This window comes from Symphodus melops (assembly GCF_947650265.1).
Source record: "Symphodus melops genome assembly, chromosome: 17".
Lineage (NCBI taxonomy): Eukaryota > Metazoa > Chordata > Actinopteri > Labriformes > Labridae > Symphodus > Symphodus melops.
In genome coordinates this window covers 19,384,886-19,618,424 of record NC_136707.1, presented here as the reverse complement: position 1 = coordinate 19,618,424, position 233,539 = coordinate 19,384,886, and the positions used below count along the sequence as shown (strand labels likewise).

General features: G+C 42.3%; 10 protein-coding genes across 16 annotated transcripts; 7 read left to right on the top strand and 3 right to left on the bottom strand.

Moving 5' to 3' along the window:
* Positions 1 to 571: 571 nt before the first annotated feature.
* Positions 572 to 9,459, bottom strand: tfap4 (transcription factor AP-4 (activating enhancer binding protein 4)). Of its 2 annotated transcripts, none has more exons than XM_079366528.1 (7): positions 8,969 to 9,459; positions 5,963 to 6,128; positions 5,758 to 5,856; positions 5,478 to 5,648; positions 4,694 to 4,843; positions 3,627 to 3,797; positions 572 to 3,494 (listed from the first exon to the last, which is right to left on the bottom strand). In XM_079366528.1, the coding sequence occupies exons 1-7, from the start codon at positions 9,055 to 9,057 to the stop codon at positions 3,336 to 3,338; spliced, it is 1,005 nt and encodes a 334-aa protein (XP_079222654.1). In that variant the 5' UTR covers positions 9,058 to 9,459; the 3' UTR covers positions 572 to 3,335. The 2 variants fall into 2 exon arrangements, with proteins under 2 accessions (XP_079222654.1, XP_079222655.1); XM_079366529.1 differs by having other exon boundaries at positions 3,627 to 3,794; positions 8,969 to 9,457.
* A 3,563-nt stretch (positions 9,460 to 13,022) lies between these two features.
* Positions 13,023 to 42,065, top strand: glis2b (GLIS family zinc finger 2b). 3 transcript variants are annotated; one of them, XM_079366526.1, is made up of 7 exons: positions 13,023 to 13,873; positions 33,192 to 33,393; positions 33,831 to 33,961; positions 35,276 to 35,431; positions 35,541 to 35,674; positions 35,778 to 35,896; positions 36,596 to 42,065. In XM_079366526.1, the coding sequence occupies exons 2-7, from the start codon at positions 33,216 to 33,218 to the stop codon at positions 37,321 to 37,323; spliced, it is 1,446 nt and encodes a 481-aa protein (XP_079222652.1). In that variant the 5' UTR covers positions 13,023 to 13,873; positions 33,192 to 33,215; the 3' UTR covers positions 37,324 to 42,065. The 3 variants fall into 3 exon arrangements, with proteins under 3 accessions (XP_079222652.1, XP_079222653.1, XP_079222651.1); XM_079366527.1 differs by having other exon boundaries at positions 13,023 to 13,878; positions 35,294 to 35,431; XM_079366525.1 differs by having other exon boundaries at positions 13,023 to 13,878.
* Positions 42,066 to 42,578: 513 nt separating this feature from the next.
* On the bottom strand, positions 42,579 to 150,044 carry LOC306838377 (mitochondrial import inner membrane translocase subunit TIM16-like). 3 transcript variants are annotated; one of them, XM_079366520.1, is made up of 31 exons: positions 149,876 to 150,031; positions 148,010 to 148,106; positions 147,473 to 147,553; positions 147,192 to 147,262; positions 146,318 to 146,504; positions 145,227 to 145,303; positions 140,960 to 141,010; positions 120,109 to 120,192; positions 119,337 to 119,419; positions 53,482 to 53,536; positions 53,047 to 53,104; positions 52,801 to 52,946; positions 52,607 to 52,705; positions 52,397 to 52,501; positions 52,127 to 52,286; positions 51,869 to 52,044; positions 51,397 to 51,505; positions 51,211 to 51,297; positions 50,982 to 51,124; positions 50,690 to 50,794; positions 50,231 to 50,316; positions 49,933 to 50,074; positions 49,649 to 49,738; positions 49,364 to 49,480; positions 49,122 to 49,257; positions 48,928 to 49,019; positions 48,736 to 48,822; positions 44,767 to 44,851; positions 43,983 to 44,119; positions 43,242 to 43,307; positions 42,579 to 42,745 (listed from the first exon to the last, which is right to left on the bottom strand). In XM_079366520.1, the coding sequence occupies exons 1-31, from the start codon at positions 149,933 to 149,935 to the stop codon at positions 42,659 to 42,661; spliced, it is 3,159 nt and encodes a 1,052-aa protein (XP_079222646.1). In that variant the 5' UTR covers positions 149,936 to 150,031; the 3' UTR covers positions 42,579 to 42,658. The 3 variants fall into 3 exon arrangements, with proteins under 3 accessions (XP_079222646.1, XP_079222645.1, XP_079222644.1); XM_079366518.1 differs by lacking the exons at positions 42,579 to 42,745; positions 43,242 to 43,307; positions 43,983 to 44,119; positions 44,767 to 44,851 and adding an exon at positions 46,453 to 48,245 and having other exon boundaries at positions 149,876 to 150,044; XM_079366519.1 differs by lacking the exons at positions 48,736 to 48,822; positions 48,928 to 49,019; positions 49,122 to 49,257; ... (22 more) ...; positions 148,010 to 148,106; positions 149,876 to 150,031 and adding an exon at positions 45,197 to 45,314.
* On the top strand, positions 75,275 to 100,362 carry vasnb (vasorin b). Its single transcript, XM_079366521.1, has 3 exons — positions 75,275 to 75,534; positions 81,783 to 81,835; positions 96,423 to 100,362. Exon 3 carries the CDS (start codon positions 96,430 to 96,432, stop codon positions 98,506 to 98,508), a length of 2,079 nt encoding a protein of 692 aa, XP_079222647.1. The 5' UTR covers positions 75,275 to 75,534; positions 81,783 to 81,835; positions 96,423 to 96,429; the 3' UTR covers positions 98,509 to 100,362.
* Positions 150,045 to 150,326: 282 nt separating the features above from the next.
* dnaja3a (DnaJ heat shock protein family (Hsp40) member A3a) lies at positions 150,327 to 156,499 on the top strand. Of its 2 annotated transcripts, XM_079366523.1 has the most exons (12): positions 150,327 to 150,584; positions 151,186 to 151,322; positions 151,421 to 151,504; positions 151,620 to 151,826; positions 151,915 to 152,067; positions 152,229 to 152,376; positions 154,178 to 154,242; positions 154,489 to 154,617; positions 154,704 to 154,819; positions 154,945 to 155,042; positions 155,184 to 155,319; positions 156,141 to 156,499. In XM_079366523.1, exons 1-11 carry the CDS (start codon positions 150,377 to 150,379, stop codon positions 155,303 to 155,305), a joined length of 1,467 nt encoding a protein of 488 aa, XP_079222649.1. In that variant the 5' UTR covers positions 150,327 to 150,376; the 3' UTR covers positions 155,306 to 155,319; positions 156,141 to 156,499. The 2 variants fall into 2 exon arrangements, with proteins under 2 accessions (XP_079222649.1, XP_079222650.1); XM_079366524.1 differs by lacking the exon at positions 155,184 to 155,319 and having other exon boundaries at positions 150,328 to 150,584.
* A 1,123-nt stretch (positions 156,500 to 157,622) lies between these two features.
* hmox2b (heme oxygenase 2b) lies at positions 157,623 to 162,765 on the bottom strand. Its single transcript, XM_079365863.1, has 6 exons — positions 162,680 to 162,765; positions 162,265 to 162,358; positions 162,068 to 162,185; positions 161,462 to 161,953; positions 160,751 to 160,871; positions 157,623 to 160,645 (listed from the first exon to the last, which is right to left on the bottom strand). The coding sequence occupies exons 2-6, from the start codon at positions 162,312 to 162,314 to the stop codon at positions 160,518 to 160,520; spliced, it is 909 nt and encodes a 302-aa protein (XP_079221989.1). The 5' UTR covers positions 162,315 to 162,358; positions 162,680 to 162,765; the 3' UTR covers positions 157,623 to 160,517.
* A 3,432-nt stretch (positions 162,766 to 166,197) lies between these two features.
* On the top strand, positions 166,198 to 171,275 carry tedc2 (tubulin epsilon and delta complex 2). The gene is made up of 10 exons (XM_079365449.1): positions 166,198 to 166,664; positions 167,583 to 167,641; positions 168,002 to 168,491; positions 168,570 to 168,623; positions 168,709 to 168,787; positions 168,976 to 169,205; positions 169,492 to 169,538; positions 169,631 to 169,804; positions 170,681 to 170,874; positions 170,970 to 171,275. Exons 1-10 carry the CDS (start codon positions 166,561 to 166,563, stop codon positions 171,117 to 171,119), a joined length of 1,581 nt encoding a protein of 526 aa, XP_079221575.1. The 5' UTR covers positions 166,198 to 166,560; the 3' UTR covers positions 171,120 to 171,275.
* Positions 171,276 to 174,107: 2,832 nt separating this feature from the next.
* LOC306838614 (uncharacterized protein) lies at positions 174,108 to 178,378 on the top strand. The gene is made up of 2 exons (XM_079366915.1): positions 174,108 to 174,854; positions 174,984 to 178,378. The coding sequence occupies exons 1-2, from the start codon at positions 174,784 to 174,786 to the stop codon at positions 175,450 to 175,452; spliced, it is 540 nt and encodes a 179-aa protein (XP_079223041.1). The 5' UTR covers positions 174,108 to 174,783; the 3' UTR covers positions 175,453 to 178,378.
* A 3,871-nt stretch (positions 178,379 to 182,249) lies between these two features.
* Positions 182,250 to 192,996, top strand: ccnf (cyclin F). The gene is made up of 17 exons (XM_079366731.1): positions 182,250 to 182,614; positions 183,414 to 183,568; positions 183,716 to 183,822; positions 183,910 to 183,977; positions 184,131 to 184,327; positions 184,619 to 184,672; positions 184,937 to 185,041; positions 185,227 to 185,304; positions 185,812 to 185,963; positions 186,379 to 186,543; positions 186,649 to 186,772; positions 186,860 to 187,040; positions 187,156 to 187,243; positions 189,282 to 189,381; positions 189,491 to 189,624; positions 190,783 to 190,961; positions 191,216 to 192,996. Exons 1-17 carry the CDS (start codon positions 182,602 to 182,604, stop codon positions 191,644 to 191,646), a joined length of 2,331 nt encoding a protein of 776 aa, XP_079222857.1. The 5' UTR covers positions 182,250 to 182,601; the 3' UTR covers positions 191,647 to 192,996.
* A 1,187-nt stretch (positions 192,997 to 194,183) lies between these two features.
* abca3b (ATP-binding cassette, sub-family A (ABC1), member 3b) lies at positions 194,184 to 227,038 on the top strand. Its single transcript, XM_079366063.1, has 40 exons — positions 194,184 to 194,505; positions 195,640 to 195,731; positions 197,551 to 197,797; positions 201,852 to 201,979; positions 202,909 to 203,074; positions 204,628 to 204,887; positions 204,982 to 205,098; positions 205,387 to 205,507; positions 207,015 to 207,188; positions 207,278 to 207,459; positions 209,193 to 209,339; positions 209,494 to 209,623; positions 209,709 to 209,863; positions 209,994 to 210,149; positions 210,235 to 210,445; positions 210,582 to 210,732; positions 211,148 to 211,246; positions 212,408 to 212,606; positions 212,702 to 213,008; positions 213,095 to 213,368; positions 213,764 to 213,968; positions 214,057 to 214,276; positions 215,101 to 215,259; positions 216,411 to 216,583; positions 217,615 to 217,749; positions 217,870 to 218,064; positions 218,170 to 218,357; positions 218,445 to 218,615; positions 219,230 to 219,426; positions 219,535 to 219,608; positions 219,931 to 220,058; positions 223,400 to 223,508; positions 223,613 to 223,775; positions 224,026 to 224,175; positions 224,578 to 224,738; positions 224,913 to 225,092; positions 225,179 to 225,320; positions 225,848 to 226,032; positions 226,137 to 226,278; positions 226,373 to 227,038. Exons 2-40 carry the CDS (start codon positions 195,678 to 195,680, stop codon positions 226,561 to 226,563), a joined length of 6,546 nt encoding a protein of 2,181 aa, XP_079222189.1. The 5' UTR covers positions 194,184 to 194,505; positions 195,640 to 195,677; the 3' UTR covers positions 226,564 to 227,038.
* Positions 227,039 to 233,539: the final 6,501 nt, after the last annotated feature.

The following is a 233,539-nucleotide window of genomic DNA, read 5'->3' as shown; positions in this document are numbered from 1 at the left end:
ACAGTGGAATTACCAAAATGATCTCTGAATTCAGATTTGCTTTTTTTTAGCCTTCTTGTTCAGGTTTCTGGTTTTATATGAATCAAACATATTTTTAACGTGTGTTAAAAGTTATTACTTTTTTATAAAGCCATCAGTATGGGTTTAAGACATCCTCTGTGAATGCTCATTATAAAGTATCACTTGTTGGTACAAAGGAAAACTGTGTGATGTTTTTTGAATGAGCCTGTGATGGTGTACACCAGTTTGATTTCAAATTAATGAATGATGGCCTTTCTGTCCCTGCTGTACATTTTAACTGTCAGAGAAGGTGGTCAGTCTTAATTTAGAAATGAGCTCCGGACCAACAGAGGGAGGGTAGGGAGCAAAATCCTGACGGCCAATCAGGCAAAGACACTTGTGCATTGACTGTCATACTTATGAGACCACCGGAGTGAAGATCGTTTTAGCTGCTTGGGTCAAAAATGAGAGCTATCAAGCAGTTATTCTCTCTGAAAAAAAAAAAAAAGGTCAACATCTGGAATGAGTTTTCTAGAGAGTAAAATGGAATAAATGGCAAACACACAAGGCCCAATGTGTAAAAAACAAAGTACAAACTTTATTATTCTGTCTTTACAAAGGCACAAGCCTCTTTATCCCCAAAACATTTCTCTTATAAATCAAAAACAAAATAGCTTCTTGATGACCATATGCACAGACTGGTCGAACGAAAAAAGTTGCAGAGACAAAAGGGAACAAAAAAAGAGCTGCAAAATGAGAAGGGACATGAGAGATAATGACAATAGATGGATAGATAGAGCATTTAAAAAAAACATGCAAACAGGACAAGATGGAGGACTGGACACTGGGGCGAAAGTCGGATACACAGCTGTGCAGTTTCTACATATAACCTCAAGAGCTTCAGCTGAGGAGATGCCCCTTCATCCAAAAGAAAGAGGCGGACTCCTGTATAGTACAGTAAGTGCTTTGTTATCTTGTCCCCATTTAATGATCCCCAGGCCCACCCGACTCAGCTAACAATCTGATATGTCCACGTAACATTTCCTAACACACAGAACAAAGCGTAAAACAGATGGACATTGAACAGTTCTTGGATTTATCAGAAGACAGAAAAAAGATACAAGTGAGCACTCTACAAGAAGAAGAGCTCGCAAACCGCATTTTTTTTTTATAGGATCCCTTTCTTTAAGTGATAAGTACTGGGAATATATCCCATGATTTGATAGACGTGTCACTTATTTCAGTGCAGCTGATGACAATAGTCTTTAAAGGGTAGTTCCATGACTGAAAACATGATAGTTGAAAAATGTGCCCGAGGAAACTAATTCTCCAGCCAGCATTTCAAACGTTCATTGATCCTCGAATGCAAAAAATAATTCTAAACAAATACGAACTGTGATGTGTCAAAAGCTCTGAACATAAATGCAATCTCAGGATACATCAGGTGACACTTCAGTGACGCTGATGAAGGAAATTAGTAAAAATTACATGGAATGTCAATTTACCAATGTGGAATTTCATTTCCACAAATCTGCCTTTAATAGTGCACAAAAAAAGGGGGGACATGTGGATTCAGCCAGAAGTCAGAGTTAAGATACATTTTGAAAACTTTGGGAAGAAAGTATCAGGAGCGCTTCAATGGAAAACAAATATCAGCAACCTGTTCAGGTTAACTTAAGGCTAACTTAATAAAATGAACATAAGTGGGAAAAATAAGCAAGAGCACATATTCTAACACAACCCGGGTTTTAGGCCTGTTTGGAAAAGATTCCAGTTTGCACCCACACAGCACACATCAAGTGTTCAGGGACGCCTCTCAGACCCAGGGCTGTGTTAAGGCTGGCTTCACAGTGCCTCCCTGCACCCATGGGTTGTCAGTAAGGCGAGCTGCGGCCACTCTCAGCTACATGTCAAAAGTTCTGTCCGACACCACTTTGATGCAGAAAAAAAGAAAAAAAAGAAAATCTAGGCAAAACATGTAAATAATTTTGTGCACTTGACAAAAAGCGCACACAAGGACAAATGATCTGTGTAAGGAAATGTATAGAGCATGTTTCGTCGACCTCCATTACACTTTTAAACTATTTCTCAAGGCTTTTCCATTGTTTGATATACGTCCTAACATCTGGACAACGAACTAGATCCTTATGGGCTAGATAAATCCAACTCCTTTACAAGTGATTGTATGTCAGTCATTCTTTGTATGTGTGAGTGCTTGATTTCAAGGCAAAGCAGTGCTTTTGCAGACTTCCAGAGCCTGGGATACAACGAAGCTCTGCTGATTAAGTATGCAACAAAGAGACACAAACACACACATCAGTGGAAATCACTCAAGATTGCCCACAGATTAGCTTATTTAAACAAGCCAGGTACTTTCATATTCGAGAGGGGAGGATGTAAAAAAAAATAAATGTCAAAGCCTTTTTCTGACAGGCCAGACGTAGAAAGAATAAGGGGATTACTGGGAACCCAGCCCAGTAAAAGAATCATAACAAACAAATCAGAAAAGAGATACCAGACTTGTGAACCAGTAAGCACGCTCTTTTTTTTTTTCTTTCTTCAGAGTTGCTTCATCTCCTGTGAAATGGTTCGCAGTGACAAGAAGCTTTTTCTTCCCAGTACAATCACTTTAACTCGCTGGCTGATAAAGCCATAAAGAAACAGAACATGTAAAAGACTTCACAAGAGACAAATAACATTATCTGTCATCCAGAAGCCTACAAGGTGGAACTTGAGTAGAAGACAGTGCCGTTAGCTCACAGTGTCTCTCCAAACAGCTCAGAGGAGGTTCAAAGGATGTTTAACAGAGATGCTCTGTGTAGGGTGGTGACAGCGCCACTCTTCAGGGCTTTTTGCAGACTACTTGTCTGTTTTGCCAAACTGTCATATGACTTCTGGGCCATAGATAAAGAGAAGAGTCCCGGTGATTAATGGTGATGTTTAGCAGACACATGAAATTCTAGTTTCCAGTTTAACAGAGTGCTTGCAGGTCAACCAGCGAAGACCTCGCTCTAAAACCTTACTATCGATTTTAAGAAGACATGAGTTTGTGAGTAAGAAAGCAGAGGGCTGAAGTTAAGCAGAGAAAGGATGCAGAAGAGACTGCATGTATATGCAACTAAGTGTAAACCTATTCGGGCTGTGTTTCAACATGTTAGAGTGTGTACTGACGAGGAAAAACAAACTAAGAGTGCTTCTGTCTACCAGCCCTAATAATGTCCTCTGAACACGAGTGCAGTGGGTTTGTAGCATCACGTAGCCCCGGTCAGCAAGGGCCTTTTGATTCTAAGTGTATGTGTGTATGTAAGTGTGCGTGCAAGACGCCAGGGATGAACTCAGGGCAGAGAGCAGTCGTCAGGCCCGTCGCTGTTTGAGGCCGTGTCTGAGCCCGCCGCATCAGAGAGCACCCGACCAGAAGTGACAATGACCGCCCTCCGCTGCTCCTCCTCCCCGATGCCACCCTTCCCCTGGTTGCCCTCGATGTGCTGGATTGCCTAAAGACAAAAAAAAAAAGCACGGAGATAAGAGATGTCAGGGACCACAGCACCCTCTAGTGTTCACGAGTGAAAACCTTTCCAACCAGAAATGAAAGGTCAGCTTTACACTTCCATTAGTCTGCATCTTACTTGAACAATGGTGTCCAGGTTCTGTCGAGATGTGGAGACTGTATTGATTACGGATGTTTGGCCCATGGTTACCACGGTTACATGATGGGGCTGTGGAGCTTGGACAGGTGCAGGGACGATGACTGTGGCATGGTGTGTAGGTGCAGGAGGGGTAGCTGGGGCCAACACCTGCTAGAAAGGAGCTCTTATTATTACATGGTGTCTTACAAGTCACTGCTAACAAAGCTGATTGCACGTTGTCTTGTCATGGAGCCATCATCACAGTAAAAAAAAAAAGAAATATGTTTCAATAAGAGTTTATTTTGTGAGCAGTAATGTATTGTTACTCAGGTCATTCTTAAGTAATTTATAGCGTTATTGATTTGAGGTCATGTCGCTCAGCTTTTCTTCAAGAGCATCACATAACCGTTCCAGACTGTATCCATCATCTTTCACGAGACGCGCTCTGCTGCCTCAAGAAGTGAACGGCAGAAAGCAGAGGCCGATTGATTTGGCCTCGTGTTTCGGGCCGGGTTAGCCTGCAGAAACAGGATACTGTGGCTGTCAGGTCAGGAGACGGACACAGCAGAGACGTGCGAGCCGCTCATTTAACACACTGTGAATGCACCTCGGCTGTTGACAGCTCTAACTCTGGACGTGGGAGAGACCGCCATGTGACACATCTACAGTATGATGTTAGATTAGTTCTGGAGTGTGTGGGCTTTTATATTTGACACTTATCTCCATTATTTAATGATTGATAGACTCAAATAGGACGAAATGCTCAAACACAAACAGATCTTCAGCCATATTTTCAACCGAAAGCTGCCCAGAGCAAAAGTTGCTGTCATGCATGTAGTTGCAATAAAACAGGTATAAATATTTTGGTATTGTTACCAGCACCCCATCTAATTTTACAACACTGTTGTGTGTGTGCTTGTGTGTGTGTGTAATATAAAGGGAGTACATGAATTTGGATGAAGCCGCTGGATGGATTTTTGCTGATGAGTCTAAATATAGAGCTGATATAAAGTTCAACATGAAGAGGTCAATTTTTTGAGTCAGGCTTGAATGAAAGGCGTTCTAACCTGTGGGCTGTGGGCTGGAGTAAGGTCTCTCTCCAGCTGCTTGTGCTGCTGCAGGTGGACAAGGCCCTGTGTTTGGGCCTGCTGCTCCTGGACCAGCTGGGCGATTGCCTTCAGTTTCTCAGGGTACATCTGAGCATCCATTGAGCGCATCTAAAAACGGGGCAGCAGGTAAAAGTGTAAAATGGCAACTCAAACAATGGCACAGGCTGGGTTTCATCTGGAAGAAGCAGCCTGTAGAAATACAGACAAAGTCAAATGCTGTAAACTTAATGACCACTATAAAACTGCTCAAACAGCAGAATGTAACCCGTCTAAATCCTGGTCTCTCGTTTCCCTTTTTAAACAGCTGTAAGTGGTGACTTTCATTGACCTGACCTGTTCAAAATATATTACGGCTTAATTATGCAGTGAGGAGTCACCTCAAGGTCGAAGGTCAGTGCTCTATTTTTTTCAGTGAAATTCTGACAGTATTTCACTTTTGTATGATGTATGATGGTTCTGGTTAGCGGGTGATTATGCCTGCGCTCCTCTTACCTGACTTAATAATTTAGTTCATCAACCAGAATATTAGCCAGCTTGTGTTTTTGGTCTTTTGCACAGGCAGTTTTACAGAAATGATGACCAAAAAAAAAAAAAAAGGGAAAATAAAATGAAAAAATAGCACTCCAAAAACAAATCGATGAATTCATGGCGGTTAAGTTGACCTTTTTAAACACTCCATGGTCGGGTTGTGGTTTCCCATTTCAGAGAAGGTCGGAAACCGTGTTCGTGTTGTGATCATTACCTGATCTTCCAGCATCATCCTGACTGAGCGCTCTTTCTCCAGCTGCTGCCGTAACTCAATCATCTCCCTCCGTAAGTCTTCTGTCTTTTCCTCTTCCAGGATGTCTGGTGAGCCAATCCCTTCATCTTTCTCCTCTGCACGCCTCCTCTTCGGAGAAGAACCACTTAACTCCTGCGAGAGTAAACAGAAATTGGACACTTTTAGTCTGAATACTAAAATCTGTTGGTTCTGAAAGCCAGATAATGGTTTTATTTAAAGGTTTGGAACAGGATTGCTTTACTTGTATGATTCGTTTGAGCTGATTGTTCTGCTGCAATAGCCGCGTCTTCTCCTGCTCCAAAGTAAAAATGTACTCTGCTGTCTGTTGCAGGATGGCGGCCTGGGGGAAAACAGAAACACAATAAAGTTACAGGTCAGTTATGGAGATAAGTGTAGACCTGTAAAGCTACATCAAACTCATCACCTGATTGAAATCTGTGACCCACCTTACTGAGCTTCTCTCCATCACTGTGTGGGATGAGCGTTTTAAGTGACTGGAAACCAGAATTGATGCTCTGCATACGCCGACGCTCGTTGCTGTTGGCAATCTCTCTGCGAATTCGCCTCTCTTGGTCCCGGGCTGTTTCTGGGGTCAGAGGAATGTTGGCCAGGCTAGAGGGGGAACAAAGGGGAGGATAGATGTCACTTATACATAAAGAGTATAAAATACAACTTCAGTTATCAACAAAATCCTACTTTCACTGCAAACTTTAAAACACAGCTGGAACCTTTTTTTTTTTTAACGCTGCTGTTTTCTTCTGATGAGTGAATCATCAAATTTAATGATTTTTTTTGTTTTTATTTCTACCAAACTTGCTACTAACTAATCTGCCTCCAGTTACAGGTAAATGACAACAGACAGCCTTCATTTAAATACCCCTTTACAATTTACAATTTCACTTCTATCATACAGATGTTAAAGTGAGATTTTCAAGAAGTTTTTCTACTCTTTTTTTCTCCCACTTTTAACTGTAGATGTAAAAATATTATTTTCCACCTAGTATGTCAAGTAAACACATCTATGAAAGATCCCTGTGATCAGAAAACCTCTTTTCGAACTCATAATGCGACATGTCTTGTGACTTCATCTGTTCAATCAAAAGGAGATTTTCTGAAAATGGCTTTGTTCTCTGAATCTGAGAGGCTGGCTTAAGGCATTGTGTGGGAATAACTCTAAATCTGAGAGGGACAAAAACTGTAAGGTCTGTGAATTATCTATGAGCATGCACTGCTGCTGATTTCTTTTTTTTTTAATCACCTCCTCTGTAATGACCATGCAGCATAATGATAAAGAAGCACTGTGTATGGATAACTTTATCATGCATATCTTTAGCATCAACAACAAAACGCTGTTTTTTCACAGTGGCATTCAGAGCATGTCTGTCTTTCACATCCATATATAGTTTTCTACAACCACTAAAATCCTTTCAGGACGAGACTGCTTCCCTGACAATGAGTCATTTTCTGAGTGTCACATTCACATGTCCGAGCTAAGAGATTTTGGGGCATAACGATGTTTCCTGTTATTGAAACAGAAGAACTGATATAAATGATCAGACTCCATAAAAAGTTAGTAACCCCAAGCGTATGCTTCTGGGATGAACATATGCTTTATGCCATTGAGTAATATTCAGCTCAGGGGAAATTCTAAGCCAATTTCCTCCAACATCCACTGTGAATCAAGCTCAGTATCTCTGGGACCCTCTTTAACTGAGCCCTTATCTGTACTGACTCAGCTGCCCCAGTGCAAACATGGGGAACAATTGTGCAGACACAGATGATAAAATGTGTGTGTGCGCGTTTGTGTGTGGACACAGTCACAGCACAAGTACCAACACTGCAGTGGCACATCCAGCAAACCACCCACTGCCAAAACTTGACCAACTGAGCCCGTGCCCAAAAGTACCTCACAATTCAAAACCAGGACAAGGATCAGCACGGCTTTCAGATTTACACAGGAGCTTCAGAATGTGGCATAACCAATTCATTTATGGATTCACCACTCCTATTAGAAAATAATTCTGAAAGTATAAAGATGGCTGGTAAATAGGGGAACATAATGTGTTTATTGAGAAAAAAACACAGACTGTAAGAAATATTGCTGGACATTTTCTTGGTATCTGATTTTATTGAAGAATAGAAATGATGAAAATATGTTTTTTTATATTTGATTTTTATTATTTACTAATAACTGAAACACGGTTTTTATGTCTTACACAGACATAAAAAAACACAAGCTTAAGACTTGGACCTAACAACATTTGTCCCTTTTCTTATTAAATGAGAGTCTGACCAGCGCAAAAAGTCTGCCAGGTCTGCATTTGAAAAGATCATTCACGTTCAGCACACTAGCGATATCAACAACAAATTACAGCGGACTTCATTTCCCAGACTGCCCTTGTCTTCACAACAAGCAGCCAGCCAGCATTAGAAGCGGCAGATCCTTCCGCCTCCCTCTTCAAACAAGTCTGCGGACGTATCGAGGGGCCTTCCGCGACATACACACCCCCTTAACAAAAACACACTTTTAATTTTTCCCTTCTCAGAAAACGAAAAAAAATCTATTTTCTGGACAAACGGGGGGGTTAAAGTGGTAATAAATCCCCCAAAAGACCTTCTTCTTGACACGGTGCCCGACACCACCTCCGTGCTCCGAGCAGACTTTTTCGTGTCCTCCGCCATTATAACAATGCGGCAGGCAGCATGGCAGCTGTGCGGGAGGAAAAGACGCAGTGGAGGTGGCTCGACTGTGCGAACAAGCTGCACGGAAAACCAATTTTAGACTATCGCTACGTTGAATGAGGGCTATTTGGACAGCGTTTGTGTTATTTCAGCAAAGAAGTGAACCGACAACACGGCGCCATAAACAGGAAACACACGCCAGACCCCCTCATCGCGTTAAGCACAAGCCACAAGCATGGCCGCACTACCCACAATAACTTCGGATCGCTCGGAGCAAAATCGGTAACCCCCAACGATATGGACGACAATAACAGACCCTTTCACAATGTATGACATCCGAGCATGTAACCGTAGACATTCTCACACAAACCAAGCCGTCTAAATGTAACAGTGTGGGGTAATTTGAGGATAAATAGAGCAGGATGCGCTCTGGAGACGGACAGCAGCGTGGTGTGCGGGGAACCACGTGGTTTGTGTTTGTTAGCCACAAAATACCTCTTTTCCCCCCATTCTAATAGTGAAAAATAACACATTGAGCAGGATGTTAAGATCTGAAACAGACCACGTTCCTCTCTGAGGCAATTTATTTATGGTAATAGAGGATTATTAATGCCCCCAGCTGCCCGTGAGTGAGTCGTGTACACAATAACAGATCAGATGAAGCGTGTTGCCTCACCGCCGTCGCTAAGTGCGTGTACTCCAAAAACAGATGCCTTTTAATAACACAAATAATATACACAACGTGGTAGGTGAAACAGAGGTATACATACCTACAAAGACCCCCAATCACTTCTTTCTCCGTTTTTCTGAAATGTTGCAAAGAGGGCACCTTCTGAGCTGGTACCATGAAATACTCCATGCTCGCCTTTCGCCAGTTTGGTCCCCCCCTCCCAACCTCCAAAAAAAATAATTAAAAAACCAACAAACAGTCTCCGTAAAATCAGAGAAAAAGAATGATGTTATAGAGCACAAATCCCGTATGAGACGCAGGATAAATCCTAAAACAAGATGTGGATCTCTCGTCCTTGTAATGTAGTAGTTTCAGGCTGCTGAGAGTTGTAATGTTACTCGACTTCCAGCTGATGGGGTTCCCTCGTTGTGTGTGGCGCTCTACCTCTCTCTCTCTCTTTCTCTCTCTCTCTCCCTTCCTCCCCTTTGCTTTCTCTCTGCATGACCGTGTGTGTGTGTGTGTGTGCGCGTGTGTGTGTGTGCGCAGCTGATCGGATGGCTTTCAAGGCGGGAAACAGCTGGTAGGAGTCACACTGCACTACCAAAGAGCCTCCTTCCGCAGAGATGAGGGACTGCATGTAAACAAAGGACTATTTAGCGCAGATATGTAAGCGACACATTGGGGTGATAGAGGGATTCATCTGACGTTGATGACAATAACAGCACAACATTAAAAGCTGATAATGGTAATTAGATATGCAGATGCTAATTACAAGCACGAATCTTAAAGTCAAATTAGTTAAAACATGTCCCTTTTTTAATTGTTGCTTCATTGAAAGAAATTCTACACTTGAATGAAAAGCAATCTTTTGCAATGTGTACCTATTAATGTCAACAGGTAATTGTAGGTTGTGACCACATTGCCTGGAAACATTTTATAGCAATGAACTATATGTAAAATGCACCTAGACAGCTGATAGTGAATAAAGAGCGGGACTGCTGTAGGGGCGGATACACAGACAGCTGCGATAAGAGAACAAGAGAGGGATCAGCTGACGACTTGGCGGAGCTGCACAGCAACAGCGCACCGGGGAGGGCTCCTGGGGACAGACTGCCGCCTGGCTGACACTATACACTCGGTCTGGCGCGTGTTTTTTTCCCTCTCTCTCTCTCTCTCTCTCTCTCTCTCTCTCTCTCTCTCTCTCTCTCTCTCTCTCTCTCTCTCTCCGACATTTCGGGTGTAGCAGTGGTTGTAAGGGAGATTAAAGTAGCCTACAGTAAACCCAATTAGAGGCTGCGACGCGCGTGCGGCGAAACCAGACACAAAAACACAGGCAGTGATTTTGGCTTTGCGACCGGAAATGTGAAAGGCTGCAGGAATAGCTGTCATTAGGGAGGCATACCTAAACGCTACAAACATTTTTGTCAAACATTAACACATCAACTATACGACAATAACAAAACACGCTGTGAGTGATTTCAACATGGCGCTTTCAGGACATTTCATTTTAAATAGACGTATAAGGAAACATAACCTAAGAATAAAGCATCACATAAAATAATATATTTGAATGATTGAAATCAAATATTGTCAGCAATGAACAACCCGTAGCCTTCGCAGGTTTTTATAGAGTCCTCTGTATAGCCTATTAAAGGCTATACATTATGCATGGAGGTTTACACAGTTTTAATGTTGGCCTTTTATTATTTTCTTTATGGGGGGATAAGACATTTTAACTGCATTTGTATAATATGATGCCACAAAAATATGACTGATGACATCATAAATATGTCTATTAAAAACTAGGATATTAACAACGTTGATACACTCATCCAAACAAAGACTTTCCCCACGATATTATCAATTTGGTTGAAATATTTCTGAAGAATACTGTGAACTTGTTGCTTATTACAACTCACAAAAGTGATTTACACAGTTTGTTACACTGTGGTGGACGTAAACTAGTTAGACTTGATTCCTTGGAAAAAAGTAGATAAGGTCAAATAGACTTAACAGAGAACGCAAAATGATCAGATCTGCCACAATCAAGGCTAGAGATGCAAAATCTGTCAGATTTATGGAGCATAATGGCTCCATAACTGGACAGGTCCCATGTCAACATACTTATGGACTTCTCTTTATTTAAGCATAGTGGGGGTTAGGGACTTACATTAGGCTAAGTTAGCCTAATGTAAACAAAAGGCTTGTAAAAATCAACAGTCAGTAGCCCTATGACTACATTTCCAGAAGGCTCTTGTACTTATTTTCATAGGCTATGTTACGCCCTCTAGTGGTCACATTGGAAAAAAAGGTGAAAAGCATCCTGGTGCACCTTTAATGACAGAAAAGTTGGTAGCCACAATGAGGACAAAACAGAAACATCACACAATAAAACACAACATCCTTGAAACTAATTCAGCATCCAGCATTCAGCAGTTTAGTCGAATTAAGTCATTGATTAAAAGTGGCGTTGCTATGTTGTCAGGTCTGTGTTAACCAGATTTTTTTTAGGTTAATCTTTATGTCCAAGTGAGATAAGAGGTTTTTTTTGTTTTGTTTTTTAAATGAAAGAAGACAAACATGCATACACTTGACTGTAGCTTTGAAATTAATTCAAAATGTAATGATATTTACTTCACCAATAGAGCGGGCTATTTACGTTTGTGCATGATTTTATTTTTAGACTTTGAACAGCTGTAACTTTTATAGAGCCGGAGGAAGACATGCTAAGGTAATAAGTTAATGTGAATTAATTTTTAGATATATATGAAAAACGTATTATAGCTGTATCCTAAATGTTTCCACCTAAAAAGAACATTATGTCCTACATACTGTATACGCCCACTCCTGCATTTTCCAAACCCATTCTTGTATCTTGATTTTCCAAAAGGGAAGGAAACATTAATTTGTTTAAAGCAAACATCTTTAAAGTCAACACATTATATTGGTGCTGTGATGTTTTTCTTTAGCCATAGCTTTACCATGGCAACAATAGAAGTTCATCCCACCTGTTGGTGTATTGTGTATTTGTTAGCTGGATGAGATGTACAGTAATATGAAACAGGCCTAAACTACCTCCATCCTTAATGCACAATACACCAACTGTTTTCCCCTGAATCTGCTAGAAGTAACCAAAGTGTGTCTTTAAAATATAAGATAATGAATGCCAAAATGTCTGATACCATTTCCCAAAGCCGACATCATGAATATTTTTGTAATATGAATGTCTGATGATTGAACGAACAGGTCTAAATCTACACATCTTTATGACACATCCTGTCAAATGTTAACGTATAATTGTTGCCAATATTGATTTGAACTAATTTCTCATTGATTCAATTATTGAATAATGGTTTAAAGTGTATTTGTATGAATGTTTTAAATCATTGCATGCTCTTTTTTATATTTAAAAGAAAAATATTGCACTCTTTGTTTTTCTTTTTGGACTTTTGTGAACTAAAGATATTGGCCTATAATCTGTTTATAAAATAGGTTAATTTCTCTTGTCTAAACGTCTTTGCAGTGTATTAAATTTAAAACAACAAAACATGGACCAGTAACGTTAATTAATTTAGTTTTATATCAAAACAACTTGTTATATTTCCTTAAAATAATTGCATTATTACAGTATCTAAGGGAAAATGAATATTTTGCACACAAGGATCAGGCTCATTCCCCTTGACCTGAAATGCTAACCTGGTTAAACTGTAAAGGTAAAATTCTAAGAAAAAACAACACGTCAGGACGAACTCTTTCACTCTGATTTTGATGTCTTGAACAATAGGTTTCACTCATTGTGGTTGTTTCAGGTGTTTTAATTAGCCTAAGGATTAAGGATGCAGGTATACATATTTGTAAAGCACAGGACTCTATGTAGCATACAACTTTTCGACAGCTGAACCAGGAGCAGGGGATGAGACAGCAGGAGAACAGAGAGAGGTATCCGGAAAATTAAAACAGAATTAGGAACCTTCGAGATTTTGATCTTTTTGAAGGTCTGTCGATGGAGGTGATCAGAGCAGTGACAGGGAGAGATGGACATGAGGATAGAGGGAGAAGGAGGGGGAGAGTTTGGAGAAGAGCCGGGGACTGCCCATGGTGGAGGGGCGGAGCAGTAAGCATGCGCTGAGCTGGCAGACTCTGAGCTGGTCCTGACGGGCTGGCTGGGCTCCTGGTGGCTGTCTGAGCGCTTCAGACGGTGGTGGGGGAGACTACCATCAACAATCAGCGTGTCCTCGAGTGCTCAGAAGAAATCAAAACAAGCAGAAGAGTCACGGGGATAACTGCAGAGAAGAAAAGCAAACTGCCCCTCCTCGGCATCTGGAAAAGCACCGACGAAGAAGGAGACGAACCTCCCCTTCAACCCCACACCCCATCGCCAACCCGCCCTATCTTACCCGACCCACCAGTTCGTGCCATCCCTCTGGTCTGGACCGCCCTCCTACCCCGCCAGGAGAACCACGACCACCCATAGGAAACCCCCACTTGACCAGCGTTGCCATTAAGCGATGCGCTTTGAATCTGGAGAAACCACCTTTGCGTTTTTGATGCACTACACAATCTGTGGTCTTCGTTCTTCCTCAGCAGGAACACTTGAGGCTACGGAGCTGAGTGTTTATACTTTTTGACGGGTTTCCAGTGGTATGATAACATGCAGAATATATCATCCGACGGCAACAGACGAGGCTGTCACTCCTTAGATTAGTGTTTTTTTAATACAACCAGCTGTCACATACGCTGTGTTTGAGCTTCTGTGTGATTTTTCTATGCTTAGAAATATTCCCGACAATGGTCTGGGAACAGACCGCCTCTTTGGACACCTAGAAATATTTTTTCAAGAAGCTTCAGCTCTGTGTTTTGTTTTTGTCGAAGAAAAAGCTACAAATTGACGAGGAGTCATTTGACACCGACTCCGCTTGAGCCGCAGGACTTTGCGTGCGAAGTTTGCACCGGGAAGAAGGGGGGCCAAGTCGGAGATATCTCATCCATACACGGCATTTCCCTGGTAAGGTAAGAGACCCACAACACTATCAAGCATGCCAGTCCTGTTTTATTTGTCTGCTGTCATGTGTACACGGTGGCTGGAGTGCGCGGTTTCATGCGATAAGCTATATGCACGAGTTTAAACAGGGTAGTGACCTATTTTTCAGAGTCTCTCTCCAGCGTTGCGTCCAGACCCTGTAGCCCGTACTCCCAACACTGTCACAGTCGAGGCCGGTCACGTCGGACGTGGCTTCACCGGCGTATGTGCCATTTACGCAGCCAGCCATCTAAGGTCAGCGTACCCATTTCCATACGGGAGCGACAGTTTGCGCGTTTCTGCATCCTCGCTCTCCTCAACCTGAACCCTGTGAGGCATTTTTTTTTTAGAGCAGAATCCCAAATGCTGCTCTGCACAGGGGCGTTCATTTCAGTACAGACAGCTGTTGTGCAAGATGCATGCTCGCTCTGATCCGTCTGATGTTCTGTCACAACGTCTGATAAAGAGTTCAACGTCTGCAGACTGCTGTGTACCTGGCTAAACAGAGAGGTGATAATGTCACTGTGACCATATGAGGATAACACCCCCCAAAGAACATGCTTGTTTTTAGTTTTATATGAAGGAAAATTGCAATTTTCCTTCAGATGTTGTAAAATTTTCCTCAAAATCATTAGCTGTCACAACAGATTTGTATCAGTGCAGCCCATGAATTCCTTCAATCACCTCTTGTCCGATTGGTTCCCATACTAAGTAATGATCGGAACTGGTGCCATCTTTGTCTTGCCATTTCATAAATTTTGTTTTGACCAACTCTAAGTGAGTTGAGGCCAAGTATGTAGTGCAGGGGGCAAGGATGAGCACAGGCATAGAGGCTTGAATAAAGAGCTATTTTCCTCCAATTAAGCAATTCCACTGTCCCTAAGCCTAATTGTGCGCACACTGGGACTCAGTTTGGGATGGACCTTCTCCCCATTGGCTGCCTCCCATGGGCCCATTGTTCCAGAAGATGCCAGGGGAAAGAGCAGGGCCTTGCCAAGGCAGACCTAACAAGCCCCTGCGCTGGAGTGGAATAAGGCCGGATCATTAAAAAGCATTAGTCCGCAATGCACATCGAGGCACACTCAAGGGGCTGCAGTTGTATTATATCAGAGGAGGATATCTGTTTATTTCTAAGGTGGCTGTGAGTGGTGTTGTTTGAACAATACAACTTGGGTGCAGGAGAGGAACTGTCACACATATATCATATGAGACTGGAGGAGGTCTGGCTGTGCTCCCACTGGACCTCTCTCAAAGTGGGGAAGGGGAGTAGTGAAAGAGGCCATGCAGGCTTTGCGCAGAGGGAGGACTTTGACTCCTTCGTCTCCTTCCCTATTCCAGGCCCCTGCTATTTAATCCATAACCCCTCTCTGAACTGTGAGCACAGGTGCTTCCAACATCCACAGCCTGCATTGTTTATTCAATCAGCTGATGATCGGTTCAACCTCAGGTCAACCATAACATCCATCTGACAGAAAGTCCAGGGCTAGACGGAGGGGCATCCATCACCATCAGCGCATTGGCTTTTAGACGAAGCTTCTCTTACACAGCGCTTCACTGCAGGAAAGTCGTTCTCAGCTCAACCATAAAGCCAGATGTCTGCTGGAGTCCAGCTGTGTATCCCTGTGGTGGCATTCCAGAGTCACAGGATGTGTGTGTGTGTGATTGTGATTGTATACGCAGCCTTTTTTAGCTGTACATTTTCTTGTCCTGACTGCATGCTTGGCCAGATGTAGATTTGTGGACAGCTGCAGGGAGCAACAGCTTGCACACAGTTTTGACACCAGCTCGCTTCACCTGCTGCATTAGGATCCCACGACGGGATAAAAAAATGGAGATTTCCCATCATGACTACCCCTGAAATCAAATCACATACTTATGTCACCTCCACTCCCCAAATGTTCCTGTGACTTTGGATTTTGCCCCACACAACCACTACTGTGTGACATCATACCCACAAGGCCCCAAACTGTGTGAGGGAAAGGCTGCTTTATGGTGGAAAAGGTGGACCCTAATGGCTTATTCCTGCGTCAGAGAGAAACCGCTAGGCTTGCGGTGGAGGGATGGTGGGAACCCACAGTGCACTTGTACTTAATGCCTTACCAGGATAATAAAAGTGTACCGCATCTGATATAAAGAGAAAAACATTCAGCTGTTTTTTGCATTGTGAGTATGGAGCAAAAAAGACCCGTCAGAGTCTTAGATAACAGGACTAAGTTGTGTTTTTGGACATGTTGAGGGGTCGATAAAATGTGCTTTCCACTTGAAGAAAAAAAACTTTAAGGAGCACTTGAACTGCTCCTATTTGGCTGTAACCTAAGTGGCACAAACTACTGTGGCAGAGCCAGTGTAAGTGCTTGAATTGATATCACAGTGGGGTTCCATAGCTGCTGCAAATAACAGTCGAGCTGAAAGGCAACCGAGCAGCAGGGGATGGAGGATTACAGTGGTCAGTGAATGAGGCAGCATGCAGGGAAGACAAGGCACCTGATACACACTTAGATTTATCTCCTCAGGGATAACAGCCACTTTATTACAGATTCCCATGGTTGGTAGGTCCAACGTTGGTTTCATTATCAGAGAAGAATCTCGTTCAAGGTAATTACATTTTATATCAGGAAGGGTTTGCATTCATACATTAGACTGTTCAACATTGACATACAATGAACCATTTGGTCAAAAGAAGGCAGAGAAGAGCAAAGAAACTGCAGTGTCTGCTTGAGGGTGGCTACGAAGCTGGAGAGTCCCATATTAAAATGCCCTTTTTTCACGTTTACAGCGCTGTTCAAATAATGGTTTGGGTCTCAGATCCTATCTTTACTTGTAAAAAAACTGTATGAGGGTTGTTTGTTTTTATAACTCATCTGTTTTAGTATCATTGAGGCTAAGACTTATGCATACATGCGCGTCAGTTTAGGTGTGGCTGACTTGACTGACAGATGGGTGTGTTGTAGCCGTTTGCTTGAAGGCGGAAGGCCAGCCTCTCTACCTTTTAGATCAATCACAAGTTAGGTTGAGATAGCATGTACAATATGGCGCCTGCCATTGTTTGGCTTCAAAACGCCTCTGTGGAATCCAATGGGTGTCATCACTGAGACTATATCCATGCAGTGTGTGGTAAGTTATGTTGAAGGAAAAAAAGCTCTTGACCTTTGATTGGGTTTTAAAATGTCAGAGGCGATGCACAATGAAGCCATGTGTCCCTGCAGTCAAATGAGTTGGAAAGAGGTCGTGTTGGGTAATGTGGTGTCCATGGTCAGATACAAATAGAGTCTTTTAAATTGTGTGTGAAAATCTTAAATATCTTGCCCATAAACACTTGAATGTGTTTCACGCTTGTATGAATCATTTATAATTCTTCTGCCATTTTAATTCTGGTTCAGAATCATTCTGCTTGCCAAACAGATTTTTCTCTAATTTTTTTTGTTTTTTTTTTGTGATTTTATAGTTGAAACTATTCGAGTCATAAGGTCAAAAACATCACTTTGAGACACTGAATCTAAGTAGAAATACAGCTGCATCAAACACTATACTTGTTCAAGATTGTCTCTGCTCTCATATTAAAACAGTCCAGCTGTGTGCTTTATTTTCCATGAAAAATCACATTACTAATCATTGCCATGTGTGTAGCAGTGGAGGTGACACATTCATACTCCAGAGTGTTGCAGTGTGATGTGTTCATGCTAAGTGACAGTCTGACTCCTGGATCTTTGTGTCCGGAATGGTTGAAGCGGATACAGATCTTGACTCACATCAGTTTGCAAACTGAAGGGGACCAGTGCATACCGCCCTGCTCCCTGGCTGGCTGGGCTCACGGGCCGTGCATTTTTCTGCAGTTAAACTGTAACCACTAATCACCTCCCGGCCTCACAGTTTCCTCTTGGAGTAGACCATTCCTATGTCCCAAGTGTGGGTTAAAATGCCCCCCTAAGAGAATATATGGTCTCTATCCTTGTTTAAATCACCTGTTTGGGACTCCCTAAATGAGCGCTCTTCCTGTGAATATCTGCCTTGGTGAAGTTTAGGGGTCAGTTCCTCTGCTGCAAGTCTGCAGGCCTGCATTTCCAAAATAAACACAGACAACTCAGTGCCTCGATCCAGCTACCCCACCCTACCTCTTCTCATTCTCTTTAATGCTGCTTCTGCGCGCTCTGCTCAGTGTTTCTATTGTGAGAGAAATTCAGCTCGCCTAACCGTGCAGACAATATGCAGACCATGTCTGGGGCAGGGCGCACTTGATGAGGAAAAAGTAAAGAAAGAATACAGGAGTAAAGCCAAGGCTTAAAAAAATTAACAGCAATGTAAAGGTGCTGTGAGAAAAGGGTAGAGGGAATAAAAGAAAGCCTGTTTTTGTTCCATTTTGGGTTCATATCTGCCAACACACTTAAGTATCTTATAAATAATAACACATTTGGATTTAAGTGGAGCTTTTACATGTCAGGGGTCCTATTTCAAGGAGCTGTGAGTTGTACAGTAATATGCTCCCAGCAATGCAGTTTGAGTGAAGACACAGCTGGTTTGTATTATTATTTACTTGCTTGGCCAACACCCTGAATTCTCCAACATACCCTCAATAGCTCTACACCATTTCAGTTGTACTGAGGTATGATTGTGGAGTGTTTGAAGACAGAAGAAGAGGGGCTGAGGATGAGGAATACCATGCTGAGGAAGGAGAACCAGAGGAAAGAGATCGATGGTGTTTTTTTTTTTTTTTTTTTTAAGCAGGGGTTGAGGGAAAGACGGGTGAGGCATTTCTGAAAATCACATAAGCCTCTCATGTCTGGGCCTGGGCCTGGCTCCCTGTCTGGGCATATCCAGTCCTGTCAACTGGCTTCCAGACTTTGCCCCCTTTATCCCCCCTCCTCCCTCCATCCCTGACTCTCTGGGACTCCATCTCTGCGTTGCCTTTAACTCCACTTCTGTTTGTGCCCTCCCTCACATCTTTCCATGAGCTTCATATGTGACGCTTAAGACCTTTCTCCATCTGATACATGCAGTAAAAAAGAGAGAGAGAGGGAGCGGGGAAACATTTGGCTGGTTAAATGTTTACCTTCTCTGTGGTATTGTGGAGATGTTGCCAGTGCTAACTCAGTTCATATGTGTCGAGGCTTTTTTTTCTTCTTCTGAGGGAGCTTCATGTATGTGTGTTTAAAGTTTAAAGTTACAATTGGTGAAATAAGACCTAGTCCGACCTCAGTTTCTTGTATCACGATAGCTTAATTGATTTTACTCGGTTGCTTAAAGTCATACAGTATTAATTGACTTCACCTTGATTAATGAGCATCCACTATCATATAGTAACTTGTCTCTTTCTTCGACAGCGTTCAGTGCTTCAAAGAGTTCTTGCTCCTGCTTTTCTGGGTCTCGATAAATGGTGGTGTCAGTCAGAGTGAGCGTGGCTGTGTCTTAATTGATTCTAAATGTCAGTATTGATTCATTACAGAAGAGTGTGTAGGAGCATGAATATCGCCCTGACTTTCTGCACTAATTGAGATCCTTTCTCAGGCTTATTCTTTTCAAGGCTGCTGATAGGTATTCAGTTTGATTGTGTTTGTCCACGGCACATTTATTAACTCTAACTTTGGCCAAATGAACAGAGGATCAGCTGCAGATCTTTCTGAAGCTTTTTTTCCCCAAACAGATCGCACACATAGGACGAGCCAGAATTGAGTGCTTTTCCGTTTTACAGAATTATGCTCAACTGTCTGTCGCCATGTCAGTCGCCCTCCATCTGTCTCTTTGCATCTGTCTCCCTGCTCTCTCTTTTTTCTGTCTCTCTCTTGGATGGAGTCGCAAAAAGATAAAAGCTGTAGGGTGGAGCTTGTCACTTAATCGAGCGAGAACACAGGGAAATAGAGAGAAAAGGAGAGGCAGGAAGATAAAGAGAGAGAAGAGAGAAAAGACTGTCATATTGACCTTGTCCTGTTGCCAGCCGTGGTGGGAGGAGAGGGAAGGGGGGCACAGGGCGGAGGGTTACTCAGAGAAAACAGGCGCTCCATGTGAGGAGGGAGAACACAGAGCTGCCGTTAAGTTGGCACAGCCTCACAAGGAAAAGACAACACAAGCTTTGTGTGTATGTGAGATCACTGTGGAGGGAGGCAGAGGGCCCAAATGGAGGTATATAGGAGACAGTATGGGGGGCACGCCCAAATTTAAAGGAGCAGGAGCTCGCCCTGCAACACACACAAACACACCACGTCACTTCGGCTGCTAATTGCTCGCTGCTGTTTTGCATTTCTCCCTCTTCCTGTTTTCTTCCCTTCTCTTTGGTTTTGGACGCAGAGCCCCTGCCCTGTTCCTTCTCTGTCTCTGTACACAGACACACGCATACTCACATATAGGATCACAAACACATACTAGAGGAGACCCTCCCTGTCCAGAGCACATCTGGCTCTGTGTGGGCCTCCCCCTTTCGTGGCTCTGTCCTGTGCAGCATGGCTGGTGCACAGGTGTCACCCAGGCCTCTGCAGGGACAGAGAGGGGCTGTCTTGGAATTCAAGAAGTTGAAAAGCAAATACATGGTTAAAGCTTCTGATAAGACCTCATACTGACAGGGAAGAAAGAGTGCACACTACACCCCACCCCACCTCATGCCTTGCCCCTAGCCTCCCAGAGGCTGGTTGCATGAATCTGTTGCTGGGATCATATTACCTTGGCTATTGAATAAGGAGACTTGCTTCCCATAGAGTTCACTATGTGCTGCTGGTTCACCGAGTTGCAGGCAAAGGAAAGTAGCTGGGGTCAGTGTGCAAAGACGAAAGGGGTTTGTTTCTCATGCGTGTGGTGCCATAATATTCCCGTCCAGGAAATGACTGTGAAGCAGGCACACCCCTCCCAAAGCTGGAGCAGTACCACAGCACTCTGAACTGGTCTGAACTCCACAAGACAGCCTGCATGCTGTGCACTCCTGCTGCATGTGTGCGCCTCTATAGAGGGGGCTGTATTGTCAGTGTGTCAATATTTGCATTTACTACTACTTTCTTCCCAATGTCCTTGAAGTGATCATTGGTAGAATCAACCCCATTGGCTCAGTAAACAGTTCTGAAACACAGCCCGGGTTTGCTGTTTATCGTACCACAGTTTCCATATGCATTTCACCCCAATTCATCTGCCCTCAGCATGCTTTTAACTGTGTGTGGGAGAGAAGGGAGCGAAACAGAGAGGTTCCTGGACATCCTCCCAACCCTCCTACCCAGTGGCTAAGGCATGGACTCTCACCAATGAGGGAACAAAATGTATATCTCTTTTAACGTTTAACTGCAGCTGCTTTGCAAGCTTAATGCACACCTGTGTGCCTCGTTTCATTTCTCTTAAAGCTAAAATTCCACTTGCAGATTTAGGGAGTGGCCAATGGCAGCCTTTTGTGTGTTGAGTGTTCTGAGGAAAGCTGGTATTTTAAGGATTTAGGCAGGTGCGACTGTTCTTGCATTCCCAACCTGACCCTATGGTAATTTCTGCTGCCTTTAGGGGAAGTGTCTCCACAAAGCAAGCATTGAAAATTCATTTTGTCTTTGTGCATGGTGTTTGATAAGATCTCACTTTTCATACATGCATCTCTATTGCGAAGAGTTTAACTTACCACAACATATGTGACAATATGTTCACCGGCATGACAAGTTATATGCACTAAGCATGGAAGGATGGAGCATTTGTTAGATGCTAGATCATCTAACCCCCATGCTTGAATTTCATAGCGCCATTCAAGCTGTACAAATAATGCTAATGTTGGTGTGAGTCAGCTGGAATGACAGCATTCAGTGTGGGAGTAGCAAAGCACCATCACTTCCGAAACAGAGGCCCCATCCAGCAACCCTATCAAAACGGACACAGCTGGTTAGTGGGCTGTTGGGAGGACAATGATCAGGGATGTTGTGCTGTTTGGTCCTCCAGAATGAAATTAATTCAGAAGTTCCGGCACTGTCTTTAACAACCCCCAATTATTTCACCACATGGATGTAACGCAAGGGCATGTTTACCCCAAGTTTGGTTGAGAAAGTTGCCAATCAGTAAAACAGTACTGTTAACTTTAATCGTGGGACATTTTCTTCTATCGCCCACCATCAGCTCTAACAGCCACAGACTGTTTTTCCTCCCTCTCTCATTGGCTTCATTCCTTTTTTTTCTTTCTTCCCCCTACCTCTCTTCTTTCCTCTCCTGTTGCTTTCCTACTGAGCGTGGTGTGCTGACGCCCCTGCTTGGCTGGCGAGCCGACTCCAGACCCTGTGATTGCGCGCAGGAGTCGGAGGATTGCATCACCGCCTGTGGGGAGAGGCCACAGGAATGGACTGAAAAGAAAAAAGGGGAGGAGGGGGGGGAAGAAGAGCATAAAACAGAGAATGTAGGAGAAGAGAGGGGTCGATGAAAGAGATAAAGGGAAGAGAGAGATGACGCATGATGGAGGAAGAGTCAGAGGAAGAGGAGACGATAGAGAGAAATATGACAGAAGAGGAGTGAGAGTTTGAGGAGGTATTAATTTGACTGCAGGAGGTGGAGAGACCCAGCAGAGTCAGTGGGAGGGAAGAGTAAAACAGGGTGGGGATGTCTATCAAATCTCCTGAGTGCAAAAACAAACGCATACCTTTACACCTCTCTTTTACTCTCTTCTCTTCTCATTGATGGAGGTAGGCCTCCTGCTGTGTTCATTGGTTCATGCCTCCCTTTGCTCCGCTATGAAACTGCTATGTTGTGAAATGCCCCATGTTATTGTAAGATTACTCACCGCTCACCAAAGCCTGCAATACTGTTGTGAGAAGTGCCTTAAGCATTGCTTTACTGCCTCAACACACTGAGTCATTTACCCCGGGAGGGATTATCTGTTTACCCCTGATTGTTGTTCTGATATTAGATTATTTAAAACTGTTCTTGTTGATTTAAAAAAATCTGACTTCCTGTCTGATAAGTGGAACAAAAACTAACCAGTGACTCAAAACACATGTTGCTGCATGTGGGCCTTCAAACGTGTCCTGTTCATGTCATATAGCAGCAATGAGGGATGCTAATAAATTGACTGTGGCTTGAGAGACGTTTTCTAGCTGCATGCTAATGTGCTGCTATCTTTGCTCTTTAGCCTGGCTCTTCAATTTTCATTTGTTCTGTCAAACTAGTTTAAAGGATTCCAAAGCAGATTTCTAAATGACATGTGTACCCTGTAGCATAGTCTGTCTTTTCAAATGAATAGCAGGGTGAAAAAAGACATCTCATGGGCTTTGCACGAGGGCAGACTCTGTTAGATTTTTACTTCATTTGAAAGATGAAGTCACATTTGCATTCCCAAAAGGACACGATTATTTGATGCATCTGACAATGCAGGCTTCCCTTGACATTCAGCTGCCATCCTTCCCCCGGCCGACCATGTAAGAGTCGAGTCAGGTCACTGTGTCGTGCGATAATCCCGGGTTTAGCAGCCCATAAGGCTCTCTTGGACACAATGTGAAATCTCTCTCAGATGGCTGTTTATAGATCATTTTGTCGCCTAATCTCACTATATGCCAGACTATGTGGAATTGCTGTGCTGTATTCTTGTTCGTCTTGAGTGTTGTTGTTGTTTTTTCACATTACAATATGGCATCACTCATTTCCTTTAATGTTGGATTCAGCCTGGTATGCTGCTATTTATTTTCTTGATTGCGTAACACTGTCATCTGTGGGGTTTGAAGTGCACATTTTTTATTATATCCCAGAATATGCAGATCTATCATGCAGCACTACAATGAATTATGGAAATGTTCCTTTCTCACATGTTTTGATTAATGTGCCTGTCCAACAGTCTGAATCAATCAATAAAAAAATGAGGAAATGGGGCATCATAGCTCAATTGGGAGAGCAGGCGTCTCATGTATTCAGGCTACAGCCCTTGTTGCACTCGTCACAGGTTCGACCTCCAATCCTGACGATTGTTCAGTGCAACAGGGAAAGGCCTAAATGTCATTTAGTGCACATCTTTTTATTAAATGGATACTTCACCCATTTGCATGAAGCTTTGTATCATTAGAAACATGGTAGTAGTGTTGAATGGTCGTGAGTCCAGTCCTCATTTTGCCCTGAGACGAGAAAAATGTGTTTTTCTTTGCTTGAAAGTTTTCTTCATGTGATGCAAAAAGTGTCATATTGCACCACATGAAGAAAACTTCCAGGCAAAGAAAAACATATTTTTCTCGTCTCAAGGCAAAATGAGGGTTGGATTCACGACCATTCAACACTACTACCATGTTTCTAATGATACACAGCTTCATGTAAATGGGTGAAGTATCCCTTTAAGATGATGAAAATAGTGCAAAAATGTCCTGCCCATTCCTCCGAGCCAGGTCACAATTTGGCTTTTTGTTCAAAAAGAGTCCAAAACCTTCAAGAATATTCCTTTAATACAGCTTTTAAACTGTTGAACTCGAGAAATCCCTCAGAGAATCAAAACAAAAATCTGTTTTTTTTCCCAATAAAAGAGCTAAATAATTGATTATGGCTCTTTTAAACTAGTAACTGTTGACTGATTGTTTCAGCTTCTTTTCCTGTCTGTTCTTGATTGAACTTTTCAAGTTACAACTGAATTGTTACATGTTTGGATATTTTCTTATTCAGTTAATTCAACACTTTACACATCAGATTACCATTTTTCCAGAGCTTGAGTCATTATAAAGTTTTAACATCTTAATGAATCAATTTTAAGTCGCAACATCTCATCACATTTCCTTATTTTATGTTCTATAATACCCTCTTCAAGGGCTGCTTGATAATCTGTAAAACACTTTGACTTTGTATTGAGATTTTGTGAGGTCACATTCCAGCACTCCCTATCCCGACACGTTTGATCTAAATGTCCAAACAAAGCTCAAGACAGACAGAAACCACCTGAGGAAAGCGAACGTCAGACGGTACAACCACGGAGAGAGATCACGTTATCCGCGTTTCTCTTTTTTCATCTCGGAGTCCTCTTTGACAACAAACCACAAGTGTGCCCCGCCCTCCTCCTTCTCGCCCTCCTCCCTTCTATCCCTTCTCTCCCTCCCTCCTGGCACCTTCCCTCCCTGCCTGCCCTCTGCCTGGAATTCTTCAGTGTCTGAACGCTCTGGCTGGAGGCCATCGGTAGCTTGCTGAGAAGCTTCCTGTTGCACTCTCCTCCCTTCTTCAATCTAACTGTCGCTTTCTTTTTCTTTCCTTCCTTCCTTCCTTCACTCACTTACTCCTTTCATTTCACCTCATTACACTTCTTACCGATCTCTCCTCCTTTTCATCTGTCTTTTTATTACAGTAATGTTCTCTTTTGGAAAGCTTAAAAGAACAAGTGTCCTAGTTGAAGCATGTGAGTGCACGTGTCCCTCTGTGTCTTCAGTGCAGCCGTCTTGACTCCAGCGCTCCAACAACTGTCTTCTTCTTCAGTCGCCCTTTCCCAATGGCTTCATGCATGCTGCTATTACATAACACTGTGTTCAATCCTGTGTGCGTTCATGTAACAGCGGGACAAGAAGGATGTTTCTATGTCCAGTAAAATAAAACTTTAATTTGTTTTTACAAAGTGAATTTATTTGAATAAATGGTGTGAATAAGGGAAATCATTTGCGAGAATTCGTTTAGAACAGGGAGGGATGCAGGAGTAGATTCAAGGTGAACAACAGACTAAAGGAGTTCAGAGATCGACAAATGTCAGAGAAAGACAAAAGCAATGAGTAAAAGGATAAAGAGAAGGAGGGAATGTAAGGCCCAGAGGAGGAGGAGGAGGAGGAGGAGGAGGAGGAGGAGGAGGAGGAGGAGTGGAAAGTGAGGTTTCCTGTCTGAGGAGGCGGCTGGCTGAGGACGACAGAGGCAGAGGGGGGAAAAAAATCTCTCAGCTGCATGTGTTTGTGTGTGGAGTGATCCATCAGGGCGAGGGGTGGAGGGTGTACGCGGGGGCTGCGGCTAGGGTGTGTATGTGTCAGCGGAGGTGGGGTCATACCGGCTATTACTTCAAGAAACGTCAGTGGTGACAAAAGAGGGAGTGATAAAGTGACCATGTTTGGGCCTCTTTTTTGTGTCTCTAAATCAGCCACAATAATACTGATGACATTGGACATTACCTGTAAAAAGTGTTAAACTGTCCGCATCACATCCTAATTTCATCTGACTTTGATTTGAATCCATATAAATCTTTTCTTTAAGGGAAACTTCAAATGAGAATCACTTTACTTTGAAATACGCAACTGCTTTGATCACTTTAATCCGCTTATTCAGCCCATCGACTGTATGACACATGGACGTAGTCTCCGTGTAGTCACCCATTGGTTTTTGAAGAGGTCTTTTAAAGCCCATTGATGGCAGTTGTTATAGTGAAATTGCTGACTTGAACTGTCAGTTAACTTGAACACGCCCCTAATTGTGCAGATTTATAAACGACATAACATAATTAAAATGGATGTGTAGGGAAAACAACATCTCTGTATACTTTTTTATCAATATATAAATAAGTATTTAGAACAACAAAGTAAATAACATTTTTAATACAGGTGTAATGGTGATTCCTTGTCTTGTCTTCATATTTTAACTCGAGTCTTGAGTCACTATTGTGTACGTTTTCCTCATCCTTAAAGGCCAAACGGTTTGTTTCTCTCACTTGTTTACTGGCCAAAGTTGCAGAAGTAAAACCGGACTGTCAGGGCTCAGAGGTCATACCACTCCCACACACCTCAGTCAGTCACCTTTGACCCTTTCCTCCCCACCTGGAGGCGCAAAACCAGCAGGTCTAGACACGATCCATGCTTCAGCTGCAGGTCTTTACACAACATTGTTTAACCACAAAGATGACAACACCAAACAGAAAAACATTTACTAAACAGAGTGTGGTCACTGCGGTGTTGTACTGCAGACTTAACACAACAAGAGATTTCTTATATTATTTTCAGTTGCTTTTCTGAAAAAAGGAGAAAACAATCAAAAGCTACAAGTTGACAGCAAAACAACCTTCAAGGTAGCGACCGTACAATAATAGCTGTAAACAAAACTATGAAAGAAAGTTGTTGGATAACAAATGTAACTAATGCAATATTTTACAATGAATACAAACACCTCATTTCCTTACTGCTATCTTAGTGTTTATTTGGCAACTGAACCCACTTAATGAGTGTTTTTCAATCCAAACCGTAACAATGTATTTTCTAATGACGCCCTTGATGACCACAGGATCAGGGCAACTGTCATGGTGTCAAACCACCACCCAGCCAGTGAACATCTAGCAGACAGTCATCGTGTTCACTGGCAAGTTGGTTTATAAAACATATAAATAAATAAAAAAGATAGTTGTGCTTAGTCATGTTCACTCATGCTGGTATTTCATTCTAATAAAATAGCTGCTGGTAATGTTTGCAAATGTTAACAGTGTTGGTGAGTCAACCGTTTTTCCTAGAAGACAGTCACATGGATCAGATCATGAATTATTTTAGGCTTTAACATGGTGGAAAACATTTGGTATATGTTTACTACAAACCTTTTGCCAAAGTTACAGTTTTAATTAAAACGTTATGACGTGTGCTGCTGCCCTCTCGGTCAGGTCGTCTTTGAGAAAGAGATCTTGATCTTGTTGAGTCAATGACCTGGTTAAATAAAATAAAATATATAGAATGCCTCAAACAGATAGGGATGTGGGTCGTTACATTTGCAGAAGTGATCACTCTTGCATGTAGATTGCAGCATGATTTTCAGTGTTTTAAAACTGCACGTGAAACTTGCATCATTCTGTGCTTTTTCTCTCCTTTTCTTGGTGTGTGTGTGTGTGTGTGTGTGTGTGTGTGTGTGTGTGTGTGTGTGTGTGTGTGTGTGTGTGTGTGTGTGTGTGTTGTAAGTAGGTTTGTGTGTGTGAGAGAGTGAAAAGTAGAGAGAGCAAAGAACCCTGGGGAGAGATGGCTGGCCTCCTACAGACCACCTCCCAGGGTCACAGCAGGAGGCAGATTAAGTTACAGCCAACCTCAGAGGGGGTCACACAAGACGTGCACACACACACACACACACACACACACACACACACAAACCCACGCGCACACACGCACAGACATTCTTTTCACTCTCCGAAACCTTCTCACAAAACAAAATATTACTCAATACAATCTAATACCCTGAACCAAAATGATCTTATGTCGCACTGTTTTCATTTGCTTTGATTCTTTTCGTTGGCTCTCAGTTCTGCACCGGCGGGTCAAGCGGGCTAACCTGATCCTCCTCAGATCAGATCAGACTTAAGATCAATCGGTCAAAGCGGGGTTAAAGATCAATGCTGATCCGTTTGAGCCTTGAGGTGTCGAATCGCATAGCCCTACTTTGACCTGCATCAGCAGATTCCCAACCTCAAAATTACACACACACAAAATGACCTCATCAAAGTGCGGTGTCCCGGTGCACAGGCCTGGATTTAGGAAAGGGTCACACAGGGGAATAGATGACAGGGGGGTGCTAAATAGGACACACACAAACCTCTCTTTCAGGACTCCCCTTCCTCCTACACTTCCTCCTCCCTTCATCCTCACCCTAGTATATATCCTAACTATGGCCCCTTTGGTCATCCCTGCTTTCCTCTCCTCTCTTTCTGTCTCTCTCGCCCGTTCAGCTGCTGTTTACTCTGTTAGAGCGAGAGAGGGCCCACAGAGGGGACAATGCCGTCTTTCAGAGAGACTGTCGACCCCACGGCTGAGCAAGGAAGTCTGCATGGGGGCCAGCCAACACCCCTTCCACAAACTTCACAGCCATCCGCCACTGAGATGCACACACACACACAAACTTATCACACAGGCACGCACACACACAGAGACTACTCTTCAGCCCTCTCTGTATCACTTTTTGTCTTACTTGCCCTTTCTCTTTTGTCTCACATTTCCCACAAGCCCCCTCTCGGTGACCGTGGCTGTTTGGAGGATACAGTCGAGATCCCATAACTTTAATCCAAGAAACACACTCACTCTGAGTCACTTCCAAGCCAGTGTCTAATGTTTGTCCACGACAGAATCACGAGGGTGGGCTGGGGTGAAATTCAGCATGGACTGATTCAGCAGGATGTGCTCTGGCAGACTCCGCTGGAAACACATTACTGCGGTATGGATCGCCTGGGGGGTCGTGGGTATTGTAGATATTAATGGCCTGCCGAGCTTCTCAGAAGTCCACGATAGTTTCAAGGGGATTTTTTTTTTCGTTTCTTTGCTAAAAGTTATTTGATAGTGTTTTCACACACAGAGCAGCGCAGACATGTCGGGGCTTTTATGGGAGTTGACCGAAATAGGAACACAGAACTCTCCCTTCTTATTTATCAGGGTTGTGTCGGAGGCTTTTCCCCATTTTCTTTACACACAATTGATCTGTTGTGTAGCCAATGAATCATAAAATGTACACATAACAAAGTAATCATCATCCGTTTATGAATATTTATAAGGTATTACTTATATATATTATTTTCTTTTTTTTTTCTCCATTTAATGATCAACAAATTCTTAAAAATGACCTTTTTTCCCTTTATAATTCGTGCACCACAGCCTCCATGAAGGTCAATGTTTAACTTTTGGCTGGCAGGTAGTGTGCATGGAAAAGGATGGACTACCAGACTGCTGATTTAGTTTACTTAGGTTGGCCACAGAAAGAGAATTACTTGAAGACATTATTAAATATCCTCTACAGACACAAAAACCAAGAAGAAGTCAAAAACAGAAAATAAACAGAAAGTGACATTAATCAACCAGTCTACTGATCTCACACTGCTAATGTTACCTGTCCTATTGGGCCAATCAGAGACGGCCTCTGTAATCAGTGCCACATTGACTTCTGGTGTCATCAGTCTCGCCTCTCCTGGAGTAAATGAGACTCAAGCATGATTGAACAAAGTCAAATATTAACCAAACTTCTCAACATAAGTTTAAGCAAAGAAAACAAATCAAGGAAACACAAAACGTAGTAGTTCTCTTTTCTTTTCCTTTAAATAGAAAATTAAGGTTTAATTTGTGAATTAGTTATGTTCATGTTCGAGTCATGAAGTGAATGGATTTAAAGAACAAAAATGATCCATCCACATATCTTTACATAATCTCTGACTTACAGTATGAGCAGGGGGAATGTGCACCTTCTGATTTATTTATTGGTTAATTAACTACTATTAGCTTTTATATGTTAAAGTAGTTTGTCAGTGGAGAGAAAATTGTTCACGGTGTTGAAGTCATTAACCTTATGACGGGTAAAGCAGATTAATAAAATAAAAATAAACGTTTGCTTAAATTGAAAAATCAGCCCGACGACAGCTCATTAAAGCTCAACAACCCTCTATATGGACTTGACACATTATAAGAGTGACCGTTGTTTGAACAGTGAGGTAACTATGGAGGCTCAATAAATAGGAAAAGATGAGCTATACAGTCCATCATGGAGACAAAGTAATGGTTTGCACGTGGAGGAGCTGCCTGAGCGCTTTTTGTGTGCAGAGACCCCTTCAGTGTCTCTGATGATCTCTCTGTTAGAGATGCAGGATCATGTGATAGGAGGTGCCAAATTGATTTATATTCCAGAGTTATATATGGATCCAAAAGTTCCATATCTGTTCCTTGGGCTTTATCGCACTGATGGAGGGCCAGTTTTCTGTTTGGATGGATGAGAGAAGGATTGAAGCAAGGTTAAGCTGATTCCTGGTCTGTGCCTCGGGGGGAAGGCTTTACTCGGGTAAAGTGGATGACAGGCGATTTTCTGCTATTTTAGACAAACAATAAAGCCAGAAACCTTGGCAGTCTGTGCGATGAGAGTTACAGTAAGTTAGTCCAGAGGGGGAAAAAGGAGAGGAAGAGAGAAAAGAGATGTGGTATAAACCACAGCTTATATCATATCCACTCTGAAGAGGTTTATTTCACAGCTAATGACTTTCACCACATTACAAAGTCTCTATGGCCAAAAAGAACATTTGAGCAAGTAACAGTAATACTCCTCTTTCATCATTGCAAAGTTGACCCAGGTTAAAATCATGGAAACAGTCTATTTAGCGTATCTAAAGATCTTAATGTGGTTAGCAGTATGAAATTTAGTAAAATGAAGGGAAACTGTTTTTATTATTATTAGTATTATTATTATAAGAGACTTTATTTATCCCTGAGGGGAAGTTCATTGTTTTCACTCTTGTTATTAAACATGATAAAGACACATAAGATAGAGATATACAAATCCACATGCACACACGCTTTTATCAATTCTCCTCCTCGCACCGGGCCCCAAATGTCCTTTCAGTGCTATAAAAATGCAATTTGAAACCCTCTCGTGGTGATGTATTTGATGGTGTTACTGGAATACTTAAGTAGTTGGACATGTCTTTAGAAAAAGCAAATAGGTTTGTGGTTCTCCTGCTCTTTGTGTTCAACATAACTGACATTTTGGTGTTAAGTCATTCTATAGGAGACATCAAGAGGGGCCCGTGGGTCATGTGCGTCTCATTTCGGTGTCTAATCAGATAAAAGATCCAATGGCAAGTCCCACAATGTTTTTTTCTGTACATGTGAGGAGCATCAGTGGACATGAATGCATCGGGACAGAGAGATCTCTCTGATAACGGCATAATGCTGCTCTGTGTGTATGTTCCTCTGCTCCCATCAGTATGTGTGTATCATCATTTTATCTATGACTGATTGAGTCTGTACACCTCCAATACACCACCCCCTATGCATGTATGTGTGTGTGTGTGTGTGTGTGTGTGTGTGTGTGTGTGTGTGTGTGTGTGTGTGTGTGTGTGTGTGTGTGTGTGTGTGTGTGTGTGTGTGTGTGTGTGTGTGTGTGTGTGTGTGTGTGTGTGTGTGCATGCTGGTGGCCTTCCCTGCTAGGGCTGGTGAACCTGGTGACCTCTGTGCTCCGTGCCTCGCAGACACAAGAGCTTCTCATGTGGCCCCTGGCCAGTCGCTCTCAAAGCCCACCATTCACCACCAGCCACGGCTCCTATGAGTGTGTCGGGTTATGTGTGTGAGGGAGAAGGACGAAGGGTGAATTTGTTGAAATTACAGTTTGATTAATTACTTTAGTGTGTGTGTGTGTGTGTGTGTGTGTGTGTGTGTGTGTGTGTGTGTGTGTGTGTTTTAATGTATGTATGATTGTGTGTGTGTGTACATGCACACTGGGAGTTTACCACATGAACTAAAGAGAAATATAGGACACCTCGCTACTGTATGTTTGTGTGTGTTTGTGTTTAGTTAGAAAATGCTTTGAGGAGATGTGTGTGTGTGTGTGTGTGTGTGTGTAAAACTGGTGAGAAGGTGCAGTGAACCCTAACACAATGTGTTGAATGGAGCGCTTGGCTATAAACCAGCAGTACAGTACCGGCACTGCCTGTACAGTATGTGTGAAGAACAATAGTCTTAACCTTCACTGACACACTCCATGAGGCGGTCTGACTTGAAGGAAGGTGTTTACTTCAAAAAAGTTCTTTTCTAAAGGAGGTTTTGTATCAACCGTATATGTTTGTCTCTGATGCTGAAAGCATCGCAGGGTTCATCAGGATGTTTGGCTTTGTAGTTATTCGCTAGATGACTCTGAACATCATTCTAGGACTGAAGTGATATCGACAACCCTGCTTTTCAAATGCAAGGATTGAACATACATGTGTTTGAGCATGTCTCTAATAAAAGTAAGTAAATACCCAGCATAGTACAGAAAACTGTATTTTTTTTATACATGAAGAAAGTATTCCTTAACACATCTACTTGTGTCAGTCCGGTGGCCGAGAAAAGCTACAACTGGAACTGAAAATGACAGCGAGATGAAGCATCCTGCCCAGAGCCCTCAGGCGGGGTCCAGAGGTCAGTGTGTTTAGAGGAAGGAGGAGGTGGTTGCAGCGGTGCAGCTGGACTGACAGGCCTTGGGGGCTGCCGGTGGGGTCTCAAAGGTCCATGGGGTCTGAAGGTGCACACTGTGGGGGTGGAGGTGATGTGACTTGCCGAGGGTTGGGGTGAAGCAGGGCTGGTGGTGAAGGTGACCATATGGATTGGATTGTAGACATTCCTCGAGAAGAGTGTGTGTGCAAAGGTCAACGTGGAAAAAGAGGAGGGGTCAGATCTCTGTGTGTGTGTGTGTGTGTGTGTGTGTTTATTTTTCTTAGGCTTACTCTGTGTTTCAGTTTACGACAATGGCTGTTGCGCCATTGTTGGGTTGAGTATTTTGTAGCCAGTGGTATTGTGGGATACGTTCAACAACGTTCACGTGAATCATTTTGCAGGTGTGAGAGTCTATCTTCTGCACTTTGTCACTTTTTCACACTGGAATTAAGCGTTGTCGTATGAAAATCAGACTTTCCTTTCAAGGCCCCTCTCGGCTTAACTCTGCCCCTATGTTTCTGTTTGTGCAGGTGGGAGGTCGGCGGCTTGCGGTCATGCTGTCCCTGGACGAGCCCCTGGATCTGAAGCTCCCTCGGCGGGCCATTGGGCGGGATAAGGGTGCGCGCTCGCCCCTGCTTTCTCCGCTGCACCCCAAGCGAGCTCGCCAGCTACGCATGGCGGATGATGGCACAGCGGTCATAGAGCCTGCCTCCCCTTCATCTCCACGAACTGGTATGTAACTAAGCAAGACTCCGTTCGGCTGCATTTAAGCACAGGACAGTTGGAGATGGTTGCTAACAAAACAATGCAATAATCACAATGACACAAGAAGATGTAATGCAGCAGATGTGAAATATAAATCAACGTTTACAACTCGCTGTTTTATTCCAAAGCAGTTTGTGAATCTATTTGGCAGACAAAAAAGAAATGCCTGAATAAATTCACAAGGATCATCCTTTGAGGAATGATTGTCTGTACATATTTGTTGTTTATATTAAATGAATTCTTATTGGTTAACAAACTGACTGATTGAAAAACTGAGAATTTCTAAAAGTGGAAATATTTGTGAGACAGAATAGGACACAGTGAGACCAGTGCCACCATATCAAATCATTCTGGGAGTTGGTCACCCTGACAGATGTTTATGTGTTTGTGTGCTTGTTTCTCAGGTGTGCAGGTGGTCCCTCATGACCGAACAGACACCCCTACCCCCCCTGCGGTGGACCTGAGCATGTCTCCCTCCTCTCGCCACACCCCCAGCTCTCCAGAAATGACAAACGGCAACTATGTCCCCTCAGGGGTGAGCTATACCGAGATTGAACACATGCACGTCCACACACCTCCACGTCAGCACAGGTGGTTCACAGTCACAGCGTAGCAGCTTTTACCACATTTTATGTTGCTAACCATTACCTTTACTATAGTCTTCTGCCTCATAGTTAGCCTTTATTTATCTTTGATTTTAAAGGCAGATACTTTCCTGTTTTTAGCAGAGAGTGACTCAGCCTGCTGGGGTCAGCAAATCAGGAACAACATGGGGTTGTGTCAAACTCTCCATAAGAGAATCAGGCTTTGCACGGGGTGGGAGGTTCTACATTTGCGTGTGTGTGTGTGTGTGTGTGTGTGTGAGAGAGAGAGGGCTCCTATCAAACACCTCTTGTGTTCCCAAACAATTGCCTCTGTCTGCACTCATTGGCCTTGCAGGCATGGTGTGTTTGTGCCTACAAATGTGCATGTGTGTAAGTGTTTAGTACATGTATAATCAGATTTCAGTCAAGGTACAGCCATGCAGACCTCACGCCGCCTAATTTAATTCGCTACCAATTGAATAAAGCCCCCAACTAAGTCCGAGCTAGCTCCTGACCCTGCCATGACACACAGTGAATGCACACACAAAAGCAAGTGTTTCTAATGGAAGAACAGTTGCACACACTGACGCTCGCATGTTCTCTCCCGTACAGCGTCTCACAAAGCAGCTCACATAGTTTGCATGCAGAGGCAGAGCCAAGTGCAGGAGATTCATCTCATTTTATAAAATGTGTCAGATACACATTTCTGACATAGCTGAGGAAGATGAGACAGCCCCATTATTGTGATCAAATCCTCCTTCTCTTTCTCTCTGCCTTCATGGGCTTGTAAGGCAGCTCAGACTCATGGGTGACTTTATCTTTACGGTTTACTTTCCATCATAGTTATTCTCTGTTTTGAGCTTGAGCTACGTTGTAATGAAATGTGTCTTTGAGTACCTGTGTGAGCCCCAGCAGTGGTTCAGTGAATCTTACAGCTCTCATGCCTTGCTCAGGGATGTAGGGAGGGTTTGTAGCACACAGCAGGAGGATAAATAGAGAAGTGGATTTTTTAAAGAAAGATGAGAGTAGCAATTCTGTTGACAGAAAGAACAAAGTCTATATGTCTATACTTCCAGCTTCACAGATGATTTAGCCTTGAAAAAGACTTAAAATGCATCCACTCGATTGTTCAGGTATACTGTATTTTCTTGAACAACGTCAAAGCCAAAAGGAACCACAGCAAATGTTGTGCATGAGTCATTCATTTCTGTCCGTTAGATAAATAACCCTGTTGCTCTATTGTCTGTTTTTGTTTTGGTGATCAGAATTCTCACATCTCACAGGCCTTTCAGTTTTTCATGCCAATCGGAGCAGGGGCAGGACTTCACCTACCATCCTCCATGTTCATTGGCCAGACAAGTGACAAGAGAGCCTCTCCTGACCTCTCAGCAGATGAACAACTGGCCTGCCACTGGAAGAAGGTAAGACCCAGGAAGTAAAGAAACTCATTCAGTGACCCTGTTGCCGTAGCAGAACAGCATTATTGTGTCAAAGACACATTTGAAATGCAGAACGTTTTCCTTCTTCTAGTGCCATCTGCTTTTTGACTCCCTGCAAGACCTGGTGGATCATGTCAATGACTTCCATGTGAAGCCTGAAAAGGATTCTGGGTACTGCTGTCATTGGGAGGGCTGTGCTCGGAAAGGGAGGGGATTCAATGCTCGGTAAGAAAATCCTTTGCTTTGGTACTTTATTAAGTGCACTTTAAGTGGAGAATTTAAAAGGCACTTACTGTAATGTAATGTATGGATTTTGGTGGGGCTGCAGGTACAAGATGCTCATCCACATCCGCACCCATACTAACGAGAAGCCTCACCGCTGTCCCACCTGCAACAAGAGCTTCTCACGCCTGGAGAACCTCAAGATACACAACAGATCACACACAGGTCAGTTGGCTTTTCATATATAAGAAGGATTTTAATCCTACGCAATATTCATATTAGTATGGCCAAAATTAAATATAGCCTACCCCTGTCATGTCTTGTCTGCAATGTGCAGCACAGCATGGCAGTGTGAAGTTGTTCTGACCCTGAGCCGCCATTAGAGTTAGTAAGAGAGGGGTAATGGAGGAAGAATGTGGCGATGTGTAACGCTGGAGATGTCAGGACGTATCAGTACTGTGTGTGTGCTCATGTCTGAGTACATGTACAGTATGTTCACACTCTGTCTGCCACTCTGACTGACTCCCGAGGTGAGTCTCACGCTTCCACAACGCCATAACGCAACGTAAAACCCCAAACTGGGTGACCAATTTTACACATTGCATCATCAGCTGTATAGACGCAATGACATTGGCAGGCCAGTTATTCATCTGCTGAGATCAACATGTCCAATGGTAGAAGAGCCTTGTTACAGGGCTGTTGTGGAATTGCAATCTGTAAAGGGCAAAGACATTACAGTAAAGTGTGGAGGCAGGAGGGGAGGCATGAAGGAGGTGTGTCCAGAAAGAGCATTTTATTGGTCTGAAAAATCTATTCTGAAAGTTTCATATCAAGGCTAAAAAAAGAAATGCATCTCCAAGCTAAGATACCACATGATAAATTAAATCATTTAATAAAAATGTGCATAATTTTTCCTCTCTGCAGGTGAGAAGCCTTATATTTGTCCTTATGAGGGATGCAACAAGCGCTACTCTAACTCCAGCGACCGCTTCAAGCACACACGCACGCACTACGTGGACAAGCCCTACTACTGCAAGATGGTGGGCTGCCTGAAGCGCTACACAGACCCCAGCTCTCTCCGCAAGCACATCAAGGCCCATGGTCACTTTGTTGCTCAGGAGCAGGGCTCCCCAGGCGGGGTGGGCTCCCTGCTCAAAGGTAGCCAGAGTGGAGGGCTTGCCAGCGAAGTTGGGAAGGAATCAGACCTGTCCTACGTCAGCGCAGCTCACATTATCATCCCAGGTGCAGCGCTCCTTGGAGGCCACGCTCTGCAAGGTTTTGGTGGGGGCCTGCCCATGTCCCAAATAAGTCCTCGGCCCCTGGACCTTAGCACACTAGGCTGCCCCAGCTCACCTCAAGGCGGCCTGGGGGGCACATCCATCCTGTCCTTTAATGGCTCTCATCTGGGCCTGGCCAAGTCCCCTCTGCTCTCTTCGGCATTCCCCTCCTCTGCCCTCGGCCTGTCCATGGTGCCAATGCTGGGGGCCTCATCTGAGCGCAGGGCCCAAGGGAAGAAGGGCCGGGCTGAGGAGGCCAAGAATGAGGTGACTGGGGGGGTCCTGAACCTATCCACAGGAGGAGCTCATGATCCCCTGTCCTGGGTGGTCATCCCTCCAGGCACCGTGGTGCTCAAGCCAGCTGTGGTCAACTGATTCACATGTACACACACACACACACACACACACACACACACACACACACACACACACACACACACACACACACACACACACACACACACACACACACACACACACACACACACACACACACACACACACACACACACACACACACACACACACACACACACACACACACACACACACACAAAAAGACATACACATTCCAGAGGAGCTCAGGGGGTTGGGATGGGAGGGTGAACGCCATAGTGGGGCCACAGGCGGTCAAAGGTGATAAAGATCAGCTCGCACAATCAAATCCAGACAATGAACTTTAGAGAGGGCTGGGAAAAGGGGAACTCTAGAGAAACTTTGTACAATCTTAATCAGCAAAACAATAGCTAACACTACACCTCACAAGGACGAAGTATACAACGCAAGCCTCTTGTTTAATGGGAAACAAAACTTGGGGCCCAAGAAAATACGGTTCTCTATTTCTATAACAAGGCCTGACGACAGGCTCCTCTTTGCTCTTGTATTTTGTACTTTATTGATTCCTTTCTGCTGGTTCTGTGGACAGGTCCATGAAAGTGACCGTCTTATTGCTCTGTGTTCTGACAAAAGTCCTGATTCATTGATAAGTATTTATATGGCATATGTTCTTCATGACAGTGTGCCTGTAGCTTAGCTGTGAGAAAGACACCATGAATCTAAACGACGCTCTCACGTTAAGCGAAGACGCACGCAATAGGAAGATTCTCCATGCTTGATGTTAAAGTTGGGACCTATTTTTCACAGGCTGCTGTGATTAATATGATTCAGACAGGCTTGCCATACCAAAGCAAGTGAACTCAAACTGTCTTGGATGTTCTGCTCTGAGACAGCTCCATTAAACACAGCACTTAATAGTGTCAACTGGTTCTAGTATTGAAACCTCAAAACTGCTGCTAACCTCTCAGCTCCCCCAGTGTATCATTAACTGGGAAGGAGCACTTTTGACAATCTATCCTCAGTTTGGGGAGGGTGACCAACAAGAATGTGTCCCAGGCTCGCAGACTAGGGGCTTTTTGGGCACAGAGCAAACACAGGACTTCACACAGACAAATGGTGTTATATCACCTGACAATGACCAATCCTCACTTCCTCTTTTACTCAAGTGAAATTTAAGGCACAAGTGCATCTGGCTCCCCCTTCTGGCTGTACACGATAAACAACATCCTGCTTTCCAGCTACAGAACTTTCACTTTTGGATTGTCCGGCTGCTTTCCCGTAATTGAATCAACACAGCCAGTTTGAGAATGAAAGGGCCACTGTGGTGATTAACAGTAGTGTGTTGTGTCTTAAAAAAAAGTGACCTGACCCAAAACCAGCTGTGAACCAGTTGAATCCTAACATAGCAACGTGGGTTAAAGTTTTGCCCCAAGTTCAACATGTCCCATGCAGTGCAGAAAATACCTGGAGAGGGGAAATAGGGATGTGAGTGTGTTGCAACAGAAGGGGTGGTGATGCACTAAATGCCACATGCAGCTGGACTGACTAGGAAGCCACACTATTCCACACTGCCTCGTTTAACTCTGTCCAAAGGGGCAAAAAGGACAGAAAAAAAATGACTAATTTGACTTCTGGGAAAACTCATCAAGGTTCGATTAAGCAGTCAACATGCACTTACCACACACTTTAATCCGTACATTTTTTACACAACGTTACTGCCAACTCATTGTTTTTTGATTATTTTTTTTTAACTTTTCTTCTGAAGTCTGCTGCCGGGGTCCCTCCAGGCTTGTGTTGCTAAACATGCATGCATGCACGATGTTGACTGCACTGAGGAGAAGTAGGCGAGCAGAAGAGGGTAATCACAACACATGGAACATCCCCTCAAGAAACTGTAACACTGACTACCCTCCTCTCTCTTCTTTCGCCTCCATCTCTCCTCTACCCGTCTGCCAATGTTGAGGTCCTACTTTACTTCATCTCCCCGTCTTAGAAATAATCAGTTATTGCTGTTTTATATTGTTGTTCTGATTTGTATTTTTGTTGCTGTTGTTCAGACGAGACATTGTTTTTTGCTGATGTTGAAGTTGCTTCTTGTGCTCTGAGACGGCTACTCGACACTCAGCTTTCTGTTGTCCAGGACGAGTCTCAAAAAGGTGCTTGAGGAGAGGAGGACGAGGGAGAGGTTTTGGTGGTTCTCTAAGGCAGTGGTTCCCAACTCTTGGCATTTGGGAATAATTTGGATCAAAAGTTAACTAACCAATTCTTGTCAGTGGACAGGCAAATAAGATTTTTTTTTTTTTTAAAAACAGCAGAAGTAAATCTCGAGAAAACATTAAATCAAATGGCAGGGTAACAAGGGAGCCTAAAACCAGTGTTGATGTAGGACATAATCAAGGTCAGGGGTGTGACTATCAAGGAATCAGGAGGAAGGCAGGTACTAAACCACAGGAGATGTTATTGCTTTAAAACACAGAGAACATAATGCTTTAAAATAAAAGGTAACAAAGTCTTTACCGCCAGATATTCTATCAGTGTGGCTCAATGGATGAATCACAAGTTCATCCTAAACGTGTCCATACTCACTAAAAGATCGTAACACATACTCTAAGGATATGCTTGACTTTTTGTATATCCACAGTGCCAAGTAGTTGAACTTTAATGACTTGTTAAACCTATTTACAGCAGCAACTTTCACAGACATTAATGTTCCTCTCAGGACACATTTGAAAAGTTTTAGTGATCCTTTAAACATTTTATATGGCTCCATCACCAGGTGAGAAATGTCACTTGTCCTACTTTATTTCATAACCAAACAATGGAAAAAAAACTTGACATTCCCATCAACCTCAAATGTACACAGAGCAACTTGCCAATTAGCAGAGATCTCAGTGCTAGTGGTATAAATTGAGATGTTCAACAAAGTAAACCTTACATGACAACCATTAGTCTGTAATGCTGTCACTCACAGCTCTACCAGTGTGCCTGTAGACTCTCAGTTACACTTTTATTGAATGTCAATAAATGTGGATTTCAGGCTAAAAGTACAGAATTATATAACAGTAGTGCTTTTTGGGGGTTGTAGGCCGAAAAGTTGGGAACCACTGCGCTGCGACTGAGAGACATTACATTCCTACATGACAATCACATCAGGGCACTGAAGGTCGTTTGGAGAGGGTGTGTGATACTACAAGGTGTCCTCATCAAAAAATCATGAGGTTAAAAAGGTTTTTGAGCTACCTTTGTCGACTCTAAATTCTTCAGTCAAGGAAAGCAAAACCAGAGACGAATAACACAGACTGTAAGAGGTTGTAAACATGGAGAGACAGGATTGGCTGAATGAGAGGAGAAAGAGGCTTTGTGCCAGCAGAGGAAAAAAAGGCAGAGGAGAGGAGAGCTGTGCTGTGCGGCTGCAGTCCATCTGCCAAACGGTGTCTCAGCTCTGAAGTCACTGGCTGTGCCGTGCCCAATGTGGCAGCCAGTCACAGGCATACCAGCCTGAGGAAAACTAGGCCACTGAACTCTGTCTGCCCTCTGGCTTTATTTTTCCCTTTTTTTTTTATAGATTAAACCCAAAAGGCTCAACTCTCTCTCCCCTCACAGAGACTCAGCAAACAGGCGAGTTAACAAGCTGCATCACAGTTAACACCCGCCCCCCCCCGTCTGAAGAGGAGAGCTCCGTCTGTCCAAAGGATTCACTTAAAATAGGATCCGCATATCTATGTTTCTGCCTCAGTAAGTCTTAGTCATCATTATTATCTAAACACTCCCCCCTGCCAATCATACGCACCACCAGCTATGTCTCTGAGTTCAGTGTGGGTATCGAAGACTATCTCTTGTTCTGAGTGGACCGTTCTGGCCTGTGATGTCATCAGAAACAGGTGTTAAGTAGGCTAGACGTGGTTTCCGTGGAAACAGTGAAACCCACTGATGCAGTGGCTCTCTTCCTCCTCCCTGCCCGTCTGTCCCTCTGCAGGTTGAAGCCAGGGACACAACTCAGTACGACAGCAGAAAGCTGAAAAATATGACACGGATCCTCCTGGGGTCCACAACATTTCCGTAATAAATAAGCTGTATGATCCATTAACCCTTTGAGCTCAGTCTGTAAAAAAAAAAAAATAACTGCACTTTTGTTCCCCTCATAGTTTATGTAGATATGGGGATGCTACCACGTCCTCACTCATTGTAAAACATTACACATCAGTTGTTTTGGGAACCAAGAATAATTGTTAAAATCATCTTCACTTGCTAAAATTGCTGAATTGAAAGTCTTATATTTTTGAACTTGTAAAAATGGTACTTGCTCGTGGAGATTTTAGAGTTACCCTAACTTAACGTAACTTAAAGTGGAGCTGAAATCCAGGGCACAGAATTTGCGTTAGCTAGCTTTTTCTTGTCAATGTAAAGGGTGCCATTGACTGAAGTGCCACAGTGTTGCACAAAGGGTTAATGATAAGACTAAGGCCATGCGAGGCCTGTTCCAAGTTATGTTTTTTGCACATTTGTGAGATATTATTGTCAGTATTTTAATTTTTCCAAGTGCCTTTTTACTATAGGGTAAAATATAGAAGTTATACACTATATGAATAAAAAATGATTATATGAAAATATATTTTTCCTGGCATCATGTTCTGTGGTTGAACATGCTGAATTTTAGAGTTGTAAAAGTCTCCAATTGGTACAACATAGCGGTGTTCTCCTGTTTTAGAGGAATTTTATTACGATATTGATAATAATGTCAATGAAAAGAAAAATGTTTAATAAAGTTGTATTTGATAAAACTTGGGTTTTCATTTCTGCTTCAAACGTACAATCCAGACACATAAAGATGGAAGATAACATCAAACATAACACACGCTGGTGATCCTCTTAAAGGGACATGTACTCACCTAATAACCCCCAAAGAGCTTCTCCTGAATAAAACAATCAGAGCAGTAATAACAGTCAACCAGCTGTAACTGTCTCAGCTGTTCAAATCTACAGGAGTTGAAAATGGCCACATACATATATATATTTTTAGTCGGACAGAGACAGGAAATATTGGGAGTACCAAATGATCATGAGTGGCTGTAGGACTGTAGTCTTCGTCTATGAGGCGTCTGCTCTACAGTCTGAGCTCTATCAGCACCAACATGGTGACTTTAATTCAACGATTTCAGCATGGATTCACAGAATTCAAAAGAATGCATAACATTTTATGTGAAACTCTTTACGAGACAATGCGGCCATATTTGAAAAGTTCATGATTTAAAGTCACAACCAATGTCCAAAAATGCATCTAACAGGAGACTAGAGAAAAGAAAACAGGCTTTTATTGGGTTATAATTTACAGAGGATGGGGAGAGGAAAGACAGGGTGAGCATCATTTCATTTTTCATGTTTCTGTATTTTTTTCTGATTGCTGTTTATCTTGTGTCTGGATACTTAGTTCCTCGTCTAGACGCTCTTTAGCTCGCACCACCTGCACACGAGCAAAGACAGAATATTAAAACAACATTAGTGATGACAAAGGTTGGGCATATAGTGTATCGTTACAGTTGGATCACAGCTCAAATGAAAGGCGGATAGATAAAATCAGGGAGAACAATCATTTCAAACAGGATCCCTCCAACACACGAGTGCTCATTTCATATTTACCACAGAAATTTAAAAAAAGGTTCATTGTTTGCATGTTATAAACAAAACAAGTAAAGTGACTGAAAGTCACTGATGAGAATCACTGTTCCCTGCTGCAAATACTAATTTAGGCATTTTACATGAACACTGTGCTACAAACAATGAATCTCTGAGCATGTAAACACTACGAGGGATCAGATGATTCAAAGAGACTTACAGTAGTTTAACATTACACTCAGTGTGCAGTGTAAACAGTACAAACTCAAATCCAGTGTGTCTCTAAAGTAAAAAGGATCAAATGTCTTGTTCCCATGATTTAGTCTAAAGAAGTGAGTACTTACTTTTGACTGCAGGTAAAATGAACCGCCCACCGACTTGTCATTGACTTTAAAAAGGTGTTCGTAGTTCTGCAAGAGATAAACAGTTCAGGTTGACAACAGGTGGACTTACTGACACATTTGATCATTGTGAGTTTGTGCTGTCGTCCTCCAAACTGGTCACTTCTTTAAGGTCTCGGTCTTGTCCTTGGAGTCGGATGCATTTTTACTCTGCCATGTCTCGGTCCCAGACTATGTGGACTCCAGATTTAAACTATAAGAACAGTCAATGCCAACACTGACAGGCTATCTTTCCTCGTCATTACTTTTTGAAGAAGGAGAAAACTCATTTCTAAAAGAAAGAACTTTAATTCATTCATAATAGAATTAATAGTTATCCCCTGGTTACAGCTGCAACCGTCCCCGTGTTACAGTGACACGACCGCTGCACACAAATTAATGTTTTTTTTGCTGCAGATACCAAGAAGCATGAGTATCCATGTTTGAATCTGTTTCCCAGAAGGCCGGGCCGAATGACTTTCACATTGAGTGAAGTTCTGAAGATATCAGAATTTAAGTGTGAACTCATGCACACAACGTAGCATTTAAGAGCTAACTGCAGCACATAAACTAAGCAAAGAAATAATGCCGTCAATTTTATTCAGATGTTTAGGCTGGTGAGAAACATCTGGACAGACCAATTATTCCATAGCCTAAGAGGTGCTGCCATACAAACACTTTGTCCAGAACAAAAGTGTGTTTTACCTTCTGAATTTCTTCAGGACTAAGTTTGGAGATGTTGAGGATTTGCTGCGCCTCCTGCAGGCTCATCCCAGTGATGCTGGAGGCTGCAGCCGACTGCTGACCTGAACGGCCCCTGGCCTTCGCTGCTGCTTGACTAGCTGTAAGACAAAACACAACACACGTGTTTGAAGCGTCATCTCTCCACATAATATCAAAGAATGTGAAAGCAAAATGACATGAAGGACGTGAGGCTGATAAAAATCCATTCAAAGGTGTCAAGGTTCGAATCAGATCTCTGAAAGATGAACCGCAGTAATATGGTGAAGCGTCAGCAGCTGGAGAGCAGAGGAGGCTGGTTGTAATAAGCAGGCGTTATTATGACAGTGGAAACATTTTGGCTTCCCAAGACAGAAAATGAAAGAAAAAAACTGTGAGCAAATAGTACAACAAGACAGAGAACTTCACAAATAGCAAAAATTAATATGATGCAGCGTTTAATCAACAGCACAATGAGAAGATCCAATCACTCTATTGAACATACACCACATCTGAATAATATGACCTATTTATTTGGTTGTAAAAGATGAAATTATAAACAAATTGACAACTTGATTTGATGTAAGACAAGAATTTATAATTCATGCACACGTTTCATACATTCAACATATTACAATGGAACTGAAAAACATCTGTATCAATAACATGAAGATTTGAAACAAATAAGCTTGGTGTGCATTAGTGAGCTGTCTCTGCATGAGACACTGTGAGCATCACGTTTATACTAAATCACTGTCAGGGATCATACCTGCAAATTCTTGCTGTAAAGCACGAGCAAAGGCTCGTCCCACCACCTGTGCTCCCATCACGATGATCTGTGCCAAATACTTAGCCTGCAGAGGAGAAAGACGTGCTAGTTAGAACCATAAGAGTAGACAAGCTCAGTGATAAAACATGTGATGTAAGACAGAGACCGTCCTGCAGGTGTGGATTAAGCACCTTCATTACAGCTGATAACACTCTGACAGTGTTTCTAGACACTCTCTATTTTCCTTAGCCATAAATTAGGTTATGTTTAATCGCATTTTCTCCTGATAAAGTCAACTCTTTTTTGTACCGAGGAGGAGACAGCTGGTTTATGTAACGTTTTGGTGCAAAAACAAGTCCACAGGCTCATGCTGAGGTCAGCGTTGTCTCTGGACATACACAAACGCAGCTATTACAAAGTGTTAACTTACCATTATAATTAAACCGCTCCTCCGTACTCGGTGTTCCGTATGTTTTCACTACACATGTACATGAAGGTTACTTATGAGTCAAAGTTCAAAGAAATCAACGAAATTCAAGATAAACCAGGTTTGAAGACGAGGCGATATCGCCACCTGCTGGCAGGGAGGCCGAACTGCACTTGTCAGCGATTTACCTGCAACGTTATTTAACGCTGTAAGCAAACGTCTCCTAAGACAAGAAAAAAAGAAATATTAATTGTATTGTGAGGTAGCCTGATAGGTAAACATATGAAGAAATATTCTGGAATAAATATGGAAATATGCTGGTTGAGGTTTACATGTGTATGTGCTTCTGCTTACATGTAGATCCTTGTTTCTATTGTTTTGGTTCATTGACTATACTTTCAAATGTATTTTCATAAAACCTTTATTTAGCCACCGTAGAAGACATTTTTTAAAGGAGAACCAGTCAAGAAGAGCAGCAAACCCCTCTGTCATCAACAAAAACCCTTCAAATCATACAGTAAATGAAAACCTAAAACTGGAGCACAAATTCACATTCAAGTTATTGTGTTAAAGTATCTCAAGAAAGATGGGGTTTGCATGGTTTGCATGTATGGTACATTTACATTTATGAATGTCAAAATTTGCTAGAAAAATAACATCTCATTTAATGTCACATTGAAAATGAAGTTGCCAGAAAAAAAAACTTTTATCAGAAGGTCAAAATGAGAAATAATTCTGTGTAAAATAAATCTTGCCACAATTTACCAGTATGCACTTCCAGAGTTAATTAATAACAGCCTGACGGATCGGTTCACAGAAGACATCATTTACACCAAAAGTAACAAACCAATAGTGTCTTCGTCTCAGCCTTTTTGTAATTATTATTTTTTTTAATATGCGAGGTAACATGGACACACTTGTTCTCCATATAACTCTATGATGAGTGTGCATCTTTGCTTTTTCACAAGCCTGGTAAACATAATTTCCCACATATTTAACAACACTGATACAGCACAATATGATAAAAGGAGCTAGTAAAGACGCTTTATAGCATGGATAAGTAAAATCTCTTCCTATTTGGATGCATTTCAGAAAAAAGCATCTTTTTAATGAATTGGTTGTTATAAAGTAGGATAACATAGTTCCCAAAGAGTTCATAATGTTTATTATGTCAGAAATAACCTCAGTTTATGAAGTATTCCATGACAGGATGTTGACTTTATATGATTGTTTTCTAAAGATAAGGGGACTATCAAACATGGTTTTAAAAGATGTTTATTTAAAGACAATATGAAGAAGAATCCACAAACCATTACTCTCACGTAGGACAGAAAAAACAAACAAATGCTTATGTATAAAACGTTTTTTTACCCAAATGAAAGGCAAGCTAAATGATTGACATATTACAAAAGAATGGAGTTCAAGATTCACAAGCAAATACAGTATACATCACAAAAACACAGACGACACCTGCGGTCCATGTGTACTACCTGATGTGCAAAAGCAAACATGGCTGACTCAATGATTCACGTCAGAGATTGTAAACTAACTACCTGGATTATTGACTGGATTGCAGAAACCCTGATTAGAAATTGATGATGATGGCTGTGATGTAGGATATTAATACTGTACTGTGATGTTCTATTTAAGTCACAGGTTACTTAGTACTAGTAATTATCAGGTAAGAAAAATTAGCTCATTTAGATGAGAAATGTCTAAAAACTAACAAAAATCATGATTGAAAGTTAAAATTCTCCCCCCAACAAAAAGAAAAAAGAAAAGAAAAGAAAGGAAACAATCAGGTGTGAAGTAAAAAGGCCCCTCTAAAAACTCCAAGAAGGAGGTGGTTTGGCTTTTAATAGTAAAAGTCATAACAAAACATGACTTGCATAACAAAAAAAACATTTCATTGACCATTATCCCTTACATGTAAGACTACTATTAGACTACTGAATCATAAAATATTCCTCAATACAACTTATACAAATGCAGTTAATTATAATCATGTTAAACTAGATTGTATCATGTCATTGGCTAACAAAGAAAAGAACGTCATTTTTTTATAAGAAATTCCAGTTCATCGAGAAACATGAACACTGGTGACCCTGTTGTATCCTCAGTGTGGTTTTTGCTGCAAAGGCTTGTGTGTGTGTGTGTGTGTGTGTGTGTGTGTGTGTCTGTTTGTCTGTCAGGAAGACGTTTTTTCAGATACACTGCGTTCAATGATATAATTAGCAGCCCCCCCTCCTTACATTTTTTAAAGACACATTGTGAGTGAGCATGCTCATATGACTGGCAAATAGAAAACAAAGTAAGCAGTGGTTCACTGTGGAGGTAAGTGTGCACACAGATGACAACTTTGTATGCAATGACAACCTGGTATTTTGAGATAAAAAATAACTGACTTGGGGGCCAGTGGAAGTCATTAATTTTTTCTCTATCTGAACACCTCAGAGTGTATTATCATGCATAATCAAGGCCGCGATCTACATGTAGAAGTACAAGCTCTAAAGTAACTGCTGATGTAGCATAAACCAGAAGTATTATTGCTATGACTGCCTGCTGTTTTATTCACCTTCCTTGAGAAACCTGTAATACATGACCATGTTCATATTTCCTACTTTTATAGTTTTGTGATCTTGTGTTTTTTTAAATATCAGGAACAGTGTGACATAACTCTGCAGTTTACAAAGTTAAATGAATCCCAGGTTGATTTCTGTTATTGTTGAGAGTTACAGTTTAAAGTAATACAAGAATAAATTTCATGCAGTCACGTTAAAATTTAAACACCACCGAGACAACATGACATTTGAACTTCCCAGCCTCAACAGATATTTTGACACAGACCCATTTTAAATGGTGATACACTTTGTGATTTGTTTTCCTCCGTATGATTTTTACGTTTACATCCTACAGTATTCATTGTGCGTGGAGAGGACGTTTCGATAACGCCCTCACTGAGACAGAAACCTGACGTTTGATTAGTTGTCTCCTCTCTACTGTTGGCACCAAGATTAAACCAAAGGGCAAGAAGGCGTCCTCTTTAGTCATCCTGCAGGAGACAACAGACACAGTTAGCTTAAGGGACTAAAGACACATTTTGAATTAGCACAACTCCAGTGGTCCTTAGAGTCTCTGTGTTTTATTTAAAAACATGTTTTAAAAATTAAATACCCCCAGGCTAACACGTTTTAGTGTAGTCATATTGTTATAAAATGTTATCGTTTTTGTCATTTCACAAAGCTGTGCTTTTGAATAAATGATTTAAATCAAATGTGTTATAATGAATGTGTGTTGTATTATATGACGGTCGCAGCAAATAAACAGTATCTCTCTGCAGAACATGATGCAAACTCAAAGTGAGTGTCAAAGATTTCTTTTTACTGACATATCATACATTGCAATATCACACAAAGGATTTTGTTTTCATGACATTGAAACTATACTAAAAACTTTATTTAAAAAACACGTGGAATCAAATATGCAGTTTAATCTGGCAGCAGATTTTTCTCTCCATAACCGTTTCCATCACATTCACTCACCCACTCATCCTCGTCCACTCCCTCAAAGGACTCCTGTGGCAGAGGGTCGTCCATGTTGCCCAGCTTAGCCACCATGGCACTGAGCAGCTGTGTAACAAACACACATTCAACGTTATATCAGGCAAACAAAGTTATTGCAATGTAGATTTTCCTGGGGGATCAAACTCGAACAGTGTTGCAGCTCCTCCTCACCTCCTCTTTCTTCTGCTCATCAGTCTTCTCCTCCAGGTAAACAGAGGAGGGAAGATATTTTCTGACTGGAGCCTCTTTGGGTGCCTCACTCACTGCAGCAAAAAGAAGAAAAAAACACAGCAATAAGAAAAAAAGAGAAATATACAAAAACACTTCAGTTACTGACGGTGTTGCATTGTCTCCTGTGTCTGCACCTGGCGTCATGTCTTTAGGCTTGAGGCTCATCTTCTTGTGTTTGCCGTTGATGCCTGACAGCCAAGCGGAGGCAGACAGAGCCGGCTCCCAACACACTGCTGTGTTTGGGTACAAGTCATCCTGGAAAAACTCTTTCTGTATATCCAGAGACACACAAAAGTTGTCATTATTTGACATAACAATAAGGACGGTATGAAGTCTTCATTTCATTTGTGGCCACTAGGAGGTGCAGTCAGCTCACCTTGACACGTGGCACCCTGAAGGCCACCGGCTCTATGGTTGTTTTGGTGAGCATCAGTCCTACAGCGATCTCCACATCACGCACATTGCACTCTGTCTTGGGAAGAAAGCCCAAGCCCTGCAGACAGAACAAGTGTGAAAGTGAAGGGGAATCACAAAGATGGCAACAAGTTTAAAAAGAAAAGCTGCTCTAGCTTCTTCAGTGTGTGCATGATTTGTATAGTGAATTATTCACTAGTTTAAATATGACAAATCAATGGAAAAAAGGTGGAGTCCAGCTCAGTACCTTATGTGGCCCAGGAGAGTTAAAGCAGCTGCATTCCATGAAGTACGGACTTTCAGTGACGACCTCATAAATGTACGCTCTGGTATCACCCTACAAAACAAAACACTCACAATAAGATCTGCGTTCAAATGTAACTTGTGAAACTTTATTTTAAATGAAACACCAGGTATAGAATAAAAATAAAGTGGTTATGTAAAGTTTGATGCCGTGTTCCTTGTTCATACTTTTACGAGTATAAAAGCATTTAAATGTATCTGTTCTTTCATGTTTAAAGTAGTTCTTACTTTTCCGGTGAGGATGACCACGCTGGTGTCGGGGTCGTAGAAAGGGATGAGTGTAGAGGGGGAGACGTCTAGACTAGTGGTGGCTATGGCTCCGGAGGACAGGGAGTCAGTGGAGTACAGGTAGATTCCTCTCTCACTGCGGCTGCAGAAATATGACAAGAAAGAGTCAGCTTGGAGAATAACTAACTAACTGCTCTGCTCTGATAACACTGAATCTGCTCCCTTAAGTTCAGCAGGAGCCACACATGATTCAGGGGTTTCACTGCCGAAGTACACTTTAACGAGTCGTTTTCAGTACCTGTCAAATCCCGACACCAACAGGTACTTGCCCTCACACACCCACACAACACGAGCTCCCCTGTGGCCCTCAGGACCCGGGCCCTCCTACAAAACAGATAACAGAAAGTGTGTGTGAGACTGGATTTAACAACTTAAAAATGACCTAAATGTTGTGAACATTCATTCATAGCTTCCTATTGAACACGACCTCTGAGATATTTACAGGCTGTAAAATTTTACAAAGACTCTGAACACTATTGTCACAAAAATAATTGAGAGTTTTTACAATCCTAACTCCTGTGTAGTAGTTTCTTCAAAAGTGTTCATTTTAATTAAATGAATTAAAGTTTGTAAATCGGTTGGTATTAGTATTGAATTGTTTCATCTGTACGGATCCTTTTTTTTTAAAACTTCAAATCCATATCTCAGCTTTGTTTAAACTGTACCCTCTGATATAGTCATTTAACATGTTACACACCTGCACCGGTGCAGTGGACTTGCGGGGGTCATAGATGCGAACTTTCCCATCTTTGCACATCGTAGCCAGGAGCTTTCCATCCGGGCTCCATGCCATGCTAAAGATCTGAAGATGATCAACATGAGGGAACGACAAAGAGGAACATTAAAGAGAAGCCTGAGGAGGTTGGGAAAGGCCGAGCTGATATATTCAATCCAAAATGTTCAAGAAAGAAAGTCAAATCTGCTATGAAGTCTATCAACAATGTTTTCTATTTCAGTTGCTGAGTAGGATGTGGATCTTTGTCACACACCTGGTCCTCGTGTCCGCTCAGTTGCTCCACCTGATCGCCACTCTCCAGGTTCCACAGTCGGACTGTGAGATCGTAGGATGAAGACACCAGGAGTCCGCTGGCCAGAGGGTGGAACTTGATGGAGTAAATCTTCTCTGTGTGGCCTACGGGTGGGTCACAGTGGCTGTCACTCAACCTGACTTTTACTTTGTTGATGAAAAATAACTTCATCACATCGGTGCTCTCCTACCTTGCAAAATGAGGTCGGGCTCGGACAGCATCTCCGTCAGCCCTCCCTCTGGTACCTGCCACACCCGGATCTTTGCATCATCTCCAGCTAGTATAGAGAGAGAGAGACAGACACACACACGTCTAATAAACACCTACACAATACCACACACATAATCCCACCTCCTCAGCACACGTTACCACTTACCCACAGCAAGCCGGTGTGTGTCGAAGGGGTCCCAGCAGAGGTCGACTACGCTGACAGAGTTTTGGATGGTGGGCAGGGCTGTGTATGGAAGTTTACCAGGCTGAGAGCGCTGAGGGAAGCAAAGGGGGGAAAATGAGACTTAAAACATGGAGGCCAACTGAAGGATAACATACGCAGTTTCTATTTTTTATATTCAGAGGACTGTTATGACCTTTATGCACCTGTGAGCAGTTTTCAGATGGTGACTAATGACTCTTTATAATTTAGGAATATAATACCATCAGCTACAAGATCTATGAAGTAATTTTAAATGTTTGTAACGACTGACACAAAAATCTATAACTGTACAGAAATATTAAGCTGTGTTTGTTTTTCTAGATCAAATACTATCATCTTTCATAAACTGAGTCTTTTCATAACCAGTTCAAACTCCTCACATTGTGTTTATTTGAACATCAAGCTGCTCTCGTACCTCAAACACAGCGATCTGGCCCCCGGAAATGGCGAGCGGTACGGCCACGCGTTCACCGTTGACGCAGAAGCCGTCACACTCGCCTGGTGTTGTCAGGTTGAGGCCTTGCACGTTGGTGATGTGCGTGTCTCGATGCATCACTGCACCCTGGATGTGACGGAACTTGGAGCTCGGCCCTGGAAAACAGATCCGTCTTTGCGACTTAGCTGGAGAACCATGATTTAAAAAGGAAAATTAGACAGGCGTATGTGTTCATACCTAACATGTTCTGGATGGCCTTGGCACTCTGACTGGGACTGGGACTTGGGAGGAAGCCTGAGGAGAGGCCCGAGGTGGTGGAAGGAGAGCGAGATGGGGCGGCGCTGCTGTTGGGAGTGCTCAGAGGAGTGCTGGAAGTGGAGAGGCCGCGTGCTGGATCCTGTGGAGCAGATCAGCGTTAACGGGTCACAATGAAAACCTCCAAAAGATACTGCAGTATCATTTTACCTGGGGACAAAAAAAAAGAAGCACTATAGATACATCTCTAACCTCCTTGCTCTCCCCACTGGCCAGATTCTTCTTTGCAGGCGTCTGTTTTGTTGGTGAAGTTTTCGGTTTGGGCTTCTTGTCTGGGTTGAGGCTGACTTTCTCCACCTGTGGACAAAGAGAGTGAGTTGTTAGCTGTGTATAAGACAGGTTTTTTTTTAAGATACCATGTTACCAGATAAACTTGCTGGGAGCGCAGCGATGACAGTTCACCTGCTTGTTCCCTCCCTGCCACCACTCCTCAGCAGACATGGCTGGAGTTGTGCCCAGTGTGTCTGGGTAAAGATCGTCATGAAACTCTTGGCCTGAATGCTGGAAATGAAAAAATGTTAATCCATGAAAACACAAATCAAGACATCTGATGTAGTCGGACATGCCAGTATCATGTGCATATATACAGTACACACCTTGCGAGGGACTTGATAGCTGATTGGCACAATGCAGCCCTCTGTCAGCTGAAGGACGCGCATCACTTCGCAGGACATGACATCCAATGACAGCTTGGGTACCATGGCAACCCCTCGTGTTGAGGCGTCTGTCAGACAGTGGCTCACTACAGAGATTCAGGGAAAAACAAGGAAGACAGGGATCAGGGCCATGTTGGGAAAGCTGCTGTATTCTAAACAGACAGATTTGAGATGAGCAAGATTCACCTTGAGAGAGGAAAGGCTCTGAGGAGGAAACTTCAAAGCAATCGACCACAGAGTCTCCCTGTGTATGAAAAACATGTTTACATTTCATTATCAGCAGGGGGGAAGATAAAACTTTTTATTCATATTCAAAGATTCTTATGAACAATTATTCATAGACAGTGTTAACAGTCTGTCGACCTTTAAATCGTTGGTCAAACATGAAGAAATGTGAATACAGTTTAGAAGTGTTAAAATGCTTCTTACTGACACAAAGAACAACAAAACACAATATATTTAAGTTTAAATTATGAGTAAATATTATCATGGAAAATTCACGGTTTTGGTAACAGAAACACATTTAAAAGTACCGGTAGGTTAAATATGAATTTACTGTCAAAAAAGTTTCCAACCCTTTAAGCCTATAATGTGTTACACAATAAATTAACCTAATCTTACCATGCCGGCTAGAATGAGCAAACCAGTGTCTTCATCAAAAAGAGGAATCACTGACCTGAAATCAAAGAAACAAGAGAGGGACAAAATGAGAGATTAAAATCATCCTCTTAAACAGCACAGTGAGGAAGTACACATATTATTAAAAACAATCTTCATTATGTTTTCAGTTCTGACGTTTCACAAAGGAGCCACTAGATGGAGCAACAGGCTCAACGTTTGAGCAGAAGAACAGTTTTAAAGAGCTCCATCCAGCTGTGCTGAACATGTGAAAGCAGTCACACTCAGTGATGTATCGTCCTTTGTGCTTTGAACCTGCACAATAACGCCAAAAAGGATTTCTACCAAAGAAAAAACGGCAGAAATCTCATTAGGACTGATCAACAGAAAAGACATTTCCTCAGCTGGATGAAGAAAAACCGACGATGATTAAATGGAAATGTTAAATTACTTTAATGTCGAATCTAATCAGATTTCCCTCCAATCCGGTGTTGATGTATTGTCGTCAAGAAAAGGGAGGAAACTGTGGAAAACACCCTTCTTAATTTCCAAAAGCTAAAGGTGGAGTGTTAGAATGAGGTTTTGTCTGAAACCAAAAGGCCCAAACCCCAAGATACTCTGCTTGTTATCACTTTAACACTCACAGCAAAAGCTCCACTTGGTGAACGGCAAAAAGAGAATTATTGATTTTTGCTGAAGAAAAAACTTGACCCACACACGGTCACAGTCACCTGCCTCCTCTCATGATCTCAAGTAAGAAGATTGAGGAATTAGCAAAGTGAACGAGCTTTAACGCAGAGGGGAAAGTACAGTTGGCTGTTGTAAACAAACCAAACAGGAAATCATGGCTTAGGCAGGACCGGGGCATTCTTGCACAAACACAAGCGCGGCTGCCAACTCGCCTTAATTTTCAACCTCCTTTTACTCTCCTTCATACTGTGGTTTCTCTCGGGCTCTCTCCTCATCAATGAGAGCTGTATGCTGTATGCTGTGTTTGTTTTTGTTTTTTTTCCAGACAGGAAAAGAGTTTGAGCAAGTGGTGGCTGATCTAACCACTTTACATCACACACACCAGCGATAGGCCCAGTGAAGTGGAGAGGCCGTTTCAGTGATTGGTTTATGATGATGACCTTGTGCTACTATTCTAGAAAAACACCACAACATGGACTGAGGCTGACGTAATGCTCTAAGTATGACGGTATAATGACAGACTGTGTTTGGGTATCTTAAGGAGCAGCAAAGAGTGACACGTGATGGTTTGTGTACAAGAGTAAGACCGACAGGGGAAGAGAGGGGTGCTGTGAGTGAGTGTGTTTGTATGAACGTGTTAAACGTGGCTGCCACGCGTCTGTGGTCACAAAAACTCACATTCTTTTATGGTGTTCACAATGGTTTCATTTTCATTCCAGCCTTTTGTCAAAGTCGTTTGGCTTTTGGCAGATTTGCAGGAGAATAAAAGGAGGAGAAAAAAACGAAAGCAAAGAGGACTGCAAAGGCCAAACATAACTTGATGAGCTAACTTAGAAGGAGGCTGGTTATATGTACATCATACACGCATGATGGGCAATCATACATGCAGAAACAAAGAGGAGACAAGCATGCACACACTTACTCAACACCACAAAAAGTCGAATTATCACAACATTTTCAGCAGAGGTCTTCTTCAGGTGATCAATAGGCTGATACTCACTATGACGGCAGGTGAGTGGTCAAACATTCAGAATGCTGTGAGGTGAATAACATTCATGAAAAAACCTCAATCTGGCATCAAAAAATGAACCTGCCAGAGTGAGATGGTCCAGAAAAAGGAAATATGATCGAGTGTATTGAGACATGCAGAAGTATTATGAGGAAACAGATGAGTAGGAAGATAGGATAGAAAGCTTGAGTTTCATAATGCAGGACGGGAGGTCAAAAGGTCACAGTTGCAGTGTGATTAGTTTATATATTAGTGGTTTTAATCATTCGGTTATCAATGATAGATTTACTGTGTAGTAAGGCTCTCAGCATTAACGGTGTATCTTGTTGTGGTGCTAGCTGAGAAACATGATTTTCTATCAGTGTTTTCACTAAGAGAAAAGTATTGAACCCACGATGGAACTAAACTATTATCAGAAGGCCTCTTTAGCCTGTTTTCCTTTCTCTAATATCACCTTCTGGTCGAAATATTTATTATCTTGCCCATTTGTCTTTGGTGTATCAACACCATGGTCCTGTATTTCCTCTTCTCTCTATTATGCCTCTCTCCCCTTGTCGATCTAAGGCCTGTGAAGTCAGCGGGGAGCGGCCACGCTTCGTTAGGGTCGACTTTGTGTTCCCACGTCGGAGTCAGTCTGCAGGGAGTCGCTGAACACCTTCATTCCCACAGCCCTCCGCTGTCCCTCTTCCTCTCCCTCCCTCACTCTCTCCATTCCTATTCAGCAGCAGCACAACCCGGCACCCTGCCGTCTCTTTGTGCCTCCAATTCCACAACTACTTCCTCCAAATTCTCTTCACTTTCTCTGTGACCTTATCTCTGTTTTTCTCACAGTAAACTCACAACAAGTCAAACAGCTACATCACTGGAGTGGAGCTTTATCACTGATAATGACTTCTGTTTACTATCGCTTTCATGCACCACCTCACCACCAGCCCATTTTCCCACACAGGAAAACACATACATGCATGCTTCTGCATATTTACACACACAAATGTACGAGCAAATACATGTGCTAACGATGCAGCTTAATGACGTGCATGTATGTGCACATGCATAGGAGCGGGCAGTTACAGTTGAGCAGGGGTTAATTGTGGGAGCGAGTGGGCATGTTGTGCAGAACAGGATCACATGGGGCGATTATGAATGAGAAAATAAACTATTACAGGCCTCATTCATGCTCTTAGAGGAGAGGCTGTAAACAAAAGTGTGTGTGTAGTACTGAACCCAGCCTGACACACTGATTAAGACATAAGCTGGGTGTGTGACCCAAGCAGGTTTATCTGCACACACTCATGCTAATTAGACATTAAGTCATGTATTGTTGTAAAATGTTAACTGCTTCATGAGCTGTGACATAAAAGAAAGCCGTTTACAACTTTAAAGCTACAAGCAGCACTGACTGACTACATCTAGTTGTTTTGCTGATTTCTGGTGTGCTGCACTTAATTCGTCAAAACTGGAATTTATAAGGGTTTTGAACATTGAATGAAAGATTTCATTATCAAACACTGGGTCCACTATTCAGCACTCGGGAATTCGCAAAATTGAACCCTGTTTGCCACCAGAGTCGTACTTCCTCTTATCATTGGGTGGTGTTATGTCAAAGATTTAATATTGGAAAGCAGACGTGTTTAAATCAAGTCCCTCATCGGTCCCGTGAAATTTTGGGTAGACTAAACAAAGAAGTTCAAAGCTTGATCCAAAGACAACCGGCCCAGTTGCCTTTGGATCAAGCTTTAAATTCGCCATGTTTTCCTGCACTCTGATCAACTTTGATTTGTCTACCTCTTTGATGAACCGTCTTAAATCACTTGATTTCTTACTCATAAGTGCATTGACCTTCTGTTTGTGACACATCACACCAAATCTTTTGCATGACGGTTAGAATGTAGTTCTTAATTTGCACTTTGTCAACTAACTTGAGGAGGTGCTATTGAGACATTTTGCCAAATCCCAGGGCTTGACACATGCATCCATTCCTTATCTATAGTGCTTAACCTATAATGCATTACAGGCGCCCGACTGTAGATAGGTTGCACGTCTATCACTGGGCTGAGATAGAGAGATACACTCACTTCTAAGGGCAGTTTAGAGGAACCAATGAACCTAATGAGCATGTCGTTGGACTGTGGGAGGCAGTCGGAGTAGCAGCGTATGGAAGACGAAAAAACAAGTTGCACACAGAAAAGTTTTCCATCAGGATTTGAAACCAGGAACCTTATTGATCCAACAAGTGCTAACCACTTCATATCTGTGCCCAACACAAAGGCACATCCGGAAAAATCTTATTCATCAACACCAAAAAAGTCAGAGGAAACAAAACCAAGGGCCTTAAAGCCCGAAACGACTCCTTTAATAGATCAAATATCTCCTCCTTGAGTGATTTCACTTCATGAGATGGCAGCCAAGTCTCACACTCTCAGGTCTCTCTGCACCCACTAACATCTCAACACCTTTTTAACTCTTCTATGCGGCCACAAAATCCCCCTGGCCTCCGTCTGTCACTGGCCCGGTGCTCCTGTCAGGAGTTTACACAAAACAGAGAGCGCAGAGAAGACACGCCTCCTGCCTCGTCTGCCATCGCTCTCTCACACAGACCCAAACACACGTCAGAAAATGACCTTCTGCCTGTGACAGCAGCCTTCAGCACCAGCAGATATGATGGGTATATTACTGCACTCTGTGCATATCAGTATGAAAGCGTCTGAGTCAGTCCAGGTATATTATGATTATGAGAATGTGTTGTCATTTGATAATGTTAGAGATAGTGTAAATCAGTGGAATAACTGACTAATGGCGGGCCAGACAAATGGTTCTGTGGATGACAGACAAATGCAGAAGAAAGTGTGTTGCTGTGCGTGTGTAATTATGTGTGTGTCTAATAATGCATCAGCAGCTGGGGTTTTGTACGGTGTTCAACGAAGCAAAAATGTTCGAGAGAAGGCACAAAATCAAACTTGATTTCCAACATACACTCAGAATCTTTACAGAGGCACATTCACACGCAGAGACAAATAACGCACTATTGCAAGTAGTGCTCACAAGCATGACAAATATGTCAAAGAAATGCTCGTCTATGGGCACATATATAGGTACGTCAAGATGCACTGATAGCATCACACACAGTGTATTATATACAGTATACAGGTGGAGTTAATGAAAGCAGGCTGCAGAGGTATAAGGTTATGGGTCGAGCTATGACCAGATCAGTATCAGTCAAAGGGACCTTTCTCTGCTCTCGGAGACCATGGCCTTAAGCTAGGCCAGCCTTCCTGTTAAAAACACAGCAGACAGCACAATAAGCTCCAGTCGACAGGTAGGAGCTGGCCACAGAGCGGAGCAGAAAGAGACAGAGGGTCTTTGAGGAATATGAAACCAAATAAATGCAGCTGGTTGTCTGACTCTTCATTTTTTTTTTTTTTTTTTTTTTTTTTAGGAAGAAGGCGAAGACATCCAAATGAATCACTTTGTTAGATCACAGAGACTGAAAATACATTTATGTTTTTAATTAAATGCAAGAGATGTTTTCTATTTCCTTGTTAAACTATTGCATCTTACTTCACTCTTTAATCTTTTTGATGAGGATTTGAATGAACAGTCTCCGTTCATTCTGTTTTCATTTCATCCTCTCCTCTTGTTTTATCAGCTCCCAGTCAGTGGGAGTGAGCGAGTGGTCCACCCCTTATCACTGCGGGTGGAGGGGTCTGCTGAACCGTGAACTGTCCATTTATCAGCCCTCCCGCCTGCACACACTGTGAGCCTGCAGCTTGTCAAGCTGTCCCTCTGCTGGAGAGCCTGCTTCAGTCTGCAAGGAGAGCGGCCAGGACCATAAAACAATGTTTGGATAAACACACAGAGTCATGGGGACACAGAAGAGTGGACATGTTGTTGGGAGGCTTTGGGTCACTGATGGTGGAGTGTAAGTGGGAGAGTGCCCATTAGTGACTGCAGTCATGAGCATACAGGTCGACTGACTTTCATCACATTTACTCTGACATCAAATGCAGATGAAGCTCCTGTCTTCCCTGTTAAAACTCAATCTGACATATTATATGCACAAATCACATTTGTTTATACTTTGTCATTAGAGGCCACAGTCAAAATGATTGGACGATATCTCCTTAAAAACAGGTCTGCACAGACACTGTAGTACAGTATGTATCAGTGTTGACAGAGATACTCGCATATTGTTTAGCCATCAAACTAAAACTGTGCATTGTCCTTCTATAGGAGGACTAAGAGTCTGCATCCATGCTTGCATGTGACACTATAGGGATGTGTTGAGCTCAGTGACATCGTCTGAAATCTTGGCTCCTTCTGGTCTCAACCAGATGTCTCAACTCATGTTGTGGAGCTCACAGGTTGATTTTTTTTGTCTTTGTGTTCTTTTTATGTTCGTGCTGTAAATCAAAGCACTTTGGGTTTCTTTTTAGATGGAAGTACAATAATGTGCAATGATGAGCAGTTAGCTGTAACTAAGCAGCTGTGTCTCCCCTCTCAAAGCATGACCATATAAGCACATGATTTTTCATCGAGTTATTTCCTTAATCAAAAGTGTGATGATGACAGTTCATATGACCGGCAGATTATCTGTCTATTCTTTTGATGACCCGACCCTCTTCCTGTCTCTATTGTCTGCTGTGACAGAACATACTCTCTCTGTTTCACTGTTACTATTCTTGTGTAGGGGAGTTAGACACAGCTAATGGTTTTATGCACACTTACGCTGCAGGCCCAAGGATGTTCACATTACACTGACAATGGGAGGACTGGTGCGGAATAATCCACTGCTGATTAAATGGGATTCATAACCACACTGGACTTTTACAGCCGACTCCAGGATGGTAAATCCTTGGTTTCTTTCAAGTAGTCTGCAAATATGCAAAACAAAAAAAGGAAACAATTTCCACGAGGGATACAAGAGTATTTCAGAGGATTTTGGAAAAGGTTCTTGAAAAAAAACAGACGAAGGTTTGGCAACAATCAGCCCATTCAGACGTCAAGGGTTAACAATCCAACAAAAATACCCTGGTGCGGTGACAAAGGGAGTAAATAAACAATATGTCACAGCAGATGAACTCTGTCACCTTTATAAACTCACAATAATCACAGATGAATCAAAGCTCTACACTCGTGCTGTCTCTTTGTGTATAAATGTTTTCATTAGCAGCATCAGAGCTCCAAAGCACGAACCACAGAATCCAAACCACAGGGTCACAGTGAGGGCAGCTCCGATCTCAGGTTTCAGCTCACAATGGCAGAAAGCTGCGTCTCCAATTCATTTGACGTTCTTCATTTGAAGCTGTCTCAGTTCATTTGACTTACAGGAGGTTTCAGAGCGGGTCCTACAGAGATGGATTCAAAGACATGTCGCTATCTCTCGTTTGTATCTGGACACAGCGAGGAGAAAAGAATGATCTCTTGTTTGACCAGTTTGTATCTTTTATTTGATGTCGGTATAAAAATTAGATGACTGAAACATGTCCCAGAAGGAACTCACCCTTCTTTTTAAGGCATTTCAAATACTCAAAGACTCTTTTATTCTTTTAATTATTTTCCCTCACACTGAAGTGATATTCTTTCCTAATAAAAAACCCCCAAAAAACGTACAATTAAATATTTAGGGTGGCTGCAGTTCAAAGAGCAGAGCTTGTGTTCTTTGCCATAATAAAAAGAACAATCATGATTCAAACCCAACTCTCTTCAGTCTGCATGTCAACAAGTCCTTGAAATATATGACGGACAAGCTAGCATCCTACGCACACTGATCGAAGCAATCTAATGAAATATTTACCTCTGGTTGAATACATGTGAAAAGTAAACATACACACTCTTATTGCGACTTTGGTTAGTTAACAGAATTGAAACTTTAAGAAAGCTAAGAGTTTACCAAGTGTTTTAATATGACACAATCTCCATTACTTTGGAAAAAAAAGAGCTTCTGCCAAGTTATGTTTAACCAAGAGCTGCCAAAAGCTAAAGAGAGACAGCACCGGCTACATTGCACAAAGTTTCAGTACTGAAACATTTATGTGCAATGGAGGGAGTTTGCCTGCGATTTTACTACAGACGAGAATATTACCAAATACTATTTTGTGCCTATTGCTAATTCTGTTACTGTCATAACACACACCGGTATCGACATTGTTTGTAATGTTTTGATTGTATCAAATCTCATTTTAAAAAGTCAGAAATAATGACAGCAGTGTTCACATTCTTCTTCTTGACTTCCAGATAGGAGTAAGTCTAATTAAACGTCTTTCAGTAGAGCTGATCCTTTGCTTCATGGATTGTATGAAATAATAAAAGAGAAGAGGCACACACTAAGAACACTGTAGGTTCTTATGTGGTCTTTACAGCTTAAACACAGCTCTGCATGGGAGGGTCCTGAATGCAAATCTAAGCCATGATAAGTTCAAGGATCCTCAGCAGGTGTCCAAGTCAAGCTGCACAGCGCCCTGCCCAGCAGTGAAATGTACTTAAGTGGGACATACTTTCTCTGCTCTGTTTGAGTGTTCTCTTGCCAGTGTGTGTGTATTTAATAAAAGTGTTGGTATGCCTGCCTCGCTACTTTCAGTAGCCAGTTCATTAGAAGGGAATTAGAGTTGACGCACTCAATCCTGAGAGAGAAAGAAAAGCCAGGATTGTTGGTGGAAGGGGCCAGCTGTGGCCATGTCTTAGCCTCAGTGACGAGCCTCTTAGATAGGCTGCCAAGCGGCTGCTCTACCCTCTTTCTTTGCTTCACCGGTCCCTGTCCGCTGGCCCCTGACAGGCACACACACACATACATGCTCAGGATTTAATTAAAGGTATTCAGAACCATGTCAACAGGTCTACAGCGACCTCTCCAACACCCCTCACACACTCCCAATTCCACATACAGTACGACCACATGCAATGATGCCAAAGTGAAAAAAAAAAAAGTAACTGCTTCAGCAGTAATCCTCCTCCTCTCCTCCAGAAAAGGAATAACACTCCATAACCGTTCCAACTTGTCATCCGTACAGCTTCTTCTCCACATTGACACAAGCAGACCTAATAGAGGCTGCACATCTCTCAGTTTATCCCTCTCTGCTGGAGGAAACAGTGAGCCCACAACAAGACAGTCCTTCAACGCCAGCTCCACGTCAGATCAACGCAAAGTATCAAGAACGCGAATGAAAAACAAGCTCACAATGTAAAGACACATAGAGACATGTCAGGACAACTTAGTACACAGTGAAGTACGACCACATGATGGACACGCAGCTGTTTTGCATAACGTCGGCTTGGCGAAATGAAAACCGCAATCTTTATTTTTACAAGAGGAGACACAGAAGAGAGAAAACCAGGGCAGCAAATGATCTCCAAGAACAATCAAACATTAGCTGTGCTACTTATCCTTATTAAAAGGTATCTTAAATCACACTCATTCATGGCTGCTCACACACTGACAGACACTCAGGAGGGCCTATAAAGGCTCGGTTAACTGGTCCAGACAGGCCAAGCTATAAAGCAGCCAGGTCTCAGGTCATAAAGATGCGCTGCAGACCGGGAGGGTTTAAAGGGGGAGGCCGCGGCGGTGGGATTGTTGGTGGATGTGTGTGGGCATGGGAGTGAAGACGAGGTAAGACTGTGAAAGCACAACAGGGGAACGTAAATCTTATCTTCCACGAAAACATTACAGCTTTGGAAACGCTGTCAGAAAATAGAATGTAACTCAGATATCGGCATGTGTTTGTGTTTACGTCTGTTCTCTTTAGGAGGTGCGTCTGTGAAGCGCTGCTGGCTGCTTGCTGACGACCGCAAAGCCCAGGAAGAGATGCGTTCCGCGTTAACCCTGGGGTTCAGCATCAAGGGCCCGGGGAAGATGACCATTAAATGACCTGTCAGCGTGGGCCTGGGAACCAATCACCAGCCTAACCTACCTCAGAGGGGAGAACAGAGAGGAAGTGAGGGCACAGACCATGAAGAGAAAAGAGTAGAGGGTCACGACCAAAACGACCCTCTCTGCTTTTAGGCCACCGGAGAAAAGGTCGGTTCTTGTCACAGTCGCAGTTCAAATGCTAGAGACAGACGGAGGTACATTATGTTTCGAGGAAGTGAGAGAAGAGCGACTTGTTTTGAACTGTTGATGGATTATCCAGCACGTCACGGATGTACTTAAACTGTAAAACACTATCATTGAGATACATACAAATTCAGCTAACACAACATGAAAATGATCTAAGAGTCCAGAGGTTTCTTTTATTTAAAAAAAAAAAAGAATTTGAGGACATGGCTGTTCCTCTTATCTCTTAGCTGGTCTTGTCCTGTAAATGTGTAAGTACTTCTTGAGGAGAAAGATCTCCTCCTTTCTTTTTAGCATTCAAACATTTAAAGAATAAACATGAGTCATTGGGAGTGTTTGCTGTGCAAAAATACAAACAGAGGCAGTTTCTGTAGTGTGCTGCAATTTCCTTCGACACCTACCGGGCGGCAGCAGTTACAGGGCATTAAAAATGACTACATAGACATTTTCAATCTTGTTGCTGTTCCTTTGCATTTTTAGGTCATAAGGAAGTATCAACATTAATGTCTTACCTTATTTATGGCTAAAAACTCACGGGAACTTTAAAAATACACTTTCAGTAATATAACGTTGCCATAAAAACCCTCTTTTAGTGTAACTTTTCCCCCCCGAGTACGAGCCTCGCCTCGTCGCAAGTTAGAGAAGGAGAGAAATCATTTGAAAGACCAAATCCAGCATTTCTTTACATGCAGAAGTAAAAGTCAACAGATCATGCTGGAAACTATGGAACCACACACACTCTGCAAAGGGTTATGACATCCTTCATCCATGTCTTGTTTTACACATGAGACATCTGAAATAGAATCTGTGCATGCAGGAAAACAACACATGGTCAAATTTCTCACAGCAGCAGAGCGATCACAAAGAACTGGCTAACGACTGATGATTCACAAAAATAGCTGTCCATCAGTGACAATATCCACATGACATCAGTAATGAAGGAAGAATATGTTGCAAAAGGCTGGTGGAAATACTTTACATACAAACAAAACAAAAAGTCGATATAAGCAATAAATGATGTGGAAAAAGTGAAATTCTCATCCAACCAGCAGGCTTTTTATTTGTGTCTTTTTGTCCACTGCACCAAACCCTATGTTGACTAGTTGTCCTGGCATTCTTTTTGATATATTGTTACTCAAGAATAAAAGTGAAATAAAAAAAACAGTGATGAGGCTAACTTTTCCATTTTCACTATTCCCACTCGTGAAAGTACCTGTCTCTTTAGTTTAACTGTTTGAAAAGAGCGTCATTAAAATCTTTTCTTTTACATGCTTCCCGAAAACACACGGATACAAAACTGGACATACAATCAAACCATTGACGATTAAATAAACCATAACAGGACTAATGGAAAATATTTTTTAAGACGTAATATATATCAACTTAATGGTAATTGTAAATCTCCACTGTACTAAATCAGAACCTTATAAATACCACTTAGATCGAGTATATAAACCACAAAATAGAAATCTCATGCTCTTGATATCATGACTTGCACAGTGATTATCTGCATACCAGGAGAATCACCTCAAAGTAATGATCGTTTGTTTGGCTTTGATTTTAATTGGATTTGTCTTGGTTAACAAACAGAAGACAATATCAGGTCCACACTGAAACACATTGAGTCCACATCCACCAGTAACAAGCTCGACGAATGACTTACTGCCCAGATGAAATCCTGCTAGTCCTGTTAGTCAGACCTCAGTCGACCTCGAATAACCTCCCTGCTTAAGGGTGACTAAGTGCCCGATGCTTTAAAAGGATATCAGAATAGAACCGTGATGATCCAGAAATTTGATAACATTTCTGGAGAATGTTGTTTAAGTCATTAGCCACAGTTCTCTCGAACAGTGACGGTGCTTGACCTCGTAGCAAAGCTCAGACATTAAACGATCCAAAACATTTGCAGGCCTTGCCTTGACTTGACATGTATGAGTGAGTTTGCATGACATTTCTTTATGGTCTGCCAAGATAGAATTATTGGATATGCTAGAACCATAAAACCCAGCAATTTATGAACAAAGAAGCAAGACAGTTTAATATTTGTTTTTCCTTCAAGCCCGAGTACGTGTGTGCAAACGAGAGAGAGGGTCAACTGGAGAAAGGGAATGAGAAAAATAAAGAGAGAAACATAAACCCTAAAACAACTCTTTCAGACTCTCTTTTTTTTCCCCATTCCTGCTCAAGTAGAGCTACAAAAACATTCTTGAGGTGTTTAACAGAGCGCCTTTCATCGATCGTCACTAGCACATATTTTGACTTTGTGGTGTCTTCCAGCTCTGCTTTATCAGAGTCTGTTAACAGAGTTTATCAGAGCCTCTGTATCTAGCAGCCTGTGGGTCTCCAAGTGTTCAGACTTATCTCTCTGTGACACACACCTTGCTGGTTGTAACTGTGTGTCGGTACTTGCTTTTTTCTGGTCAGTCTAAAATGTGCACTTTATCACTCTTATCCCCTCAAATGATCTCTGTCATATCGGACGAGCAGGAATTCTACTCTGGCTGGATTAAATCTTGTGCGTCCAACTCTTGAAAAAAAATAGAAAGAAAGAAGGATTATTTTATAATGACAACTGTAGTGCCTCAAGTGTCCACTTGAGAATGGCCTTCAGACAAGAACCATTCACCTTATCATACCGGTACTTAAAAGTATACTTAAGTACTTAAAACTTCTGAGGAACTTTCAGTTTGTGTCATTTTGGCGCCCCCTGTGGACAAAGAGGAGCCTTTGATGTTTTTGCTAATTTGTACCTCCACTGTGTAAGTAGTGTTTTTAAACAAAATGTATAAAATCTCATTCACAGGTTGTTTGTGTATCACTATGATTCACTGTCTGAGAGCCCCCTAGCAGTGGTTTTTGGCATTAAAAACTACGAATAACTACTACTGTAATACTACTGTACTGTCATTTTCATGCTTTTGTCTCTTTTACTTCTTTAGATCATAACGAGGAATCAATATTCATTTCAGTCTGTTTCATTACAAGCTCAAAAGGAGGAGCTTTAATTCAAGGTTCCTTGTGTGCTACCTGAAGAAGGAACTCTAGGCATTTTTTCTTGGGACTTTGGATTCTCACAGTTCTTGCAGTGGAAGAAATATCAGAAGTTCATCCACTGAAGTTCTGCATTATGGTATAGCAGCTCCAGCTACTTATTTTTGCATCACATCCCCAGCCTTAATGTGCCACCAGACCTTGACCTCAACCTTCCTATTTTTCCTGGGTGGACAGACTAAACATGAAAATATGTTTTACTGTTAGCAGGTCTGACATACCTACGCTAAATCATCTGCTTTAATGACCGTAGCAGGGATACAAACGGTGAAGACCAATAAAAACCTCACCGAACAGAACAGATTTACTGTAAGAGTGATGGTGAAAGTCAGAGGGTGGGAGGGGGGGGGATGAAGGGAGAAACTGAGCGAGATAGAAAGTATGAAGAGATAAGATCACTTTCACATTCATAGAGTAAATCACAACAGCTATACATGTCCTCATACCTGTGCTGTATGTGTGTGTGTGTGTGTGTGTGTGTGTGAGAAAGAGAGTGTGCTTACAAGAATGCTTTGAGCCTAATCCGACTACATCTGGGAGAGTTATGGGACAGTATGGAAAGAAAGACAAAGTTAGAGATTGTTACAGAGAACATTGAGCCTTGACCTGATAACCTTGAGGAGCTACACAACTGGTACGATGTGATCGACTCCCTTTACAGCCTCTTCTTTCTCACCCCCACGCCACAACCAAACAACCACATACACACATTTTGATATGAAGAGAGAAACCACAATTTGTGACCACCCATACAGAATAACCATCACTAATGCAGAGTTTAGTATTCTAGTCATACAATGCCAATGACGCTAAAAGATTTTCAAGTGTATACACTTTACATTGTAAATAGAGGGGATTATAGGTCGAAGAGAAAGTAAAAAAAAAAAGGATGCATTTCACAGGAATGAACACAAAGAAACACATCGTTCTCAGTTCTTGTTACCTCTTTGTACCTTAGCCACCAACTCTCAACAACAAACAGTGCTGAGCAGACATTTACAAGCCCACATCCAGTCTCAGCTCGGGTACTTCTACCGCTGCATGACCAGGCAGCGTTGAACAAATGTGTTAACACAGCAGATGCACGCTCCTCTCTGCAGGATTTAACTGAGTGGTGCTCAAGTTGCACTGAATTACGCTCAGGCGGGCTTTAGCCCTGCACATGCAAAACAGATATCGCGAAAAAAAAGGGAAACAAAATACAGAAAATGTCTAGCAAACACCACAGCCTTTAAATTGCATTTCTTTTCTTTGAATCAACTTTTATCTGACCGCTCCTCCATGTCAAGGCCGCCACATCCATCTTGCCGACTTATAAGGGCTGAAGGAAGGCTTGTTATCTGTGTGCGTGTGCTTCAGTGTGTTTGCTTTTATCTAACCTCCTTTTATTTAACTAGGTAGGTCATTTTGGAGCCAAATGACTTGATGATTGTCTGACCGTCTGAAGGTCTTTAAAGAGAGACATTGTGGTACCGTAATAACACACAACACAGAGAGACAGATTTAAGGAAATAAAACCTCAATGAGTAAGTGGAGGAAAAGCTCAAAAACATTTTCAAAACAATGCCTCAGAGCAGGACCACACAGTTTGCTAGATGGAAAAAGGTAGTGCACAATACTAGAAGAGTATTCTGTTACTTTGAAAACAGGAAATACGTCAGTAGGAGAGGTGGACAGAATAACAGTATTAAAGAGTGTGCATGGAAGGTGCTTTAGGAGAAGTGGAGCGGTGGGTTTGTGCATCATTTATTACATTTATGGTTTATTTAATGGTGTTCTTTGTTTTTGTCTGTCATTGATTTCAGTTATTTTGCCTTCCCACAGACATGCCCGCCCCCTACCCCATCATATGACAGACTGGCTAATAGTGCTGCAGAGAGACTGAGCAAAACTTTTCTGGGACCAACTGACAGGAAATCATTATTTTTCTGTGTTCTAATAAAACCTTAAATATTCAGCATGAGTTAACTTTTAAAGGAAAAATCCATATCAACACAAAAAAAACAAGCAAGTATCAAAAAAAAAAAAAAAAAAATCCATGTCAGAAATAAATAAAAATGTTCAAGATATACCCTTAAGCAATACCTTTTGACCTGTAATACTACGACAGGCTAGTTACTCGTCTGCCGAGTTGACCTGAAGTGACCTGGCTGTTTTGCATACTATCTATCTATTCAAAGCTTTACTAAAGATGTGAAATAAAGACCAACGTGTTTGTAAAAACACAGGTCAGGTAGAGCTAAGGAGATGAAAACATCATAACACAAATCACTTCACAGACTCGGCTCAATTATACAAAAAAGGAATAAGCTGCAGTCACTTTGCACTAAACCACAGGCATGTTGCCGTTATTCAAAACCTGACATGCCCGATTGCCTGGCGAGAGTAAGAGAGGAAAGGAAAGAAGGAAGTAAAGGACAAGGAAGAAGCTCTCCTGTTTTTGTTTTTTTTTTATAATTGAAAATATTTTTTTAAAGGGTTCTCACTTTCAGTCAATCACCTTGCATAAATTGCTGATACGGGCTACCCATTGTTCAGATTTAGGCGGCTCATGAATAGCATGCTTCTCTGCAAATGGGCATGTATTGTAGACTTCCTGTGCAGTTTAGAGAAGAATTATTCCAGCCTGGTCGGGATGTTAAGATGAAAATCTATAACTTGATGCATTACACCGACTGATCTCCTGCTTCCACCTCCTCCCTCCCAATATGTTCAACATTTATTTCTGCAGAAAGGTCTGCTTTTAACAAAGAGAGATTAGCCTGATCAGCCTTTAAACATGTGATGTCACAAAATCGTGCCAATCATAGACATATAGATATTTAAGAAGGAATCTCAGGAAACTGTCGCTTTCAGCAGATGAATGTGAACTCAGTCATGTAATATCATACTTTTTCAATCATTCCTTTGGACGGTGAAGGTCAAAAACTCTAACTGAAGTGTAAAGAGACAGGAAGAAAAAATGTAGAAAAAGGAAAATATATGCCTCACCTATAGGCAAATGATGATCATGGGAAACTGTCCCTTGTGGATGAGCCATGAGTAGGGGGATGGGAGGTCACCCACACTCCCCTCTAAGCTCAACCTCTTCCCCTTGAATCTCACCACTTCTCCTTCAGCCCTCTCTGCTCTCTCTCCTCTTCAGTCATTCTTATCAGAGCCTCACCAATCTTTCACTTTTACCTTAAAAAACAACTGACACCCAGCCACAAGTGCAACAACTGCCTGATGCAGGACACCGCAGCTGAGGAGGCTTCCACATACGTCATGTGTTTAAACACTTTGATGGCTAAACAGCTCTGACAATTACAAATCATACAGTCACTCAGGGGAACATGTTCTTAATCATCTCCATAATAGAAGTTGGTAAACCGAGGATTCTTTCCATGATGGATTCTTTCTCCTTTCAACAATAAAAAGTGCACTAATTGCTTGTCCAGCTCTGAGGCATGCACGGCCCAGCTGTGCCGTCCGTTTCGCTCTCCCTCTTTAATGAGAAGTGCCAGCGTGTGCAGAGTCAACAGCGTAGTAAAACCCAAAGTGAACTAAGCTCTGACCTCTCCAGGACTCTGTGCACGCTGTCTCGCTCCCTCCTCCGCATGAAACTAACTCCTGCAATCATTAAAACCTTTGTGTACTGGTTGTTGAGGTCTTTATGTTGAGGGCTGTTTCATGTTGTGACATAACTAGCTCACATGAGGCTCTCAGCTTGCTCCTATTAGGGCCAAATGCCATCGGGAAATAACACCCAAAAAAAAGCCCAAAATCATAATAATAATAATAAAAGCACAAAAACAAAACAATAAAAACGCGACACACAGGAGCCAAAGATTTCTCAAATGATGACATTCTGTCTGTGTTTCGTTAAGACAGCCTGTCTAACATTTTCTCTGTTTGACACATGGTGAGAAAGGGCAGGATGATATTTTGGGTGAGCACCCCAGAGCCCTCCTTCCCCCGAAAACTGGACTCAAATCAAGGACATATTCTCCCACGAGGCACTTAGGGAGGTAAACAAAGCCATAAATGTGCCCATGTTTTGATATTGTAATGTCCGAAAGGTTCCTCTTCAGAAGGCAGCTTTATGAGCAACAGATTGACTTGTGGGTAAAAGCTGGCAAGACAGGACAGGTGGGAAGAGTCAACATTTGTCTTCTATCTGATCCAGCATACTGTGACAACTTCTGCTTTGAACACACTCAATACTCCCCTCCTCTACCGACCATATTTCTTTTGTCACATGCAGGTTCCCATAGAACCTACACTAATTAACCATGAATATCCCTCGCTTCACCCTCTCTCTCTCTCTTCCCAGGTTTCTTCTGTGAAGCACTCCTTCCCACGGATGTTTTGGTGAAAAGAAAGCCGTTCCTGTCTCACGGCAGCCCACACATTCTGCCGTCAGAGTGGATTTACGTGTGACGGCAGAGACGTAGTTGTGGACAGAGGGGGACTGCATGCATGTGCACAAAACACACATGAACACAGATGCCGATACATATGCAGATACGCTAAATGTTAACAAAGAGCACTAACCTCAGCCTCTTAAGGACAGAGAGAAGCAGTGAGAATAATGAGCTGGGGTCTGGACCCAGGGTGATTATTCCCAGGCTCTCCTAATAGGAGAGCAGGACTCTGTGTTTATGCTCTCTAATTATATTCAGTGCTGAACATTACAAAACATAAGTAAAGCTGTACATTCCTATACCCCTTGTGTTGTAAGTCATGCTATTGAAAAAACCTCCAGACAATAAAATGTAATGATAATCTATCACACTACACACAGACCTCAAACTCAGCCACATTCTCTCAAAATGCTAAATATGTTCTCGAACTGAGCTCAAGAAATAATTATTTTGCACCCTACAGCTTGTCTTCTTCCAGTAAACGGGACCATAGCTTTGTTGCTGAGGAAAAAATAAATGCACAGCATGTCAAATGTTTCAGGGCAAATTGGCTGCAGAATGAGCTTCAACAAGCTGGATAAGATATTTGATGGAGACCGTCGATTTAATGGAGCTACGAAACACAAAGACATGTCTACAAAGGAGATTTGCTTGTTGTTCTGCTGGTTACTGTCACAAATGAGAAGACATTTTGCGGTGAACAATTGACAAAAACATGCTGTAGCTCTCTCCCATGTATCTCGCCTTCAGGGATACAGTTCTTGTTTGTTTTCTGCTGAACTCACCAGGTCCTTGTTTTCCTTCAAGTTAAAACCCACAGGCATGTTGTAAACAGTAAAACACAATCACCTCAAACCAAGACACGTGCTCGTGTTTGTGAACGTCTGCTTATGTGATCATGGAAATATTCATAAAGTCTAGTACTTATTCAGCAATGTCTTCAAGGTAGCCTCGTTTCTTTTTTAACCCAGCATCTCCTTTGAGTGTAATCTGGTGATGTGTTCAGGTGCAAAAGCATAGCGCTGTGTAATTATCTTAACACATTTGTGGCCGAGATCAGTGGTTCCCAAAGTGGGGTTCGGGACCCCCTGGGGGTCGTGTAGCTGTGAGAGGGGCACTGCGAGGTTCCCTCGAAAAACCTTTATTGCCTTTTTAATGCCTTTATTGTAGGGATAGGACAGTGGATGAAGTTTGAAACCAGGGACAGAGAGACGGGAATGACAAGCGGGAAAGGAGCCACAGGTGGGATTTGAACCTGGGCTGCCTGCTTGAAGGACGATAGCCTCTGTACATGAGTTGCATTCACCCCTACGAGCAGCCTGCTTTCCCCCTTCTTCATACCATAATCATGTATTTATAGAAAACAGAGTCATGCTATTAACTACAGTAAATCAAGATCATGGGGAGCTGTTTCATTGAGAATACTCAGCAGAGGAGGACGACGCGTGTCTTTAGGTAAATTGAACGCATGCAGATGGTCTGTATGTCAAGGGACCGGAGAGAAGAAGAAGTAATCCCAGTCAGCTCCTCCCGGTGCTGTGTGGCTAAATGCAGTTAGCTTTAAATGGTTAGCAGTCTGCGGTAGACTCGGCAGCAAAGCAGAGTTTTACTGGTTCCCCTGGGCAGTGTTAGGGAGCAGGCTGTGTGCCGCCTCGCCGTCTTTTACTGAGCCAGGCTGACCAGGAGCCCAACCTGCTGACGGCACACGCTGTAATGCTGTTACAGCCACTGGTCTGTGATTTACAACACTGAGCGAGCTCTCTGTACAAATATGTGGAACAGACTAAGAGAGGGATTTTACACATTCTGGTCATTTGACTGCAGAATGAAGCGGTCAAGACTTCTAACTTGATCAGAAATGGTGGAACACAGTACATTGTGTTTTGTTGGATAATTGAATCAAGTGATCTTCATGCATTTTTTCACATTTCTTAGACGATAGATAGATGATGTGTTTATCAAGCTGTGATGATTGTGGTTACTCTCACCACAGCTGTGAAGTTGGGACTGTGTTTTTGTTTAATGCATCGTATTGAAAATAGGACCTAAACTGATCAATCCATTTTCAGACCTAAAGGTATGAGTCAGATGAAGACAAATAGATTTAGAAATTAGAGAACTCTTTTTTTGGTGACTTAAAAATGTAGTAAACAAAGACACAACCAAAGCTGGATATTAGTGTGTTTAAATGACTCCCACTCTCATCATCTCTCCTTCCCCTCGTTCTCCCAGGACTCTACCAGCCTGTTTGTTTTTCAGCACTCACAACCCTGATTCTCTTTCTTTAAGCCAGGACGTTACAGAAAATGTGCGCGTGGTGGTTTGAGGCAGGATTCTGAAGAAGGATTTTTTGTGTTGTGACAATTATTCAGTAATTTTATTGAGTAATAACTGAAATGATACTTTTCTCACATCATTTATTTATTCCTGAAGGAATAGGAAACATTTGACAACATCAACAGGAAATATTAAATATACTGTGATTTATATATATATGACTGTTAAATTATCAAAATAATGTATTAAGGCTTTACGTTGTGGCTAGTCAAACTTGATTTGTAAGAACAATTATAAGGAAGAGATTAATTCCATTAAATATTTCATAGAAGTAATTTCTTTTGAGTTTATATCCATAAGGTCATTCTTAAACTTGTTCTAGATGTCATTTGTTTGTGAGGGCAGTCGTAGCTATGTTTAAAGGGACTTGGTTTGAGACTGGAGGGTTGTCAGTTCAAGTCCCAGCACGGACCAAAATGTGGAACATGGTCTGAAAGCTGGAGAAGTGGCTGCAGACAACATTTTTTGGGATTTGAAATTATTCATTAAATCATTGCGCATAATCAATTGACTCATCTCTGTGTTACTTAAAACCAGTTGGGGCAACAGTCAGCTCATTCATTGATTATTTAGACATTTATGCCAGCAGTTGGCTGAAGCACTCAACGAGCTCCTGCAGGAAAAATAACAGAGTTGCCAGTTTCCAGGTTGGATCCTTGGGCACCTGAGCTCTGGAGACGCTTGTCCTCCTCACCGTCCAACACTCACAAGCTGAATGACTCAGATAAATAACTTCTGCTCAGTTTTACCTGGATAAGTTCAGCTCTGGGGCCGGGGTTTGGACGTGGAGGATTGTGTTTATTTAGGGAGAGAAGTGAGGAGGTAGATTAGAGGAAGAAACTGAGAAATATTAGAGCTCAAGACCTGCCTTTGTGAGCCTCATACACATGGGATAAAGAGCAACAAGGAAAGATTTATATCTTGTACTGCTTTTTTTTTTTTTTTCCCTCAAACGCATAAAACAGAGGAGCCACATCTGGACCCTACGGGACATGCGTGAAATCTCTTTTCTATTCCTGCAATTTACTGTAATGCTATGCAGATGGTACAGTGCCTGTGTGTGTGTGTGTGCGTGTGCGTGTGTGTGTGTGTGGAGTGTAAAGAGTGTGATGCATGTCATTACTCCTACAGCAGGGACAGAAGGAGAACAAGCAGGAGACATGAGGACTGTGTGGAGACTATCAGAGAGTAGTGTACAAAATAAGTAACCACAGTAACAAGCAGGACTTTAGAGGGGGAGATACTGAGGGTGGACGTCATTTTAAGGGACAGGAAATACAGAAATGATTTCTTAAAATTCATTCTTGTGAACAAGTGGAGCAAACAGAAGCCGTGTAGGTTGAAGTTGGCGGTGTGCACATGAGGCTTCAGCGGTTGATTCGGTGACATGGGGCTAAAAGTACACATCGGCGGAGACACGGTTCCTGAGAGATATCACCTTACTGTACCTTGTTTGGAACGGCTGACGTTGAAATAGGTTACCAGCTGCTTGCGGGTAGTTTGTCACTTGCGTGAGGAAGTGTTCAATAGATTCTATGTCTGGAAGAGAGCTGTGTGAAGAAGCGACCACGTGTGAAATAATGACTGCATGTACACTGTGGACTCCTCCAATTTGAGGATATAATAAGCTGAATAATAATAATAATAATATTTACAATAGTAGTAGTGTGGTTTGCCTTTCAGGCAACCACCCTAATAATTAATTAAACACATCAATCCTGAAAATATCTTTGATGACATGTTTTTTCCCCCCTTTTGTTTTAAAAGTTGTTTGAACACAAAGTAACTAGATATCATATTCAGTTTTGCAGTTTGGTCTAGACCTGCTCTATTTGAGTCAGATCACTTTTGTTGTGTTGTGGTGCAGTGTCAATTTGAAAGTGTTGATTGATTAAAATTGGAGGTTTTGTAATCAGTACAGTTTTTTTGTATCAGGTCTAAACCATACATTTGTCTCCAAATACTCGAGCTATTGTCCTTCATAAAAAATGCAATAGGTTAATTAAGAAGTATCATTCAAATGAGACACAACCATTAAAAAAGTTAGCAGTTATGTTTCTTCTAAAAACAGGTCTTGCAAGTAGGCGTTAAGAAGATTAATAGAGAACTGAAAAGGAGGTTGTATTTTGTCTCAGCCAAGCAGCAAGGTGAGTCTCTCGCTGCTGCTCTGTGCAGGCGCGCGCTCAGCTGCGGTGCGCCTCGCCTCTCCTCTCCACGCCCCTCCCATCCCTCCGCTCCGCTTAAACTCTCCTCTGTGCTCACCAATAAAGCACTTTTTGTCCAAGGAGTCGGCACTTGAGCGCATTCCTTGACGTGGAGGAAGGTGTTGCTCTCCAAGGATTTGATGAAAACAGTTTGCTACAAGTTTAATAAGTTGAGAGAAACTTTTTCTGTGGACGGAGGGAGCGCACACACGGAAAACTACGTGGACTGGAGTTATATTGGCGAACTGCTCCGCTTGGATAAAGACACAAGCGCGACTGCGCTCACCATTTCACTTCTCAAACCTGAGGGTAAGAGTTTCCTGCTTTGACGAACAAAAAAAAGGATCAATATTTCATACTTTTCAGGCTGTGACGCTTTGGGAAACAAGTGCGTAAACAGGGTTGTTTTAACAAACGCACAGACACGTAGGATGAATATGATGAACTTGTGCAACAGCTTAACAGATTAACTGCACAAAATCATAACTTTAACTTTAATATAAGAACAAAACCCAAACATCATATAAACTTAAAAAAAACATTTGCTTTATTTGTTTTCAATTTCTGTCGAGTTAACTGAAAACTGTCTGCCCTGCAAAATACATTTATTTAATGTAACGTAACAAGTTGATGCATAAATAAGACTAGAAATCAGTACAAAAAAATGATGTCTGAGTAAGAAGTAAACATGGGCGCGTATTGATGCAACAGGTTTTATTGATACAGTGGTCGCCATAATGCTCCGGGTCAGCGAGCAGTGACGATAAAACACGGCTCATCTGTATTTGGGGAAAGCGTAAAATGCGAGCCGTGTTCGCGGAGGGAGTAATGAGGCGGGCTGGTGTTGGACCGCAGGACGCCGTGCAGCACGCAGGAGCAGCGCCGAGTGTCTAGACCGCACCGAGCCGTGGTCAATGCATAGGACAGCTGTTTTTGGACCCACGCAGGGATACGTCCAAAACAGAGAGTTCAGCAGGACACAAGCACCGGGCGCTTGAGTCAGTCAATGCAGTCAAAACATTTGGTATTTAGCAACGTTATCAAACCAGATTATCCCGTCTTTATCTTAGTTGAAGATAAAGAGGCAGGTGATGTCTATAATATCAGCTTTTTGTAGATTAGAGCCTGCTGTGGCATTTGTGATTGATCAATACTTTTTCTCTGTGTACGCTTTGAATAATTGAGGGAATAAGATGGACAGGATAAGTTTGAATTCCAAGCGTGACTATCAGTGATCGAAAGAGACATCGTTTGCACTGTTTTAATAAAGCTTTCTTTGTTTTAGCTGAAGACTCAGCAGCTCATGAGACAGCTAAAGGAAGAACAGGGTCAGATGTAAGGTACACACAACAAATTAGGGAATCATCACTTTCCTTCAGCATGCGGGCAGCAGAGCATTGAAGATGAGGTCAAATTCCTGAAAGATTAAATCTCGGAGTGAGTGACCTGCTCCAGCAATAAACTAACATCCATTAAAGTGACCATACACGCTGCAATCTGTGCTTCTAAAAGTAAAGATTGAACAGATAGATGAAATCATCTTATCTCTTAAATATGGTGTTGTATAGACTTTGATATAAATTAAAGAAAAAAACACGAGTACACTTTTAAACTTTAAAGCAATTACAAAAGTCGAAGAGTTAGAGTTATGCTTTTTCTGCCCAAATGAAAATAAAAAGGTGAAAATCATGTTCCTGCATAGAGAAAATATCAGTGACACTAAAAATATTAAGACCAATGGATGATCCTTGAAGGATATCCATTTTGTAATCATTGATTAGAACTGAAACCAGTTTCAAAAAATTATAGGTGTGCCCTTTGCCTGAGATGCTTAATTCATATAAGAACAGTCTTCTGACCACAATCCCTCCAGCTTTTAGCCAGATTCTTTAACACTGCCCCCACAAACAGGCACAGAAAGTCGCCCTAATCTCTCCTGGGGGCAAAACAGGCAGTGTAAACTGCTACAATAGCCCCACTATTAACCCCTTACGCCGGTGTTCCGCTTGTTTCCTTGCCATGTGTTTCCTCACAGGCTGTCATTATGCTAAAGGAGAAGCTACTGTGTCCCTGACGGTGCATAATGGTAGTAATTGCTTTGTATTAGGCTAGCAGACACAGCAGAGCAGCCACAGGAGGCCAATTATCCGTCACTAATGTGGACAACTTTTAGGCTGCACAGATTGTTACACTTACAGTATGAGAGAGGGCTTTTTTTTTTTTTTTTTTTGTTTTACTGTGGAGCTTAACAACACAGTGAGCTTTCTGCTGCAGACCTTCACTCCCTGCACAGCTTGTTGATGCTGAAACACTAAAAGGTGTGCATGGGGGGGGCATCTTTACCCATCAAAGTCAAAGATGGTCAAAATATCACTGGAGTTGAATACATTTGTGTGTGCTGCTCTGAGCTTTAAGTGAGACTCAGTGAGAGGATTGTACAAACCCCACAGGGCATTTCTTGGCATTAAATGTCAGTCTGTGGGCAGAAAACATGGCTAAGAAGATGAGCCCTCTGTCATAAAACTCAATTAAAACAATTAAACAAAGACCACTGTGACATTTATTTAAAAACCACACAATGTGTCCCAGATCTGGTTTCTAACGTTGTGTCAGTCTGCACTCTTACCGATTATTTTCTTGCAAAATCAAAGCTGTCATTTCATCATCTGTGTCAAAGAGTGCTTGTGTCTACATTTGCAGCTGACAATGAGTGACAGCTGCTACTTGTGCTGACACAGGAATAGAAGATCCGCACAACATCTAACACGGGCGGACTTACTAAAACAACACGCGTCCTTACACACAAAGTTAACACTCTTCTTTCTCCAAACTGGCCGAAAGTAGAGCTACATTTTACGCCAATTAGAGGCAGAGCCTGAAGCATCTTTCCCTCTGCATCAGAGGGATTAGAGGGTTAAAAGTCAGGTGGCGAGGCGAGGAGGCCTGGGGAAGGGAGAAGAGGAGGTAGAGGTAAAGGAGGAAGGCAGGAGCGAGGCCACTCAAACAGCAGGCAGGGAGAAGGGAGTCGACAGGGCAGAAAGTTGGAATAAGTGTGTGTGTTTGTTTTTCTCAAGGCCACGTGAGAGTGGGGGCTCATCATGATTAGCAAGTAGAGTGTGTGAGAGCGAGAGGGACAACTCAAGATGTACGAATTCTTCCTCCGTTACAATTAGAGGCTCTGACTCAGGTGCTGCACAGACTGAGAGAAATGGGTGTTCTTTAGTTGACAATGGAGACGGGGCTGCTTTCTCTGAGAGGCATCTTAAATAAAATCCCTGGCTTCGAAGGCCTCAGTCTCACACATCAATGCTGACCGAGCGGTATGCGCAGGCAAACCCCAGCCTGTGCGCCTGCTAAGCTAAATTGAAGAAGAGCTTGCCGATGCAGCCAAATGATGCGTTCAGAAGAACCACTTCAAAACCTTGCATAAATATACACACACATGTGAAGGGATCTGAGGGCTTTGGAGTGCCCCAGCTTGAGCTCAAACCCCAAATAACCGCTGTCGCTCCATGTCCACATCCACACAGAAACTCACGCATGCTCGCTCTCGTGCGATTCTGTCGATCCTCAAAAGCAGACGATCGTCTGAATTAAAGATGACATGATTGAAAACGTGAATCAGCATTTCAATCCATTAAATGTTAAATTTGTAAAAATCCCCCAAAACCCACAATCCAGTCAATTCTTCAAGGAGAGGAGCAGAGGGGGGAGACAGATGGAAAACAAGACAGCGGGAGAGGATGAGAGGGAGGATGCTCATCCCAGAAAGCCACCGCAAATTGCTGCAATTCAGCGGGGCCGTAAAAAAAGAGAAACAGCTCTTAATCTAAGGTTGTAATTACCTCTGGCCGGCACTGTAATTAGGAAATGAGCCTTGAAGCAGATCTTGCAAAAGAAACACAAGGGCCCACAAATACACACATACACACACACATACCTATAGTATTTGGCCAAAGCCAGAAGTGGAAAAGAGAGATCCTTCATCGATAAAACGTCTAAATATTAAACCGCTGATTGAACATTAACTCTTGAGGTTTTACTGAATATGGATTTAAGGATAAGAGGAGCCAGTAAATCTTGTGAGGGGTGTGTCTGCCTGAGCGGTTAGTATGTCTGTGCAAGGTCACCATCCATCTAAGACCCTCGTTCGTCACAAAAAGAAAGTGACATCCACGCACATGTTCGCGCGGTCACGTCGTACTTACAAGCCGACACGTACACACCGAGACGCTCTTTAACTGGACGTCGGAGTTCTCTGGCCTCCTTTTGCTTAAAGTCTATTTCTGTCACTGCAAAGGACACAAATAGTGTCGTTATCTGCCGCTCCGTGCACAGTGAACGAGCGGGAGGCAGACGGAGAGAAAATCTGTGCATGCATACGTGCAAATACCTGCGTGTGTATCCGAATGCCACTGCATATCAGCCCCAGTCTAATCACTCAACGCTGCAATCAACAGCAGTGTGTTTTCATTGACAGTGCCACAAGTCACGGCTTGTCACGGTGTATATTTTCAATATGCAAAAAGCTTTGTGTTACATTAATACACACCTGCAGCACAACATGACTGTTGTGTTTTTATACCCGTCCTCCCTGTCGGTTTAGTAGTTAAATGGAACTTTGATTTTGACAAATTGATCGACGTTTTAGATGATGCCGCGACAAAGTGGTTCCAACGTAAACGCCAGACTGCAAAGTCTTGTTCTGCTTTGAGTTAATCTAGATGAGGGAAGAGAAAGGGAGTGACTCAGGGGGAAAAAGAGAGGGCGAAGGGTGAGGTGATATTTATGTTAAAGAAATAAGGACAGAGAAGGCAAGAAAATTATAGTGAAAAGAAAGGCTGAAAAGTATCAGTCCGCCATAAACAGGGATTGACAAAAATATCTCTTCAAAAGAGGATGAATGAAAATTGAAACCAATAATGCTGAAAAGAGAAAAGATACAACCAATGATTTGGCAGTGTGCAGTCTGCACAAATTAAAGACCAAATGAGGACGCATGAGCGAGTTTTGTCATCTATAAAAGTTTTTCTGTCAGTCCTGGAGCCCAGTGGTAAAGATGCCATGTGTGTATTTTGAGTTTCAAACTCCACTTTGAAAGCTAAATATTTACAATGCAGCCAAAGGATTGTCTGAGAGGGAGACACTGTGACCTCTGGAGACGGACCGCAGCGACTGCGAGCGAGATTCCCCTACACTTTGTAGTAAGTCTGCTACAGCAGCTGTGCTTCATTCTGTGCAGATCAAAAAACGTGACACAAGAACAAAAACATGCACTCAGTAAGAACACACAATAACAACATGCACCAAAACCTCCGAGCAGCAGTTCAAAAACACTTCCATAGACAAATAAACACATGGATGCAGAGTGCTGCGAAGGCCTCACAGCAGGACAGCGAGCCAAACCGAGCGCCGGCTGTCTGTGACAGGTTATTTGCAGAAGTTAACGCACAGCACTCTGTTTGTGGAAAGGAGTGTGCGTCGCTGCAGGGTGACTGATGGAGATGGCAAATACAAAGTAAAAACAGGTTGAGGTGTTACACAATCAGGTGAAGCATGTGAGGTTTTTCACCTCCACAGACTGTTTGACTCATAGCTCAGGTATATGAAATATGGCATGAAAACAATCCGCGTGCTGGAGGAGTGGGTGCAGTATGTTCACAATGAACAGGTGAACATTTAAAATCTGTGTGCGCTGAAGGATTGAGAGGGGAAAAAGCCAGAGAACACTCTGAATGCTTTTTATGTACATGCCTTAAACCCGTTCAATGAAATAAAGAAGACGGCCGACGCAGAGACATTTGGGAGTTCTTGGCCAAACGAGCCCATTAATGAAACATCTATCAAGTAGTCAGGTTTTTTCCAAAACTGACTCATGATCACTGAATGAGTCAATGAGCATTGAATGAGTTTATAAACTCAACTAAACAGGGTCGTCAGTTTTTCCCCATTCTATCTGGTTTGGTTGACTTTAAACACCTAAAATAGCTTTTGATATTGGATGGGCGTTTTTCATACACCAATAAAAAAACAAAAAAGTGTACGGTCGATGGCTAAAAAAGCTTTAAACTGGAAATAACCTGCTTGGAATAAATGTCTTTCGGTTGTGAAAAAGTGACCTTTATTTTACTGACGTGAGGCAAAACCTTAAGAGGGTGAAACTCACATTATCAGTCAGATCAACCCAAAGACAATAAACACCTGACAGCGTACAGTAGGGGTTCAAATAAAGCAGACAGTCACACACTTTAGCCAGCTCTGCGCGCGCACACACTCTGAGTCCACGGCTGATGGGCTGATACCACAGGACAAGGAGCTGACAGAGTGCAGAGTGGTCGGCCTGCATTCTTCCTCTCCCGCTCTGTCATTCTCTTGTTGCTGCCACACGGCCTGCCAGCGCTCAGCACGCTCCCTCACACAGCTGGAATCCAACCAATTAACAGCGAAAAGAAAAAAAACAAAAACATTTCCTGTTTTCCTTGTGGGCCATTAACAAAGCATGACAGGAGGTTCAATTCCAAATAAGTAGCTAACAGATCCAACAATGTGTTTTCCAGGGAAAGAAGTACTACAAGTGGAGCGTGAGTAGAAGAGGAGGCTTCTTCACTGGGTGAGTAAAGCTTAAAAATAAATCAGACACTTTTATCAGTCAGTGTCATTAGGAAGAAGATGTGACCAAAGAATCAAACATTCTGTTAAGAGGATACTTTTGTTGACTGGAAGGTGAAAGACATCAGCAGTGCAGTCATTTTGACACGTGTAACAATAATAATACACTCCTTTAAATGTGTGTATCCGGAAGCCCAAACCACACGCTGTTGGCGGTCCTTATTGTGTTAACCGTAACACCCTGCCTCCTCAATAGGCTCCTTTCACACAACTCTGAGCCTCTTAACAAGACAGGCAGCAGAACAAGAGCAGCTTTCTTAACGCACGCACACACACACACACACACACACACACACACTGCGTTTAATAGATACAGTGAGGCTGTGTAAGGTTGCAGACTGAGAGAAAGCGGAGGGGGGTTTGGAGGGAGTCTGAAGTTCACTGTGCCTGTCTGGTTGTGGCTAAAGTGGGAGAAATGTAGCCGTCTCAGAACAAGTAACCTGTGTGCATAAGGCCCTTAAGTTTTGATTATTTATTCTACTTTATTGGATTTTCACTGTTTTTAAAACATCATATTTATACAAACGCGGAAATCATAAAGACTGCTTCGACCGCAATAGCACATCCCTGTGTTTTCTGCAGCATCTCTTGTGATGGGCAAGTGAAGGGTCAGATCTGGGAACTGTCAGGGGCACGGTGCTTTCACACTTGCACCCACTGAGATGTTTGAGACCTGATGTGAGAACACAGCAGGAAGTATATGAATATGTGCAGTGAGGCACTTCCATGTCGATAATGATGGATGGGCTAATATGTTTTATTGTATTCGCCAGCTACAGCAGTATATTTTAGTTGGTACTAGTGTTGAAGTTTCTGGGCTCATCACGGCAAGTATAGTCAACAAAGTGCTCAACTGATGATGATGTTATGGCTAAATGTTGAGGAGATGGAACACAATTTGATGCAACAAGTGTTACATGACGCCCCAGAAGTTAGTATAAAAAAAAAAAAAGAAGAAGAAGAAGACTGCCTGCATGTGCTGGGGTTCAGTAATAGTTGCATCACTGCTGGAAACTGTCACTCTGATTCTTTTCCCTACTTTACTTCGCACTCCTGACCTCTCACCTTCTGTTCTGCCTTGTTCCTGTGCTGTGCTCGTCGTCAATGAGCTGTGGCAGGGACTGTGTGGGCTTGTAAAGGCACACACACACACACACACACACACACACACACACACACACACACACACACACACACACACACACACACACACACACACACACACACACACACACACACACACACACACACACACACACACACACACACACACACACACACACACACACACACACACACACACACACACACACACACACACACACACACACACACACACACACACACACTAATTGCCTTACAGCCCCTCAAACTCTTTCTGGACAGTCCCGACCTCCTTGGGGAAAACAGAGAGGATAAAAAATAGAGTAATGTCAGTCTGGGACGTTTTTTAAGGGGTTCTTCTTCCCCAGGTCAAACATGCACTTATTCCTCAAGTGAAGAATTCCGTGCATGGTGTGTGAGCTTGTTGTAAATTATTGTCTTTGCAGGCAGTTCTTCAGTGTCAGCACACACACACACGGCTCTGTTTCTGCCTTAATCTTGGAATTTCAACATCAAAGCTGAAACACACTGCAATGAATTACAGCTCACTCTGACATCCTGTGTGTGGTATACCAGCCTTTTTCCTGCGTGCTGACTACACGTCTGTACCAAACCTGATGTATACGTTTAGATATGTAGTAGATTAGAGCCTGCTCTGAATCAAAGCCAAAGTCTGGATTTCCCATCAACTCACTCTAAGAATGTGTGCATTTCATTTCTTGACATGAAGGTGAAACAAACCACCAACACCGTAAAGTTGCTCATTAACTCTTTAAAAATGGCAATAGTCAGTTAATAATGTTAATATTTCCACATGAAAGCAAACACAGGAGAGCAAACATGGGTGCTGCTCGGAGACATTCATGCACATTTACTTTACTACACACACACACACACACTGGCAGAACACACACACGTTTGAGCAAACACAGGTACGCATTGTTCTGCGTGTTGCAGGTCAGCTCAGGAATCTACTGTACACACTTAATGACGTGCATGAACGGATGTCAGAGCAAACAAATGGTTCTTTATTTAGACAAATTGCTACTCAGGGCTACAATAACAAAGCATCATTCATTCCCTCCGCCCCTCTCTGTGGCAGACAGTCAGGTCATCTCAGGATCTCTGCATTTGACAAACTGACAGACTGAAGGCAGAGATTTGGCTGCTTCATAGTCGCACCAAACAACCCTCTCTCTCTTTAGTCAATGATTGGAGTGGGCCTCTTTAAAGGACCATTACTATGGTTTGCAACTTTAGCAAAAGAGTTTACATCACAGTTTGTTAATCTGCAAACCATTTTTCCAACAAGTCCAGGATTCCAGCTGATTTTCATTCATTTCAACAGAGTTTAAAAATCTGATAACAGACAGCTGAACCTTGCTTGAGCTTTTATTATCAATCAGCCCATCAATCTATTGAATGAATTCACAATAAATCCTAAAAGTTCTCTCAGGACACTTTAGTAAAAGAGCAGGTCAAGACCATCCTCTAGGTTAAATACATTTAGCATTCACTTGGGTGGGAGTAAAGTATTGTTCTGAAGAGATGTTAGGCAGTATGACTTCACTGTAACAATTGAATAAATAATAATCCAATCTCTGTGATGGATTACACAACTCAAACAAGTTAAACGAGTCTGCAAATATATTTTCCAACCGTGTTGAATGAATCGAAGCCAAACGCTGTCTGCAGTTTATACACATCCAAAAGTCAGACACTTTTTAGGTGATAGCTAAAAGTTGCCTAATCAGCGGCATGATCGACGATGTTTTTGATGTGAAGCCTTGTGAGGCAGATTCTGATCCTGCTTGAGATAATGAGGACATTCTCAATGATAACATGTTATCCTCGGGGCAGTTTACTGGACTGTTGCAGTTCAACCTTTAAGTCACTCTTTCATCCCTCCACTTCTGTCACTACCCTCCTCCTCCTCCTCTTTCTTCTTTCTGTCTTGTTTGCGCTGGATATGAGGAATCTTGGAGTTGCAAGCACCTGCTGCAGGCAAACTGTGGCGTCGAGATTTCATGTTGATGTCTTAATAGACTGTTGCTGACTGATGTCTTTACTTTTGCTGAGATGGTCGGGCTCACCTGCTTGACCAGAATGTGCAGTCCATTTTGTTAATCAAATAAGGCATTCAAGAATAACATGGGCCAGGAGGATATTCAACTGTATTCTTCAGGGGGCCACATTTTTAGAAAGCTAAGGAACCAAGGGCCAGACAGGCAAGCCCACCACAGCAGTATAGTGCATGACAGATGGTTTTTCCATTAACAACACAAGCTTGTGATAGGCTCCGAGCACAGGAACAAAGATGTTTGATGAAATGAGATGAGAATATTATCTGTAAAGTTAGAGGATGAAAGCATGCATAGATGTTCCCCAGTGATAGTAACAAAATAGATGATGAAAAAGTTCATCAAAATACACTTTAGTCCAAAAAGCCATCTTTAAAACTTTGGAAATATTTGAGTTATATAGATAAGAATATGCACAGTATTGGTTCAGGAGGTAAACATAGGGCATGGGAGGCCATGGAGGAACTGGTGTTGGGGGCGGGGGAACTGTGCTGTCTGACTGCCAGCCTCCTCAACTCTGGCAGTAGTTTCACAATAAATTCCTTTGTGACATCCTAATCATAACCAGTGATCTCCATTTCACATTCATCTTGTGTGTGTGGCACATGTCTGTGGTGTTTTTTTTTTTTTTTTAAATCAGAGGAAAAATCCCTGAGAGCAGAATGACTTGAAAAATCACAAACGGTTACCCTAGAAAAAGGAGGAGCTGTGGGGTTGGGGGGCCTGAAAAACAGGTCGCACTGCACAATGGCTGCCTTTTAAAAAAAGGTCATGGTGTTGAAAAAAAAAAATTTGGAATGCAAAAATTAACCGTGCATAAACTGAGCGTCACTGACAAAACATCTGACATGACTCAACCTGAATTTTCAGACCATATTAAAGCCGTGACACCACAGACTAGTGAACTTGTGATGAGTGAATGTGAACAACAGCCAATAAATCACTCATTTGTCAGTGTACCCATAAATCCCAGGCTCCCTTCACATACAGGACACAACTGTCAGTTCTGTGATATGTATTGGCATTCAACCTCTCTAAAAGAGGAGGAACAACTTCTTTTGCTTTCTTCCTCTTCCAGGGACAAGATGTGCCAATGCATTATTTTCTTCCAGATAAGTTGGATTTATAGATAAGAGTATTGGACAAACCAATAACCCCATCTATTAAAAGTGATGCATCATTTACTTGAACAGCATTACTTTCTGTTCTAGTAACACAAAGTTATTCTTTGTTATTGTGACTGAACATTTTACCCGATACCAGGGATTTTTTTGTGATACATGCAGTTTGACTGATCCATTCAGGGGCATACTCCTGATACCTTCAAGCACATATTGGACTGCATTTGAGAACGGCTCTCCAGAGACCGATACTGACTCTGTCGCTAATAGAAATGTCCAGCAGTAGGGATGTAACCATACCTCTAAAACATACAACTAAAAATGGATACAAATACAGTCATTTAAAAAGGTGTGATAAACATGTACATTGCAAAATTCTTTTAACCAGCAGAGGAGAAACCTTTTTTTTTTTTTTTGTTAAAAAAGTTTCAAAAACGTGTTTTTATAGGTTATTAAAATGGGGGTAAGAGAATAAAAAAACACTTATTTATTTAAAGATTGACTTCAGTCTCATGTTTTTATAAAAATTAGACAATAGTTCATAAAACGGTCGATAAAATCACACGATGAGCCGTGTATTGCGATACATATGGTATTGTAGGTTGAACGGATGGTTATCACATTATAGGGAAGAGTTTCTTTTAAATTTGAAGACACTAAAAAGTGAGCTAAATGTAGAAGAGAAAAAGCTTTACTTCCAAATGTCTGCTCACATCCAGTCAAAAAAACAGCCTCATGCAATCGAGTTCAGAGTTGGTACGTGTCCTTTCTATGTTAACACGCTTCTACGCTGTTCTGTGTTTAAAGGTTGTTTAAACTTGATGTTTACCTGTTAGCACTCACGCTGCTCTAGGTTTCTGTTTACTGTTCCATCACTTTAGCCTCGAGCTTTGACAAAGTCTTCGGCCTAATGAACACTTTGACAGCTACATAGCTGCTATGAGTGGCTGCAGGGCTGTTGTGGCAGGTGGAGGAGAGGTGCATATGTCAGATTCCTGTCATACTCTTACTGGCATGAACAAACCTGAGAAAGAAACGGCCAAGACGGTGACATCAAAAACATTTGAGCAATGTACCCAACATGTGATAGACTGCTGTACTAAATGTTTGTGTGCACAAACATTTTTTCTTCATGTGAGTCAAAAAGCGTCATATTGCACCACATGAAGAAAACTTCCAGGCAAAGAAAAACATATTTTTCTCGTCTCAGGGCAAAATGAGGGCTGGATTCATGACCATTCAACACTACTACCATGTTTCTAATCATACACAGCTTCATGTAAATGGGTGAAGCATCCCTTTAAGCAATTAAATGTGGTATATTCAAAGAGCAAATGGAAAGACGATACAAACATTCAGAGAGATGAGCAGACAGGCAGAAGGATAATGCGCATGTGTTGCCTTAGTGAGTACCTGTGACAATATTTGCCAAGCAAGGATCGTCGGCCTGCGAGTCGGTCAGTCCTACAGTCAGTCGGTGTGCCTGCCTGCCGCCTGACTCATACACACCCTTTAATTATGTTGCCTTTCAATTTGATCTCCTACGCAGTGCGGTTGCTACAAACGACGAAGGTACAAACTGTGTAAACATCAAGCTGTGCTAACAAAGAGAATAAGGAGAGCGTGTGTAAGTCAGAACTTGAGGCACACTTTTTGACTTCACCTCCAGAGTACTTCTTACTGTGCACACTCACTTTGGTTCATCCAGTGTTAAATGTATATGGAGCCATGTGTAACATAAAGGTGTCTATCAGCAGCCTCTGAACATGAGATTTCTTTGGTTTTATTTGTAGAGTAAAAATCATGAGGCCAGATGACACAGAGCTTTGTAGCCATGATGGCGCTGGGGTATGCAGAGTGTCGGAGTGTGCACATTTCTACAGGCTTGTGTCTAACTGATAAAACTGGTCCATCCAGCCACGTCTAACCGCAAGAACACACACACACACACACACACACGCACACACAAACATTTGTCTGTCCCCGCTCCAGGACAGGCTCTCTCAGACACTTTGAAGACATTGGAGAGGACAGGTCTTTGGGAAAACACCTTCTTGCTGCATGAGATGAGGATGTGGATGACCCATAGAGGACAACACTGCTGCTCTCCGGGGTCAGTGAGTGAGCCAGACATTACAATCAAGTTTTGATTCTGGGAGGAGGCGTTGATAGTCATGCACAGGATGTGACTGCACAGGCCAAGAGCTGGAGAGAGGCCAGCTTTGTGACACTGGTATGTCATATTTACTGGTTGTGCTGATGAGGTAGTCCTTTTGGACCAGCTCGAGTGTGACTCCTGAAGTGGTGTGGTTTGCAGTTGTGTGCCGAGAGAAAACAGAAGAGAAACAGAGCAGAAGAGAGTTAGAAAGGCGGAGAGGCGTTTGTGTTTCTATGCCACAAAGCTGTGAATGATTCGAGCGAGGTCAAAGATAGATGCGGCGAAGGAGCGGGGTCATACTGTTCAGGTCAAACACAGCGCGAGGAGCGCGCGGTCTGGAGGGACTGAGAAGAGCGCAATCAGCACAGAGGAATAAGAAACACATGACAACACAGGTTGTAAGTGGTTCACTGAAACCCTTTGTGTCGGCGTAATACGAGAGCCCTGTGCTGAAGATCTCAGACAGATGCGTTTGTGTCCGTCTATGAAAGAAATCTGATGGTGACCTGTGATGACTATCTGCTCTGGGAGGTCGCACCGATAAAAGACGAGTGTCAGTGTTGGGACAACTATGATAGAGCTAAACAAGAAGACACTGTGTGAAGGGGAAAGACTGTGTCTCCCCTCGTGTGTGCCTTTATGAAAACAAATCAAGTCTAACATCTAGAGCAGGTCATATCCTTCAGCAATAAAACAAAAGGAAATGGTGCACATTTCCTTTTGGAACTCCTAGTGTCTGACCCTTTTGCTCTTAAGCTCGGAGAATGCAGAGCAGGATTGCAGACACGCTGCTCTGTAGTCAAAATTCTGGTCTGCCTGTCCACCCACCTCCACCTGCTTTCTTCACTACTTCCCCCCTTCTGTGTTTTTTGGAAGTTAAAAAGCCGGAGCTTTGTTGCAGGTCACATCATTTATCCAGACACACTCCGGAGGGTTTTGGGTTTCACGTTGCCCTCGAGGAGCAGAGAAAGCACCTGTTGTGAGGACTAGGATCTGCAAGCTTCAGGTGTACGTGTGTGTGTGTGTGTGTGTGTGTGTGTGTGTGAGCGTAACCAGAGCTGGGTGTGTGCTCGTGTCAAACAGGGCCTGTTATCTGTGTTGTCTGGGACACAGTTACAACAGAGGACACAGAATACTGACCAACAGTGGATCCACTAATCAAGAATCTGATCTTTAACCTCACAGAGTTGCCCTCTGCCTCAGTGGGTCATAGGGATTGTTGGCCTTTGGACTGATGCTATCTGGGATGATCATTTTGCTTTTAAAAGGTGTCATTATATTTCACGATCAAACAGAATTCTTTGCCACATGAAAGTAGATCGAAACAAATACTGCAACAATCGCCGGGTCTCAAACTGTCCTACTGTTGCCCCTCCTATCGTGCAGCAAATACACAAGCTTTTGGGGAGTTTACTATTTCAGTTTACTACCCTCCCATTCACCCCTGGACTGTATATTATGCTCTCTTTCAAGTCCTGCAGCTGCAGGCTCTAGCAGTAATACTTCACACTGTCGATGCAAGCCGGCCTGGTCAAACCATAAATCCTGAGATAAAAGGGCGACTTTTTACACCAATAATAAGGAACTTACTGTAGTTCGATGTGAATGATTTAGGGAGAAAACACGCATTGATGAAGGAGAAGTCAACAGAATGGCAGGCAGCTGTGTGGTGGCTAAATGGTTGTTTAACGAAGCTTTGACATCAGAGCTGGGGTGCACTGGATGAGACCATTGCAGGCTCTTTCTTGTGGTCAGACTGAAATCAGTTGTGAATCTTTTGTTTGTGCAGCATATTCATTAAGCACTACAGCACTTAATGCCACGTCATACCACCTCAAAGAATAGTAATGACATTGTGGCTTGAAGATGAGCATTGTTACTGACAGATGTAGTAAATGTATCATCTCACTTTCATTTCACGTCCTCATCTCTCCTGTTTGTTATCCGTCTGCTTGATTGATCTTGATTCAAGTGCAGCGCCAATGGCATTGAAGAGTGGATTTGGAAACATAGTACGTCTTCATTGAAATGTTCCTTAAGGCACAACAAACAGCTGAGCTTTCATATCCACACTTTTTTTCCTTTTGATTGAATGTGAGTATCTTCGATCTAATCTGAGACTGTTGTTGCCTGAATGATATAGAATGATAGCACTAAAGAAACGAGCATTAGCTTCGTTCCACGTTGAGATTTATTGTCAGTTTAATAAAATCCTGTTTCATATTTCTTCAACGCAAGAATCCCATTAAACTTTATGACTTTAAGAAATTCAGCAAAAACAAAGTTCCTGCTCGGCTGCCAAACGCCAAAGCACCCTATGAGCCGTCAAAAGGAGCAGGCGACAGTAAAATGTTGCTTTCATTCTCTGCACGTTTCCATCTCTAAACATGCCTTACATTTTGATCCATACATTCTTTGCAATCCGTATAACAGGTACGACCAGCAATAATGCACGACATAAGAAAAGTGTTAGCTCATGCAATAAAAACATTCTTCACAGCATTACATGCGTACCAACAAACTTACAATGACATAGCTGACATTTTCAAAACTCAGTATATTTTGTGTCGCTAGAGTCAGGACAACAGGCTGACTTCTTTCATGTGCTATTCCTGAAGGAGTCTTCTCAGCCTTTGATATTCTACACAACTCTGGTTTCCCCTGTCTTGACCCCTTTTTTCATGTTGATGATATCTTCACTGGATTGTGGATAACAGAGTCCAGCTGTGGCAGGGACTGACAGTGGACGGGGATGGGAATAGGGTGTGTGTGCGTTTGGAGGAGATGTCTTTCGACGTCTCTTAGGTCAGAGATGAAAAAAGGGGGCAAAAAAAAAAAAGAGAGAGAGGGGGAAGTCTCAGTGGCGTCATCTGTTGGTTCCCTGAAGAGAGGTTTTGAAGCCGGAGAATGGGGATCACCATATTGGAAATGCTATCCCTGCATAACCACAACTTTCACTCAATGTAGCAACAGATAAAGAGATGGAGCTGAGGCGGGCATTAACCTCCTGACAAACAGCTACAAGATGCTCACGTCTGTCGAATCAGCGGCGTCCCTAATTATGTAAATGAACGCACAAGTCTTGACCTTTTTAAAATCAATCTGACGCCCTTATTAAAAAATCCTGTACTGCTTTTACAGATACAGAAAGAAGTTGTTTTCAGTAAACATGTTCTTTAAAAAAATGGCATTTTTAGACTTTTAGGAATGAGGACTCCTTGACTTTTGCAGCCAGCCTCACATGGACGCACGAGGAGTTGTAATTTTTTGCACTTCTGCTTTGGTTCATTTCTTTAACACTGGAGGCTGATGCATGAGCAACATCTAACCCATGAGCTGCTTTAGATGTAAATTTCAGGCGTGCTCATCAGTGAACTGAACCCAGAGACCTACAAGACTGTAAATCATACTTTAATGTACATACCACAAGCATTGTTCCTTTCATGGATAAAGCCCTGAAAGAAAGAGAGGCCTCTTTATGGGAGTATGAACTCTGTAGTGTGCAGCCTTATCCCCTTACTGTGATTTGGCCTGTTGCCCTCTGTAAGTCTCTAGACCGGTCTGCTGAATTATGCAAGTGCACATTGACCTGCGGCTCCTCCACACATACACACACCGCCATGTTCTACCTCCCTCTTGTACCCTTCATTGCCCCTCAGTGTTGGCCTACAGCTCTGAAGATAAGGGCTCTTGACGCTTGGCCTGCCGGGATTTAATTGCCGGAGCCCACTTCACCCTCCCAAACCAAGGCCGTATCCACCTCTCCACCCCGGTGCCCCTGCTGACAGAAGCCTGCTTTTGTCTACGCTGTTCCCCTGCTTGTGTTTTCTTTTCCACCTTGTCTTGAAAGGAAATTTAAAAAAAAAAAAAAAGTGGGATGAGAAGTGAGCTGAGGAAAAGAGAAAACGCTCTTCTTTCTTTTTGCGTCTTTAATATTTCTTTTCAAGTTTCGTGTTTTACTCTTAGTGTTGCGAAACTTTGTTCCCATGGTTATTTCACTGTATGTTTTCCTTATTTTTTTGGCCCTTGGGGGATTTCACATATTCATCAACCAACACGTTTTATTTTAATACAACCCACAAATCCAGAAGAAAACACAGATGTAAGAACAATTGTTACGTAAACGGACCTGGTCTAAAATATGCTTTAAGCTCCCATTCATATAAGCATTGCTATAAATCCAATCCATCGTCTGTTTATAACCAAGAAAGACTCCTTGTTAATCTCCAAATGCCAAGCCAGTGAGACAGACAAGCTCTTTTTTCAAACTCAGCTGCTGCCTGTCTCAGGAATGTCTCAACAAGCGCACAGGGGAGTGAAAAGGAAATTACAACTCAAGAGAGAAGGAGGAAGGCAAAGGGGGGGGGAATTCTTCAGTGCACTGGATGACATGCTTGTCTTGTATCTCTGTCTGGGCCCTCCACCTGCACTCACTTCAAAATACTTCAATTAAAGCTCCACAGCCAAGAACCAGCACTGCTGTGGCTCCACATTATAGTGACGCCACAATTGTGCCTTATCAGTCGCACTGATAAGACCTGCACAAGTCACTCGTATCCAAAATGAAAGTAAACAGAAAAATCTTTTAACTATCAAGCTTCAGTTTATCTTTGATCTGCCAATATTTACTGAGTGAATCCCTCCCCGTCCACCTCCACCAGAGTTTCTCCTCCTCTGGGTTATCAGATGTTCCTTTCCCACTTTGGAATGAGGCACACTCAAATAAACATTCTGCCTCAGAGAGCTACAATAGAATCACCACATTGAATTTCTAAGAAAAATGTTCTCTTTTTTTTATCTGCATAGCTCGCTCGCCTTTCGTGGCTGCCCTTGATGTTTGCTGATCTGGCATCAAACCCTCATACTCATCTCTGGGCAGGATAATATGTGCCAAAGTCAAGATTCTCTGACTCTGGATGGAATGAGATTGGAATTTTCTGAACATCTTTAGACACATATGATACTTTTCTCAGTCAAACACTACAGTGCATGTAGTGTTTGTTCTGAACAGGCATCCTGAAACAAAGTATGTGAGTTTACGCTCTTAGTGACACACAGGCATGCAGTATCCTGCAATGGATTTGAACTGCAGCTCCCCACACACACAGACTTGATTTGAAGACCTGAGACAATCTGCACACACTCCGGCTTAAATCTCCCTTTAACGTCTCTGTAAGTCCTCTCGTTTTCTCCATATTCTGCACACATAACATGACATAGCATCCACACTTTATTGCTTCCAAAAGGCTTTCTACTGTCTAACCAGTTTAAAACGTTATGTTCATCCTATGATCTTTTAACTCAGGTTACTGTAAAAAATTTTATTAATTTATTTTTTTTCACTTTACTTAACCAGAGTCGCTGAGACCCAACTCAAACATACTTTACCGTGCATTTAACTACTCACCTGTTAACGTGAATTCCCCCCGGCAGTGTGTGTAAATCAGGGGATAACTAAAAAGCTTTCCACTCCACTATAGCCAGCAGAAAACTATCCACATCAGATGTTATCATTTATTTCCGCAAACAACTGCAATACTAAGTAGGTCCACTTAGTTACCAAAGTTTTGGTACTTTTTCTTTGGTGTGTCTGTGCATGCTGACTATGAAAAATAGTGAGCTTATTTGTTCCATTAAGTTCTGAGGTTTGAGCAGGGTCACTCTCTTGGCAGCACAAAATAACATTCCTGCCAAGTCTGAAAGAGTTATTAGTATAAAAAGAGTAATATGCTGGTAGTGGGATGCACGCAGATGCCATGACTGCTCTCCATATATATATATATATACACAGGAGAAGGAAAACAAGAGATCAGGGAACGGTTCCAAGGAGGTTGCAATTTCAAGGGGCAGCGGAATGATAAGTATGCTTTAAGAAAATGAAAATGAAAAGTATAGCTGTGGTGTGGTGAGATGATACTTGCTCTCCCTCCTCTCCTCTATTGTTTCCCCAAAAACCCTTTATTCGCTCTCCAAGTTGTAAAATTCATGGCAGGGATTTTTTTTCAAGGAAATGTTTCATTGAACAGTTCAAGGAAGAAAAGTTCATGAATTCTAAATCGTAAAGAAAAGGAAACATTCAGGAGTTATTTTTGCTTGGCTGCTGATCTGATGCTGCATAAACATTTACATTAGATACATTTTGGTGGCATAGCATATTTGACAAAATGAAACAGCACAATGACAACAGTTTCATTTTCCAGCATTTATTACCACTGACCATAATATATGACTATAGTATAAGAAAAAAGAGCATTTTGAGAGCAAACTTTTTTTTAATTCATAGTTTATAAGAAAAACTCTGTAGCTACAGAGAAAAGATAACAAAAATGAAAACAAGGAAAATAAGACATCCACAGACATGTCTTGGTATATCTGGTGTAAAAGGCCACAACTCTAGGTAGAAGTGTAAGAACTAAATGTTCCCTGTGTATGCTCCATCTGAGTAAAAGTTCAAGTCACACGTAGTTGGCTTCTCATTTAGGTATTTTGTGCAGTGCAGACATCAACAACTGCACCATTTAAGGCCCTTAAATAAGCTCCCTGAAGCATTGAAGTTGTCTAACAGAAAGTGCTTGCAAGATTATTGAGATATCATCTACTCCAAAATCTGGCCCTTAACCAATGAAGTATTACTGTGACCTGAATGAAAGCTTCAGCGAGCTTATGGAGAAAAAAGTAACAAAATGGTTTTTAAAAAGAGAAGCAACGGTCAACAAATAGAGATATTGCCTCGTCCCCTAAGGCAATCTCACTGCATAGCAGCCAATGATAGATTGCCCATAGAGACTCTTCTCAGCAACTAGCTTTATCTCCCCACTCCGCTTTTTTCCTGATCCCTTCCCACCTTTTAAGCCCTTTCAAGTACTGTGTTGACGCTCAGACAGGTTTGTTTTGTAATGCCGTGGCTCCAATGAAAAAGGTTTAAATCAAAGTATGCTGTGTTCCTGGTGATTTACTCTCAAGGGTTTCTGCATATTTTTTATCCTTTATAAAGTGTTAGAGACATCCCTTTGGCAAGTGGCTATAAAGCTGCCCTTCTGCTTAATAATAACACAGAAAACATTTGATATTTATATTGCATCCATAGTCAGGGGACAATTCTGGGCTACTGGTAAAACTTATCGCCAAGTATAGAGAGCCACAAAGTAAATCATCCACAGATGCCTGACTATGTGCAGTATGGCAGAAATATAGCCAAGAAAATGGAATAGAGATGAGTGCAGTGTTTACGGTGAATCAATCCTCATGGTATGTACAAAGATTTTTGGTCTTTTAGTGGCTCATGAAAGACAGACAAGCTTTAAGTCATCTTCAGTTTTCACTATGCATCACTCAAAAAAAAACCAAGTTAGATTTGTTGATAGCTGCTGTATGTCTCTGTGTATTATAGGCTGCTGAGTCTGTCATAAATGTAAGGAAAATAGTTGACTGTGACCAACTAAAACCACAGTGTGCAGTGCAGTGCAGTGCAGTGCAGTAAATAGCTGTGGATTAAATGGAAGTGGGTGGGCAGATTACAAATACAAACCTTTCTGATTACAAACACACAAAATCATATACATGTGTGGCACGTGCACACTTTAACACACATGTAGCAATGTCAGAGAAGGAAACAATGGTTTTCAGCCAACCACAATACTATCTATTACACAGATCACTGGAGGGAGAATATGCCACAACCTAAGCTGGAAAACTGTGGCAGGCCCCCACTATGCCAATGTTCTCTACGCCCCATGTATGGCACAAAACCACTGAAGTCTGAGGTCATAACTATAACCCTATTGTTTAAGAGACCTTGTGACAAAGGACTGCCTTTGATCTCTGGCTGTGCATTGTTGAACCTTTGATAATAATCTCACTTCATGAAACACAATAAAGAACCTCCCAGTGAAACAGTGGTTTGGAAGTAGACTTCACAGAGAGAAAGAATGCTTTGTAAAATAATTACAACATCGGGCTGTATCTTTGAGCAATTTTATGGTGTGACACCTTGTTAGGATTAAATGTTTATTTTTTGAGTAGTTATGCAAGTTCATTGACAGTTTGTATGTTTTCTTGTTATAGGCCGAACATGGAAAGAGAAAAGATCAGCACCATGAAGGTCTTTCTCACTCCACTGATGCCCTTCCTGCTCTTCATTATCCTTCCTGATGGTGCCTTGTCCAGTGACTGTCCAAGAGGCTGCACCTGTTCCCCGCCAGAGTCAATCCTATGTTACCAGAGACGCTCTTCCACCATTCCTGAGGGAGTGCCATCATCTACAAAAAGTCTCTACCTCTTCGCCAATGGCATTGAAGGCTTAAAAATGGAGGACTTTGATGGAATGGAGAGCCTGGAAATGCTGGACCTCAGTCAAAACAAATTGACAGAACTTCCAGACAAGGTATTTGAACCTTTGGCATCGTTGAGAAACCTGGACTTGTCATCCAACCAGATCACCCACATTTCAGAGAAATGTTTTCATGGGATGGCACTGCTTGAGCGCCTTTATTTGTATAGTAATTATATTGAGGCCATCCACCCTGCAGCTTTTAATGGCTTGGAGCACCTGCTGGAACTCAAACTACAAGGCAACGGGTTGACATCCTTACCTGCTCTCACAATGCCCCGGCTGCTGCTGCTGGACCTTCGATTTAATGTCTTACCAACCTTGGGTCCTTCTGACCTACAGACCCCAAACCTAGAGTCACTAAAGTTGGGTGGTGTTGGACTCACGGAACTGAATAAGGAGCTTATAGAAAGCCTACAAAACCTCCATGAACTGGACATCTCTGGAAACCAACTTGAATCCTTTCCCTCAGTTTTAAAGGAGGCCCATGGGCTGATTCACCTCAGCCTGGCTGGGAACCCAATGGGTCCTCTTAAAGTTCAAGATCTGCAGAACCTTGTGGAGCTACAAGAATTGGACATTAGCAGCCTCAGTCTGCAGGGCCTACCAGAAGAGTTCTCCCAGCACTTCCCCCATCTTAGGAAGCTCACAGTTGCACAGAACCCTTTCAACTGCCTCTGCACCTTAGCCTGGTTCCCAAGATGGCTTCGAGCCCAGAGCATCACTCTTGAGAGAACAGAGGAGACACGCTGCCATTTCCCACCTATCAATGCTGGAAAGGTGTTGGAAAGACTCGAGCATAGGGATTTTGGATGCCCCACCACCACTACAATGACCACAAGTACTGTCAAAACAACTACCATTCAACTTGTCCCTGTCACCACCACACAAAGTACTGCTGGAGCTATTCCAGTACCTAGTGATAGCCCCTCGGACAAAGATGATGACTACCTTCTCCTTCCAGTTCCTGCATCTCCCAGTAGCAGCAGCAGGATGGACACGGACGATGAGTCATATTTCTGTCCACCTAACACCTGTCTAAATGGGGGTACCTGTCGTTTGGACCAGCAGGGTCAGGTTGAGTGTAACTGCCCACAAGGTACTTCTGGATTGTATTGTGAAATACAAAACCATCATCCCCATTCACCACCTGAGGCTGAAGGCCATAAGGAAACTGTCACTATAGATGAACCAGACATCAGCTCACATCAAGCAACCACAACCTCAATCTTGCTGGACCTCCATCGCTACATTGAATTGCGACCATACATCCGTGGAATCCGCCTCACCTACAGAAACCTCTCTGGTCCAGACCGCAGGCCAATTCAAATTAGTCTGCCTGCATCCTTCCGAGAGTACAGACTCAGAGGTCTAAAGCCCAACTCCACTTACAGTGTGTGTGCCAGTCCATTTGGTGCCCCAAGTGGTATAGACAGTGTGTGCACTGAAGGTCAAACAGTAGCAGAAAGTGTCAGGGGTCCTGATGCTCAGTTTGATGACCAGAGGCTGACCACAATGCTGGTGCCTGCAATTGCTATCTTGTCGTTGCTGGTGCTGATAGCAATAGCAGTGGGGGTGGTTTGCCATCTTCGCAGGAAGAGGGCCAAAGGCCATTTGGACCTAGACTGTGAGCCCTCTCAGCTAGAGTTGGATGGAGTTAAAACCACCCTAGACAATGGTGCACTGCCTCAAAAACAGCCCCAACTTATGATTCCTGAACCTGCAGTTCAGAATGGCAATCTGGAATATGAGGTGTTGCTACTACAAGATCACTGTACATCAAATAACAATATGTCTTCTCACAAGCCCTCTTATTTTTGACACCTGGACTTGAAAACTTAGGCTGAAAAGACATTTTGCAACTGATGTTGCAGGAAATGAGGATGCAGTATCAGCCAGAAAACAGCAAATGAGAAACTGGACATTTATTTAACTTAATGCCCTCCAGTTGTCTAAGTAGACATTAAACAAGGTTAAGAATATGTGCTTTGACTTTAAGATGCATTGAAAGTGCCTCTTCCACATTTACAGTATGCATCCCGCATCAATGTTTTTTCTCCAATTACTTTGCTGGACTGGAAACCTCTCAGCTCCAATGACATGATACTGTAACTGAAAGAGAGAATGGCTGAAACCTAGGGTAAAGGGATGCAGTGATCTCATGCCCTCCTTTGTTTGTTCACCAGGAGTGTGCACTGATTTGGGGTTGAGCTGCCTTTTACTCATCGCAAGAGCCCAACTAAACACTATCGGCTAAAATGTTTTGCTGCATGTTGTAAGGTTTCAGTACGACCCCAAAGGGATCTGTGCTTGCTGTGAATGATAAGACACCAAATGAAGTCGTGCAGAGAGAAATAGTTCATACTTGTATTGCTTTATTTGGCTCTGAAACACTTGTGACTTTTTCTGTTTTGTATGTATGTTTTTTTTATACTTGTGTCTCTGTTATCTTTTATTGTGCAACATTGTGATTGTTAACAGCCCTCTATACCCTCCACCCCCACTTCTTGTGACTAACAGACAAAACAGCAGATTAAAATCTTTGAAGATTAAAACTCGTTTGGTACCAGCAAAGTCAATCAAAGGGCTTTGCCTGCAGAATGTCAGACAGTCTAAGTAGATGTGAGTCTGGACAGACTCAAGACTAATTCCCCCTTCTCGATTCTGAGGCCCTCAGCCTGCTTTTCCATCACAAAGGGAGAAGGTAAGCAGGATTACAAAAGGTACAGTGGGTACTTGCCTTAATTACAATAAGCACTCACTTGATCACACAATATCAAAAGAGAACATCAGTGAATCTATTTATTATTTATATTCCCTGCAAGGGTAAAATTTGTTATATTCATCAACCACAAATTACCTATAACATACTACATGACCTGGTCCATGACCACGCAAGCAATTAGGGTCTGTGCATTAGCTCTTCCTTAAAAAAAACAGCCTGCCCATCATAATGTTGTGCACACAATTTGTCTTTGGTAGGAAATGGAGGATCCTGATTTTGCTCACAGGAGCATAACTGGACAAAGGACCAATGGACCACTTTAAGACCGGTGGGAGACCCTTTTGGCTATAATGAAGTGACAGTGCCGAGATCCAAATCTGTGACTATTGGGCAAAGAAGGATTCAAAGTAACTGTGTGTGCGCGAGTGTGTGTGAGTGTTAGTGTGTGGGTGGGTGGTGTGTGCCTGTAGAGCTGTAAACTGCAGTGATAATGCGACTACATGTTCTGTCTTGTGCAAAGATCTGCAGACATCAAGTTACTATCAGTTACCCCCTCTTGTATGTGCCCACATGCCAATGAGTACATAAAGCCCCAAACAACTCGACTTACAGATACACACCAAAGACTCCTCTATGAAAGTCTGTGCAGATACCTGCCTGCAGTGTTCCCTTCAAATCCATAACAGTTTCATGCTAACAGAATGCCTTGAGTACCCACACTAATAAAAAAAATCAATAAAAAAAAAATCAAGCAATGCAACTGGAACTTGTGTTTGTAAAATATAATACATTGAAAATGACCAAAAGTTTTTTTTCAGTGTGATTGTTAATATTTCCCTGTTTATTTTGGGAAGCTTCTTGTCTATATTCCATGTTTTTTTTTATTCCGTGAAATTATTTGTACAAATGGAAAAGTGATATTATTATTAAATGAATATCCAAAACTGAAATGGGTTGTCTTTGAAGTCCTACCTTTTTTTTGAAAAGCAGGGATCAGATTGACAGGGAAGGGGAAGGTTGAGGGATTATGATTGTTGTTTACTTCCCTCTCTTTTAAGCATTCATTCAACAAGTGGAGTTAAGAGATCACAGGGGTTTGGGGGAGGGGATCCAAGAAAGAGAGTAGAATGGAGCAAAGGTATAAGTGATGGTGTAATCATTGAAAAAAGCTTGAAACAACAATGCTAACATGCTGACATTAAGTATGTTTTTCCTATGTTCATTAGCTTATCTATTAAGCATGCAAATGTATAATAAAAAAACAAACTATATCGAAGGCTAAAAGAAGCATGAATCAGTGATTTTTTTGGCGATATTTGGGTCGGTCAAAGAAGCTCAGAGAATAACCAATATGATTCAAATGTGTCCTGTGAGACATTTGAATATGCGTTAAAAACGTAATAGACACTCATCGAACATTTGAAGCATTTCATCTAATCATCCAACATCATTGTGGTGCAAGGGGGAAAGTGGATAATTTGAATCATTTGTCTCCATTATCCCAGAGAAACACGTCAAAACAAAACTTCATTCAAATTCATCAAATAGTTTTAGTATTTTCTTGTGTTTCGCGTGTTATACAAGATTATCTTCCCTACATTCAACGACACACCACCACCCAAAAAAGTTTATACAAGTCCATAAAATGTGTGTTTTCAGAGGTCTTGGAATTCTTCCTCACCAGCAGTGAGCTGGAGGCAAAGTGGCAATAAAGATCATGATTAAAAACACTCATGTAATGGTTGGAAGGGAATTGAACCCTTCTGAAAGACTCACTAGTCCAAGCCTAATAGGTGAGCATTGTTTGCAAGCCCACACAATAAATGGGCTGACCACCCATGTGTTTATAGGTAGGATGCTGGTAGGGGAAGGATGGAGAATGCACGCACACACGCCCACGCCTACCAACAAAAACACAAATATACTGGCCCATAGCTGGGAGCTGTTGTACAAGGTCCCACGCCAACAAATCAAACGCATAAAACAGCACTACTCCTGTCATGCAGGCCTTATTATATCCATTTCCTAAGCGAGAGAGAGAGGGAGAGAGAGTAAACTTCCCAGTGAAACAACAGAAAAAATGCACCCCCTGGAGGTCAATAAGTTTTAAGGCTCCTTTTTCCATCCACACATTTCCCCCCCCCATGTGCTGAATTTATGCCAGTATGTTGTAGGAGTGTATCCTCTCATTTACTTATACAAGAAAAAGAAACACGCAGAGCAAAATGGATGGGGCTTAATTTTTACTGTGTATATACAAGAGGAACGGACAGGACTAAAGGACGGACAGGATACAAAGATGATGTCAGCTGAAGAATGAGCGCATGTTTCTGTCCATCTCTCAAGCCAGGCATCTGTAAATGTTCATGTGTAGGGATAAGAAAAAGAGAGGTAGAATGTGTGTGCACACATGTCTGTGTCTCTCCTTTCCTTCCATAAAACAGCCATTCTCTTCCTCCCCGTGACTTTAAAAGAAACCTGCTTCCTGGATGCGAGCCAACTCCGACGCTCACACCCAGCCCTTGCTGCTCAAAGGCCCCCATTGTAGTTTCAAGGGACCTTCTGACAATTATCAAGCAGAAAATTACACATGGAATTACTTTTATGTAAATGTTTTCTCTCGTAGTCCGCTCCCTTCTTTCTGTCTTTGTTTCTGTTTCCCTCACACTTTCTATTTTTGTTCCTAATTTGTTTTCAATTTCAGGGTTTGTGTGAAGGCAGCCAAGGACAATGTGTTGAAGGATTGAGTCATTTGGCTGCACGTCGTGTTTGTTTTCCCTCTGCAATTCTCAATCTTTTATTCAAATAGGGTTGATTCTGTCCCTTTCTACAGCTCCATTTTGCACTGTCCAAATAGCATTACTACTCACCCAATATGGGCTGACCTCTCAGTAACCTCAAACTATCTCTCTGAACTCAGCCAACACTCAGCGACCAGTCGGGGGCATGAAATTAACTCCGCAGAAAACACAAATCATAGCTTTTTTTTCTCCCCTGGAGCTTCATTCAGCAATCAACCAGCACCTGGAGTTTTTAATAAAGCATTTGCAGCAGCAGCCGAGTAAAAGAGAAGAAAAAGAAGAGCTGAGTATAGAAAACACACCACCACTTTGTTTTTGGAACCTGGTCCTCTGGCTCCAGTTTTTGGCTGTCCGCTTGTTTCCCTACTGTACTAACTCCAGCTCTCCAGCTGCCCCACATCCCTCCTCCTCTCCCTCTAAATCTCTCTGAAGAACTAATAACAGATGATGGGTGGTGTGCCACCGGTTCCTCTCTTATGATAGAGCTGCCATTATGTGCCAGCTGATGGTCCAGATGCTTTTTTCGACCAAAATAAACGAGGGGAAAGACGAGAAGTGAGAGCGAAGGAAAGCTAAAGGAAGAATTTGACGTAGGTTAGTTCTTGGCAGCTTGTATGAGAAGGCACAGGGACATATGCAGTTCATTTCACGAGCTGTCTGGTAGACTATTAGATATAAAAACAAATGGTGGGATGACTTTCCCAGTGCAGATATTTTCTTCCATCCAAGGCTTGTCATTTGTGTCATCTTGAGTTATTGTTTCCTCTCTCAGTAGAAAACAAAGACGACTACTTATTGTTGTTTAATAATGGAAATGGACAACGCTAGCTGGCAAGTACTCTATACAAAATAATAAGATTACGTGGTTATGGCAATGAGTGTTATACATGTGTGTAAATATGACCTTTTTAATATCTGCATTGGCCCAAGACCTGCCTGTTTCAAGCTGTGCTTTAATTCTATTTCGATTTAGTTTTTGAACATGGGTCAACTCTGTGTGATATGCAGGTATGTTTACATTCATTCTGGCCTGTGCCTGTAGAGGACTGCAGACTTTCTCATTTGAAACATGTGGGATAGGTGAAGTGTCGATAGCGGTTACATAGCGCGCCCCATGTGAGGAGGATGTGGTCCTCGTCTCAGCGGTTGTGGGTTTAAATCCGACCTGGCCCCTGCTGCGTGTCACCCTCCCACTCCCTCCTCCCGACTGTCTCATCTAATAAAGGCAAAAGGTCCGAAAATAACTTAAAAGACAAAGATGTGGGATAAAAAGTATGAACGATTTAAACGTTTATTTTTTTTTAAACAGTTTTTTAGTTCTAGAAATCAAAGGACAATAAAATGTGTTTCTTTCAGTTTATGATCCTTTTACCACTGATCCCTTCACCTCGAGTGGTTGCTATGCTTGAGTAAAGGGTGAAATTCAAAATGGGAAGAGTTGGTTTTTCAAATGTATGCCCCCATGGCCTCTCCGCCTTTCTGATTGTGATTTACTGATGAAAGGAACAAAGGTGGCCAGTCTTGGAGATGTTCGTAGATTGTGTGTGCATGTGTGTGTGTGCGTGTGTGTGTGTGTGTGTGTGTGTATTCACCAAAAAGGCATCAATATAACTCAAGAGCCACTAAATAGAACCTCGTGTCACCTCTGTGAAGCAACCCAAATGTGCATCTCATCTTAAAAGGAAAAGAGGCAGGAGAAATTTCACTCATTCAGAAAAACATCACCAAAGGAGTATAATAGTATTGACTGTACAAAGGAAATAAGAAGATAGAAAACCAAGAGGAGGTCACAAAGGGTGTAAAGAGTGCAAGAGGGGGATTCATATTCACTCATCTTGGTTTAAACGGTTCCAAAATCAAACATGCCAGAGGAGATTGTAAAATTCAAATAAGCTGCTAAAGAAAGGCAGATGAAGCTCACAGCTCAAGCGTGTAGCTATCGTATAAACTAATCAGATCCAGTAATTGAAGAGTAAACAAATGGAAGACTTCCTTCGAAACCCTCTCTGATTTTACTGGCTGCTTGACACTCTTTTTTGGCCTGTCCTTTTTCTGAGCTGGAACTGGTTAGAACTACAGCAAATGTGTTATTCATTAGTGAAAAGAATACAGCTTTTACACTAGATTGTCTCAAGGTCAACAGCTAAGACAGTTAATAAAGACCAAACAATAGTTGAGTTAACTTTGCAGTAACCATTCATTTGCATGAGTGGCAGAGGTCTGGAGGTCCTGAGAGAGGTTGCTTACCTCACACGACCTCTGTCTGAAACCAGCTGTGATCAAAGGTGAAGAAGGTCTGAGCAGCTGTTCCTGCAGCTAGTGGTTAGAGACACCAGACACAAGCAGGACGTTCAGTTTTTCGACCGGTCTGAATTCCAGTGATTGTCACCAAGAGTTAAGATTTGTTACAAGAGTCTGGCGAGCCTCAGGTTTCATACAATGCTTTCTTGTTTGTTGTGGTCCCAAAACCTCAGCGCTTCCAACCGAAACCATCTCAAGATAAAAAGAAAAAACAAAACAGGAAAACAAGACAAGTGACAGTAACAGCCAGCTGTCGTTGTTTCCGGGCTTTTATTTGGTGGCAGCTCTCTTTGTTATTCTGTTCATACTGGATCATATTCTCAGACCTATATCATGAGTTTTCTCCAGGCTGAGCGTTGAAGCAGAGATGATTCAAAGCAGCTTTTACACTTCAAACTAAACTGATATGACAGTCTCTGTCATAAAAAGTGTTGAAAATGATCCAAAAGAATGACTTCAGAGCATCACTGCTGATGAATTGTTTTTGCTCCATTGAAAAAGAACAGAAACCAACCTTAAACTGCGATGACTGGACACACCAGTCATCGCACCGTGGGGTTTGTAATCTAATGAACTCACCGTAAGGGGTCCAACATGCACAACAGAGGGAGGGAGGGAACTGATTGTAAGAATACAAAGAATTATAAGGTTTCAACGTTTAATCCAAGGGATCTATGTTTGTGTGTGTGATGAACTGACAAACGAGCTGCAGTACTGATTTCAGGTTTGTCAGGAAACGTTACGGCTTTACTTCTTGTGTTGTTGCTTTAATTTCAGCAGCTTTCCAGCTGTTGTGAAATTTCTCCTTTTGCTAAACATTGAACAACTTGAAACACCATTCTGTTAAACTGCAGCTGCAAATACAGTTTTTAAACAATGATCCTCCAAACACTTAAAAAGAAGAGCCATCTGAGGCATCAGCAGCATCATGTATTTATACTAAGTCTGAGAGATATCTGAGATAAACTGGAACAGAATTACGACCCAAATAATATTTTTTGCTCAACCAATTTATGTCAGAAAACAATTTTATGTGACATTGAAATGTTCTTCTTTTAACAGGATGCAACTAATTTGGTAATTACTAATGGCTTGTTCGACATGGAAACGAACATCTTCTCTTTCCTCGCCCTCTCATGCAGACAAACGTCTTTTCATACCTTCATTTCTCATTTTTACAAAACTCACAGCAACATTGCAGATAAAAAGCCTGCAGTGTAAACAACAAAGCAGAAGCATAACATCCATAACTTAAAGCACACTGACTGCACGCAGGACGGCCCAGGCCTCTGGGGTCGAGCACTCAGGACTCCGATAAATCCCCCCCCCCCCCCCCGAGACGCAAGCAGACATTCATCAAACGCTGCTGTGTACACATCCTGCGCTAACTTTCAAACTCAACTTGCATCATTGCTCTGCTGAGTATACACATCTGCAGATTCCACATTGTTTGTAGCGAGAGCTCCTGTGTTATCTCAAACCTTAGCTCAGCTATGCTGTAACGTGGGTGGGCGTATTATGGGGATGAAGAAGTGGAAAGAAAAAGAAACATTCTACCAACACCTATTCAAATACAGACGCTATAGCACAGAGTTTGGATATAAAGAAAAAAACATTTTATTAGTATATGATAGAGATTGGATTTTAAACAGCTCCACACCATTAGAGCCCTGTGAGTGTGGCTTCGTGTGTGTGTGTGGTGTGAGGAGGGTGGCGACAGGCACGGATTAGGTGCCTGTAATCCTTTTCATCACAGTCGGGGCTCTTGGTGTCTCTGTGTAGACAGAATGATTTACATACATTGCCTACATGCTGGAAATCCCTTGCTCAAAGTGTTTGGAGGGATTCTATGCTACAGCTGAGGTATGTGGGCTTTCAGCAGGGATAATGCGAGGGAGTCACCAGTTAGCATATTTGCCATAAACTGTGATGGGATACGATATGATATGGTGCATGTTAGCATTGTGCGCTGTCCTAACAACAGTAATCCACATTAGTCACGCTAATTCCGTTTCCTCCAAACACACGTCAACATCCAGCCCAAGCTCAAGTGTTCCCTGGCAGATCATAATGGCCGTCTTAAACATCCTGCTGCCACGGGGCTGAGGCCGCGTGACCTCTGAACCCTGCATGTGAACTCTAACTCCAGAGGAATGGATCATTACCTTCCGCTCAACAAACACCTGTTTGTTCCTAACAACACTGTGAGGGAGGGGTGTGTTTGGCAGTGGGTCATTACACGCACACACACAACATGTTGATCTGTTAATCCTGCCCGTAGGGAGGGTCTGGACAGTCACAAGTGTCTGGAAGCTGATTAGTAGAGAACTCTTGAATGAGTAGCAGACCAGGATACGGCTAATTTTTGAAAGGCTGTCGTCTGGTAATTTGGGAGCTGGTTTACATATCCTGACCGGCGAGGGCGAAACAGAGACAAAGGCACTCAGACCTCCTTTTGAAATCAGAAGTCAACACTGTTGCCAGCCAATTTATCCGTATATCCATCTTTGAGGTCAACTCAGGCTACCTTGTGACACTCTTAGTTTGCCCTGAATAAGTTATACACTGTTCTTAAAAACAAGGTTCAAAGAAAGAAAACAGAGCTTAGACACAAGTAAGTCAACTCAAAAACACAGACAACTGACCAATATTGCGTTCTATGTGTAACCTAACTTCATCCACTAAGTTTCCCAACAATTTAAAACTTAAGAGGACGACAAAGACAAAGTATGAATAAATAAAACAAGGAAGGGTACAAAATGGTCACTGCCGAGGATCAACTAGCTGATGCAAGTTTCAAGTCCATTTTTATGCTGGACTGATCAAGCGAGACGCAAAGAGATTTATGGTATGCCTTTGTAAATGATAGGCAGTAATTTTAAGTATACACAATTTGTATTTCATGAACTAAAACATGCAAACCACCAGTATGGTCCTTTAAGTACGGCCTGAGCTCGACCACAGCAGACATCTGTCCAGTCCAGATGTAGCGACGGACGCCAAAAGCCACTTCCAGCCCACAACTGTCCAGGGTCGGAGAGGGCATTTTCTTGGAGAAAGAGGGAGAGAGGGGGGTGTGACGGGCTGGGTGGTGCTATGGTCACTCCAGCACAGTGAGAGCCTCACCACCACACAAGACAAACATAAACAGGGACACCCGCTGGGCAGGCTGACGCCGCGTGCCTGTGTGGGTGCCTGCCAGCCCGGCCTGCGGCCTAGGCGTGTGCGCACGGCTGCTGAGCACCCCAGTAGGCACCCCCAAGTCGATGGGTTCACCCCAGTGGAAAGTCTGCATCAGCCCTCATGGAGCCATCTGTGGCTTAGAGAAGGTAGCGATTCACCAGACCCCCTCCCCTCCTCCCCTGTAATGTAGCCATCACTTCCCAAGCAACCACAAGCTAAATGTATCCTCCATGCACAGCAGAAAATAGCATAACTGTGGGGAAGTTTGAGAGGGGAGGGAGGCTGATATAAAGACATAAAAGTAGAGGTTTGGGATGGAGGAGGCAGAGGTGATGAATGGACAAAATAGGACCCGACATGTTATGATGTGAACAAAAAGGGAGAGAACTTCACAAAACACAGAGAAATGAAGTGAAGTGAGAGAGGGATGGAGCACTCCTGAAAAATAATTAATGACAGCAGACAGGGATGAAGAGAGGTGTGGGTGCAGGGGTGGGGGGTGGGGGGGGGGGTCTCTCCAGTTCAACCACCACATTTTTCCCCTCGTGAGGGATATAATTTAAACAAACCCGCAAAAAAGGTCAGGAGCAGAATATGTGGTGCCAGCTCGATTTCAGCAGCCAACACATATTTTCCTACTCTCCCCTTCTGTCGTTTTCATTCTGTCCCCGTCTTCATTGGTCTGTCTCTTTCTGGCAATCTAAGCATCCAATCGGGTCCATCTATTTTTGTAGGCCTAACTACAATCACTGTGGATTTTAGGTTTGGAGATAGTAGCAGGGGTTATTCAAAGACGGTACGCCGTCTGACAGTGTGGGTTTTTGCAGCAAATACTTGGCGTTGTCGTGGTGCTCAACTCCAGTTTCTCTGCTTAAATGCTTGTCTTGATTATAGTCAAACACAGAGAGAGGAAGACGAGAACTTTGCATGAGAGCAAAGCTTAAGTTGGTGTAGCAATGCATAAAGGGAATGACATTTTTTTTTTAGTCAAAAAGAATACAGGAGCATTCCGGTTAATTTACTGCTATACTTAAATCTTAACCGTCTCGTGTCTGAAACCCACGATGAAAAGCGTAACTCATCAAAAACTATTTGTCATGAATGCCTACTTTATGTAGCGTAAAGCCAAGTATTCACCTCTCTACTCACCTCCATGAGTCCTATAATTAGCTTCATAATTGAAATGCCTTTAGGAGACTGACGAAAACTGTGTGGGCATTCAACATTTTGTAAAAATATCCCTCACCTGTCCCAAGGGCTGTGAGCTTTTGGAGGTCTAAAAGCTCCGTCAACACTTAGTAGTATGAAGATCAAGACGCGTTTTGGCTTGTGGTCTTCATCAGGGACCTTGATGAAGGCCACAAGCCGAAACGGGTCGATCTAATTCGTCAATGAAGTTGATGTTCATACTACAAGTGTTGACTGCTCTTTTAATTCCTCTTAAAGCATTTCACTCTTCATGCACCTTGGTTGCCAGAAAATCCCACTCTGCCTTCCCACCTTTTGGCAAAGCTTTTCCTAACAGGTCTAAAAGTTTTACCTATTCATAGTTTGCAGTCATGTGTCTGGTGCCAGTGGTGAGGAGGCCTGGAGGCCAAAGAGAGCTCAGCAAATTGGCCGCCATCATTAAACACTGCAGCACAGGCTTTTAATTTTCCATATCCTACAATAACCACACATTTACATCACCTGACAACTGCAGGAAAACAGAGATATCTATATAAACTGAACGTTTTTGGCACTTGCTACCCTTGTACAGCACACTATTTCAAATGCTAAAAACAGCAAAGTCCTCGCCAGAACTTCACTGATGTTTATATATATTTTATGGAAAATCTTTCAATGTACACAACAGGCAGACTGGAAAAAAAAACTATGACGAGAAAGTCACAATATGATGATGACAGTCACGTTAAAATGTGAAAGCTAAAAGTAAGAAAATGGAGCCCTGGAGATTGAAGACCCTGCTGAGACACAGCACAGATTCTTTCCTGAACGCCAGAAAGTTGAATGAGGTCAAATGTTCACCACTCACTTCACAGTGTAAAGATGTTTATTGACAAAAGACTGCTGTTGGATGTGCAAAAAAAGTTTGGAAGTCGTGACTGACTGAATGTGCTGTATGTGTTTATGCGCGCGTGTGTTAGTGTGCACAGTAGCGAGCTCGAAGTTGACCGTGGAGACGGCGCACAGCCGGCCAGCTCACAGCTGCAAGTCCCCACAGCTTCACAGCAGCAGTGGACCGTGGATGGCCCATGATGGCCAGGATGTGTGGAGAACAGTTAACAATACGGGCCACCTCTCCAGTGCATGTGTGTGTATGAATTTTGTTCGCCAATAGTCCATCAAGCCTGTGTTTTTTCAGTCCAGTGCTAATGAAAGGTCCCCCCCCCCCCCCCCCTCTGAACACCACCCAGGCAGGTCAACGTGAAAGACACAGCAGCTTCCCAGCTTTGTCCCTTTGGCCTCTAAGGAACAAGTGGTCCTTTAAATGTTTTCCTGTAACCAGGCCTCTCTCTTTAGAAAGACTGGTCTTTTGGTCAAACATGTTTGTCTAAGGTGCTTTGTGTTGGATTTGCTCTTTCACCCTCACTCAATGACCCGGTCCACACAGCTGGCTTATAAAGAAACCCACTGGAAAGGGAAAAAAAAACAGCAGGATACTGTAAACAAGCACATCAGCTTTACAATGTCTGTTGAACCAGTTTGTAGTTGCTGGCTTGGAAGGAAAACAGAAACTACAATTAGAGAGCTGGTAGACAGAAGTATTTAGAGACGAAAAACACTGTGATCGATTGCCACACTCAGGTTTTAGTGACTGCAATAAATGGAGCTAAACAAGGAGCAAGTGAGGTAAAGATGAACACAAAGAAACAGAAAAACGTGGAATCCATTCTGTTTGCTTTAAAGAGCACTATCTTTTTAAGGTAGTGAACGCATGGCGAAAGACGGACACGGATGATTAAGCCCATGTCACTCCACCTGTCAAATCCTGCAGAATGATGACGAACACTGTTTGGCAATGGTCCGTCTGTGCTGAAAAAGGAAAAAAGAAATGGCAGATCTGTCCAGGCATGAACGCGGGTATGACAGCGTGGCGTGTATGAGAATTCATATATACGTGTGTGAGACTGTCCTTTCCAGCTTGCTGGTAGGAATGCAGCCCCTCCAGCTCAATGTTGGCCAGCTGTGTGAGATACACCTGTGCCCTCACACACACACACACACACACACACACACACACACACACACAAAAGCATGCTAAGTGTATCGGAAGAGTGCCCCTATGGCTGCTTGCTAATGGACCAGGACAGGAACAACTTTCAGAAGACTTTCCAAATTGGCACTATGGGGTGAGAAAATCCAAGGACTTTATGGGAAACGGTACACAACAGCAAACCAACCTTTCACAGTCATCCATGGGGGTCTATCAGACAGCACCAGTGGTTTGTAGCAACCCTACTGGCAGGCCTATGTTCTCACTAAAATCCCAGTTAAACAGCCGCTTGTTTGAAATGGCAAATTAAAATATTAAATAAATGTATATCGGACATGTCTTAGACTCATTTTAACTTTACTATTCCTCAAGATCTCAAAACATGACGACATCTGTTTCCTTCTCATTTTTGTGTCAAGACGAAAAAACGTAAAGAACAAAATATGACAAAGACACAACACAGGACCTACACGCCTAACTTTTGTTAATCCTACACATCTCCGCCCCACTGCCCCCCTCCCCCCCCCAGCCTATTAAAAAAGCTTTCATACAATAGCAGAGTGGCTAATTGACCTGGCTGAAATAATGTTAGCCAGCTTCAGAAAGAGGACATTCAGCTGACATTAGAGCAGGAAAGTCTCTAAGAGCACACAGACTTTAGACCCACTGGTGTTTCTCCTTAGGGTCCTCCACCTTTTCTTATCCCCTCTTTCTCTAACTGCCTCTGCACAATGGGAGAGTTGTTTCCTGGCCACCATCGCCTCCTCAACTCTCCCACCAATTACATTTTGATGAGTTTTTTTTAATCTGCTTAGACTGAGTGCACTTGACGCACACAAGGAGGCCATGCAGGTGCAGAGCAGCTTTTCTTGTAATTTTATTTCCATAGAGACGACAGAAATCTGAACGGCTTTGCAGTCCTTTCCATGCCTTTTTTCCTCCCTCTTTGTTGTTTGCATACAGTTCAGATTCACATATACAGACAGTAAGCAGTGGCATGCCTCAGCACTTTTCCCATTAAACGAAGCGTGGTGTATTACTCCTGCCTCACTGGCGCTGACATGTTTCCAAAGTGTGGGCAGACAAATAGGGCCCACATGGGAAGTGACATCATCCAGGAGCACATGTGGCCCACCTGCCGCCGACCAATCAGGTAGCCTCTTCAATAAAATATGTCCTTCTGTTTTCCAGCGTCTCTTTTTCAGACACCGGTTCAGGATCACTGGTTCCTATCAAGGAAACATGATCATAAAAGAGAATAGTCTGAATCTCCTTTGGATGCTCTCTCTATTCAACAATAGGAAAAGTCTGCTTAGAGGGAAAGCGTGGCTGGTTCTGCTATAGAACCAGATGGAGATGCATGATGTGCTGATGTTATACAGATCATTTACCAATGGTAAAATCCATCTGCTGACATAGGTCGGGATTATCTCTGGCCTTAGTGTTGGCAGGCATGATTATCTCTAAGGGTTTGGAAACAATGACTTTGTGTTTCAGTGCCAGGTACTAGAGAAACAAAGATAACTGGCGGCTTCAGAGTTTATTGTGTATCAATGGCTCACTTTGTTATTTATATTTGCACATTAGAAAATAAAGGTTAGCGTTTATTGTAGGAGTAACATTGCAATTGCATCTCTGAAGTTTCTAAACAAGGGGAAAAAAAGCCATAATGAGTCTGAAAAATGATACATATGAAGGTGTTTGTTGTCAGGCACTGCTGACGTTTGAATTACAAACAGCTTGTACTGTAAGCCTTTAAAAAAACATTAAAGTGCACAACAGAAGATGTATTGAAATTGTTATAAAACCCAGTACAACTGTCAGACCAATCAAGTGATATGTTGAATGTGTGCCTGCATCACAAGCTAAAGTCAAAATCAATCAATACAAATATGAGCCACAAATAACAGCTAGAGGAGGTGGCTTTCAGACATGGAGGCTTTCCACTGCAGGATCAAAGCTGTTTTATACAGAAAAATGCAAGCTGCTCTCTTTTTGAAGAATAAAGTCACTGGACCAAATATCCTCATTCAGTAGAACACTTTACATAAAAAAACAAGTGTTGAAGGGTGGTTAAACTCCAGGCTTCGACCACTTTTGATCAGACCACATTGAGAGAACAGCAGAGGTTAGAACTACCACAGGTTTTATCTGAGCCTTATCTCATACTGTGTAATTTAAGAAGCTCTATCTATCTCTGTCTCTCCCGTGTGTCAGCACATGTAATTTATGTCGGCATGAAAACTCCTGCTTGTCTGTGCGCATAAACATAGCAGTCCCTCTATCCCTCCCTTTGAGCCTTCAATAGTTTTTGTAAGGCTACGGGGTGTGCAGTGACATGCTGCCAATCTGCAGCAGTCCCAGAGGCAGCAGTGGAGGCCAGCCTGCAGGGGTGGGGTGCAGGGTAGAGGAAACCATCTACTAATGGGAAACACACTTCTCTCCCTCTTTCAAATTGCTCTTTCTACCACAGCAGAGAAGGGTGGCAGGCATCCAGGAGGTGACTGGCGTCCAGAAGCACAGCATGATTTAAAAACGGGAGCTATGCCGCGCCACGGTTCCTGACTCTCGTGAAAGGGACAATCATTAGCCTTAAACACATGCATGTGCTGAAAGCGTTGGGGAGGAAAAGTGGGGGTACACAAGAGCACTTAAATAAGAGAGGACAGGTCGCACATATGAATGTAAAATATATACAGTAATGGAAATGGAACAGAAGTTTAAAAACAGTAGATATTACAAGTAAGCTAACCTGCCTCTGTAGGTTCTCCTGAAAAAGCATCCATCCACCTTTAGCAATCATTTTACTGATATTTCATCTACACACTATGAGTAATGATGCATGCTGTTTCCAGTTAGATCTCTGCAGCTAGCACTGCAAACCCAGTCTTCTTCACACCTCTATTAAACTCTCAGTTGCTGATTTTGTTGTCCCAAAGTGGAGGAGAAAGTGCTGAATTGAACTTCTGTGAAGGAAAGAGTGAAGGATTTTTAGGTATGGCAAAGATCCCACAAGTAATTGCCAGTGGATTTTTTTTTATTTAGCTGAAAGGAGATATTTTTCCAGATGTTGGAGTAATAGAAATATCTGCAGCTGCAAGTGCAACTCCACTGTTGTTTTTTAAGACAGGATGAAAAGTGAAGTCTGACTCAAACTCCAGAGATGAGACAGATTAGAGTCAGGTTACAGAAAGATTCATCCAGTTTTGAGTCATTTGTGCTATTACTCTGACTGTATTAAGACACGTTCAACTGAGTAGCTTTCTTTCCACACATCATCACCGGCATAGTCTACTACATGGCATTAAATCCATACCGAAAAGAAAAGACGAGGTGAATGGAAGAAGAGAAGGGGGAGGTAAGCAGGAAGGAGGCAGCTGAAGGTGGGAGGGAGAGATTTTCTTTTTTCTAGTTTTCCTTCTGTGGCAAGTTCACACAAAAGGGTCCCTCTGATCCCCGGAGTGCTCAGCACATACCTGCGGGATGAAATCAAAACCCTCTGTGAATTATATTAAATATCCCCTGCCAAACGCTCCACATACTTCCATGTGTTTTTACCAGGACTGAAAGGCTTCATAAACACTTAATTTGAATCCCAGACTCTAGCACATGAAAAAACAAAACGTTTCTTCTTCTTTTCTTTGTATACAGTGCATGCAGAATAAAGAGAATGAAGAGTGAGAAACAGGAGAGGGGGACAAATGGTAACAGACAGAAAGTCTAATAGGTGGCCAGATAAGGATAAAGAAGGGATTTACTGAAGGATAACGGCTATGTTTTTGACAGGTTAATAGGACCCAGGCATCAGAGGACATTTGCTGTGTGAGCTGATCACAGGGCATGAAAGAGGGAACAGAAGACTTCAATGAGGTGTTATGGAGTATAAGAAGGTTGGGATTGCCACATGAGCCAACAAGAAAAGCCCGTAAAAGCTCACAAAGAGTCGATATCCTTAAAAAAAAAACAAAGTGGGGATTTTAGGGCTTCTTCCTCCTTTTTTCTTCATCCTCTTTTTCCTGATCAAACTCTCTAGTCGACTGAATCACAAACTGAAACCCCAAATCGCTAATAGATTCCAGACACCGTGTTTCAACTGTCAGAGTTCAGGTTCTTTGACAGAGCGTGTGCGGTCACATCTTTTCCCCATTCCCTCCCCCCCCAAGGTCGCCCTGCAGCCGCTGAACTGCCGACTTGACCGTGAGGATCAACCAAAGAGTCGAGTCCTCGCGTTTCCCTCCATTTAAAACACGGCCGTCTGTTTAAGGTGGACTAAAACAAAGAAGCTCCACTTGCTCGAAGAATTTATTTCAGAGAAATGAGTAAGGTCAAGCTGTCGTTCAAACATTCTGTGGCTATGTGCTCGGTTTTGGTAAGCGGTGCTGCAGCTGCACCTAATCCCCACAGGAAAGCCTTCATCTGGGACTGATTTGAGAGCGCCTCAGTCGGGGTTGGGAGAAAGGGGGGACTGTTCTCTAAAAAGCTGGTCCCCTTCTGGGGCACAGGCCTCTTCTCAATCCATCTGATTAAAGGGAGTTTGGCTCAATTACACCCAATGACTGGGCCCTGCTCCAAGGCACGACTCTGGTAGACAAAAAAAAAAAACACAGAAATAGATTGTGGACGGTCAAAAGAGGGTGTGAGTATGAACAACACACCTGGGGTACTCCCGTGCATCCACCGCAAAAACCTCTCTCGAACAGTCTGTCAGCGGTGCATGTCTCAGAGGGGGAGTTCTTTTTGTAACCCCTGACTGGGTTGGGATAACAGTTGGGTCAGCTCTCCAGGGTCTGGCTTATGTCCTCTCCAATCGCCAGGATGGATACTGGTGGGCGCTGGGTCACAGCTATCTCTTTAAATCAGCCTCATGCAAGAAGATAACAGAGTTATCGAAGATTCATGTGCCGACATGAGCGGAACATTTGAAGTGACTGTGAACAATTACAGGGGTTAAAGACAGACTTTCTCTGAGATTGGAGTTTCACCATGCTCAATCACGACCGGCTCACCCGAAGAGACCTCAATGTCAGCCTTATGACACAATTTCAAGCTACAGCACAGACGTGCATCACTAATACTGAAGCTCTAAGTGAGGTGAATCTGTGTGTAGCTGCAAACATATACAATTACCACCAAGCTGGTTGCAATTGTGTCAAGTGTGTAGAGTTCACTGATTGCAGCTGGCTTAGAGGCTCAATTAAACTCATTATTATAATTCAGGTTTATAGAAGGTAGAGCATGGCAAAGAGAGGAGCACACAGGTCTTCATTGTTGTCCAACGTCCAGATATGAAGCATGAGTTTAAAATGGGCATGCAGAAAAAGCAACCTCTGCAGAGTTAAAAACACTCCTCTCAGAATCATCATCCGCGGCCCCTCAATTTTTCGGTCTCAATTTCAACCCCAACCGAAAAATAAACATTTCCCCCTCATTATTCTCCTTCCAAATTATATTCCACCCACAACCCCATTTCACTGGCTCATGCTCCCGGGCCTCTATATGTTGTGACACTCCAAAGAAAACAGTCCTACCGAATGTTGTGGACGAGCAGAACGAACCTGATCCAAGCCAGCTCGCTGCTCTGATTACACAGCATGTTTACCACGGCTCTTTTAATTAACAACAGGCAGGCAAAAGAACAAATCCATCTTCATATGCACCTCAGGCATAACATGACAGAGAGGAAATGCCCCTCCATGGATGTTTGACTTCTTGCTTCCTCAGCCACTCGTGTACAATGTTACGCTTCGATCCATCAAGTGTGCAGAAAAATGTAGACAAGGTCTCCTATTGACTATCGCATTTTGTCTATTTCAAGGCTGTTTGTCGTAAACAGGGGAAATGAAGTTGGACCTCGTTGAGCAAAAACAACATAAGCCCACAACAACAACAAAAAACTACAGAAACAAACCAGAAACAAGGAATTAAAGTACTGAGGGACCAGTGACCTCGAGGACAATATGATGCTGAATAAAATAAACTGAATGCTGGCAAAGCATGTTGCTTTTTACCCAAGAAACTACCCAAGATACAGATGAAATAATACCTTTAGCATTAATGGGAGGAGGTCTAAAATGAGTCTTTACCTGAAATGCATTATAATTCAATGTAAAAAAAACTAGAAAAAAAAAAAAAAGATACAAACTGAGAAAGCAGGAGGAAGTGATGGACATTATGACTAAAAAAACAGGCCAACCATTTTCTATATCAGTTTTTGTTGATGACGGACTAGCAGATCTTTAGTTTCACGTTGTGATTGGCTGAGATGTATGACACTATTAAAAGTGCTGGTTATATATTCCCCTCCCCTAATTAAACATTTTTGTTGTTGACAGTGTTCTGGATGCTTCTCACAGTGGCGTTAGAAAGATAAGGATGGAGTCTGAAGCCCAGACCAGATCATGGTCAAGGCAGAATCTTTCTTTAAACAGGGCAAGAAGCTAACAGATATTTCTCAGGAGATTAAATCAAGAGCTGAGAACACAGAAGGTAAAGGTCATATTTTGGCAAAGAAGATGGAGAAATGAGAAGGGTTGGAACCGGGCAGATTGGCAGTAGAAGGAAAGGTCTCATCCATCTCCTGATACCTGTTTTATATCAGTGCTTGTCTGCAGCCATCTGGAGGGGATGTGGCCTTGGGAGTGATAGCTCTCTGACACACCAAGCCGCCATATGATATGATCATTGAAGTGATTTAATAGAGGACGTACTGCGGATGGGTCAGAACACACCCGAGCAATTACGTGCAATGAAAGGCCACCGTCTTTCAAATGAGCTCATATCAAAATACAGGAAACCAAATGGTCTCTCTCAAATTCAAAGCTAATTACATGGTTGAAATTAATCCAATATGCTGGGCTTTTCTGCTGATTCAAGAAACGTGTGAAGAGAGACTGAGAAAATAAGACAGTGGCTGAGTAAGAAGGCACCAAGAACAGCTTGTCACCAGATGAGCAGAACTGTCGAGTAGAATTCGTCACATTGTTGGTACATTCTCGTCAAGTTGCGCCATTATCGTCACACCCACAACGCAGCGGCAACAGACTATGAGTAAACTTCTACATTCCTTCGTCTACGAGGACAGACGCCAATAAAATTCACCAATTAACACTATCCTCTGTGGTTTCAGCATCCAGACACCAGTTACTGAAAATGTTTTGTTGGGAATTTTTCAAGTCGTCTATGTTGAAGTTGAATGTCAACAAAACAAAAACAACCATTTTTGTTGTGGGGCATTACATGCATCAGGTATCCTCCCGTCAAAACAATGACATCCGTCTCACTTAAATGAAGAAGGAAGTGAAGGAACTTTACACGAGTGGCAAACAAGAGGGCAGAGGGAGGAGGACAAGTGGTTTTTAAACTACACACACACACACACACACACACACACACACACACACACACACACACACAAACTCACTCACACTCACACACACACAAGAGAAGGAAGAAACAAAGGCATTCAACAGGAACACTTCCCTGATGTGTGTTCCTGGACTCATAATCCTGTTCCCATAAACTTATGTTGTGTATCTTTTAACATGCTGGTCCTTTTTGCAACCCAAAGAGGGCACACACGCACACACACACACACACACACACACACACAAACTCACTCACACTCACACACACACACACACACACCCACCAAGGGATATACTATGCAGAGCAACCTCTCTGCCTTTATGATTATTTCACCACAGCACGCAGAACCAGTCTGCTCCAGTTTGGAACTCCTCTGCCTTCAAACCTGTTTATAAGAGCACCAATATGCCACGGTTAGATCTTACAATGACAGCTCACTCCCCCTCCTATTTCCTCTTCTTCCTTTCATCATTTTATTCTGCTCCTCTCTGGAACCCAGCCACGCTAACGCTCTCCTCCGGCCCTCAGCTGCCGTGTTTGGAAAAAATAAACGTAGGTCAAGCACAGCAATGACAAGCAGATAGCTGAAGGGAGAAGTGGCAAAGTGTCTGCTGCTGTTGCCTGACTCATCACAGCGGTTGTGGACAGAGGCATAAAGAACATTCATATTCGGACACTCTTTCTTTCACTAAGAGAGATGATAGGAGTCTCTGTGTGGCTCTCACCCAGGAAATGGCAGGAATGTGGAGGAACAGTGTCAGAGCTCTGGGAGGTCTGCATCTCTGTCCAGCTGTGCAGCCGCAAAGAAGCTCTGAATGTGCAGAGACCCTCCATACATCATCCTCATTTATGTCAATGCCACAAACCACTATCACACATACACATACCACACACATCAAGTGTACACAAAGGGTGTCAAATTGTTCACGTACACAAGACCACGTTGTGCTGTAACACATGAGTTACTGCTGTCCCACTGATGGACTTTAAAATGCGACACAGTCAGTGCCATGACAGTGTCAGTAAGTCAGTGGATGCACACTGATGCAGGACTCACCCGCTGGAGGTGCTGAGTGACACTGAGCTGATGGAGGAGCTCAACTTCCTGCTGTCCCAAAGCCTCACCTCCCGACTACGCATCTACACACAACAGAATCAAAGAAGTAAAGAACAGTTAACCAATGTACAGCCAACAGATACCACCAGACACAATGAGCCACAGAGCATCTGCACCCAGGTTAGGCTAACAGCTTATAATATACGACAGGTGGTGAACATTTGCATTCTCACTAACACGTTCATTAATGTTTACCGTGTGTCTCGAATGTCCGTAACAGGTTGTGTCAGAGCTTCTTATTTTTTTTATTTTTTTTGCTGTTGCAGCATTTTGTTCGTGCAAACCAAGCTGCAGCCTCTGGGGTTTCAAAAAAGGATCAGTACAGAAGTGCAAAAAAACTGTAGTTCCTTGAGCTCCCACTTCAGGCGGGCTCTAAAAGCCAAGTGAAGGTCCCAATGTAGAAATGTTTATTTTTTTACAGCAGGAATAAACACGTTTTTAGCCCAGAAAACCTTCATTGTCTTGATAATAGATAATGTCTCCATTCGTAAAGAATGATGGGGTTGAATTGTGTTAAAACTCATCTGTATGGTTCATATTTAAACATAAATGTGTTAGTGTCGCTGCTTGCCTGGAGGCTTAAGGCCTCAGCTCTGCTTCTTTACCAAGCTCTTCGTTACTAGATTGAACAAAAGTTAAGATTAAAAAGGCATAAATCCCAAAGGGCACAAAGGTCTTTGGTCAATGAAACAACAGGTTAAGAATTTCTCACCATATCAAATCCAGTGGTGAGTAAACGGTCGTCTTTGACCCACAGGATCCGGGAATCCTTGTTGTTCTCGAAGCTCTTGGCACTCTGTGGGACACAATGCAAGATGTTTTATTAGACAACAGGATCAAAAGAAACAATTACATTTTCCTTACTACTCTATCCTTCTACATGCCATTGCCTCTACGATGAGCCCTTACTTTAAATGTTACCTTTTACAAGACAAAGAGAAGGGTGCTGAGTGAATGATTTGAAGGGAAGAGGAGCAGACACAGGAAGGAAGACGAGACAGACAGCGGGGTCTTTGCCCAGGTGCTTCTTGACTGATCCATGTGGTTGAACAGAACAGGACTTGTCCCATGAAAGGAGCGCTTGTTTGTGTTGATGTAGCAGACAAGGTGACTTCTGCCCCTGCACTGCTAAGGTTACCAAACTGTGACACTGAGGCTGTGTTCATGGTACTGAGGCATTGTTACCCTGTTTCCATGAGGAGTATGTGTCCAAACAGCACCAACATGCTTGGTATGATGGGTGGTCTTCAAATGGAAATTACACATGTCGTCAAAGGCAACAGGTGAAAACAAAATGCAAGTGTTGAAAAAAGGGAATGTGCATGTTTGCAAAGACGAGAGGCAAGTGGAAGGAGCCGTGTCGGTAAGTGATGGACGGGATTTTTTACCAACAATGTGCTGCTGTTGAATCAAGCCGTGGTAAGCGAACAATACCCTCTCTGTTACTTTAATAATCAATTGCATCAAAGGACGACAGACCCTTCAGTTATCTTTTTCTTAACAGACTGAGCGCTGTCTTAATAGCAGAAATACACATCGACATATTTGTGCAAATAAAACAGCGTGTCGAAGTTTGCCTGCAATTTTTGGGATTTAAAAAGTAGAGATTCCCAAATGTTGGGTGCCTTGTTGCCGTTGTATTGAAACAGATACAGATATTGTTTTCTGGTATTATGATAACCCTTACTATGGATGTCCTGTAATTATAAAGTGATAACAATAGGAGACAAGATGCACATGGCTGGCTCACATTCTGTTACTTAAAGACGGTACCAGGGATTTGAACAAAACTCAAATTAAGTAACTCATATATTATCTGACGGTCGCATCTACTTTGAATCTCTCAGAGGCGCATTTAGAGTCCTTAAAGCACTTAATATCTGCACAATAATACAAGAGTCACAGTGAGCTTTCCCATAAGGCATGGAGGTCAGGGATGATGTTTCTGTGGAGCTGGGGTAGCTAGCCCTTTAGCCCACTTTGTCTCCCCAAATTACTGTTGTCATTTTTATAGCTACACTAAACCCGAGGAGCTTAGCTGGACGTACAAGCAAAGCAGGAAGAGAGAGGCTTATTTTCAAGGGCTTAACACTCACAAACTTTCTCCAGAGTGCACTGCCTCATCTTGAGTCACTGTTAAATAGTCGCAGATGATAAATTGTAAAAACAAGTGGAGAGAACTTGAGCTGCTGTGTTGCAACCCTGAACGTGAGGGAGGTCACAGGGCCGAAAAAGGCCCCGCACTGTACAAGCTGTGGTAACTCAGGCCGATGTCTGAGTGTTGTAACCCTAGATAATGGTTGAATAAAAAGGATGTATGCAGTAATATTCAATCTGGTTTGAGACACACATGCTTATACAGGGAAACACACGTGGGCCCTATCAATGCAAACTCAAACACCACTTCCTTTTTTTCTTCTTCTTTCTGACGTCACTCTCACCACATGCAAGAAACCTGGAAGTTGGCCTGAAAATCGACTTCTTAGGGGAAAAGATGCAGCGTTCTGATTACACTCATCTCTTTAAACTGTCTGAATCAAACATTTCATCCCTTGCTCTTCCTCAAATCCTCTCTGTGCTTCTTACTATCCAGCACAATGTGGACATGAAAGAAACTCGCATGTTAGACCGCTTGAGTTTAGCAGGAATCCAAGGACAGATGAGGGTGGTCATTTTTAGCCTTCAGAATTGCTGTTTGTTAAATTGATTTCAGTGGTAAGGAATTTCAACAGTTCACTCCCTTCCCCTTCGGAGCACCGTAATTACATCTTATCGGTTTGAAAATGTTCAAATGAGTCACTGATTAAGGATGAATCATCTCTTAGCAGCAACTTAAGCCTCAGCATCATGTCCTAAAAGAGGTGGCCAGCTTGTGCAACAGTGTATCTATTATAATAACCATGCCATGTTTGGACTGACGCTACAAGCTTGTATGCAACAAAGAATCTTTGATGAAGCTCGACTGGCTGTTTTCCCTGATTGAAGCCTTAGAAGGAAACACGGCAACACAAACGAGAAGTGAGAAATTGCAGTGAGAAATTGTGAGAATTATGACAACTCCTTAAAAGACATAAAGACGAAATGCACATCTCTAAATTCAAAGTGTCAATTCTGCATTTCTTTTTCCATTCAATCATTACAAAAAACGAAAAACAGTGTGAAGTACATGAACTCACTGGTGGTACATCTTTTTAACCCCTTCTTTTGATTTGCATGCTGAGCTAAGCTAATAATCTACTTTCCCTAGCTCTGTTCAAACTGCAGCTGCTTACAGCTCGGCTTGTCAAAAATGTTTGCTAAGCTTCGTTAAGTTTATAGCGCATCGTTAAAACGTATCTATCTCCATTATTCTAATGGTTGATAGAATCAAAAAGTATCAAAGCTTAAAAAAAATAAAACTGGACTGATCCTGCATCATAAATTTGAGCCAAAGCAGCAACAAGCGAACGAGAGACGACAGTCTACTGTGCACTGACATGTTGGCACATTGTACTTTTGTTGCTGCATTAAAGAAACAGGTTTCAATGTTTGAAACTGACATTCTCAGGGAGGCTATGACAAACGCAATTCCTTCCTCGAGACAAAAAGATGAAATAGATACAGTATAAGTGTTTAATTCTTTCACTTAAAAAAGTGTTTAATTCTCAAAACTGATTTGGAGTGATTTGATATAAGATTATTTCCAGAGATGTTGACTTTTCCACTAAAGCTAAGGACAAGAGTCCAGAAGATGTAAAATCCTAGCCTAGCAGTCCACGGAGGCCACACACTATTGTTCAAAGCAGATTTAGAGTTCAGAGCTCTGTGGGGACTTGTCGCTGCACTTGTAGACTTCAAATCACATTCTTAAAAAGGAAATCGTCAGCTCTGTACTTCTGCACCTCTCTCAGGGATGATACGTCTTTGTCCATAGCAGCACTTTACCTGACACCATCTGTATGCAACAGATGTTTTCTGGCACCTGGTCCTTAAAAGCTGTAGTCACTAAGAAGGATTAGAAAGCACTCCACTGGCCTGGCTCTCCAACACGTTTCTGAAGTTATGCTAGCAAGGCACCGCCTGAGTTGATAATCAGTCCTGGATTGAATAAACACTCGGCTTGTGACTCAGTCATTTTTCAGCCTGTAGTCTGAAAGCATGCCTTGTGCAAGTAACTCAACTTATTGAGCCTTGATCAGACCATGCAAGGCCAGATCTAGGAGAGAGGACACGAGTGAATGTGGATCTCCAAATAAGTGATGGATCAGAACAGATACAGGGAGAGGACAGAGGTTAAAGTCAGGACACTATAAACAGGCAGAGAGAACGTATTGCCATTGAACTCTTCATAACCACTGGCTGATTTCCTTCCAGGGGCAAGACAGTGCAGAGATGATACTGTGACCAAACTGGGAACAAGCGTTGCTCTGACTATTTTAATCTGCTCTCTCACTGTTCGACACTGGAACTTCTGTTAGGATCAGCATGTGGTGTGTGATTTATTTTCTGGCTAACAACGTGTGATTCTAATTCTGTTCATATTACACCCGAGATTAAACAGCAACATTTCTGCCTCGTCACGTTTGTATCCATATTAAGTCATGATGATCTGCAGCAGAGCTCTGCATGAATGTGTAAGAAGGACGTCTGTTTCCAAATGATCAGATCTTAAACGTAAGACGACATCAATGCTGTGTAAGAAAACACAGTCTTCTCAGACATTTGAATGAACTCAGCCCATCGGAGCAGTGTGGTGTCATTACAGGGGGGTTAGAGCTTCAGTAGGGATAGTAATAATAGCACTTTTTTTTTACATTTAAAGGCACCTTTCAAAACATCTCAAACAAAGGAGGACTCACAAGGTCACTCAATAATAAGATTCAATATGTCGGTCGCATTAACGATAATATACAGAAGTTCTACAATAAGGCAAACGTATTAATGATCCCTCATTATATCGCAATCAATTAAAAATACAGAATGCCCTTTAAAGGTTTATTAAGGTTAATTCTGAAATGTTGTAAATAATTAATTCTAATCCTCCACCACCACCTCATAGTCACACTCAATCAGTTCATACACTCAAAGCATGAACCAGTTCACTCAACAGACATCAAGACCCAAACTGTCAGCATGGCTTTGGCACTAGAGGTTAAGCCAGGGATATTCTGGGAACCAAAAATGTCTTATCAAATTACATTTTTCATGGCAATCCTTCCGATAGTTGTCGACATAACGATCATCACCAGAGTGGGGAGCTGATTGCATGAAGTTTCAAACTTGATCCATGCAGCTAGCATGTCTCAAAAGGCTATAAGGGCTCCACATAGAAGCTTCAAAATGCAACCAATGTTATCCTGCTTTTTAACCAGGCTATGGAGTGGAAAGGACAAATAGACAATTTTCTCCTTCATGGGATCGATTAATAAAAAACTGAAACTGGATCACCTTCCTGCGAACCGGCTCTAGAGCAGACAGGCTTTCTGTTGCCATTACAGTATCCCTCAGGCTTTTACAACCAGCTCCAAAGCAGACAGCCATACATGCTCCATAGCTCACGCCGCCATGATGTCATACTCCGTTAGGAAATGAAGGCACGTGCGACTTTGAGCCTCTTGACAAAGATGTCATCAGGGCTTGACTGCTGGAGCAGTCGAAGAGAAAGTGAGGATTAGGAGTCTGTGCTGGGCCTCCGCTCACCTTTTTCCCAACGAGCTGTTTTTCAGCTTAAGGAAGCGTAACACAGCTGGCAGAGAGCTACTTTACTACTAACAACCTGGGGCAGCCAGAGGACACAACATCTGGACTCTGTGTGTGTGTGTGTGTGTGTGTGTGTGTGTGTGTGTGTGTGTGCGTGTGCGTGTGCGTGTGCGTGTGCGTGTGTGTGTGTGTGTGTGTGTGTGTATGTAAATGTTGCCAAACTGTTTCTCTCCACTGCAGTTGTAAATTTAACTCAAATCCCATTCACCAAAAGCCCCCGCTTTTCTCCAGTTGAACCTTCCTGACATGCTACAAATCGATCATGACACACAGGAGATTGAGAAGAAAGGGGGGGGGGGGAATCAGACGAATGTTTTTCTTAGCAGCCGAACAAAGGATCCCAGCTGATGGAATTTGCACAAAAAAAGTTAATGGTTCATGACTTGACAAAAATGGCAGAGGAGGTGTAAAGAATCACCTAACACCTGTTTAACGACTGGCTCATATTCACAATAAAAGAAATACAGGGAGTGACGTCACATCTGGGAAAAAGTATATCACCAACACAGGTGTCTGCATGAAGAGTTGGGAAAATATTTTCCAGACTGCTAAATAGTAAAACAAAATGACATGTGAAGACTTTCAAGAAGGAAAGCTCAAGAAAAATATTTAAAAAAGAAGGAATGAAAGCTGTGCTGCAGCCATGATAAAGCTAATTAAACTGAAATGACAGCAGGCGGGCTCTACGGTGGGGTTCATCACCTTTCAGGCACAGATGTATACACATGAAAGTGCCAGTCAGCAGTCTGGCCAATTATGGGTTTATAGAGTCTATTAAATATCCTGTCCTAACGCCAACACGAGTATCTCTCCATCTCCTTCTGTCCCTCTCCCTCAGCTATTTTAAAAGACGGAGTGCACATCTGTGTCACTCGCAGAGAATGTTGATTCACCCAACGGGATGAATATCAGGTGTCTGTGTGCACATGTGGGAACTATCACAATCTCTGCATCTCCCTCCGTCTCTCTTTCACTTATTCTTTGCATCTCTCCGAGTATCATCTTAGTATTTGTGTGAATATTTAAAATGAAGCCGTGGGAGACAAAAAGTTTACTCAAATGAATATTTAGGAATTGTAGCAGTTCTTTTTTCTTTTTATTGTTGCCGTCATATTGTTTCAGTCGGTGTAATGGGGTCTATTAGGTGGTCTCTTAGCGGTTCTTCTCCTTTCCATTGTAGAGTTTAACATATAACACTGAACTACCCCGGCAGCAGTCACTCATCTCTTCAACCTGACCCTCTATTTCTTTCTCCTCTGTGGTTTCCACTCTTTTTCCAGAAACAACATTTTTCCCCTCTTTGAATTCCCCTCGTCTGATCAATAACCATTGCTTTGGATCTTTCATCCCTCTCAGTGCTTCATCCATGGCTGATTAGTCCTGAGCAGTTACTTGGTTTTGTTCATCATGTGCTGCCTTCACGACCCATTTCACTTTTGTTTATGAGTCAGGATTCACTGTCTTTAATGTAAACCTGACTTTAAAGAAGCTTCCAGAAGAAGGGAGGAGAACAGAGGAAGGGAACTTGAGTTGAGGGGAGGAAGATGGAAATCAAACCAGCCCTTTCATTCTTTCATTTCCTCTGCTTCCTACCGCCACGTTTTCTCCAGTAATTGGAACCATCTTGCATTTCGCTAATTTCTCCAAAACTAGAGAAACCACGAGCTGTTCTCCCATTTTTCCGTTCTCCTCCTTCCTCTCATTTCTCCCTTCCTGAATATGAAAATTAATGTGCAAGGTCAAAAGCTGGGCAGGGAGTGTTAATCAAAGAGGATGACGACACGGCGTAAATCCTTAGGTGCAGCTGTAACAGCATGAAGGAGGTTGAACTGAACTTACACTTCACATGCAGCCTATACAGGAGCTACAGCTTTCTCCTATACAATTGGTTTGTAACATTGAAATAAAAATAGGTTTGGATCTTGAGAGTTCAGCCACGTCTTCCACTGATTCACCTCACAGGCTGTTTCTGCAATCATCCTTTTTTTCGCCTGCAGTCATTCTTTCCCCCCCGTCTCATTTCCTTTGTGTCAGCAAGTGAAAAGCACTGCGCAGAAATGTGAGCCAAAAGGACAATGAGCGCAGCTACAGAGGCCGGTCAACTCTGCAGACACAAAGTAAGACCTGCAGCCCCTGAGGAGGAACGAGTGATATGAACTGGACCGATCCCTAGTTAAATATAGTATCCAGCTAGAATGGGATATCCAGAAGTCTTTTCCCTTGTTTTCCCCTTTAGCCTTAATGGGAAAACGTGTGGGGGGATAAAGATAGGACGCAGAGACAGTTTCGGAGTAAAGCGATGAACAGTGAAAGAATGGAGAAAACTGCACCCTTGCTTTCAGACATGAGGTATATACAGTACATCTTCTGGGGATCAGGGAGGATTTCCTCAATGTCATCCTACACACTCCACAAATACTCCATATCCTGTGTATCATATATCCTGTATTTTCTTTTATTATGAAGGTGGCAGGTGCAATGCTGTCATCAACCTTCAAACAGTTTTGAGATGAAATCACAACAAGTCCAAAAGCCACATTTTCCCCCTATAAATAAAGTCTCTATTTCTACAGAGAGAAACATAAGATATGATTACTTTCTAAATGATCATATTAAACAGTTCTAAGGTGACGACTTCAAGATCCTCAAGATTTTCTACAAAGTTTATATAAATAGTAGAGCAACGAATACATGCATATTGTTAAGCTTTGACGAAAGATTTCATTTTCCCTGAACATTTAACTGATTATTTAAACTATTAAGTCTGCTTTAAATCAATCTAAGAACTAATTGGCTTCGTCTGACAGCAACAAAGCCTCTGAAGTACTATAATCTATTTGTGTCTGCAGAGTAGCCAGCTGATATCTGAATAACCGATTCAAAATATTGAGCAAAGACAGATGTGATCCAAAACTGCATTTTATATGATGCATACAATGTCTATGTTGTTGTCCTGCACATCCCTTTTGTTGCATTTTAATGAAATCAGAATCAAAATCGGATTCATGCCAAATATGTTCACGCATATGAGGAATCTGACAATGAACACAGAAGTAGAGTTAAGATGTAAACAGCAGTGCTCTTACTGTAAAGGAACTTGTGTCAATAGAACAAGTAATAATATATATAATTCACACCAATAGCTCGTCTTTGGTCTCCATTTGTATGTAGATTTCTGCTGTTTCAACTGTTGATATCAGCACTACAAATATGAAATAATTCTGTATCAAAAATTACATGGCTCCAGCCCCCATGACGTAAAAAACGTCACTTCTGTGCATCATGGAAACTCATTTGGAGCTCACAATAGACTGCTAGTCACAAAGACACTGCCTTGTATTTTCAGAGGGCAGGAAAAACACTGGTCCGAGAAATTATTCTGCCCCATGGAAAAATAAATCAAAGAGGGGAAAAGAGGTAGATGGAAAACGGTGGGGGTGGGGGGGGGGGGGTTAACGATTGATTGGTTCCCCTTTAGGATGGTGATTAAATAGAGAAGGGAAAAGAGAATGTTGATGGAAGAAAAGCCAAAAGATTCAGTAAATGTTCATTCAAAGAGCACTGGGTAGAAGGTTGATTCAGGGCTGCGTCGAGTATAAGAAGTGCGGTTTGTCTACGAGTGGCTAAAAATACAGGCAGGAAAAGTGGACGCTGTATGAACAAGCGCTCTGGTCGCCGCAGCACAGGAGGCCTCCCTTTCTCACAAGTGTAGGTTTCCAACTACTGGCACTGTGCTGCTGTACCCCCACTGCTGCTGTGCTCATTTGTTAGCTGCAGAATCTATTCTATGATCATTCACTTTATGCACTTCCAGATGCTCAATTGCATAGCTCTGGATTGTTTGGATACAACAATCCATACATGGGACTGGAGGCGTAAAAAAAATTAAAATTAAAATTTAAAAAAAGGTGGTAAAAATGTTCAGTAGCACTTTTCTTTCAGGCAACATAAACTCTGTTATAAAGACCTCCGGTATAAGGAGGAAGCTACAAGTCTTCAGTCATTGGGGAAAGAGCATGGACACTGTGCAACTAGAACAAATACATTGGCAACATTTGTGTCCTGAAGTTGGTGCCAATAGGACGTTTAAGGTAAAAACTTTGGTAGAGTGATTACCCTGTATTAAACTCTGGAGGTACAGTATATCCTGCTCAGACAGAGGGAGAGTTTTCAAGATACAAAATGTTTCAACTTTAACATCATACAAAAGCAACAAAATACAGAAGTCCTATGCACCCAATATTCTTGTTTTTAATTGCAAGGAATCGCAGGAAAACTCCTGCACACTGTCTTATTAACAACATTTCCATTGTTCAATGTCGACAGTGTGCAGTGGTCTGTGACTTTGACCGAGTCGTTCCTCTCCTAAACACCTGCTTTGTTTGGCTTTGGTCCTTTTCAGAACTATTGATCGTTCAAATCCGAGAGATTGCATCATTTTATAGCTCAAGCTATCAAAAAGTATCAAAGTATTGAACATTTACAATCTCAGTAAGTGGTGAAGAAGCAGGGCGACTAAGAATGTGTATTTGTAAAGAAATAAGCTTGGGCAGTTGTAAAATCCATTATCCAGCCTGAGCCAGTTCCAGATTCTTTTTATTCACTCACAAACACTCTTTCTATAGATGTAGCCAAGGATAACTTGGTTTGTTTAGCTTGTTCTGGGAATCTGAAGGCAGAAAGAGGTCATCTGCCTACGCATAATAGAAGATATATTTTCAGACTCTTAAAGCATTCAGGCAAAGGGCCAGTTAAACTATTGCAAAAGTAGAACTATGGGAAGTAAACAATCCCTTAATCCCAAGGTGTTGTGAAATATCATGAGAAGAGTCATGAATCTTACATTAGGATTTAATTCAAATACCAAACCTGACCAAGAGTCCTACTTGATGTTTTTTAAACTAGTTTTTTGGTTGATGTAAAGCTGACTGTTTAAGGATTCTCGGTCCAGGCTAGAAAATCAAATAAGTTTAACTGCCCTGCGAAATGTAATGAAACACAAAAGTGGTATGAAGGCTGTAATTATTGAGCCACGGTGCTAATTGGGCCGTGTGGCTGCAGTCTGAGATCCAGCCAACAAACTCTGCCAGCTCAGGCTTTGGTTGCTCCTCTTTGGGGCCAAGGGGGACAACAGATTGGACCCAGTCACTCCACACTTTGAAGGGACTGGCATTAACTGTGCCGATACTGGCATGGGCCTCCCTTTGGGAACACAAACCCGAGGTCACAGAGGCTGTTCTTGGATCAGAGCGCCACAGAGAGCTAATTGGTTCCTGGAACTAACATGATGAACGGAACCATTGAAATGCTGAATCAGTGATTTGGTCCAAAAGAAGCACACGAGAGCCAGAGGAGATTTCAAGAGCATGTTTGGTGATCAGGGGGGGGGTTCTTGATGGTTAATGTGGTTGAAGTTGGAGTATTGATTGCTTTAGGTTGCTCTTAGAGGCTTGGTCCTTTAATCCAAACAGAGAAGCATGAGGCAGGATGGGGCAGTAATGACACAGAGAAGGAAAGATACTGCTGACTAGAGCAAAAAACTCAAGACACCCAGGGCTGATGAGAATCTGCAAGCCAGACCTGGTCTGTAAAAACAAAGACTTGATTCTTTGTCAGGGGTTTCTTATGAAGAGATGTTGTGTTGGACAGAGCAGGAGCACAATACATCATGTCACAAATCATGCCCACACCGTTAAGACAAAATGAAGCCGCTGAATCCCTGTAGCTTGACCCAGCCCTCCGGGGGCCTGTTGTCACTTACGGCTCTTTCATAGCTGCCGTGGATACAGTTGGCTAGCTTTCCTCCCTCCCTGAACCACATCACACAAGCTTCACATCTTCAAAGTACCCCCACGCGTTCATATAGAAGCATGGATTGTGCAGAACGGGATTCGCTCCGGAGGCACATGTGTTGAAGGCATGTCACGTTCCTGAGGATAATCATGGAATCCCTTACCATGTGTAAATACAAGAGGCTATTCCTTCGTTTTATGACCCTTTAACAATCTATTTGTTTACAGTAATCAGAGTGTGATATTGGAACTTTCCTGCATTTAGGTATAGATCATTATCACTCATATCCTGGCAAAATTACAGAAGGGAAGAACAACAAGCTTAATGTGGTTGTAATTGCAGCAGCAGGTGTTAGCCTAAAGGGTCATAAGTGTGCAACAAGATCAAACGTGTCATTTATTCTCCAATGTTGATGCTTGTGTTTCAAAAATACTGGGTATCATTTCAATGCCTACAGTCCAAGTGTTGACCCGTGGCATACTTTGTGCAAAGGAGAATCTGACTGACAGCTTGAGTAATGACCTCCTCTTCTGCATGCTCACAAACGGCTCGATCTCCTGCGGCTGCTCACACTACTCCAGGTCCTCAAACACCAACTTTACAATAACACTCAACGTCTTCAATCAGGGAGAAATTCTCTTGGAGCTCTTGCATGAAACCACAAATTGTTGCAGGACCTGTTGTATTAAGAAGCTCAATTAGTAAAAGATGAGCTGAGTTGGATTTTGTGGGAGAGGAATGTGGTATTTATAAGACATGTGGGAGCCAGATTTCGGAGGGCGCTTCAGATAATTACTGTTCAGATCTCATCATGAATTTTGCTCATTTTCTTTGGCCTGCAAGAGGATAAACATTCAGCACTGATGCAGCTGTGCACATCTGTGTCCTATATTCATAACATGTAAAATCGACTGGTAAATAAGCTTGAGCTTATCTCGCGCTTTTCTAGTGTTCTGTCAGCTCAAAGCACTTTTACACCGCATGTCACCCCCGACACGTTCACACACTGATGACAGTGGCTGCTGTGTAAAGTGACCATCAGAGGTTACTAATCCCACTTCTACACATGCACACTCCACTGACAAAACGGCGGGAGCAACTCAGGGTGGAATGTCTTGCCCGAGGAGCTGGGGATCAAACCCATAATCAGAACCAATACTCAAAGCTTTTAGTATTGATACAGAATAAAGACCTCCCCCCAAGACGGCAGCAAACATAGTGACACCTCTACAAGACAGTACCACATGGTTTAAGACATTCCTCTTTGCTTTACAATAAATATTGTATTTACCTAAAAGTTTACAGAATATAAGACTCAAACACATATGAAAGTTGTAATCATGACTGATGTAGAACAAAACAAAACACTATCCCTTACCTATACTGTACAGTAACTGTTCCTTTAAAAAAATAAAAAAGGTTTAACATGATTATCATACTGGAAATATGAACATTTAGATTTTCTGTTACATCTGATTTATGGCTAGATTAGTTCAATTTCAGTAAAAGCCACTTTTCCAATTTACTCAACGTGATGTGTGTTGTTATTCTGCCGATTATCTCTATTAACGTTATTCCCCAAATAATGCTGTGGTTCACCCAGTGCAATGCAATGGGTTTGTGGTTATCATGAAGTTCTTTGGCCACTCCAAGTATTAACAACAGAAAAACAAAGACAAAACTTTCATGGGAAGAAATATCTGTCAACCAAACAACCTCCAGGTGACGTCAAGCCAATAAATGACTCAGAGTTATCAATGTCACACAGGATTTTTTTTTTAATCACAGCATGTTGCAATAATGTGATACAACTTGGCTCGTGTATGCTGGCAAACAAAGGCACAGGACGTTGTCATTCAAAGCACATGGCTCCATTTTCTGTGCTTATTATTTCTCTCTGTACGATGTCATTTTGAGAAAAGCACAGAGTGACTGGACCAAGATGTCTCTCACACATCTTGCATGCTACACCACAGTCTGACCTCTTACTTCAGGCATACGCTGTACGACTGCGATGTCAACTCACACTGAAGTGTGTACAGGTACTTGTAGCTTTCACAACTGTCAATAAAGGTTTCTTTGAGGAGTCCCATAGTCGGTGTTGAAGTCAGAGCTAAGGCTTAGATACAAGCACTGTGAAAAACATGAACAAACATTCAGCAGCTGTTTTCTGCCGACGTCTCTCTCTTCAATATCTTCTTTCATAGGACAGTGAAGACAGGAAGCATCAAACAGGCATGCCTGCTGTTGCCATGCCAATTTCAGACTCTGTCTGACATTTCGTGCAGGTGCAATCAGGAAAAAAAACAAGAAGGAGGATTGACTGTGTTAGAGAGTGCAGTCGGACAACCGAAAGTTTAACCATGCCAGAAATTCATGCTCATCAGTCTGGAGCAGCTGATAGGGCCGTAATCAGCCCTTGTATCCAATGTGCGGCGTGAAAAACGCTTGATTGAACCGAGATCAGGCCCTCCTTTCAAATCAGCTGTGCAGTCTAAGCCTCGGCTGACAACCAGTATGATGAAGGAAGCAAAGTTTACAGTGTTTACAGTGAACATGATGACCCGGATGTTTGATTCAAAGTAAAAAATGGTGTCTCACACAGACACAGACACAGACACAGACACAGACACAGACACAGACACAGACACAGACACAGACACAGACACAGACACAGACACACACACACACACAGACACACACACAGACACACACACACACACACACACACACACACACACACACACACACACACACACACACACACACACACACACACACACACACACACACACACACACACACACACACACACACACACACACACACACACTTTGCTACTGACACAATCATTCTTCTTCCGTTTGCATTTAACACATAAAAAACACACAAAAAAACCAAACACTTCACGTTTAAACCACCTTAGCTGATGGTTTGTAAAACAACACAGGTTGGAGGAGTTCAAACACAAGCTAGTTTACACCTTATTCTGCTGCACTGTTTGCAATAAAGCCGAAAACAATAAATTCCTACTGCTGTTGCAATACCTCCAGGAGCGGGCCGCTTCGGGCACAGACACAGAAACGTTCTTTTGTTCAAAATAAAATGGATAGCATCAGCAAAGCAGTGCAGAGGTCGATTCAAGCCACATTTTAGTTCCCAGAAACTGTAGCGAAGATTAACAAGGCAAAGGGAGTTGGAGTCCCATGGGAGCCGTAAGATGATGAAACTGAGTTGTCATTAATTTCTAAATGAATCAGCTAATTCTTCCAATCACAAATGATGACACCGTTCATAAAACAAGGGATTCCCAAGTGAACTTAGCCCAAGTCGTAATGATTATGTCATTATCTAATGTTTCGTCTTAATTTAAGATGTTCTGCCTCTTAACTCTACAATGTGTGAACTCGGGTTCCAACAAAGCGTGACTGGCATATGAAGAAGACACTTACTCCCATGATAACGGATCTTCTCCTTCGTATGCGGCAGGATAACAAAAGCTGATCGTCATCCATTTGGGGCTCCAGGTGTCGCCCACATGTGTGCGTATGTGGCCTTAATTAGTTGGAAACTAACAGTCCCAGAGCAGCCAGCACACTAATGAGGCCTCCGCTCACAAACAACGCACACATGTGAGCAAAGAGCTCCGCCGCCGCCAGCTGGCACTCGCGCTTACCTCTTCCCTCCGCAAAAATACTTCAACACAGAACCTCACCCACAGGCACATGCACATGTACACACACAAAAACAAATGCTGTTAGTTTTCCCAAAGCAGCTCAAACTCTCACACACTTCAAATCTCTCCATTCAAATCCCTGTTGGACTTTTTGACCTGCCTAAGCTTCTTGTCCAGCAACCGGACTGACATTCATTATTACCTCATCATTCCCTGTGAACACACACAAAGCGTAATTCAAACAAGACATTAAACAAACCTTAAGGTTAGATTATCTCTTCGTTTACAATGAGAATAAGCACCCAGAGGAGTTAAGTCCGAACATTTATTTGAGAACGTCTCCATCGAATGAAATAATGGAAGATCTGGATATTATGCCACTGTTTTGCAGAGCTGTCCAGATCGGCACAAATCCTGTTCCCTCATTAGGAAAGACTTCTTTCAGCTGTGCCAAAATTCACTAAAACTATAACTAATGTTGGCAGTGCGTGCGGCCAGTAAGACAGGGAGCTGAGGGATGGAGGGAGAGGAGAGGAAAGACAGAAGACGAGAAGGGGAGTGAGGGTGCGGCATCTGGGCTGAGTTAACCACTGGCTCTTACCAGGTCCTGAACCCAGCAGGTTTGGGTGGAGGGAGATGGAGGCACAAAGCAGCATCGCACGAGAGTCAGTTGGACAAAGCACAGACGTGAAGGGCAAAAAGACAGGTGTGTGTTTATATGAAAGGAGAAACAGACCTGCAGAAATGAACTCATCTGATGGAAGAATAAATGCATTTGGACGCAGCATGACAAAAGTTGTCATGCCACGTTTTGTTCTGGCTAACAGGAGGTGACATGGAGAAACATTATTATCAGCCATGAGAAGGTCAAAGAGATTACTTTGGTCTGATGGGGATCGACCTGCAAATTGGCAGCTCGACCTTTAACTCAAGTGAAGTCATTTTTCTTGCCAGGTGTCTTTTCTTCTGCATTATCAATTTGAATGATGACACAAAATAAATCAGTGTCACACCTGCTTACTGAAAGCGGTTCAGCTGAGTCTGTTCCCTTATTTTTGTACATAAATTAAAAAAAAAGTTAAAACAGAACAAATGAAAAATGGAGGCACAACCACTACACTTAAGTTCTTCCATTTCACGTCACTTCTTTCAATATTTCTCTCTCCCCCTGAGTTCACATCTGTGCAGTCTCAAAGAGTTTCATTGTGCTGCCTGCCAGAGTCCATGCACGCACGCACACACACACACACACACACACACGCCCGCTGATAGTGTATTCTGCCTGTAATTAGAAATCTGAGGATGCACACACACGCTCAACTGCCCCCCACTTGCACAAAACACTTTTCCAAAACACACTTATTCACAGTGAGTGAGATAACAGTCTACAGTTTGTAATGAGTAATGCAAGTATGGAGAGACACAAACACCTACCAGCGAGTTCAGTGTGTGTAATTTATGGAAGGATCTAAAAGATGGAATGCTTTAAGCCACCTATACCAGAAACCGCTTTGCTTTTCCTTGGCCCTGCCTGGCGTTCCCTCTTCAAGTCCAAACCCATTCCAGCTCGTGGTCCTCTCTAATTTCACCCAAGGCAGCAGAAGCTCGAGCTGAAAACGAGGAATCTGGCCCCCAAGTCCGGCAAACTATTCCCTTTTCCTGTCTCCCTCTTCTTCCAGCGACCACAGATCGACAGCTCTATGGCCAGCACTGGCCCAAAACTATGAGGGGTATTTTCAGCACTGTAATTTGAAGAGCACATGATATACGCGCAGGCAGTGACACACACACACACACACACACACACACACACACACACACACACACACACACACACACACACACACACACACACACACACACACACACACACACACACACACACACACACACACACACACACACACACACACACACACACACACACACACACACACACACACACACACACACACACACACACACACACACACACACACACACACACACACACACACACACACACACACACACACACACACACACACACACACACACACACACACACACACACACACAGCAAATACACGGACATCAGGGAACGATCAAAAGCTGCAGGAGAGATAAGAGGAGATGCGAATGCTCGCTAATGCAATGTGTCCCAGCATCCAGAGAACCACTCGTGGTCCCCAGGATCAGCTCAGTAAGTGGGCCTCCTCTCAGGGCAGGAAAGCAGGGCGGAGGCCTAAAGCTCCAGAGAGATGTGAGGGGAACTCATCTGAGACCAAGAGGCCAGTGTAGGGATGTAATGGCAGGGAGGGCAGAGCCCAGAACAGCGAGTCCAACAAAAATCAGCTTTAATGATACACATCATGTTTATCTTTGGTGCTTGATGATTCAAAGCTTTGCTATGCCATGCTAACTGCAGAATCCTGAGCTTTTAAATGTATCTGACATATCCGTTCTATTTAAAAAGCTTTGTCACACAAATAGGACAACTTAATAACACTTGGTGAACCACAGCTTCCATCGGCTAATATTAAGTCAACATTTTTACCTTTTCATTTAGCTTAAAGTAACATAAGCCAACGTTGACTGTTCCCTGCAGATTACATAGTAGAAACGAAAGAAGCAGAAAACAGAGAACAAAAAAAACCTCCAATCTCAAACTTGATCTGCTCTTATTTGATGGGATGACACAAAAACAGTAATACTCTCTCCCTGTGTGTGCAAAATACTTCAATAAAACCGTGTGCATGCTCGTGCACTTGCCTACACACTTGCACTGATTACAGATGCAGCACATACTTTTCCTCCTGTCCAAGACCCTAATTACCCTGCACACTCTTTATTTCCTATAAATAAAGCCCGAGCAGGGCTGTAATTAGGGCCTACATTTACCCCACCTGGCTAAAAGAGAACCCTGTTCAGTGCTGGCTGCAGGGATGAGCCAGCTCAAGTCGATTACTTCGCTGCCATGGATGGAAACAGCAGACACACAAGAGCTACTGTATGTCCACTCTCAAATGTTTCTACCTTCACGTGCATCCTGGATGATCTGATCACAAGTGGACAGCACTTAAGAACGGGCATTTACACTTGCCCGTGAATGAGTCATGGTTATTACACCCGGCGGGCGGGGTGGGGGGGTGGGTGGCATTGTTCTCCTAGTTGAGGGGTCGGTACTTAATGCTGCCCAGGATGAGCTTGCTAGCTCTGCTAGCAAAGAGAACCAGATAATAAATGTGTGCCAGAACACCTCCAAATGTGGTCTGAGCCGTTGGATCTCACTCCATCCTCAGGGAGCATCGGGGTGCGTTCTGATCTTGCTTTAATGCTATCCACTCGTTTTGAGAATGCACGGGATGGATGTCAGTGCAAGGTGTGAAAAAGTGCCAGAGAGCTGATAGGTCAGCAAACAAAAGACAGAGTTTTTCACCAACTCTCCTCCATAGATTTTCTATTCCAATAATGATATATTATCCCACAAGAAGACTTACCATATCAGCAACAGGATTGTCAATTTTAAAATGACCTACAGTCCAAGACAGCTTCTTTTTGTTTCTTTCTTTCTTTCTTTCTTTCTGTCAGCTGCTGTCCTCCTCCACACACTGCACATGGCTTCACCACCTCAAACCAAAGAGTTAGAACCCAGATCAAACATTTGAGCGGGCTGCTCTTCCCTATTTGGTTTTGTGTTCCCTTTGCTTTCTTGATCTCTCTTTTCTATCTCTCTGAAATCAGCCAAGGTTTGGATTTGCAAGGCTTCAGCCGGAGAGGGCAGATGTTAGACTCTCTCTCTCTCTTTTTCTGAGAAACCAGAGAGCTGCTGCCACTCCTGTTGACACCATCTGATGAAGCCAGGTTTCAAACATGCAGATGGTGAGGGAGGCCAGCGAGAAGAGTGTCAACCTCCAAATGTCTGCACGTCACTGCAAAGCATCGTTCAGCGCCATGAAACACAAAACAACACTTCCCATTGTTACGGCGGTTACAAGGAGATGCCACAGACTGTGTGTTCGTGCCTGATGCACAAGCAAAGTGGAACCACTGCTGCTCTCCCCACTTTGTGTTTGAGCAGTTTATGGGGCTTTTAAATATGAATCTGCCAGTGCAGTAAACAGAGAGGGACAGAGAAGTGTCAAAGCTTTCAGTTGCCCTCGTTCATATTAGCCACTATTCTTGTCTGAAAAGATTTCTGTGGAATTAAAGGGAGGTCTTCTCTGTCACTGTTTAATTAACTGTCATGTAGTTGTGACAATGCATCATATTGATTTAACTTAAGTCTGCAAAGTATCCAGACGGTCTGAAGCACATAACATAAAGATAAAAATAAAACTTCCTCCTCTCTCCCTCTCCCTCTCTCTCTCCCTCTCTCTCTCTCCCTCTCCCTCTCCCTCTCTCTCTCTCTCTCTCTCTCCCTCTCTCTCTCTCCCTCTCCCTCTCCCTCTCTCTCCCTCTCTCTCTCTCCCTCTCCCTCTCTCTCTCCCTCTCTCTCTCTCTCTCTCCCTCTCTCTCTCATAAGATCTGTTGGCTACATGGCTGGAAAGCCCCAGCAGCACATCTCCACCACCAGCACTAACCACTGAGGTTTTTCCTGGAGAAAATATTTCAGACTGACATAAAGTCTCTCCAAATGGCTGATTCAGTCTGAATTAATGAGATGCTTTAGCTGCAAAATGTGATTTACATGCAACATCAGTGCAATTTCCTTTGCATTGCATCAATTTATTAAGACAAGGCTATGTATAGTGGCCAAGGATTTGGGATAGTATTTAGCTGGGAAATCGTAAATCTGTGTTGTAGCGGTATGTCAGCGTTGCAGAGAGAGACAAAGAGAGAACGGGTGCATTGGAGAAACTTCAAGCCGGCCTGTTGAAAAGCAGTGTGTTGAAAGGGACCTCAACGCCGACACACCTGATGTAAACACCCAGGTTCAAACACTGGAGAGGAGCCAGCCGTCTGAGCTCATGTTACTTAAACAAACACAGAGGCACATGCACTGTACTCGCACTCTACATAGTGCAGGAAGGCGCACAGTGTTAAGCGTGCCACAAAGAAACTGCATGATCCTTTTTACATTGCTGTCTCTTTGTGTCAAAGTCAATGGCATCACATTCCTGACAAACAGAATTGCTTTCACAAGGGTGTCAAAGTTAAAAAAAAAACACACCCACAAGACACTCATAAGCGACACTATGCAGACACATGAGGCCATGCAGAGTGCAGAAGTATGCTGTCTGACTCCCTTACAGGGTGATGTGCCTTGCAGGTATTTCTGTGGCCCAAAATTTAATCTGCAGTGGCATGTCGTGTTTTTGCAGGATTTCTCGTATTTACAAATGCATGAGCCTTTTGCCTTAAGGCAGACATCAGTAATTAAAACATTGTGGGAGGTCCAGCACCAAAAAGTTATGGTTTTTGCACCCCCCCTCCCCATTCCTCCTTTGTCTACATCTTTAACTCCCCTGAAAAACAGATTCTTCTCCCATTCTGGTGGAGGTTTTTTTCCAATATTGAAAAGATGGAGTGGCTAAAGCAGAGAGGTTCACAGACGTGCTGGTTAAGTGTGGAGTGGTACTCGTGGGAAGAAGGGGAGAGCAGGGACCTCAGCTTGTGAAGAATATCTATAAATCAAGAGTGAATGGATCACAGAGACCAGGCCAGTGGTGAGCTAGCTGGGTGACTGTCAACATGTTTATCACCAGATGTAGCATGAAAAGTGGAGAAAAAAAAGCACACACACAAAAACAGAAGATGGCAAGGGAGAGATAGTTGTCGGAGTAATTCTTCAATTAGGCTGTACCTTTGACTGTATATGAAAATGGACAGTGTATCTCTACCCCCTCTCCCCCAACGACAGGCGCTGACATATTGCCTTTTGGGAGCCAGAGTCTGCGCAGTAGAGATCAGTTGGTGGAGTGAAGGTGATGACATCCTGCCTCTTCTGCTAACACACATTTAAATGACCCATAAACAGCAAAGAGTCCTCAGGCTAATAGCGTCTTTCTTACGTTTCTACCCTTAGTGTCTCTCCTCTCCTTAATCCAGAGCACACACGATGCAGGAGCCGCATTTGACGTGGCAGAAAACACGCTTAGAAAGATCGAGTTGGTCATGTACTTAAATGTTGTTGTTTGACTCATGTCCCATCCACTAACATTGAGGAGGCGGAGCGTGTGCCTTAAACCACAGCCTGTCAAGTAGGGGGAGCTCTTAATGTTTTGGCTTCACTGGCGAACTGTTTTACGACTTTTTATACGGTCGAAAGATTGTACAAAATGAAGCTGAATTTCAATTTCATGTTTTGTGTTTTCTAATTGCAGTTTTTGAGTGTTTTCGTATTGTGGGTATCTTTTCTCGTAGTGGGACTTACCTGGATCGGTGTCAGCTGGGCTCTGGGGTCAAACACTCGCAGCATCTTGTCCTAAACAGATGAAAAAAAATAGAAAAATTATTATGGGGGGGAAAAAAATCATTTCACTTAACTTTTTTATGTAAAAGGACCATGTACAATATTAAACATAAATGTTGCCATTCAATGTATTGCACCAGAGTTAGCATAGAGCTAGTTTATATCTGCATGGCACATGCAGGGGGTTAACATTATAACCCTTGTAAAAGACATAGTTTATGCAAGACTGTTGCATTAGATGCACAAGTTAAGCTGTCTTTTATGAATATGTGCACATAAATAGCATTTTAATTCAGCGAAATAAATGTGTTAAAAATATGTGATTTCAAATATTGGACTTTAATGGGCGATCAAAGTGCATTTGGAAAGTCGAGACTTAAAGTCACAATGAAAGAGGGAGATAATATGTTTCTGTTATTTTTATGGAATATAAAGTGAACGTATGAAATATGAAAGCTTAATATTAAAAACATGATTTAAGGATGACTCGTGAAAAGAATAACAAACTCTCTGAAGTCCTCCTTCATTTATCTGCGTGATCTCTCACTGATTCATCTGCACCAAATGTAATCCAGTGACCTCTCGGCGGCCTTGCGCGCCCTAAAACCGTCCAACTCAAACACGAGTTACACATCAGTCACAGCAGCCAATCAGAGAGGCTCCAGCGTGATTGAGAGGAAATGGGGTCTAATGGAATCAGGCTGTGACCCGGGACATGAGTGTCTGCAGCCGTGTCACTCAATACGTCTGTGTGACTGTGATCACAGCGAACGCACGGGGCTGATAGCAGGTAATAAGTATGAGGGCTTAGACGGAGCCACGCACATATTCACATGTCAAAGGGAGTCAGGAGGCTGACAGTGACACAGTCAAGCACACACACATGAGGGGGCAACATGCTACATTCTGCCATACATACAATAAATACAGCTTTTTATATCACAAGGGTGAAAGGGATGATCAATCAGGGCTTCAGCTTCTCTTTGAACTGCTTTCCTTAGCAATAAAAGAGGGGCTTTATTCGCTGTTTATTAGCTTCAATAGCAAACAAAGGGATTTCCTCAAGAGCCTCTTTTCAATGTGCCCCCCTCTCTCTGTGCATGTGTGGCCCACCCACGAATATGATGCCCCAAAGCTACATCTTCAGGGCCTGTGTGACCTGGGCCTGAGCCAGCAGTGCTAGAACAATACACACACACGTATTCACATAAAAACACAGGCTTTGAAAGCACAGATCAATGTGTGTACACCTGTTACTTAAAACACCTCATTCTGGCATCACCATCTCTGACCTGCAAATAATTCATCATTGATTCTCTCCAATTAAAGACCAAAAATCAATCTTTAAAAAAAAAAAGGTTGATTCAGTATTTCTGCTTTTACCAGTTTTTTTTTCTCTTCACAATCCCCAGTACCTCGACTTTAGACGGACTTTGTGAAATATCCACCAAAAGTTGTTGGTCAAACAACAACACGAGGGAGGAAACTATCTGGCAGTGCAAACACACAGATGAGAGGCTGCAAATGGACAGATGTGACACGGCGTGCGCGCGCACACACACACACACACCAAGGAAAACCCACTCAAAAGCCTATGACAATAACTAATATAAACACTCACACACCACCTCCACTCATAAACGCACAGACAGAGGGCCATGTGTGTATTTGTACATGTGTGTCTGTGTGCTGACACAGCAGCTGTTTAATCAAAGTGACGGAGGCTCACTCTCAAGCTGCTGTTAATGAGTTTGACTGAGAGTTCGCTGCACACTACTTCCACATGTATGCAAACACACACATGGTCGCCGGGACTCTCTCGCTCATCAGCAAACACACTCTGCTGCCAGCCTCCCGTTCCCAGTCTCCCACGGTTACCAGCGACACAGCCTGTTGTGATTGGCAGTTTGAGGCTGCAGGATTTTGCTCATCCGTCCCGCTTTTTTTTCCACCTCAGGAAACTGCAGTTAAAGGGCAGTCATAATGAGCCTTTGAAAAACTCAAGGTAAACTTGTGGAACATAAATCTGGTGGCACCTCATTTCTGAGCAGCGTGCCGCCCTATCCTGTCCGTCGCTTGGATAAACACACCCTTTCCTGCCTCTGTGCTCGTACTACCTGGGTGGATTGCTCGAAAAATGAATGGCGCCTTTCTCCCTTCAAGCGCGTCATAAATATACATCTCTCCGGGTCCAAACGAGGCCTGTCATGAGTCCTGCTCTTTGGGGTGGTGGTCTCCCCTTCATGTTCCCCCCTCAGCCATGTGCCCCAATGTTTACCCTTTGGGATTGCCGGGGGGATTGGACCCACATGTTGGTGGGCCCTATTTGCTTTAATAAGTTGGATTGGAGAGATTGAGAGAGGCCTTTTGGGTTAAATGACACCGGAGACCAACAGGGCAGGAACCTCGGAGGCCCCCTGACTCTGATCTGGGCTACAAAGCCCCCTCCCCGCTCTGTTTCTTTTCAGGTGCCTTGTTCTTTTAGACTACATTTCAACTGATGGGAGAGGGAATAGCTCTGGTGAGGATGATTATCCTGTCGAGGTGAATGTCAGCATTGAGACGGAGACTGTGATTGGTGGAGTAATTTGTTACCTGTCAGAGCGAAGACAAACAAAGGGGATTGGACTGACAAGCTCGCCTGTTGAAAGAGGCACATGTGGTCGATTTTGGTGTCAAAGTTTATTCAAGAGCGAGAAAGCTCATCGGGCTCATCTTTAGTATTCGCCAGGGGCCTCAGCGTCATTATCGCATCAATCAGGGAGAAGCTCAGCTTCAATAAGACACAAATACGTGAAGATAAAACGTCTTGAATAGAAATGTACAGAATAAGAAAATCAAGGCCGATATCGACATTAAAGGTAACTCTGATTTTTTGAGAATTAATTGAAATATTAATGTGTAGAATTGATTGCTTATTTCTTGTTTTTTTATTTCATTTCTGTTGTTATTTAATTCCTCTATCTGGGCCAGGAACCCAAATTAATCTTCCTTCTAAAAACATTTGTTAAAGTCCCTCCAGCCTTCATCACAGTAGCTCAGCGTGAGCACAAATTCATTCTTTCAAATTTAAAGAACAACCTGCCTCCATATTATTGTTGAAATATACATGATGAATAATCATTCATTAAACATGGGATTTAGAAGCTTTCCGTCATTAAATTGAATTGAACGCAATACGTATAAATTGGCTGATTGATATCTGTCATCGAGGCAGCAATCATCCGATATATATCGATGCATTCCTCATGCTGATGAAAACACCTCAACCTTTCCCTGAAACTCAAACACATTCATGAAACAATTCCACCATAAACCTGACGTCTCTGCACCCAGCTCATAAACCCCCCCCCCCCTTCTACTTAAAAATATTAACAACCAAATGGAAAGGCCTTCAAGCTGTGTCTTTATTTCCTAATGGCATGAATGCATAACAGGCTTTTTCCTTCACGCTGCACGAATTTAAAGGTGAAATGCTCTTTAGTTCCTTATTAGAGCTGAACCAGAAGACAGGAGGATTGAGAAAAGCAGTGAGGGGAGACGAAGGTTAAGAGGTCAGGTGGGGTCGAGCAAGACAAAATCCCTTAGAGATTTATCCTTCACACACAGACGCTTGTTAGTGCCCTAATGAACGATCATACAGTTCAGCTATGACCTGCATCAATGCATTAACAGACCGGTGAATGTGGGTGAGTGTGGCTCGAGTCATGTGATGGAGGGAGCCGTCATGTCATCCAACATTATATTTATAACATTATATAAAAGGGAAAATGGGGACAGGAGCAGAAAGTGAGAGAGGCAGACTCATGGGGCGAGAAACGTTTGGTTCTTTGTCATCACTTTTAGAACAAACCAGCTGTAATCGTTCACGTCACACGGCTTTCAAAGTTTTTTCTTTTTTCCCCCTCTACAGGTTCGAATGCGTGATGTAAACCCCCCCCCCCCCCCCCCCCCCCCTTACACCTTTTTAGGCACATAACCTCTGTTGACATTTTGATGGAGTAAACCCCATGTAAATAAAGTATCCAATGAGTGGAAAGCTGCGCTCAATATGAGCCAATGGCTACATCTAGTGGTCACTTGTTGCAACTGCAGCTCTCGAACCTCACTCACAAGGGTAGTAAAGTTGGAAAATGGGATTAAAACAGGACAGAAATGCTGCTGTGTCATGCTGTAAGCGATGCAGGTAATTGCAGTGTTTGTGCGGTCTGGTGTGAGCGCTCTTCACCTTGCAGGAGGTGGCCAGCAGGGAACCGTCCTGTTTCCAGCTCAGACTCTGCAGCTGGTCACCGTGCTGCTCCAGGACTGTAAACACACACGTCGATCAGAGAGGAAGGTGAGGCGGGGAAAGGGCTGGAGACATCATGTATAATAATTAGGCAGGGGCATCTTGAGTAAGGTTCAGAAAAAGAGGAACCGATGCGAGAGTGTGAACACAGAATGCTGACACGTGTACGGACAAGACATAAACGAAAGAACACAAAAAATGTAAGAGAGCGAAAAAAAAAAAAAAAGCAGGAAGGAGATGAAGCCATAAATCAAGCAAAAAAGTTATTAAACACACAATTAAACACACAATACAGCATATGTAGGATTTACAACAAACAATGAGTCACATCAGAGAACTGAGGAGCGTGACACATGTATGGCTGCAGTGCTGCAGGTGAGCACAGCACGAGTGATTTTTACAGGCTGAAACCAAACAGATGAATAAAGAGGAGAAGTGCACTTCTTATGACAGTTACACTCAAGGCATGGACTGAAACCCAAACATCATTTTTCAAGGTCACATATTGTCCCTCAGTCACATATCGATGAGGAATGAGGGGGATGAAAGCTGGTGTGTGGGGGGCACAGCGGAGCGCATGAAAGGTTGGATCAGCAGTGAGCAGCAGCCAGGCCAGCTGTCATTGACTTTGGGGAAGGGGGCAAAGTGTTTGTGGTTTTGTGGGGGGGTGGGGGGGGGTTGATGCCAGAGGATAGTGTGATTACATCCTGAGGCCAGTCTGTGGAGACCGGGACCGAACCAAAACATTACCTCTGCTGCTCCGACCCACATAGACAGAGCCACAGGGCTGTAAAACGTAGGCAGTGTCAGTCAGACAAAATCCACATTTATAAACTCATAAAACAAAAACAGGCCAGAACGGGAAAAAAAAAAAAAAAAACCTTCAGACTAACTGACAGAGACTGAAATGTTAGATGTAATCGACAGTGTGTGATGTACAACAAAGACTTGGACAAAACTACATTCAGTGGTACAATCTAAACTGTGCACACAAACAGATGTGTTCCCACATGTGGCACTCGTTTAGCTACCTGCCAGTGGCGTGTCCTGGCGGCTGGTGTCCCATACCAGGGGGGACTTGTTGGCGCCGACAGCCAGCAGGCTGGAGGAGGTGGGGTGGAAAAGCACCAGCTCCAGCCTGCCGTGACCTGGATGCAGCGTGAGCTCTGGACTGCTGGGCTGCTGCAGCTCGGGATCGCACAAACGCCACAGCTTCACCTGAAACACACAGGCAGAGGGAAATCTCTTCACCACACCTTCCACTTCAGTCGCATTCTACCTCCTAAATGCTCAAATCTCAGTGACTGTCTGCTGCCTTGAACATTAAAAAAGACAGGATTGATCGCCGTGCTGTGACAGCTGTTCTTTAAGAAGCCACATCAGACGAGTAAGCAGGGATTTTCTGGATGCAATGAGATCATTTAAGTCAAAGTAAAAACACATTCCCCTGATCATATTTCACACATTCGCTCATTTCCACTTCAATCTATTGTCTTAACACTGCTCAGTATGAGAAGCTGGATTCCCTGTTGGCCAAAGATGACAGGAATCGGCTGTGTGCTGAAAATTCCAGGCACTGCAGAAAACCTTGAGTGTGTGTGGATATAGTAGGTGTGTGTGTGTGTGTGTGTGTGTGTGTGTGTGCAGGCTGCGGAGGTAAACCGAGCTGCTGAGTCTGAAGATGCAGAAGCAAACTCAGCAGATTTCTTGTAAGCTAGGACACCTGTGGCTGAGGATAATGTGGTGAAATGAGGGAGGATTCAAAAAATAAATAAAAAAGAGCAGCAAGAGGAGGTTCATATGGTGCAAGAAACCAGGCCAAGAAAAACAGAGAGGATTTATATACGTTTCAAAATAAGAAGCTGAAACAGACAGAGAGAGAGAGAGAGGAGGGAATGAGCTCACCGTTTCATCAGTGGAGCATGTTACCAGGAGACTTTCATCAAAAGGAGAGAAGTCCATATCAGTCACCAGATCTGACAGAGAGAAAAACAAACAAGTCACTTTCATTACCGAGCTATGACAGATCAACATCTGAGAGCCATATTCCATGGAGATCTTTGTTTTGATTCTAATCTTGAAAATGTCATTTCGTAATATCTACGCAGAGCAGACCAGTCCTAAAAGGTCGGAGTGCTTATGCAGAAGAAAGAGTTGGGGGGGGGGTGTTCTGCAGGAAAAGCTACCTGAATGGCAGGAGATCTGGGTGAGTGTCCACTGGCCATCTGCAGCAGGTTTGACTGAGGACAGGCCCAGCAGGCCTCCACCTGCAGAAAGACGCACAGAACAGCTTCATTCAGCACACTGCTGCTCGACTGTTAGTAACGCAGTAATGTTTAAAGATGACAACTTTTATCCATAAAGCTCTTCTCCACCACGACTTACAACTAAAACAAGGCAAATAAGTCAAAGTAAATACACACTTAATACAACAAATGAACAAAAGAAGGACAAATAACAGATTAATAAAACAAACTATTAGAATTATTAAGAACTATTTGAAAAGAACAATAGCTTCATGATGAAAAATAAACAGCTTCATGTTTTGTAAAAGGATTTCACAGATTTTTCTCATTCTAGTTTATTTGTTCTCAAAGTTCTCAGCTGATTAAACGTGGACACCTGACAACATGACCTGCAGCACGGTGCTGACATCACAAGCGTGGATTCTTCAGTCTACATGAAGCAAACATGACTTTGGCTCACTCCTTCTCGTTACTCACCGGCCTGCTCGGTGTTGAAAACCACAAACTTGGAGCTGGCTCGGATGTGGCTCCCCTGGGAGGAGAAGGAACCAGCTCGGATGTTGTTGATCCATCCCTGGATTTAAAGACACACAACACACTTGTGAGGGATTCAAAAAAAACAAAGAAGGAAGTGTTGCAACAGATTACAGAGTCACGGAGATTAATGACTACAATCCTACAATAAGTGCTGATGGATAGAAATGTTTTCTATTTGCAGTTAGTTGGTTCTCATTTTACTTTTTGGTTTTTAAAGTCATTGAATTTTTTTCTTGTCATGAAAAATGTTTCTGACTGTGAACTGTCTTTGCTGGAATCAAACAAAAAAAAGTCCATAAAGTCAGCTGGGACTTAAACAGGAAGGATCTGGCTGTGAAGTGCTCCTGAGTGAGCCGGCGTTGAGGAAGTGGAAGGGCTCCCCGCGCTGCGCAGCAGACGCTCTTCAAACCTCGTTCATCGTTTTAAGAAGGCAGGAGCAGCGAGACGACAGAGCGTCCAACATGTTCAGTGCTGTTTGACTGGAGCGACAGGAGGGCACTGAGAAGACTGTATCACTCCCTTTTTTTTTTTCTTTTCTTGCACACACACTTGAAATCACAATAAAGTAGCATGATTCTGTTTAGACTGGATTACATTTTCAGGCCAAAGTAAGGACTGTCTTGCCTTCATAAATCCACTTGGATGATGGTGTGTGAGCTCTATGATGTTTTGGAGCATTATTGCCAGGAGTCTGAACAACTTGTGTAGCTAATCCATGAACAAATCCACGATCAGAAAGAGAATTAGCACCAAAAAGCGTGCTCACCAGCCAAATAGAAGTTGACTAAATGAATACCTAAACCCCTCCTGTGACTAAACTTCCACCATGTGGAAAAATGTCAACTTTTCTGAACTATTTGGGTCGAAAGAGACTCCATCGTCTACGGCTTGGTGTCCTTTTCTAGCCCCTCTCTCACTTTCTGCTCCTGTCCCCATTTTCCCTTTTATATAATGTTTGATGACATGACAGCTCCCTCCATCACATGACTGGAGCCACACTCACCCACATTCACCGGTCTGTTAATATTCAGAGCAGCAAAGCACCACCTGCTGTCCAAGATGTGTGCAGAGACTGGAGAGACGCCGATAACATCCACTATCTCTTGACATGCCAAGCATTTTCCTGCCTCAATAAAAACAAAAGTGTGTGTGTGTGTGTTTGGGGGGGGGCGGGGGGGGGGCTGATACATAATCTACCTCAGTGAGGAGAGCTGCAGGCGATGCAACCTCAAACAGAAGGGTCCAGATCAGAGAAGAAGAAAAATGACAGATTTGTATGCAAGACAGTGCAGTGCTGTCCAGACATGTCGCCTCATTCATGCAGCCTAAAAGGCAACCATCACTCAAATGGTAGAGGAATTACTGTACTAGCACCTCAATGTGTTCACCTTTCAAATCGCTATCTTTCCATTTTACTGACATAGTAAACCTGTGCAGAGCAAACACAGCTCTGGAGTAAAAAGTCGTGCATGCGCCAAGACTTTTAGAAGAAAAGGGGGAAAGTCGGTTAGCATTGGTGTAATAGCATGGTGATGGACGTCAGTACAGCATCCAAAGAGGGTTAGCAGCTCTCTTCACCCACATGTCTGCCAGTGTTTTACTAGAAGCACACAGTTCGTGTGAGTACTTGTGAGTTGGTTCAGATTTGCGTGTAGTTCTCTTATTACTATGCATGCTACCAGATGCAGGAAGTTCAACATCCCTTGCAGGCAGGCGTTCCCCAAAACACCACTCAACCAGCACAGCTAACAATAACCACATATAATGTGAGCAGGACAGACTGGCAGACGCTCGGCAACTACTCACATCTTTCTTGGCAATTTGCGGCGTGGTGTTTTTGAATTTGGAGGTCTTAAAGCGATTCATGCTGCCCTCTCAAATTGACTTTCGTGCCTTCCGGGTGTCTCTGTCGAGCTGGTTGGTACTCAGCAGAGAGAGAGAGCGCGATAGAGAGAGGAGTCCTGCTGTAGTTGACAGCTCGGTTTGGTCAGCTGGTGACAGCTCGCTTTGCTCCATTGAGCTGCCCGCGTGGGCGGTGTGATATATGAAAAACAGCACTATCACGGGTCATAAAAAACTTACATTCTATATTTTAATTAACACGTCTGATGATGGTCCAAGCAATAGGTCCCACTTGCGTTTACAAAGGGAACAGTAACATTTAGGACAGGAGGGAACAACTCGTTTCTCTAAGGAGTGCACGCTCTTGAACCAAACAAAGTATCTTTGCATCTTTGATGACGCCCACTTCGCCACACGGACATGCGCAGTGAGCCTCGTCGAGGTTAGTTAGTTCCTAGTGGAGGAATGATGGCGTCGTCGGCAGCCCGTTGCTCCTCACGCTGGATTACCGTGTTCGTGTCCTCCGGTCGACGCGGAGCTGCCGGTGCGGTTGTTTGTGGCGGGCATGGAGGAGCTCGTAGTGTCTGCACACTGGGAGGGGAGAAAGTCTGGCGGGGAGGAAACCTGATGTGTGGAGGAGCAGGGAAAGCGTTGACATTGAGAGGACTATCAGGTGAGGCGGTGTGTTACCCATATGGCCTAGGCTAGGCTAAGCTAGACGTCCTTTTAATGTATTGTGCACTTAAATGATGCAACTAAAGTAGCTTGATTAAGCCTCAAGCACATGTGTTATGAGCTTTTTTTGTTTGTTTTATTCATATAGAAATGTGATGCAGTCAGTTTGGCTAGCTGGTTTGCAGCCATTAATTTGAACTTGCAAAGAGAAGATAGATTCACACAGGTCCAGTTCTGTCTCTCTCCAGGGGTCAGGACTGGGATTTCTAGATTGTCTTGTTGTCAACAACCAGATGTTGTTGCTATTGGCCGAGATACAAGTATATTATCACAGCAAGTCATACAAGTACATGATGTCCAGAGTTGTTTCCAGAACCTTCTGACAGACTTACAACTTAATCAGATATATAATGGTTTGCAAAGACATGAAGCCTCTGTGATGCAGATTAGCAAGCAAAAATAAATACTTTAAGACTGACAAACATCTAAGTTGATTAAAAATACGAGTTAAACAAGTTGCCATGAATGAGTCTTAAAACAGCTCTCGTGTATTCCAGCTGTTGTTTATTCACCCTTGTACCCTGTGTTACACATTTCAGCTATCAAATCGCCGCATGCTGCCGGCACGCTGTCCTTTCACACAAGTGCCCCTGCAAGCAGCAAGCAGGACTTCTACCAGACCCTGGGCGTACCCCGCACAGCAACCCAGAAAGAGATCAAGAAAGCCTACTACCAGGTCTGCTCCTGCCGGTCGTGCATCCACAGCTCGGATTGGCTCTCCGATCACCAATCACTGCAGTAGTTGACACTGTGTTTGTGTTTGTTGTCCCTCAGATGGCCAAAAAGTATCACCCCGACACCAACAAAGAAGACCCTCAAGCCAAGGAAAAATTTGCTCAGCTGGCTGAAGCTTATGAGGTTTATTGTCAGTCTTTATTGAACCTTTCACTGACGCGTCCCCCCTCTGCGTGATCTCTTCAAAGTCTATCGCAGCTTCAGGGCATCAAACAGTAAACCACCATGTTTCTCTCAGGTCCTTAGTGATGAAGGGAAGAGGAAGCAGTACGACACATATGGCTCAGCAGGCTTTGACGCTGGTCAGGCCGGAGGAGGGCAGCAATACTGGTCAGGACAGGCCCACAGCGTAGACCCAGAGGAGCTCTTCCGCAAGATCTTTGGGGAATTTTCTGGAGGCAGAGGCTTCGGAGACTTCAACGCCATTTTTGATCAGCCACAGGAGGTATGTCGTACACTCATCGCTTCTTATTACGCTGTATCAGTTAGTGCGTGCTCAGAATAATGAACCTTTTTTTTGTTTTTTTCCACAGTACTTCATGGAGCTGACGTTTACTCAGGCAGCAAAGGGGGTCAACAAAGAGATTACTGTTAACATAGATGCAGCCTGCCAGCGCTGTGATGGTAAAGGTCACGAGCCCGGCACCAAGGTCCAGCACTGCCACCACTGCAACGGCTCGGGCATGGTAAGAGCTCGGACACGCTGCTGCTTTTTCTGTCAGCAACTGCTAATGAATCTTTCTGTTGGCTCTTCTGCATTCATCCTTTGATACGTGTGATATTGTCGAGAAACGGCCCATGTCAGAGGGTCCTAACGAGCTCCCGCGCTTTCGTTCGATCCCTGTAGGAGACGGTGAACACGGGCCCGTTTGTGATGCGCTCCACATGTCGTCGCTGCGGGGGCAAAGGCACGGTCATCTCCTCGCCCTGTACCTCGTGCCGCGGGACGGGACAGGCCAAGCAGAGGAAGACGGTGATGGTTCCTGTGCCTGCAGGTCGGTCTTACCCGAGAGAGTGTTCAACTGTGAGCGAGCACAGAAGCTCCTCCAGCTCTGTACCAGACGTTAGAATGACGCTGTCGACTTCCCTAACATCTCCTCGACGGCTTTTACTTTTTGACTTGGTTTCTTATTTAAAGGCATGATTATCACAGCAGTGTTTATTAGAGGAAAAATATGTTTCATATGCCAGAATTCCAAATATTACAGAAAAATTCCTAACAATGTTCAGGATAAGCAGTTTTCATTGCATTTTGCCTAAAAACCTCACAAACTAAAACTTGTTGATAGACCTAGTTAGGGTGATCATGTCAACCATTACAGATGTAGCATAACAGTGCAGTAGGATGAAACCAGACATGATTAGGGTGATTAGCGTTAAAGTGACCAGTGCTCAGTAAGGTAGAGGATGGCATCGTCCACGCCCACCTTCGCCTGGTATGCAAACTGCAGGGGATCCTGTGCGTGTTGGACCTGGGGTCTGAGGTGTTGGAGCAGCAGCCGTTCGAAGGTCTTCATAACGCGCGATGTCAGAGCGATTTGGTCTGAAGTCGCCTGGCTCACTGGGGTTTTTCTTCTTGGGGACCGGGGTGAGGCACGAGGTCTTCCAGAGCACGGGAACCTTCCCAAGCCGCAGGCTCATGTTGAAGACGTGCTGAAGTGGCTCCCCAGCTCAGCAGAGCAGGCCTTTAGCATCCTGGGACACACCTTGTCTGGGCCGGCTGCCTTACTGGGACGGAGTCTCTTCAGCTCCTTGCTCACCTGGTCCCTGGTGATGGTGGGGGGGGAGGGGGGATGGATTGTCTGTGCCGGGGGGACAGGCACCGGCTGCAGCGACGGGGCAGTCAAAACCTGTTAAAGAACAAGTTGAGCTGGTTTGCTCTCTCAGGGTCCCCGTCTTCTGCGTTGTTGTCTTTCTTCTTACAGCCTGTAGCCTGAAGCAGCGCACAGTTTTAGTGAGAACCACAGCGTCCATACAGAAGTTCATGTAGTCAGTTGTGCAGTGTGTGACCCCCTCGATGTCCTCACCATGAGTCTCTTGCAGGGCACTCCAGTCAGTGGTCTCAAAACAGTCTCTGAGAGCCTCCTCTGCCTCAGGAGACCACTTTCTGAAGGTGCGTGTTGTTACCGGTTGTCTCTGGATCTTAGTCTTGTACTGTGGCTTGAATAGGACCAGGTTGTGATCGGACTTCCCCAGAGGTGGTAGGGGGGTGGCAGTGTAGGCGTCCTTCACATTTGCGTACAGCAGGTCTATTGTCCTGTTCTTCTTGGTGGGACAGCTTACAAACTGGTGAAAGTCCGGTAGTGTGGAGTTCAATGTAACGTGGTTAAAGTCCCGTGAGATGGCAATGAAAGCATCAGGGTGCTGTGTTTGTAATCTCGAGACGTTCGAGTGGATGACGTCACAATGGCGTGGGAGAACTCCCTGGGCGCGACGTAAGGACGGAGACCTACCACCAGCAGCTCGATGTCTTTGCTGCACGTTGCCTCCTTCACAGTAACATGTCCATGGTGGCACCATCTGGTGTTAATAAACAGCGCGAGTCCTCCTCCTTTCCGTTTGCCGCTGCGTTTCGTGTCTCTGTCCGCTCTCACTGTAGTGAAGCCCGGTAGATCCACGTTTGTGTCAGCCAGGTTTCTGTGAGGCACATTAAACTGCACTCTCTAAATGTGTATTGTATGTGATACATGAATGTTTGGAGAGAAAAAAAAACAGATCTGTGGATTTGTGCTCAGAAAGGAAGGGTTTTTCACTTCAGATCCTCATCAACATTATTATTCCCCTCTTCTCTCCCAGGCGTGGAGGATGGTCAGACAGTCAGAATGCCGGTCGGAAAGAAGGAGGTCTTCATCACATTTAGAGTGAGTATCTAATCTAATCATGAATGAATCACCAAGAACAAACAATATATGAATGTCATTTATCCATCTTCACTGCTTATGCATGTTCTCCTCAGAGTTTAGATCATGTTGTATGAGTGAGTGTTGAGACGAGCTAAAGGCTAAGCTAACTGAGCTCTTTGACTTCAAATGAGCACCGTTTAAACAACATTTGTTTCTGTTTTATTACCACTGATCATGGTGGGGGTTTTTTTCTTCTGTTTGCAGGTCCAAAAAAGTCCAGTGTTCAGGAGGGAAGGTGCAGACATCCACTCGGACCTTTTAATCTCTGTGGCACAAGCTATCCTGGGCGGCACGGCCAGAGCACCGGGCCTCTATGAAACACTAAATCTATCTGTAAGGACACATGGACGTTCAGAGGCTTCAACCACGATTCAAAATCTAGATGAAATGAAATATGACTGTAATGTCTTTGTGTTCAGATCCCTGCAGGCATCCAGACTGACCAGAGGATCCGCCTGGCAGGGAAGGGAATCGCTCGTGTCAGTGGCTACGGCTTTGGAGATCATTATGTGCATGTCAAGATTAAAGTACCCAAGTAAGACTCCTGTTACTGTTTCACTTCCTGTTCTGTTTACTGCGTGGAGACGTTTTTTATGTGTCGTGACTCGACTCACAAAGAATTAGTTCACAACGATCACGAGCCACTGTCTTCATGTGCAGGACACTGACAGACAGACAGAGAAGTCTGCTCATGAGCTACGCCGAGGACGAGACGGACGTGGAGGGGACGGTGAACGGGGTCACTGCCACCACGACGGGTAAGAGGACAAGCCCACTGACTTCACCTTCGTCACCTTCCTCACTCTGCACAGGCCTCTTTAAACGTCTCTGATCTGCCAGAGTGGGTTTTTAGGGTGTGGTTGCGAGCTCGCCCTGATGCAGTGTTCATCTCTGTCCAGGTGGGGGCAGCAGTGGTAAGCGGTCTGAAACAGGGCAAAGCAGGCATGAGGAGAAAGAAGGAGATTTGAAACAAGAGGGGGGCTTCTTCTCCAGATTAAAGGGATTGTTTAGTTCTCCCTGACAGCCACAAACCAGGTAGGACTGGTTTCTGATGAACCTCCCCAGTTCCACTTTCTCTGTCTCGTTCGTCACAGATAAACTGCACAACACTCGTATTTCTGAATCACTTAAAGTTCTCTGGTTTGTGGCTGAAACTTTAAATGGCTCATTGATTGTCTGCTCTGAGTCTTTTATATGTTTTGATATGAAATATCCTTTTTCACACATGCACTCCTGAAGTTATTTTGCCTGTTCACATTATGCACTTCACAGCAGGAAACTGCAGTTGTATGGGGGGGGGGGGGGGGGGTGTGTGTCACGAGGCAGGACATGATGTAAACCTTTCGATCAATTCCCCTTCTAATTGGATGTATTAACAGCATCGTGAAGAACATACTGGAGAGCAGAAAAGGAGGGTGAGGAGAGTCAGGGTGAACAAATGAGCAGTTTGCTTTCATGAAATGTTCAGCAGTGTTTGTGTGTTTCTGAAAACACTATACATCTCTCTGCTGTTCTTCATGTTTTACACAGAATCCAGCTTCGCAATATGTCCAAAAAAAAACTTTTTTTTTTTTTTTTTTAACCCTTAAAATCAGTCTGAGGAGTGCTGATAACTCGCTCAAACTTGGCTCCTTCAAAAAGATGTGAAAGTATTCCCTTTGTACCCTCGCCCGAACAGATCAGATATTTAGTGAGAAAGCATTGCTGGCTCACATTCAATAACTTGTCTCATTTATTGCAGTAGATTCAGGCTTTGGTGACGTGTTTATTGCAGATGTTCATGTCGCGGTAATAATTTGCGACGAATGGTGCAGACCTACTGAACAGTTTGATTTCATTGATTTCTTTCTCTGCAGGTAAAAGATCCTCCTGGAACTGAGAGGCTCGGTCAGGGAGCTGGGAGGGCAGAAGGGAGGACAGAGTGAAACTAGAAACAGCCACTTTATGAAGCGACAGGCGGTGAGAGGAGTATTTGGAGGAGGCCTGAGAAGGTTCTGGTGGATCAGTGAGGACTTATCTACCCACACAGCCCTGCAGTGAACAAGGCACAAGATCAGCTCACACACGAGGACGTTTCCAGCGTGCCATTCACTTCTTCTCCCTCAACAAAGACTTCTATCCTTTAACGTAGCAGTGAGTGCACTTTGGTTTTCTGTCAATCCTAAAAGAAAAACAGAATCCAAAGTGCTCAGAAATAAGTTATTGTATAAATAAAGACACCGACACGCTCAACAGTTCTGTCCGAGATGACACGAATCCCTTCTGTTCATGAATCCTTTTTTGTTCTGGTTGTTTTCCTTCCCTCAAAATGACCGTGCTCACCATCACCAGAGAACATGTTTACCTCTGTGTTCAGCTGTCGGACAGGTTCAGGCTGCGTCTGTGGAGGAGAATGCGTCTTAACGTGCGGCTGAGGCTCTCCAGACTTTGTCCTTCCTTTAGCTCTCTACTCATTGTGCACCTTGATCACATTTGTACATAGACGGCTGTGGATCACCTGGCTTTATTAATCTGTCACATAGCAAAGATATACTGAACATCTATAATAAAACTATGGTCTGCGAAAATCCTTTGTTTTAAAATGAAACCCAGTAGAGGAAGCAGAATACGTAGACTTCACCCCGGGCTAACTGTATTTTACATTTTCTTTTTGGGGGGCTGTTTGTATCTTTCTGGGAGGAACAGGATAGAGGGAAAGGAGCAACTGATCGGATTCAAACCCAGGCCGTCCGTTTCAAGGACTAGAGCCTCTGTCCACGGGCGGCCCCAAATGTTTCAACATATTTAGTTCACCTGATCTGATCCATGATAAACTACAAGCTAAAACAACTGAACTGCTGCCAACAATGTTAGATTGAAACACCACAGAGGTGAAGTTGCCTTTTTATTATTTCATAAGATTACATCATCTTTGGGTTCTCTCTAGAAAGGCCAGTCTGTGTTTCTCATTTTCAATAAAATATTATCCCCGTCACATCGTTTCTACAGCTCTCTATCTAGTCAGTAACAGTTTTACTCCACGTGAGCTCGTCAGCTAATTGCTAAATTAGCTGATGAGCTTCAGTGCTAAAGTTTATTGTTGCATGCAAGTGATGTCATTTTTCCAATGAGGACCGATTTCACTCCAGATGGAGCTGATGAAACTGGAATCAGTGTTCAAGTAAGAGCTCTGAAACTGAGGAATGAAACAAGGTGAAGTTCATGACTGGACCATGTTGTCCTGATCGGCTTTTATGGCAAAACGTTCAATATTTCAAAAGACAATCTGTCCGCTGGAGGATCTGTCATTAAAGTTAGGACGTCTACATTTAGGACAATGAATGTGATCAAAAACACCGTTCAGAATGTTTCAATTTTATTTCAGCATGAGCAGGAAAAAAAACATTTTACAGCACAGCTTAAAGTCGAGGAGTTTCACTCATACCGTGAAGGCATACGAGCCGATCACTTCTGAAGCTGAGTCCAGGTGGATAAAGAAGGTACAGAGAAGAGACGAGGATACAATGATTTCAAGATGACGAGCTTCGTTTGTATCCTGATTACAATAAACGCGTCTCTCTCCGCATCATCTGGGATCACATGCCATGCCTGCGTCTTTACTGGCCACCTTGACTGCTGTTTCCCCAGATCTCAGCTGAATATGTTGGATCAAGGAGCTTTGTTACAGCTCAATGCAGAACGCTGACATCATTGATCAGTTTGGACTTCTCACACTGGACAGTCGACTTAAAGCCTTCGATCAGAGATGGGCACATACAGGGAAAAAAATATATACTTTTTAAGCGCTCCTTAGTCATCCAGTAACCTGAAGGAAGCATGATGATCTTCTCAGGATGAATCATCTCATTTGCTCAGATAATCAAGCTTCCGCTTTCTCACAAGCTTTGTAATATTGACAAAACAATTCACTTGAGATCTGGAGATAACAAAATGAAGAAAGATATTGCATAACGTAAAAGGATTAGGTGGCAGAGTTAAGGAAAATGCATAAGAATTAAAAATCAACATGGGTTAGTCACACATCCGCTCACTTGAGTTTTAAGATTCACCGTACTCGATGAGTAAAAGGTTTCTGATCTTCTATGATTCAAGTAAGCGTCCCTTCATATCTGCAAAACACTGTGGCTGTTTGATGCGTCACACTGGCATCAGAAACATGGAAGGAACCATGGCTATTTAACAAGAGGGAGCATACATGGACAGCCCCTGCATCGTCTTTTTATATTCAATGCATCATATCACCATCTGGCTGCAACATACCCTGAGACTCTCAAACACTAAACAGCTGCACTCAATCCTGAAGCAAAGGTGCTAACGGTGGAATACTGCACACTGAAGAATGAAAACACAGGAACCTGGTGGATTGTTGCTCTCAGGAGGTTTCCTTTGGTATTCTGAGTCCAACACGCCAACGGGGGAAAAACACAAACCACTTTAAAGATAAAGTTAATTATTTTCTGTGACTGTGAAGAGAAATACAGCAAAAACAGTTCTAAAATAATTTGAGGAAAAAAAACCCAGCTGTGCCGCAATGGGAGCAGTTTTTACAACACACAATATGAAATGTGTTTAAATCAGAGTTTAGCGAGGATCCTACAGAGACTACAAGAAGCATTTCACCGCCATGTGGACAAATGATTCATAATAACACAAATACATTTTCCTTTGAATACAGCTGCAGCTCTTCTCTGTTAACACTTACGTCCTAATATAGGCTCCTGAGTTTGTCATGGATGATGGCGCTGTGCAGTTTCCATGAACGAGACGTTTTTTTTTTTTAAGGAATACAAGATGCTGGGGCTGGGAATCTTTGAGTGTCTCACGATTACATTCAATTTAGATTCTTGGGGTCACAATAAGATTAAAAAATATTCTGGATTCAAAGTTTATTTATGAATGAGTACTTCAGGATCCACTCCTGTAGTCTGTGAGACTGGCAGAATTTATTGTTGCGCTATTTTGTATTTTTCTGATTTTAAGAACAGGGAGTGACTGATAAGCCAACAATAATGTAAAAAAATTATATTAGAAAAAAAAAAAAAAAATTATATATATATATATATATATACACACACATACATATATATATATACTGTTTGTTTGTTTTAATTGAAACAGTAAATCAATTGTCTTTTTTACAGCACCTTTCGTGTACAAAGTAAGGGGCTAAATCTTGGGAGAAAAGAATCTCAATGATTTTTAGATGAAGGGATTTTTTTGTTACCACCTCTCGAAGATGCCCTATCGCAACATTTAAGAAATAGTGACCATGCATCACATTTACGACTCGTATCTTCTCGACTACCTACATTATTTCTATTGATATCATACACTAGTGTACGTGTAGGTCTGCTATTTGGAGGCAAAAGGAAAGTGTCACCTGTTTCACAGAACACGTTTGCTTTCTTTTTCTTTTCTTGAAATATTGGGCTCTGTGTGTTCACATTACTTTGTACGTTAATATTATTTTAAAACATTTCCTAAGTCAAAATGATAACAACAAAACAAACTGTTTTGTAGATGCATTATCACCTCGAACATTACTTTTTGCAGCTTGTGAATTTAAATAATTTATGCAAAAAGACCCAAAGGCCTTATTTATAAATCCACACAGCAGTCTGACCAGCAAACACTCACTGGGCTATTATATTCATGCATAACATGCGCATAGTATCTGAAACAAGCTGCATTGACTTAGCTCACCATGAAATGATTCCTAAGGTGAATGTTTTTGGTTTAGCAGAGTTTATACACGTGTAAAAACAACTAAGCTGTGTAAATCTGGCAGTTAATTAAAAAAATGAAAGAAAATCTAATTAGCTCTTCACACTATGAGCTTCAACAGCAAAATCAGCAAAACAACTGCAGAAGGTCCTAAAACTTTACCAACACACTGGAGGGACAGTGCAGAGGAGGTAGAGAAGTTTAAATACTACAGGGAGAGTATGTAACCATGAGTCATTAGATGGATGGATGGTAGATGGATGGATGGAGTTGACCTCCGTTAGGTCCTATGGGGATTGCTTCATTGGACTTCCACTGAAAAACAATCCATGTGCATTTCCTGTCATCTATCCTTTTTAACGAACATGTGACTAAAATAAAGCTGGACCCACTCAGAATCTTTTTAATGGAACCATGTGCACAGTTTGAGGGACTTTCTTGGTGTCCTTACTGTCCTTCCCTTCGATGCTTCTCCCCCTCTCTCTTACAGCAGCAGGGTGACAGCTGGATCACATCAAATACCACGCAGCCAATCCAGCAAGAGCAGCGAACCACGTGGCAAACAGGACCTGTCCCGTCGGGTGTCGGAGCACAGCCATGGCGAGCTGACAGGCGTACGCTGACCCACCTGACGCCGCTGTGACAGTGAGAGCAAGAAAGAGCAAAACGTTTGTTTCAAGAAAAACTCACACAAGTTTAAACTGCTGAAACACTGGCTTTGATGTGCTCTTTAAAAGCATACCCATTTTGGCGTTATAGTAGGGACACTTGTTGATGTCTCCACCCGCTCCATGGACCGGCATGCCGGCATCCATAACATCCTCCTGGATGCTTTTGCCCATCTCCTCCAACTCATCAAACACCTACACAAGAACACACAAAGTGTTCAGAGATGAAGTTTTATCACTTGCTCAAAGGAATGTCCAGACCAGAAAGAATGTTTTTGACGAACTCAGCAAAGTTGATGACTAAAAAAAAAATCGCAGTGTCATCATTAATCACAGAGGATGTGGTAATGGTGACATAAAACTTTTATTATAAACAACGTTCAAAACGACCCACAAGGTCTGAACACTCCCAGTTAATTGGTAGAGGAGGGAGTGGAAAAGACTCATCCCTATTGGCTGATCATTACACATGTTCTGTGTAACAACGGTGCAATCTTTTCTCCATGAATGTGTTAGCTGAACCAAACGATTACAGAAACCAGATTTATTTTGATCCTTGTTGTTGGGACATTAGGACATGAATTTCAGTAAATATAAGAATATACAAAATGTGTTTTCACTGTTTCTTTAAAAAGCTCAACAAACATTTTAACAGCCTTAAAAAAGCTCACCTTTACTGTAACCACTTCATCATCACCACCAGGGAACAGATCGCCCACTCGTGTTTCCAAACTTAGCTTCCATTTCTTCTATTCTTTAACAATTCCTTCTCCCTGGCCTCTTACCTCCATGTTGAATTGGAAAGCCTTGACAGCCTCGTCTACAAGCTTCTTCTTTGTTTTCACATCCAGTTCGAGCTCGTTCATCCGACTGCGGTACAGCTGCTTGAAAGCCTTGGCACTATGGATGGCATCAAACTGATAGAATTCCAGGCCCTCGCCTGTGGACGGCAGCTTTAAAGCTCTCTGGGCTACTTTTTTCAGCACCTGGCCTCCAGACAGGTCCCCCATGTAGCGGGTGTAGGCATGAGCTACCAGCAGCACCGGGTCCTCTTGACCCACTTCATGAATACGGTCCACATAATGTTGTGTGGCCTGGGAACATTTGACCTGGGTCTGCCAGTCAGGTCCAAAAAAATATTCAAGGTCACGGGCCAGGGCCTCGTGACGGTGCAGCTCTGCTGGAAAATACAGAGGGGCAAAGTGGGGGTGGTCTTTGTTCCTTTCAATTTCCTCCTCCATGGCAGCATAAGTATAATAGAGTGCAACAGCACCAAGCTGGGGAAACAAAACAACGACAGAAGAGAAGCTGAAATGACATTTTACAATGTGTGCATTTACTCATTCGTCACATATTTTAGTAAAACGCTTTTCCTTCATTTTTACACTGACCTTGAAGAGCTCTTTCCTGATACGTCCCCTGAGGAAATCTTTCACAAACTGGGTGTTCTCAGCCTTTTCGTGGACCTCTTTCGTCCCTGCTGCCAGCATCTCAGACAGGTCGTGAGGACTAAGGGAATAAAACGTGTTTTCAAGAGAACCAACCATTTATCAAGATGTTGCTGTTACCATGGTAGCTAAGGGTGTACCTTAGTGTCTCTTGTTTATCTCCATTGGACACATCAGCTTTGGACTCCATCTTCTCTGCTGACAGTTCTGTTTCTTTTGGTCAGTTTGTTCAGCCTAGAATCAGTGAGAGACATCATTTCACATGGCATTTACATTGAAAGTTAAAGGGCATTAGTCACATTAGAGATTCACCACATTACAGCAATGCTATGACCTATACCAGAGCTCTAAAAGTATAACACAATGTGTGTTGTATAATCACTATCTATACAGCTTGTGTCGGGTCAAAGCAAAGAAAGAGAGGCCAAAGTAAATGAATTTTTACTAAACACAATCAGAGTTTCTTGGCTTTTAATATCATCAGATTAAGGCTAAATAAAAAAGCAAGAGTTTAAATATAGATGAGCAGTGTTTGTAGTTTAAATTATACCTTACCAGAGACAGCAGAGGTCTGGAAGAAAGGAAAGCTGATATCACTTCTATTCACTGACCGTCTTTGTCCCTGGGATGATGATGATAAAAGTAAAGATGTCTTCATTAAGTTAGTGTCTTGTTTTCAGTCTTGGACTTGATTTATTATCGTAAGAAGAACGTACAATGTCAAATGTCAAAGTAAATGTATGTATATAAGCAACTTTCAAGGGCATACGTAACGAAGGGTGAAAGCTCTTTCAAACAGAGAGCAGCTCACATAACAAATCACAGGCCTTCTGGCGTTTACCACAAGTCTGAAAGAAGAGCTGGAAGATACAGATAACTACTGATATGAGGGGATAACATTTAGCCCAGTCTCTGTCTCTCTCTCTCCTTCCATCTGAGAACGAATAAACAAACCCCAAACTACGTCTGACACTGAGGCCATTAAACTTGCTCGGAGCATCAATTTGACAACAGCTGCTAACTTTGCTAGATAACGCTAACAAGCTAAGTTGGCTAACAGCTAGCTGGCGTTTCAACAGGCGTAATAAACTTAACCTTTGCCGAGTCGAGGTACAACACATCACATGGGCGACATGTTTATTCTCCTATCATGTTCACATTGATGGGTTACAAGGTGTCACAATGACCTGTACAAACCTTCACTCAGCAGCGCAGTTAACTACAAACAATAACAGGTCCAGGACAGAGCAGACAGACTCCGCCCCCAACCGGCTGACTGCTCGCTTGCTGCGTTCATGTACACTCGGAGGGTCGTTAATCCTGGCTTCGTTGTGTTCACGGCCTTTCACTGTTTAGTCGATATATAATACAATATGCTAGGGCTGGGCTCTTTGAGTGTCTCACGATTACTTTCAATTTAGATTCTTGGGGTCACAATAAAATTCAGAATCGATTTTCCATTCAAAAATATTCTGGATTTATGGATTGATTCAATGATTCAAAGTCTAGTTATGAATGAGTACTTCAGGATCCACTCCAGTAGTCTGTAAGACTGGCTGAATTTATTGTTGCTCTATTTGGTATTTTTCTGATCTGAAGAACAGGAAGTGACTGATAAAACAACAATAATGTTATTATGTTATATATATATATATATATATATATATATATATATATATATATATATATATATATATATATATAAAACCCCCACACACACGCACACACACACACACGTAATATAACTTGATAATGCCTCGGAAACGGAATAATCATTGTTGTCTGATTGACTGCATTTATTATGACTACATTTATTGTAGTCATTGATTAACACCAGATTTTCTCAGATACTCAATATTCTTAATTCCTGATTATCTTACTTTTTCTAAAAAATTTACCATTTCAAAGGTCACGCTAAAAGCTCTTGTTCTTTTATAAAGACATAATGAACCGCATGCAAATATCTCTGTAATGATCTAGATTATTGCAGTGTTGTTGGATCCTCTTGGTCTTTTTTTTCATTGAGTGTCAGTATAAAGTGACCCAGGGTCAGTGTGTCCTCACTCATTCTCTTTTCACAGAGCTACCTTATAAACACAACATCAACAAATCTGATGCTCTAACAGGCAACTCTGTTGTGAAAACCTTAGTAAACACATCTGTTAACACAAGGCTTGTACCTGCAGGTCTTGTATTTTTCCATTGCTTTTTAATCAGTTGGAATCATGATTACTTTTTTTTTATCATCAAGGCATCGTATTATACGTCTAAGGGAACCATGGAGATGAACAGAGGTGTTTAGCATTTCATTTACAACAAATATACAGCCTCCAATCTTCACAGAGTTAACTGCGTATAAGTGCCTCATGATTGGTTTATCCCAAAACAACCCCCACACACAATCACAAACAGATTATTTGCTATTTTGAAATGTAAAATGTGGTTCTTGTTTACCTTGTTTATTTTGTTTTGAATTACTCTGATAAGAACATCTCATGTTGTGAATTTGCATTTGTTTTTGTTACAAATGATTCATGCATGCCGTTTATGAAACATCAATGAGAATGTTGTTTTTTTATTTGAGCAGACTTTGCAGGATGTATGTGTCAACCTGCCTGTATGGTCTTGTCTGTGTGCGTGTGGTTTGTCCATCTTTGTATGCATATGAGAGAGAGAGAAATTGTGTGTGTTCGTGTGTGTGTGTGTGTGCGTGTGTGTGTGTGTGTGTCAGCTGCAGTGTCAGATGCCGGTTAGCCAGGCAGCTGAGGTACCCCCCCCCCCCCCCCCCGAGCTCTGCGTCTAAGCCACAGGAGGCTGGTGGGGGGAAAGATGAGCGAACATGATGATTCACTTATCTCAAATCGTGCCAGCAAGCTGTTGCCATTACATTAAATTGCTTTGGGAAATGCTTCTTTGCCACCAATGCAGTTCAACAATAGAGGAGGGGGAGTTTGGTAGATGGAGAAAGGACTGAAAATTCATTTTTCTTGCTATTGTTTAGTGTTGAGATAAGAACTTTTCTTGCATTTTGTTTTGTTTGTCATTCTGATTGGCTGAGGATGTTTTTTTTATGTGATTTCAGCTTGCTTATGGCTTTGTCTGTTTTCAAGTGCTGCATAAAAAGTACTCACTCAACTTTCGTAAGAAATACAACAGGAGGTAAATTCCACCAGAACACTCTTAATGTTTGTAGTACAAACATTAAGATTATAGCTCATTATAGCTTCAGGCTGAAGCATAAAAGATAATGTATCCTTCTTTGTCTGTTCCTATCTGATGTGATACTAAGCCAAATAGCACAACAAACAAATAAAGTACAAAATTGTGATACAAGTAGGATTCATCAATTAGGGTTGTTCTCATTTCATGCACAAGATAAGAGATGTCACAACTGCAGTTCTCATAGAAAGCTAAGGGAATTTACATTGTATGTATTATAATTACAAATGATTTTGTTCTCTTTAAAACATGAAAACAGCCTTCAACAGCCTATCAAGTGTGAGGGCATCATTCTGCATTGTTTAAAAATTAAGAACAAAAAATACTGACAACCGTGATATCCTCCCTCAGTGGTACTTCATGCAGCTCCTTGTGAGTGCACAAATCAGGAGCAATATTTTGGTTGGATTTAAAACAGGAGGCTTTGCATTACTGTAAATGCCAGATAAACTGATATGCACAACATGCTGGATGTTGACAGATGCATGTTGTGTCGTGTGTATGACACAGGATTATAGAAGTAAAAATACTAATCAAGAATGTGTCTGCTCACCTTCAAAATATCTCAGGAGTCAGGAGAGGAAATAAACTCTTTGTGATTTGACACTTGAAGTTAACATTACATAATCAGCCGATCAATGTTATATTACCCTATTAAAATATCCTCATAATAGTTGTATCCTTTCAGTCTTTATACGTAGCAATCACTTTCACTCACAAGGGCATAGCTTATAATTACAAACGGGGGTTTTAAAATGAGGCTTATAAACTGTAGTATTAAGAATTTCTTGACAGTTTCAATTAAAGCGAGACAGAAAATCATGTTGTGGCAACAACGCTGGTAACCATGGCAAATTCTCGCGAGAAGTGAGAACGTTGCTCTGGATGTACAGTTAGAAAGTTTTCAATTGTTTAAAGCTGATTTTACCGAACAAAGGCTCCTAATCTATGTTGATAAATGTCTAGGCAATGCTTAATTTTGTAGATACTTCACTTTGCTCCACAGGGACACTGTTTTATTCTGTTAGACCGGGGAAATGTTACTTCCGCATCCGTCCATTTCAATTGCACGAGGGAGAACCCAATTGCAGAAGTTAAAGCTAGTAGCGATGCATGTAATCAAGACACTGTTAAAATCTTTGTGACTAACACATTTTTAGGATTAGTTTGTTATTTATGTGCGAGTCTTCGTGGCAGGGCATGCACACACAATAGGCATGTCACTTCTGTTTGGGGTCGAGGAAGCAATCAAGTCCTGCAAAGCTGAACAAGCCGAGATTAATAACTACATTCAACATTACAGACAGTTATTACGGAGCTTGTAAGTACTGTTCTGCATAAGTTGTCTACTACAATGTTTACAAGTGTGTGTGATTTACTCAGGTCTGCGCTGTTTATGATGAAATATAGATTTTATTATCGGTGTCTTTTCTCCAGTCGTACATAATGGAGTAAACTATTATGCCGTACCAATTACATCGAATTATGTCAAACTTTATGGGAATTTGCTAGTTCTTGAATAAATTGACTTAGTTGGGCAATGGGCAACTATCTGGCGCTGTGGCTTAGTTGGTTAAAGCGCCTGTCTAGTAAACAGGAGATCCTGGGTTCGAATCCCAGCAGTGCCTTTTAGGCTTTAAAAAGCTCGTCAACTCAAAGTTACTCGACCATTGCTATGTCAAGATGTACAACACTTAAAGTACTTGATACATGGTACTGTCTAAATCACTGGATGCACTCTAAATCCCCCCCCCCCAATCTTTTTTGTTTAAGCAATCTGACCATTACAGGGTAATTTGTGCAGCTATTATTGAATATGAAAACCAACCAGAGCGCAATGAAAACACCATTTCTTTATCTCACTTTTTAATGTAGCTCATATCTTGGCACTTTGATTCAGTTAACAATGTTGTAGTATCTTTACAAAAAAACATTGTTTATTCTGTTTATTTGACCAGTTAACTAAAAATAAACAAGTAGCATGAGATTGTCCCCCATTTAACTTATTAATGTCCACCCTGAAAAGCACTACAAGATTGCTGCTTGATAATAACATTCACTTGATAAGGAGAAGAATGTTTTTTTTTAAATCTAAGTTTAACTTCTACTACTATCTTCGAGCACTGCATATTTTCTTTTCAAATCCATATATCTCAAAGGACATTTCACTTTTTTTTATTATATTAATGTTGTTGTATTGGTTAATTTATGTTATAGTTACGCAATGTCTTTTCCCCAGAATACCACAACCAAAGTCGGACTCTGAGGAGTCGGACAGTGCAGAAGATGCTGTCTCAGGTAATAAAAACAAAAACAAACAGCTTATTAAAAAATATTTCTCATAACATCAATAATTAAGACTCTAAGGCTAATGTAGTTAAGAAGAGAGTCACACAAGTATTTGGACAATGTAATGATGGCACACTTCTATTTCATGCCTGAAGTATTTATGAATAATACTCTTTGTGATTGTTGCAAATGAACTGGGAGTTTTCTCTCTACAATGCCGACCTGTTTGAGACTCTGTTCCCAAGTTTTGTCTGAGCTCTCTTGGAAAGGCGGATATATTTGTAAAGGAGCTTTCAAACTTCACAAAAGGCTGTGTAGGGAAATAACCGAGCTGAAGCAACATGTTTGTTTTGCTATCTTCTGACACAGATACCTCACCAGGGGAGAAAGAAGACATAGAGCTGCTTGAGCGAGCTCTGGAGAAAGCCCTTCATGTCCGTACTGGAACAGGAGCTTCAAAAAAAGACTCTGACAGAAACAAACTACCTGCACGTCCAAAGGAACAAACCACTTCTGTTGTCACAACCAAAGAGGGGAAGCAGACGGCTGCAGCTTCGAAGGGAAATAAGACCACTTTCAGATCAACCTCTAAATCTGCCAGTCTTGACAGAAAAGACAAAAAACCTGGTGCGTCAGTATCCTCAAGCAAGGCAGCCAGAAAATCCCCGCAGACCGTCCTAAAGTCTGGTTCTCTTTGTCAGGGTCAAATAAACCCCTCAATCATCCACTCTAAAAGCAAGACTACTGGAAGCAACATGCTGAGTGGCTACGAAACCATCTCCATACCTTCTTCAAGTCATACAGCTGCTTTTTCCCAAACGGGGGAGTCTGTAGCTCCCAGTGTGCCGCCACAGACCGGGTATGACTATGCGAAACAAAGAAAAACGTTCATGTTTGTTTTCTGTGCTATTGTAATTTTTGTTTGCCTTTATTGTAGGATTGCTGCCGATCAAACCGCTAAATGGAAATCTCTAAGGAGCAAGCAGAATAGGTGACCAAATGAGTGTGTTAAATCTGCGACTGATTCTAGAGCCTCTGTTTGGACACTGAAGGGTCCTTCTCTACATTGTCTTTAGGTTGTGGGACAAAGTTGTGGCGATACAAAGGAAACCTGTGCCTGGGAGGAAGCATTTCATGGAAAGATTGAGAGCAACGGTATCTTTCCTCTTCCTAGAGAGTTGAAAAGCCCCAGAAATGTTTTCCATCTTGTGTAATGTGGAGTTTGGAAAAAGCTTTCTACTTATTACATAACTATGACAACATTTAAATTGTTGCACTTTCATTTTTTCCTGTTTTATTTCCACGGTGTTGTCCTTGACCCTGTATCTCTGACCCCTGTTTAGTTCCCCATTGACTGGCCGCACAGCTGCCCGGATCAGACCAGGACCCTGGTCGACAGACTGACTCACGAAGGGCTCGACCTCACTCAGCGCTGCCGGATGAAAGAGCCTCTGGCAGAGCAGGCACCAGAAGCAGCAGCCATAAAGCCGGGTAAAAAGAACAGGATGCGGTATCATACGCCAACACAACAAATGAGGACTAGGGCTGTCGCAGTAAAGGAATTCCCCCTGCAGTGATTCAGTGTGGCTTAATCACTGCAGGGGGAAATATGCAATATTATCACACCACTCCTTTTTTTTATTTATTCATGAGATTTGTTTTTAGTTCTCAAAATGTTCATTTGACTAGAAGCCCAAATGTTCCTGAAGGAGCAACGTTACAATCAGTTAGGGTACCATTACATTGTTTCCTTCTGAACATGAGGTTGGGTGAGGAGACTTCATGTGCTGTTGTGACGGTTGCCCTCATGCTCCGCAGTTGGTTTCTTACTCCGCAGTAATAACATTTTGCGGTTACAGCGAGAGCCCTAGTAAGAACTGGAGGAATGAGGAGATCGATGACGCCAGTGTGTGGGTGGGAAAAGGATCATTCAGAAGGATGCTGCACAGGGCGTTGGCAGGAAGTGTCAAGACTTTATCTATGCCCATCTTGCTTAAGATGCCAAAACATACGAGTGTATACATCTCCTGAAAACATGTCTTTACAATCCTGTGATTTTTGTCTATTTCAACACAGGGGGTAAGAAAAACAAGTATGACTCCTGCCTGACACATAGAAGGTTGCTCTTGAATGCAGCAGAGCTCGAACGCTGTGCAGAACGAGCCAAATCAGGTAGGAAATAACTCAGCTTTCCCATGACATCACTTACCTGTCCAACAATGTGTTCCCTCCTAAAACAATAAATGGCAAGAATTTGCCATAAGCTACAAACATTATAATATCAATATGAAGGTGTTTTCTTCCCTGGCACAGATCGGTATAGTAGAAATGATACTGTGTTAGAAATCATGAGCCCATTTTTGACTCAGATTACTCAGCCCTGTTTGAATTATGATGTCTGGGTGTCAAGGTATCACTCACTTAGTGCCCACAGTACAGTATGTGACATGGTTTAATTTCCATTGCCTACACAGGACAATTATCATGAAACTGAATGCCCAGAGACTTTCCATTCACACCACCACTTGTATGACCGTCTCACCTTCAGGGAGACAGTTTTGTTTATGTTTACGGCTGTAAGCTCCCGTGCAGCCCAAGTGTGTTGCTAAAGCTAGGAGAAAAGATTCCAGAAATCACTCCCTCCTCCATGCTGAGTCACATGATCCGTCTCTATCATCTCTCATCCACAGCTCAAGAAATGTTGTATGTCAGACAGTTTGTTTTCCATTTGGGGATTAGTTTATTGCATTTGACCAGCATTTTCGAAATGATTGTGATGGATGTGGCGTGCTAACGAGCTAATGCAGACTCTCCATCTCAGCGCATGGAAAATGAAAACAGAGCTGCAGTGAAACCTCAGTGCCAGATCAGTACTTTCCTTGGCCTCGACATATCCCCCACCCTGTGACGGTGGGCTTTTAATGCTGTCTATCCTGACGTGGCGAGGCAAGGGCCCATCTATTTAAAGCTGAGGCAGCGGAGCAGGAAAACGTTTTAGGGTACGGTTGCTCACGCTCACGCTCTAAAAATAAACACATTTTCCATTAGAGGTGAAAGCATGGGATCGATGGAGGCCAGAGGGAGGTTGTCTTTGCCCCACTGGGGCAAATGGTGTGTGGGGAGATGGGATAATTGCACCCCTGCCTCTGACCATAGCGTACACATCAGAGGCAGAGCTCAGAGAGGTGGAGAAGCTGAGGATCAGGGTGACGCAGCTGCAACAAGAGGTGAACTTCGAGCAGGTAGGAGATTTGTGCTATTTGGAAAATAACTGTTTGTCAAATACCTATGTTCTCCAAAACACATTGTTCTCACAGTCTCTCCTTCTGTGTGACAGGCTCTGATGGGCGCTTTGTCCCCTCAGCTTTCATCTGCTATACCTGGGCCTGGGTGTCCCGACATGAGTGTGCTGAGAGACATGTACTCCCTGCTGGGGGAGGGAGGGGAACGTTTCCCTGCCATCGTCATGGACACTGAGTCTGACTGAGTGCAGTACATATGGTACTTTGAATGCCTTTTATTTACACAAATATGGAAATAACATATTCCAAACACCTCTCAGTAAAATGCTGTCCAATGTAACACCAGCAGAATGAAAGCCACCTGACGTCTTCGACAAAACTAGTATCTTGTACATTTTAAGAGACGAGCGTGTGTATTTAATACAGTTTTTACTCAGTTTATTTCCATCCTTAAATGAAGACGAATTTGTGAAGAATTAATGTTTTAGAAAGCTGTGACTATTTATTTAGTGTCTGATGCTATGTATTACTTTGTAACAAAAATTCTATTATTTTTATTTACAACAAACTAGTTTTTTCTTTTTCCTGACTGGTAAATACTCTTACATTTTTGCTATTGTGTCCTGTCAGAATCATGTGACTTTGAAAATCTCTGCGATTTTATGAAATAAAAAATCCAACATTTTTACTCAATATGGAGATGTGTTGTCACTGAACATGATCAATAACTATTGACATATATGTGGAAAGTCACATGGTTTAAACTAATTTCACTGGCTGAAGGTTTTGACTTCCAGTCTGCCTTTTCATAAACTGATTTATGATTGACTGATTGCTTTAAATTCCATATGTTTTCAGTACAGTGTTATTGTACTTATAACTTGAACAATGAGTCATGGAAAACCTGGACCTGAGGTCATGGAGCTCATATAACACTGGCTTTACCAGCAGGTGGCACTCATCTCACAGAACACACAAGCAGTTATCAATTCAATATGTGACCTTGAATACCATGGGGAAACAAATGTTTTTCATCCAGTATGAACTAGTGATGGTTACTAGTAAGTGTGGCTGCTGGCACGCTGGTGTGAATGTAAGTGACTTGATGGCACAAAGGTGGTGTTTCGTTTTATTTTAAAACTGTCTTTCACTGAAAGCAGCATGTACACCGTGTCTACACACTAATCCTTCATGCGAAACAGTTTCTTCCTGCTGCCTGGCAAATCAGAGTTTCAGAAAAGCTCAGTGTGAGTGATTGTGCTTGTTATCAATGAGATGAGCCTGCCATTTTTCAGTGTATGGTCTATTGATTAAATTATGTACTAAAATGAGCAAGAAAAAAAGAGTGCAAATAAGTAAAACCCCCATCCCCAGCATGCTGTTTCTCCATATGATGCGTTTGGCTTTCTCTCAGGGCTTAAATCATCTGGCAAACACTGAATGATTGATGACTTTACTGGGCCAATTCTGTGAATCTGTGACATGAGGTAATTGGCAAACAGGATTTTCTGCGCCACATATGTGATGTGAAAGTGAGATGCAGTCGAGGCCTAAAAGGCCCTTTCTCACAGATGACGTGTGGATGGCACGCACTCTGCCAGACTGGGCGACAGGTGGCGCTGGGTTCACACAGCAGGCCGTGGGTGTTTGAGCCCTGCTGCACCAAACCTCTTCTACACACAAACATAGGGACATGCACACCCAAAGCCGACTGAGTCACACAAAGATGATGCTCTAGGGGAGCCTGGCTCTCTGCATGCTTCAAGCTTGAAATAGCCGTTTCCCCAAGGAGAGCAATAAATGTCTTATAAAAGGGAGAAGGCTATTTCAGCTTCACATTGTTATCTGTTTCCAAAACAAAAGGTGGTTGGAGAAACTCCTGGGCTACATAAGAAATTGCCCCAAGGTACCCTCTATTCAAGAAAATGTCATCTGTCCAGGATTATAGCAGTCAGCCGCCGGCTTCTTTTCCCAAACAGTCTTGGATTAGGGTGTGTGAAGGGAGGAAGAGGCAGGGAAGCATCCTTGAGATCACATCAACACTACACACAGGGCTCAGAGGGAAGGGCGCCTACGCAACTCAGCCTTCCTGTGACCTGCATACATCTGCTGTCACTAGCAGACCTCTTCCATTCCCTCCAACATGGCCTGGCCCTTCCCAGGTTAACCAGGTCTCACGCCTTCGTCCCATTTTTCTCATGCCTCTTTATGTCACATAATGGAAGGTTTGAGGAAATTTCACTTTCCATGGAAAGGCCTCATTTTCTTTTCCATGTTAGCATTGCTTTGTGTCACACAGTTGAATTGTGCTTTCTTTTCTTACAAATTCCTTCCAACTTGTTTAATTTTTTTCAACCTCTCTCTCTCTCTTTTTTTCTCTTTTTTTAAAAAAAAAATCTTTTGTAGCTCGAGTCCTCTGTAAAGTTGGAATCCAAGTGCAAATCCACAGAAACCAAACAGGGCTACCAAGAATCCACTTCTCTGCTTCAATTGCTTTTCTCCTGGGCCCCATCACAAGCACATTCTTCACTTTCTCTTTTTCTTTCTTCTCATCTACAGCTTTGTTCATTGAGCACAATGAGCTACAACAGAGCTTTTTAAGTCGTCCTCGCAGGTTTACCGTAAGATTTCCGTGAAGGCAACAAACACTCCCTGAACTGCAAATCAGTTGTCCTGTAGAGAAGGAGGCATGTTGGGCTTTTACAAGAGACATAGGGCTCTCTTAATCTAATAATGGGCTCCTTGTGGACATGGAAGAGCAGGAACCCTTTTATCTAATGAGGAGGAGAAAACCTGTTGCTCGGGTTTTACAAATGCATAGACAAGCTTTTTAAACCCATAATTATATTCCAGTAGTTGCGTCCTACCCAGGGTTCTTTTCTTTTGATATCAAAATAAAATACAAGACCTATAGTGAGAACGACTTATGAAATGTGTTTATCCTTAAATACAAGTCATTTACTTGAAAATTGCATCAGTCAATGAAACTGCCAAAGTTTATTTCTGAAAAATAATCCCAAATTGTTGTTATAGTAGATTGTGTAATGCCCAGAAATAAAATACAACAGACTTTTAGCAGTGAACTCACATTTATGCCTCCTCAATATAGCTTTTCAAATGTGGAGGAGTGAGATTAGAAGTTTGTTGAAGAGAGCTGTCCGAATTGATTTTTCTTTTCATGGATGAGAGAACAACGTACCGGGGGATTCACTTCTACGAGGCTTCCTTCCATTCAGAAAGGATGGGCACCATCAGTGTGTGTGTGTGTGGGTGGGAAGTGAGTGGGGGCTGCCATTGGTTTTTCAAGAGTGTGTTTCTGTCACGTGTGGGCATCCTCTTTACAGCATTTACACTTTAACTGAGGAGCACTACGTATCTGATATCCTCCCACAAATCAGTGTTTTCAGGTGCCTGCATGCATATAAATGGAGGAAGTGTGTAGGTGGATGGAGGATCTCTGTTTGCTGCTGATGTCTTTGAATTGGTGGAGTGCAATGAAAACACCATTACTGTGTAATTGCCAAATGAAGGTGACACATCTGTTCTGTTGGAGCGGGAGGCGATGACAAGAGGGAAAGCTTTCCAATCTAAAGTGATGAGGGATTTCCCCTTTTCCTCTGATTTCCAATAGGTTGCTCTATTCTCAACAGGAGGCCTTTACTGCAGGAAAACAAAAAAAAACCTGCAATTGAGAGGCAGTGATGGGGAGATGAAGAAGAAAAGAGGGAGCAGTTAACTCCCCTCCCCCTGCCACAGCTTCCTCAACCCCTAGTCTCCCTGCTTCAAAGTTTGACGTCACCCAAAAGAAGACCAATCAGATTACTTGGACTTCCCTGTTTTTCTTCCAGGCTCCTCCCCTTCCAGTGGTCCCTTATATATCGCCCTCCACTACACTGAGCAGAGTGTACAATGTGCTGCCAGAGAGCATGCAGGCACCCGACAGAGATGCAGCCTGAGAGGGAGGCAGAGAAGGGGAAAGTGTGAGTGGATTTCAGCGCTGACTTAAAGCCTTCATCCTCACACCACAGCCTTGTGTGCTCCCGTTATCTCATCAAGACCTCCTTTCTCTCTTTTTTTTTGCCTTTCTCTAATTCTTCCTGTTTCTCCAGGCTAGAGCTGACTACAAAGAGGATCCAAGAGGCGAACACTGCATCCTTGTTTCAGGATTCACCGGCCCACTCCATAAGGATGGGCTGCACAACGGGCCACCTGACTTGCCAAACTCAGCCCCAGACCAGCTCTGGTCAGGAGGGTCAGTCTTTGGAGGTTGGTGGTGCAAAAGTCCCTGAGGTGCTGTCCTCCCTCGAGCGACTGTCCCAGGCCACTGGAGGCATGGAGAAATCCTGGTACCGCTGCATCTTTCCCTTTGGAATCATCTCTCTGGTTATAGGTGTAGCAGGAACAGGGGTGACCTACACCTATAACGACCTGCCACAGACTAAAGTGGTTTCAGTGGTGCTACTGGTTATGGGTGTTTTGCTATTGCTGATGGCCACTGCCTGTTGGACTGTACACAAGAAGAAGAGAAGAAAAAAGAAAGAGGGAGGCTCGTTCACTTCTGAACAGTGTCCTCTCTGAAGCCCATGGAAAAAACTACGAGAGGAACTTGGTTGCAGAGACATACCCAGGGCTGGGAGCTCAGAGGTTAGCTAAAGAAGCCGTCACTCCACCTCCCACCGCCAAATCCCCTCTATTCTTTATCACAGAGTTTGACTCAGTTTATAACGGGGAGAACTTGGGCCGACAAATCAGTGGAAGGACAGGTAGACAGGATTCCAAGTATCTGTTAAGTCTGTTTAGTTTGGACCATTTTGGATTGGCAAGGAGGGCTCACCAGTGCCGCACACAAACTTTTACCGTCAGACAGCAGGTGTCCTGTGTCAAAACAACCTCCAAGGAGACGCACAAATATGTGCTGTGCACTGCGTGCATTTATACACGCACAGAAACATGGCCCTTGCCGTCCTCAGTCACACATGCACAGTACTCACAGTGGAAGCCTGCACAGACACCTAACACGCTATGCTGAGCTGCTGCTGGAGTCAGTGCTGGCGTCACTAGGCACGTCAGTCACAGCATTCCTCCTGCCAGGACAGGTGACTCTCCAAGAGGCCAGAAGTGGGCCAAAGAAGACAACCCGATACCCATCTGAAAGAGCAGCTCACCCGCGTCAGCGGCCAGCGTCATTCACTCGTCCTGTGACACCGCAGCAATGCGTTGGGAGCTTTTTTTACGCAATGGGAGAGTGGAACTCGAGTCCAACAGGATCTTACTGGCATCTGTGTGGACGATGAACTGGGGAGGGCAGAGGACTTGTTGGGAAAGTGGAAGATGTGTGCAAAAATAAAGGTTCTGGTAAACTGAAAGACTGTTGGAACTGGACCTTGGACTTCACTTCGGAGGAACAAAAGATTTGCACATATGGTAATGTCCATGCCAAGTAAGAGAAAAGTTTGGTAAATCACTGAAAGGCCTTTTGTAGCTTAATCTTCACATTACAAAGGAGTGGGGCACTGACTGATTGCCCTCCTGTCATTATGTGAGCATTTACACCCAGCCTAGTGTCTTTGTGGGGCACCATGGGGCAGGCCAGGATTATTGAAGGACACTGAGTGAGGGGACATGCCACTGCAGGGACACTTTGACTGATCCTGCTCCCCTAGGGCCCCTCCCGCTTTGTGCCTTGAGCAAGCACTCATGGAAAAAGGCTCTGTTGCATTCCCCCTTTTACATCTGAACCCCTAAGAATGTCCCCCTTGTTTTCTCTCACTCTTTACCTCACTAGGACTGTCCTCATCCATCCCATATGTCTTCTGCATCCTCATGTGTCTGACTTGCACCTACTCATTTCCCCATTTCGATAAATCCTGGGAGGGAGTGTGAACAGCTTTTAACACACAAGTTGAGACACATACACTTTAATGTAAGTCCTCCAGTCCACACACATGCCGGTATCCATCTGTGCCAAAGAATGTGGATTATTTTCTCTGTAATGGTGGAAAGAATATTGACTGAGAGTAAGTAGCAAAGTCCTTTGTCAGACTAAAAATAGGGTACAAGGCTGTTCTGTAGTGAATTGTGGCTAAGGTTTGTGATCTAAATGGCTCTTGGGTTTCCCTTTCCAACACATATGCTTTCAGAGAATGAATGAATGTAGCTGCATATTGCTCCATGTCGGTGATTAGGTGCTTTGTGTTGATGTGTGGTGTCATAGGAGGAGACACACAGGGAAATCTTATTCTTGTCTTAAATATATCTGTCACTGAATGTACAAAAAAATACAAATCATAGAAGGAGAAAGTGCATGTACAGAATGTAAAGATATGAAAGTGAGTCTAGACCTTTGTCTCAATGTGAAGGGCAGTGTAGTTGCAGTCCTTTACCCTTGAGAATCATCATTGATCCTCATGCATTGATTCTACCCGATTAGTTATGCATGTTGCTGACTAAAATCTGTCTATGCATCGAGAGGTAGCAACCATTACACAATGCCAAAGATTGTCCTGAAGGCCAGTTTATCTATTCCAGTCCCGCTTGGTCTGTCTGCTTCAATAGACATTCAATGGATCATTTCTGTCTTAAACATTATTTGCAGCCCAGTGTGCAATTAGATGTTTCCTTGCACAATGACTAACTCTATTTGTTTAAAACAAGTGAAGAAAGAGAAGACGGGGAAATGAAGAGGTAATGTTGGAAGACAAAAGCAATCTGGGAAGTCGTTGCTTTCACTTTTATGTTCAAGTAGGGATGGTTGCCGGTGGCTAAATTGAGATCATCCATCCTGAACATAGCAGTATTATATTGAGGGGAAAATGCATTACTGGCAGCAGCATTGACAATGCCAAGTTAATGAGTTGAAGTTGTTTTTTTCTTAACCTTAATTAGATGACTGAAAGAACCAATGTAGAACCACCAATTGTATGGCAAGGCTAACACACACACACACACCTTTTATAGGCCTGTTTATTACTTCAGTGTTACATGTATAATACTCATTCGCTGCACTGTGGTTGCATTGTTGTTCTCGCCAGTTCTCAAACTATATTGTGCCAGTGTGTTAACACTTAAAATTGATGGCAAGTGACCAGAGTTTGTTTTTAATGGATATAAAGGGATTCCCCAACTGCCTTGTAAAAAAAGAAGAAAAAAAAGAAAAAAGAAACAATGTAAAGGGAAAGTCTACCTCTCATTGCTGCAGGGGAAATATGTCCCTAACCTAGTGGATAGCGTTGCTGTCTGCTTATGCTGTTTGTCCACTCAGAGGCAAAAAATGTGTTTATTTTTTGTTCATTCTAATTTTGGTGCTGTATATATGACAATTTTATATTTCTCGTGTATATTTGTACTTGTATGTAAATTTTGATTGTTATATAATAAATTGTATGTGAAAACATCGGCCTGTCATGTTTTAGTTTGTTGAAGATAAACTTCTCAGACATTAATATTATACAAGAACTTTGTGTACTTTGTTGAGAGATTGGAAGTGTCTGTGGTGGTGAGAAAATTGACTAACATTGATCATAACTCAGTTTATAACTGTCCCTGCCTTTAGATATTTATTATGGTAATGAAAAGCAGGTATAATTCCCTGGTATATGTGGGATCCCCTGGTCAATGTTACGAGGGAATGGCCTGGAAAAAATAACACCCTCTACTGGCAAAAGGAATTATGCAAACCCTCAGCGTGATAAAAATATCCAGCATGTACACATAAAGGTTTGTGTGGGTGCGACTGATTAAAGCACTTAGAGTTCACCAAGAGTTTGTTTTTTTATTTGATAAGCATCCGCACATTTGATAATCAGTCAATGGTCACTGTGCTGGGAAGCTGCCATGGGTGGAGAGCTGGAGAGAGGCAAAGAGCAGAGAGGGTGGAAGTGGTCAGTTGTTTTGCTGGGGTCAGGGTGTATTACAGGAAACCAGATGGGAGCAACTCATCCGCCTCTAAAACTCCAGGATTTTGCTTCAAACCCAAATAATTTAGTGCTTTTTTTGGCTTTAAGCCAAACAAAAAAAATATTTTGGTTTCATTTTGCAAAATTTAAATGACACAACAGGCAGCACGGGTTGCATAAAGAAATCTAAATTTGAGCCAAACACGTCTGATGACTTGCTATGTTTTACTCAAACTCCTGATTAACAGCATCTGTGCATCTCTATCTGTGTGTTTTATCAGATCACTGCCTGCTGTTTGCTCCAGATGATACCGTTGAATCAGGATGGAGTTAAATTTAAACTTTGCTTCCAACACAACAGCTGTTTTTAAGACAGGTGCAGATAATGATCACACATGCCTGGCCAGACCAACTGAATTACAAGCAAATGAGATTAGCAATCTCAATGTGTTGTAATAGAAACAAATGTGATGAGGAGTCTTTGAATTTAATGAGACATCGACATGAGAGTATTTGAATTATATATGAAACTGCCACACATACTTTATTTTTGACCATGTCTCCAGCAGGAGATAGTTGATTACAGTGTATTATCTTAACCCCGTTACTCTGCCACAGACATCACTTACTCCCCATCATCTCTTAGCTGTTCATCTCATGTTCCTTCCCACTTTTAATCTCAAATTTCAGCAACAAATGTCAAGTCCTTCTTATCCTCTTTTCAGATCAAACTCTGTGTTCTGCTGCAGGGGGCAGTGTCTCTATAAACAACAGTGTAATTATACTAAGGTTTCTTATTGAAAATAATTATAGACTAGGACGGCACAGGCACATTATGTACAGTTTTATTTCTATTATTGTTTTCAATTAAGGTTAAGTGCACAAATATATTGCTTTTCCCTTACCATTACTGGTCACTTTGTGTTTAACCAAAAAAAATGGTTGAAAAGGCTGTTTCTATGGAAACAGGGACTGCATCAGTTGCGGGTGTAAGGCACCTGCACGGGCTGAGGTCACCCAGCTACGACATAATTAGGTCATACATACCTGCCATAGAGAATGCTGCAAGTATTATGTGCACCAGTGAACATAGAAATTAATTTTCTTTTTTTGACATACAGTAGCATCTCTAAAGTTATAAAAGAAATATAGACATGGTATTATTTTTGAACTGACATTCCTAATGCTTTTCAAATGTGTGTAATGGTAGACTTACAAACTTACAAAAGCATTTTTTTTCTTCATAAAGGCCAATATAGAGTGGCAGTGGTAATGTCGAGCCAGTTCTTGTTGCAGATCAGTCGAGAGCTTGAAAGGAACAAACAGCACTGTGTACTCCTTTATGACTCACTTCAAAGGACCAGTGATAAACAGACATATTCAGCCAGGAGAGAAGTCCATTAACTCACAATGGAAATCCTGAACAATTGTCTTGATCATTAGGTCATTTTCTCAGCAGCAGCTGTGTCAGATGCTGTGCCGGGCATTACAGCCCTTTTCTGCGAGGTAACACAAACATTGACGACTTAATACCAGTGTGTGTGTGTGTGTGTGTGTGTCTGCATGTGCAAAAAAATAAGGCAAGTAACAAGGATTTCCTGTTATGATCCTTTAAGCAAAATAGTTCATCAATAACTTTATTTATTCTACTTGTTCACTTGTTTTTAACATTTGCTGAAACATTGAGGTTTACGCAGGCCTTCTCTTGTTTGTTTTTTATTAATTAATAATAATTTTAATTATTAACGCATAGGCTACATACATATACATCACACAAATAACCATAGTAAGGAAATATACAATGGAGATTAAAAAAAACAAAGAAAAAAAAAAACACCCCCTCCCCTCAAGGCTCAGAGATAGAAAGAGAAAAAAAAAAAAGTAAATAAAATGAAAAATTATGCGGCTAGACAGCTGGTTTTCTTATCACTATTCTGTCTTTACTTTTAAAAGCACTATAATTGTATAGTAAACGTAAATCAATACCAAAGATTCATATTACCAGACAAGCAGAGTACTCAATGTAATGTAGAGCATTCAATGAAATCTTTAAAAGGATACCAGGTCGCAACAAAATCCCTGCGTCTTTTGCTTTTTTTATACCTGAGCTTTTCCAAAGGCAGAAAGAAAAGTGCCTCCTTCAACTATATGGCGGGGCTCTATTTGACTTCCAGTTAAAAAGGATCGGTCTGTGAGCAAGCAACAATGCAAATGCCAAAGCATTCGCCTGCAAATAAGTAAGCTTACATTTTAGGGGTGCTATTACCAAAATGGCAATGTGGAGATCAGGGGTTGTTTGTCCACAAATATGGGAAAACACATAAAAATATGTCTGTGGTGGAAAAGATTCTAGCAAGCTTGTCCCTGGAATAGTGGAGACGGTGAAGTACCTTAAACTGAATTAACCCGTGTTGTATACACAAAGAAAAATGTGTGTATAGAACAAATAAAACTGTCCCACCACGCCTCCCCAAAGCACCACGCCTCCCCAAAGCACCACACCCAAATCTCTCTCCCATGTAGTTTTGGTTTTGTCCCAAGATACCAAGATCAGTCCCTTTAACAGAATATGCCACAGAGACATATTTCTTCTGAAAGGGTTCTAGGAGGACGTCTTTGTTGGCTTTTGGACGGCAGGTCAGGAAATGAAGGAAACATTTTTTTTGTAAATACACATTTGAAGATATCTGAAAAGGTGAGTTTTGGATAGGTTGTGGCCATTTCTTGTTTAACAATCAATCAAACAAAATCAAACCAAAACTGCAGAAATTAAGTATGCACCTCTCAGCTATTAAATCTTGCTGCTCAGCCTGCAAATACTGAAGTAAGTTTGGCACAATGTCACAAAGTTTTACTGATAAACCTTGTTAAAGCAATAAGGATAAGCCAGACATTGGAACATTTATTTTAAATGAAAGGCTGATGTTGCCTAGATTGCTAAACTATACACATGTTTGTAATTTTAAAATGTTGGAATAGAAGTCCATTAATGTGGCCTGAGTGGCTTTATAGATGCTCACAATTGCTGCATTGTCATACCAATCACCTTAACATCTAATGAATCATAATAATTGTATTATTTCCATTGCCATTGATGTGTCAACAGGAATTACTGTTATTAGATACTAAATATTAAAATAGCCTAACAGGAAAAAATCAAAAGGATTTCATTTTTCTACATGTAAAGTTGTTCTAACGTGACACAAACTCTGCCGAGCTGACACTGCGCCTGTCCCTTTAAACTGGATACCTTTAAACAGCGTTTTCTCCTCCACTACATTTCCCACAAACTACCAGGAGTAGGAGGGATTATATGTTCACTTCGTAATCAGGTCAACCAATCAGAAAGGTTTAATGACGAGCGCGTACTTCGAAATCGCGTCACGTTGTCCAATGAGCTTCTAAAAGCTGTGATGTTTTCAAAATCTGACCAATCGTCACGACTCTTCTCTGTGCTGGCCAATCGGTGGGCTACTATAGGGTGGATGGGCGTCATCTCCTCCGGCCAATCATATTTTAAAAAGAGTTTAAACGGTGGGCGCGGGCGGTCCTAGAGCAGCTTTGGGGGCGGGTCCTACAAAGTGAGGACGCGTGCTTGAATTTGAATTCAGGAAAGGGCTAACACAACTTGTTAAGATATTAGGTTCATCATCTAGCACAGCACAAACAGAGGCAGTGAGAGTTTCTGTAACACTGTATTCCTTAAATTTCGCTGTAATAGCCTTTAATTGGTTTGTGTTACATATTAGTGTATATTACTGCAACATTTAAATAGCTTATTAGTACTGAAGCTCCAGGCATCGCTGTTCAAGGAGATATCACTTCACTTGCAATGAAAGCGGGCGGTAAGTAATTTACACTAATTTAAACTTGTTAATATGACAAAAGGCAATGCAAAGGTTTTATGTAGGACGAGCGTTTGTAAAAAAACGCGTTGAATGAAAATAATTTCGGCAGCTTACTGACGAGCTGCTAGTTGAGACTAACGTAAACCGGCGTAGTCATGGATACTTCCTGTAGTAAACTTGTATTTTTAAAGGTGATTGATAATGACAATTTATGTTCGAAACGAGTGAGTGCTCTTGTTTACGTTGATTCTTTAAGTGTCAAATATATTGTTAAACTTAAGAAAATTTGATGGTCGCTTCACATTAGGACGCTTTTGAATCTCGGGAGGGAAATTTGGGCGCTCACTTAGTTTGATTTTCCAGAGTGAGATACTCAGTGTTCAATTGTTACATAACACATCAACTTCGGCTTATTGAGAGGAAAATGTGAGCTTTAAAAAAAATAATACTTTAAGGGTTATCAACTTTCCATGAATTCAAAGGTTTTTGACGGAGACCACCCGGAGATGTCTTACGTCAGGGCGTTTTGAATGTGTAGGCAACAACCTTCATCTTGCTATTCCTGAGCAGCTAACCAGCATCAGCAGCCTCAGAGCCTGCTTTAAATGAAGTGCAAATATTGGTTTGACATTAATGTGAGAATTAGTTTGTGAACTCAACGCTTGGATGTGAAATTCTTCTGGGTAGTTTTGTGTTTTAAGCGTGCACCTGGAGTGTTTGTGCTGAGGATCACAATCCTTCTTAAGAGTGGCACATCGTATGTTAATATATACTGTATGTTTTCCATCTCTTTTAGTAGTCCACTGCCGTTGTTCAAAATGTTACTCCATCCCAGCGCGGAAACGGGTTCGTAAGCGAACTCCAGCCCTCACCTTGCTGTCTCTCCCTGAGGAGGTCCTCCTCTGTGTGCTCCAGTGTCTATCTGCAGAGGACCTGCTGTCTGTCAGAGCCGTGAGTACATTTACTGTACATGCACTGTAACACTCCAGCATTCATGTGCCGTCCCATCCTAGAGCTGCTCTGACCCACTCATCATCCATCCCCTTCATCTGACAGATAATTTGTTGAAGGACTAATCATCGGGATGTGTTTTTGCAGGTTCACTCCCAGCTGCGGGACATTGTCGACAACCACTCCAGTGTATGGGCCAGGGTCAGTTTCAGGGACAATTGGCCATCCCCCAAAACCTTATGGCTCTTTGAAAGGTACACTGTCAAAAAAAACTGTCCTACTGATGTTTACTTTTCTTCTTTTCCTAAGATTTTACCTAAATCATTTCTCTCCTTTTTCAGAGCTGCTGAGAAAGGGAATTTTGAAGCTGCTGTGAAACTAGGGATTGCTTATTTGTACAATGAAGGACGTAAGTCAAAAAAAAAAGTCAAAAATTCAACAATTCATTTTGATAAGACTTCCTAGTTACATTATCTCTTCATATAATATTATGGAAACTAAGTTCTTGTTGACTCTAGTGTTCCTTAAAGGCTCCCGTCTATGCTTTGGTTCTCTCTTCCAGCACTGCTGAGCGATGAGGGGCGAGCGGATGTGTGTGGTCGCAAGGCCTCCCACTTTTTCAGCCTAGCGGAGAGCCTCCACTCTCCCTTGACAGATCCCTTCATCTGGGTGTTCATCCGTCCGCCGTGGTCGCCCACCGGCAGCTGTTGCAAAGCGGTGGTGTTTGACCGTCTTAAGGCCGAGTGTGACAGCAATGTGGTAGGTCTGACTCTTAGACTCGAGCTTTTCTCTTCTTATTAAGCTTGTGAATGTGTGGCCTGCTATAAGAATAGCATTAGTTTGCAGAATCAGACAGACTCCACATTTTGTGTTTTTAGCGTAAAGTGTTTCCCCCCAAAAAAATTAAGCTATATATGTAAAGAAGGTGGATCCCCTCTAACTATGAAATGAGTTGCACAGAAACAGAAAAAAATGAAGGAAAATTTCGTTTTTATAACAAAGATGTTTCTTAAATGTAAGTATCCATGTGTTTATCTCTTTCTTTCACAGGAGAAGAGAGGACCGTTGTTGCATTGTTTGGCCAGAGTTCTGCAGCTATTTGAAGTGAGTGGGAGTCTATGGGTCTGGCTCGCCCAGTTTCTATTTGTCCCAATCAAAGTGTATAGCCGTGTGCTGCTGTAACAGGGACTTCTTATTAGTACCACAAATGACACAACAGTTTTCTCCTTTATGATCTATTTCATGAGTCCTGATTTGTGTTTCCTTTCACAGCACAATCATTTACTGTATGTGTTTGACTGACTTCTTACTATGTAGGAAGGGGAACATTTTGTTTGTGTTCATCAAGACCTTTATCTCTTTTTCCAGGGGGATGAAAGACGCTCAGATGCCATATCTATGCTCCAAGAGTCTTCACAGGCTGGCTGTCTGCAGAGCTCGTACATGTTGTGGGAGCACAACCGGAAAGCAGCAGTGAGTCTGAGCCTCTCGTTCAGCGTCTGATTGGTCTTCCATATGTTGAATTTAAGCATCACCGATAAATCCATTTGTTCATAGCGTTACATGCAAAAACATTTAATTTGACTGTACTGGACATTGTTCTACATGTGAGTATGTTATTTTTACATGTGATTTTAAAAATAACAATTTCATTTCAGATGGCAGATCCAGGCAGGTACCTTCAGTGCGTGCGAACCCTCAGGGATTATGCTGGCAAAGGATGCTGGGAGGCACAGGTGTGTGTGATTGAAGGCGTATAATTACTATCAAAAGGATGCAGCAGACCAGTTTTCATGTGTCCCTGTGCATTTTCAGGCCTCTAATGGCCAGTTGTCACTTGTCAGCCTGCAGATTGACATGCCCCCCTGTTGTGGTTTAGCGCAATGATACAAAAGAGAATGATCCTGCTTTGACAGCTTTTCATCTGTCACGTTATTTGTTTCATTTCTATTGTTATTTCCCACTCCTCCATCTGTCCACAGCTGGAGATTCTTTTTATTGAAGCACCCAGGCAGTGTCATGGGGGACAGTTGTTTTATTGCCTTTTATAGCTTTGCCATTGTTCAGCGTTGATTTGCAAAACATATGACTCATCTGAATCCAACGTCTTGTAATTACAGCAGCAAACTACAAATGTATTCTTTATTGGATCTGTTGTTTTGTTGCCTAATATCAAGAAGCTGTGTCATTGACTGTGTTTTAAGGAACATTTTTGTTAAGAAGACATCATGTTTCCCTCGCAGGTCTCTTTGGCCAAAGTGTGCAGCAGTGGAAACCCGCTTGGTCTGGAGTCCAAAGCCTGCTCGGACTTAGTGGCTCAACTCTTCAGCTGTAACCCGGCATCAGCACACTGCACGCAAGGCATCCTCAGACGTGGCATCAAGGACACGATGAGGTACACAGACCATCCATGACGACTTTACCGACATTATTACAGTCTGCTGGTTAATATCATCCTTCAAGACAATCAAATGATCCTGCTTTAGTCATGGCGGTGACTCATGTCGTTTGGACCAGCTTAGCTTTCTTTAATCACATCAGTAAAAAAAAAGTAGATGTAAGAAAACACCAGCACAATTTCCCAGTCAAAAAATTTGCATGTAATGAAGCTCAAACATTTCTGTGTACGGCCGGTATATCATTTTACCTTCAGGCAGAATTCAAATAAGGATTAGAGAATCATGGTGGATTTTTAGGATCAGATATATATATATATAATTATATACGGTGTATAGCTATCTTAAGAATTTTCCTCGACGCTCCCCCTTCCACTTGTATGATATTTAGCTCCTACTTCCCTGCCTCTTCAGGTACATCCTGGTGGACTGGCTTGTGGAGGTGACCACCATGAAAGACTTCTCCAGCCTGACGCTGCATGTGACTGTAGGTTGTGTGGACCGCTACCTGGCTCTGCGCTCTGTCCCCAAGGCTCGTCTCCAGCTGTTGGGAATCGCCTGCATGGTAGTTTGTACACGGTAAGAAAGCAAACATGCCAACCCTTCAGATGATTTTATTTTTAATGTAAGAATGAAGACTCTAAAAATCTATCTTTTCACGCTTTTTTTTAATTTTATTTTTAGCTATATCAGTAAAGAAATCCTGACCATACGTGAAGCCGTCTGGCTCACAGACAACACTTACAAATATGAAGACCTCGTTCGAATGATGGGAGAGGTTGTCTCTGTGCTGGAGGGAAGGATCAGGGTGAGTACATCAAACGGTGAATGTAGAAGCTCTGACACTCGCGTCTTGTGGGAATGAAAGTACTCAATCAGTTAACCTTTCCATTAGAGTCCCACACTGCTGGACTATGGGGAGGTGCTGCTGTCTCTGCTGCCCGTGGAGAGGCGGACCACTCACCTGTTCAGCTACATCTGCGAGCTGTCCCTTCTCTACTCGGCTCTCACCTCGCCACCGCCTGCCAAACTGGCCTGTGCTGCACTGCTGCTTACACGAGCGCTACATCACTATGGTAATAACACTCACTGACGCCCACGCGTTGTGGATACTCTTGTAAACAATCAAAAGATTTACAGCAGTCGCAGAGTGTAAAGTTTATGTCCACGTTCATTTATGTCTCCCCGCAGCGCCGCTTTGGCCCAGCCAGTTAGTCGACTACACCGGCTTCTCCAAGCAAGACCTCGTCTCCCTTTCTGTGCTGCTCTATGTCAAGTGGTAAGCGTGATCACTGAATTTCTCTTCTCCTCACCTTGTCTTTGAAATCACTCTCAGAAACCTATGTGAGCCAGACAACAGAGCACAATCAAACCTTCCTCTTCCTTTAGAGAGAAACAGATGACATGGGTTATCGTGACCTTGTGAGAGCACTTGAAAGGCACATTTCAGTTTGGTCCTACAAACACTTTATGTGCTGTGACAGAGGAACAGCCTCCCGATGAGTGTAATCACTTAAAAAAAAAGGGGGGGTGGGGGGTTTGAAGTGGCCTCATTTACAAAGAAGTTCTGGACTTTTCCTCCTTTTTGAATGAGGCTGTTTGTGTGGTGACTCCCGCAGCTAGACATTAGATTGAAAAGAGTTCTGATTAGCACAGTATGTTTTCTAAATGATGGTCGTTGGCAGTTCCATCAATCAGACCTCAACATCATCCAGCTCGTACTCTAAAGGCGAGCACAAAGACAATCAAGTGCATTTTTCTCAAAGTATTGTGAGAGCAAACCTGCCTCTGTAAACCAAGGAGGTGATGACATGGACTCTTTATCTCGGTTGTAAATTATATATACATGAGCTGTACTTTGAGTACTCAGACCTTAAGTGAAGGTTTGTACTGAAGTAGTTATTACTGTTCAAACCCCCCAGATTTAGATTTGATCTATTGTTACCATAACCATCGGTATAAACCCCCTTTGCTTGTGTTGCTCAGGCCAGTTGTTATGCTCTCTCTGTATTTTAGATTGACTTCCATATATGGTCTCCTTCTCTCACACAATGCAAGGACATGATGTTTAGCCGAGACTGCGTGGCACACCTCATGTTGTGAGTGTGGTGTGAACTGTTGTCTTTGAGCCTTTGTATAATCCAAAACCCACTTAGAGTCTTAGAGGGGAAACCCAAATGATCTCCTGTTGTGATGTTATATCCCTAAAAGGTTCATGTCATTGAGTGATCGGTTTCTGTTCCTTATTCCTTACTTTTTTAAATTTCTCGTGACTCCTCTGATTCAATTGTGACCAGTGTCTCTACCTCCCCCATGAGCAGGAAACCCGTGGATTAACAGATGTGCATGTCCTCCAGCTGTTACTTATGGCATTAGATATGTTTGTTGGTGTAATTAGATTATTGAATCCTTCTCTTAGATTAACTTTTTATTCATTTTCAGGAGGCATGTGATGGTCTAAACAGTTCATTGTGTCCTCGGCCAAGTCATGACACCAACTAAGCTTTTGATAATGAATATATTAGATAACAGAAACTGATATATTATAGGCTGGCCCAATTTCAATACTTTCTGAAACCCAGTGTTTTAATAGTATCGAAAAGTATTGAAGCCTAAAAGAAAACTTAATCTTCACTCATAATTTCAACCAAATGGAAACGTTTCCATTGATAAGTGTGTCTGTAATTTAGACATTGCAGAAATGATTACCCTAAATTTGTTGCCTCAGACTTTATTTGTTTTTGCTGTTGTATTGAAATGTGATAAATATTGTTGAATTGTAAATACAAATACAGTGACAACCCCTCTAGCCACCATCCTATTTAGAATATATTCTTCATTCTGATTGGTTTCTTTGCCTCGACTCACACAGCATCTCTGTGTCCGTGTGTGTTCCTTTTGAAAGAGATGATGATGATTAGTGAGGCGTCGGCTGTTTCCATCCAAGCTACGTTGATTAGAACTATGATCGTCTTTAATGTCTGCTGACCATGAAGGTTTTTAAAGAAGAAATGAAACCCTAAGAGAGCTGCAGTCAAAAGACAGAAGGAGGCAGGGCTGGGTATCGGGGGAGGGGGGGGGAGAGGAGCAGGGGGTGTGTGCATGAATCACCAGCTGAGTCACGGAAGCGTGCCTCAGGGTGAGTCACTTTGATAGGTGAACATTGTATCGATAAACTGTAATTCTCAAATGGGCGTGTAACAAGATTTGTCAGCAAGAGTTAATATTAAAGATGGAGCCGGCATAGTGGATCAAACTCAACCATCTTGTCTCCTGCCCCTCACCCCTCCCCCTCTTCATCTGTGTGTCTCCAACAGTTTCAGTCAAGATGTTCCCAAAGATTACAGGCATGTATCTCTCACTGGAGTCAAACAGCGGTTTGAAGACGAGGCCTACCAGAGCATCAGCAAAGAACGGGTACTTGATTTTTATTTTTTATTGTAGGCGGCGAGGGGAAACAAAACATCTTCTGCACCGACATCTCTTAAAAGGTTCTTTGAAACTAATATTTCACGTCTGGTGTAAGGTGATGGACTATACAGAGTTGTGTCAGATCTTGGAGATTCCTGAGGTGGAGCCGCAGATGGAGCCTCCCAGTCCCACTGGTCAGCCAGCAGACATCCACACCTTCCTCGCCTCTCCATCCAGCACCAGCAAGAGGTGAGCAATGCACCAACACACAGCTGTGCCACCACAGCAAATACTGTGATATTAAAAACACCTTTTTAATTAAAAAAAAAAAACAAAAACAAAAAAAACTATTTATGAAAATATTATTAAAATGAATAATTGAAAGTGTTGCGTATCATCAATTCAACCTGCTGGAAGCCATTTTTAGGTTTGCTGAGATTGCTCTGTGTGTCATTATGATGTCATGATGTTATATTACTCTAATGACACCGGGCCAGTGTTACTGCTGCTGTTTCATGGATGCACCTCATATTCTCTTAAACTTTGCTCCACCTCTGTTTGCCCTCTTAAAGGATGATGGTTGGAATGAAATCAGGGATGCAGCATTTGCATGAATTAAAAGTGACCTCATGAATATATAAATGAATACTTGACTAGTATTAAATTATTGTCTTGCTGTCCTAAAGTGCTTAATCTGAATTAGATATATTTAAAACAGAAAGAAAGCAGAGACTTTCACTCCAATGATTCAACAAATCTTACCAACCTAAACGTGAATTTTTACACTCAAATATCTAAATTGATTTAAAAAAAAAGACTGATTACTCATTACATCCTTAAATTACCACCGTTATCAAAGTCAGAAAAGGCCTCAACTTTATAGTTGTAACGCCAGCGTGTCTTTAATGGTGGCTGCCATAACGGCTCACAACATGTTTATCGTTGCTGTGGAAACGCTGGATGTTATGCAGGAGCTGCTTCTGAAAGCTGCCGCACTGATGTATGCATGTACTGCTGTACTGATGTATGCATGTACTGCTGTGATTAAAAATGCCATGTAAAGTAGCTCGTGGGTAAACATTCTCTTCCTTCGGTCAGGTCACGTTCATCTTGACTGTCAACTCGTTTGTTTTTATCATTACAGCACTCTTAATTTGACTTCACATGATATTATTACGAGAACCTGAATCCAGAAAGATGGTGGGGTTTGAGCCGTGCAAATAATTCTGTTTTGAGAAATGACTCACTCTGTGAAAGTTAAATAGTGCCCCTCTCTCTCTCCATGTATCTGCTCTGAGTCTCCTGTCTCTCTTTATCCGTCTACACTCTCCGTCTCGGGAGGCGTTTGTTTGTGCCATCTGCTCCAGTGACTCACCATCACACACTGATTGTCCACTTTCTCCTCAGGAAACGCGATGACGCCATGCAAGCTCACAGAGCCTGTTTCCTGGCCACGCCCACCGCAGAGTTATCCAACCAGGAGGAAACGCTACTGGGCGACATCATGGACTGGAGCCTGGACACTTCCTGCTCTGGATACGAGGGGGACCAGGAGGAGGAGAGCGAGGGGGAGAAAGACAGTAATAGTGAGTGTTAGCAGAGAATCCAGTCTGATTCTCAGCATTAAAATGGACTCTTCTATATATAGACATAATGTGACTAGACATGACTCAGCAGTTGTAATGTCCTGCATAATAAAAGAGAACATACATTAAGGCTTGCATATTATGCAAGCTCAGCGTCATGTACAAATGCAGATGGATGATAGTAGCTGTAAAGTGTGTTAGCATCTGTCTTTACACTTTGTTTTAAACTATTACACATCTTTGTTTTTCAATAGCTTCTATGATCTCCATCAACCTGTCCCCGCTGACGGAGGATGAGAAAAGACTGGAGCACTGCAGAGCACTGTCCAGTGATGAAGACAGCTTCTGTGAAGAAGAAAAGGATGAAAGTAAGGATATAGAAGCTCCGAATCAAACATCCTTCCCTGCAGATCTCCACACTTCAGGATACTCCTCCATCCAGAGTGTCAGCCCTTCATCCACATGCTCCTCCTCTCTCATGCCTTGCACATTCAAGACCATTACCGCGTCTTTGGGCGCAGCCTCTGCCAATGCCCAGCCAGGTTTTCGCCTTTTGGTGCCCATGCAGAGGCCTCGTGGCACCTCGGGAAAACAAGTGAAGAGGAAGAACTCGGCAGCTCATAGCGGAGGTGAAGTGGAAAGAGAAGGGGACGAGTATTCTAACGCGGGCTTCCTGAGCCTTTAGACGGAGGATGTTTGAACATCGTCAGGCCACCTGCTCAGCTGTTGTCCTCCAGCACTTTGCTCTTGATGCTGTTCCTCACTCATGTCAGTCTGCACTGATCCATTTGTCGCCAAAAGATGGAGAGACTTTAAGTTTAAAAAAAAAAAAAGCAAGGTAAAAATAAATTAAGATTAAAGTACCTCCCATAAATATAGACTCACAGCTCTGAAACCACTGGAACAAGGCCGGACTTTTCTCAGGACCCTGGTACAGTCTCTGTTACTTCTGCCTTCTACAACAATCTATCTCTGATAGCATTAGATGGTTAAAGAAATCAGACCTCATGGATTTGTTTTGGAAATAGTGTTAAGATCATATATTTTAGTAAAAGAAAAAACAACTGAAAAACATAGCTGTCGTGTTATTGTTTTGGTTATCAACTTCTCTGTAATGCACTGTCCAAGATGCTCTCTTGTATTTGGTGAATGTCATCAACTTCCTATAGTTGATCTGATCCCTATCTGCATCTGAAGCCTGGAAAAATCTGATTGTATTCAGTTCTCGTTCAGTTTTGTCCGTAGTTCTCCGTGTGTTTGCCAAAGGTACTGTTTGTGTTTTCAGAGATATCTGCTGAAATCGAACCAGAGCTGTGAAATGAGTCTCTTAATTCTTCCTACATGCTCAACCGTTGGAGTGTTGCTTTTTGATCAATTTTACTGAAAAGAGCTCTTGCACACTAATCCCTCCAGTACCAGTTGAAAGACTTTAAAAAAAAAAGAGACGATAATGGTACTGAAAAAAAGAATCTAGCTGGTCAAGTATCCTAACAAACCTTATCTTTTCATCCAGATGTTTGGTGCTACACAGCCACTAAGTTGTACTGTGCCCACTTTCCCTCTCATGTGATTTAGGTCTAGCACTTTTAGCATCACAGGAGGGCAATTCGATGACATTTATCTGTTTCTGGCTTGAACAATCAATGTGAAAGTATTTCTGAATGGATTTGCTTTGCCTTCTTGGATTGAAAGAGCAGCTCGGACACTAAAGGGAAAAACATGCTTGATGGGGTTTTGAGTTCAGGGCACTGAGTATACAATACATGAAATGACTGTGACTGACTGTAATCCCATTTTAAAACCGTTACTCCAGACTGCTCATCACCTGGGTTTTTTTTTTGTGTACATAGTTGTATATGTATAAAATGAGAGAGAACAACATGCCACTACTACTTGAAATAGTTTTCGCTTCATGCCAAAAAGGCAGTTTTCTATGTGAAATGTCTGTTTTTTCTAAAGTACAGTGTTTCCTCTATAGGCCTGTTATGTGAATCTATAATTTTGTATTAAGTTCAAATAAAACAAGCCATCATGCTAGTTTCATTTCTGTGTTATTTTTGATGCCCTTATCACCAGAAGAAGTTTTTTTTGGACTTTATAAGTAACTGAGTCAAATGAACACAGCAGGAGTTTGAGTTTTTTAGTGTTAAATACTTTTTTTTTTTAAATTCATTTGTTTGGTCTCAAACCTTCCTGAATCATAAAATAGTTTTTGCTACTAAACATCCGGCATTAAAAAGCACATTGAGGGTATTTCCAGAGACATTTTTTTAATTGAATGGGCTGGTAAAAAAAAAAAAGCATTACCTTTGTAATCCCACCATAAAGATCTCAGTGCTTATGTTGAAGCCATCTCATGCTGGGTTACAAACTGGAGTGTAAAATAAGAACATTTTTGTAAAGCAGGCAGGATCTAATTAACAGACTATTGAGCTGCATTATGGGAATCTTGTGACCCAGTCAGTTTCATGCCTGATTATGTTAAACTCTATGGACAGGTGTTGAGAATTAGTACTATGCTAAAACACCTCAACACTGCATCGGATTCGTCCAATGGTTCTGTGGTGTCTATGCCAAACAAAGTCTGTCTAGCCGTGAAATGTGGATATCACAGCTGCATTGATTTGAAATTCACTGTTTAAATATGTCTGTTACAAACTCTGAAGCTATTAAAATAACAGCAAAGAGTAACCTTATATGGCATCAGATGTAGTTTTGTCCCAGTTAAGTACTGCCTGAAACAGTTCAACAGATTAATACAACTACTTCTGCAGCTCCTTTCAAGGAATCGTATTTGTAAGAATAAAAACCATTGGACTGAAGGGGTCTATAAAAATATAGCTGTAATGCATAACATGTCAATTAGGGAAAGAATAACTTTGTCAGACTGATGCCTGACCGTTTTTAAATAATGCGGGAGAAATGAATTATATTGCCAATAAGACAGAATGTTAGTGAAAAAAAAAACAGCATACCTTCATAAATATTGCATTTTTTATAGAGCTCCTTTGTTTCACACGACAATTAGAGTTTCTTCTGTTTCGCTCCTTTATTCTGTTTATTGTTTGTCTTTTAAACTGATGTTATTATTAATTTGAATTAGTATTTTGTTATTCATGTTTGAATTCATTCCAAAATCAAAAAACGTAGAGGATGGGAATTTGGGGGGGGAATAGCGAAAAAACAGACCCAGCTGTTCGAATCACGTGACACCCCGCTCCACGGAGGTCACGTGACGTGTTTTGTTGACGGTTGTCGCTGCGTTTTGCACGATGAGTTCACGAGCTTATCCTGCCGCGGCTGCTGCAAAGTCATCGCCTTGTTAGAGGAAGGAGGTGATAAAAAAAAACTGGCCGGCTGCGGGCGCCCTGAGCTTGAACTAATGCTAACCGAGCCTTGACAGTGTCGGCGGAGAGAGAAGAAGCCCCGTTGTGATGGTTTTTGTTGTCGGTCTGACACTAAAAGGAGGAATTGTTTTCACCTCCCAGGAAAGAGGGACCCACGGCTTGTGAAGTTCATATGACGAAACCTGCTCTCTGCTGAGGTAATTTCAAACATTTACCTAATAAATCACTAGTGAGCGACATCGTTTGACTACATGTCCTTGTTAAAAGTGTGTTAATTGAAAAAAAAAGTTCCCAAAGCGAGCTGTTATACCTAGCTTTGTCCCTCCGCTTCATCATTAGCATTCATCAGAATCCTTAGGGATTGAAGGGCAGGTTCACTGTCCAATCAGAAACTTCAAAATGCTGTGGCGGACCAATCAGAGAAGAGCAAGGCGGTTTCTCAGCAGTAAGGAAAAGGTTCACGTCTGTAATGGCCTGCTTGTGTGTATTTTCCTTTATTTGGAACAAACTAGTAAAGGAATAATCTCTCTAGGTATGTAGCACATGGTTTTATGGATTAAATTACACGGATAATACATCCGGATGACCCATAATACAGCATGGAAGGGATGTAGTTTCTCAGACATGAATGGCACCAGTGTGAAATTTAGACAGTCCTTGAATGACCTGTTTTATTACATTAATGAACTGAGTGCTGTGAAATTAAACTCCCATGAGGCTAACAAAGCCTAGAGTGTCTATAAACTTTTATATTGATCTTCACATTCATTGATTCCCCCCCCCCCCTTACTGACTGACGGTCCCCAGTGGTTACCTGTGAATGTCACTGCTAAATACAAATGCAGCTGTTTTTTTAAGTTTGTAAACTATTATGTCACCTATAGAGACATCTGTGTTTCCCATTTCCTTTTATACACACAAAGAAATGAAATCCACTGACTTGTCAAACTGTTGGATTATGTAGATGTCATTGACCTGCTTTTTATCTCTCGCTCATGTTTTCTCCCCTTTCCACCTGAAGTAAATGCGAGCTGATATCGTTCTTGTTATACTTGTAAAACTTGCTTCCAATTCTTATGGTGTTTTTTTTTTCCACGGCGTCCACTTTGTGCAGGGTTTTTGATAAGTCATAAGTTGAACATGATGCTCATTGTGATACGACACATAGATTAATTTCACTTCTCTTTTTTGGGTTTTTTGCTTAACAGAAACTTAAGAGGGGGGGGGGGGTTGTCAGAATTTTTGGACAACACAAACAAAAATAAATGTGTCCAAAAGTGAACTTACAGCAGCGTACAACATCACAAACCTCTCTGTTTCTGTCTCTCCAGCCGCTGTAGAGGGCTGACTAGAGTGTGTACCGATCAAAATGGCTATCATACGACAATTCAGACTGCTGGTGTGGAAGAACTATCTTCAGCAGGTGAGTTGTTACAAGGTTAATCTTCACCCAGCTCGTTTGATTCCTTATTAGGTGCTGACATTGTTTCAACATTGTTTAATTAAAGGCAGTCGTGTTTATAGAGCAGACGCCTTCATGGCAGTGTGTGTGAAGTTATAGCTTCATGGGGAATCATAAATACAAAAACCTGACTAACATTTAGTTTCCATCGACTGGTGATGGTACCCAGCCACTTGGAAACATATTGATCTGATTAATATACAGCAGGGCTGCACTGTTGTTGTGTCACAGGTTCCAGCTAGGTCAACGCTTTGGTTGCTGTCACAGCCTTATATGGCTATCTGAAGGGGAAATCACTGTTCATATCTTTTTTTTTTTCTTGAGGTCATTGTCACAAACATCTTGAGCAATAAACAACACGTCCACTTTCTCATTGTTGATTTAAAGATCCACGTTACAAAACAGACATTTGCTTCCAACGTGAATAATATTGATGCTTCTTGCGTGTTCATCAGTGGCAATAATATTACACAGAAGTATCTATTTTATTTGTTTTTATTTGATATATGCCTTTATTTGAGAGAAAGGACAGTTGACACAGTTGAAAATCAAGGAGAGAGAGAGAGAGAGAGAGAGGAGAGAGAGAGACTGTCTTCTTCTTACTATCTACATGAGGCATGCAAACTAAACGCTTATCTATTTTATATTGCCGCCCGAGTACAGCAAACATCAGTACAGTATATATGTTTATGCAAACTTGAACAAACCAAAAAAAACTGAGCTAAAAACTAAAAAAAACATGTTAAATGCTTAAATATAAAGTGGTGTTAAGGTTAAGAGCAATCAATGAATCCTACATATAATAAAGACACACATTTAAAAAGCTAAGGTAAGGTAAAACATTTCTGACCCTTTGCTCCTACTGTTTTTAAAAGTCAGTAAACATGTTAGGCTGGCTCAACACCATACCATCACTGTAAACCTCCCACAGAGACTCGGCCTGCTATACTAGCAGCTCTGCATGAAAAACAACTTTATCAGTGTCGGGCTTTTAGCTGAGTTTACAGAAGATTGGAGAGAATTCTTTTCTCCAAACGGTGCCAGTGAGTTGCACCGCATGGAAACTTGCATAGCTTTAATATCAGTTGATCATTGCACAACCCTGCAGCTATTCATGCAAGAGATGTAGGCTGTCTGCTTCAGATCATGCCTGCTGAGTTGTAGTCGCTCCAGCAGATTTTTATCCACTCGCTGCTCTTCCAGTTGTGGTCGTCCGGAGAGATTTCACAGACTCCATTAAGAGCAGGCAGGAAAAATACTGTCTCGCTGTTGCTCGGCCAAAATCGGCCGCATAACAGTAACAAAGTGCAGTGCATGTTCATCACTGAAACTGTGATGCTTTGCTACATTCAACCTTTTTTTTGCAAAGTGCTGACATCATTGGGCCTGTAAAAGCCTGCTGTAAGGAAACAGCACAGTCCTGATATGGGTCATTCAGCTGTTTTAACGAGTCCTTGGAAAACTGTTCTCATTTCGAAATGATTATACTCTTAAACGTTGTCATTGACTCGTCCTTGTTTATTCAACAGCGATATGTTAATCATGTAACAGTAAGTATAGACCATTTTAGAAAAGTGTTCTGTATAGGGAGGCATTATAAAGGAAATCTATTGTTATTTCTATCGAGTCAAGCTGTTTGAAATAAGTCAAGACCAAGAACAAGGTATGAGAGACTGGTTCAAGACATTTAGGAATCATGACCACGTCAAGACCAAGTCAAGAATGTAGAACGTTTTCTTCAAACCCTGAATGACAGATCGCCTCTATCACTGCTCTACAGAAACGTCAAATCCTGGTCACTCTGGTGGAGATCCTCCTGCCCCTGCTCTTCTCTGGAATCCTCATTGTGCTACGTCAGAAGGTTCCTTTTAAGGACAACCCAAACGCCACCAATTATGAGAGCTACTCCGTGGACAGGCTACCCAAAGGCTACTTCACACAATTACAGCTGGCTTATGTGCCCAGTAACTCCAGCGCCGTGCGTCAGGTGGCAGAGTACGTGCGAGGGAGTCTCTTCCTCTCCTCAGGTAGGTCACACAAAACCAGAAAACAGTGCTATAAAGATGAATCGACAGTAGCTATTCAGTTACACACCACTCTCTCCAGTTACTTGATTTCTTGTATTGGCAGTTCTGGTTTTCAGTGAAATCGTTGGATTATTTTTGGGGGGGGGAAACAAACACTTTTTGCTTGAAGTAAAGATCAATACAACGTCAGGGCCTGTCATGTTAATCAAAGTCTACAGCGAACAGCCATGAAGCTTAAGTTAGCATGCAAATTCGAAGAGGAGGAACAGTAGCATGACTTGGTAAAAGGTAACAAAATCTACCTGATTATATATTTAAACCTTTTCTTCTCTTACTTTGATGTCTTCAAACACCGACTTACAGAAAGAAAAGTTTGTGGTTTTAGACGGACTCACGCGCGAGTGGATTCCTCCCGTTTACGGTCCTGATCAGAAGCAAAGCTAACAGGTTGACTTTAGCTTTTATTTTGACTTTAAAGTCTGAAACACATTCCCGAAAATATCAAAACTATTCCTTTAAATATGACTTTGCTCTGAAGAATTTCAAACATTTCTCACACTAGTTTGAACGCAGTTTAAGCAGATTATTCCATAAAACTGAAAACAATTACCGTAAATTCCGGACTATAAGCCGCTACTTTTTTCTCACACTTCGAGCACTGCGGCTTCTACTCCGGTGCGGCTAATGCATGGATTTTTTATGGGGGACAATGAGCTTCTGCCGCAAAAACATTTGACTTCGTCACGTCGGATCTTAATATCAGTCATTTTGCGCTTCATGCACGCACCCTCATGATGGAAAACACACGGAGAAATACATATGATGTAGCTTTCAAGTTAAAGGCGATCGACCTGGCTGTCAAAGAAGCTAACAGAGCTGCTGCACGTTAAGATGACACTGACAGCGACAACAGAGACTGAGGAAGTGAGTAATGAAGTCATTCTGAGGCAGTGAATGGATGGACTTTTTCTTGTGAAATATATTACGGTCATCTTTTTCATCAGCCATGTTACAGACACCGTCGGCTAGGCTTCGTATTGTAACAGTTCATGTTGTAAAGTCAGTAGTTGATAATGTGTTCATAATTCCGATTATGTGGAGAGTCAGTGAATGCACCAGCGCGAACGTGTTGAGTGGCTGTATGAGAGAACGCTGGGGGAGAGAGTTGGATTGTTACGGCAAGTTATGTGTTGCTCTCGGCTGTAAACGGCGTGGTCACGGCCGACAGTGATCGGGTTAAGTAAAAGTTATTATTTGAACGCTCTCGTCGTCCTTTAACGTCCGTACGGACGCTACAGTATTTGCGGATGTTACCGGTAGCCTACGTCTGTGTAAATGGCTCTTGTTATAGCGTGGACACCTGCGGCTTATAATCAAGTGCGGCTTATATATGTACAAATACATTGATTTACTTATTTTTAGCCGGTGCGGCTTATATCCAGGTGCGCTCAATAGTACGGAATTTACGGTACTCACTGAACACAATACTAAATGTGACTGACACATGAACTCCCAAAGGAACTCGTGTTATTCTCTAAATTCTGTATTCATATTTAAAGCTTCTTTATGATGAGATTTATTCACCAGTCAAATAGCATTTCATTTGAGTATCATTGTATGAAACTATCAACGCTCTTCCACCTGTGCTTTGTGGATCACAAACATCATCACCTTTCAGAGTTTCAAGCGGTGATGATCCTACATGTGCAGTTACTTTCCAGTGTAGTGACCAGGTCGTCATTATTTCTTTTCCTCAAGTGTTTGATAAATGCATTGGAGAGATCAGTGCAATAAATGTGTAAATGTGGCCCCAAATATCCCTCATCGGTCACACCTCACGGTGTTCATAGAGGTTTTAAAGACGTACAGGAAGGTATAAAAAGATGTTTACCATCAGTGTCATTTTGATGTTATTTGTCAATTGAAATAATTTTTAAAAAAAATTGCTTTTACTTAAAGAAATCCTAAAATCCTCATATTTCAGAAATGCTTACGATTAAGTATTCTGCTGTCACTCAAGCAATCTGGATTTCACAGCTGAAAAGATGAATATTTACATTACCTACTACTAAATACTACAGCCCAGATACTGACTGTAAACTGGGTCACAGCTGGGAATACTGGTTCCTCTTGACACAGCTCTCAGGAGAGCAAACAGGCCACACCCTGCTCTGGTGTCAGACTGTATCAGCCGAGCTCGTACAGATGAAACACACACACACACACACTTCTGCACGACCAGTTATCCAAACAAATCCTCCACAGTGTAAACAAGCTGTTTCCATATTCGTTTTGCTTCACAGATTCACAGTAAACCAGCAGCAGAAAGAGAGCAGCAGGTAGATGTGTGACCTGCACGTTGTCTTGCTTTGTGAGATCCCAGCTCAGCCATTCATGAATAATTCAGCGTTCAGAGAGGAAGGTGTTGGGGGGGGGGGGGGGGGTTTCGTATGTCATGCGCACTGAAAAACACAAAAAAGGTGACCTCTTGCTCTGAATAAAATGAAGGATCCTGTTCAACAGATGAATCTGAATGCCTTTTAAAAGCCCTTTGATATTTCAGAGTTTTACACATTCAAACAGCCCTGGGATCAAACAAAAAAGAGATACAGTGTGAAGGTGGAAGCTGTTGAAACTGCTGCTTTATGTGTCACGGAGTCGATTGAGAAACAGTGTTTTATGAACTGAGACAGCCTACATTGTGTAATATCAATCTTTGGTTGCTTAATAAAGGAGAGATGTTAATCTGTTGTGCAGACCCGCCTGTCTGGGAAGCTTTAACTCTAAATACAAATAAACCGAGCTTATTATGTAACACATAATCAAACCAGGGTTTGCCAGCCTTAATTGCCTGAAGCTGCAGGTATATCAACCACCACAAACTCTACCACTTGTGACTGTCTTCTTGTTGAGGGTGTTTAAAAGATTAACAGCCGTCCTTTAATCTAAACTTTACCCTGCGATTGAAATGAGCACATTTAAGAAGCATACAATCAGCCTGTTGAACTTTACTGTACTACACTGTTTAGAGCTAGCAATCAATTCTTCTAACAGTGAATTATTTATTTTAGCGCCTCATGCATTACTAGTTAGTTAAGCTAGTTATTACTTAAACAGTTCACACGTTGGTTGTCACTGGTGCTGAATCTTTTAGCGCTCTCCTGAAAAATGTTCACTTTGTGTCGTTTTTGGCGACCCCTGTGGACAAAGCGGTGCCTCTTATCGCTTTGCTGAATTTGTCCTTTACATGAGCAAGTAGTGACCATTTAGTCTTAAAAATACGAAGGCGGGAACATTTCCAGACGGCCTGTTTGAGCAGACATTTTCTGAAAAGTGGAGCAGAGAATAAAAAACAGAGAGGATGGACTTTCCTCATCATTGGGGGGGTTTGTAGTCATTCTAGAAATGCACATAAGTGTTTGTGTTTGGCAGCTGGCTGTGCTCCCTCTGTGCCCTCTGAATGTCTCCATACGGTTGTTTACTTTAATGGGACTGACCTCGGTTTAACCCGAGGACCGCTGTGTAACATCGGCTTCCTTTTGTCCGACTCAGAATACCTGCATGTCTGCTCGATAAGAGGAATAAAAAAAACTGCAGTTACGAAATCGAGCTTTAAGAAAGAAAGAAGAAATATAATCAGAAGTGAAAAGAGGCGGATCTGTTATAATTCTCCTCGTTGTTTTATTTCGACCGGTTTCTCGCTGTCTGTCATATTGTTGGTGTTCGGCTGTGTCTTTCTTTGTTGTTTATTTCTCTTGTCTTTATCTGCAATAAAGCAGCCATGTCAAGAAGCATGCACAGTAAGTGGGTGAACTCTTTTGAGGGAATTTGACCTGTCGGGTTGAAGATATAATTTTTAATTCAGGATGCCGTCAGCATCTCACCAAACTTCCTGACAATCAGGGAGAATAAGCAGGAGCACCAAGGTCGGCCAATGAGACAGCCATGAAAACACATGTACGTGAGATGAATACCACACTGCAGCTAATGTGATTTTTGTGTGTGTGTGTGTGTGTGTGTGTGTGTGTGCGTTTGTGTGTGTTTCTTTCCACAGTGCGTGGCTTTGAGACAGAGGAGCAGTTTGAGGACTTTGTGAGGAATGACCCGCAGTCAGGGAAGATTCTGGCTGCTGTGGTGTTCGAGCACCCTTTCACCCACGACGATGAACCGCTGCCTGTTAAAGTGAGAGGCTGAATACAAACGCAGTGTCTCTCTCACACACACACACACACACACACCGAAGGAGAGTTATAACTTCTTTAGGAACACTGAGCTGAAACATACCATGCTAATCCTGCCTTGAATAATTAGAGGGCTTTAAAATACTTTCCAACACACAGCTTTTGTCTTTGAGTAAAAAGAAGGTAATGCTTTAAATCCATTACATGTTTTTCCAGTATTACAGGTTGTTCTCCTCCTTCAACAACTGATTGTTTGCTAGTCAAGAAGTTGTTTTCTGGCCATTGTCTGGTTTAAAAATAGAATAAAGAGTCTCAAGCTTAAAGAGAAAAGCTTGTGTTTCGGTCAGTTTTATAACAAAACGCAACAGCACGATGTAACTTGAAGCCCCTGTAACAGTTTCTAGCCAAACCCTGATCATTAATTTTACCGTCACATATGTCACAGTGGGTGATTATCTATGCTGTGCACACTCTCACAGCTTTATACTCCAGTGGATTTAGGTGAGGGGCTCGGTTGGGTTGTGCGTGCACAAACAGGAGAGAGCAGGAAAAAGCCCCCCGTTATGTATAAACACCTCAACAACATGTATGAGGACATTTTTGAAGAAGTCGGTGGGAACACATTTGACAGCTTGTGTTCCCACATGTATCCCACTCGCACAATGTCAGGACGTCTTCATGAGTGCAGTGAAAGTGGAAGAGGGCTTAGCTGATTTAACATCATTATAACTAGCTGTAGTGAAACGTTTCATCTTGTGTAGCATGAAAAACAACATTTTGTGTAATTTACTTTTATCGTTTATTTCAATCAGGGACAGTGAACAAAATAAGTAGCTTTCTTTTTTTCTTTTTTCTTTTTTTGATTTGTGATCTAACCCACCTCCCAACCCCTCCTGACTCTCTGTCCCCTCTCTGCACACTCGTGTACAGGTGGGCTACCATCTGCGGTTCACCTTCACCCCACGCAACGCCCCAGCCAAGGAGAAGTCGGAGCTGAACCCGAACAGCGACCTGGACTGGCACACGCTCAGCCTATTTCCACTCTTTCAGCTGCCAGGGCCGAGGGAGCAGTACGACAAGGATGGAGGCACACCAGGTGAGGACTCCCGTCTCCGTCTACCTGATGATCCGTCTCGTCTTCTGCCACTTTTACAGTCTTGCAAACCAACACACCCTGTCTGCTTTATTGCTACTAAACCTTCGTCACAGTTTTTATAGTCTGACATTAAATCTTCACATTTCGTGGTGGAGCCGCCCACATTAGAAATATTACATAGGTGCCAGAAAGAGAGGGAGTGTGATTGATAAAAAGCTCTCTCGCTCTCCCACTACTCTGGAGCATTAGGCCTCGCTTCAGGAGGTGTTTCCATGGCAACCGCTGCCTTACACATCTTTGGCGTGATCTGTGTTGTCTACTTTTGGCAGTGATGCCTTGTGCCCCCGCCTCCTTTGTTGGGCTTTTAAGAGGTGTCAAGCTCTGTTATGGAGCCATCAAATACAGAATACTAAACTCTGTCTCACTTTTGATCCTGCAGAGCACAGCTGCTCAGAAGGTTTCATCTGGAGAAGAAGAATCCTCTTTTTGTCTATGTAGGACGAGACTATCCTTCTTTGAATTTCTCCAAGTAAAACTGGACAGGATCAGCCTTCTCAAGATAGGGACTTCGAGGGATTACAAACTACTCTAAATGGCTTTTAATAGTAAATGCTTCATCCAAAGGGGAGCACTGAAATCCAAACTAACTGATCGTTTCTTACATCTGCTTTGAATTAAATATCACACGTCTGATACTAACAGCCATAAAGTGAATTCATGTATGGAGGCAAAATGTCACATTTTTTCATACTCCGTCAGCTTTGTTAACCATTTCACTGGAGCATTTTAGCAATCCGAGAGCTAATGTGTAAAGTGTTAACATCATCGAAGAAATATTGTGTTGATTGATCTCCTGTAAAGTTTACCAACATGTTGTTCCTGTAATCTGGACAGAAACCTCCAAAACCTACTCATGAGTTTACATCACAGGCTGAAGGTTTTAATTGGATTACAGGGTTGTGATTGAACAACATGATTTCGAGATTTGATCCAATTAGACACCCGGGCCCTCACTGTCAAGGTTAAATTATCCCAGAATCAGCTTTAATGGCCCGGTATGTTTTACACACAAGGACTTTAACTCTGATAGACTGTGCTCTCTTTGTACAAAGGTAAACATTAAATATCAACAACAATAATAAGAAGAAAAATAAATAAGATCAGATAATGAGGTAATGAGATGATTACTTGAGTAATTACAGTTCTCTCCTCAATCAGCCCTAAACCCCTTTTTTTTAAATATTTTTTAATTTTTTATAATGACGTTCTGAAGTAAAGGGTTAACTGTAATGGCATAGAGAGGTGTGCTTCAAAAGATAAAGTCTTTCTTGCAGCATAATAGAAGCTTTTAGAGTTGCATGAATATGGATTTCCAACCTCCACATGCATATTGAGTCCTGACTGCAGCTCCACTTTTCTTCTTCCTCTTCAGCAGTTTGAAAGAAAAGCGAAAATGTCAATCTGAACGTGGTTTTGTCAATCTGAGTTTACTTTTCAGACTCTAATGATGATACAATGACTGATAAATGGTTGAATTATGTTATTCCAAAAAGGTTACTTCCGGGAGGGATTCCTGGCTGTGCAGCATGCAGTGGATCGAGCCATCATGATCTCGTACAACAGAACGGCAGCTTCCCCTCTGCTGCGACAGATCAGAGTGGTCCTGTCCAGATTTCCTTACCCGCCCTTTATTTATGACGTCTTCATCCTGGCCATTCAGAACCAACTGCCTCTACTGCTGGTGCTCAGCTTTACATACACTTCACTCAACATAGTTCGGGCTGTGGTGCAGGAGAAGGAAAAGAAGCTGAAGGTTTGTTTTGGTGGACTGTTCTTTGGGCCAAAGTGAGAACATACACAAGCGGACCGCCTCACTGATCATTTTCTGCTGTTCTTGTGCATTTCAGGAGTACATGAGGATGATGGGTCTCAGTAACTGGCTCCACTGGAGCGCCTGGTTCCTCATGTTTTTCCTCTTCCTCTCCATTTCAGTGTTTTTGGTCACTCTCCTTCTCTGTATCAAGGTGAGATTATTTGGATGAATGCCTGTTAGATAAAACACATTCCAGCACGTCTCTCAGGCCTCTTGGACAAGTAAACTGTAGCTCCAGTAATGTGAACATACCTGCTGTAATCATATGTAGATATCTTGAGCTTCAGCGGAACTCCAGTTATTATTCAGCAATGAAAGGCAGCGCTTTACAATGGCTACAAAAAGAGGAGCCGACAGTAAATAAAATAAAAATAGCCGTAAAGAAAACGGTGAAACGGTTCCGTGTCATTCATTGTATCTTCATGTTTGTCTGTTTCAGGTGAGCCCGAACGGAGCAGTGCTGAGCTACAGTGACCCCACGCTTGTGTTTGTCTTTCTGCTCGTCTTCGCCGTGACCACCATCAACTTCAGCTTCATGATCAGTACCTTCTTCTCCCGAGGTGTGTTTCCTCTCTGAACACTCACCATGTGTTCAGTCTGCTGCCTTTTACACAACCCTGTTGATGTGTCTGGTGTGTGTTTGCTTCGCTTCCTCCTCATGGCTGCTCCAAAGTATAAAACCAGGTTTTTCTTAACCCAGCAAGGACTACTTTTAAAGACGCAGTCTGCAGTGATCGACCTCAGGCATGAGTGGACTGATCGACTAAATCCTTCTAGGTGCCCAAAGATCAATGCTTGAAATGACTTTGTAGTGGATTTCTTCAATGTATTTGCCCTGAGCCCTGTCATCCTTTCAAATGTCAACTTGGGCTTTAAAAACATAGATGACTGAGAAAGCTATTAAAAATCTGTCCCTCTGTTTCCAGGATGTTTGATTGTTTTCACGTTTTGCACACTGCTCTCATTCAGAGTTTGTTCATGCAAAGCAGCATCGCTCTCATTTGTCTTTTTTTTTTCAGAGACAGAGCAGCTTAGGTTACACACGCTCATCCAGCTCCGCTTTCATGAAGCCTTTTGCAAATCAAACACAAACAAACGCTGAACTTATGCTGTAGTTTATGTTCCTCAGAAAATCACAAGAAACACTGATTGATTTTGATTGGTCAGGATTCAGTCTTGAAAGCCTTTCGCCCACAGGAGGTGATCTAAAGAGCCTTTCCCCCATGGGCTCACTATGATAGGTTCAATTTCTCTCTCTCTCTGTTATTCACACTAGAAGTCGATCATCTGTGTAATGTAATTAGCCTTTTCACCTTGTACAACTAGTTTCCCTATTTTGCTTTGACATGCAGAGGCACGGCAGTGTCATATTTAAAAACGGGTCTCAGCTCAGCTTGTTCTGCTCCATTAATGATTATCCAAACTTTTAATTTTACAACCTAACTTAAGTCATTAAAAGTGTCTACTGCAGTGGAACGTACTGAAATTGTTATAACCCTGCACATATACATGCATGTTGAGCACGAAGATTGTTAATAATAAACCTCGTGTGCAGATGAAGTATGCAGCAAAGAAATGACAGGATCCCTCGGTGCCCTCTTCATCATTTTTTAGAACGAAGCCTGCTTTTATTTTCAAGCCTTTTCTGCTGGAGTTGTCTGGATCCTTGTGGTGGCACTTAAATTATTCCATGGCCCATGCATGCTCAAAACATCACATTGTCTGCCATGAGGGCAGGAGAGTCCTTGTCGAGCTGCTCATAAACACACCTGAAAGTCTTTCTGTTGCCTCTGTGAGATTGCTCCCCAACTTTGAAATGTTCCATCCTTTATGTTTCTTCTGAAGTGCACTTATGCATCGACTCTACCAATGAAAGTGATGGGCTCTTTCAGCAGTAGTTCTCCCAGTATAGTATGTTTCCTTTAAGAGTTTGCATCGGTCTACACATATGGTTGATTGTACACCAATCTGTTTTTTTCTCTCTGAAAAGTGTTAAGAGTTGTTATTTCAAGGCTTCGAATGTTTTGTTCACACTCAACCTCTTCTTCCTTTGCTGCCTTATTTTAGCGAATGTGGCTGCAGCAGCTGGCGGTTTCATCTATTTCATGAGCTACCTTCCCTATTTGTTCCTCTGGCCACGCTACGACCTACTGAGCCATTCCCAGAAGGTGTCAGCCTGCCTCATCTCCAACGTGGCCATGGCCATGGGAGCTCAACTCACGGGAATGTTTGAAGGCAAAGGTGAGAGTTTGTTGGATAGGGGGATTTTGTTTTCGATTGTTTTGCTTTAGGAAATCAAACTACATTTCTCTCTTCCTCCCCCCCTGTAGGTACGGGGATCCAGTGGTCCAACATGTTTGACTCTGTGACGGTGGATGACGACTTCTCCATGGCCCAGGTGTTGGGCTTGCTGATGTTTGACGCAGTGCTGTATGGCTTGGTGGCGTGGTACATGGAGGCAGTTTTTCCTGGAGAGTATGGCGTGCCTCTGCCATCCTACTTCTTTGCACTGGTATGCATACAGGCACTCATCTCTCTTTCCACATCTTCTAAAATCAATATAGTATTGTTTACTTTTTTTTTTGCCCAAAGGGATCATATCTGATCATCAGGTTGGATGCACATTGCTACGTATTTGTCAGTATTTGGCCTCCCCAATCACAGGCTTTGTAACATATCCTGCTTCATTGTATTTTTAACTCTTAAAGGGACCATCATTTAAAATATGAACATCATCCTGCGTGAGAGAAGATTTAAAACTAACAATTCTAAACAAAAAGACGCCATGAGCATATTTACTGAGGTCTTAAATCATCGGAAACTTACAGCCATTTTCTCACCTGGCTCCATACAATCCAACATTGTTTTTGCAATTAGTGTATCTAAGAATATAAGAACCATACAGATATTCATGTTTGAAGACTTAGAGATGAAGTAACAGAAACATCAGAGGCTTTGTTTCACAAGAGTCAGACACATTAATGTGCTTTCTTATTGATCTTAGTGATGGATATGATTCTTGATAATACAGGTGCTTAAAAACTCCCATAAACACAGCTCGTTGTGTTTGTTTTAAGGCCTGAAATGCTGCTCCCACGTTTTGAACCCGGGTCTGATGCAGCTGTTACAGTGTGGCTTACAGTTAAAGACTCATTAACATGTCGACAAATGCTGACAGACGGCGGTGTTTAGCACTTATAGCTGTGTTGAAAGCTCAAGGCCAAGGCTCAGGTCTCTTGTAAGAGTAAAATTGCCCTACATTAGAGAGATATATGGCGTTCAGCGACACTGGCTCTGATGTAACGGGTAGTGGAGGGGACAGCAAACGAGAGGTCACAACTTATCCGCTAAAGGAAGTCTTTGGGTTCAGACAGACAGAATAACAGGAAGTGTCTAAGTCTGTCAAGCCAACACAAATAAGATGTATCTGTATAACAACTGATCCCGATGTGGCGTGCCTTCAAACACACACGCTCCCATTCCCCTCTGAATTGGAATTGTAGAGACGTCCAGCAGGGTGCGGTTTAGATATTGACGCACTTGTGTCCATTTTGTTGGTTTATGTGTATGCGTGGGTGTGAGAAGTTATTCCTTTAACAAAGAAAGTGAAAGGTTTGCCTCTGGTCATCAGGAAGTGCAACAGAGGGAGGTTTGGCCAGGAAACAATCGGCTCTTATGTAGAGTGTACAAGAACAATGATCATATCAACCCACTTTCTCTTTCTTGCGTTTCTATGAATGACCGTGTTCCTCTTCTTCCCTTGATGCATCCTGTAATTATAACGCTTCATTGAAATAAGGTTACTTTATTTGTTTTTTAAACTGCAGTATTATTTTAAAACTGCAGTTACTTAAGTGTCCACTTGAGGCTGGCTGCAAAAGCCAAGGAAACCACATTAGTTCTCATGTTAAAACGGCCATTTATATGTCACAGATTCATGTTTACCGCCTGCTACACGTTTCTCTTTGTCTGAATGTTTTCTGTTGTTCGAACTGTCAGATCTGATTTTTTAAACTGTTTGTTTTGATATCATGAAGCAGCCTCTTTGGATGCTTTCATTAAAGTAAGATTGAGGTACAATTTTAAATATGGCGACCACCATTATTGGGCTTTATCAAACCTTTCTAGAAACCAAAGGGGGGTGTTAGTGAGACTACATCCATGTGTATACTGTGTATGGTTAACCCCCACCCCACACGCTACCTTATTGTATGTCTCACTTTGTTTCAATCCCCTTATCTGCAGCCATCATACTGGTGCAGCAGTCCGCGCATGGCTTTAATTAACGAAAAGGAAGAAGAGGAAGATGCAGAGAAGGCGCTAAAAGGAGAGTTTATCGAGGAAGAGCCTGCTGGACTCGTCTCTGGGATCAAAATTAAACATCTGGCTAAGGTGAGAATAAAAACAGGTGTGTCCATGTACTGTACAAGAGAGCAGGTTGTGCAAGTGTCCAAAAATACATAAACTCAAACAACGAGGTTACAGTGCCCCCTAACTGTGTTGTTCAAGAAGTGCTTTGAAATGTTTTGGTTTAAATCGTTGACAGGAATTCAGAGTGGGTAACAAGACTCGGCAGGCTGTGCGGGATCTTACTCTGAACATGTTTGAGGGGCAAATCGCAGTGCTGCTAGGACACAACGGTGCAGGAAAGACCACCACACTGTCCATGCTGACAGGTGAGCAAATAAACACACGTTCACACATGCATGTGAAAATGCATCCCCTAAATCCTCCATCAGCTGATTTCCTTTGTGTGTGCAGGCTTGTTTCCCCCCACCAGTGGCAGAGCGTACATCAACGGCTACGACATCTGTCAGGACATGGCTCTGATCCGCCGCAGTATGGGGCTCTGTCCTCAGCACGACGTACTTTTTGATAACCTAACTGTCAGAGAGCACCTGCTCTTCTACGCACAGGTATTTACAAAATGAAACGCTCAATTCTTAGAGCGTTATTTATGTTTGAATACAGAAAGACGGACAGGTGCTGACATTTTCTTTCAGGAGAGTGTTTGTTTATTTTGTGTGTTATCTGTTTGGCATTTAGCTGAAAGGCTACTCTAAAGAAAAGATTCCAGATGAGGTGGACCGGATCATCCGCATCCTGAACCTTGAGGACAAGCGAAACGCTCGCTCAAAAACTCTCTCTGGAGGCATGAAGAGAAAACTCTCTATCGGCATCGCCCTCATCGGAGACTCCAAGGTAAAAAAAAACCTTAACTTCTTTATTGTCGTTCATTTTGTCCCATCCTGCCTCCACATCTTATCCTATCTTTATGTGTCCCTAGGTGGTGATGTTAGATGAGCCTACGTCAGGTATGGACCCATCAGCACGACGTGCCACCTGGGACCTTCTGCAAGGGGAGAAGCGCGGTCGCACAATCCTGCTCACCACGCACTTCATGGACGAGGCCGACCTGCTCGGTGACCGCATCGCCATCATGGCGGCAGGAGAGCTGCAGTGCTGCGGGTCATCGCTTTTCCTTAAGAACAAATATGGTGAGATAAAAATGCAGCAGGTCAGAAGCATGTGGTGCAGTTAATAAGTCTCAGGAGAAGTCTTTCTTTACTTTCTTTATTAAAGTAGGGAATATAAACACCATGCTTACAATAATTGATTTCCTCTTCTCTCCAGGTGCTGGATACCACATGGTGATAGTGAAAGATGCTCTTTGTAACGTGTCCGAGATCACCCGCCTCGTGCACATGTATGTCCCTAATGCCACACTGGAGAGCAGCGCAGGGGCTGAGCTGTCTTACATCTTGCCCAAAGAGAGCACCAGCAAGTGAGTCGCTCAGGTCTTTGGAAAATGACTTACTTTTTAATGATCAGTGTGAAAGGAGCCCATAAGTTACAGAGTCTTTCAAAATGGATCATTAAATTAAAAAAATGGCACATTCACACTGAGTTGCTAAAATAAAGACAGATAGTGACCGTGGCTTTTTGTGTCTGTGTGTCATACTCGACCTGATCAGTTTTTAAAAAATATAATGGAACTCTCTCCTCACTAAGGCCTTTGAATTTCTCTCTTTTACCTGCTTTCATTGGCTTTTTCAAGCTGAAAAATTAATATTTTACTTCTTACCGATGAGATTTGGACTCCGTTGCAGCACTACTGTTTTATTATAGGATTACTACCGAGTTTGATGAAGAATCATTTTTCATTGGAATTATTTTTGCACTGTGTATGTGTCGCACAGGTTTGAGCTGCTGTTTGCTGAGCTGGAGATGAACAGAGAGGAGCTTGGCATCGCCAGCTACGGGGCTTCAGTGACCACCATGGAAGAGGTTTTCCTCAGGTAGGCGGGACATGGAATAACTGAATGTAATGGTCCATCTGTTTTTCCAAATCAAACGTCTCACAATGTGTGGAGATCATGGTGAGCCGTGTAATGTGATACATGTTATTCAAAAGAGTTATTTTGTTCTGTATTAATTCTGAATTAAATCCATCTTAGTGTCTCTGGGGACATCTGTCATATATCTTTTTTGGAAATGGTGCTTTTACATGAATCTGTACCATAAAAAGGCCCAATTTTCATTTTCCTTCATGTGGAAAGCATTTCCGTGGGGAACATGTTGGCTTCTGTTCACACATCTCAGTCCCAGCAATGGGGTGCTCTCCATGAGCTGTTATTTCTACTCTCCAGCTGAGTTTTGTGCGTGTAACTCTGGCAGCTCTATCCCTGCATACTCTGTCACTGTCATGACTACTATGACTATAAGACTTTGTAACTGGGGCTGCCAAAGATGTTTGTCTCTTAAGCCTCGTGATTTACACGTCTTAAAGAGGGTCCACGAGGGCGCTCTGGCCATAAACACGACATCAGACCTGACACCAAGAAGAGCTGCTGTTTGAACATTTGGTCGTTAGGCGTCCTTCTGGTTTTCACTATTTTGCTGCCAAAAAAACCAGACGAACTCATCGGTTACATAGCAATGCTGCACACATGAAGACTGTCATCATTTAGGAGCTCTAAGTCATCTCCAAAACATAAGACATACAAATATTTCCAAAAATCACATGTTCTTAGTTACCATTGAGAGGCAAAGGAGATACACTGGCTGACGTGTAAGGAGATGTTTCTAGGCTAACTAAAGCAACCCATATCTTAGAAGATGAGGGCGTCTGATGAGAGTACAATCTGCCCGCTATTGTAGCTGCCTTGATTGGCTGGCCTCCTTGATTATGAATTGTAAGGCCCCATAAAAAAAAAAAATTTTTTTCCCCAATCAGCTTTTTCAGTCTTTGTGTTTGAGAGTGAGCTGCTGAGAGCACAGAGAATAATCTCTCCTCCCACAAAAGATGCATGTTTTAGGTGTTGCAAAGTACAGACATTTTGTTTCTTTGAAATTCCTCATGTAGTGTTACAACATTTAAGCTAAGATTTTAAAGATAGATGAAAGACCTTTTTTTTTAGATGGATTATCTGTGAGCTGTTTACATTTTATGTGTTCAGGGTGGGCAAGTTGGTGGATTCCAGTTTGGACATCCAGGCGATCCAGCTGCCCGCGCTGCAGTATCAACATGAGAGACGCTCCAACGACTGGACCACAGACGATGCCAGCAGCATCAGCGGCATGACCGACGTCACTGACTTCACAGACAGCGGCACGCTCATCTCAGAGGACTGCTCCAACATCAAGTTGAACACTGGGGTGAGACCAGAAGGAAGCTGACTAAACCCTAATGCCTGATTTCTGCCTGTGATTTCTATCGCTCACATTTCATCTTCTCTTTGTTCGCCTACTAGGCCAGACTTCACCTGCAGCAGTTTTACGCCATGTTCCTTAAGAGGGCGCTGTACAGCTGGAGAAACTGGAAGGTGATGGTGGCCCAGTTCCTCGTGCCTTTGATCTTCACTGTTGTGGCCTTAGTTGTTGCGCGCAGCATTCCCGATCACGGGAACGCTCCTCATCTGAGGCTGGCCCTCAGCCGATATGGTGCCACTAAGGTCCCTGTGGCCCTGCAGCCTGAACCCGGTCCCTTGGCAGCTGCTCTGGCAAAAACATACAGCTCCCAGCTCTCTGCCCAGCTGGGCCATCTAGTCAACATCACTGGTAAGTATAATGGCATCGACCATGTATGACATGAACGCAGTATTTACTTACAATATGCTTTTTTTCCCTCTCCTGCTTCCCTTCAGACTTTAGAGATTACATCCTGAATCAGGCCGATAAAGAAGGCAGCAGCTTTAACGAGCGCTGTGTGGTGGGTGCTGCTTTCCGTGGCAGCAGGAGCCAATATCCAGAAGCTACGGCCTACTTCAACAACCAGGGCTATCACACGCCGGCCACAGCCCTCATGATGGTGGACAACGCTCTCTTTAAACTTATAGCCGGGCCCAATGCTTCCATCGAAACCGGGAATTTCCCCATGCCCCGTAACCTGTCTGAAGCCGCAGTGAGCCAGCTTACTGAGTGAGTGGAGGGAAGGTTGGGAGCACATCAGGAAGGTTCAGAGGAGAATCTCTGCCAATGATTGTGTAAAAGTTTGACATTTTACCAGAAGAAAAGACAGGAGAGCAGAAGTTTTCTTCTTGATTTTGTCCCCACAACACCAGTAATCCTATGTTGAGGTTTGCATAGTGATGCACCGAATATTATCACATAGGAATATTATAAACCTTCTTGGTTATGATTGGATAACAGAAGATGCAGTGGTGTTTTATATGATTGTCCCTCACATTAAATATTTCTCTCTTGTTCACCTTTCTTTGCACCCTTTCTTCGACCCCTTCTCATCAACCCCTTGTCGCCTTCTCTTCTTTTTCACTTCCTTGCTCTCTCTCTGTCTCCTCTTCCTCCTTCCTTAGGGGAAAGACGGGCTTTGTCGTCGCCATCAACCTGATGTACGGCATGGCCTCTCTGTCCAGCACCTTTGCCCTGCTGCTGGTAACTGAGTCTGCAATCAAGTCCAAGCATGTGCAGCAGGTCAGCGGGGTCTATCTGTCTAACTTCTGGTTTTCTGCGCTGCTGTGGGACCTCGTCAACTTCCTGCTGCCCTGTCTCCTCATGCTGGTCAGTAAAATATCTCATATTACATGTCTGGATGAGAAGCTTAGCTGTTCTTTTGAATCTCATGTCTGAACTTGTTTTTTACTCCAAGGTGGTGTTCAAGGCGTTCGGAGTGAAGGCCTTCATAGACGACAACCACCTGGTAGATGTGTTGTTGTTGCTGCTGCTGTATGGTTGGGCTGTCGTGCCTCTCATGTACCTGCTCAGCTTCTTCTTCTCCACCGCCGCCACTGCCTACACACGCCTCACCATCTTCAACGTGATCTCTGGCACAGCCACCTTTCTGGCTGTCTCCATCATGACCATCCCAGGTGAGAGGAGGCACTGATGAAGAAGAATCCTTGCTCTCAGACTAACCCTGCGAATCCTAAAACAGGAAAGTCCAGATACTTAAAGCCCCTTTTTTTTAATGTAGAAATAAAACCTGCTACACAAAGCCTCAATCCAAAATACGTGCAGCTTATCAAAGTATATTTAAATAGCCTCTAGGTCTTTTGTTCTTCTTCTGCCAAGTTATTATTACGTCTTGTCTGACTTTCTGCTTGAGCTCTTTAGAATAACATGATGTGAAACTGGTCATTCTCCACTCTGGATATCGTATTGATTAGTGTCCGATCCTGTTCAGCACTAAAGACAGAGAGACGCAGGCATCCCTCATCCTGATGATGATGAATTGATGTTTAAATCAGTTCAACAAGCTATTTTCAGATTGAGTTAAAGACACCATAGAACAGCATGAAAGTAGCTCGCTTGTTATGTAATGTAGGTGCCTTTGCTCTCATGTGTTGAATTTCTAAATGTATACTCTAAGGATAAAGAGGGACTCCCACACTTTTAAATTTAGTTACTTCCCAAAAATATAAATATTTTCCGGGACATGAGCCAACGTGCTGTTTGGATGGATTCTGTTTCTATTTAGGTGACAGTGTTTGAGTTCAGCTGAAAATGTCTTGAAAGCAGTGTTGTAGCTGCTCCTGCTAGCTGATTGTGATGGCAGTGTGCAGAGAGGGGAATGGAAATGATAGGGAGGGGACTGTAACAAATCTATGTGCTAAAAATGAAGGACATACAATATGTACAAAAATGCTTTCATTATTATTTCTTGAAAAAGCCTTCTTTTGAACCTCTTCTGCAGAGTTGAACCTGCAGGATCTGTCCCGCCTCCTCGATAAGGTGTTCCTGATCTTCCCAAACTACTGCCTAGGCATGTCTTTCAGCCAGTTCTATCAGAACTACCAGTTCATCTCATTTTGCACCTCCAGTCCAATCACCGAGGGTTTCTGCAAGATCTTGAGTAAGTAGAACTAAAGAGTGGGGAACCATGTAGGATGATTGCTGTAAAACAAAAAATAATTATATTGAAGAAATAACTCATGTTGAGTCATAATGTGGGTAGCAGCGTTACATAAGAATAGGGAGGTTCTCATAATGCAAAACACTTGTATCACATCTTGTCGTATTTTGTTGTGTAATGTAAATAATTAGATGACGAGTGATTGATCCTATACTCTGGATCGTTGCTCTGTTTATACCAAAGATGAGCCTGATTGGGAGAGAAGAGGAGCACATGATATGTTGAGTTGCTCTTGGAGTCTCTGACGGCGTCATAGTTTGAGGTAAACAAGGTCCTCCTGTTACAACGAGGAAAGCTCAGCAAATACTTCCTGTAATGAAAAGCAAAGAGAAGGAAAGGGAGCGGGGTTTACAACAGAGTTCTCAAGATGCAAATTGAATTTTGCAATCCAGTTCTTTGTGTGCGCGTGGTTTTTTTATTTCTTTTTTTTCTTTTTCTTTTTTTTCTTCAGACGTTTTCACATTAGGCACCCTTGTTTCGTACCGTACCTAAGCAGGATTGCTGCCCCCTCCTCTCTTCCTTTGTTGGTCTGTGTTCAAATTAGTACAAATGGTTCTGTGCCCAAGTACACCTGCATATGTACACATTGCAATACAGCAGGTGGCAGTACAAACATAGTTGGTTTACAAATCAACAAAAAAAGCAGAAAGTAGAAGAAGCAACCATGGCAACCACTCGTGGGCTGAGTACATCCTGCTCACTGCGGAGGTTTTACTACCCACACATCTACAGTGCAGCTCAGAGGAGGAAACTGCCCCTGTTTTTTTTTTCGTTTTTAAAGAGACAGGAGCCATTTAGAAGTCCACTTCCTTATTCAAACATGGATACGTTCACATCTCCCACAGACCGTGCACATGAAACATGCCCCAGACCACTTGGGACTATGGCACAGTACACGAGTACAGTAGGTTTGTGTTCACACTGATTAAATGAACCAGACTCTGACCCGGGCCCAGGTCCCTAATTTGAAACCACCCATAATCTCATTTACCCTGTGAAACAAAAATCCAGATAGTTTTTTCTGGATTTCTTTTTAAAGTTCTGCACATTTTTTCCCTTTTCAACATAACTCTGTGTGTTCCTGGTTGTAGACATCACGTACCAGAAGAACTACTTCTCCATGTCGGAGCCTGGTGTGGGACGCTTCCTTGTGGCCTTCTCTGTTCAAGGTGTAGTCTACATCATTCTGCTGTTTGTCATCGAGCTGCAGTGTGTCCACTCTCTGCGGCGGATCCTCACCTCACTGGGCAGAAGACGGAAACAGGTAGAGGGAGAATCTTTTCATTGGGTATCTGTATGAGGAGAATTTCAAATCATTTCTTGCAGCGTGTAGCGTCTGTCTTTCTCATAGAGCACTTCAAGTGTGCGTCCAGATATTGAAACTGAAGCCTCCAGAGACATCTTGATCTGTGCTTGTGCATCAACGAAGGGCATTTACAATCCCTGCTTGTGAAAGAATACCTCATAAAACTGAAGTCTGGTCAAAGTGTCATTGAAAGACAATTAGCACTTTGATTTACGAGTGAACAAAGCAGCATGAGACGAATAACAAAACCCTCACAAAACCACAGATCATGTTTCCCCTGAGTACACAAACATCGGTTAAAGGACCTGCAAACTGATCTCATGAAGCCAAAGGGAAGAGACTTGGATTTCATTTTCAGACATGTGATAGCATGTTTTTTTTCAAAATGGATGAAAAGATTATATCATGCAGTGACATTAGCACCTCATTAGACAAAAGAGGCATTGAGGTGCTTACTACCTCTACTTTCTCTCACAGCGTTTTCTTTCTGATTTAACCAAAGATTTAGTGAACTCTACTTCAGTACGTTTTACACATATCACATCAGCATGACAAGTCCCTGAACTGTAAAAAAAAAAAAAAGCCTCAGTCCTACATCCCACTTTATGACAGATGTTGGCCTCTTCAGTTCTAAAACACTATGTTTTACTATGCGTTGGTAAAAAGAAGAGGTTAGGTTGCCTGCATGAAATTTGAAAAACATCCAAAAGTAATGCAACGTCTTAGGCTCAACATTCGATGTGTTGTTCTTGTGTTGCAACTTTTGAGTGACGCATGGTATTAAAGTGTTCCGTGAATCGTCACAATCCGTTTCTACATCGAGCACAGCATCCCGCATTTCTCCCGCAACCAGTGCTGATCTGAAATGTGCAAAACCGCTCCGACAAGTCGATGAAAACATTTTAAGAATTTGTTTTTATGCTTCTGTCAGTCCCCATTTTTGGGACATTTTGGCTGGGTCTTACACTTTCTATTACTGTGCGTGTTAGTTACCTCTAATACAGGATGCAGCGCTGCTCCCAGAGGACAGGGATGTGGCCGACGAGAGGAAGAGGGTGTGGGAGTGCCAGCCGATAGTGGAGTCCATGGTTGGCAGCCCCCTCGTTATGCAGGAGCTCAGTAAGGTGAGTCTTTTCCTTGTATGTATGGGATTTACACTGGATGAGAGAGCCTTAGTTTGTATTTGTGCGTCTCTGTGAGATATAACAAGGTGGTACAGACTCAGTGTTATCTGTCCTCCTCAGGTGTACAGCAGCGGGCAGAATCTTCTGGCTGTTGACAGGCTGTCTCTAGCTGTAGGGAAAGGAGAGTGTTTCGGGCTCCTGGGCTTCAACGGAGCCGGAAAGACAACGACCTTTAAGATGCTGACAGGCGATGAGACTGTTACCTCTGGGGACGCTTACATTGATGGATACAGCGTCTTGAGGGACATTAAGAAGGTAACAGCAGGGACAGATGGAAGCGAAGGACACCTCAAAGATTTGTCCATTTTTGTAGTTCAGCGTTTGTTATGAAGTTCACTGAATCTTATCTTTGGACTGTAGGTGCAGCAGCGTATTGGTTACTGCCCTCAGTTTGACGCCGTGTTGGATCACATGACAGGAAGAGAAACTCTCTGTATGTATGCTCGACTCAGAGGGATACCAGAGAAGTATGTGTCTGGCTGCGTGGAGAACGTGCTGAGGTCACTGCTGCTGGAGCCTCATGCTGACAAACTGGTCCGCAGCTACAGGTAAGTAGACGTGTGTGATGCAGTTCTGTTTATTATCCTGAAGAAATCACTGAATGATGAAACCATGTTTTCATCAACATAATATAGCGGGGGAAACAAGCGGAAGCTGAGTGCAGGCATGGCTCTGATTGGTGGACCTCCCGTCATCTTCCTGGATGAGCCTTCGACGGGGATGGACCCTGTGGCCCGAAGGCTGCTGTGGGACGCCGTTACACGCACACGGGAGTCTGGAAAGGCAATAATCATCACTTCTCATAGGTGAGCTTTATACTCCATGTTGTGTGGCTATCTGTTTATGAGTATAAGTTTGAGGCACCGCTCCGTTTAGTAGTATTTACATTTTCTGCTGTGGTTTAAAAAAAAAAATCAAATCTTTGTTTATCCATATTAGGATAATCTGAGTATACGTTATATCCAAGTTATCCAAATAAACTTAATGCATGGTAAACAAATGTTCAGCTATGTCAAAGCCTACAGCTTCTGCATTTAAGTAGATGAAGAATTTTACTGTAGTAGTTTGTTGAAGTGAGGCCAGTTTGACCATCATGGCACAATGTGTTCGTTGTATCCCAGTTTACGAGCTCTGGTCCTTTTAAAGGCTTTGATTATGACATATGGAAAAGTTTAAAGGAGAATTATCTCTTTGGTTAAACTGCTAACAGCTCACAGACATCTGTGACGAGATACAAAAAGGGTTGGATGGTAATGTAAAAAGAAATATAAAAAACAGGTTTTTATTAAATAGGTGAAACTACCCATCAGTACATAAAGTAATGATGTCACATTTATCTTTTATACAATTGATTCTATTTAATGATGCAAAATCCGAACACAAACTGTGAGCATGCTAATACCTTCACTTGTCTCACCAGTATGGAGGAGTGTGAGGCCCTTTGCACCAGACTGGCAGTGATGGTCAACGGTCAGTTCAAGTGCCTCGGGAGTCCCCAACACCTGAAGAGCAAGTTTGGCAGTGGCTACACGCTGCTGGCTAAAGTCCACATGGACCCAGATTTGGAGGACAGTGACCTGCTGCTTTTTAAAGACTTTGTTGAAAGCACTTTTCCAGGTCAGACACATTCAGTTTACAGATTCCAAGATTGTTTTAGTGCTCTTCGTTGAACAGTCAAAGAATAACAAATAAAAACACAACCATGTGAATTCTCTCCTGCTACAGGAAGTCAACTGAAGGATGCGCATCAGGGAATGGTGCACTATCATTTGACTGACAAAACACTTACTTGGGCCCAGGTAACTACATTTATATGACATTTCTGCAAATATGCTGTTAGAGTGCCCTCTAGTGGACATGTGGTGTATAGCATCCACTAAGGAGAGGTCATTGAAGTGCTTTCTAATACTGCCTTTTTTTTTGTTGTTGTCAAACTTCCTCTTCAGCAAATGTGTCATTTGGATCATTTGATTCATTAAAATTATAGACGGGCTGTGTTTGCACAGGGTTTGATAACGTTTTCAGGGCTCAAAGGAGAAAGATTCAGCTTGAAAGTATCTTCCTGGATTACAACAGATATCATATCTCACATCATCCTTCCTTTTGTCTATGCCCACTCAGGTGTTCGGCACTTTGGAGGCAGCCAAAGAGAAATATCGTATTGAAGACTACTGCGTGAGCCAGATATCACTAGAGCAGGTGTTTCTAAGCTTCGCCCAGTTCCAGCACTGCATGGAGAGTGGGAGGAAGTAAGTGGAGCGAGGAATCCGTCCATCCATCGTCCATTTTCTACTGAGTGTGTTCACGGTACCTGTGTGACTTTCCTCCGTCACAGCAGGCGTGCACACAGCCTGGGGGAACAACGTGCAGTTTATCTCCTGCTCCATTTTTACCTTGACAACAAACACACAAGGCCAGTCGACAAAAAAAAATCAAACGTCAGCATTTCTACTACTGTAACATGTCGCTGCGTCTTTATTGGATCCGTCATGCCATGTTATGTTATTGCCATTGCTGTTTGTCGAGGAAGTTTGCGAACTGGGATTATGATTCTACCAAGTAAAGAACTCTGAATACTGCACCTTTGTGAGGTCAAAGACAATGACAGCCCTCATCAGATACGTCCACTACTCTTAATCGTGTGTGATTGGGTTTATTTGTGTGTGTGTGTGTGTGTGTGTGTGTGTGTGCACTTATGAATGAACAGCTTTTTTTGGGGTATTTGTGTTTGTTTTTTTTATATATCTTGATTATGTCACTAAGAATGTGTGCTGTTTTGGTGAACATTAATCTCATCGCAAGCGAATGAACCACTCCATTTCATACGTTAATGAAATCAGTGCACACCTTTGCGCCTTATCTGACTTAATGAGAGTTCTTGTTTCTTTCTGTTGCCCTCCATGAAATGCCTGGTTATCTATAGGACCATCTTATTGTTGTTGCCAGATGTAAATAATAATGTGACGTGTTCATGGTACTAAAAAGACACTTTTTCATTCTGGCCGGAGCAGAACATTTACTTGTTTAAAGACTGTTTGGCATGTGTAAAATCCACAGCAGAGTGCATGATACTGAGGGATCAGAAAAACGCTAACACAAACTAGACGATTGTCCTCATCGATAAATAATCCTCGAAGTACATTAAGTCCAGCCGGAGTGAATTTATTAGCCTCCAAGTTTCAGATCTTGTGAAACAATCATTCGATTTTTTATTTTTTTTCTCCTTCAAAACAAATTTCAGCAGCGGTGTGGATATCCAGCTTTTGAAGTTTACATGGAAGAAGAAATGTTGCTGTGTTTAAAGGAACACGAGACGACCTTAAATATAGTCGTGTCAGATTGCATGTGATGGATTTGGACCTAGAACAGAAACTGCACTGACCTACAAGGTGGGGTCTTGCAGCTATGCATTTAACCTGTGTGTGTGAGTGTGTGAGTGTTAGTGAGAGATACACAGAGAACAGCCACACATGATTCCTGCATTTCCCCAGACTGAGATGGCGCTTTACATATTAAACACAAAGAGCATCATCTTTAATGTAGACCTGCTGTTATTGGGAAAGCCTGGAAATGCAAAAATGGAATGGGCAATACAAAAGAATGCCTTGTTGCAGGGAAGACTAATCCACTCAATGTTGACTCCTCTTTTATTTGGATTTGCTAAGATGCTGAATACTATGTCTTTGCAAATTCTAGGACTTTGTAAAAAATCTGTGTTCTGTTGGAAAATCAATTCCCCCAAATCTTGTTAAGAAATATATTCTTCTCCTCCATGCCAACGATCCCTTTTATTACCCAGAGGGATTAAGCATCGAGTGTGAACACATTTCTTCTCCAGAAAAAAACAACCATTGACTTCACAGCAGTGGGATGAATGTATTAACTGTCAGAGAGAGAGAGACCAACTTCTTTTTTTTCTTTACAGCTTCTTATGAAGTCACCACGCGTTTGTTTAAAAAGAGACTGACATTCCAGAAAGGCAGAGATTTTTTCAACTTTGAAGGACTAAACCTTTCATTTAGACTTTTGTTACATGTATCTCTTCTATTTGCACAATTTTTGTCTCATTACATGTTCGACTTGAATCATCTGCAATGTTAGATTATGTAGTTTGAGGAAAATGGAAAAACAGGTTTGTGCTGCTGATATTGAAAGTGATTTAATCCTGAAATGCAATGTATCATATTTAAAAAAAGGGAAATGACATCATTGTGAATGTGTACTGTACCATGGAACTGACCTTGTCAAATGTATCGCTCATCTTTTTAAATTAAATAATGCTCTATGCAACTGGTAGCAAGTGTGTTGATTTTGGCACCCACTGTGTTCAAATGGGGAATCTTATCTGTTTGCTGATCTTGCCTTGTGCCAGTATATGTTCTCTCTTTTTGTTTATTTTGGGGGCTTTTTGGCCTCTATTAGATAGAGAGAGACGACATGCACTGAATAGAGTCCTATCTGCAACCAGAGGACTGTACATGAGGCACATGCTCTACAAACTAAGCTCAACAGGCATCCCATTAGCCTCTTTTTTTTTTAAAAAAATAAAAACTTTGTCCAGCTGTTTTACTGTGAATCTTTGAAAATGTAAAATACTAAATTCTGTTCTTGATTGATCCCTTCCACATCTACCCCTACTTGCAGGAGCATCAAAGAAGTGTGCACAAAGAAGCAGAATCAAAAGATAAACCCTAAAAAAAAACATGACATAGCCAAGAAGAAAAAGGTAAACTAAAAAGAAATTTACAATGAATTCACCTTTCATATTTCAAACTTTTTATATTTGCAGTGCATGGCAAATTACTATCTTTTTTTGTAGCTGAGACTTAAAACTAAGCACCTATGCTTTATTTTAAGTTACAATTAATGAGGTCAACCTAAAGGGTAGAACGATATGGATTAATGTCATAGTTTATCCATTTCCTTTCCATCTTGAGTTGTGTTTGTAAAGTAAGTATGCGCTCGTTTTAGCCAATTATCATTTTACTGGTCCCTCTTTATTATTTGCATTATTGGCACTTTAGCATTAACAATGTGTGATTGAATTCAGTTGAATTTGTTTGTTGGGTGAGCAAACATCTTATCTATTGTAGTTTCTCAGGTTTTTTTTCCCCCTTTTAATCTCTCTTTTCATCGATTAAAATATTTAGGCCACAAATCTGAGCGCATCCCAACTTCATGATCAGCACTGCACTTCGTTGGATTCCCAGAAACACCTCGATCAGATAAATGGTTATTGACTAACAAACAAACACACACAGATTGCTAGATGTATAGATTTTCTTTCCCAGATCACCTTTGCCCTACATTTTGATTTTAAACCATGGAAAAACCAGTTCTCTCGCTTTAGGTGGGAGGAGACATGATTAGTAACACTACACTACAGCTGGGAGGCCACTTAGGGTAGTTTTTTTTTTCCTGAGCTTAATTAGATATGTGGGTTAGCAGCGAGGCTCAGGTAGAGAAGAACAGTCAGAGCAGAAGAAATGTCTCTCCTGGAGGATTGTGTTTCTGTCCTTTTTTCCAATCCCACCACTATGTTGGGGGCTGCCGCTCTTCTACTTCTTCTCTGTGTTCTTGTTTCTAGTAGACCCAACTTGGATGAGTCAAGGAAAGAGCCTCCGGGACCAAAACCTCTTCCCCTGCTTGGCAACCTGTTGCAGCTAGACCTCAAGAGACCCTACAGAACGCTCTGTGAGGTGAGTAAAGCACTTCATGACAAAACAAATCCAATGTTGTCACATCTTACTGTTTACTTGAAGGTCTCTGTTTGCAATTTTTATAGCAAGATTGTAATTTTCAGCTTTCTAAGACATATGGGTCTGTGTTCACGGTGCACCTTGGACCAGACAAAGTGGTGGTCCTGGCCGGGTACAAGGCAGTTAAGGAGGCTCTTGTTGGCTGTGCAGAGGAGTTTGGGGACAGACACATTTTCCCCATATTTTATGACACAAATCAAGGTCACGGTATGTCATATCGCTTGTTCTTGCACAAAATGAAATACGACAACAAGCATGTTACAACAAACTTTAAATGACCATTAGCATTGTAATAGCTGTTTCTGTTTCATATGATGCAGTGTAAACACATAAACACAACTCTGTGATGAGCATTGTGGCAAATGATTTGAGTCTATTGTGCTGTTTTGATTTCTTAGATTTAATTCTTGATAAGTATACTTTGATAACATGACATACTGTGTTTTATGGTTGATAGGGATTCTGTTTGTAAATGGAGAGTCGTGGAAAGAGATGAGACGGTTTGCTCTGACAACGTTGAGAGACTTTGGGATGGGCAAAAGAATAGCAGAGGAAAGAATCTTGACGGAGTGCTCCCATCTGATCCAAATGTTTGAGCAACATAAAGGTCAGAAGTAGTTTAACTCTATTGAGTAGTGCTTTATAATTCCTAATTCTTCTTCTTTTGCTTTTTGAGTTCCTTTTCTTCTTCTTATTATTCTTCTTTTGCAGCTGGTTCTTTTTCTTCTTTTATATACTTGTTTCTTCTTCTTCTACTTTTTTTTAAACATTGTTCTGCTCCTCCTTCTTCTGCTTCTTTTTTTCTGCTGTGGCACTCTCAGAAAGTATAAAAATAGTGGAAGTGAAGCCAATTTGAATTCACATCAGGGCTTTATAACATCTGTAAAGGAGAGCCTACGTATCATTTCCAAGTCACGAGAGGTTTGTTTGTTAGATTAGTACAAGTTTACACGTTAGATATTGTGTTTTAGTTAAAAATGTTTAAAATACTTCTCTTTTCTGTTTATAGGAAAACCCTTTGATACATCTCATCCAACAAACTATGCTACATCGAATGTCATATCAGCCATAGTGTATGGGAGCAGGTTTGATTACGACGACCCCCGATTCACAAACATGGTGCAAACAGCCAACGAGACCATACGTTTTGTTGGTTCTGCACAAGTCGTGGTATGCTTATTTGCTTTTGATACTGTTTTGGTGCTACATTACGTCAAGCAAAGATGCCTAAATATCGCTTTTTGAGATTATTCCATTTAAACAGTAATGTTTGATTAGCTGTGACATTTAATCTAAACTAAGAAAGTATCTGTTCTTTCTTTTTGTTTTTTTTCTGTATCACAGCTTTACAACATGTTTCCCAGACTGCTCTGTTGGATCAAAAACCGAAAACTGGTGCAAAGAAATACTGAGAGGCTTGTCAAGAATGTAAAAGAGATTGTAAAGAGTTTGACAGAAACACTTAACTCTCAATTTTGTAGGGGATTCGTGGACTGTTTTCTGATTCGAAAGCAGAAAGAAGAGGTAAGGAAAATCCAATAAGCTTTTGTTTCTCCTCTTGAATATAGAATATTATCTTTTATAAAGATGTTTACGTTTCTTTCTCTAAGGACACTGGTGTTGTGGACACCCATTTTAATGAGAAAAACTTGATATATTCAATCACCAACCTGTTTGGAGCCGGTACTGATACCACTGCAACCACACTCAGATGGGGTTTTATGCTTATGGCCAAGTATCCACACATACAAGGTAAGCAGAATGACGTGGCTCATGATTTCATGTTTTCAGCTGCACTGAGATATTTGGAAAGGCAGGAAAAACAATCATGTGCGATGAAGTTCATGTTGGAGCGCCTTGTTGTCTGTGTGGTCTACTCTTGCACCTGTTGGGCAACAGTAAGCAGAAATTATCTGCTTACTATTACAATGCCACTGAGATGCCCAATGTACATAAATGGTCAACATGGACATATTATTTCACTTTTCCAAAATTCATTTAATAGGCTTAACTTATAACTGTGTTAATGCCACTAATGGTGCAACTTGTTGTTGTTGTTTTTTTAATACTGAGAGCTCTGTTTCATCCCTGTCTTTTACTGCAAGCACCCAAGTAAACTCGACAAGGCAGTTTTTTTTTACATCCAACATGTCCACACTACAATTTTTTAGTTGTTATTTTTAACTCATTTGCCCTCTCACTCTTATTTAGCCGAACACAACTCTGAAACTCTTCACAGAGCCACGAGCATAGCCTTTTGTTTTTTTGTGGGTGTTCAGAGAAGGTCCATGAAGAGTTGGACAGGGTGCTGGGAAGCCGGGAGGTCAAGGTAGATGACCGGAAACACATGCCATACATTGACGCTGTCATCCATGAGACACAGAGACTGGCCAGCATTGTCCCCATGAGTTTACCTCATAAAACCAGCCGAGACGTCACCTTCCAGGGATACTTTATTAAAGAGGTTAGGTGCACACATCCAGATATTGGAATTTGTTTCTCATCTTGACAATGTGCTTTGATTTGGGATTTTCATATTATAGATCTGCCCTCTGCTTTTGCCTACAGGGGACTATTGTGTTTCCTCTGCTTACTTCTGTTCTATATGATGAGAGTGTATGGGAGAGCCCCTACACTTTCAACCCTTCCCACTTCCTGGATGAGGAGGGAAAATTCTATAAGCCTGATGCCTTCATGCCGTTTTCTGCAGGTAACATTTTCTGCAAAGTTTCTGTTGTTGACAGTTTACAACCATATTTCACACAGCAGTCTGAATACTTGATGAGGCCCCATCTCTTCTTCAGGCCGCAGGGTGTGTCTTGGAGAAGGTCTGGCCAAGATGGAGCTCTTCCTCTTCTTCTCTTCTGTTCTCAAACGCTTCCGTTTCACTCCTCCACCTGGAGTTACAGAGGATGAACTGGATCTCACACCAGCCATTGGCCTGACACTCAACCCTTCACCTCACAAGCTTTGTGCTGTAAGTCGAGATCTGTGAAGTGTCATGATGTTATTTGTTGAACAACATTAAAACAGTTTCTCTGTCACTTCCAAAAAAGTGACCTGAAATGGTCTTATGATAGGTGGATGACGTCTTTAACAAGTGGAGGCACTGTAGGTCGAATCATATTTATAGTTTGTACACATTAGTTGAAACAATCAGTCGAATATTTTGATGTAGAATACGTTTTTTTGCCAATGAGACTCCTATATTTGCACCTGCCTTGTTTCTACTATAAATCATATTCATTAAATGATGAGCCTGGTTGTGTATCATAACCTGTAACTTGTATAGGCCTATTACAGCTGATAATAGACTGATTTGCTTTTCATAAAGGTGATTTATGAGCTGTTTTTGAGAAGCTGATCTCATGAAAATCTCAAAATAAGATCGACTGCATTTTTGAAACTATTTTTTTGTATGATTCCTATTGTCTTATCGTTGAATAAAATATTAATTCAATGAAAAAAAATGACATTGTTTCTCAAGTGTTTTAAATTAAAGACTATAAGTAATTTTTCACCTCATCAAGCTTACACATATGTAAAACTTTCTGGATAATAATGAAGGGGAAAATTCCTACATGCTTTCAACATACATCAGGCAGATTTTGTTTTTAGCACAGACAACAAAGGATATGCCCTTATTTTCTGTCAGCACATGTGGAGTCTAGTCAGTAGTTTACCTGTTGGGGCACGTCATTGTTGAAAATGGAACATGCTCTGGTGGAGGACTCATCTGAAAGCTGCTCGACCAGTTTTGTTGGATAGCTCTGTACACACTGAAGCATGACACAAAGGTTATTTTAGTTTTTGTTCCTGCTTAATCTTCCTTCTAGGTCAAGTGTGAGCAGCATGGTTAGGTGAGCTCATATTGTTGTGACTTAGAATAATCGGAACCAAATGCACGAAACAGAGACAGAAATGAAAACGAAATAATTTATTAGGAACACGAGTGACACGGTGATAAGGTATACAAGTAATATAAGTGACACTAATGTGGAACATGAAATCTAGAGTGACTCGAAATGTGTACAAGTAAATAATGTGACTCTCAACTATGTGTACAAGGAAACTAAATGTGCAACAATAATACTATGTGACTCGAGGTGTACAATAGCGCGCGTGAGGAAGCCAGATGGGACGAACAGGACAACGAGGACACGAGGTGCGGGACGGCAGGACTGGGAACACTGAGAAAGAAGAAAACAGGAAGGGTCAATAAACACGACAGGGAATAATACAAGATATATCACAGAGTACTGAATTTACGATAAACACGGAGAGCTACTAACCACTAGGGATGAACAATAATCTGGCGCTGGCTTCCTGGAAGGAGCCAGCTTAAATAGCCAGTTGATTTGATGAGCCACACCTGTGGAGCTCACCTCAAAAGAACTAATGATTATGAAGGGAACACAGAGGGAGTGACAGACAGAGAAACAAAACAAAAACACGTGGGGAGAGACAAACAGACCAAAACATGACACATATGTCTACAGTATGGATCATATGATGGCTGTCTGCATAGAATGATGGTATGTCAGTAAGAACTAGTTAGATTTAATGACTCAGTTTGAAAGTCTCTCAGAATCAACAAGGAATTTGTGGTGTATTGTTGCAAAAGAAAAAACAAGGCTAAAATAACATGTACTGAAATAAAATCAAACATGAGAGGCAAGTACCAATATAAATCATAGAATTTTAAAATATATAAAGAATCAGTTGGAGGGGTAAAGTTTAGTATTGGTTTCCTTTAAACAGTTAGACAAACGACAGCATGGTTTAAATCTCGGACATGTACACTTACGCGACCATACACATTTATCGTATAGACAGATAATGGTTTAACTTTTATGTTTTCCAGGAAGTCCCGAAGACATCAAAAGGTTTTAGGTGGAATTCTTGAACTTTTAGCCGGTTATAACGATACCAAGAGACAGTCAGTCTGTGGGACTACAGCGTATTTAGTTTAACTTTTATTTTATTGTCCAGTTTGCAAAGAAATATGGATCTGTATTCAGAGTTTACTTTGGCACAAGTGAAGTGGTCGTCTTGCCAGGGTTCAAGACAATCAAAGAGGCTCTGGTCAACTACTCGGAGGAGTTTGGCGACCGAAACATCATCCCTTTATTTTATGATATAAGCCATGAACATGGTATGTTCTAACTTTGCAAATGTTGTTGTAGCTTTTCATTTTAGCACCAAAACAAATGCTTGCATAAACAGTTGTGGCACAAGTAAACACCACTTCAAGATAGCTTCATTTACATTGTATAAAGTACTCAATTAACAATCAAAAATAACAAATAACATTGAATTTGATTGTATTTAACACTTTTTGATGATCAGTTAATGTGTTCATTTATAATTTGTAGTTTGTTTTATGTGGATTAATTTATGACAAGTCTTTTCATGATAAATAGGAATTATTTTTGCAAATGGAGAATCATTGAAAGAGTTACATTTTGCTCTGACCACCCTGAGAGACTTCGGGATGGGCAAAAGATTGGCGGAGGAAAAAATATTGGAGGAATGCCCCCATCTGATTCAAATGTTTGATCAATATAAAGGTAGTTTGATGATAATCCCAACCCATTATTGTTGGCATCATATTTGTAAGACACAGGCACATGTTTATAGATTTTATCTTAACTGGATGGTCAGCAGTCTGCTGGAATATCTGTTACCAATGCAAAAGAAAGGATCTGGAGTCAACCACTGTCTTATTATAAAGGAAAAGCATTTTTGTGAATTGTTCTAAACTATTTAGTTTTTTTGTACGACTACTTGACACTTTACAATTTTGTCTCATTGCAATTAAACAGGAAGGTAACATTTTCTGCAAAGTTTCTGTAGTTGACAGTTTACAACCATATTTCACACAGCATCATCCAGTTGAAATCCTTGCAGATCTCTTCTGTCTTTAGGTCGCAGGGTACGTCTTGGAGAAAGTCTGGCTAAGATGGAGCTCTTCCTTTTCTCTACTTCCCTCCTCCAGCAATTCCATTTCAGTCCTCCACCTGGAGTTACGGAGGACGAAATGGATCTCAGTCCAGGTGTTGGCTTTATCGTCAACCCTTTACCTCATCGGCTTTGTGCTGTCAGCAGAGAAGGATTCTAAAAATGTGTTTTCTTTTCATTAATCTCAAATAATTGCAAAAGATACAGATACACAAGTGCAGTTAAGCATATAATATAAATGGAGAAGAAAGAACATTTCATCTTGGGTGACAAATCAGCTTGAGCCTATGTCATGAAAGCCAATCAGCATTTAGATTCCTAGACTACCTGAAACACATTAAAAATGATCAATCCGACCCCCTTTAACAAATAAGCATTATAAAGGGGCGGCTGTGGGTCAGTGGGTAAAGTTGTCGTCTCTCAACCGAGGGTTCGATCCCCAGCTCCTGTGAGCAACATGTCCGATGTGTCCTTGGGCAAGACACTTAACCCTGACACGCTGCTCGTGTGGCCGAACGCTTGGTGCGCAATTGCCCCACGGGGACAAATAGAGTTTCAAAAAAATAATAATAATAAAAAAGTGCATCTTCTCATCTTAAATGATTTTCTTTTAACTGGATTCAATTCTATTCGTTATAAACACCAACAAGGCTTCAAGAAACTTCATTCCACCTCCAGCATACAGCTTTGCTTTATCTCACTGATTCACTTGCAGTATCTTTTGATACAGTTTGATTCATGTCACTGAAAACAATTTTTAACTTGGTTTTCACAATGTTGCTCACAAATGGGTAAAACAATGTTTTTTTTAACAAGTCAATTTTCTAGTATTAAGGATAGCTTTTCCAACAAAGGCAGACTCTACAGGGATCTATTTTGAGACAGCAAATAAGCAAATCTCATTGTATTATAGAAAGAGTCAGTCATTTTGTCATCACCAGTTGTCACCTTGCTCTTTATCATAGCCTCATATGAACATCATCCATATTCTTCATTATTGTGGCAGCTTCATTTAAAAAATGCCACACAGACGAAGTGGGCCTGTACCTGTGACTCATTTGTATCAAATGTTTAAAGTCCAGGGATGTGTTTGTAAATTTATTAAACAAAATAGTGAAAAACTAATTCTAAAAATAATGGCCAAAAGTTGATGATGATTACAGTCATGATGATAAAGATGACAATGATGGGCAACAGAAAATATTCCAGTCACTCACCCTCTTTGTCTAATTTCCCGCCAACCCAACACACAGGTAAAAATAAGGTAAATAAACCAGGCCCACTGCAAATTACCGAACATTATCTAAAACCCAAGGAGCAAATATACACATTAGGGCTCCTACAATAGTACTAGTCAGGGCGCCTAAAAGTTTTGTCAGGAGGACAACCCAATCAGATTTCTGTACCTTTATTTCAGAAATTACAGATTCAAAACATTTATAACATTACATAACTAGAAATTGCCCCCGGGGACAAATACATTTTTTGAATTGAGTTAATATTTTTCAAATATTTGTTATTTATAAAGCTTCTTACTGAAGTGAAGTAATGTTCACCAAATATTAATGATAAATAATTAAATAAATCTATATGCATTAAATCATGAAATATATATTCACAAATATCAAAAAAGTTAAATGTTACAAAAATGCCTGAAAACATTTAACTGCAGTTTTTTAACTACTCGTTATCAGTGCATCTATAGTTTATCCGAAACACTTGTACATTTTTTATTAGTAGTATTTTTTGTTCTGGTGTCACTACAGGTGTTAGCACACACACACTCACATTTTTCTTTGGTTTGATGGTCATAGTTATTGTGTGCTGTTGATTTATTTTTTAAAGAGTTTTGTAACTTACGGTCAAGCAGCTCCCACAACAGCTCAATAGGGTTGAGATCTGCTGACTGCGCTGGCCACTCCATAATAGATAGAATATCAGTTGCCTGCTTCTTCCCTAAATAGTTCTTACATAATTTGAAGGTGTGCTTTAGGTCATTGTCCTGTTGTAGGATGAAAGTGGCTCCAATCAAGCTCTGTCCACAGGGTATGGCATGGCGTTGTAAAATGGAGTGATAGCCGTCCTTATTGAAAATACCCTGGACCCTTTTACCTTGTACAAATCTCCCACTTTATCAGCACCAAAGCATACCCAGACCGTCACATTACCTCCACCATGCTTAACAGATGGCGTCAGGGGCTCTTCCAGCATCTTTTCAGTTCTTCTGCGTCTCAGTGTTCTTCTGCGTGATCCAAACATCTCAAATTTAGAGTTGTCTGTCCATAACACTTTTTTCAGATCTTCCTCTATCCAATGTCTGTGTGCTTTTGCCCATATTAATCATTTCCTTTCATTGGCCAGTCTCATATATGGCTTTTTCTTTGCCACTCTGCCCTGAAGGCCAGCATCCCGGAGTCGCCTTTTCACTGTAAACATTGGCACTGGCGTTTTGCGGGTACCATAATGAAGCTGCCAATTGAGGACCTGTGAGGTGTCTATTTCTCAAACTAGAGACTCTTATGTACTTGTCTTCTTGCTCAGTCGTGCAATTGGGCCTCCCTCTTCTCTTTCTGCTCTGGTTAGAACCTGTTTGTGCTGTTCTCTGAAGGGAGTAGTACAGCCGCCTTCACTGAAGGAAATCTTCAGTTTCTCTGCAATTTCTCGCATGGAATAGCCTTCATTTCTAAGAACAAGAATAGACTGTCGAGTTTCACATGAAAGTTCTCTTTTTCTGCCAATGTTAAGAGTTTAATCGAATCCACAAATGTGATGCTCCAGCAACTCAACTAGCTCAAAGGAAGGTCCGTTTTATAGCTTCTCTAACCAGCTAAACTGTTTTCAGCTGTGCTAACATAATTGCACAAGGGTTTTCTAATAATCTATTAGCCTTCTAACGCAATTAGCAAACACAATGCACCATTAGATCACCAGAGTGATGGTTGCTGGAAATGGGCCTCTATACATCTTTGTAGATATTTCATTAAAAACCAGACATTTGCAGCCAGAATAGTCATTTATCACATTAACAATGTATAGAGTGTATTTCTGACTAATTTAATGTTATCTCCATTGAAAAAAACAGTGCTTTTCTTTCAAAAATAAGAAAACTTTTTCAGTGACCAAACTTTTGAACGGTTTATTTTATTTATATATACACACATAAATATACATAGATTTTTACAGAACAAAAATCTGTGATCATGATCAATGTTACCTTTTTGGATTATACAAATCTTCACCATAATTACTGAGGAATTGGCTTCTGTTAGGTTTTATATGAGAACATGAACAACATGAAAAGTTTATATGACAACACAAGCTAAGTGAATCATTTACAAGCTACATAGCAAATTTTAGTAGTACCATAAGGCTTATATGAAATTCAGATGAATTCAATCAGCATATCAGTGATAAAAGAAACCCTTTGAATTGTTTACTGAGAGGTACAAGCATTGTGGGCCTTAAAAAAACAAACCTGGATGTAGCATTTGTGGAAGACAGGTTGCATCAATTCAAAATGTGATGGACTATAACACTCAAAACATAATGACTTTTAGTTTGGATTTGACAACTGCAGATTTGAAATAAACTTAGAGATGAATGGCAGGGTACAATTTATAATGGATTATGCATCTATGCATGGTGAATTTGTTAATTATTAAACTTATTAACAGAGTTCATTCAGCTCTGACTGACGCCCCACATCTTTCTTCATCCTCATGATAAACCACAGGCAGAATCACTTAAAAAAGAGCATGGTTATATGTGTGTTATATGTGTGAGTAGGGTGTCTCCCTGCCTGTACAGCTGTGAAAATGAATTTCCCCGCGGGGACAATAAAGTAACTAATTAACATTCTAGTTTAGTAAGCTGTAAGCTGAAGAGAGCACGAGCACCCATCATGTGCTCCTTCTACAGAGGCACCATCGAGAGCATCCTGACCAGCTGCATCACTGTGTGGCTGGGGAGCTGCACTGCTGCCAACCACAAGACCCTGCAGCGCACAGTGA

What these genes read in the sequence shown, in the direction of transcription:
- ccnf (XM_079366731.1), top strand. An exon ending in CCGAGTGTGACAGCAATGTG is followed by an intron (nt 184,328 to 184,618) that starts GTAGGTCTGACT and finishes TTTCTTTCACAG; the next exon opens with GAGAAGAGAGGACCGTTGTT. An exon ending in GTGCTGCTCTATGTCAAGTG is followed by an intron (nt 187,244 to 189,281) that starts GTAAGCGTGATC and finishes TGTCTCCAACAG; the next exon opens with TTTCAGTCAAGATGTTCCCA.
- tedc2 (XM_079365449.1), top strand. Translation starts at nt 166,561, where the DNA reads ATGTCACTTCTGTTTGGGGTCGAGGAAGCAATCAAGTCCTGCAAAGCT. An exon ending in AGACAGTTATTACGGAGCTT is followed by an intron (nt 166,665 to 167,582) that starts GTAAGTACTGTT and finishes TCTTTTCCCCAG; the next exon opens with AATACCACAACCAAAGTCGG. An exon ending in CTAAGGAGCAAGCAGAATAG is followed by an intron (nt 168,624 to 168,708) that starts GTGACCAAATGA and finishes CATTGTCTTTAG; the next exon opens with GTTGTGGGACAAAGTTGTGG.
- LOC306838377 (XM_079366520.1), bottom strand. Translation starts at nt 149,935, where the DNA reads ATGAATCGCTTTAAGACCTCCAAATTCAAAAACACCACGCCGCAAATT. An exon ending in CGCAAATTGCCAAGAAAGAT is followed by an intron (nt 148,107 to 149,875) that starts GTGAGTAGTTGC and finishes CTTTAAATCCAG; the next exon opens with GGATGGATCAACAACATCCG. An exon ending in CCAGATCTCCTGCCATTCAG is followed by an intron (nt 147,263 to 147,472) that starts GTAGCTTTTCCT and finishes TCTCTCTGTCAG; the next exon opens with ATCTGGTGACTGATATGGAC.
- LOC306838614 (XM_079366915.1), top strand. Translation starts at nt 174,784, where the DNA reads ATGTGCTGCCAGAGAGCATGCAGGCACCCGACAGAGATGCAGCCTGAG. An exon ending in GAGGCAGAGAAGGGGAAAGT is followed by an intron (nt 174,855 to 174,983) that starts GTGAGTGGATTT and finishes CTGTTTCTCCAG; the next exon opens with GCTAGAGCTGACTACAAAGA.
- glis2b (XM_079366526.1), top strand. Translation starts at nt 33,216, where the DNA reads ATGCTGTCCCTGGACGAGCCCCTGGATCTGAAGCTCCCTCGGCGGGCC. An exon ending in CCCTTCATCTCCACGAACTG is followed by an intron (nt 33,394 to 33,830) that starts GTATGTAACTAA and finishes CTTGTTTCTCAG; the next exon opens with GTGTGCAGGTGGTCCCTCAT. An exon ending in GCAACTATGTCCCCTCAGGG is followed by an intron (nt 33,962 to 35,275) that starts GTGAGCTATACC and finishes TTTGGTGATCAG; the next exon opens with AATTCTCACATCTCACAGGC.
- tfap4 (XM_079366528.1), bottom strand. Translation starts at nt 9,057, where the DNA reads ATGGAGTATTTCATGGTACCAGCTCAGAAGGTGCCCTCTTTGCAACAT. An exon ending in GTGATTGGGGGTCTTTGTAG is followed by an intron (nt 6,129 to 8,968) that starts GTATGTATACCT and finishes TTCCCCCTCTAG; the next exon opens with CCTGGCCAACATTCCTCTGA. An exon ending in ACCTGGACACCATTGTTCAA is followed by an intron (nt 3,495 to 3,626) that starts GTAAGATGCAGA and finishes TTTTGTCTTTAG; the next exon opens with GCAATCCAGCACATCGAGGG.
- vasnb (XM_079366521.1), top strand. Translation starts at nt 96,430, where the DNA reads ATGGAAAGAGAAAAGATCAGCACCATGAAGGTCTTTCTCACTCCACTG.
- hmox2b (XM_079365863.1), bottom strand. Translation starts at nt 162,314, where the DNA reads ATGGAGTCCAAAGCTGATGTGTCCAATGGAGATAAACAAGAGACACTA. An exon ending in GATAAACAAGAGACACTAAG is followed by an intron (nt 162,186 to 162,264) that starts GTACACCCTTAG and finishes TTATTCCCTTAG; the next exon opens with TCCTCACGACCTGTCTGAGA. An exon ending in CTTTCCAATTCAACATGGAG is followed by an intron (nt 160,872 to 161,461) that starts GTAAGAGGCCAG and finishes GTTCTTGTGTAG; the next exon opens with GTGTTTGATGAGTTGGAGGA.
- abca3b (XM_079366063.1), top strand. Translation starts at nt 195,678, where the DNA reads ATGGCTATCATACGACAATTCAGACTGCTGGTGTGGAAGAACTATCTT. An exon ending in TGCCCTGTCTCCTCATGCTG is followed by an intron (nt 213,969 to 214,056) that starts GTCAGTAAAATA and finishes TTTTACTCCAAG; the next exon opens with GTGGTGTTCAAGGCGTTCGG. An exon ending in TTGGTTCTGCACAAGTCGTG is followed by an intron (nt 224,739 to 224,912) that starts GTATGCTTATTT and finishes TCTGTATCACAG; the next exon opens with CTTTACAACATGTTTCCCAG.
- dnaja3a (XM_079366523.1), top strand. Translation starts at nt 150,377, where the DNA reads ATGATGGCGTCGTCGGCAGCCCGTTGCTCCTCACGCTGGATTACCGTG. An exon ending in TTTTTGATCAGCCACAGGAG is followed by an intron (nt 151,827 to 151,914) that starts GTATGTCGTACA and finishes TTTTTTCCACAG; the next exon opens with TACTTCATGGAGCTGACGTT. An exon ending in ACTGCAACGGCTCGGGCATG is followed by an intron (nt 152,068 to 152,228) that starts GTAAGAGCTCGG and finishes CGATCCCTGTAG; the next exon opens with GAGACGGTGAACACGGGCCC.